The sequence below is a fragment of the Oxyura jamaicensis genome, chromosome 5, assembly GCF_011077185.1.
Source record: "Oxyura jamaicensis isolate SHBP4307 breed ruddy duck chromosome 5, BPBGC_Ojam_1.0, whole genome shotgun sequence".
Lineage (NCBI taxonomy): Eukaryota > Metazoa > Chordata > Aves > Anseriformes > Anatidae > Oxyura > Oxyura jamaicensis.
Genome location: NC_048897.1, coordinates 80,191 through 368,548, shown reverse-complemented (window position 1 = coordinate 368,548; position 288,358 = coordinate 80,191). Strand labels below are relative to the sequence as shown.

The 288,358-nt window shown below is 36.9% G+C and overlaps 1 protein-coding gene and 1 long non-coding RNA gene across 12 annotated transcripts; both read left to right on the top strand.

The window, feature by feature from the left end:
- The first annotated feature begins 68,527 nt into the window (after nucleotides 1–68,527).
- On the top strand, nucleotides 68,528–255,900 carry LUZP2 (leucine zipper protein 2). 6 transcript variants are annotated; one of them, XM_035329066.1, is made up of 13 exons: nucleotides 68,531–68,575; nucleotides 72,240–72,700; nucleotides 152,024–152,141; nucleotides 153,640–153,710; nucleotides 156,394–156,475; nucleotides 163,959–164,021; nucleotides 194,169–194,231; nucleotides 196,220–196,282; nucleotides 210,041–210,115; nucleotides 214,163–214,327; nucleotides 245,024–245,110; nucleotides 254,488–254,565; nucleotides 255,262–255,900. In XM_035329066.1, the coding sequence occupies exons 2-13, from the start codon at nucleotides 72,639–72,641 to the stop codon at nucleotides 255,367–255,369; spliced, it is 1,035 nt and encodes a 344-aa protein (XP_035184957.1). In that variant the 5' UTR covers nucleotides 68,531–68,575; nucleotides 72,240–72,638; the 3' UTR covers nucleotides 255,370–255,900. The 6 variants fall into 6 exon arrangements, with proteins under 6 accessions (XP_035184962.1, XP_035184963.1, XP_035184957.1 ...); XM_035329068.1 differs by having other exon boundaries at nucleotides 68,535–68,575; nucleotides 255,265–255,900; XM_035329071.1 differs by lacking the exon at nucleotides 245,024–245,110 and having other exon boundaries at nucleotides 68,528–68,575.
- A 1,676-nt stretch (nucleotides 255,901–257,576) lies between these two features.
- On the top strand, nucleotides 257,577–281,316 carry LOC118168581. Of its 6 annotated transcripts, none has more exons than XR_004751653.1 (5): nucleotides 257,577–259,192; nucleotides 259,933–260,046; nucleotides 264,073–264,139; nucleotides 266,111–267,331; nucleotides 274,838–281,291. It is a non-coding gene; the product is annotated as an uncharacterized LOC118168581 (long non-coding RNA). The 6 variants fall into 6 exon arrangements; XR_004751656.1 differs by lacking the exon at nucleotides 257,577–259,192 and having other exon boundaries at nucleotides 259,548–260,046; nucleotides 266,111–266,296; nucleotides 267,160–267,331; XR_004751657.1 differs by lacking the exon at nucleotides 257,577–259,192 and having other exon boundaries at nucleotides 259,549–260,046; nucleotides 274,838–278,025; nucleotides 280,445–281,316.
- Nucleotides 281,317–288,358: the final 7,042 nt, after the last annotated feature.

Below are 288,358 nucleotides of genomic sequence, written 5' to 3'. Positions count from 1 at the left end.
TATTAGTGAGCCCATAAATATTGTCTTAGATTTAAGTCATAGATGATGGTCAGAAAAGGGCTGTGGCAGGCTCTGTATAGTCATTAACACTTGAGATTATTGTGTTAACTTCAAGACAGATGTATTAATACTGAATTGGCATCCTTCCAATGTAATTATAGAAAAGTCTTAAAAAAAAAATTCTCTCTAGAAACCACCCGTATTGATCTTCCATCACTGTATTCAGTGATTTTGAAAAGAAGTGCAAGTGAATAAAATTTCTACTTTTCTTTTTCTTCATTTTTATTAACTCTTTTAACAGTTTTTTTGTTGTTGTTTTGTGTGTGGTTTTTTTGTTTGTTTGTTTTTTGGCTATAGCTGAGAAAAGCCTATGAAATTGAAGTGCAGTGAGCTTAAGTAAAGTAGCCTCAGGAAGATAATTTTTAACATTAATATATCCCAACAGAAGTCACATTTAATTATTTCTAAGTTCACTCTACATCACTTTACTGAAACTAAAATAGGGTCAAGATTTAAAGACATCACTTTTTCAGGTTCATCTGTAATTAAACCCAAAATACTACATTTCTGACCACAGCGCAGAATCATTATTCAAAGCTTCGTGTCTCTAACCCTAATGTCAAGCAAAAACTCCTTCTGACTTTACATGGAATACTATCAAATTTCAACACTCAGCAAAAATTTCTTTGAATTCAGTATGACAGTATTGGCCATTCAGGCCATATGTAAGTTAGCAAGTAGAGCAGCAAAAGAGGAGGAAATCTCTAGAGCAAAGCAGGTGGTGCTGATGACTCAGTCTCTAAATTCTGCAGAATAGCTCTAGCTCGATTCTGTGTGTTCTGGAGCCTTTGACAGGTGGCATGAATTAATCAGTTTTTGTGGTGCATTATCCACTGGAGTTTTTTCTTCAGTGAGGTTCAGGCCACCTTTAAAGCAAACACTTGTAAAGAAAGAACAAACAGGAGACTTGCTTCAGAAACGTACTCTAGAGCTGAACTAAAATGTGAATGAACTGCTTCAGAGGACATTTGTTTTGGGTAAGAAGGACTGATAGATTTTTCTCCTTATTTGCCTTATAGTGATTTTCAAAATTTCAAAAACAAGGTGTGTTCTGTCTCACTTCTGACTTGTTATTAATATTTTTATGACTCTAAATTTGATAACATAATATTCTCATGTGCTTTTTTCCCACAGATATTTGTCTGATATTTGTCACAGATATTACATAAGAAAGGTCAACAATTTCTAGCACCTTTCCTTTTGCCTTGTTCCATTTACCTCAGAAGGAGTTGAATATTACAGTTGAGGATCTTAGATGGAAGTCTCGATGCATTTTCCAGTTTTAAATCTGAAAGATGTACTCATCTTTAGTTCAATGCAGATGGCTTTTGACCATCATCTCAATGAAAAATTTGTGTTTGGTATGTTCAAACAGAACAGTTTATGTCTGCTGCCTCTTGTTCTCCCACTGTCTATATCTGAGAAGAGCGTGGCTCCATCTTCTGTCAACATTCCCATTGCATTGCTTCAGATAGCTTTGAGAACTCCCCCTAACTTTAACCCATCCCTTCCTCAGGCTGAGTGAGCCCAGCCCTTTCAACAAGTGCTCCAGCCCCTCACCTCCTTATTAACCCAATAATGCCAACAAGACTGATGTGCTCCATTATTCCTTTGTCTGTCTTGCACTGGGGAGCCCCAAACTGGATGCAAAGCTCCAGATGTGGTCTCGGTTCCAGTGGGTTCAGTCAGGGCTCTCATGGATTTTGCCTTTCTTTGATTGTTGTACTGCTGTTATGACTTTTCAAGGGAAATAAATTACCCTTTATTGTTCTTATTTGGAAAGGATCAGTACGACCAACAGCAGAGGTGAATAAGTCCCATGGTTTTTATGTGCGCACGCGTGCAAGTACAGTAGAGTGCCTGCCCTCAGTTTCTTAAAATCTACATTACCAAGGAAGTCGGCAGGTGGAAGAGGTGAGTGGGGTGCCTTGCAAGATCAACGCCAAACTTTGTACCTTACACTGACTACAACTACAGCACAGTCTACCTACATATTGGAGGGTCTTCCTCTTAATCTTGCTTTAGCTCTCACATGGATGGAATGACAGCAAGAAGTCAAAAGGTCTAATCAGTTCTGTTAAGTGCATAACAGCTCTTGCTGTGTTGTGAATTCTTTAGATAAAAAGTTAAATTCAGGCTGAGTTTTAGTCCTCAACACAAGAGAATGTGTAGCAAGACAAACTGATAATAGCAAAACAGGCCCACAGAAATAACTCAGATAATCCTATCATCTGATTACATAAATTAGAGTACACACCAAATAGGGGAGTATTTTTATTTTTATTTTTTAACTATAAAAGTGAATTGTAAGGAATTATTACCAGGTTTTTGCCCAGATAAATGCATGTATGCCTATCCTTTGCAAACACTGAGAGTGGTGCAGGTATATCTGATATATTACTCTTTATCAGCAACACCTGATGAAGGCATCAGCCCATACAGAAAGTTTAAAATGCACATTCAGAGCAAAAAATAATGTGCAGTAGTAAAAAATATACATCTCTCAGATCAAATCAGAGTTGTGTGCATGTGTGTGTTTCTCTATTTTGATGACCCTTTAAAAAAAACACAACACCAAACTACTTTTTTTTTTTTTTTTTTTTTTTTTTTTTTTTTTTCCCTCCCAATTCTGCTTAGGATAAAAATATAAAACCTTGGAAGTTTGCTGGAATGAGAAAATAACTATTTGGATGATTGTAGTTTCCTGATTCTGGCTATCTGTGCTGCAAATCTCAAGGTGAGAATAACTTTTTAAAGCAGAAAAGCAACTCGTTGCTTTAGCTAGTTTAAAGATATAATATATATAAAAATATTACAAGATATATAGTTTAAAGATATAATATAAAAATATTACAAGATATATGTAATAATATAATAATATATAATAACTGAAACATGGCTTTACACCAGTGGAGTTAATCATAGTTCAGCAGTGCTTAATGTAGTGGTTTTGTTTTTAACCAAGACAGGAACACCCAACTAATAGGGAAAGCTGCTGATTATAAAAGTGGGACTCTGGTATTGTCTACAGATGGAAAGAGCATGACATTCACAATTGCTGATCCTAAATTTAAAGTTGTTAAGATTATTATCAAACAACAACAAAAAAAGTCAGTTTCTACACTGTGCTTCTTCATTTTCGGTTCTTGTTTACGACTGTTCATATTTTCAAATCATAGTATTTTTTTTGATATTTTCTTTGGGCAACTTTCCCAAAAGTTCATCAGAAAATGAAATGTTTTTCACCTATGGAATGCCTCAGTAAATTAAAAATTGTCTAGTTATTATTAGCAAATTCTAAGTGGCAGTAATCATACAACTTGACATCAATTTTCTGTCATGAGTAATGCTGAAAGTTGACATGACAAATAAATCTTTGTTTTCAGTTTTAGCAAATGAGAGCAATGTAAGAACAATGAATTGTGGCACCAAGACTAATCTTTGGTTTAGCAGTCTGTCTCCCAGCAGTTTTAAAGCATTTAAAGCATGACTAATAGTCAGCTCCTGCAGAGAAAAATTATACTCTGGGACAAATCTACATTTATTTATTGCACTCCAAGTAAAATATAAAAAGAAATTGCCCCCCCCCCCCCCCCCCATTTCTACATATCACCATTACAGAAAATTTAGCTTTTCCGACTGAGATTGATTTTTTTTTTTTTTGAGGCAACACAGTGATTTGCACTGGGATCTGTCTCATAATTATTGTAAAAAACACTAAAAAAAACCTAAATTGCAGTTTAAATAACTAGATTTTTTTTTCCAATTTTGTTAAAGAAAGTCAATTCTGACACTGAACCAAGTCTGAGGAAGAAAACCTTTCTAATATTAAAATTGCCATTTACCAAAGATAATGAGCCAAATTCTGCTTTCCTTTTATCTGCTAATTTTTCTCTAAATTAGGAGAATTAAGAGAATATTTCCCATCTTAATTTAAAAACCTGATTTTAAAATGCAGTGATAAGGAAAAAATCCCTCATTTTAATTTTATTATTATTACTTTAAAATCTTATTCTAGTATTCACGTCAAAATCTGGAACTTTCTTTTGATTTAGAGAGATATTTTCAGATGTGCCTACTCTGAGTAGTTAACTGTGAACAGTTCTTGATTGTCTCTTTCCTAATGTGAACATGTTTCTTTAGTCTTTCACTTCAGGGGACAATGTCCTGATGTGTAGTTGTGTCTGTAGTTCTTTTTTTGAACTCTTTCCTATGTATCTAGTTCTTATACCTGAGAGCTTCTTTTTTTTTCCTTTTTTTTTTTTTTTTTTTTCCCCCCCCCCTACAGTAACTACAGGTTGCAGAAACTGATAGCAGACCTCACTTTGTCTGTGTGACTAAGCATATTAAGCCTATGGTTTATACTGAAAAATTGGTGATTTCCTGTTCAGCATTCTAAAAATACTGGATGCAATCAGCATGTTTTTGCAGTAGTTTAGTATAGCAAAAGCAATTCAAGCAGTCAAGAAAATAACTTATTTTTTCTTATGTGACATGGATTTTTACTCTGGTTATTCTACACTACAGTATAGATCATGCTGTTGTCCCACGCTGATCCACAAAAATTTTATGCAATTTTTTTGGAATGTTTTAGGGGAATGACATTTTGTCTCTGATGTTATCTGATTTCTTTTGTCATCAGGCAATGGCTGAGGAACAGGGCACTTGAAATGTAAATTTATAATTTCCTAATTCTCCACTTCTTTTTCTTTCAGTCATTTATGACCAGTAATTATCAACATATCCTTTTCCTCAGGATTTCCATCCAGTCCCTATAAAGAAATGAAACCTTCATCTTGAAGCATCTCTTAAATGTAAATTGCTTACTGTTTCTGTCAATAACACCTTAATTTTATCTTTATTTTAGTTTTAATGCTTTCAACAACATTGCATTTTCAGCTTTTTACAGCAGCTATTATCTGCTTGTCATATCTGACTTTCTCCTGTGTAATATTGTAATTGTATTTGTAAACTACTTATATTCTTACAAAGAGGCTGTTTGAATACTTAATTACAAATAACTTACAACTTTGCTAGAAATAGAGTTGACAGGACATAGGAAACTTAGAACATCCACATATAAGCACTTTCAGTATCTCTCCAAACCTGTTACTTAGTTGTAACTTTAAGAGGAAAGCAAGGGTATCCGTGCATCTGGAGATCTGAGCATATTTCAGACATTTTGGAGAACCTTGGCACCAATGGAAGGTGTATTTTCATTGTGTGCATTCACATCCATTGTCATTTGCATATAGACATTCTATAATGTGTTGTGTATTATAATAAAGCGGTTATTGTAAGAAATCTCACTTGATCAAGAACATATTTTAATTACGTGCCATAAACTGGCTAAAGTAATGTGTTTTGTTTGTTTGTTTGTTTGTTTGTTTTCCTGAAGTATATAGTAAAGTTCCTACTGGCTTGAAAAGACCATTTTTTTACTATTAATATTATTATTTTCTAAGACTACAAAGCTCAGTCCAAAGTCAGTAGCATTATGGCACAGCAGCAGAGGATTCAGGTTTTGAACTGTAGAGAGATCTTACCTGCATCCCTGCAGTCTTTTGATGGTTGATTTCTTTCACTTTGGTCAATGACATGACTCAGCTCATGTCAAAATTAGTAAGAATTATTGTTTGCATTTAAGAAAAACTGTTCTTATTTTCTATATCTAAATAAAGCACTCTGTGGCCACCTTGATAGCTGTTAGTAACTACAGTGAAAACAAAACAAAACAAAACACTTTTGTTCTTTATCTATGTTGTTTCAATTAATCCTGGGTAATCTAACGATTCAGTGATTTAATTTTAATGATAACGTACAGCTTCAGAAAGGACGGATAATTCCAATGATGAGTGCAAAGGATTTTTTGACAGATTTGGTCAACGGACTAAGAAATGAATTTTGATAGAACAGAAAACTGCAAGACATTAATCAGTCTTCTGATCACTCTGAGTACATTTCTTGTTTATTGTAAATGAATAGCTCAGGCAATTTGCCTCTGGCTTATAAAAATGATACATTAGGTTTAAAAGTAAAAATGCCTTCTTTTTGAAATAATATTTAATTTATGAGGTTAATTAATGAAATATAAATGTTATAATTCAAAATAAAATATTTTATGCATAACTGGATATTTTGTCTAACAAAAGAACAAGCACTTCCCTGTGATAAAGCTATTTGCCACAGGGGCTCAGGGGCTCATAAAAAGAATACCAAAAACTACTAATAGGTAAAAGCATACGTTCCATAAATTGATGCATACCTGGTCTCTTTTTCTGACAAATGTTCTCGTTAACACAATCTTTAGACAGGATTCTCCAGAATCAGTCCAATTTTTGGCACAGTCCAGAGAGAAAGAGAGATGCTCTGTGGTTGGGATTCATTCATTTTGTGTCATTTGAACAGTGAAAATTAGGCTGGTAGAACAATCAATCCTTTGTCTAAGAGAAAAAATGGACAGCAACTTTTACATAACTTAATCTCTTTTCTATAATTTGGGCACCTGAGATTCCTCTGTCAAAAGCCTATCACCCATAATAAAAACATTGTTTAACTCTGTTTAATTCATTCTTAATGGAGTAATAGAAATATAATTCCCATAGAAATCAATAGAGCTTGTATCATCAGACCTCAGTAAGAGCTGGATTGTGTGCTTGGTGTTTTATTAATAAGAATCACTACTTGCTTATGAAAACCACGACATGTTAATAAAATGAAAAAAAAAAATGCAGCAGTTCAAGGTAATTTAGTGTAAGTAAACCTTTTCTTGAATGAGAAATGCATAAACCTTTGCTGAATAAAAAGTCTTGCTCTGCTGTGTCATGCTGCAAAATATATGAATTTTGGTATCAGGTTCACTTGGAAATTGCTGCAGTGTATGAATGAGAAAGTAATTATAAACTCTCCATTTGTTCTGATATTTTAGCATGCTATTTATTTCAAGGAAAGAAAGACAGGAAAATAAAAGGATGCCGAATATAAGTAGTAACTGTGAGTAAAAAAATAAGAAGTACACTCACTATCACATGGGATACTATAGATATTACTCTAAATTTCAATGTATAGGTAAATAATTAAAAAAAAATCACATATTCTCAAATCCCTGTTTATAGTAATATATTTATTCTTTTGCTTGACTATCCATCCTGGAATTTTAACAAAAATTAGCAATATGGTTTTGGCAATTCTAGTTATTTTTGAATACACACAATTTCTCAGAGATGCTTGTTCTTGAACGACTATCAAAATCCCCACCCACAGAAATCTGTTATATTATTAAACTGTTGTTTGGGATGAAGTTTATGCTCCATCTCACCATCCTTCAAACAAACAAGCCCCCAAAATGCCCAGGTGAGTCCATCTAGTTCGGTAGTCTGTCTTTATCAGTAGAAATAGCAGGTGCTTTTTTTAGACTGAGCATATTTTGCACATAAGGTAGTTTATCTTATGTGATCCATTGCCCTCTTGCTTTCACAACATTCACAATTTTGGCATTTACCTGAATGTGGGAATACGCTTTGACAGTCTCCTTATCCTGATTTAATCTGCACCTATCCTTTGTGTGAACATCACTGTAGATTACATCGTTGCTTACATTTTAAACAAAGTATGAGATTTACCGCCCTTAAGGGAAGCAGTACTTTGCTGCATTCAGAAGAACCTTTATGCAAGCTTCACGTCTTCAGCCTCTCCCATTTGTGAGCTCTGAAATCCTTGCACAGAGCAGGAATGTGAAGCTTGATCCCACAAGGAGCAAAGAGTTCACTTCTGGATGAAACAAGGAGCTTATCATTAGTTTATTTCACTTCAGTATATTTGATCTGGTTAATGTAACTCTTCATGTATTTAAAGTTAAATATGTGCTAAGTACTTTGCCACACCAGTACTCGAGAGCCAATTAAGCCCCTGATTATCCTGCATGCCCAAGCACTGGTCTGAGAAATAAAGGTGTGTTTTTGCAGTGGATAATTCCATTAACCTTGCATATTCAGAAGTGATTGTGCAGGCATAACAGTGGCAAGTATGTTAAGCAGATAAGGGGAAGGTCCCACTGTCCCAAAATAAGGAGGATAGATAAGAAAAACAAGACAAGCAGTGAGAAATCGGTAAAAACTAACAACCATAGGCCCTCTAATCACAAGATAAGAAGGAAAAAAAAAAAAAGAAAAGGAGAAATTAATGGTAGATCAAATAAATTTGTACATGTATGGTATAGTAATAAGCGTTGAGTAGTTTGTGAACCCGTAGTACTCAGCTAATGAGGAAAGGGGACAAATTAAGTATTGGGCAACAGGGAATATAAGGTTATGATATACTTTTGCTCTGTGCTTCTACTTGCAGGGTGCCTGCCATTGCAATTGCAAGTAAAAACGCTACTTCACTGAGATCCTTGCCTGTGTTATTGGCTGCAGAGTCTTTCTCACACTGGGGGCACCCAGGCCTGGAGTTTGAGCTGAGATAGCAAAGCCAGTTGATCACAAGCAAGATCAACACATTTTCCTTCCTTGCAGTCACTTTAGTGTCATTCCTAGTTTCAGGATAACAATAACTTAAATTATCCCCAAGGAACTGTGGATGTCGTTTCTGGAGCCTGATGCGATGCAGCTAGCGCTCTCACAGGAAAGGGCTGGCAGGGAAAGGGGTGAGCGTCCACGACTGCTGTGTGATCTCCTTGTCAGGTTACCCTTTTTACTACTCATTTGATAACCTCTGCTCCCTAGAAGAAGCATCTCTAGAATAATAGCATTTGACAGGTAGTGGATAGCATTGATACCACCACAGCTGTGTCATTTCTGGTGTTCTTTCAAAACATATTCTTATTTCCTAACATAGGATTCCTGCTTTCCGCTGCTGCCAGGGCTGGTGTCCCACACACTGGGCTGCCAGCCATGGCAGGGAAAAATCTGTGGCAGTAGCTGGGCTGCAGTCAGTGATTTGCCTCATTACGGCTGAGTGATGATCAGAAGGGGCAATGAGGGAGGCAGGGGCAGCTGGAGGCTCAGTTCAGGGCCATGGACAGGCTGAGGTGGCAAGCCGCAGGTGGGGCCTTGCCAGCTGGGCTGGCACCACACCTGTGGTGCTTTTCCAGGTCAGCTTTTAATGGATCGTCACAGGGAGAGGTGTTTCTGCAATTTGTCAGCAGAAAGGGGGATTTTTGTGGGAGAGAGCATATAGGATACTGCTGCAGTCCTCTTTGATGTATTGTTTTCTTTGCTGGAGTAAACCTTCTATCTCTGGCAGGGCCCTGGAAGGGTTTTGCGTGGTCAGCAAATGAGTCAGAGGTAGGTTTCTAAAAAATGTTACAATGCATCTGCTGTAAGGTTGAGAAGAGTAACAAATGATGGAGGGATATTTTCAAACAAATGAAATGAGGGAGTTATGGTCTGTGGTAGTCATCTCAATTGTGGCAAGGGCAGCATGAGAAGGGCTCCCTGTCCAGGTGCCTGCAGTGTGACAGCACTGTCCTCCATGGTGTGTGTGGCCTTCCCTCAGGGCAGGCAGGCCTAGGTTCGGTGCTGCTTTTGTGTATGGCCTGGGAAAACAGCCTGTGTTGCTGGGCTTGCTGGAATCCCTGTAAAATGTGTGTGTTTGGCTCAGAAGGGCTTTTGCTGAGCTAGAGAGCAGTCAGCAAGTCCGAGCAATAAAAAAAAGATGTTAAAATGTTCTTGAAATCCTTAAAAGAAAGAGGTGAGGCCTACTCATGAAGTAGGAATTTCACTGTCTTCAAAAGATAATCAACCTTGCCTTAAAAGCTGAAGGTAATTTCATGAAAGTACTTGGTTGTTGCTGCTGTTTGCTTAGAGCTAATAGTACGTAGTGTTGGAAACAAGGCGGTGCTTCCATTGCAGTAGTTTTGTGTCTGTCTTAGATTTTTTCTTTAAGAAACCAACAGTAAGTCTCCCCAGCACCTACAAATGGAAAGAGAAACACCAGTTTCAGAAGTTAAGAAATTTTAACGTGGAAGTCGGTGTTCAACAAGCACGTAGAAGAAGTTATGTTCAGCATTAATATTGAAGCTCTAACATATTGCAGATCAAGAATTGTACTGAATGGATGATAAATGATCGAGACTAGGATTGTACATAATAATATGTATTTATCTTGACTCCCCTTCTCTGTGCATGGGTACTATCCCAGATTAAGTGGGTGAAATCACACTGCTGTTCAGGTGTGTGCAGAATTTCTTGTACTTAAAGAAAGGGCAGTGAATGCGTGAAGTATGTGATGTTTGCCACTTATACTGGGTGTAGATTTTCTCACCAGTAGCTGTCTTCAATATCAAAAACAGCAGCAAGATCTGGATGATAACAAGGAATTTTTAACTGTGAAGAAATAACTGGTATTTTGTTATTTCTATTGGAACGTCCTGAGTATGTGAACAAAAACAAAAGGGCTCGTAGAGTGTACTCATACTGAAATGAAACTGAATTAATTTCTCCACGCTCGGATACTCAGTTAGGGTGAAGTTAGACATGGAGGAGACTAGGAAATATAGTTAATGCAGAAGTAAATGTGGAGGAAAATCAGACAGCACAGTCATTCTGACCAGGTAACCACAAATGTGCTACAAAAGTATTTTCTGCTACAAAATATTTAAATAATATTTTCAAATATGGAATATCCTAGGAAGTACTACTCCTGTAGATAGCTGTCAGGTGAGAAGAGTTACCAAGCATTTGAGGGCCAGGGTGTAATTCTATCTCAGATTAAGGATGTTAATTTATTGATATCAGCTGTAGCAGTGAACCACCCCCCCAAAAAAACTTTGGTGAAGTGCTTGGTAAGGTTTCTCCTCATTTTGTTTTCTTCTTATTCTTTGAAGCATGACAATCCTCACTTTAGAGGGACTGAATATGTTAGTTTGCTAAGGATTGGAAACCTGTTGTGGGGAAAAAAAAAGGAACTCGAACACAGAAAACCTATGTGTACATAGAACACCATATCTAATTTAAACAACTCAGAGAAGTGCTATTGGTTTGAACAACCAAAAAGCCCGCTGACAAGATCTTGTTACAAGCTTTGCCTCTGTAGTAACAGTTGTGCTGAGTAAGTTGGACTGCTTAAAACTTTATGGAAGTTATGGTGCATTTAGCTAGCGCACTATCCCATACTTATTTCTGTGGTCCTGTTTCTAATATCTGCAGTGTGCATTTTGAGAAGCATTGCAGCTCTTATCCACAGTTCCTGTTGGCTGTCACTCCTGATAAAATCCTGTTGGTTCTGTCTATAACCTGACTGTGCAGCATGGAGCAGTGTGGTTTGCTGCAGTAAAAATAAATAAAAACATTGTTTATCTCAGGTATACAAACAACATATACCCTGAGACTTGCTTGCATTAAAATCATTAGCGTGTATTTTGTGGTATTTGCACTTAGATTTCCAAGTTCTGACTACCAGAAGGAAACAGACGTAGTGTAGTCTAACAATTCAAGAAGTAATGTATTTTTAAATTATCACCTACGCCTACAGACAATAAATAAAGGCTTTGAAAGCTAACAGAAAGCTAACAATTGTGTAAAGCATTCCTAGTTGAATGGGCTACTGCCTCTCTTGAAGATATACTATAGAGAAAGCTGCTTTTATATCTTCTAGTAAAGCTTAATTGCATCAGTTGCATCTCACTCCAGTTCCAGAAGGGGAAACACCTGACAAGCCTGTTCCTTGGGTGCATTACTTATTAGGTGGATGGATATTTAGGAATGGATGAACTAGAGAGTTTTGTCTCTCTTTTGCAGTTATACAGGGTTGCTTTTTCTGGTGCCTATTTTTTGCTTCTCTATTTCTGATGTACTATGGTATGAATAGAACCATCTGTCTATAAAAGAGTGGCTATAGGCTTCTCAATTCTTTCCACGTATTTCAAACTAAAATTTAATCTGAGTCTTTTCTGATTTGTCAGCAATGCTGAAAAACTTGAGCTGACAGTTTGGTGCAGACAAGGCTCAAAGAGTTACCAAGTTTTCTACAAAACGGCAGCAGAAAGTCTGTTGTTGTTCTTGCCTCCCATTGGGAAAGTAAATACTTCAAATCGGTCTTGTTTTAAGATAATGGTGTAAGATGGGGGGAGGAGCTGACTGCAGTGATGTGAATCACTCGGAGGAAAGCAGTATTCTGTGCTTTACATGGATGTTTCACTCCTCTGTATTTCAGTATGATTCTTTAAGAGAACAGGTTATGGAATGTGGCCATCGTGACGCAACCCCATGAGCTATTTTAATGGTAACTCCAGTTGGAATATGTGAATATTATTTAACGGTGACCCCAAGTAAGCATTATTGTAGTGACAGAAACTAGAGGTCACAAGCAAGGCAATTGTGAAGTGAAGCCATGTTGCAAAATGTGTTCAGAAAGATGTCCAAGAAGTCTTAAATTATCTGGTGCTTTTCCATAACTGTGACCTTTGAAATGAGCTGTGTGTGATAATACCATGGTGGATGGCTGTAGCTGTTCAGTGAAGCACTACTGTGTCTATGATAGAGAACATCAAAGAGTTTCTTGGAGCTATCGAGGTCTTTGTAGAGTAGATGAGCATTTTCAGGCAGTTTAATAACCTTAGCACATCTTTCACATAATCATTTTTTGGCTGGCTCTTAGCTCTCCTCAATTTAAGGCCACAGCCCTTCATTAAATAGCAAGGCTGCTAGCTGAGGATCTGGAGCTAGCAGGTACGCTGTCCTAATTAGTGAGTAAATGTATAAAAATCTAATCTCCACTGCACCCAATATTACAGGTGATCTGCTTTTTGAAAACAAGATTTCGGCAAATTACTGAGAAAAGAATAGACATCAGTGTGTGTGTGTATAGGTAGATGATGCTTCTCTGGGGAGTGGACTGCCTGCATATGCTGATTCACCTCTGTGGCCAACAGCTAATACTTACATTATGCTTTCTACAACTGTGTTGTAAAACAGCTGATTTTGAGACATGATTGTAGTCCAGATGTCATCAGTTTATAAGTAGGATACACAGTGCAGTCATGGCTCTAACTGCGTTGTATGCTGAGATCAAAGCGGACTGCTTCGCAGTGCTCTGCAGCAGGGTTGGTCATAGTGTTGTTTCTCTCGGAACATGTCATTTGTACTAAGCTTCTAATGTCATTTATTTTTCCTTGATAAAGAAGAGAACAGCTGAGTGTCAAGTCTTAAGATGTTCTTACATTGAGAATGTTTCAGATTTTGTAGGACTAGCTCTGTTCTTACCTGTTTGCATGCTTAACAAGAAGAGTTATATATTTCTATAAAAATAAATATATTGGGTATTTACTATTCCCTGCCAAAACTATTTTCTATTACCTAGGCAAAAGAAAATAGTCATACCCATCAGTACTGGCAAAAATCACTGTCAATTTAGGGTAGGAACCAATATCAAAAGAAGCAAGTGAAACTATTGGTTTAATGGAGTCAAAAAAGAGACCATGCAGTCTTGGCTATATATGTATAAATTAATCAAGCAAATGTTGCAAACTAAATCATTTAAATCCTCGGTTTCCATTTGTTATTTTAAAATGTATATATTTCCTATATTCTTACCTAGCTGTGTAGTAAATTAAGTATGTTCACGTAGTGTCACTTTAATTTTGTGAAGATATTCTAGGACAGTAATGATATGTCTAACATTATTTTATATAGAGCAATCTCATGGTGCCATGGAATAGCGTAGTATTCAAGTGTACATGCTGATATAAAGATCAAATGGGGGAGAAATTGCCCCACTGTTCATGGGTTTTGGTCAAGTATGCTGCTTTGTGTTTGGTTCAAATATATCTATGACCCATATCTTACTGATAAATATAAGTATGGGCATTATTTGGTGAAGTTTAGGCTAATTATTTTGCTTGGAGGGACTTGAGATTATCTATTTCCTGGTTGTTGAGGAAGCCTAAAGATGCCTTATAGACATTCGCAAAGAAAAAGGGTGGGTAATATTTCAAGAAGTTGAATCATACAATGTACCCTTGCAACAAAGGAGGCTGAACGGTATTGGTCTGCTTTAGGAGTGTTGCCAGCAGGTCGAGGGAGGTAGTCCTTCCCCTCTACTCAACCATGTTGAGGACACAGAGTCTTCTGTTCAGGGCTCCCCAGCACAAGAGAAAGATGGAGCTAATGAGGAGAGCCTAGTGAAAGGCCACTGGAATGGTTAAGGGGCTGGAGAAGCTCTTATGAGCGAGAGCTTGGACTGTTTAGCCTAGAGAGAAGAGTCAGGGGCATCTCACAAACATACACATATTTGAAGGGACTATATAAAGGAAATGGAGCTAGGCCGGTTCCCAGTGTGACAAGGAAACCCGACAGTCAGCTTTTTCAGGTGCTATCGTAGCTCCATTTGAATCTCAGTGCCCTGAGATTACCACTGGTCAGTGGAGGTCATACGATCGCTGATGAAAATGACCAAGAATTCTTTTTTTTTTTTTTTTTAACCTGTAAAAGATGACTACTGGCAGCATGGTAGTCACATATGTAATCTAGGTAATTGACTAATAAGTCTCATGGGGACTGAGAACAAGACTTGACTGAACAACAAAACGTAATCCCAACACAGGGGTTTCCCAGATTCTTAGGTTGTGAGATGTGGCAGGATCACAGTTCTGCCATGTTGTTGCTGCTGATTCTGATGTATTACTTCTCTACAAAGTGTCTAAGAAGTCTTACTAAAGCCTGAAGTATCATCTCCCCAGACATCAAGAATAGGTGTAAACTGAACTTAGTTTGCAGGTGAAAACAAGTCACTGGATATTTTTGAACGTAATTTCAGGAAGTTAAACATTGCTACTTTAGGACTGCTTTAAAAAACAAAAAGGTAACTTTTGTAAGGTTAACTTAGACTTCAGAGAACTATGAATGAGCGTGTTTCATGTCATGAAAGAATGAGCTACTGTGTTAGATAAAACATCAACCTGTATTGCAATGGTATGTTCTTTCTGTCTCTCAGCAAATTGCCACCCTTCACCCCCACCTCCCACCCGGGTCTGAAGTCAGAAAAATTTTGGTCATTGTGCCCTTTCAGTGATCCAATATGGACCATTGATGCTTCATCCTGAATAGATGCAAGATGTTTTTAGCAGGGAAAGGCACAACAGATGGAAAGTAAAACTTGCACCACAAAAAAAATAGTACAGTTGGTTGATCTAATGACTAGAAGTAACCAGTGCATCCTGATGGAAAGGGGAAGACATGCTTTATTTTCCCTTTAAGAGATTGTAAATGGTTTCATTCAAAATGGTGTAAATAGAATGAATGGCATTTCTGTTCAACAAGTCGGTCTTTCACATGTATATCCTGAGGCTTCCTGAAGCACTGATTGCTCAAAACCAAGAGAAGGTAGAAATATTTTAGGCTTGCAGCTCTTTGCATTGTGTAGTTAAATAAACAATGCAACTTATTAATATTACACTTCGAAAAAAAGCATGTCATGCTGAAGTGCAGTTTATAAGCATACAGCTCTTAAGTTCAAGGATAACTCAGTGTTCATCAGAAAATAATTTGTTAATACAAAACTTTTCTGGTAGGTACTTAGTCTAAAAGATGCTTTTTCAATGAAATTGTGATTGAACAACTTGTCAGTGATGTTTACCTTACTAGTGCAGAAATATTGCTCACTGTTTCTTTTTGTGAGTGGCTCTTGAGATACTTTGATCTGTGATAATGTAACTTTTCACTAGTTGAGTATGTAACCCTAACCTGCAATCTATATTTCATGTCAAGGTTTATTGTGCTCAGCTTATTCAGAAGAATTAACCTACTCTGATTTACACTTAAGAATATGGCTGAGATTCTGGCCTTTGCCTTCTGAAATATAAGCTATCAAGAAACCAGAATAAGGGAAGTGACAGATAAAGAAAATACATGGAATACTGATTTCTTCTAAACAAACACGGGAAAAACTAGATAAATATTACTGGTAATGTATAGAAATCATTGAGGGGCATTGCCTTTTACCAGCATAATATTCAAGTGCAACGCTTATTTCAGTACCTGGAATAGTTCTTTAAAGCCGGTGTCATGGGGCAATAGATCTGAGTGGATAATTCAGTGACTAAATGACATGCATCTATTTCAAATATCCAAGAGGGAAAAAATACTTATAAATGTATATATTGCTTTGTAGTTATCACTCAGAGAATTTATGTATTTGTGTCTTAGTTGCTGTTGATATCCTCTGCTGTGTGCTAAAAATCTAGGTTCAAAGGTGTTTAGTGAAGTGACCTGCTATGTCTGTTGAAATGAATGACTGCCCCTTGTTGTTATGCTTGATGTACATCTCCAATTAGGCTTAGGTTAACAGCAGCAGATCATGAAGTGAGCACACTTAAGAACTCGGTTGCTGAACCATTAAAAAATACTTTGAACTATGTTGTCAAACCCCATAGCTAAATACATTTGTGTCAGCTAAAGGGCTTGGTTGTAACTTAGGTAGTGGTGGGAAAGTAACTAAGATGTATTTTCTTTGCATTTTGCTTATGCCAAAATGGTCAGAAGATGAGGATTAATACCTGTGTGACCTGGTAAAGCAGGGTTCTTTTTGACTGCTGCTTTGATTGGGCCTTGGCCAAACAATTATCAGCTCCACTGTATGAAGCAATCCCCGTTGTATCATACAGGCAAGCCCTAGTATGGGTATTAAGGTGTATGAGCCCAACTTTTTCTTTTCTATCAGAATGACTTATGTTCACTTACATTCAAAATAGAAAGGGATAAAAGCTTAGCCAGCATTATCTAACTGGTAAAATGTGATCCAAGACTTGAAGTGTTGTCGTCTTCTTGGGTCTAAAAAGATGTGGGCCTACTGCTGAACTCTGATGCATCAAGCCTTGTGAAGTAAATGGTCTTGCTGAAGGAGTCAAGTCCCTTCATTACCAAAGCTGAGTCTGTTGAGGTAGTGAGCCCCTCTTTCTCTTCCTTTCAGGTTCCTGATCTCATGGTGCCTGGAGGGATGTGTGGCTGATGGCGTGCTCCAAAGTGACACTGGTGAGCTCTAACCCTGCTGCTGTTGGTGACTATAAGCACATTTTGGCCAAACTCATGTGGATGGGAAATTTAATCCCTTTTGACCTGTGTTGCTGCCTGAGTGCCAAGGATCATAAGATAGACACTGTTCAGGGCTTGGAGGAAAAAAAAAAAAAAGGGATATTTGGTGGGGGGGTCAGCTAAGTGGAGGGATGGGATATCGGTGCACAGAGGGGACTACGCTATTGCTTTGAGTAGAGGGCACGTGTAAATTTCCTGAAGGCTCTTGAGCAATACATGTTAGTATTACCATAGGTAATGTCACTTGGTAGCCAAGTACAATGTGATTTTTGAGAGCTAGTTCCTGGTTCCTCAAAATGCAGAAAAAACACTAATGTTTGCATTTATTGTTGGTCACGTGCTCAGAGTGCTGCCTTGGCCTTGCTTGAACCCTAAATTTCTAGCTATGTATCGGAATTCCTTCATATGTGCTGGTATGGTAAAACTAGTTGTGGTTTTGGCATGGTATGTGTGCTCTATACTACTCTTATGCAGATGCTGTTTGTTAAACCATATATTTCACTAAAATATATTAAAAATCTTTTTTTGTCCAAGTTAAGAAAGGACCCATTGTTCTAAAATGAATTAAAATATTGAGTTAAATACATCCTCAGTATTTAATGATGAGTTGAACCTACTGAAATGCAACATCTGTCCACCCAAGTTGTAGCTAGAGTTTTTCAGGTATCATGTTATTGGTGTGGATTCTTCTGTGAATCAATTGTTTTGTTTTAAATGCTTGCTTTAGAAGGCCTTTTGACTGTTAAACAGTCAAAATACCTGCATATGGATCCAAAATAAGGATGAAATTTTTTGTTCTTGTAATCAGGTTCATAAATGAGATGTACTATTTCTAGAACCCTGCATATAAATAAGTATCAAAATAGACATTTTTCTGAGATGCAGTGCTGCCTCAGAAAATATTTTTCAGATCATAGTGTTCAGAAAACTTCCCAGAGAAGTCTTATTAGGTGGAAATGCAAAACAACAATTCATTAAGTAGGTTTCTTCTTAGTTGTAAATCAGTGAGGAGGTTTCAAGATCAGGGAGTCCTGCTGTTTGATTCCAGCTACGAAAGCAGATCAAGACACCTTCAAAATACTGTTCCATTTCATTTTGGCACCTAAATGAAATTTGTTAGGTATAGCATGCTTATGAAGGTAAGAGTACTCAGTAGTTTACACCTTCTGCACGTGTGTTCAGGTTCTTATCTCTGAAAGCTGTGTTTGGCAAGCAGTGATGCATATATGCAACCTGAGGCTGCATATATGCCTCAGGTTGCAACTGGGTATAGAATTCTCCCTCTTTATTCCTCCTGGGGGCATTTAACTGTGCATAGCGGCACTACTGGTGCCTGCCTTAAAGGAAGGTCTGTGGGGACTCATGGCATTTTATGGTATTTACTTAGTGAATGTGCTTTGCTTGTTGTAAAAAGTCTTGATGGATTTTGTGTTAGGTTCTGCTTTGTTACCTATGCCTCAGAATGATGCCAAGTGAGACCTTGCATATGTTATGGTTTGACTTGTTGAACAAATTACTTCAGTTGTGGGAAGGGAAGGAGTTAACCAGTGGGTGTTTGTCGTGAAGGTTTCTCCCTCCTAGATAGCTCTTTTGTTGCAGACATTTGTGGGATTTCTGATCTGTTGGTTCTTCCTGCCCTGTAGTTGTTTGAGTAGGTATTTTTTTTTATGGCTGGTAAAATAGTGATATGAGGGTACTAACAGTCATATTCTGTGATTATATTCAGGCAGCAGAGTAACAATCATGGAGTCTCTTAAGCTGGAAGGGACCTTCAAGGACCATCTGGTTTCAACCGCCTGTCAGGGGCAGGGATACCTTGTACTAGACCAGGTTGGACCCATCTGGCCTTGAAAACCCTCAGGGATGGGACATCCACAGCTTTTCTGGGCAACCTACTCCAGGACCACAACAGGTCCTAAAAAAGAAAAATATATATATATATTTTAAAAAAGGCCAAGATGTCTTTTGGAAGTAGTGCAATAATACTTGGAAAAAAATAATCAGAGCGATCAGAAGTGAGCTATACAATGCGAAGTAACTTTAAATTGTTTTTGTGTTCCTCCTCTTAGCTTGTTGGCAGCCTAGGTTACCGCAGAAAGTAAGGTCTTGAGTCCAGAAGAAATTGCACAGAAAGGAAAGGCCTCGTGAGCAGGTCATTTTGTATCATCGAGCAAGTCTACGATCAAATTCATATTACTGCTGAAGTTATGTTAGATGAATGATCAGAATTCTTACTGTAAAGAACTGAGGAAAATTGGGGTATTTAGGAAAGTGGAGACGGTATGAGAAACAAGTAGGTGGGGAAAAAAACAACACTTTAGTATACAGTCTGCAACTGCAGTATGTTCTAGAGGCTAAGAAGGTAGAGTTTTTCCTGTATGCTATGGCAGCACTTGAGCTACAACCCTATTAGCGTATATAAACAAAATGCATCTACATGTTGTTATCCTTCATTAGGAATGAGGGTGCTGAAGGAATATGTGAAAATGGCTTTGTAGAGAAGGAAGAAGTATTCTTCTGGATGATACTCCTTCTCCTTGTTCTTCATTATATGAATGCCCAGTATAGGAGGAACAAAAACTCTTATAGCATGGAAAGTATATAATTAGACTTAGAGACCGGATTTTTTTCTCTTGTACCACATTGAAGCAAAGCTGGTAATTCACTTACAGAAAGGGGAGCTCCTCAGTGGCAAAAATGAGTGCTTAGGATTGAACAGCAGGGAACTGCATGAAAATGGTTAAATGCTGATCAGACAAACTGGAAATTACTGGGATTTGCAAGTGGATCACTTGAAAATGGACAGGATGGTAATAGAAAGCAAAATAACTATTTGTACACCAGGTGTTCTTCTTCTGATAAGACAGGAGAGCCACTTTGTTTCCCAACAGAAAATAGCTGGGAGTGCCAGATCATAACAATCTAACAAATGAGGTTGTGATGTGTCCTAAACAAAGAAGTTCTTCACTGTATAGAAAGCACTGGTGTTGTGTATTGTACAATTGCAAAATGAAACCTTGTACAACTAATCCTTTGCAATAGCGGTGTCCATGTAACACTGTTATTGGCCAAACTCCATATAAATAGCTTTTGATGTTAAACCAGCTGCTGAAGAAACGGAAACCAATGTGCTTTTTCCTTGTTATTCAGTTAAGTGGCTGTATACAAGAGTTGGTGCAAAACCACCTGCCAAATCCAAGATAGTATTTTTTTTCACAAGAATTCTTCTGTATTAAAAATGACTGCAGGAATGTCTTTTGCAGAATGCTGCAAGCAGGGTTCTGCTTGTGGAACAGTAGCCTGAAGACGTGTTTGGTTGCCTTCAGCTCTGGAAGGCCTGTTGCTTTATGCAAGTAGCTTTAATACAAGCCTGTTGGGGAAAAAATGCCTAACTATTGAGGATTTTTTTTCTTTTTTTTTTTTTTTTTGCAAAGAAATGAATGTTTTGTTGAAGAAGAAGAATACATCTTAGGCCCTTATTTCCTTGTATATGTTCCTTGATACTTGTTTTTCAGGTCTGAACGCTTTCTATGTCATCGAATTTGTTTGCAGTCATGTGAAGCAGATACAAGTCCCAAGGTCCTAAGCTTCTGCAGTCTGAATGAATTTCCATCTGTATCATTTTGCGCATGGCATGATGCACTTGCAGGGAAAAAGATAAAACCAAATGATTTTTTTTCTTAAGTCTTTATTTTTGCTTTTATTTCCTTTCTGTATAGCTCAAAACTCTTTGAGCAAAGTACTGTAGTTCAGAAGATTGTTTTGAATCGAAGCAGGTATCTGCTTCAACCAGTGATTTAGTTTCCCCTATACACAGGGAGGAGAAGCTGTCATCAAGTTAGTGGTTGTCATGAGTCTGAGACCTATCTGGGGACTTTGGCTTGAACATTGACAAAAGAACTAATTGATAAGCTCTTGCCTATAAACTTCTTCCAAACAAGTTAGATGATTGCTGTAGCGTTGTTTTATGACCAATTGTGAATTAGAACAAAGCATAAATCTACCAATGTGTGCTCCATCTGAAAAGATGTCTGTACTGTGTTATGTTAGGATCGTAAGATGGTTCTCGGCGAAGGCAGGTGAAGCAAAAGGATGATCAGATGTGCATCTTGTCTGACTTGGATCAAGCTAAAATCCTTTCTGTGACATAGCTGCTGTCGGTCCTCTGACTTCTTCAATGCTCAGACTTCCACACTTCGACTGTTGTAATATTTATTAATAGTATTCCATCATCAGGAACTTGCAGTGATTGGCTGGTTTCATAGTATGACTGTATAAATCTGTACACAGTTTATTTTTAAATATAACCTATTTCTCAAATTATCAACGTTAAATAGGTACATTGATCAAGGAATGTATATTGACTTAGAACTGGAATCGCCGCTGGCTGATCTTTGAGAAGATGAATAAGTGGTTTGGTATTTAATACTAATTTTCTTCAGTTTTTCTTTATCATCTCTAAACATGAAATTTCGAATAATTTAATTCTCCATTTTTAGTAATGCTTCAGCATACTATTAATGACACGAAGCTTGTATATCTGTGTATATGTGTCGTGTGTGTTGTAAGTAAATAAGAATGGGAGGGAAAAAAATGATACGTTAACAGCAGTATTTCAAAACTAAATGAAGGAAAAGTAGCCTGCAGATGAGAAACTTAAATAAATCTTACTGATCTTTTCTCCTGTTTAGTTTCAATTACCTTCTGACTCTTATTCTTCTCTGTCTAGCTTATTGGAATGAAGTTTTCTACATGCTTTTGCATTGTCGTTGCCCAAGATGATATGAAATAAGATAGTGCTGACATAAGTTTGTCACCACCCTGTCATAAGATAATACAGGAAGGTTGAGAGAAAAAGCGCTTGGAGGTAATTACATCTGAAGCTCAGCACGTATTGGGTAACAATTGATTTTTATGTTTATAGTATGCTGAATATTTGCTAGGCTGAAATGGGTAATCCTTCTAATTACTCTAATTCCTGCCTTGTTTCTAACAGCTATTTCCATCATAGAGATGGGAGGGAATGGGAACAATGAAAAGGGTAGGGGGAATTGGTGCAGTATGAATCATGTATTTTTTCCTACCTCTACTAAAAACTTAGCAGTGGGAGGAGGGTAAGAGTAAGATAAGGCACTGACAGAGCACAGCAGAAGAGCTTTGCTACTGTTATCACAGGTGAAAAAATGACTGACCTGTTCTTCAACCGTTAATTTAGACTGCTGTTACTGCAGTACCTAAGGATTTGGCCAGGTTTTCCTAGAGCATCTATCTGAAAGTGTAAATTTGATCATATTGCCTTGAGCAAGATTATTTATTGTAAACCCTTAGAGAGAACTTTCCTTGTATTCCTGTGAATTTCTAGAATGTGACTTCAATTTCAATACGCAGTACTCATACTGGTTATATAAAAACTGAAATAGCAATAGAATGATGAAGGTACCGACTGTCTAACTGTAGAGAAGCATTGAAGGGAAGAGAAGCCTCTGAATACAGACATTGAGAAATGTGCAGGTATGAACATCCATAGCAATATGCAGAATGGGTCTGCAACTGTTTCAACTCATGGAGTGTTGCTGTTGTAGCTTTTCTTCCTCCCCCCCCCCCCCCTTTTTTTTTTGGATGAGCTTCCAGAGCTGGAAGCATCTTTCCTAGCGAGCTCTTTATGTGGACATTAATGACTGAAAGTTAAGCATTATGACCTTTATAACGAGAGGCCTGCACAGATATAATTGTAGAAGGCAGAGAAGCATAGCATAATTTTACTAGTGAAAATATCTTCTACCTCCTCTTGGAATATGTTGTCTAAATAAAATTGTGAGTGTCTGAATAAAACTCTGAGAGCCCAATGCTACCTCTTGTATATTCTTTGAAGGCTGGTTATTTCTGAAAATTGCCAATGAAAATTTGGAACTGTAGTTCTGCATTATGGTCTGTTCCTCTAGAATCATGGTATCATACAGGTTAATATGCACATCTGGGGAGAGTTTGAAGTTGTTTTAGTTGTTCTTTGCACTCTTCACCTATCCCAAAGTTTAAGCGCAGTCTCTAACTGTCTTCAACTAGCTTTGCATTCAATCAGGGTCAAATACTGATTGCCCTACTGTCGGGAATTTTATGAAAAAGGCATGAAATAATCCTCAGATAGCAATAGGGATTTGTAATGGAAATCCTATGTCAAATAACAGAATTAATTACAGATGTTCTACTACGGAATGAGGAATAATGTGCTAATGTGTATACGGTATTTAAATATCCAACTTTGAGGATGAAATACATCCGTGTAAATCATAAGATCTCTTTAAACGTCATCCACCCTTATGTAAGAAAAGCTTCCAAAAATGAAAATGTCGAAGTAGTAAGTTTTGCGTAGTTTGCATATTATTTGTTAGCTGTAGTTAATATCCTTAAAGCATATGTTCACCTAGTAGCTTGGATAAAACTTAAAGTTGGTTGATCTCTGTTTCAAGGTCCTTTAAACAAAAACAAAGAGAGCACTTGAATCTTGTAATACAAATACTCATCTTCTAATGCATGGAGAACTTACTAGCCTATGAAGCAGATTCACCTCTGATTCAAAGGGTGTTCAGCCAGGCTTGCACAGGCTTGTATTTTAAAACTTCATGGTTAACTTTCAGTAGGTGTTTCTGACTGCAGAAGTCCAATATTTTGCTGCAGCATTTATTTTTTAATACATGATACACCATTGTGGATCATAAAACATTTTCTGTGGTGCTTTAAACTTGTGGAATTCTCAAGGAGTTGTGCTACTACTACTACTAATAAAACATGTAATCTGAGCTCCTTGTAATTAAAAATAGTTTTTAGGTATGTGTACTCTGCGTTTTCAGTTAAGACAGTTAGAGGGATCTCAGCATTTTTATAAGCTGTGATGTTGTACCAGAGAAATGGGCGTTGTCAGTTCAAGTGCCGTTGTAATAAATGATTGTTACTTTGATCCTTTCTGCTGTAATTAAAAAGCAGCCCATCAAAATACTAACAGTGTACATGCTCAAACTTAGTAATTGTTCAGTAGTAAATGTAGAAATGTAGAATATTGAGACAGTTTTCAAAGAAGAATACAGAACATAAATTACACAATGTTCTCCAATTTTTAAAGGCTTTCAAAGCTTATCCTGCAGCAATGAGGCTGGTTTGAGTTAGTAGTTCTCTGAGATACCATGCTGCAACTGTTGATGGGCTGTGCCGTCTGCACCCAAGTGAAATTGATTTTCCGTGGTTTCTGTGAAGTATTTTAGATGTGCTGACATAGCTAATTCCTTGGTATGCTCTGTAGCTGCAACTTGCAGAAAGAAAGAGCAAAATAAAAAAGCAAGAAAGAGGTTTTTCCAGCTTTCCTGTCCGAGAAATTTTGTCACAGATCTGTGCAAGTCTCCATCTCTTAATTTATAAACTATTCCCACAATACCATTGGATTTGGAAGTGAATCTGTATCTGTGCCCGGTTAAAAAAGACATGGGATAAAACCTGAAGCTCTCCCACTGTCAACAGATGAATTCCATAAATACGGACTCTATTTGGTTACTGTGCAGCTAGAAATGTTTTTGCTCACAAATGACAACTGAATTAAGAGATGGAATTTAAATGCTGTTTTCAGCTGCTAATGAGATGAGTTGAATACTGAGATGGCTTGAAATTGCTCTGGTTGGTTAATGTATTGGATGCTGTTGTAGCCAGACAGGATTCTTCAGAAAGATGGAAGTCTGAGGAGATAGGGAAGGGGAAAGCAGCGATGTAGGTTAGCCTTGACCTGAATTTCAGGGTTTGACTGAATAGTAAACCTGCAAGCATTATGGTTGAGAATGGGAAAATGGGACTACTTGAACCGCGGTACTCTGTCCTGTTCTCAATTTGTCAGCCTATAATTTAAGTTCCCAAGAACTTGCAAAACTTTCTTGTTGTTGCTGTTTCAGTCTCACCTCTGCTTCATTTCCTTTGTCTCCTGTCAAGCACATTTGATGTTCTGATCACCACCTCACAATTCTGAGGGTAATTCTTCTTGTGACCTTTCTCCTTTTTGTGTTAATAGAGAATTTTACAGCTTCCGTCATCTTGCTGCTAACCAAGAAAAAACAAGTGAATTGCAAGTGGTATGAGGATCGTTCAGTTTAAAGACATGGGTTGTTGTGTTGGTACAATGATCACAGAATCACAGAATTTCTAGGTTGGAAGAGACCTCAAGATCATCGAGTCCAACCTCTAACCTAACACTAAAAGTCCCCACTAAACCATATCCCTAAGCTCTACATCTAAACGTCTTTTGAAGACTTCCAGGGATGGTGACTCCACCACCTCCCTGGGCAGCCTGTTCCAATGCCTCACAACCCTTTCAGTAAAGAAGCTCTTCCTAACATCTAACCTAAAACTCCCCTGGCGCAACTTTAGCCCATTCCCCCTCGTCCTGTCACCAGGCACGTGGGAGAACAGGCCAACCCCCACCTCTCTACAGCCTCCTTTAAGGTATCTGTAGAGAGTGATAAGGTCGCCCCTGAGCCTCCTCTTCTCCAGGCTGAATAAGCCCAGCTCCTTCAGCCGCTCCTCGTAGGACTTGTTCTCCAGGCCCCTCACCAGCTTCGTCGCCCTTCTTTGGACCCGCTCAAGCACCTCGATGTCCTTCTTGTAGCGAGGGGCCCAAAACTGAACACAGTACTCGAGGTGCGGCCTCACCAGAGCCGAGTACAGGGGGACGATCACCTCCCTAGCCCTGCTGGTCACACTATTTCTGATACAAGCCAGGATGCCGTTGGCCTTCTTGGCCACCTGAGCACACTGCTGGCTCATATTCAGCCGACTGTCCACTATCACTCCCAGGTCCTTCTCTGCCTGGCAGCTCTCCAACCACTCATCTCCCAGCCTGTAGCTCTGCTTGGGGTTATTACGCCCCAGGTGCAGGACCCAGCACTTGGCCTTGTTAAACTCCATGCAGTTGACCTCGGCCCATCGGTGCAGCCTATCCAGATCCTCCTGCAGAGCCTTCCTACCCTCGAGCAGATCGACACACGCACCTAACTTGGTGTCATCTGCAAACTTACTGAGGGTGCACTCAATGCCCTCGTCCAGATCATTGATGAAGATGTTAAAGAGGACCGGCCCCAGCACTGAGCCCTGGGGGACGCCACTAGTGACTGGCCTCCAACTGGACTTGACTCCATTTACCACAACTCTTTGGGCCCGGCTATCCAGCCAGTTTCTAACCCAACGAAGCGTGCGCCAGTCCAAGCCAAGAGCAGCCAGTTTCTTGAGGAGAATGCTGTGGGAGACGGTGTCAAAAGCCTTGCTGAAGTCAAGGTAGACCACATCCACAACCTTTCCCTCGTCCACCCAGCGCGACACTTTGTCATAGAAGGAGATCAGGTTTGTCAAGCAGGACCTGCCTTCCATAAACCCATGCTGACTGGGCCTGATCGCCTGCTTGCCCTTCAAGTGCCGCATGATGACTCCCAAGAGGATCTGCTCCATGAGCTTCCCTGGTACTGAGGTCAAACTGACAGGCCTGTAGTTCCCCGGGTCAGCCCTCCAGCCCTTCTTGTAGATGGGCGTCACATTCGCTAGCCGCCAGTCAGCTGGGACCTCCCCCGATAGCCAGGACTGCTGATAAATGATGGATAGTGGCTTGGCCAGCTCCTCTGCCAGTTCTCTCAGTACCCTTGGGTGGATCCCATCCGGCCCCATCGACTTGTGCACATCCAAGTGCCGTACCAGGTCACCAACCAGTTCTTCGTGGATGGTGAGGGCCACATCCTGCTCCCCATCCCCTTCCACCAGCTCAGGGTACTGGGAATCCAGAGAACAACCGGTATTGCCGCTAAAGACTGAGGCAAAGAAGGCATTGAGCACCTCCGCCTTTTCCTCATCTCTTGTAACTAAGTTTCCCCCTGCATCCAGTAAAGGATGGAGATTCTCCTTTGTCCTCCTTTTTGTGTTGATGTATTTATAAAAGCGTTTTTTGTTATCTTTAACGGCAGTAGCCAGATTGAGCTCCAGATGAGCTTTGGCCTTCCTAATTTTGTCCCTGCACAGCCTCGCTACATCCTTATAGTCCTCCCTAGTGGCCTGCCCACTTTTCCAAAGATTATAAACCCTCTTTTTTCTCCTAAGCTCAAGCCACAGTTCTCTGTTCAGCCAGGCTGGTCTTCTTCCCCGCTGGCTCATCTTTGGGCACATGGGAACAGACCGCTCCTGCGCCATTAGGATTTGCCTCTTGAAGAGCGCCCAGCCTTCCTGGACCCCTCTGCCCTTCAGAACCGCCTCCCAAGGGACTCTACCAACCAGTGTCCTCAGCAGCACAAAGTCAGCTCTCCGAAAGTCCAGTACAGTGGTTTTACTGGTTCCCTTCCTGGCCTCGCCAAGAATAGTGAACTCCACCATTTCGTGGTCACTCTGCCCAAGACAGCTCCCGACAATCACATCCTCCACCAGTCCTTCTCTGTTTGTGAAGAGAAGGTCTAGCGGGGCACCACCCCTGGTAGGCTCACTAATCAGCTGCGTCAGGAAGTTATCTTCCACTTTCTCCAGAAACCTCCTAGACTGCTTTCTCTGGGCTGTGTTGTGCTTCCAGGATATGTCAGGGAAGTTGAAGTCCCCCACGAGTACAAGCGCTGAAGATTTCGCAACTTCTGTCAGCTGCCTGTAGAACTCCTCATCCGTCTCCTCGTCCTGGTTCGGCGGTCTATAGCAGACCCCGACCAGGACACTAGCCTTGTTGTCCCTGCCGATCCTAACCCAAAGGGACTCGATCTTGTCATTCCTAGCCTCGAGTTCTACAACATCGAAAGACTCTCTAATATAGAGAGCCACACCGCCACCCCTTCTGTGCTGTCTGTCCCTTCTGAAGAGCCTATAGCCAGGCATCACAGCACTCCAACCACGAGACTGGTCCCACCACGTTTCCATGATGGCAACCAAGTCGTAGCCTGCCCGCTGCACGATGGCTTCCAGCTCCTCCTGTTTGTTACCCATGCTGCGTGCATTGGTGTAGATGCACTTCAGCTGGGCCATTACCTTATTCCCCGGCCTTGTTCCCCCTGGCACAGCTCCAACGATCCTTGCTTCACCCCCATCCCCCTTCTTACCTAGTTTAAAGCCCTATCAATGAGCCCCGCCAGCTCCTGGCCAAGGATCCTTTTTCCCCTAAAGGATAGGGACCCGTCTACGGCCATCAGACCAGGTGCTGAATAAACTGCCCCATGGTCGAAAAACCCAAGATCTCTGCGTTGGCACCAGCCCCGGAGCCACGTGTTCAACAGGTGGGCTTTCCTGGTCCTCTCCGTACCCCTCCCTGTCACCGTAGGGATGGACGAAAGCACTACCTGCACTCCCGCTCTGTCCACTAACCGTCCCAGCCCCCTAAAGTCTCTTTTGATTGCCTTCAGGCTTCTGTCTTCAATGTCGTCACTGCCCGCCTGGACTATCAGAAGAGGATAATAATCAGAGGGGCGTACCAGGTTGGGAAGCTTCCTGGCAACGTCCCTGACCCTGGCCCCAGGGAGGCAGCAGACTTCCCTACGGGTAGGGTCAGGCCGACAAATAGGGCCCTCTGTTCCCCTAAGGATAGAGTCTCCCACAACAATCACCCTTCTTTCTTTCTTGATGGAGGCAGTCCTGAGGCGTGGAGTCGACCTCCTCGCCCTAGGCATCCTCCTGGGAACACTTTCTACCTCTTCCTCAGTTGCTGTTGATCTCTCAGTCTCCAGGGCCTCAAACCTGTTGTGTAAGGGCACCTGGGAAGGTGGGGCCGGAAGGGGAGGGCATCGCCTGCCATGTCGAGCAGGGACCTGTCTCCATTCCTCCTCAACTCCCAGATCCCCTCCCTCTGCCCGACGGCGACAAGGCAGGGGCTCCACCCCCATTTGGGGTGTCTCAGCCCGGTACCTCTCCTTGAGGCCCTGCAGGGAGTTACTCCACAAGTCCATCTCCCGCTCACACTCCCTGATGGCCCTCAACCTCTCCACCTCCTCCTTGAGCTCCGCCACCATGCGGATCAGGTCATCCACCTGCTCGCACCTCACGCACGCAGCGTCTCTGCCTCCCGCCGATGGCAGCAGCAGGCTCTGACACTCCCTGCATCCCGTGACCTGAACCGCTGCATTCTTTAACGGGCAGTCGGTCTGGGTGTGTACCGACCTCCTGGAGAGCCCACCGTGCCTGGTGGAGACCATTATCGCCTAGCTAACGACTGTCGTTAAGAGGCGTTCGTGTGGGCAGGCGATTGCTCTCCGCCCTTCCTCCTCGCCCTGCCTGCGCGAACTGCCGCGCTAACTGCCGCGCCACTCCCCTCTGACGCGCCACGCCCTGTTTGCCCGTCCTGGTCGCCGCGCTCCCTAGGGGCTGCTTTTGAACGGCCGGGGAGGGGGCGCTGCTGGCTCCGCCTTCGCCTCGTCAGCCTCCCTCACGAGGGCTGCCGGGTCCTGGCGGCTCCCTGAAGTCAGCTCGATGCCGGAAAATCAGCCCTGCCTGGCCCGATCCCCCGCTCCGCTGCAGAACGCGTCTGCTCCGGAGCCGATCGCCTCGGCAAATGGCAGTGAAATGGCGGTGGCGCCTCGGCAAATGGCTGAGCTTCTGAGGACCAAGAGTTTCCCAGACCCCCAGTTGCCAGCAACTCCAGAATCTGGAAGTCCCCCTAGGGACCAAAGCTAGAACTGGCTGTCATGGGTGCAGGTGTGACCAGCTGGATGAGCTTTTTGAGCAAGTTGCTGTCTTGCAAGAGGCGCTCAGCAGGCTGTGAAGAACCCAGGAATCCAAGCAAGAGATTGATAAGTGGTAGCAAACGCTGGCACAGCCTGAGCAACAGCCCTGTCATAAGTCCTCACAAGGGATGGGTGAGGGAGCCTCCAACCCTGAATGGGCACAAGACATAGACTCACAAGCCAAGGGAAGCTGGACCCTCATCTCTGCTCAGAGAACACTCATTCCTACTCTTTTATGTAGGGACAAATAAGGTCGTAACAAGGAAACTACAAAATATCAAAAGGACTTTATGTCCCTTGGAAAAAAGTTGAAGGGATTGGGAGCACGAGAGAAATAATAATATTGACAATAGTATTACTGATGTGTACTAATGGTAATTACTATTACTAATAGTAATGTGATGTTAACCTTCTGTTGTTCTTACCCTCCACTAATAACAGAAAGCGTGGAGGTGCAGAGTCTGTATCTGTTTCCTTTTAGCTTTAGAAAGTCGTGTCTTCTTGCTTAATTGAAGACTTTTATGTGGAGGAAAGGAGTAGCAGAAGAGATGTCACTGGCTTCTCTTTTTTGCTTCAGGCTGTTTTCAGCTGAAGCAAAATATACCCCTCGGTGATGCAAGAAGAATTACAATTGTAGACATCCTATTTCCCCTGAGAAATGCTCTGAGGCATGGTGCCTTAAATCTCAATTGCAGGCATAGAGAGAGAAAAATCTTGAGCTGCAACTTCTGATGCATAGCTGAGATAGTGTAATAGAGCTGCATGTCCCAAGTCCCTGATAGCAGAGCTGACTGGGAGACTTTTTTATTATTATTATTTTTTTTTTCCTGGCTCGTCCGCAGTGTGTACATCTACTGGGCCTTTGTGGAATGCTGAAGCAGCTAAAGATGGAGAAGCTACTGGGGAGCTTTTACTCAATCAACAGAGGTTCCTCTCAGGATTTTTCAGCAGCAGAGATTTAGGTTACCATTACAGGGATCACACAAATCTGAGGTTGAGGATCCGGTCAAGGGCGTTTCCCTTGGATTTGGCATACTGTCAGTTCAGCTGGGGTAAGAATTTGACATGCATCCTATACTTGACAGATGAGTCGATGACTCCTGCTTCTCAAAGGAACAACAAACTTCCTCCATCATTACAAGAAAGCAGAATGGTGTTATGGAGGTTTTATGAAGTGTGTAATAAACACAACTTTCCCTCTATGATTTGGTTACCATTTGCAACTGTAGCAGCAACATGTATATATAGGAGTTGGATAAATGTTAAGTACCATTAAAATATGTGGAAAGTGGAAAGTGTTCACTGCACAGTGGCAGAAGCAAGCTATATAGGAACTCTGATAGTCTCTTTTTATTACGGTTTGTCAAGGTAATGTTTAGGTATTTCCCTGATTCCTTGTCAGACAGCAATATTGTATCTAAATACATGGTATAAAATCTCAACACAGCAAGGAAAGCTATGTACTGTATGTACCTTCTCACCAAGAGTAATTGGCAAGCAAATAGAGAAACACACGACCGTACTGTATGTTTTTACATAAATATTTTTAACTTTGCTGTATTCTATAGTAGTATCATGCCAAAGCTGCTTTGGCTGAATATCAAACTTAGTCTTTCTATATCTGCGTGTATAAATATGGAGTTGAGTGCTTAGTCTTGCATGCCATCTTAAGTCACCTTATATTTACTCATAAATGTAGTGTTTGTTCATCAGTCCGTTTTTACAAACAAAGTTGGAGTTGTTTTAGGCCATCTACTTGAATGTTGGCTGTTGGATTTCATCATGCGTGACAAAACTGGTTCCCATCCTGCTCTTTCACAGGTGTAGACTGATTAAAAAAAAAACTGGTTAAATCCAAGCCCAAAAGAACTTGAGCTGCAGCATGAGGGTTTGTGGCTTTCTTCGGGTTTGGATTCCCCCATGATGAACAGCACTCTGAATCCTTCCCAAAGACGTGTGCACGTCACTTTCCAGCAGAATTGTGTGTCCAGATGAAAAAATGCTACGACTCAGCATTCATTTGCAAGAACTGTTGACTATCTGCAAGAAGTAGGACTCAAATCAAGTGCCGCAGTTAATTACCTGCCCAAGTTATTTGTGCAGGGAGAAGGTTTGCACAGTTAATTAGTTATTTTTTGAAGAGGTGTTCATTGTAGTAAGAGGAGTATAAAGACCTGCGTTGCTTAGTCCTGAGAACAGGTAGATTAGAATCCTGTTGAGTTGGATAAAACTTCATTTATTATATCTAAAGTCATATCAAATAAGCTTCTCTGATTAGCCCGAACACCTGCTCAGAAAAAAAAAATAATCTGCCACTGATTAGATGAAGCCCCAGAAAGTAGGGTTCTGCTGAATGTACTTTGAACCAGAGCTACAGGATGAATAACAGAGACTTGTGGATAGGAAAAGCTGTTCAGCAAAATTAATTGACAGAAGTTCTCAGTCAATTTCTGGCCTTGGTTTTAAAAAAAATAAAGTGAGTTGATCAAATAAATATAGTATGCTGTGCTAGTCAAGAGGAAGAAAGTGGGCTATGAATATGCAGCAGACTCTAAGGTACTCTACATACCGTTTTGGTGCTCACCAGCAATTATGCTGAATAGTTTTAGTGACCGTTAATGAAACAGTCGTTTCTTTATACTTCATACTACTTTATACTACTCCATAATACACAAATCTGGTCAGGTTTGAAAGGGTGCTCTTTGCACAGCAGTTAAGAGAACACTGTATTTCCTATATACACTGCAGACATGTCTAATTTACCACCCCCTTCTCTGCAACATCTCCCTTCAGTCTTGAACTCTTAGAATTTATGAGATTTGAGTGAGCGATGGCTTCACAAGTAGGGGAAAAAGACCTTGGTTCCAGGCATTGGAGTACCTGTAACTTTATGCTCCTGGGATATCTAAGTGCTTTTTGTAGTTGAAGTATTCAGAGGGAAGCATAATAACCAAGTACTGACTCAAATACACTGTCTATGCGTACTGTATGGTAATAGACAGTGTGTTAATATTTATATGCTTTTAGAGCAGAGTTCATTGTACAAAATATTGAGACATTTTCTCTCCTGAACAATTTATAAACTAAACCTATCTCTGTTCCCTTAACAGGGTAAAAGAGGAAAAGAACAGGTATCTGGGTCCAGTAGATTGAAATTGATTTTGTTTTGAGGGTCAAAGCCTGCAGTCAGAAATCAAACCTTAGTCTGCATTTCTTTTACTATAGTCGTCTTCTCCCACTTCATGGAGTATTTCTTAAGTTTTCTTAGAAGTGATCACTCTTAGTAACTTTGAAAAGATTTCAAGAATATTAATGTTGCAGGAAAACTTTAATTACTGTTCAGTTAAGTCTGGCAATGACCCCTGAAGACTTGAACAGGCTGTATTTAAATGTGCATGGCAAATACAGCTCCATCTTCTGCGATTTACACAGGGTCAATGAGTTGGAATAGATGACCTCTACGGGTCTGTTTGAAGCTAAATTATTCTTTGAGACTCTTTTTGGCAAATGCTTAAAACGTTGCTTGAATATCATGGCAGTTGATCTCTACCTTTTGATATTTAGATGATTTACAGTTGCCTGCATCTGTCTTTGGGAGAAACACCTGCAATGTAGCACTAAGTGCTTTCTAGAAGATCAAATTCGCAAAATTGCTTGACTGATTTACTAATTTTTCTAATGCAATTTAGACTAAATGGTTTTGTGGTCTATTAATCTCTTAATAAATCTTCTTTAAAAGACCTGAGGTCTTTCAGAGCCATTCCAGGAAGCACCTTTGCTTGTGAGCTGATGCATAGTTTGACGAATATTGAAAGCAAGTATGAGATGGGTGAGGGCTACCCTTTCCCATGGGAATTATTCTGGTGTATTTCACAAGCACGACTGAACTGAAAGGGACTGTTCAGTGGGAGAATGGGAGGAGCAGAATATCCTTCGATATGTGAGATATGGCAGATTAAGTTTTTAAATCATAAAGGTTTTTTGATATCTCTGATTTTTTTTTTTTTTTTTGTAGGTCTTGTTAAGCAGGGTTTGCAGGATACCTAATGAATGAAAATGAAGATCTCGCTAAAACTGAAGGGTGGGACTTGTTCTAGCTCTGGAAATGGCATTTGATGAACACAGCTCAACTGGATTTGGACCTGTGGTGCTTAGTGCTGTCTGTCCTAACACTTCTGCATTTTAATGATGTAAGCTTCTAAATAGTACTACCTGATACTGAGTACCTGCCACAGCCCTCACTCCAACAGTTGTTCCTAGGGATGAACAGTGATTTGTGTGTTTCTTCTGCTGCAAGGTGTTTAGCAGATGCAGAAGAACATGCGCATGTATGTTAACATACTCCAGCGGTGTCCTGCAATTAATTTGCAAAACACTTACAGATGAGTTTTTCTGGTAAAAAGGCTAGCTCTTGGCTGCTTGATTTCCTATATGTTGCCAGTTCAGTAGGAAAGGACTTGTGTGGCTGAATAGTAATGAAGGTTTCCTTGATATTCAATGAGCTAATTAAGTTTGCTACCTTCGTATTGACTCTCCTTTATACTTCAGTGCAAAGAAAGAATGATGGTGAGGGATCTATTCAGAAAGCAATAAAACGTGTGCAAGTTGTTATTGTAGTGGCTAAGCCTCTCCATCAAAAAAGGTTCTGTTCTGACCATGCTTATGCATCACCTCATTTGCACTGTTTCTGGTTTTTGGCTTTCCTCAGTATTCGTTCTTTTCCCAACCCTTGCATTGCTCACTCCTCTGTGTTTTTCCCCTGCTGATTAGCAATATCTGCCATGAGGAAAGTGAAGTTTGTGTTGCAGGAGCTTCTTTTTCTGTATTCCAAGATATAATTTATTTTTTTTTTGGGGTGAGGCGATATAAATTGGTAATAAGTAAATCATATGGTTAGCACCTGGTCCTTCTAAACAGTTTTACAGGCAGCTTCTATCTTCCACTCTGACAGTTTCAGGAAAAGTTCAGATTATGTGACAGTCAGGTAAATAAATCAAAATCTCTGAGACTTGGGAAAGCTTGATGGGTGACCTAGATTTAAAAAAAAATAGCTGTGAGTGTATATGTTGACTTCATCCTTGTGCTTTGTGGAAATTGAGAAGTCTTCTACTGAATTAAAAGTTGCAAGGGGGATGCAGTTGGAATCCCTTTAGGTGAGGGCATCTTTTATTCAGTGTAGGTGGCTAGCATGCTTTGTTTAACATGGGCCTAGAGATAGTGAGCTGCGCTTCAGCTTTGACCCTGAGCCTCACCTTCACTGTGTGAGGGTTTTCAGGCTGCAGTGCTATCCTGAGCTCAGTAGTGGGATGGAAGCGTGGGTGGGGAGCAAGTAGCAGACTTTTCTCAGAAGCTCTAAGTAAGGGGGAGGTATATGAACCAGGATGCCCCTAGCACAGTTGCGTTTCCTTTTGTAGAAACTCTTTGTGGAGAGGGATATCTACTCACACTTGTACTCAGAAGCTTTATTCTGAGCTCTTGTGAAGGGTTTATGTGCTCCCTTGTGTGAACATTGCCTGGTAGGATGGGATTTAATGAAATGCTGAGAGGGGTGTGCGGCCAGGGAGGAGGACACTGAGATTAGTATGCCCTGTGGAACAGGGAATAAGGAGAAGCAAAGGAATGTTTTTCATCTGGAAGACAACTTTGTTAGTTTCCCTGAGAAATGGGGGGTCAATTTCAGGAATTATTGGCTGTTCAATCTTGCTCTTATGTAGTGTGTTATGTAAAGAGAAGTTAAAAATAAGCCTGGTTTAAGTACTTTACCTAGCTAATTCCTGTTTTTTTTTTTTTTCTTACTACATTCAATTTTAAGACTTTTGTGCGTATATGTATATATACACACACACACATATAAAAGTTGGTTTTAGGTTTAGGGAAAATACTATATCCGCTTACCCTGCTTCTCAGTCTGAGCTGTGCCCTGTATTTAAATAAAGAGTTGAGCTCAGTGGTCTGATGATTGTATTTGGAGTAGATCTCCTGACTGCATCCTTAGTTTGAACCATTGTCAAGCCCCCAAGGCATGCGTTTTCAGCAGGTGAGCTACATCTCATTCTTAACTGCCCTTGTTGCAGCCTTTTGTGAACCAAACCATATATCCTACTGCTAGCTTTGTTTTTGAGATTGCAGGTCCTTCTTATTAAAAATTCTTTTCATCAGTTGAAGTTTTTTAAGCTAATGAGAGGAATCCAATAGACTGGATTCCTGGCTGGGGGGAGCAGGACACTGTGAACTTGATCAGCTTGTTTCCTTGCAAGCTGTCTTCATCATAGCTCTCAGTTTTCTCATAAAAACGGTGGGTTTTGTGCTCTTGGTAGGCAGAATAAATATTTAGTATTAAGGGCCATGGGGCATGTATTTTATTGCATTATACATCTCCTAGTATCATAGTTTTTTTAAAAAAGACTTAATATACATAAACAGTATGCACTAGCCCCAAGGTTTGTATTGCTTTTTACAAAGAAAGAAATGAAAATCCCAGTTAAGTATTTCTGCAGTTGTTCAAACAATCATTGTCTCTGTAGTAACTGAACATATGTTGCTGGGATAGTTCATTCTTATCAGGCAGCAGCAGGAAAGATAAGGGAAAAGGAGTGCATGGTTATCTTTTGGGGGATGGATTAGATATCTAGTTTTGATGGAAAACTAGTCTTGCTACTGTTATTGCTAACAAGCAGGGCATTAGTAAATTACAGCTTGTTGTTTCTCTCAAACAGGAATTAAAAATATCTGTAGACCGTGTTGTGGAACATCAGTCCACGTTCTTATAGTCCTGACGTAGTCGTTTTTTATGTCCAATTCTGTAAGTTGTAAAAATGGCTTATACTACTTGGACTAGCTACCTGAGATAGCGTTCAGGTCTGCTGGTGTCTCTCACGTAGCACTACACTCAAAGCTGCAGCAGATCAAAAGCTTTTAATTAGAATCTTGATGTTTTGTATCTGTCCCAGAAGCTTCTTCACATGGTGTGTAGCTCTTCAGTGGTTTGTATAAAGGTTTAGCTACATAAGTTGTGAAGCTTAATGTAGTTGTTACCGCCTGGTTGTACAATTGTACAATTATTTTTTTGTTGTTAGTGAAAACATGGAGCTTAAAAGATTCGAAACAAGCATAAAACTGATTCTTGTCCTTATACTTTGGCCAAATAATCTTTTCTGCATCATCTGTGTTAGGAGTGATAAACCCCCTTTAAAAAGGATGCGTGTGTGTAGGGAGCATTATCCTGGAGATCGTTAAGGACCCCTGATTCTAACAGATTGCAGTTGAAACTTGAGGTTAGGCAACTATTTTCAGAACCTTTCTGTCTTTTGACAGAAATAAGTCAATATTAATTATTAAAATTAATTCAATTAATATTAGAACGATGCTCAGGATATGTTAAGTATATAGAAAATGAACTTGTAGGTAATATAGAATTTCAGCTTTGATATCCTATTTCACTTTTTCTTGCTTCTGAGCACAGTTCAAGGTACTGAAAAAGAATTTGGAGGGTTCTGTATTGGGATACACCAGAACCCTGAACATAAAAGCACCCTTAATGAGAAACGGATTTCAGTTACAATGAAAACATTTTGTCCTTGAACCTTGGTTAGTGTGCTGCCATGCTCTGAGCTTTCCAGTTGAGCTGAGAATATAATAAATTAGATAGATATGCATGAGTGCATGCACGTGGATGTTTAAAAAACAAAACAAGAAACCCGAAAAATCAAGAGCCAAATTGCTGCTATAAATGAACAACTAGAGAGGACTAAAAATACTGCAGAATCAAAAGACTCCAAAGGAGAATAAAAATACAGAAAGCAAAGGTGAAAGACGAAAGGAAGGTTGCAGAGAAGGTTATGGTAAATAATAAGAAATTTATAAGCAACAAAAGGTCAGTGAAGAAGACAGCCAGGCCTCTGTTCGATAGCGGCAGTAATTTATTGACAAAAGAAAGTACAGTGCTAAGAAATTAAATGAATTCTGTTTCACTGCTTGCAATGGAGAATCAGGGTGAGATGCCAGATCCAGCAATAAATTTTCCCTGAGCGTAGAGAAGTAGTGAATAAAATACGGGCTGGGCAAAAATACGTGCTTTAGAAATAAGTGTCTGATCCAGAGACTTAACTACATGGCACAGCTAAAGGTTGCAAGTCTACGTGTGAGCTGTACCTAGCACTGCTAAGGAAACCTTTGCCTGTTTATTTATTTATTTTTTTTTAAATTATTATTATTTATTTATTTTTAATTATTTTTTTCTTCCTCGCCTGGAGGCATCACCGCTTTGTTAGAGAGAAGGTTCTGTAGGGTCTTGTGTTTCTCTGGAGTGGTAGGGAAGAACAGTGTAGTCTTCCATGAATATTCCCCTGTGTTCAGCCCCCCATGTCACTAGTGAACAGTGTCTGGAAGAAGGAAGAAACCAAGTATGGTCACAGAGGCTAAGGATGCTTGTTGCAAATATGAGTATTGGCAAGTGAGAAAATGAGGAAGATACAGCATTAGGAAAGGCTTTAGATCAAGAACCAATTGTACAAATTTTGAGATCTGTGTTTGAGCTTCCTGAGATGAAGTTGAAGGACAAAAGGACAAGATGAAGTTGCAGGACATCATCTTTGCACTAGGTGTTTCAGCTGGGCTTAGCTGCAGTGGGAGAACTGCAGATAACAAATGCAAGCCCATTTTGAAGAAAAAGAACTGTATCTGCAGAAAGAGGAAGCTGATGGTGAGTGAAGCCCTGGTGGTGACAGAATGTGCAAGTTGGCCTCCGTTCAGCAATTAGTTAACCGCTGCCTTGACTTAGAGCTGGAGAGCTTCCCAGCTGAAGGAATGTTACTTCTGGTCTGCATTGTGACTTCGCTTCAGACAGAATTTTTGTAGTTTCCACCTGGATGCCACTGAACAAAAAGGCTCCAGTGTTAGGATATTTTATATGAGAGATGAGCACGTGTTTTATTCCTCCTGTAGTGGTGACAACTGTAGTATTACTGTAGAGCTGCCATATGTGGTGGCCTTTGTGGACTTGATGGTAATCAGAATTTCTCTGGGGAAGTGAAGGGGAAATATATGTATATGTCTGTGAGAGAAATGGGAGCAGACGATGAAGATCAGAGTAGGGAATGTGAGTGTGTTGAACACAGTAGAAAGGAAGTAGAGCTTCAGAGAGGTATAAAATGTTTGGGGAGGGCAGAAGTTTTCTGGGATAAATGACTTCTGAAGAGGGAGGAGATGATAGGAGCAGATGAAATGCATAGTACCTGTTTTATGAATGTTATAGGCTGTCTGCTGCAAGTTCAGAGAGGTTCTTTGCTACTGTTAGTTTTTACCTCTTTTGTTCTTGAACTATAATGGAGCTGTGCAAGCTTATGAGAGTTTTATGCAAGTTTCTTGGCAATCTGAGGCTTTTCTTAAACAGCCTTCCAAGCCTTCTGCTTTCCATGACTGGCTCCACGTAGAAGTGCTACGAGGCTTTCATCGTTGGCTTCAAAATAGGTGTACTACCAACTGTGAAAGAAAAGATGAATCAAAGGACTAAATGATTGTTTATGAAGTCTTTGTAATTCATTTCCTTCTCTTATGTCAAGTAGTTTTCTGAAGTTATTACATGTGCAAACAACCTAAAATACTTTGATCTTTAGTTTCCCACATGACTTTGAATATATCTGAATTGACAAGTAACCTGTGATCAAATCTGATAAGCTAAGAGCTGTGTCTAACTTGATCTCTAGAGCGCAGACATCTTCATTACCTAAAGCTTATCATGCTTTGATAAGATAAGAGGGAAAACACCAGAATGACTATTTCGTGCACTCAGGAGCTTCCAAAATTCCTCTTATAAAACCTGAAGTTACAACCTGCTATGTACAGGGTTTGTATATAATATTTAAAAAAAAAAAATCCAAACAAAAACAAAACATAATGTCTTTAAGTGTAGTCTGAAATTATTAGATGGATCCTATGGTATCTGATAGCTCTATCAGCAAACTTAAAGAAATATATTTGACTGGGGGGGCACTCTTTTTTAGCAAGAGACCTCTGAATTCATTGCAACACTGGAAATGCAAGCTACAGTCAGATAAAACATTATCCCACATAATGTTAATTAAAACAAAGATTGGATCATCACGATGAGTTTCTTGAGTATGGAGATGGGCAATGTGTACTCACAGTACCATTAAACACCTCAAGCTGTGTCTCTAGCCTGTATTGTGTAATGTTCATCACCAGTGCGTGCATCAACAATAGCAGCTGAAAAAATTGTTACCCCTGTTAGGATTCAAGTGTGACTTCTATGTAATTGTTTATATATGTATATAAATAAGTGTAAAGAAGTGTGTACCTGTGTCTTAAAGGGCTCTTTTTTAACAGCAGTGATAGCACAAATCAACACCCGGGGCAATGTTAGTTCTTACAGCCTATTATCTTGTTAGGTGATACAAACACTGCTATTCAGTGAATGAATTGTGGCCTTATGTTGGGAAGATGAACTTGATGGGGATGTGGCAAACTCCATGCTGTCTTGCTGATGCTGAACCATTTATTTTTTTAAGTTGCAGCTTAAACTTCTGACCCTTGCGATGTACAAAACTGAGTTGATATCAGGTATCTAGACAGTAGAGTTGGTGCTCCAGGTTTAGGGATGCTATGGAAAATGAGGTGTTTTTGCCTGAGACAGGATTGTATGTGAGAAATAAAGTTATCCTCCATGAATGCTTATTTTCCCTGCCAGTATTAATGTTTACAGTGTCTTTACTGTCTCCTTTGAGCTAGGATAAATCTTACTGTAATGCATTTCCTCTTTGGAATAAAAGGAACATACTTTATTTCTCCGTTTCAAGTGAGACTTTTCTGACTGCCTTGCTTCACGCAGACTGTGTGTCTAATGGTTATTAACTAGATAGGGAAGATGAGACCAGGGGAGGATTAGCAAGCGGTGGTTTGAGGTTTTTTTATTCCTTGAGTAGCACCCACACATTGAGGGAATTGAATGAAACTTTTCTTTTCTTGTTATTTTTTTTTTTAATTATTTTTTCATCTGTCTTGGTTTTCTTCCCTCTGTTCTTTTCTGTCTATATTCCTTTTTACCACCCAGCCCTCTTATTACTTTGGCTAGCAGGAACATCTGAAGAGTTATTCTTAATCAGTGAGGAATTGATAAGTAAAATGTAGGCTGTTCTCTGCAAAATCAAAGATATGCATATGTGTGTGTGCCATAAAAGAGAATGCTGGGAAGACTGTGGATGCTATTTCAGTCACTGTTAAATAAATGCAGCTTTGTGTGCAGCTAAGGAATGGCTTGCATTTCATTCTGGGCACCAAGAGGAGGGGGAGTTAATTGTGCTGTGTTTCTTCCCCCAAGAAAAGCTGGAAGACCATAGTATCTAATATTGGAACTTTATCACACGTGCTTAAAAGCTCTTACTTGTTTTTATGTTATTATGGACATTGTTTTCTGTATGAAAGAATTTATTCAGTCTCTTTTTTTCCTGATACTTCTTTATTTTGGCAACTGAGCTTGTAGCTTCAATTTTCTTTTCACAGCATTGATTGGGAAGTTGCTGCCCCTACCACATACTAATGCCTGTCAAACACTTGGTTCGTTCTGCAGTTTGCAAAACTTTGAGCTCTGCTGTCTGCCAGCGTTACCGGAGCGCTGTGGGCTTGCGTTCCAAGGAGCTGTCAGGCTGTACATTGCTTACAGCTCTTGTGCATCCAGCCGCTTCCCATGTGATCGTCTCCTTTGAGAGTGAGCTTCCAGTTGGCGGCACCTGGTCCTTAGCACTAGAGGCTCCTCTGGGAGGAAGCTGGCAGGGAAATATTTGCCAAGAGTTTTAAATATGGAAGCTGTAACTGAATTGAAGAGTAAACCATGCTCAGATAATGAATAAACTGTTTCATTCCAATGCAAAATGTGTTGCCTTACTCTCATCCCTAAGGAAGGTGCAAGGTGCCAACGAACTCATTTGAATGGAGTATGGTGTATCTAACTCATTTGAAATAAAGAACTGGGAGGATGGCTGGAACCTCACGGTGTTATATGCTATCATGTCTAATGTGCAAGCAGGATATATAGACTTGAGGGAGTTTACCTGTAAGAAAGACCAAACCTGCGTTAGCACAAAGTAAATGTCTCCCTAGAAAAGCTATGTACCCACCTGCAGCTTTTTAATGTTCGTTTATTTTGCCCTGTTGCTGTTTGGTTGTGTCTGCTTAGTATGCTTTTTCTGTGTTGCCCAACATTTTCAGAGCTTGCTGCACTCACTGAGTAGAATAATCCCTTTAACTTTTTAATCCTTAAAGGTTTTATTTGTGAGCTTTAATTTTTTAAGGCCTGATCCACTGCAGCAATTAGGATTTCTGCTGATTCAGGTGTTAAGCTATATTAGTGGCTAACTTCCTTGGCCTTTGTAAAGTATTCTCAATATTACTTTTGCAGTAAAGATATCACAGAAGTGTTAGTATATTACTGCTTAATAGCAGAAACATTCTGTAAAGCTAATCCTATATTTGAATTCCTCAGTAATGATATTTCTCTACCTATGTAATAAGGGACTTGAAAGAAAGTCCATTTATCTCTAAAACTGTCATTTTAATGGCAGTAAGCAGAAGGGGGGAGAAGAAATACCAAGGAAAAAATCTTGGCTTGAGACAGCATAGCTAATAAGAGTCTTTTAAAGCTGGTGATAACTACTTGTTTTGTGTAATGATGCCAAACGAGAATGGAGTTACTGATTAATGATTTGGCAAGGTCCTGCTGAGTAATGCACGGTTCTGGAATTTCATGTGTGCCAGATCCTTTTGAATCCGATTAAAGAACAAGCTTTGATTAATGACCAGTTATTTTTTTATTAATAAATGGTCCTTTCTCTCTACCCCCTTTTTCTTCAGCAGTTGCTGGCCTTAGTTCTCCTTTGATCGGCACGTTGTGAGCTGATAGCATTGAGTGAGGACAGCAGAGAACTCCTGCAGAAGCTATATATCAAAGCTGTCAACAGCTTCTGGATAGTCCTCAGGGGGACTTCTTTCCCAAATTACTTTCAGTGACAAAGGGGGGAGTACTGCTTTTTTCTCACAATAGTTTTTGCTGTGTAATGATGTAAATAAGCTACAGAACTCAGATACGTGGGGTTAAACTGTCTGGCATGGAATGCTTGCTTATGCCTTTTGAAGCGCTTAAAACACTGGTTTGTTTGATATCTTGTATAAAATAGGTCTAAAAATACTTCTTATGCTGCCAGGTAATATCCAGAAGGACATGGCTTGGTTTAAAATAGAAAATAAGTTTTGAAAGCTGTTATGAGATTGTGGTAAATTCACTGTGAAAGTCAGGGAGGAACTTCATTAGGTAAAAGTTGGACATTTCCACGTCATTCTGGCATTGTTTTTTGGCTCTGTGTAAGGGACTTAAAAGATGGTCTGCTGGGAGTCAAACTGAGCGTAGGTTGTGCTCAGCTTCTCAACACAAATGTGGCAAAAAGTACATCTTCAGTGTTCATACAATGAGTCTCAGTGGTGCTGTAAGTTGTGATGACTGCTGGCCAATGTGTCAGATGAACTGAGATCCTCACGGTCCTAGATCTAACTGGCTTAATTTTAACCTGAATTTGACTATTGGTGTTACTTCCAAGCTAGTTATGATCTCCACCTATTAGAGAGCTGTATCTTAAACTGGAAGTAGGCCTCTGATTTTTTTTTTTTTTTTGAAGTTTTACAGCAACTCTGAGAATGAGTTGAAGTAGAGAGCTTTCTTCAACTATAAGGTGTGCAAATCATATTGCTTATAGTAAAACTATGTGAACACGCAGCTGGCTGGCTGGGCGGCTTGCTCGCTATGCATAGCTTGTTTCAGGCTCTTCCTCTGTCAGTTTAAAAGCAGTAATGAATTCTAAGAAGATCTGTCAAACAGAAGTACTTTGTTGTGCACCCCACATAATAAATAATGTCTAAGTTGTACGTTGCCTTCTGGCATCTTAGACTTGCAATCTTTCCTCGGCAGGCCTATCCCAAGTGGTCTAGGACTAAGAATACCAGTATGTTTAGGAGGCATGGTTTGAATAATGAACACCTACTTTGAGTTACTCGTTAGACTTCTTGCCTTTGAGACTGTATTAATTAGCTGAAATGCAGAGGCTCTCCTATCAGTACACAGACAGATTGTGATATTTTAAAAACAAAAATAAGAGAAAAAGGATGTTAATCATGTTCGAATAACTAGTGAAATGATGGCAGATTGTTCAGGATGTTATTCTGCTGGGACATTTTGTTCCACAAAGCTTCTTTGCTATTATGTGTGGCTTATGTATAAATGGTTACATGTGGTGTGGTGTTTGAAGTATGTGACTTGTGTCATAGAAAGCTGCTGGAAAAGCTGGGGTGCAGTTGAGATGTCTGGGACTTTCCCAAAGGTGACACCAAATCTAAATGACTGGAAGAAATCTTAAATCTTAACATAAGTACAGACATGCAAACCCGACAATAAGTACTGAGCAGTACCATGCTTTTCAGTGTTGTCAATAGGGTAAGGGTAATCAGAATCCATTCTAGCTGATAACCTTAACTTCATGAGAAAAATCAGGGCTGCTTTGGTATTAGATTTGATTGCCTTGGCTGACTTTGATTAAATCTAGTTCCTAGTCCTTCAAAGTAGGACAAAGCTATTATTCCATGTGAACTTCTCTGTGTCCTTTCTGTGTTGAGAGCGTTAATAAAAACTTTTTTCTAATGCAGAAGTGAACATATATGGAGGCATTTTGAGGGGTCCCAGCATTTCTCCAAGCATTTCTAGAGCCATCCTGTACAATTCCAGGGGCAAACCAGGGCTATTTGTGCAGTGATTCCTGCCAAGCTGATTCCCAGGCATTTACAAGAACGTGTGTTGCTTTGTGTAAGCCTTGATATTCTAGAACAACTCTTCACCGTAATTCCAAGGTTTTATTGGCTTTGCTATAACTACATGTGTAACAAAAAAATCTATGTACAGAATAATCTGTCGTTCACTACGGCTTGTACATTGTTTAATATTCCCTCAGTCAAGTTTGATTTTTTTATCATATCAGTTTTGAACTCCAATTAAACTGGCACAGCAATTTCAAACACATGCAGTATTTTAGTAGTTGCCAAAATCTTTTTTTTTTTTTTCTTTTTTAAATTTAGATGGCTCTTCAGTTATATTCGTGAAAGAAAACTAATTTAAGTATGCCAGAAACTTTGTTAAAGTTTCTGGTGAGCTTAGAGTTCAAGTGCAGTTGAGCACCTTCTCTGAAATGCAAGTCTTTGGAAACAGTTAACATCAGAATTGAAAGCAAAACGTTTGTTGCCTTGCACTTGATTAGGCTGAAGGAGTTTATCTTTCAGAGTTACCTTCTGGCATTACCTCTATTTGGAGCTGGAAGAAATCTCAACTGTCAGATTTTTCTGAAGGTGTCATCTACCACCTTTCCACCACTAATGCTGCAAAAATAGTACAATTCTGGCTCTAATAAGTATAGTTGGAAGAAGTATAGGGAACTTGTTTCATGTTTTCTTAAATTAGTTGGATTGAGGTGCAGGAAGTGTCTTCTGGAAATATTTTAACAGTCCCTAGGACACTCGAGAAACTGGGCAGTGAAGAAAGAGCTGTAAAGCATTCAAAATTAACCTGAATTTTTCATTATGAATCATAAGAAGCCCAGTGAAACTGGCTTTCAATGTGTCCTTTTTTAAGGTAAACCTCAGGTATAGCATGGTTATGTACATGTCAAGCATTGTGCAAGAGGAATAGTCCAGGCTTGATTATCAGAATGGGAAGTCTTGCCTATGCTGGATTTTTGGGTTATCTTAATGAAAAGGTTTTAATTGGTGCTTTTGTCCTTTGTTTTTCCATCAGTTCTTCAATGCTGAAAAAGTAGCCCCTAACCTTAGAGCCACTGTGAACCTACACTGGATTTTGAATCCTTATCACTGCTACCGCTAACAATGTGGTGCTGATAGGTGCCCTTTGTGAGCACAGTAATGGTCAGGAACTCTGTATGTGCTGGTTGCACGTTTCCACGTCTCTCCCAGTGTGTGGAGAGATGGTGTGGATAACGAGCTGAATTACTTGGTTCCTCTCATTTTGTAGCTTTGATTTTTATCTGCTACAGTTAGGAGGCAGTTGGTGTTAATGTGGAAATGGGGGAATATTTCAGGTGATTGGCAGGTTCCTCGAGCTATGTTTTGAAGTGTGCTTGAAAAAGAGACAAAATAAGCAAAAGCATTTTAAGTTTTAATATAATTGATATGAAATAATATGGGCATAAATGTTTGGGGTGTTGAATTAATTTTATTCTAAACCTCCAGGCACCCAGTGCTTAATACTGTCGTGGTAATTTGAGAAGAGGAGAATGTTCTGTTCTCAGATTCCTGGAGTCTTTGCCATCTTGTTCAATTTCTCAATGTTCCTAAGCTGGGTAACGGTGACAGATGATCACCAGCCTTTGCAGACTTCATTATTGTAACAGGTCAGTTATCCTCAAGTGCTGGTGCTACAAGCTATGTTTTACTTTCATTTGCCTTGGATGTGGCACATTACTAATGAGAGTCAAATCATGGGTTGGGTTTATGGACTAGCAGCATTCTTAAAGCCAGAAATAGGTATTTTTACTTTCTTTTGAAACTTGGTTCTCTTCGAACTGTTGGAATAGACTCTAGTAACACTAACAATGGAAATGATGGGTCATCATGCTTCTGGTTGAACTCTGGGGGTTGTTAGTGAAGCAGTAAAAACAGATGGATACCTAAGAAATCATTCCAATATTCCATTGCTAGTACGGTAGTTATAAGGAAAAAATCATGGTGGCAGCTTTGTTATGTTTAACACATGCTAATTAAACAAATGACTCGTATATTTTTTTGAATTGAGTTGAAATTATTGTCTGAAGCACAAATGCTGAAGAAGAAGACCCTTGTTTTCCCTATCTGTAGTCAAACCTCACCACTCAGAACAGACCAAAACTTGTTTCTTAAAAGCGTAATGACACAAGTATCTGGGAGGACTGGTGGTAGTCTATAAGGCTGCAGAGTTTCCAAGCTATATTTGTAGTAATCCATAAACAAAAACTAATTTTGAAGCCCTGGAGTTGGATTAGGTAGTGTGATCAATGTTAGCAAATTCTGAGACCTAAGAAGTGATAATTGCTGAGTTGATACTCCAACTGATATTTGAACAGCCTGTTTAAGAAATGTCTGTATCTAGTGCAGTTTTGAAGCATGGGTCATGTTGTCCAGCAATCTTAGCAGGCTTCGCAGTCAGTAACTTAAACTTGGTGTCCGCTGCACGTTGCAGTGGCTTTCATAGTACGTGTGATTGGCAAAAATTAGAATAACGGATAACTGTGTCATTGTGGGTGAATGCTCCAAAATGGAGCTTGAGACATGTCAAGCACAGTCTGCTACCTTCTTAGTAGCAACTAGTACGGAGTAGTTGTGAGCTTGGATAGCACTTAGTCTACACCTGAGGTTTCCCAGTAAGATGCCTGTGGCAGAGGCAAGGCGTGACACAGAGCTACCAGTCAGAGGCTGGCCATGTGCTGTGCTTCTTCATGTCAGCTGTTTTGACTGGGAAAACCTGGCTGAAGACGCAGATGAAGGGAAAGGCTGGAAGAAAAGCACCTGCAAGTCAGGGAGATGAGGGAAGACACGTGACTGGGGATGCTCAGGGACCTTTGTTGGTAAGGCCCCGGACTAGTTACTGTGTGGTGTGAACCAACATGACTTTATGCCTGACCTTTCTGGTCCTGCAGTGACCAAGTGGGAATATAATTCTTCCCCCCTAATGCTGGGGGAAGAAGTGGGAAGCAAGCAAGCTAGTGAGTATTAAATAGTCAAGTGGAATAGAACTCGCTTCCAGGACTTCTTAATAAACGCCAGTGGATCACCATTCTCGATGTGTCACCTCTGACAGCAATGCCTAGGCACGTGGAATCTTAAGATGGCATTGCACATGTTGCAGTAAGGTTCTTGGCATGAAAAGGAGAAAAAAAAATAAAACCTTGCCCAACTGTGTGCATGTGTCAGCGGAAGAGCTGAGAACAGTCCATAAGGAGTTTTCCTACATGACACGTGCTAGATGATTCCAGTGGTATGTTACTGCAAAGCTGCTTGTTTTAGAAATTGTCAACAACCTAAGCTAGCCCAAAGTCAATGCAATTCTGAATAAATAGCTGCATAAATTAGGCACTGATCTAGCTAATTGCAAGTGGCAGAGGCTAATGGAGCAATGTTCTGATTATGGATACTGGTCCACAGACTATCTGGATTCATACGCGGTCACCCATGGAGACAAAATTAGGGTTTTGTTAATTAAGTTCAACATTACGAAGAAATTTTGTATTTCTTGAAAGACAACAGGTGTACATGCCAAAATAAACTTTCAGTTGCTGTAGAGGAAAAGCATGATTGCAATGAGATGTTAGTCTGTATGTAGTAAGTAGTGACAGTGTTTTGTGGCTGAAATTGTCTGGGCGCAGAATTCTTAGCTGGTTTGTTAACCCCTGTGCAGCAGGGTGGAGTTAAAGCTTTTGAAAAGTTGCCTTGGCTAATAATATGTATTACTAACTGAAGTCAAGTTTTCTATGCACAGGAGTAGGCAGACTTGCATGATAACTTGGTTTAAATGAAACCAAGTTAGCCATAGGTAGTCTGACAAGCTGCTTTAACAAAAACATTACTGTAAATGAGATGAGGCTAGAATTATTACCACCACTAATTCCCAAGGCACGTTGAGGACTATCACAGCTGTCTTCAGACTGTTGTTTACTAAATCATTGAAGTTACAGAAGCTCAAAATCTTGATTTATTTCAAAACGTAGCTAAGCTGAATATATATGCTACTGTCATCATTACAAAAATTTCCAATTTCTAGAGATTGCAAACAGTCAAAATGAATTTGAGACACGATTTTATGGTGCATCTTTATTACATGAGTGTTATGAACCGTGTTACTGACACTGTCATTAACAACAAAGGCACGAAAGCTACTTAAAGCATAAGGTAAAGTGATGCTCCAAGCAATTTGGAGTATCCTTTGGCTTCCTCAAAAATGATTTCATTGTTTCTCTGACACTTAAGTAACCGTATGGCTGAAGAAGCAAAGCAGAATTAATCCATGTATCCATTTCACAAATGGGTAGTCAGAGTGCTAAAGAGTAGGTGATGTACTGGAAAGCACTGTACAAGCTGGTATCCAAATGAATTCCTGGTTATTACACTTTGGTTGCTAAACATGCTGCATCTGAGAACTAGTTGTTCCTAGAATGGAGCGTGGGTTGGTTCTTCGCTTGCTTTTCCTTCTGGAAATAAGGTCTTGGAGTCTTTCCTAAGTACTTGAAGCAGGATTATACCCTCTAATTTTTATTTCATTTTTTTCCCCAGTGATTTGTTGTCTGTATTAGTGTTTTTTTGATTGCTAGCTGTCAGTGTTTTTTTCCTTGTAGGTAGTATGTTGGAAGTCAGGTATTGTGAGGGGCTGTTATTCCTGTTACTTTGATGCTTTAGCACGTGGCTGACTAGGTGTCATGTGTGCAGTACTACATATTTTTTGTTGTCTCTGTACGAAAAACTGAAGTTATACTCTTCTATACAACAAAACATACAAGAACACACAAAATTTTGCATGTAGTAAAACCAAGCAATCTGAAAATGACTTTTTTTTTTTTTTCCTGACAAATTCTCGATTTACCTGTAGAAATAGATCTTACCTCGTTACTCCCCTGTGTAGTTAAGGAGGGGCAATTCTAAGAGGGATTATCTAAGAGTGCTTCTGCCAAGGCGAGGTCTTCAGTTGCTGTGATGGTAGTGCAAGGCAGTTGAAAGAAACACTAAGAAATGTCCCCTATATAAGTTTGCTCTCAAAAAGCAACACAATGTTTTAAGGGAGCTGTACCACAGAATTGGCTTCTACCAACGGAAATGAAGTTGAGGGGCAAACAAGGAGCATTGAGCAGAAGTCCCAGCCAGAGCTGAAAGCGGTGTAAGGTGGATCCTCTGCCTGAGTACTGTGCTGTTTGCTAGCAGCTCTAGCTAACATTATATAAGTCAGAAAAAAAAAACAGGGATTAATGTTACATCTGTATGCAACAATATCAGCTACAAAAATAAGTAAATTGGATATGATCAATTGATATTGTGTACAAAAGATGAGTCGAGAAACGCTGTGGGGGTTGACTTGTTTTGAGCATTTTTTCATAAAATGGAATATCAATATCTCTTCACTTGTGTTTTCAAATCTGGTCTATTGTATTTGACTTGAAATACAAGATAGAATTAAATTATTCACATGAAAAAATGTAAATGAGGATTTGTAACTTGTTTCTGGTATAGTGAAGATCTTTGTAGCAGACTAATTATGAAAAGGAGACTTCTAAATTCTGTATTGCTAATACATTTCTAAACTAGCTGTACTGAAGTGTATTATTCGAATATTTCTCGTAAGTACAAGTAAAATAGAGGATGACTAAAGTGACAAAATTATAGCGTTTTTAATACACATTTCTCAGTGGTCTACAGAGCAATCTGCTTCAAAAGAAATTGAGGTATAAGAGCAGGGTTGGCTCAAAGAAGCACAGCAAGGAATTTGTCAGATGTTTTTAGTCTCAAGAAATAAAATCTGAGTCTCTGATGAGTGACTTTACTCTGTAAAGGACTTGATTCTGTACACAGACAGTAACCACAGTAAGATACTGCAGTCATCTGAATGCAGCCTGATGCTTATTCTGAGCAAGTTTGCCATTTATGCCATTACACTTGGTGACTCACCTGCACTGCATCTGATGATGCATTGATGATGCATGCATCTGACTTCGTCAGATGGCCTGAGTCTTTCCTCTGAGTGTTTCCATATATAAAATAGTCTTTATATATGTGCTTCTCCCTGTTGAAATTGGGTTTTGCAAATTCCCCGAACATCCTAATGATGGCTGAAGCAAGTAATAATTGTATTTTATTTATTTAACTCCATTTCCAATATCTAGTTGGCTGCTATATGTCACTGGAGTTGTAAAACAAAACATAAAAAGCCACAAATGGAAGACCCGCAAAAATGTCATGTCGTCTTGCATCAGAAGTATTTAAAGAAACAAAAGAGCAGTACCTTTCCTGAAAACTGGACATGCATGTAATGAAAGATGATACCGCTTCCATCAGCTGTAGTTTGCTCAGGGTGAGATCAGCCTTGCTTTATTTGTCGAGTATTTAGTCAGCAGTGACTTGTATTTGGTATCTGCCACTTAATTAGAAGAGGTGAAAGATTCCAAGTGCCATAATTGAAGGAAAAAAAGGGGCTCTACTATTCTAGAGAAAGAGAGGGGTTTAAAACTGAGGTCAAGACAAGGCTTTGAAACTAGCACTTAACTGTTTAGTTCTTGGGGGGGTGGGGGGGGAAGGTAACTATTGTACCTTAGGTTGCAGTTTGCAGAGCTTAAAGTTGTAGAGAGCTAATGAGATTTGGACAGGAAGTTAGCAGTGTCACAACTGGTTCACACTGCTGTAAATCAAATGATTTCTGGCTGTGGTCATTGGTGACTTGATCTAGTACTACTGAAACCAAGCGCAAAGCTCCCATGGTAGGTGAAGCGCTTTGGTAGAGCTTAAAAGCATTCTTGTTGGCATTACTTCAGTTTGATCCTGACTGACTTGAACAAAAAACACTGAAACAAAAAACTCTTAAGGAAGTATGAGCTGGGACTGAGTACTCTCAGAGTGTGGAGGCTCTTCCGAATCCCACGTTGTGCGTGCCCCCCCCCCCCCCCCCCCCCCCCCACCAACAGTCCTTTTACCCTTTTTAATAAAGTCAGTGATAAATTTCAAGACATGGAAATTCACATGAGCTCACCTCCTAATTCTTGGAATATGAATATGCTGAGTCACAACTGCTTTTGCAAGTCTCAAACTACCTGAGTTTTCCTTATGCTCATTACAGTCCAATAACATTTATTTTGTGACTAGGATTGCTACCTCCAAAAAGGGATGCATGGCTGTAGAAAGACAAATTGAATGCTTGCAGCAAACAACTTCTCTGTGGTGTTTTAGGATATGTAATAGAGCCAGGAACATGCATTTATTTTCAGAAAGTGTAATTGATCTTCCAGACATCCATCCTGAATGTTGGGGACTAGATTGAAGTTGGCAGTTCATTCTGGTGAGTTATTCAGTTCTCAGATTAGCTGCTCACAGTAGAGGGACAACTGCTGGGACTGCGGAGCGCCTGCTTCTTAATTGCTCAAGGCTGCATTAGAAGAATTCATCACTACCTCCACCAAATTGCTTTTGGAAGAGAAGCTACTTAGGCCTGAGCAACAACATACTAGTAAGACTAATCAATAGTGAAATACACTGTTAAATAAAACCAATTAGAACTCATTAAAGTATCATTTCATGAGGAATATCCTATCAGTATTTAAGTGAGAATTGGAGGCTTCTTTGTAAACTGAAGCATTACTCTCCAGAAATAACAAACGTGTGAACATCCTTTACTTTAAAAACTTTGAGCCCATGTGGACACAGAGCACAGGTCTGTATTAGAATGGATGAGATGTACAGTTTTACTATCCTGAGGAACTTTCCTGTTATACAAATTCAATATGGTTTTATAAATGGACCTGTACACTAGCTGGCTTTTCGAGTCTTGCAGAGATCTCAATTTCTGCAGAGCCTTCAGGCTATCTGACTTGCCGGGAAGTACATGCTGTGTAGAGGTTCAGCTAGCTGGGGTAGTGGCTGTACTTCGGTGTGGCAAAGCAATGCTTCAGGCAGTTTGATGCAAAATGAGGGATTTAGCATAGAGGGATGTGCTGCTTAGAGTAGTACGCATTCCCATAGCGAGACAGATTTTGGAGCTAGAGCTCACTTTGATGGGCTGCTCTGCAGGTGGGTATGAACAGATTTAATATTGAACCTGGGTAAAGGTAGACTTCGGATGGTGAAACGTGACTTGTTATGCTTGTGTTTAATCTAGAAGTCAACCTTCCCACAGACGGTAGAAAATCTCAGTTTTAGGAGTGGAGTGCCTCTACTGTGATCTAAAGCTAAATGTTTTTGTCTCTCTTCTCAACAATATAAAATATTGAGAATGTTTTGTTCAGTTGCGGACAGTGTGCTGTTTGTCTTCTGTTCTTTTCATGACAAGGACAGTCATAACAAATTGGTCACAGTGAATGTTGTAGTAATTGTGCGGGCTAAATGGCTGATGACAATTGCTCCAAAATAAATTAACTCTGTGTGATTGTCTGCTGTGTGCTTTTTTATTTTTATTTTTCCCTGAGGAATTCCCTAGGTGTGTGATTCACTGCAAAACAGGGCAATTCTGACCTCAGAGGATAAAATTCAGTGAGTGGTGGTGTGATGCTGTGATGCTGTGCTGGCCTCCTCTTAAATAAATTAATACTTAGAGCTGGAAAATTGAGCACCCTTTTCAGTAAACATGAATGATTCCACTAAACAAAAATCAACACCCATCTGTGAATAATAATAATAAATAAAAGCTTAAGCCAAGTGAATAAGAAGTTACGTTGTCACTTATTTTTCCTTTGTTGCTGCATATGGCCTTTGGTTGAGTGGAGGTGTTTCTGTAATGCTCACCTATTCTGACAGATCCAAACTCGTTTCTTCCACTGGCTAAGAAAAAAAAATAATGAGAATACTCTTGCTTTTGTGAACTGTGGAAAAGTACAGACAACACAATACCAAGTACACCATACGGCATGGTGAAGCACTAATCACAGAAATAAAATATGTACATATAACCATCTTTTAGGTATAGATTGCAAACTATCAAAATTATAAGGCAGGTTACTTATGATAATGGGACTGTTGCTCTCATTTTATACAGTAGAGATTATAATTTTTTTTTTATTATTGCTCAAGATCAGCCAATTCTGTCTTCAGAAATTCTGTTTTCAGAAATTCCTGTCAGCTTTACAATGGGTAAGCGTTAAAATGCTTAGTCCACCTTGTGATGTCTCTTTCTTAAAGCAGAGCCATGTTATTGGGGGCAACAAATGAATGTATTCAGATGAATTTATTGGAACAAAACTTTGGTTTCCCATCTACTGAAGGAGAAGCAGTAAATTTTAGTCATGCTGACGATGTATGCAAGCACAAGATGAGATCTGGTGTTGTTTAGAAGTAACAGCTGGCATGCTGGAGAAGTATGCATATGTGAAGAAGTGAGAAAGGAATAGGAGATGGAAGGAGATGATGGGTAGAGATGATATGGCATGAAAAACTTGATATGCTTTTAAAAGTAGACAAAGAGATAAAGGACTTTAAGAATTGAATAGTTATTTGTAGGTTTAAACTTGAAATTTCAAGCAAAAATATTAAAGGGGGGGAGGGCTTAAAGGTGAGAGCTGAGTTTCTCTTTCAAAAACTGCTCCAAGATAACAAAACTGAAGTTGTATCTGTCCTAGTCAAAGTCCAGATGGATGCCATTACAAGTTGATTATAGTGGATTATAGCAATTTCTTTTTCTTTATAAACAACAAACCATGAGCAATAGCAGTTATGTTGCCTTTCCATGCAGTTATGCTTAACACTCTTCCATATGCATGTTTCACTTCACCTATAGAAATATAGGCATCCTCTGAAGGATTTTGGAGATATCAACTGTTCTTGAAAACAAACAAACAAAAAACACATTTCTTAGGGTTAATGGTCTTGTCTGTGACACCTCAAAGGGAAATGCAAGCTATAGAATGGTTTGATAAACCTATAATATAACAGATAAGTAAGTTTTTGTTTTTTTGATTTATATATATATTTTTTTAATTAAAGGAGAGTTGCAGAGAAAGTACTTTAATCGCCAGTGTTGTTGTTCATCCTTGTTAGAACTGTAACTTGCTAAGACGTGCCAAAGACTTTTTGAATTAGCTGCAGAAGACCACGCTGTTCATAGACTCCCTGACCCAAAGAATTAGGAAAGGATCAGCTGTATTTACCCATGACATATGAGGCTGAAGTATAAAAGAAAACATAAATCTGTGTCAGAGGACTTAAACTAATGAAGATGGGGAGGGGGTATACAGAACAGATAATGTGCTGAAACTGAAGCACGACATCAACCCCCCTGTGGTTCATACAGCCATGAAGGAAGTATACTGACTGTCAGAATCCATGCTCCTTCAGGAAAAAATGTAATGTAAAATAGATCAGTAATTAGCAAGGAAGTTGGAGAAGTTGCTTTCCATCTAACTTTGTCAACTCTATCTGACTTCTGTATGGGCATTTAGAGAGAAGATGGGTCTTTGTTAATCTCAGATAACTAAGTTTCAAAGGTTCTTTGACAACTTTGCTCGCTTCCTCTACAGTGTGTGCGCTTCATTAGTGTACTACTTCTGTCTGCTTAGGTGTGTAACAGAGACTTAGTCAATGGCAGTATTTAAATTTACAACAACCCTAGCTCCCAGGAGCTTTTCCCCATTGGCTCTCACAGAAGCCAATGCAAGATTAACATTCACAAGACCCTTTCAATCCTGTAAGAAAATGCAAATGAAGGACCAAGTAGCACAGGGTAGTACAGACAAAAGCACTTTTTTGATGTGTAACCTTATGAATAGCTACCAGAAGGTGTTGTGGGGAATAAGGCTAAACATTTGAAAAACAGAGGTTACAGATGAGTTTTCTATTAAGACTTATTTTTCCTGCAATTTCTCTTTGGGATTTGAGCATGAGATGTCCGTTAATTTCAGTAGGCCTAAGTTCCTAAGAGTGCCTCCTGTTATTTTTCACTATTTACTTGGTTGAGAAAGGTAGGACTCATTTGTTGCTATTCTACTGAAAAACAACTTTTGAGATCTGGGTGTGAATGACTTACTTAAAAACAAAAAACAAACAAAAACTCTCTCGAACATTATATGTAAAGAATCTTGATGAAACTCTTCAGAGATGAACAGCCCTGAAATACTGCTGTGAAGGATCGTCTCCTTTCCTGGGCACTTAATTGTTAAAAGAAATAAAGGTTGAAAATTGTTGCAAGAAATAAAGGTTGAGTTTTCAAATGAGATGTAATGTACTTTGCTTAAGATAAACTTCAGTATAATTGGAGCTATCGCCTCCTTTAAGGTGTCAAAACCACAGATGACAAGACGCTTAAACAAGCCCTCAAAGGTTTCTCTAGACTACAGTTACAGATTTTTAGGGCTAGCATGAAGCTTGCTAGTTCATGACATTAGTTTGATAGAGTGCAATAGGGTATTAAATTGATTTAAAAAAAAAATACCCAAGTCTGTTTTTCTGGAATTGTACTGTACATGTATCCTTGAAATAAAAGCATTTGCTGCTGCACACAGAAGACTGACTACTTCCATAGCTCCAGGTATCCCCAGAAAATAAATGGATGCACCTCAAATTGAACCCTGAAATTTAGGTCCAGTGTAAGGCAGCATGTTCGAGGCACAGAGCCCTTTCCTTCCTCTTAGGAGTTCAAAAGTAGGTTTTCTTGCAGGCACTAACTGCTAGTTTGTTTCTTTATATTTTTCATGTGCATGTATTGGGGCTATCTGCCTGGGTTTTTAACCAGCAGAACATGAGTGTTTTCATAGATGTTTATTTTTTTTCCCCACCCACCCTGCTTTCTGGTAAATCAAATCCATGGGAAATACTCTTCCTGGGAAAGACTCTTCCAGCCCTCCTGCTTGCCCCTCTTGCTTGCCTCAGGATAGTAACGCACATAAGAAAGCCCCATCAACTGTAACTGAAGCTTTAGTTCAAATACCTTAAATATGTAATGTGCCCTGTGTTATGTTCTTGAACAACATGTAACTAATGATCAAAACAAATACAATGTGTAATGTGTTTGTAATTTGTGGCAAGGATCAAGTTAGTGTGCGAGTGTATGAGCCTGCCAGAAAAAAATAACCAACTGCCAGAAATAACCAATTAGATTGTCTGTAACTTTTAGATGAAGCATGACAAATTAATAATAAAAATAAACTAATAAAAGAAGGGTGCCTAGTTCAAAAAAAAAAAAAGACAGTGGATGTCTTTCTCTGTAAACCGAAGTCATATTAACCCTGTAATTTGCATGCAGTAAGTTTCCTGATCTTTTCTCCCAGTATCTGGAAAAGGGAAAACTAATTTGTGCTTTTATAATCACTGGAATAACCCAGGAAAAATAGCTTTTCCCATTTCATCACTACTTAATCATCGCTACTTAATGTAGATAGAGAATCCAAGTTATGGAAATGACAAGAGATTAATTCATCCTACCATTCTTTTGTTGTATAGCTGGGGTTCATGAATATGGATGTGAATTTACACCACTGGATCTGTTATCTTGTGAAGCTAGAGATCCAGCGCTGCTGCGAGTTACTGCAATTTCATGAAACCCACAACTTCATGAAATCCTGCTGTATGCTTCTATGAACAAGTCCATTAAATTCAGAAGTTGTTTTAAATTAATTTTCAGAGGGTTTCAGGATTTGAAAATGGGGTATGCTTAATGAATATTTTGAGTTTGCAGGAAGGCATTTGCAAATCTTAATATGACAATTCATCCTGGGATTCAAGGGTGAAATTCTGTACGGTAGTCAGGTTGGGAGTTTTTAGGTAGGGTCTGATATTAAGCATGATCATTCTGAGAAGAAACACTGAAGACATAGAGGCAGACTTTCTTCAGCTTCCTACTCTCTTAGAGCCTTCCAGCTGATGCAGAGGATGTGGTTCACAGGGTCTGTCCTGTCCTTGAGTAGGATAACTGCAGCAGCCCTAGCTCCCGGTCCTTTAAACCAGGCTGGTGCTCTGCCTCAGCATCAGGAGGTGGCCATTTTTGTGTTCTTCACGTGCCCGGGACTGTTCTGTATATTGCTCGTGATGCATGTATCTCTCTACAAAAGTAGTTATCTCAGTGTCCTAAAAAGCTTTTGGTAAAATCACTGGAACTGGCTTTAAGGAGGAGAGAGACTAGACTTGATATGAGTGTTAGGTTACTTTCCTAGATCAAAACCAAGGAAATTAGAAAAAAAAACTAAAAAATGTTGCTTACAGCATAGGAAAATTATTTTCTATTAGAACTTGGAGCACAAAGAAAGACTTATTAATAATGTAGGAAGGAGTATTAATGGGCATCGAAAAAATTGGCTGCAGACAATAGATCGTTTGGAGAGAATGGGGAAGCTAATGTGGAAACACTCATCAGAAACAAATAACTGGCAGATTTAGGGTAGATAAATTTAAGAAAGTCTGCACAATAGAGTTAGATAGACTTGTAATTGCTACATCAAAGTTCCTGCAGAAGTATTTCATTGCTCTTTTAAGAGAACAGCAAATGCCTCAGCTGCTCAATACTCCTCCCTTCCCTCCCCCCCAAAAAGAAAAACACACACACAAAAAGCAAGCCTACTGAAATCATTAAAACTACTTCACAAGAATTATAATGGGAGTACACCTATGTCAAGAAGCACATAGCATAAGAATAGTACACCGAATAAACTGAAAAATAATTGATTTAACAGAGATGAGGCTTAATGCTAATTTAATGAGATGTTTTCTTATAGAAATTCTTTTAAGGGAAATGATTTGTGCAGAATATCAGATGGTAAGGAATTAATTAAAATGGTTTGTATATGAATGTGGCTGTTAGTTGAATGGGTTAAGAGAAATGAATAAAAGTTTTCAAGTTTTATTTAGACATAAACTGTAAGCCTCGGAAAGGAAATTAGCTATTAACTGAAATTAACCTGCCTGTCAGAATCCTGAATAGCAGTTATCTAATTACTCCTATGAGATACCAAAAAAAAAAAGGGGGGGGGGGGGGGGGAGGGCAGTGATATAAAAATTGTTTGTGTAAATCTGGTATAATGTTTTTTTCTAGTTTGTAGCTTTGAGAATATATGCAAAAACAAAGTTCTGAAGCATATCAATATTACCTTAGTTCATTTTTGAGACTAAGTACATTTCTAACTGTATGCTGTAATATCTATACTTTTTTAAAATCCTATTACAGTTTTCAGGCTTGCAAAGACCACATTTCTCTTAACCTGATAGTATAGTTACATCAAAAACATCTGCTGATTAGATGATTTACAATTATTCACTACTTGCAATGAGATTTTTATGCAGCTGACTAGAGACCTATGCCTCTTCCAAGGAAGTTATGCAGCAGTGTTTATTCATCACCACCTGCTGATTTGAGAGCAGCAATACTCACAAATATAGCTGCTACATGGCTGAAGAATATGAATGCCCAAAAAGGAGAATGACTGAAGAAAGGCAAATATATATGTCATATATATATATGTCATATATATATACATATATGTCATATATATATATATTATATATGTCATATACACAGTATATCATCAGTAACATGCCAATTGGATTTGAAAGGTATATTGCCAGGCTGTACGAAAACTATAAGCAGTATCACCTTGTATAAAATTCAAATAAAATTCTATTTTTTCAATCTACGTTTCTATACAGAGCTTACAGCCTGAAGACAAAAACTGCTAAGATTTTGACTATTTAGTCTGAGAATGTTTGTTTTCAGATGACTGGTCTTCTCCAAAGCTTTATGGACTGTTTTTTTTTTTTTTTTGTTTATTTTAAAGTTACTTTTTGTAAAAAAAAAAAAAAAAAACTTCTTTCTTTCTCAGTTTTTTCTTATCCATCTCCCAACAAGTAACTTTTAATTTCTCAAAAAGATGTTACTCTCATTATTACCAAGAGAGACTGGTGATTCTTCGTGAGTCTGCTATATGGCATAATCCTGCCAGTTGCTTAGTGTATTTGGCTCTTAGCCTTGTCTGCTTCTAGCAAGATCTGTACTGCAAGGCAGACTGAATACCTGAAATCTAACAAAGTATTACTCTGCCTAAGATGGAAAATAGCTTTTTACAAATTAGAAACTCAAACAAAATGGATGAGTGGTTTCAGAAAGTAGTGGATGAAAGTATTCAGGGATATCAAACCTAAACTCCAAAGGGTTGTCCTCTAAGCCTTATTTATTGATATTCTGCATGTGTTCTTTGCTAAGTTCTAGATCACTCATCATCATATGGGGATTTCCAAGTTTCAGAAAATCTTAACAGCTCAGGAGGTCAGAGCTCCCAATGGAGCTTAGTTTATTTTATGTATATTTGGTATATTTTTTGTTTCCTAAATAAATAAAAATAAATGTACAAATGTCCAATTTTATTGGAGTGGAGTTAAATGTTTCTGTAAGTTAGAAAAGCACTAAGATAAGGGTTCAGTTGTTTGGTTTTAAGGCATGGTAATTACTCCTAGTATGAGTAATTTAAATAATTGAAGTGGAATGAGTGTTTTGTCTCCGGTTAAATCAAACCCACCACAGTTACCTAAGCTGTTTAATCTTATCTTGCTTCAGAACATTTTTGCAATCGGGCTCAGTCAAGCTGCCTGAAATTATGGCTGTAAAGGTTTGAGCAAGGTTGGGGAGAAGCAATAACGCGTTATTGAATATATAATAATAATATAGTATAATCTCTAACTATAGAAATGTGCTTTTAAGACTCTTGTGTTCAGTACTGTTCAAGATTCTGCAGCAGGCTGAGTAGTTCACTTTGTGGAAGGATGCCAAGGGTAAGAAGTTGAAGTATTAAAGAGTTTAAAGATAAGTATAGGGATATTGGATTTTGGTAAAGGAAGGGATCTTCTCTAGATGATGACAAACACAAAATGGGAAGTTTACTTCCCTAAATCCTGTATGTTATGGTTCTTGATCATGTAGTCTGCTATCACATTAACCTTTTGATAGGCTTCATGTGGTTGCTTACAATCCTCTGACAGACTGCGTAATTAAAGAAAATTATATGCCTGGTTTGTAACCTGGAAAACCTATTCTTTCTGTTAAGATCTGACGGAATGAAGCCCAATTAAAAGAACTACAATAGCAAAATCTTGAACTATCTAACAATAAAGGTCATTTAGTATGAAAATATAAAGATCAAAGAAAATACGTGAAAGCTTAATATGGAATAAGTTATCAAATTTCTTATAGGAATGAGTAAACTAAAGGAAACCATGAAGTATTAACTTGAGTTTTGCAGATACACGGTGCTTTCTGAAGTTATTCCCACTGTTTATAAACCTTTTCATTGTCATGTTTTTTAAAAAAAGAAAAGTGTTTTGCACATGAATCTTCACTAGCTAAAGCAAAGTGATTAACTCAAGGATTGTATAAAAAAATCAAACTGATTCTTCATAAGCCAAGACTTGATTTAATACGCTGTAGAGGGTAGCCATCTAAAATGTTCTGGCTTGGCCTGGATAAATAACAAACGTCACTAGGAATGCTCTAGTAATGTATTGAGTTAATCTTTGTCACACCTGTTCTGTTACGGATGAAAGTCAACAGCCAAGAAGTTCTTTGTGCAGTATGAATTGATAATAATTCTTTGTTTACCATTTCTAACATATAACCTTCCTTTGTGGCTTCCTAATTCTATATTGGACAACACTCCATATTAATGTATTGCTTCATACTTCGGTTTGACTTATGTTGATACTGGGCTCACCTTCTGGAGAGTCAAAAAACCACCACCAACAACAAAAAACCCAGCAACCTACTGTGATGGCAACCTAGCTGCAAATCTGCGAGTTTGGAAAGGGACACGAGGATTGTGGTGTTTAATTTTAAGGCTATAGTAGCATGATACTTCATCCTTATCCTCCAAGAGTCTCAGCCCAAAAAATCTTCTGTTATACCTTTCATCATAGCTAAGTACAAAACTGAAGAGTAAGCAGAAATGTGTCTAAGTTGATATGTAGATCATGTGTTCTCCTATTTGTAGAACAACAACAAAGCCATTTACCTTGTTATTGTTTTTTCTCCTTAATTTAGTTTTCCTATTTAAATCATTTACTATAGGTCAGCCTTCTGCTGGGTACCTTGGCTACAAGCAATAGTCAAGATAGTCTCTCGGTCACTTATTTGAAAATATGAAAGGATATGATGCTTTAAGTGCAGAGGGGTTTGTCTTTGGAGAGACTCGAAATATAGCCTTGTAAAGATAGAGCGTTAGAACTGCCAGAGAAATATAACTAGAAATTGAGGTGAAAATACAGGAAAAGATAGTTCTAAATACATAATTTCATAGTTGTATCTCACATTTAATGTTTGCAGAATCTGAAATGTGTCTTGAAGCAGAACTTTAGGAAGCCCACTATCAGTGGGCTGAGCAGTAATGTATGATCACCTACGAGGTACTGTATGAATGTGCTCAGTCTTCATGTCAGACAGAGGGAGCTTAAACAATTCAAGTGCCATTAGAGGGTAGTGTTCTGTATCGTGGTAGGTACTGTAGATCAATGTATTGTTTTACTCAACTTACACCACAATGAAGACTCGCTTTTCCTAGGGAATTACACTGTAAAGTGCTTTTCCTGCGGGTCTTTATTGAAATGCAAGTGTGGGCCATATCAGCCTACCTCATGCAGAGTTCAAATAAGTGACTTTTCCACAGAACCTCCTGTGGTTAAAAACGGAATTGGAAAACTGCAGTTACACAGATAGAAACCATTTTGCACGCTGTTCTTCAATGTTGACCTTTGCATGAGCTCACTGTGACCCAGTTTTGCTACGACAAAAAAATCACATCCCTTCTCCAACCTTCTAACCAGTGGTAATAAAACTAGAATAGTTGTTAGACGTACAGGCTGTTGCAAGAATTGATGTTCCTTGAGAGAAAGCAATGATGCACCCAGCAATAAGGTGACTGTTTGGAGCTTTTCTTCTAGATGTGTGCCCTGATATGGTCCCTTGCGTCATTATTGGTTTCTCCAGCATAGCTTTCTATCTTAATGCTGTTTTTTTCAGTTATCTTAAAAACAGGCTTATTCACTCTTCTTTTAAAATTATTACTTTGCAGTTTTTAACAGCTTTTGTATTTATGTGACCATAATTTTCCATCCTGTTTCATCTAAAGAAAGTGCAGACTATGTTTTGGAAGCATTATTTTCTCTTTTCTCTTGGTGCCATCAAAACTTAGACTTATGTGAAGGTGTTTCTTTTTGTTTGTTTGTTTCGTTTTTTACATCTGGGGTGTTACATTAGTTTGTTCTATTTCTGGTTCCTGCAATGGACCTTTTGAGTATAAATGCTTTGCAGAATGGCAAATGATGACAGGAATTGTGCTAAACAGCACAAATGAATTACTGTTATTCCTTAGTTCTTGACTATGTTAAGGCACTTTTTTTTTACTTAATCTTAGGGGAAAACTGTTCAAGAAACATAAAAGTATCGGGACTTGTATTTTCCTAGCGTTAGAAAAACTATTTAATCACTCTAATAATTAACTACTTTGTTTTTGGTGACTACTTTAAGGTCTATTGCAATATCTGCATCATGCTCTTGCTGAAATGTAACAGGCAAAACAGGTTATCATCTATCAACTTTCTAGACAGATATTGAAGGCTCACTGAAAACATGGAAATATGTTAAACCTTTTTCATCAACGTGATGAATTCAATTAAACTTTTGCATTTAGTGAGCAAATTATTTTTTGGGAGGGGGTTGGTTCATACTGGATGTAAACTTGCTAGTCATTCTCTAGATTCTCAGGACTTCATTTTTGTTTTTAACTAAAGCGCATTTACTCAGGCACTGTCATTAATGGGATTGCAGCTTGATAGCTGATTCTTCTTTTGTATAGATTAAGGTTTGGAAACCAGAATTAGGCACAGAGCTTGGTAACAGTACTGTATTAAAAAGGCAAAATAAAACCCAAATAAACCCTTCTCAATATCTAATCAAATATGAACAGTAACGCTCATGAAAGAATTAAAGTCCCAAGTTACCTTGGGTTGGTTTAAGTAAAATGTTTTTTGAGGGTTGGTTTAAGTAAATGTTTTCCAGCAGTATTTTTTGTTTTTACTTTGGAAAATGTAAACTGAACAAAAAGCTTTGTAAAATAATTTTTAGACTACTTGTTCTCTTCCCCCCACACCTACATCTTATTTTGTTGGTATTGAAGAATTCAGTGGAAAATTACTAAACGGTCTTAACAATGCTAATTGAAATAAAAAGGTAGTGACACTGTAATTAATCAAGTGTTCAACTTTTTTTATACTAGTACTTTTAAAATATGCCTGGTATTTTTAAGTAGATGTCTAATTCAATATACCTACTAGTTTTAATTTGAAACTATAGATGAGGAAAGAAAAAGAATTCCTGTGCTATGAAACCTTTTAGGCCAGATTCTGAGAAAACAGTGATTTAGCTGAATTCAGTGGAACCATTAAGGTTTTCATGAACTCAGTATCTTTGTTCTGAGCTTATATTTTTGTTGTCTTTTTGAGTTTTCACTGTAGATAGGATCACAGATGGCTACAGAGAAGTACAGATGCTGTTTTCCTACTGTGGTTTCCCGTACTGCACAGGGAGGCAAATGCAGTGACTTCATATTTGATTTTTTTTTCAGGTAGATCGAACAAAAATGTCCCTGTCATACTCATTTGGTCTGCTTGACTGATTCCTTATGCTGTTCATGACCATACATTTGTATGGAATGTGTAAGTTTTAGATGATTAATGATATGTGCATTAAATGTACGTGCAATTAGTACAATAAATATATTTAATGATGTGGTAGTCTGATCCAACTGCTTCAGATGGCATTTACTGTGTTGGAAAAATGGTGCAATTGTTCTGTTATAATGCAGAGACCTGCAAGAGTTTTTAACTATGCAATTATAACATAATATTAGTGTGACAATCTCCTTGTTGATGTAATGCAGCAATTTTCTCTGAGTTCCCATTAATTCTGTATTTATGACATATTGATACAATCTTGATAATATAATTCTAATGCATGTCATATCTAATAAAATTTGATTTAGAGCTGCACTTTTGTTAGCTTTTCAAAAACTATTTATTTCATAGGGTATAACAGAAAACAGTTGGAAATACTAAGAAATTCTCTATTTTTTTTCAAGGAAATCCAGTTATGTGCTAGAGCCTTACACTACTTCTGCTTTATTGAGAAAAGTTTTGCAGACTTGTTAAGGAGAGGGTATGGAAAGGTGCATATGTATATCGCAGGTACAAATGAGATCATGCAGCATGTCCTAGTACAGCTCTGAAGATAACATGGAACGTCCTCCGCTCACAGTCTCCTATAGTATCCTCTATTTGCCCATAAAAGCACAGTAACTACTTGTATATTATGAAACAACAGAGTAAAGCAAGCAAAATATAGAACAAACTGGAAAGCATATTCATGAGCATCATAAATAGCTGTAACAGTTGCAGGTTGACACAATAAAGGTACTGTTTATGCATTTTTTCTACACTAACAGTAATTATACTGCACATTATCTAAATCTCCGGTTATACTTTTTGTTGAGACTAATCATGATGGTGTGTAGCACGAAGTCATAAATACTTAGTTTAACATGGGATTCCTATTGAGAAGCTTATTGGTCTTAGCTTCTCTGTGATTCCCTCCCCCCTGCCCCAAAAATGACTCAAGTTACTTCACACCACAGGTTCCTAAAAGGTCAATGGTGATCTAATTATATATTAATTTCCCAAAATGCTTAAGAACTGTGGGCATATGAGTCTCAGTGGCATGGATATCAACTCTGATATTTGGATTGTTGGGATATTTGTCAAGTCCAACACTAAAGTAGTCTATTGACTTAGTTGTAATAATTCTCTTGGCTCACATTCAATCTCATTAGAACTGTAGAAGGCCAAATGCTTTACAATAATTGGATTTAATTTCTTTCTAAACATTTTTTTATTTATAACTGGCGGTGAGTTAGGATTCAAATACAGTACTGGGAGAACAGATCTGTCCTACATGTAAGTATGGGTGCCTGCCAGCCTTTATTGTTTTAAATTGATGGGGGAAACAGCAAGCGCGCTTTAAAGGACTAAAAATATTGTGAAGAAAAATGCTGGTTTAGCTTTTATTGTGTTCTTTATTCAGTGCCTTAATTTCTGAGAAAAAACTTTCTGATGCTGTAATCAATTGATGATAAACTACTTGATGCTCTACTGAATTGGTGATAAATATGATACATTCAGCTTAAGAAGAGAATTTTTAAAAACAAACAAAAAAAACGCGTTTCTTTACATTGTGCAACTGTTCTGTTCTCAGACAAGGTCATCCATACCTAATGTAGAAAAGAAGCATTAGAGAAGTCCTATTGAACTCAGACTTGAAAAAAATAATAATAATAAAAAATAAATTATCAAGTTCTTACAGCAAGTTTTAGCATGCTTCTGACATGTGTTGAACCTTATATCCAGAGTAAGTCCATCCATTGTAGAAGAAGTAGGAATGCTTCCTGACCTCTTCAGGGCTACTCAAATGCGACTGAAACTTGTTATCCTTGGCTTATTTTGCTGAAAATACTATCAAGCTATTGTTGCCTAGCTTTTTCAGCTTTTAACCAAATTAGTCTCACAAATGGAAAAAAAAAAAAACTTTTTTTGAGAAATGATTTTAATTTTATCTGGGAGGATTATGAGTAGCTTTTGTTTTACAGAAGTCAGACTTAAGCAATTTAACATTATATATTAAGCAAGGGATTATTTCAGATTTAAACAATAAATAATTCTTTAACTACTTGTGTGTGGATTGTCGTGTTGCATTTGTATGCGCGTATTCTTTCTACCTTCAGCGTGTAATGCATGTTGACTTCAACTGCATTCAATTTTGGTATGAGATGGCAGATTTGCCCCAAGGTATCTAGTGGATATAAGCAAACTCCATCTCTGAAATGCTGAAAAAAAAGAAGTGCTAAAGTGAACAACTGCTGCCTTGAAACACTGTTTCTCAAGATGTCTTAACTCCTTTTTTTCTGACATTGGTGAAGCTGGGAGCTTTCATGTTTTAGATTTCAGCTAGTCTATTAATAAATTGAGAAGGCTTTGTGAAACCTTGGACTTGATGTACTTGATAATATGTTGTCTGAATAACACAATAAGTGACAGCATCTCCATGTTATAGGGATAACCTGTTTTAGATAGGTGAGGGGCTATTATATTTATAACAGCTTCTGCTTCACAGACTTACAAACTTTTAGGTTTTCTTAATGCTAAATAGTGCACTACAGGTTATTTGTAGATGTTGACGGTTCATCTACTTCTTGGACTTGTACAAACTTACGTATCAAGAAGTAAAGGAGACTGGATTTTCCTAGTGCTGTTTTCTTTCGACTCCTCCCTTGCATGTGCAAACTGTAAATTTATAGTGAAGTTATTCAGTACTGCTGACTCAGTGGTCAAGAAAGAGAAGTCCAGAAATTCTTTACTAAGTGGGCTTTGCTCTTGTTTCTTGCTTTCTGAAATCCTAGAACATCTGGCCACAAGTAGTGGTTGGATCAAGTCTTGTTGTCACTGCCAGAATTACTGCAGTTGTAACATTACAGAAAATGTAGGCTTTTGATGTGTAATAAAGCTAGGCAGCCAAGGTATGTTAAGTATACAATATATAATCATTGCTGCTTTGGACAGTGGAAAAAGGTTTAACAGAATGAAATCAAAAACTTTTTTCAATAAACACACGCCTGTGAAATTGCTCTTTTCTCTGCATTTCAACAGCAGACATCTGCATGGATTTGCTAAAGATTCATGGGATAACTTGAGTTGAAAATCTAAAGGGCTCAAAGCAAGGGTAATTATGAAGTTAAATATATTTTATTATTTTAATGAACTTCCGAATTGACTACTTCTTAGCTACCAGCGAGGAGCTACCTTAAAAATATTTTAGAAGTTTAAATGACTTTCAAAATGACTTTTGCAGCAGTCATTTCTGAACTCTGAAATATAAGTTATTATTCCAACACTGATAGTCAGGGCATTTTCCTTTTTTTGGTACTAAAGTGAGGCACGCTTCTTGGGCGGTTGCATCTTTCTTTTAGCTGAATACAAATGAAGTATCAATGAATTCTGAGTTTATATTTCTAACTTGTGTATTTTTTTTTATAGTAGGGTATTTAAGTTTCTTACTGGAAAATTAAATTTAATACTTAGACATAAAATAAATGAGATGAGATGACATATCAGACTTCCTCTAAAGATGCTTGCGCAAGTCCAATGAGTTAGCTGTGATTCTGAATACTTTGTATTCCATGTGTATGCTTGTAAGAGTAATAATAAATATCCTGTCTCACCTGAAACACATACTTTTACATGCAAGTGAAGGTGGTCTTAAAGAAGAAACTGGTAGAAACTCGCCTATGTTTTACCCACTTTTGTCACTCATGTTCCTTCCTTTCCCATGCAGACAAGTCATGAGGCACCATGCAGAACAAGGGGATTCCTACAGTATTTATAAAAGCATTGAAATGTTTGAGTATTGAGCATTGAGTATTCATAAAAGCAGTGTTGAAATTTTAGCTGTGAATCAGTCACTCCAAACCTATTATCTCACCAAGTCATTTTTGCTAATACTTCAGGTCTCAGTCACAAGAGCATTAATGCATGCAGTTGATGTATGTGTTTATGCTGCTTGTGTTTGTACAAGTGGATATGAAATACCGGGCTCAAATACTTTCCAATATTTCGCCGAAGACTTATGTTTTGCCTTTTTGTTTTGGTAAGAACATTTTGCTCTACTGCATTTCAACACACGTGCTGAGAGTTCAGTTAGATCAAGGAATATTTCCAAAGGCAGAAACTCAGTCTACGGGGTAAGGGAAAAATGAGAAGCTGGAGTCATAAAAACAGGAGAAAAAGTTGTAAAAATAAGGTTGTCTTATTACTATTTATTATTATTCAAGTGTTTTAGACTGGTTTGCATTTACTGGCTCCTCCTCTTCCGTCTTTACAGGAGGAACAGTTCTTACAAGCAAGATTCTGGATCGCTTATCGAGCACAGACACAAAGGTCAGTGCTCCGGAGATATTTCTCAAAAACATACAAAATGTACCTGATTTAGGAACTACTAACATAAGGGGCAGAGAGAGACAAACTCCCATTGGTGATGTTAACCAACCTTTTAATAAGGCTGTGAGTGTGGAAGTGTAACAGAAGGAGGAGTCAGCTGCTTTCTCAGTCATCAGCAAAGAAGGGAAACTGGCTCCTGTAGGTCTTGCCCCTTCTGCTCCTGCTTAACAAGCATTACCGTCTCAGAATTACACTGGTGGCTATTTTGCATCCCTGAGGTCTGTGATACATCCATTACCTAGCTCATAACAACTACCCTTAAGTATTGATGCCTGCTTTTCTATTTCCTGTTATTTAAATTTCCTGTTATTTAACTTGCCATTTATCAGACTTCAAAGATTGTTATTACTTGGGAGCTCAGTGTCTAGTATTTATCTAACATATTGCAGTTCTATGTCTTACTATAAAAGCTTATCAAGTTACTGTTCTAGTTATCTATAATGATGCTATAGTTCAACGAAAATAGATGTATGCGTGCATTCGTGTATCTATGTTTGTATACAAACATAAAATAAAATCTGGCATTCTCTGCACTGCAGTAGCGATATAGTATCTAAATTGTAATACAGTCTGCTTAATAAAGTACGGGCCATGAAATTGGGATGATTGAGCTCTGCCCAAAGCTTTGCTTCTGTCCTAGTCTTTCACTAATAATAAAGATCCTAAAAGCATACTGAAATTAAATGTATTATATTTTCCGAAGTGTTGTGCCTTATTCGTCTGAAAATATTCGGTGTGAAGTCTTGTGAAGACTTCCACATTGACAATTTTGTTGTTGTACAACAAGATATGTTAATGGGCTGCGTCATTAAGTGCATTTATAGAAATTTCTAACAGCACATACGCATTCAAGATGACTGAATATCACATATGCCATTACTTCATGATTCTTTTTTTTTTTTTTTTTCTTACTGCTATTTCCAAAGAATGAAAGTAAAATTGGAACCCCTGCTAAAATAGTTACTTTATTTTATTTATTTTAAAAAGGCATAAGTGAATGTTTTTCTGCTCTGGCAAATGTAAGCTTGTACTATATTATGCAAAGGAAGAGAGAAGGTTTCTCTCCCTAAAACAGGTTACAATCATCCCATATTATCAGTGTATTTAGCCAAACTTGCAAGAGTCTGTGTGATGACTACTTGGCACTTGTAAGGAAATGTATAATTTTTCAGTTTCACAAAAATTGCTCCATTGTTTTATTCGTATATATATTTAATGTGTAGGTATTTGTACAAGAGCATATATAATCACCTTAATTCTTCTTGCTACTCTAGGAGAGTGATTATATATTCAATAAAACTGTCAATAAATTTAACCAAAACGGGGAAAAAATAATTCTGACTGAAAATAAAATATTTTTAGGTTGTGTATGTAATGTTTTTATATGGAAGTTTTCTATCAAAACTCTTTGAAGTTTGTTATGTGTCAATGTGATCTCCCACCTTCAAGTATGCATAGCACCAAACAAATAGACTTTGTAAAGCTAAGGAATTCTACAGTTCTCTCCCACTTTTCATATAAATGATAATTTTCTTAAGGTAAACCTCATGCTGTTAAGACAGATCGCCTCTACAAAAAATAAAACAGCAACACCATCTCTGAAGCTCAAGATCTCGGTTAGTTAGTTTTACTGGAGGGCTAAAAGGATGCCTTTTTCTGTGTCTTCAGGTGAACAGCTTGAGCACAATCAAGTCTGACAATAGTAGCATTTAAGATTAAATGCCTTCTCCTTAATTACAGAAGAAGTTTGCCTCTAAAACTCAGCTTTTCTCATATCCTACCTTCATTCACCACTGACCATTTCCCTTAAGAGTAATACACCTTCACCTGTGCATAGTAGGGTTGCAGTTGCTGTAATCGTGGGTTAGCTGCTGCTGTGATCTAATGGTCTGGTTGTGTACAGGCCCTGCCTAAGCGGACTGAGATTCCCCATTCCTATATTTCCCTTATCACTGGAAATTCCTTCACACTGAGTCTGGGGTGTTCATAGGCTGAAACTGAGCTGCAGCATTATATCCTTAAGTATTTTTCTAGGATATTCACATGAGTAGGACTAAAGTAGCAGTACTAGAAAGCATGAAAAGTTCCTAATTGTTCAGTCAGTTCTGATGAAGGTGGAAAAATTATGCCAAGAACAGTAAAGTGACGTCTGCATGCTGCCAGACTACTTGTGCTAGTATCACTCAACTTCACATTGAGTTCCTCTCCCTCGCACAGATGCTGAGAACCTTGAGCAGAAACCAAGACTTTGCAGAAGGCCTCTCTATTGACCTGTCTCCCCCTCACCCCCCAAAAAGAGGCAAAATTTGAGATTAATTTAAGTTGAAAAAATCCATGACGTGTGTTAAACATGCTTAACTTCAGTCATAAATGATTCTCTTGTGATTCTCTTGATGTACCACGGCCTTCTCCTGCCTTTTCTTCCACCCTGTATGTGTGCGTATAAAGGAGGGATGGAAGAAGTTTTAGCTGCTCATTCATAGGTGTCTGAGAGAGGTGCCTAGTAGCCTGGGAAGGTTAGCTTTTCCTGGAAGAGAGAATGACGAGCTGACTGCACTTTTTATGACCTTTTTACTGTTCTGTCATAAGTATCCATGGTAACATGACTGTTTCTTTCGTGCTGGTATTGTAGCATCAAAATAACAATAAATGCTGATTTAAATTAATGTGGTTGAATAGAACTTGCTACTAGGCGTGCTGGAAAAAATACTGTACTTGGGACACAAACAGAAGTTGTCAGACATCATTTTAGTTTTTTTGGCTACATATGTTGCCTTTTCTTTTTCCTTCTTCTCCTTCTCATTTGATCAGGAAGCGTGTGCAATTTAATTTATTAATTCTATCTGTATGCCATGTAGGTGCCTTAGTAAGGGTCAAACTTTGATACAATCCCAAATCACTCCTCAAACAGTTGAAAGCAATGACACACCAGCTTACGCTATGGAAACTTTCATGCAAGTGATGTATAATGTAGTTTCTGGATGCCTTTCGTATGACCCAAAAAACACATAGACAGCCAGACCTCCCTCTTATGAAGATCAGATCTTGTTCACTTGCAGACCACTTTGTTTTTTTGTAGCGTGTAGGAAGCTGATTTTTGTTTAAATGATGTATTCTCGTATGATTTGCCATGCAGTGAACTTCAGTTTTGTCAGGGTAGGGAATACTTAAATTCTGAAAGCATCTTTATCGAAACGTGTCGTTCATTTATTTGTTTAGTCAAGATTAAGTAAAAACAGGCGAAGCAGGAAAAAGAGTCTTAAATGCTCTGGAAGTCTTATGAATTGTTTCTGGTGGTTGAAGGGTTTTAGAAATGACAACTATGTTTCCAAAATATAATTTTGGAAGCTGTTTGTGTTCTCTGAACTTGATGTGGTAGTGGGGTGAATGAATGTGTAATTGCAATAATAACTTGTGAACTGTAGCTGCACAGAAGTGATACCTTTCCAGATCTAGTCTGGCAGGCTTATTTGTAACTTGACACCTACTTCAAGCAATTCCTCCCTCTGTCTCATGAATCTTGTATAGATTCACTTCAAACAAATGAAGACTCTGATTATAAAATATTGGTGTTTCTCTAATTGCATTTTCTTTCTTCTTCCAGGAAGAATTCCTAAGATCTGTTCTGCTACTACAACCTTAAAGCAAAGTGCTAGCTGCTGCGTTCTCATCCCTCCCTGGCTGCCACTTGAACGGCGAGTACTAACAAATCCTTCAGGACGCGACTAGAGCCAGTGTGTTGAATAATCACAGGCGATCAGGCTGTGGGCTTGCAGCAGCAGCTTGCTGCCTCGTGACATCACTCCTGGAGCTCAAATCCCACTCTGAGCTCCCCCCGTTAGTCGGTCCGTTGGTCGGTCTGCTCACACAGAGCCACGGACCTCACACGCTGGGCAGGCAGCTCCCCCAGGCAAGGCTCAGGAGCTGCCAGGAGAAGAGAGGGGGTAAGAGACAGCGCGAAGAGCGATTAGTGGGGAGCGGAACAAAACAGCGGAGCTACGGCATGAAATTCATCTGTGCTTATTACTTGCTGCCTCTTTTTCCTGCGCTAGTCTTCAGCACTAGGTGAGTACAGAGAGCTATTTTGTGTATAGTTCTCCTGTTTTGTTTGCTGTTTATTCTTTTAGATTCAGTGTTCCCAAGAGAAATAATACATATTTCAGCTTCTACTGGGGTAGTAAGTTTAAAGTGCAGTTATCATTTTTGATTCTTATCTTTCCCCTTACTGATCCTCTGAGAGATACTGAATCTTTTACTTGGCCTTTCTAGGCTTTTTATGATGTAAAAGAGCTGCTCCGATATAAGTTGACCGAGAGCTCATGAGGTGAAGGAAGACAGTTAACAAATATAATCACTGTATGTGTGTGGGTATCTACATATATATAGATACACACACACATATAGACACAGCAGCAATAGCAAATACTCTGCTTCACAGGCAGCAAGGAAGTCTAAGACCTGAAAATGAGAACATCTTAACATTTTCCCCTATTGAGGGTGGAAAAACAAATTCTTGAACAATCTCCTCTCAGTTGAGGCTTTTGCATTTGAGCAGAGACCTAGGGCTTAGCTTCTTTACTGTCAAATACAGGTGAGATGTTGCAGTATTATATCAATGCTAGGAAAAATGTTAAAAAGTTACTGCAGTCTAGAAGCGTTCCTTTCTGTGCAAGTATAATATATCACTGAGAAAATCCCAACAAAATCTATTGAAGCCTAAAACTAAAAGCTGTTCTGACCATGCAGTGTTCTGATAAGATAATGCGTATTGCACAGTTGCTCAGAGATGGTATGTTCTCTATGCTGTTGATATAACCTGTTCGGCAAAGGAAAGATAACACCAAAACACTCCATCTCATTGTTTCATTCATAGATGAAGAGTTAACGTCAGGTGTGGAGTAGATATGTCCTAACAACACTGTTCTCAGTTCAGGCTACTTAGATTCCAGTCGCTTCTCAGAAAATAAGCCTTAATTTTAAGGGTGGTATTTCTCTGCTGTGCTAATAATAAGCACCCTATCAACTTATAAGTCTGTAAGGTATGTTATCAGAAGATAAAGGCATTTGTCAGGGAATTGTCTGTTCCTTTATCCTTGGTCTTTTCTTCTACAATGTAGAATGCTTATTTGAAGTGTCCCCTACCTCCCCCTCCTCCCCCAAGCACTTCATATTTCAGTTCTTAATTGTTTATAGGGTTAAAAAAAAAAAATAAAATGCTGCCTGCTAAGTACTTGAAGTAAGGTGTAGCTGGAGCACATCTCTGTATGTACTCACACCCAGGAAAGTGATAACTGTAAAATCTGAGTGGGAAAAGACCTAAATGCAGGGAGAAGTGAGGATATCAAAATGCTTCAGTTATTTTATTATTTCACTCCCTTGGGGGGGGAGGGGTATAATTTTTCTGTAACACTTGTGATTTAAAGACTGCAGTGCCAGTCAGTATGAACAACTCCAATGCTCTTTGAAATATAAAATTCAGAGGAGAATTGTAACATACAGTGATTAAATAACTTTCCTTTCTGATTTAATAAGCAGTCTAAGGAAACATTCACTAGCACCCAAGTGTGAAACTTCTTGTGAATTCATATTAATAGTTCTACTCACTTAAAAGAAGTATCTACTTCTCTGAATTATGCCACAGTTTAAAAGAAGGAGGTGGGTGGGGTACCACGCCACTTTTTGCAAATGCGAGTTTGCATCTTGCATGGTTTGTACAGATTAAAATCTAGTGAAGGGATGTGAAAAATGAATATATTTTTTAATAGTTCATAGGTTTTGTGAAATGCCAGATAAATGACTTCAGTGTTCAGGGGACTGAACTGGGACAAGACGTCTAGTGTAAAACCCCAAAACAAGCGCCTCTCATCTTTATGAGAAAATGTTTTTCTGTATAAAAACATGATTTGTAGCTCAATTTTTCAATGTTAGTCACGTTCCTCCCCCCCCCCCCCCCCCAAAAAAAAAAAGGGGGGGGGGGGGAAAGTTGGACAGAATATGAAGTTGAAGTTGTCATGTGAGTGCTAATTATGAACAGTGTGAGTTGCAGTGTATATATTCTTAAGAGTATAACTTAGTGACACATGATGATTTGTGTTCTTATCAAAGGGAGGGATGAAAATGATCAGTGTGAGAAACTCCGTTTAAAATCCCCCTTGAGAATAGTTTATGTTGTAAGTTTTGCTTTTGATACTAGATTGATCACCAAGTTCAAAAGTATGTCGGTGCTCTACCGTAGTACCGGTGATTTACAGAAGTCTGGAGGTAGTGGACTGTCCTGGTCAGCAGCTGCCATCAGTTGCCTGATTTTTAACTGCCTTAGTAGAACGTAGTGGAATTTTTTGACAGCGCATGTTAGAAGCATAAAAATGATACAGTGCTATCTATATGCCATCTACTGGAAAACAATTATGCTTTAACCTGCTCTCGCAGAAGACAGTTCTGTCTCTGGCAGTTAGCATGTCTTGGAAACGTACGGTTAATGCATTGGTTGGACCCAAGCATAGCAGGTTTTCAGGAGCAATTGTTTTAGAAAAAAAGCAGGGTCTAATATCCTGCTGTGTGAAATGCTTAGCTAAGGAAAAGCATCAGCCTCATGGGGCAGAAAATTTTCCATGTTGAGTTTTTGTTAAATAAGTTTCTAGAGAAGCAGAGTATTACTATTTAAAGCATTGGTGTTGAAATCACTGAGCGCAGTACTTGATACAGAAGTGGACAGCAACTTTTTCTTTGTCACGCAGTGAAGCTATCATCTTTGCATCATGTCATGATTTTATAGTTTCAGAAGACCGCAGCACATCTTCAAGACTAATTATAAACAAATATGAATTGATGAGTTGAACAATGTTGACATTCATGTTGATTTTTCTTAATTTACTTAATTTACAGTGTTGTTAAAAAGAGGAGTACACAGCTATTACTCTAAAGATTGTGTCATTTCTGATTTTTAGAGATGTACATAGCTAACAGCTTGGCATAGTCTAAAACCATACGCATGAACTAAATGTTAAATTACTGGAAGTTTGTATTCTTGAAATGGACACTTTATTAACGATTACTTATAATCATATTTCAAGTTTCTTCATAGTGCCAAAGGACTAATGAGATTAAGGTATATTGGTCTAGTTAACAGTGTGTTCAGATAGGAGTAAAAGTCACTGCTCTGAGGCCCACAAAATGTTAAAGGGACTGAATTTCTAAAGGTGAAATTAATTTGTCTTGTTTCCTTATACAGTTTTCTATTTCCATGGACCACACTTGGTTTGGGCAGATGTAATGCAATGGTGGTGCATGTGATACTTTTTTATGCTCTGCTGAGGACTACTTCTGCAGAAATAAGTCCAATTGTACCAAGTGTGCTGTAAATGCACATGGCATAAAAGAGGTTAGGGGACTGATTTTTGCATGTGTGCTTTTGTGGATGCAGATGCCTAAACCTTCCAGCTGGGTAAAAAAAACAAACTATAGAAGGAAGTATCTGCATGAAGTTAGTTGTTTAGGGTCAGTAACTGGGATCTGCGGTAAAGATTATCTTGTCTAAAGAGACTTGTCTTTTTTTAGCTAGAAGGGCCCTTTTCTGCATATTAATTAAACTGCAACTTTGGAAGGCCAGATATTTAAATTCTTGATTGCCAACATAATTTTTTTTTTGTCCAAATGACAAATATCTGACTCTTTAGAAGAGGCTTGGTGTGAAATAACATTGCTTTTTATCTAGGACAGTAATGAGGACGGACTCTTCTGTTCACACATGAAATTTGACAGATGCAAAGTACTGAAAAAAAATTGAGGTAGTTATAGTTGAGAACGGGCCCATAAACCCAACAAGATGCACTTTAATAGCAGTTCTAATACTAATACAGCAGCGCGTTAAATGGACGTACAAATAGCATGGCTAAAAAAGTCAGATCCTGTATTATTTTAATGGCAATGAAATGGCTGGTGCTATTTTTTTCCTAATAGCTCAGTCCATTGACAGTCTGAAGAAACTGATGTTATAAAGCAATCTAGAATTCAGTGGCTTCAGAAGAAATGCCACCTTTTGTACTACTTCGGGATAACAGCAGTGTACTCATTTCTGCTTGGTAGATGATGGTTAATGAAGGTATGGGTTTTGATCTGATGGACACCTATTGCTGGAAATCATGGAAATAAAACCTTATGAAATATGAGAACCTGATTCAAATGCTAGCTTTTTCCCTGTGATGAGTTTTTGAGGTCAGCTATTTCCTTTACAGTGTTTGTTGGTTTGGGGAACTTGTATTAAAGAACATGAGAACACAAATATCTTTAGCTTCTGTTGGATAAAGTTTTACGAAGAACTCAATCTGAGACTTGAAGATGAGTAAAGGGGAATTCCTTTGGCATTTCACTGGGGTGTGTCTGTATCTTAAATCCTTAAATTCTTGTTTTCTAGTTCTTCACCTTTTCCAACTTAAACACCCTTTGGACTATAGCCAGATGTTCAAAGTAACCTTTTCATTTAGACTTACCTGAGAGTAGAGAGAACCCTACCCCTTGCTAGATTACAAGGTGGAAGACTGAGACTTGCTACGTGCTGATATCCTTGACTACAGCAGCTCCACTGTTACATGCGTGAGCAAATGACTGAAAGCAACTCTCCTCAGCTATCTCAGGCTGAGGTCCAGCAGTGTCCATCCTTTTCCTTGTGACTCAAAGCGAATTGTGCATAATGGTAATGTGTTGTAGACTGCTTTAGCAGAAAAGAATGTGGGTTTTTGCTGTAGGCTTTATGGATAACGAAGACTGTTTTAACGTTGTGCTTTTTGTATTCTTCCTAAAATGCAGGGGTGTTAACTCTACAATGTGTCTCCTGCTCAGAATTCCTTCCACTCTTACTTCAGCCATCTGAATTTTCTAGATTTGCTTTTCATCAACCTTGGATGATTATGCATGTTGGGTTAAGTGTTTGTAAGTACTTCAGTTGCTCAACCTGGTGTTCAAAAAGGTGTTCAACCTTTCTATACATGGAGAACGCAAGCTTCTTGCTGTGGATTATGTTTAGAAGTAATGGGACTCATTCACCTGTGGTATTACAGCATTATTTCAAGGAATGCACTTAGCTCAATATATTTCTATCGATGTATAAATGAGGACCTAATACAGCAAACTGCTTGGTTTCACTACTTGGTGACCAAAACCTCTTCCTTCTTCTAGGTTTTGAGCTTCGGTGGTATTAAAACGAAAAACTTGAAATCAATAAATAAAAGCTAAAGCAGGCTGCAGTATAATGCAGGCATTTTCAAGGTAGTTTTTAAACAAGGTAGTTTATCTTTAATAAAAAAGCAAGCCAGAAACTGCTGTAGGTAGACTTTCTGGCATCAGACTGAAATTGCTTAAGGCTAGTTTGGGAATACCTGTACTTTCACTACAGTTTACTATGTAGATGCATGTAATCTTAATGCTTGCCTTATGTAGCATACACCAGAGCAACCACATATTCATTCTACCTGTTAGTCTCCTGCTTGGCGTGGAGGAGTAGTAGATTCTTGTCAAAAGGCTTACATTTTATGAGATTTTCTGCTATGATGGTGAGGCTCATTTTTGGTTAAGAATGATGACCTTGGAATTGGTATGCTTTAATTTTTTTGTTTTGTTTTGGTTTTGTTTTTTTCCACAGACAGTAAGATTACATAGCAAAATGCTCCACAAATTTACGCCTGCCAACCTAAATTAAAAATCCAGAAATCAAGTCTTCCTTGGTTTGGCCAGAAATACTACAAAATACATTTTGTGAAACTTTGTTTCTAATAGATGAATCTGAGAGGAAAAAGAGGGAAAAAAAGTAAGGGGAGTGGAAGAAAGGACACTGCTTTGGGGGGGGCCCCCCCCCCGCCCCAAGTAGCTTTTGGGAAAGACTTAGTGTAGATTTGATCTAATACACAGTTAAAAATTTTCTGAAGTTCCATATAATATCAGGTAAACCTCCAGGATCTCTAGAATTCAGTCTTAAAGACGTAATAGAATGTTTGGACCTCTGCTTGTTATGCTATGTATAAATATATTTCAGCTCAGCTGGCTTGCAGTGGAACTACTTTTGACTTTTGAAATGTATTCTTTGTATTCAGAAAATTATAATGCTGACACTTCCCTATTTCTTTCTCATTTATTAATTCAGACAGGGCTGAATATAAGGATACCAAACTAAATTTGAAATCTGCCTTTTGGTAAGAATGTGGGTTTGATATTGCTTCTGTATTGAAATAGAAACCTGTTCCCAGACAGTAATCCTTGTGATGTACCAATCTGTAGACAAATAAATCTCATTTATACAACTTGTCAGAAAACATTTTCTCCTCATTGTCAAGTTTTGCACAATGGGTGTACAAGCTGTCTTGCAAGGGTCAGATCTGTAAATATTCTCTGTATACAAGACAAATAATGTATCTTTCAGAAAGAATGAAGACACTTCATACTATCCTTCAATCTTAATAATGTTCAAAGGTTTAAGAGGCGTATTGTTATATTTGCAATTTCAAACATATCAGAGTGGCAAGTACTTCTTAGAAATTTGAAAATTTGGCATTGCATTAAATAGCAGTTTGTGATACTTTTTTTTTTTTTTTTTTTTTTTTACTTTTGCTTCTTGTGCTGTTACTTACCCACCTTCTCCCTTTACATCAATTCACTCCCACGTTTAATAATCTTTATTTTTAATGTGTACTGTCTTAGAGGGAACGCTAAAAAAGCATTGCTGATTGCTTTGCTATATTTGCTGAAAAAAATTATTTCAGTGAATCACAAGAGAAATCAATGGATACGGGTTTTGAGCTGAAGAAATAAGGCTGTGGATTTTCTCAATATTTTATTTGCTAATATTGATAGATTGATTGCTTCTATGGGAAGTAGTACAGTGCAATGTCAAAATTCTGATGTGTTTTTTTCTCCACGTGCTATCGTAAGAAGATAAGGCTAGTATGCTGCCAGCTGGCCTATTTAACAAAATTAGTAATTTTCCTAGCCATTTACATACTTTTATTGCTATTTATTATGAATGCTCATGTTTTGCCAATTTATGTTCTCAACTTCCTTGTGGGGTATAGATAGGCTTGTTCCTCATTTGCAGAGTAGGACAGTGGAAGGTGGTTAGAAGACAGATTGACGCAGTTTTAGAGAAGTTGCAGCATTTAGGAAACTGCAGAACAGACACCTTTCACATTTACTTGGACATAGAGCTGCAGCCGAACCTTACTCTATGCAAACTTGTCCCTGGCTACTACACTTCTACCAAACATTGTGCTGTCTGTGGCTTAGCTAATATCTTCTCACCTATAGAGCATCAAAATACCTTCTAATTAAGGAGAGGGATTTTGTCATACAGTATGGTCTTTGTAATCTTGTAGTATAATCCTTAAAAGTTTTTGCAGTAGCCATTAGGGATCTTTGAACAACTTGGTTCAATAGTGTAAGAGGCCAGGAGAGAGACAAGTTACCTAGTATTATATGGGGTAAACAATGTCCTCGTTTGCTGGTACCACGTGTGCATTCACAATACCTGATGGTTCTTTTCAAGGGCTTCTGTGACTTTGTTGATGTGAGTGACAACAGAAGGAATTAATAAGACTTGGTCTCAGAATTGGTGAACAGGAGGATCTAGAGTGATGGTAACCACAGTAATATATCGTGACCATGTTACTAAGCACCTTATGCTAAGACTTTTTTCCAATCCTCATCACATTTGAATGATTTTGCATTCATGCATGTTTCAGGCTAGCCTGTGGCAGCAAGCTAGGGAAAAAAAAAAAAAAAAAAAAAAAAAAAAAAAAAAGTGAGATTTTACTGAAATGTAGATGAGGGGGGAAAAGAAAAGTGTGAAAATCAAATTGGCATGACGCTGAAATGAAAAGCAGATGTGCTCTGGGTGACATTAGATTGGCTGTTGAGGAAGATTCTTCCTACTGATGCAGCATAATGTGTGCTCAGTGTGCAAAGAGAATGTCTCTCTTGAAAATGGAGAAATAAAATCAATTCTACTAGTACCTCAGTTAGGGCTTTTTTTCTATGAAGAAATATTTTTCATGATGGGGTGAACCTCAGCCAGGGTACAAATCAAACACTGAATAGCTAAAGCTTTGAGCTGTTTTGCTGAAACTGATAGGTTCATGATTAATTCTCATTTTCTGTGCCAAAATACCCAAGATATGCATTGTATTCTTACTACTTATTAGTGACTGGCCGAGTCCATCAGCCACGCCGTAGGTCTGCCCCTCTATTCTGCAGAGTACACAAGTTCCTGGCATGCTCTCCTCGAAAGATATGCACCGTGACTTTTTTTTTGTTGTTGGTTTTGTTTTCTTCTTTCCATGTATACAAACGCAGAAAGGTTTGCCAAGGGACCAGACATATCAGCAAGACTTAATACCTATAATCTGCAGTGGACTTTCTTTAAATTCTTTAAATGTGTGGAATGAGTCTAATCTTGATGCCTTTTGAACTTCAAAGGGGGACAGCATGTTGGCTGCACTAACCTTGTGAAAATCTGAACATAAACGAGAGAGCTATGTACTTCGAAAATTAGACTGTTATTTAGCTGTTGAGGTATATAAGGGATACCAAATAGTCATGATGGTTAGAAATCCATCCTAACCCCTTTCAGAAAGCCTGGCCTTGCAGCTTTCTTTGTTTCACTGGGAGTTGAGGGATAAGGTTATTTGGCTTAATGCAGAGGTTAAGGCTCTGGAAATGACGCTGTAACCATGGTGCCCAGATGACAATAGAGCAAGGGGGCTCTCAGAACCCATGGTATCTTCACTGCTTTCCTTGGGTTTTCTTTATTTAGTGTCTCTAACTTTGCAATCAGTGCAGCCTGTACTATTTAATTGAGTGAAAAAAACAGCCTGAGATACTGCTTTCTCTGAAATCTCTGCATTCATACTTGAATGATGCATGAAAAAAATACACTCAAGTGCACAGAGAGTGAAAAGAGACTTCTCTGCAGTTGCTTTTTTATTTACTTGCAAAACAACTGTCTGCTGTTCAGTACGCACAGATGTGTTCTGTTTGGCTAAGAAAAGCTTATGAAAGCAGACATTTAATTTAATATCTTTCTTTAACTCGTGCCTTCCTCTTTGTCCCTGTTTGAGTCATCCTAGTTCCTTCACTAATTTCTACCCAGCTGGAGTCCTTTTTGCTCAAGGGAAGAGTGCTATCAGTTCCTGGAAGGGGAAAGAAATATCTTTTTTTTTCTGAGCCCATTTGAAGAACTGATTAATATTTCTTGAAAACAGACTTTACTATTTAGTTTTTACAGCAATTAAATTCTGTCTGTATAAAGTGATGGTATATGTGGTATTGCACATGTCATATGTGCCGAAGACTGACAACACTTAAATAGCTTTTGAAATAGCTAGGAAGAAATACAAGATGATGTGTATGCTGGAAAGAAGTGCTTAAGGGATACAGGATTCTTTTGTCAGAGATGAATCCCACAGGACTGGTTTATAAAATATAATCTGAAAGACTTAAATTGTCTGCATCAGATAGATGATGTACAGAAGCTGATACTGCAGTTGGGATTAAATATAATTTCAATACATTCACCCTTTACTGTAAGGGCATCGTATGTTTCTTTTGCTGCTTAAACTTGACTATATCACATGCTAAAGTGGTGCCTCTGTGTAATAGAAAACCTTTCCCAGTAATATTCAGTTAATACAGGAACATGATTTTTTTTGGGGGGGGGGGAGGGGCTGGATTAAACCTGTGGAACAGTGTTGTGTTGATGAGAGTGGTTGCTACCCAAGGAAGGTGAAAAAATCTTGAAAGAAGCAGGATGAAATAATTTCTGTCTGCCTTAAATGCCTCCAAATTCTAGGGAATTAAAGGATCCTTAACATAGTTTGAGCTATTCCTGTAGAAGAATATTCAAACTGGTACGAAGATCTTTGTTATTCTGAATACTTGCAAAAGACCAATTTGGAGAAATAAGGAGATAAGTTTTCAGCAATTTAATTGGTAACTAAACTGGAAACAAGTATACTCAGCCAAGCAATTCCTCAACCACGTAACTTGCAGGGAAATTGTCAGGAAGTTTCACTATACCAGGTCAGAAGTGAGAAATCACCATAGCTGTTGTAGGACCTAACAGGATAAAGATACACTATCAAAGGGGTTGTGGGAGAATTGTTTTTAATGTCTATTAGAAGGAAGTAGATAAAAAGCAGCATTAAGTGATGAATGATTGAGCTGGAGTATTGATATGATTCTGGAAACCGTCTTTTTAAGGCCATTGTCTTACCAAAGGCCAGCTATGTCAAGCTTCTGTTGATTCTATAATACAGAAATGAAGAATGTTACATACATAAGATGTGCATAAAACTCTGAGAAACTTTGGAGTGTGGAGGAAAGGAGTCTTGCTCTGCTCTGCTTGTTACTGCTCATGACTTAAATTTTGGTATTGGTCTAGGTTTAATTGTTTAAAGCTTAACAAGTTTTAGAAAAATGCTCTGTATGCTTCAGACTTGATAAATGACATCCACCGAATGTTCACTTGAGGATATATCTTTCACCTGTCAACAGATAACACTGTAAGAATCTCCTTAGCCACCGTTACTTAACGTGTTAATGAGGATTGAGAAAATTCTTACCTGTTCCTTCTTAATTTAAAGAAAAAGAGCAGCAGTGGGAAAATTCCCTGATCTGAAGTAGATGCAAAGTCATCGTAGTGGTTACTGACAAAAATAAACTAGAGATTGTGCAATTGGATACAGTTCCACTAGTGTGTTTTTCAAAGGTAAAAAGATCTTTTGCTTCAGGAAAAATACATAAATATGTATAGTGTATGTTCCTGTGTGTAAAAGATTTCTAGTTGTAGACACATAATGAAGTATGAAAAATTGATCTTTGGCCATCTTTTCTCAGTGGCTTGAATTAGATACATGTGCTTCTACTTGTATACAGTTAAATGTTTCAAAATAGCTGAATCTTTTTTTCCTTTTTTTTTTTTTTTAAAAAAAAAGAAAAAACAGCTAAGACATCAAATTTGGATAGATCTTGTGCAATCAAAAGCATCAAATGATTTCTACAAATAATATTAGATTTTATTTTTTTTTTTAATATTCTGCCACTTCCTTCAAATGCAAGAAGTTATGCTGGAGACAAGCACGGTTTCTAGCAAGTACCATGATAATTCAAGATTAATCTAACTTCTCCTGTTGCAGTATTTCAGTTGAACAGTTTTACACTTAGTGTAAAAAAAAAAAAATAAATCTATTGAAATGCAGGGAATTCATAGATCTTTTTAATGTTGATAATGACATTAGTTGCTGCCATAATAGAATTGGCCTAGTACTCCTGAAAAAGTAATGTGAGAAATTTCAGTTGCTTTAAATGCTTCCTCTGCAATACGTTTTCTGTGTCGTCTTTTGCTGTATTGGGTTATCACTGTAATCTCCTGTTGCATCTTGACGCTTCCTGAAGGCTCTTCCAAACCATTCCAATGATGCATGTGGAACACTGGGTGCTTTTGCATGCTCTTGTCTCAACTGGTCTTACAGCTTTCAAAAAGTTTGCATGCTATGAAATTCCAGAGAAAGATCTGAGTCCTTTTGGCCTTTTTTTTTTTTTTTTTTTTTTTTTTTTTTTAACGAACTAGGTACATTTTATATAACCCCTAAACATATGCTAAAAATGTGCATTCCAATATCACAAGCCTAGTCATTTTCAAAAGTGTATTTCAAGCATCATTGAATTAATAGGTGAGCTGAGCAGAATCCTGCATCTCTTTTTTGAGTAATAATAAAAAGAACTGATGCAACAGATTAAATAAAATAAAAAGCACCATGATACTTGAGGTATGCTACAATTAAAAATAGATAAATAAAATGTTTATAATAGAGTAGTCTAATCGGAAGGGACCTTGAAAAATCATCTAGTCCAACTGCCTGATGACTTGAAGGCTAATAAGAATTTCAAGCAGATTACTGATGGCGTCATTCAAATGCCTCCTGAACACTGACAGGCCTGGGGTATCAGATGCCTCCCTAGGAAGCCTGTTCCACTATGTCCCAGTGTTCAACCATCCTCATGGTAATTTTTTTTCCCCAAATATCCAGTCAGAACCTCCCTGATGCAGCTTTGTGCCATTCCACACCCTGTCACCAGTTGCCAGACTGAAGAGGTGGGCACCTCCTTGTCTGCTTCCCTCCTCAGGGATTTTCAGGGAGCAGTGAGGTCACCTCTCAGCCTCCTCTTCTCCAGACTGGGCAACACAAGCCTCCTCGGTCTCTCATCACAGGACATGCTTACCAGCCCTTGCGTCAGCTTTGTTGCCCTCCTCTGGACATGGTCCAGGTCCTTAACATCCTTTTTGTGTTGTGGAGCCCAGAACTATACACCATATTCAAGGTGAGGCTGCATAATGACCTCCTGTGATTAATGTGTATATTTATGCTGGTATACAATAGTTGAGGATTAAACAGTCTTTGGCTGTTAGAATGATTGTTTTCTGCTTCCAATAGTTCAGCCTTTTGACCTATGTTGCCGAACACTGTTCTTAAGGGAAGGAAGCTGTCAGTCAGTCAGTGATTTAGGTTAGATACTGACAGAAACCACTGGGATTAGAAGCTGTTGATCTATAGACTGCTATCAAACAATAGTAATATCAACTTCTGCAAGACAAATGACTGGAGCCAAGAACACTTTATTCTTTCACCATTATTGCTGTGCCTTGCAGCATCACTTGGAATTGAGGTAACTCTGAATATTGTTCTGTGTTACGGTTCCAGTTTTTGTGAGGAGGAGTAAAGTGGGAAGACTTCCTTCTATTTCTTTCTTTTTTTTTTTTTTTTTTTCCCTTCAAAAACATTGTAGAAACTAGAGTATAAATCTTGGTTCAAGTAGAAAATTGATTAAATCTTGTGTTCATTTTTTTAAAAAGATTTTTTGATGTCATTAGGATCACTGCTAGTTGATGTGTTTTAGTTTTTCAACTTGCCACTAGTCCAAGGATCATGCTAATAAGTTCATGTAAATATCTGCTAGAAAGACTTGAAAGATGCAGATTTCCACTACAGCTCCATTTGGAGTATGGGAAAAGAAGAACAGAATAAAAACAAGTGAATTTGTGGGTTTGGTACAGTTCTAGCTAGTAGATTTGATGGAAATTCTTCCTTGTTAAACCGTAATGAAGTATATTGGTTGCTGTGACTGACATATAATGAGTAGAGGACTATTGCGGAATTGTAGTCAGACATCTTCCATATACTGAAACACAGGACAACAGGAGAGAAGGCTTTCATTATATAAGAATATATATATATATATAAGGCTTTATAATATATATAATAGGCTATATAATATATATAAGGCTTTCATATAAGAATATATGTGTGGTACATCAAAATGCAGTCTTTTAAAGTTTAATGTTAAATGAAAATATCTTCAAAGAAGGAAGTGATGACTTAGGTTCTGTTTGGTTAGAGACGCGTTCTGAAAGCTTGATCAGTTAATGTTTTTCAGTGAATGTTATCTCCCTCTACAATGCCTCCTTTAATATACAGAAATATATTGTATTTAGTTTCTGTATATGAGAAAGCTCTTACTTTTGCAAGTGAATATGTTGCTTTGAAAAAGAAGCAGAATTAAAAAAAAAAAAAAAAATCTGCCTCACCCTTGTTTGCTTCAAGATTGCTTAGACATTTGAAACTTCAGGCCATGTAAACAAAACCATTGTATTCACAACTATAGACCTGTTCCCATGTGATACTTCACTGAAAGGGATTTCAGATCAATTAAACTTTTAGCTGTAAATGAATCCATTTATAGACCCTCACACTGCATGAGTCCTTTGCCTACTTCTGATTTGAATTACCATCTTTGTGATTCTGAGTAACACCTTTCTTCTTATATACAAAAAAAATAATAATAATTTAAAAAAACAGTTAAAGCACTTACAGCACCACTATCACAGTGTATGTAAGGCTGCATTTTTTAATACCTGGCTTCGAGCTACGAGTGGAATGAACTGTCTGGAAGTTTCTCTGTAATAAGAAGTAGAAATATACTTGTGAGTGTCTCTGTGACAATGATGGAGGAACAAGGCCTACTAAAATATGTTAGCTTTAAAAAGATCCCGATGGTTTTCCAATCTCCATGGGTCAAGGTCATAGAAATTTGCCTTGTTCAGGTGACGTGTAACCCTGAGAATATTAATTGTCTTGGCAGGATTCCACTGGAGTAAAACTAGTAACAGGCTGTAGCTTTAAATCAATTATTTGATCATCTTCAGTAATAGCTAGAAAACAAATGCCCATTTAACAGCTTTGGAGTTGTTGTGCCATCCACTGGGTTGACCGAATTGCTGTGACTCTTGAAAGAATATAATGCTCCCAGTGAAATCCTTATAGCTGTAATGTGAGGAAAGAAGATAAATCGGTACCTAGTATAGCAAAGACAGAATGAAGGCGGCATTGGAAGACTTTGGATGGAGAATTCTTTTCTTATAGGGGAGGTGGTTCCAAAGTAGTTTTCAAATTGGCCTTTGATATCTAATTCTATTTTCTCCAACTAGAAAATCTCAATGGGATAATGCTCCTAGTGTGAAGGACAGTTGGTTTTTTAACTCTTGTTTTCAACTATTCCCTGCTAGAAGAACCTAAGTGTGATTTTTTTTTTTTATATATATATATACTTGCTTCATGATTTAGATCCTTGAAATTCTGACCTATATTGAATTTCTGACCTACATTTATTTCTCTTTTAAACCTTTTTCCCCTTACACATATCTGATTTACCACACCCTTTGGTAAGCAGCCAAGCACAGTAAAGATGGAATGCATAGTACATGGATCATTTTCCCTTTTTGTTAAGAAAGTTTCTTATTTCTACAGCCTACTGACATTTACTGTGCTGGTCTTGGTACAGAAAATTGGTAGACAATGTGAGAATTTTTTATCCTGTTTGCTTGATTTTGGGACTCTAAGGAGACAACGCAGATTCCTGATGCAGATTGGAGTGACTGTCACGTGTGTTATGGGAGTAATCTTTTTGACTTTGTCCACTTCCTTTTTTATTTTTGACGTGTGTGGTATCCACATGTATGGATACTGTGCTTCAATTATTGTATAACTTTAGATTTGAACAAAAAGTACAGAAATGAACCTCGTGTTCTCACTGTCCCAACCTCATGGTATCCTGTTGCCAAATGTTGCCATACAGCTCTCATGTATGGTAAGCAATCTATCTTAACTTTCCTTTATGTTTCTGAGTCATTTCATTCCATGAGATATGAGGCATTCTGCTTTTGAGTCCGTGGGGTTTATTTTTTATTTTTTGAGTGATATCTCTGATAATCTGAAATATTTGTCCATAATGAATAGTGAATGAATGCTGTATGTAATTGTTGTGAAAAGTTTACTAAATATACAGCATCCTAGATACATCCATAACAGTTTTGGTTTGTTGGTCATTTTAAGCCTTTCTTTGCCCTAAAACTTGTTTTGCTTTTCTTAATATCTGCTACTGAGAGTTGTTCATGAGACATTGTTAGATCCCTGCATAACGTGAAAAGGGAAACCGATAATTGAGAGAATGTTTACTTGATCAGTACTAATTTGATGAGCACTGGGACAATGTGCTTTCTAATCTGCAAAAATTAAGAATACAAGCATCACATAGGCTGTACTTCAATTTATCTGAGAATTCAATAGGCAATTCAAAAGAATCAAGGGAGTATCTGTAAGTAATTGGACGTTGTAGAGTGACAGGAAGAGCTGTCTATCATAGCTGAAGGATGGCTCTGTTGAAAACAGGATCCGGTTATTCTAACGCTTAAGTTGTGGCTGGATCTGTGCCACCAAGAAAAGAAGAAAACAACACTCTCCATTTAAGACCCTCTCTCTGAGGTCACTGGCCACACTGCAATGTGAGAATCTCTGTAGTCCATTCCAATACATAAAGAAGAAATGCAGTACTGTGTTTCAGAGTGGAACTGGCTCATATCAGCTGGCATCTGCAACTTTATTCCTGCTATGGATCTGGCCACGCACCAAATGGAGACATCTTTTAATTGTAAGCATTATATCTTTGCCAATTCAATGAGCACTTTCTACATTTTTATCCAAATCGGTATTTAAGGTGTCATTCTTATGCTGAGCTGTTAAAGAACAGCCTCTGCTTAACATAGAACACGAAAAACAGTAATGTTAGATCACGTCTTGTTTCCAAAAGGAAACTAGCCTCTTTGAGGAAACTGCAGCGTATAAAACAGGGCTCCCTCCAGACTCTTCATGTGGGACCACATTGCAGCCTTCGTGCAGTTCTCCACCATTTCAGGCTATTCACTTTGTGTGGTACTGTGCAGTCTAATGCTTACCTGCAGTCTTACTCACCTGTACAGTTCCTTTCAAAATGTTCCCTATTTGCTCTGTACCAAGCAGAAGACATGGGAATGGACAAGACAAAACCATGTGTTTATGTGGGGTATAATGGTGCATAATACCTCTCTATCCTATCACTCGCTATTCCACTAATAGAGGAAATCAGATCTTGTTAAGAGTAGGCTCTTAGTTGAAGCGAACTGTAGTAACTGAGTCTACTTTTGTGGGTGATGCTTTCCTTTTTCTTCTACCCGCTTTAACTGAGAAGCTAAAATATTCACTGAATCTGGAAATAAGATTAGGCAGTCAGAAATATTCCCGGCAAGTGCTAGGCAGTACCATTATATGTTTCAAGTGTATGGATCTTGGAAAGGTATGGGATAGAAGCGTGTTATAAAATTATCTCACATTCAGGGAACTGAGTTGAAAATGCCTGCTTCAGCTTTCGTTCTGGGATGAAAGGAACAGGGAGAGAAAATCAGTTCAAATTGAAGAAAGAGAAATAGAGGTCCGGTAATGGAGTGAGAGAGATGGAGCTTGAAATAAGATTTCTTTCCCTCGGTGCTCTGATACTCAGTGATGTCATGTATAAAATACTAGTGTCAGGAAAGATGCACATGGTTTCACCAGATGACTAGCATATGCTGGACACACCACAGTGAGAGAGAGTGCTAATAAGTGTTTTCTATGTGAATGCAAGACTATAACTATGGATTTTAATTCCTTCACGAGCTGATGCATGAATTGTTGAAGAACTTGCTAAATGAAGCACAACTGAAACAATGGGGCTGCAAAGGAATACGTCCTTTTGCTCTCCTGTGGTTTCACTGTGATGGTTTATGCAGCTCTGAAGGGAGGCAACGTGTCTGGGGCCTGTGTTTGGAGAGTCTGACAGGTGGAGGTGAAAGATTTGTTCAGCTGTTGCCTGGAGAAGGAATTGCTGCAGAAAACCTAACTTGCAGAAAAACAGCTGTCATCATGCAGTGGAATTATATCCAACAGGTAACAAAGTGCACTTCTGGAGGAACTGATAAGTAGGGAAGGATGAAGAGGAACGTTGCTTGACAGAAACAGATCTGGAAACGAGGGACTTGTAAAAGACTGAGCTATAGCACTGGAGTTTCCTTTGAGACTGACCGTAAAATTTATAGGAAAAGTTACAGAAATAAGACAGAATGAAATTAGACATGCAATCATATGCATGCGTTCCTCTAATTTAAACAATGACTCATTATGAAAGCCTTGTCATTTTCCAGTAAAATGGCTGAAGAGACAGTTCCCCCCCCCCCCCCCTTTTTTTTTTTTTTTGTATTTTACTAGGTCAGAAATATCTTCGCTTTGTCTTTGCTATAGAACTTTGTGATCAGGGTCAAGCAACTGTAACCAAGGGAATTGCATCATATGCACACACACTTGTTTTACTGTGTACAGCAGTTTGGCAGATGGTCTCACATTTTTCTGCACCGGAATTCCTGTTATTCTTGTTACATCTTTCTTCCAAAGAATCACCTTTCCTCCAAAGAATCTTATGGGAAGAGGATGACAGAGAGGCTTTAAATGAGCAGAATGTGCAATAGGAAGGATAGACTTTATCTTAAAAATGATGAGGGACATATGCTGATGAAAATTCATCTCTTTTTTTTTTTTTTTTTCTCCTCCCCTCTTGAACTATTCCACTGGCATGAGGAAACAAGCTTTCTAAATGCATTTTGGTAAATGTTGACAAAAGAATCTGAACAATTTCAATAGGGCTGTGCATTTACAATAATGAGTAGAAAGTATAGGACTTCTAGAGAGCCAGGCATCAAAAGTCATACTGTTCAGAAGCAGAGAACTTTCTTCAGGAGAGAAAGGAAAAAAAGCCACAACTATGCCCTTGTCTTCTGAGAGAAAAACATTGTGGAGATATGATTTGCAGAAATGAACTTAGGAGCAGAGAAATGCTGTGTTTGAAAAACGGTCTTTGAATCAAAGCTACACAAAATAACATTTTGATGGCAGTTGTTACCCTGTGATACTTTGAACAGTTGGCGGTAAGGTTCAAGTAATGCCTGCATGGATGAAACATTAAACGAACAGGTTATTTGCTTTCTGTGTGCGTTTGCCTGCCTATCAAGTTTCTCAGTATTATAACCATGGCCAAGACAAAACCCACTCCAACTGCAGTCACACTCCCACCCCAAATCCACCTCAATCAGAATGCAGCTGACAACACAAGAAGGAAGCTGTTGCACTTGAATTACTTTATCATTAAAACCTGTGTTATAATTGAAGGACTTAGTTTTACCATGGATGCAGTCTATTTTGCAGCTCTTGAGTCAGTATTTGTAGCAGAGAGCTGTAGGCAAAAGGGTACAGCTGAGATGGTGCCTTTCAGGTACTGATAAACTAATTGGAAATAGTTCTAAGCAAAACCGTTGCTCTGTTTTTATAATGCCTTGACTTGGCTCAACTGAAATAATGTAAAGCGTTGCTGTTGATGTTAACAGCAGTACAATCAGCTCCTTGGTGCTTTTCGAGAACCTTCCAGTTGAAGAGCAGAGTACACTGAAGTTATCGCTTGAATTATATAAAGGAAATAATTGCAGACACTGAAAGCAAGCTGTAGTGTTCAACCAATAAAAGTTTAAATGCTTATTCTGGGGGCAGGCGGAGGGGGAGTTTTCATGTTGTTAATGTAGAAATCTTACACTACTAAGGACTTGTTATTTTGTGCATATAAAATGTAACACGAATATAATTTTTAACTATTCCTTTAAAAACAACATCCTTCAAGGGAAGATTTCATTTGTGTGCCAAAGGGGAATTGTAGGAGAGAATTGAAATGTTTTGAATTACCCTTTTCTTCCCAAAGATCATTAGTAGGCTTATGATAGAAATGATGTTGTTCTTATTGGAACATGCTGCTTAGCTTATCTTTGTTTTTCTTTCATTTTATACAGCCATGGCAATGTAGTATCTGAAGCTTTGGTTTGGAACTTATGTTACAGGATTATGTTTAGCTCTGCATAACCAGAGTTTTGTATAATGAAAAACTGGTTAGGCATTGCAGGTTTTGAGAATCTGATTCTACCAAAGTAGATGGTAATGAAACAGCATCTATTTTATGTTTCAAAACAAAATACTTTTTTTCTTTCTGCCTTACGGATTTTAATTTCTTGAGATATTTATTTTTGGAACTTCAGTAGGAAGATGAGGCAGAACAGCATATAGTGTCTTACAGCCTGTTGTAAGAACTAGAAAGGGCCAGAACCTGCCTCTTCTAATCAATCACAAAGGTTTGAATTGTTCACAAATTGCTGGAGCTTCCAGTTCAAATTATTGAATGGAAATAACTTGTCTCCTTAAAATACTAATGCACCAAATATTTTTTAGAAACCCAGTTTCTGATAATTTTTTTTTGTTAGTTAATGCGTTATTTAATGGAAAAATAGCATTAAATTGCTTACAAAGGAAGCTATTTTGTGTCACTTAATATGAAGAGATAAAATGCAAGTTTTCAGCACTTTATCAGTTGGAACTTTGAGATTTCTAAATTAATGTAATTTTCAGGACCCAAACTATTGTGTTTAAAAAAAAAAATTATTGTGAACGGAAATCAAAATTATTTCTACTTGGTGTATTTGTAGAGATCGGTAATGTATTAACTGCTGCTTATGTTATTTCAAAATCATATTTCTTTAAACTTTTATGAACCCATGTCAAGTCACTGTATTTGACTATTAAAAATTCAGAGTTTCTTTAGAGATCTATATCTCCCATCTGTTTTTATGACGTTTTACGTGTTTTATAATAGAAAAAGTATGAAAATTTCTGTGGGGTGATTTCTTAAGCAATTATGTAATGATGGAGAAATAGAAAGAGCAGATTAGAAATAAGAGGAAGTATGACCTGATCCTATATCAAACATGGCTTTGTTGATCTTTGTTAAAAATGACTTGTTTGTACTTTCAAACTAAGGCATTGCAGTTTTGATGCATCTTCTCATTTTATCTTTATAGGTCCTCTGGTGAAACTTATGTTGTTACTACAGAAAGAGAAGATTATGATGTTTTTAACTCTGGTGTTGCTGCAACTTCTGAGGCTTTGCGAATTGGTTCTTTTCTGTTGTATAATTACTTGTCAAAAATGGATACAGTATTTTCTGAAAAAAAAAAGAAAACTGAGAAGTAAAAATTTGAAACAGCGCTAACTAGTAATGTTTAGAGCTAGGCAGATAAATAACTTTGTGAGAGATTCTTAAGCTTGTATAAGCCCACATAAACATATAAATAGAAATGGCAAAAATAACGTAACAACACTTTAACAATATTACTTAGTTTTTGTGTTTCATTTTCATGGGTCTGGCTTGAAATCAGAAGGAAACCATGCTTTTTTCTTTATTGAAATCGATAGTTGTACATACCATCAAGAACTGTAAATAGTTACTGGATGAATTCCTCCTGACAACAGTTGAGTATAATAGCAAAAGTTTGTTTCCAATTTTCCTGAGGATAAAACAAGATTGCAGCTTTCTTCTGTGATCAAGTTACTTTTCAGTCACATACTAAGACCTCCATGGACTTTGCTGTTGTGAATTAACATCTAGATGTTACAGAAAGTTGGTGTTGTATACATAAGCAATTTCTAAGGAAGTGTTCAAATAAATACACTTTTAAACGTCCTTTCAAAAACAACAAGGTAAGTTGGTTGTAAATTTTGTTAATTTAATATTAACAAAAGAGGCAAGAAGTTAAGAGGTCCTATATAAATGCATGCCTAGCTGCACTCGATTGCAAGTCATAAGGAAAGTTGAAATATAAACTCAACTTAAGGGTCCTAACAGAAGAAATCAGTTATGGTAGCAAAGTTGAAAACTGAAGAATACTTGCACCCACTCTTAGTGGGGAAAGAAGAATAACCCATAATTGCTATCCAGAGTTCAGGCAGCCTGGTGACCCTCAAGTGCAAATGATGTTAAAAGGTGCCATCGGTCTTGCTAATCCCTGAGGTGAGGTATGAGGTTACCAGCAAAGTGTGAATCTAATTAACGTGTACTATGAGTCTGCTGACTCAAAAGGAGGGGTATAGCAAGTCTTGCAATTCAAGTTGCTTGTATTACTTGTATCTTAAACTAGTACAAGGAAGAGTTAGACTTAGCTCAAAGGTCTGTAGTGGCCCTTAGGTTCTCCTTCTATATTTCAAGAAGTGGTTTCTGAAGGTGACGGCACCAAGAGAAATAGTCTCTTTCAAGTCTTAATGTGTTTTGTTTTGATTTTTGTCTACTAGTTGTTTGTAGTCTCCAAGCAGATAGAGATCAAATGGGCAAAAATGTAAATAGAGGCTTATTATTTCTCATTTTATTGAGAAATTGCTTTCTCCAGTTAAGGAGAATTTTCTGCTCTTTTCTGTTCTGGCTATAGTATGTAATAACTGTTACTGTTTCCAGACTTACCAGAGACATTTCCTGCTAAAAATGCCAACCAGATTCTTCTTAAGATATTCTGCCTATGACTGCAGTTAAATTTGGCTGCTTTCTTCCTCATTTTTTTGGCAGTATAATGATGGTGGGAAATAACTTTCTTTCTCTGCATCTTTTAATTCATAAATCCTCTATCTGAAACTCTTTGGAAATTGGTGTTTATTCTAGTTACAGTAGCGAGGTCAAGAACTCTGATATTATGTGTAATTCTGTACACTGTAGATTGAAGTGAAATACGTGTGTAAAGTGTTGTTCCTTTAGAAAGCTTATAGCTAAAAATAAAAATAAAAAAAATATTTTTTTTTCAGCTTTAATTGAATATTTGGAAGCTAAGACAAATTGTTGATGAACCTATAGTATGGCCTTTATGGCTTAATATGTGTCTACCTTTGGTAGAAACAGAAAATTCATTGTAGTCTTTTATACATGTAACCTCTACCATGTAGTAGTTTGGCTACAAATATTTTATAAATATATATATATTTTTAAAAAGTACATATGACTCAGAAATAAGGTGTTAGGTGTTACTGTTTTAAAGTAACAATAAAAAGAAAGAAAGACAACATACTAGCAAAGTCTGCAGATGTGATAATCACATTTAAGTGTATAGCCTGTAAAATTTTTCATTAATGGTATAGAAGTAGGCTGGTGAATTTGCTACAGATGTCAAGTTGAGGGGAAAAAACTGGTCACAAATCAGTCAAGCTATTATTCGTGCTGTGCGTTTAACCTGCACAGAATTCATGCAGTAACGAGGACGGTGTAGGACTTTTAAGTGAATTCACCATAGGAGACTCTGTCTTTTAATATCACAAATCCAACGGTTCTTAAATCACCTACTCTTCAGGTTGATTTTAATGCAGAAAAATCCCAGCAAAATAGCCAGTAGTCAGAAGGGAGACGCTTTCAAGTTCAATTACTCTTAATATTACATATCCAGCAGCACCCATTTAAACAGCTTCCCCTGCTACAAGAAAATGGAAAAACTGATTGACAAAAGCAAAATTGCACAGTGAATTTTCAGGCTGGTAGCATACAGAGGAGTATTTCAGATAAGCTTCCTTTGGTTGTGGACATGGTGTATGGTTAATGATCTTTGATGTTAGCTAATTAGCTTTGAATTTTCAGTACACAGTGCAAGTAATTGGAATATTTTGTTCAAATGAATGGAATGATTCCTTTTCCTATAAAAATAAAAACATGACATAGACGTCCATCCAATGGAAACAGAGGAATGACTAAATACAAATCATTTCTTCTTTATTAATTCCTAATGTCACATGAAAGCTATTTTTCATCTCTTTCTTTCTAAATGGAAGTTAAAGCTGTAGTTAAATTGCCTTGAGGGGAAAAAAAAGGTGAAATGTGTTTTCTTGACAAAAATGTCATTAGACTGATGAGTTATATTTGTTCAGTAGAAAAATATAGTCACTGTTGAAAGGACTGTGTGAATCAGACTTTGTTGTTTCCCATTTGAGAATGGATTTAAGTGATCCCATTCCTGTGATAGTTTGCTTGGTTTTATCTGCTGGAAAAGACTGACTTAAATGAAGACCAACTAGTGAATGATAAAAGACCTTAAAATAAACACTGAGTCCTAAGCCAAGTCCTCTATGTCTGTTCTTCATGAATTTTGTGACAACATGGCAGTGTTAACGTGCAGTTAAGGAAGAGGTGTTTGTGTTCTGCTTCCCATGCGTTATTCTCTGCAGCCTCTTCTGCTGGCAGCTGAAGCATTTGAATGGACTTTTTCTGAGCTATGGCAGAAAAAAACACCTAAGTTACGGTCAAAGGTGTCCACATCATTTCAGAGAAACTGATTTGGCCTCAAACGTTTGAGTACAAGATTCCCAGAGTGTGGGGAACCACACAGTGGAGGGATATCCAACATGATTTCAGCTTTCAGTAGCAGAACCGGGCTAGCAGCTGAAATACATCAAACAAGAATACTCCTCCTTAACATCAGTAAGAAGAGATAAATAACTCAGCAAGAGGATTTTTACTCCGTCTTCCTGTGTTTCTGTTTATGGAAGGACAGACTCTAAAAGCACATATATAATTGTGACTTGTAAATCAGTTTATCTTGGTCATAATTATTGATGACTGTTTTTTTTTCTTTTTTTGACTTATTCTGTAGAACTATTTTATTCAAACTAATGCTTTTGTAAAGTAAAATTCACATTTGAATATGCAGACATAAGAATTGATGGGAAAATTCTTTCTGCATGGATATTTGCAGGAAAAGTCTGAAGAATAAGAATTATTTTAATGTGGACAGAATGAAAAAAGCCTTAACGGCTTTCTCATGTCTGAACTGTAAATTTTTCTGTGCATTTAATTCCATGCAGAAAAATGATTGATGGTGGAGTGTTAAATAAATGGGTCTGACTATCTCTGAGAAATAAATGGATATCGTGAAATAGGCTTCTGGCTCTGCCTTGGGATCCTCTCATGTGCCTGCAACTATAAAGGAACATGGGAAAAGTGAGAGTAGCTGGAGTGTACAGGACCGTGGAACCTTTTTACACCATGGTAGGTTGTTAGGATGCCTTTCAAGGCAGTCCTTGAGACCTGAAATTGGCTGGACACTTCTCTAGTTCATGGAGAACACTAGTCTAGGAAGTCAGGAAAATAGCTTTGTTCCATTGTACCTTCTTTCCCACGGTCCGTGATTCTTAAAAATGCATCACAGATTCCTTCAAGTTGGTTATATGAGTTAACTGCATTTCAGCTACGTTTCAAATTCTACGTTGCAAAAATTAGAACATATGCAAGCATGCAACAAAGCAAACTTCTATTAACTAGAAATAATGATGGCATCACTCTTTTCAGGTAGGAACAGAATAGTAGCCGAAAAATCTCATGAATAGATATGATTTCCTGTATTTTAAACTGTGATAGATATAATAGTGGTGTGAGTGTTGATGATGAGCAATATTCAGACAACATATCCATTTTAGAGTAGGTTGCTAATGTGTGCGTGTAGGTGCTGGCTGTAGCTGGGTCTAGCTGGGACTGGAGTTAATTTTCTACATAGCAGCTCATATTGTGCTGTGTAAGGATGTAGCTAAACCAGTGCTAATTACTCACAAATATTTTCACTTATGCTGAATGGTACTTGCACAGCATCAAGGTTCTTTTTTTCTTCCCCCACTATGCCCCCCCATGCAGCAAGTAGGCTGGGATGGGCGAGAGGCTGGAAAAGGATGCAGCCAGGGCTGCTGAGCTGAACGGCCCAGGGAGGTATTCCTTACCATATAACCTGTGTTGATGTTGGTCCAATCCATCGCAACAAGGGTCCACGTCATGCTGAGCAACAATGGTGTAGAAGATGTGGAGGAAGGTTGTCTTCCAGGGTGGCTGTTTTTGGAGACAGGGCATGGGTCTACTTGTGGAAAGTAGTGCATCACTTGCCTTTGTATCACTTACCTATTTGTTTGCTTTAGTTTTTCCCCTTTCCTTCACCCGTTAAGCTGCCTTTATCTTGACCCATAGTTTTCTCACTTGAGCTTCTCCTGTTCTCCCTGCTGTTCTGCTGGGACTGAGGCAGGAAGGCTGTGTTGGGTGCATGTCTGAGAGCTGGGGGTAACCTGCACCACTTGTATAAGGGTAGCCTAGTCAAAATGTTTTCAGACAGAATACCCTAAGATGACGTTTAGAGACACACAGTTAAGGTTCCATATAACGTAAAGAAAATGTAGTAATCTGTGCACTAAAAGACAAATATGAGGAAAGAGAAATGGCATGAGCTGGTTTTCTAATCATTCAGGAGATTGCATATCTCTTGATAGTCATATGCTACAGCAGTCTAATCTCTCATACGATTTTTTGTGTTCTATGCAGTATTAAATGATGTAACGACAGTTTTTGATCTTACTAAGAGCCATTTTAGTGTCTTAACTAACTTAACAAATTAGACTTTTCTTAAAGTCTGTCCTCCATGGGCTTTTTTTTTTTTTAAAAAAAAGCAAGTATATTTCTTTAAGCTGATTCATCGGGGTGGTGGTGGTGGGAATTTGGGTCTGGGGAAGGCATTCTTTCTTTACCAAGGTTTTTTTAATGTTTAAAACAACGCAAAATCTTTATCATATGTTTTCTGAAGAATTAAAGCTTTGGTATCAGAGGCTCTCTTTTTAAGGTGTGCAAAATACTAAATTACTCTCACTGTAACTTGTTGTTTCTTTGTAGTTGCTCAGTGGCCTTCCTAGGAGCAGCGTGCTCTTGTGACCTCTTAGGGTAGACCCAGTGTTCCTTGTAACTTCCTGCTGACAGGAATCAGTAAGAAAAGGCCAACTATTCACATTGTAGGTTAAGTTTACCTAGGGGTTTGTGTATATATTTCAAACAGAAATTGGAAAGCAATGCTTAGGAAGGCAATTATTGTTTGGAAAAATGTTTCCAGGATATAGTAATTAGGTTCTATCTTAGTATTTGCAGACTCTTCGTACCATAGGATGTTAGAATCAAGTAGAATCAAGTAGATTTTGTTGAAGTAGATTGCTTTTTCAATTTCTTCTTGGCTGCTTCATTTCTCATTTGTCTTTGCAAGCTCACAAGCGCTGCAGTGTTGATGGGTTTGAGTACAGAAAATGCAATGTACAAAACAACCCGTGGATAAAGGAAACCCAGACAAATGTTTTTATCCTAGTCAGATCATGTTCAACTCACGTCAACTTTTTAATTTGTAGCATAAGGTTTTTGATGGAAGATCTCAAATGCACCTTAAATTTATTCTGCTGACTATATATGTATATATAACCATTTAATCTGAGTTAGATATGCTTCTCATCTGGAAAAGTCCTTTGTTGTTGTCATCGTTGTCACACTGAATTGGAGTACTGTGATATAGCATGTAACACGAGTAATTCAGCTGGATAAGAGTCTCTAACACAATGACTTCGTAAGTCACGACATGAAATTTGTAACAGCCTGTGGTTTCTGTATTTGTTAAATGGGAAAAGTGTTTAATTGCTTCCATCACAAATAATTCTAGAAGAGAATTTAAGTATTTTAAATATGAAAAATGGTAATCTGATATTCACAGCTAGTGTTTAGAAATGTACACACCTTTATTTTAAAATTTCAATTTATTTCAAGCTATTACTTATATGCATGGTAGTCTAGTTGCAACTTTCTTAGTAACACTATACACATGGGAAGTTTTCATATGTATGCACCCTACTTTGGCTTTTGTATTGCACAAAGATAACTTGAACACCTGTGATCCCTTTAAGCTTTGAATTATGATTCTATGATAAGCAGAGAAAAAAACAGTGGCCTGAACTCTGACTCCTGATTCACAAAATGGTTTGGGGACAGTTAGATCAGGTAGGAAAAAGAAAAGCAACAATGTTCTGTTGCAGCACTAGCATGTGAAGGAACCGGTATTTCAGAATGGAGTAATCATTTTTCTCTTCCATTTCCTTGGAAGGCAAGGTTTGCAATGAAATATTGAACTGTAATGAGCATACAGTCTCATTCTGGCACTCCACAGAATCATTGATCTATTCACAGCTCACCTTGCAACGTGAGTATAGCAACAACTAATCTGTACGGCACTGATCCTTAGAAAACATGCTAGTAACTGCTAAAAGTAGTCTAAAATTGCATGCAAGTCGGCTGGGCCATTGCATCATTGCAAATTGTGTCTTGGATTTGGCTAAAACAGCTAAATTTTGCACCCGTATGTGGTAATTGGTAAAAGACTTGGAGGCAAAATAGTAGTGTACTGGGACACAGAATTTCTGCTGATGTATTGCTAATGCATGAATAGAACTGTCTACTTTGCTGTAGTAAGGATTAAAACTTCAGAAAGGATGATTTGTAGTTGTCTGTCTGTCAGCTCTTCCAACCTCCTCTTTTTCAAGAGAAATAGAAGTTGAAGTGACAATACACTGCTTTTTTTTGTTTGTTTGTTTGTTTTGTTTTTGTTTGTTTGGGGGGGAGTTAGGTAGATAAAGGGGAACATCAAATGCTGTGGAAAAGTCTTACTGTTAAAGTTATTACAGGAAAATGTCTTTCTGTACTTACTTGTGTGGATCCTAGCGAGAGGAACATTCCCCTCCCCGCCCCATCTGATGATCTTCAATCAATAACAGGACTTGTATCTCAAATTTTCCATTACAATATGTTCTAGTTACTGTGAAAATTAATAAATAGTAGAATAAGATAAAGTGAGGAGTTAAGAAAAAAATTGCTAAAAAATGATCAGATTTTGGTTGAAAAGATAAAGCTCTTGCTACTCTACGGTGGGACTGTTATAAATATAAAAGCTACCTTTTTCTGTATTTAATGTCCAAGATGTGAACTGTAATTGTAGAAATATAAAATGTATTCAAATCTATTTGTACGGTCTTGGGTGACGTATAACTTGATATAACTGCTGTAACCGTAGCTGAGATCAAATCAGATTTTTTTTTAAATTTTTTTTTTTTTTTTTTTAATGTACACTTTGCATTTTATTTTACTCCTGTTCAGTTCATGCTTTTGTGTAGGAATCACGTGCTATCAGCCAAGTGCAAAAAGAGGTTGCTTATGCTCCATAAGCTTCCTGTAGCTCCATTCTCATATAAATATACCCTATTTATTCTGTAGCAATATTATAAAAATCTGCCTGTCTCAGTAGCTGTGGCATCTTCCTTCAGCCCTGCTTGCTGCCTCTCACCTACAGTTGTTATTTACTGTGAGTACTGGCAGTCACCTAAATGTTAGGCAAGGGTAGCAAATGAATATGACCGAAAACATCAAATAATTTAATTTTTCTACTAAAAATTTTAACCACCAAAGAGTACAGTAGAACAAATCTTCAGAATGTTAATATGTATTTATCATTGTGCCGTTTAATACAGAACATAATTATTTCAGCTTAGGTACACAATCACAAATGAATCCTCAAGGTTAGATGCATTGTTGCAATGATAGGTTTGGTATTGCTGAAGGGGTTACTTTGCCTGCTTTTTCAGTGTGAAGCAGAAGCAACTTGCTAGAATTATTTATGTATATTTCAGCCAAGTTGTGTTTAATAAATTAAATTATTAAATAATATTCAATATTGTTGCCTTTAAGCATACTAAGAGAGTCTGAGTTGCTTGGAAACTCGATTTAGACTGGTAGACCTGTATGTATGAAGTCCAACTACCTAGAAAGACTCTCCCATACTATTTTCATAGCATACTATCTTCAAGCTTGTGCCAGAGGCAACGGAAGACAACAGATAATTTTTGTGATTTAGCAAAGCATGCTTCTAGAAATGTGTTTATATACCAAGAAGAGAGGATTAAATGCATGTAAAATCCTGGAGAGAGTAAGGAGAGTACTTAAAAGTTGGAGAGAGAAAATAGAAATAATACATAAAGATCTGAGGTTCTATTGCTGTTGGATGCTTGGTTGTTTTGGTAAGTATTTCACTTGTCCAAGTGTTAGTCCTTCTGCACTGCAGTAGATTTGTACAATTCCTTTAATAATCCTTGGGAGAGGGGTGGGGGTGTTGTATTTTTCTTGTGCTTTGGAATAAAAAAAAATGTTCTATGAAAGTCTTCATACTGAAACATTTGTACTGAAAATAATATATATATATATATATATATGTAATGTTTGAACTGTTGATAAATGTACTGATTAGCTCCCTTAGTAAATTTTGTTAATGCTTCCATTTATATTGGAAGTAGAGCTTTTGACCTGAAAGCGAGGATAGATGTGCAGGGGTTTTATATGCATTAGAAAGCATTTTTATAAATCATATTAATAAGAGCATTAACTTTTAATGGGTGCTTGGTATTCTTTGCATCTTCTTCTAAGTAGGTAATGCAGATTATGGTTTCCACAGTGTAGCAATGTATCAGGGCTGGCTGCAATTTTCCTATCAAAGTTACAGAACAGATTGGGTCTTGCAAATAACATATCTTCTTCTGTTTCTACGTCTCTTAAGTAAACAGTTTTGCAAGGGGAGCAGGAAAAAAAAAGGGCTCACCTGTCAAAACAACTGTTTCTAGTTGTGTTGTACAAAGCTATTAAGAGTTTCAATGGAGAACCTGACAAGCAATGAGAGGCATGATGTAAACAAGTGCTTTTTCCACCATGTTTGCCTCCTTTCACGTAGGGTTTAATCATTTTGCTGACTGTCTTGTTTCATTTCAAAGAAGTGTTGTAGGGTTTGCCTTTTTTTAACCTTTGGAGGAGGTTGTATATTTTCACGCTTTTTGGGGGGTTGTTTGGAGGAAGTTTTTCAGCCGTATTGAGGAAGGGTTTGCTGTCTGATGAGGCGTGAGGGGATAGTGTTGTGTTTTCTGGAGGGCTTTTGTTGGTTGCTCAACGAATTTTTATGAAATAAAGGGTTAAAGATAATGAACCCTGAAGGCTGAATTATTTTTCTCATCTTCAAAGTTAAGAACACAAGCGGCTTCTGGAAGTCATATAATCCGTTGAAAGAATGTTTATGAATTAGCATAAGGTCAGTATACTTCAGGCCATTGCTGAAAGCTTAAGCACCTTGACTCTTTTGAAGCTGTGAAATAATGCAAGAGAATTGAACTGAACCATTCAGGTGCTTCAGTTGTTCTAATACCTTGGAAGTACTGGAAGTGTGCAGCAGTGTGCCTGTAGTGGTTCTTTGGAGGCACCTACTGTTCCTTACTTCGGCTTTTCATGTGAGATTTTACCTTGTTTTAGTCTTCTACCTGAGCTTTAATTTTACTGTAAGAATGCTCTATTAATATTAGTTGTTATTAATATTTACTTGGATTTTAATATTCACATATAAGAAATAATAGGCCAGCCAGCTAGTTTTGCTTATTATATACTTAGTACTTATTATATACTTAGTCTGTTTACTCTGTATACATACATTGTGTATGCACAGGATAAAGGAAAATATCAAATCTCCAGATACTTTCACTCTATCTATAACAGCTGATGCCAAGTCATTTTGCATTAGTAAACATTAATGACAACTCTAAATTTCAAACCTGAAGTAAGAAAGACATTGGATTTTTTTTTTTTTTTAAACTGACATATTGAGTACAAATCTGTGGAAACAAATGCAGTGTTGAAGCAAAACAAAAAGAAACAGACAAATCTGTCTTTTACCATTGTCTTAGAGGATTATGAAGTTATTAAAATGATGTACCCCACGATGAGGTTTCCTGTCACTGAAGGTGTCACTAAAGCTGTCATGGCTGGTGTCTGTTTGCAGGGATTTATCTTGGCACTATTGTTAAAGAGTGCATATGGCTGGGAGATTAAGACAGAATGAGGAGACATGAAGATCATCAATACAGTCAGCACAAGAGTAATAACCGTGTCCTCAGTTTTAAGATAAATCCTGTGTCCTTGGAGTAGCTACAAGCTATTTTTAAGCATTTCCAATTCTGGACAAACCATTTCAAGTTCTTGATCGTGATTTGTTGAAAGTACATTGTACCTTAGATATATTTTAAGTATGGGATGATACAGCTTTGGAAACCAATGGATATCACTAAGCCATCCAATGAACGGTGCACGTTGCAAGCTTGCTTCCACAGCTCTGCTAGTTGAAGGATACTTAAATAGTTTTTATGTTAAATGAATAATGTATCCCCTGTGCTAGGAAAAATGCAGAAGCATGGTTAAAATAATTGGAGATGACAGTCATAGGGGTAAAAGACAATCAAAGAAGACTTCTTGCACAGTTGTTGCTGTTGGTAGCAGGAAGTCTTAGTGAAATGGAACAGGCTACTTCCTAAACTCTTCTCAAATAGTGTAAATTCTGTATTATTGAGTCAATCAAGTTTGTCAGAAATTATAAGATTTATGTAGCAATATATGGCAATGACTTTCTATGAAGTACAAAAGAATATGAAGTGTAAAGCTATGACATTGACGGTTTGTGAGAAGAAAGTCAGCAGCTATCTAAAATCAATAATGCAGCAGACTTTTTTTCATTTATTAATGAGTGCGTCGAGCCAGATGGCATGAGTAATGACTACAAATGTAAAGCAACTTGTATTGGTAAGAGACATGCTAAATTAGAGAGATTCACCTTGAATGTTTTGTTTGATTATGATTTTTAGAAGTGGAACTACTGTGATGTCTAAAATTTGGTGTGCACTTGAGATTTTTGACAAAAGAAAACAGCAAACAAGGCTAAAAACAAACATTGACTTGAAATGTTGAGAATGTGTCCTGTGGAACGTGATGTTGTTTGAATGTTTATCTTTAGAGATCTGAATAATGAATAAAACAAATGAAAGATAACAACAAAAATCCATTGTTTCAATGGTTGAATTCCTGCTTTGTTTCCCAATGCAGCTTGACAATTTCACATTATGAAACCTAAGCTAATCAGAAAAATGGATTGATGTCAAATTTAAAAGAACCCAAAAAAACTTGTTTTTCAAAAGCAGTATTCAAAATATTACAGACTGGTGATTTTGAACATTTCATGTGTAGGAAAGACATCTTTTATATACCTAATGAAGTGTTAATTTTTCATTCTTTTTCTCCACCTAGAAGGTTTCAGATATCATGGCTGTACTTTAATAGCTCGTATTAGTGTATCAAGAAGTTGAAGGAGAACCATATATATATCTACATATATCTATATGTAAATATACCATATATATATGGTTCTCCTTCAATTTCTTGATACATTAATGTGCATTATATATAATATGTATATAATATTATATATATATATATGTATATATATATCCTACATATATATATATAGGTTGGGATTGTGATTAAAAGTACCTGTATTGGTTTCCAGCTCCTTATGGCTTTGGAGGTTCATTTCAGTAGTGAAATGAATACTGTGTGGCTTATAAGGAAGCCATTTAGTGTGTGTATTACCAGGTTTTTTGGCTAAGTATCATCTCAAATGAGAAGGGTGTACGTATGGCAGAATGCATTAAAAAAAAAAAAAGAAAAACCTGTCTAATCTTGGAATTTCCTGTGCTTGTGTTTTGTTTCTTATATAAGAGCAGAGGAGAGTAGTGAACAGTGAAGGCTTCAGAGTAAATCATATGTGCTTGCCCGGTGAGCCACTGTACCCTTAGTTTGGGATCAGTACTTGCAAATTGTGTGACCTTGTGCAGTTAGAAGCATGAAATATTCAAAGTATACTGGATCTTACAGCAAAATTTTCCTGCATGAGAAGTAGTTGGCGTTTTTATCCTTGTCAACTACTGTAGGTAGCCCTTTAAACTAAGTTAAGCAAAACTGGTCAGGAAAGAACTGAGTGTGGATGGCCACCTGAATACACAAGAAATGCTCAGTGGTAGCTGTTTCTACAGAGAGATGTGGAGTCACAGAAATATTGTGTAAATTTAGATCACACATTTACTATGACTTGGCAGCTGTAAGCAAATGGGCATTGTAAACTTGCAGAAATTCTAGCATACTTGTCCACTAACACATTTGAGATGTCTTCACGCTGATAATGTGTCTTCACACTGACAGAGTGATAACAGTGCTACATAACAATGCTACATAGGCACGTGTAAGTCCTTTGCATTCAAATAACTCCATAGCACACAAAAAAGCACATGTCCCGGAAACGGGCAAACAAACGGTAGAAGAATTGACAAGAGCAGTCAGCCTGGTTAGCACTGCTCTGTAGGAGTTACTAATGCAGGTATTTGACATAATCAACACGGTTCCTAAATAATCTGATTTTTAGGAACGGAGACAATACAAACATGCAAAAGAGAAATATAAGCTTAACCAGTAGTTGTGCAGCAGTTCATACCAAGAGGTTTTTTTTCTTCAAAGAAGTCTGCACTATTTTTTGTTTACCACTTAGTTTTTTGAAACTTGATTTTCCCTGACTGATGTTCTCAAAGGAAAAGATACTCTGTAGTGAGAAATTTGTGTACTCTGTAGTGAGAAATTTGTGTACTGTGATTAAGGAACGTGAGCCTGTAATTAAGCAGGATTGAAAATATTTTTCATAGTACCATAAAACAAAGTACGTGTGAACATAGTTGATGCAGTATAGCTTATGTAACATGTTTTGGGGCTATTTTAGAAGGATAACCACTGGCCTGGAAGTCATTAAATGGGGGTCATTTTTCTAGTGCAGACTTCCTTGTAAGATTTGGGGCATGCTGCTTAACCCTCCTGCCTGTGCTTGCTGAGGTTGCTTCTTTTTCTGTGCAGCTTGTGATCTAAAGGATTAGCAATATAGTTATGTACTACTACTGTGTATATCAAATCCCTGATCCAGGGCAAAATAGCATGCAAGATTTCAGTAAGCAGCAGTAGTAATATGTGGGAGTAAGAGACAGATTATCTGTACAAAGAACTTTTCTTTCCTAGATAAATATCTATTTTTCTTTATAATGGACTTGCACTCGAAAAGGAGGATGTACCTTCCCTTTATAACACTCAAGTCTAATTCATACAAACCCTCCAAATAAAAGATGTGGGACATAGCAGAAAACTTATTTTCTTCTTATAAAGTCAGTTTGTTTGAAGATTACTAATGGAGAAGAGACCACCCCATGGTTTCACCACCCAGCCAGTGCTGGTTAGGAATCCATTTGTACCTGTGTGTTATGTACACTACGTATGAAATAATAAAGGATTTCACAGGTTTAAATCTTCTTATGAAGAAATGGGACTTTTTTTGTTGTTCTTCTTCTTCAAATAAAAGGAAAGTACAGAACAGCATATTATGGGGTGGAAAGTGGTCTATGGTGGTATGACAAAACCGTAAGACAATGTGTTTGTATATAGCCATAATACAAATAAAAATTTCTGTGTGAAGCTGGAAACCTGAAAGTATATTTAGAATCTGTTCCAGTCTAATAATTTTATACGAGAAGATGGCAGTTGCTTGACAGCTTATTTCTGTTTGAGGGTTCTTAGGTAGACCACAATCATTAGACATTTTCTGTTTATCTCTCTGTCTATCTGTCTTTCATCTGGTACAAATGAAGGTCCTTCTTATGTTTTGAATTGCTATTTCAGTCAGGTAATGTCCTCTACTGAAAAGTACAAGGAATGCTAGTTTGTCAAAGTGATGTCCCCCATGGTGCTAGTACAGTGGAAGACAAAAATCCTGAGACTGTAGGAGCACCATTCAGTAGGAACAGTGCTTGGAAAACTGTCTTTAACTGGCTGGGATGAGACAGATTACAAACTGTGACGTTGAAATCTGTAGTATGGCCTTCCAGCTGTTTTATATCATTCACTTTCTTTGTTGGTATCTTCTGTCTGTTTTGGTATTTTTGATGTCCAAGGTTACAAATTCATGGTCTTCCTCAGTAACGTTACTGTAGAAGTCAATGAAATTTCATATACAAGGGTCTAGACTGACGTATCTAGTATCTCAGTATACTTGCATCAATTTTGTAAAAACAGAATATTTTAAGTTTATTAAATTGAAAGAAGTTGTGCATTTTCTGTACCTGTTATATGAAAAAAAAAAAGATTTTACATAGACTGCAGAAAGAATGGTCACTAATTTTAAGCAGACTGTTGGAACTTTTTACCTACAAACTCACAAATAATGTTGTCATAAAAAGGGCATATCCTTTTGTATTACACTTGAACAGCTCATTTTAGTAAATGAAGGTAGTCCAGTCGGTATCAAGAGACTTCATTATTATTGTTAGCTCTACCATGGACCTCCTAATCTGATCTTGAGCATGTTTTGCACTTGTGCATTTCTCTGTTGCCTCACTTGAAATTTGTGACTTGTCTGTTAGGTATAAGCAACATGTGGTGGAAATAGTTTGTTTTAATAGTAAGATTGTGCCTTTCTTGTAAGGGCCTTAATATCAAGGTCAGTATTTTGATCCTCTGTCATGACTGTTGCACAAAAAATAGCAAATCATAATTCAATTTTAGATAATAAAGCAGAAAATACCTCAGCTGTTATTTTTTTTTTTTTAGCAATGAATCATAATGGAGCCTTTATCTTGCTTTTGTCTGTATTAAAAACTGCTCTCTTCTACCTGTTTATCTGCAAACCTTGATTATAGGGCAAACGATCAGAAAATAAGGGCTTTAATCTCTAAAGCTGGAAAACAGCAATATATTTATCAATGGAACACATCGTTCTATTGATGTTTTCACTACATGTATCCAATTAGATTTTGTTTATCTTTTAAAACATTATACACTTTGTTTATCTTAAATCATAGGCTAGACAAGCTCAGCTGTAATTATAACTGCTTCCTTTTCTAAACAGTATGGAACATGAAAATTCATTAAGAGATTAGAACTCAGAATATGTTTTTGGTACAGGCAGAATATTCTCTTGTGTTGTGTGTGCTCAAAACATAATATTAAAAAATGTTTGGCTTACTTGTAACATGCAGTTGTTCTAGATACAAACTGGTAAGATGAATGCTGAGATAAAAATGTCAAGTAGTTAACCACGGTATTTCCTTAGTAAAACGTTTGGATAGACTTTACGTACCATACAAATTAATGTGACTTCTTTTTCACCATCTTTCCGATTAATGTGACATGCAAGATCCACCTCTGGATTCCTGGTGTCTAAATGTTTGAGTGCTACAGCAGTTATTGATTTCTTCCAAATACTGTATAATACAGATGCAATCAAATTTATATATTAAAAAATAAATTGAGTTTTATAGGTGTATAATAATGGAGAATTGTTGTAAATCTTTCTAAAACTCGAGTCTGTCCTATTTCCTGTTCTACTGCATACTCTATGACGCCTACTTCTAATTATTCATACAAAAATTCCTTAAAAATCCAAAAGCTATTGTTTTCTCCTGCTTTATAAAAACAGAAACAAAGGAGTGAGTGACAGAAAGTTCTTGCTTAGTCTGAGGCACTCTGTGATGTGTTTTGTCTCTCTTCAAGGTGTCATTTACCATGCAGCTCCTCCATGAGCACACCAAGTCTGAGAAGTCTAGAAGTCTTTGTCACATTGTTCCTCACGTTAGAGAGAGAGAGCAGAGTGAAATAATATACACAAAATAAAGGCCATGTGGTGATTAAGAGTGTAAGTCCGTGCTACCTATCAGCTAGGTGACAGAAAACTTAAAGTGAATCCAGTTTAAGTATGAAAGCCATGCACACAGAGAAAGCAGGTTGTCATTGATGAACGAGGTGATCTTAATAAGTGGCTGACACTGCTTTATTGTTTTTATACAGCATGGATTTTAAAAGCAATAAACCTGCCCACAAGTAAGTGTAACAAGGAAAATACCCTCACTACCACCTCCAAATAGCTCTTTGTACTGACTACCTGAAATGCTGGTGGTTTACTTGTGCGACTAAAAGTTAGACAACTGCTACCTGAGTCTCAAAATACCAATAAAGATGGGAAGTTAAGACCAGTGCTCTGAGTAGCAGAGGTGAAGAAAGGAAACAGATAAAGAGTACTCAGGATACAGTTTCATGAAAAATGAGTAATTAATGAACACAAGGAAAAATCCTACCTGAGGAAATCATGATGCTGACAGAATGCTGCATCCAGAGGCAGACATGGCAAGTGACAAAAATGCAGGATTTAAATTGCATTAGCCCTCTGAAGAAAGTGTCTGAAGATAGTAAAATTTCTATAATATATCATTTTTTTTCCTTTTAAATCCATGCTGGAAAAAAAAAAATACAGCAGTCTCATCCACCTTAAGTGCACCTTGCTCATGAATGATAACATTTTCTTCATGTACATAGGTTTTATGCTTTAACTATGTTTATCTCAAGTTTTCTGTCACCCGAGTGATGGCTGGCATGGTCTTAGACTCAGCAGCAATTTGCATTCATGTACATAAACATTTTGTAGGTATTGATGGAATTCATTTTGAAAGAATTGGAGGACTGATCTGGTTGGAAGATACTTTCACTAGTGAATATAATTTTGAGGTATTATCCAGATGATAACACCAAGAATAATTATCATAAGGTAAATCTATTAACTGAGACAATCGTTTTAAGTATTTATAAACCTGAAAACTTGGCAGGCAGTAGTTTCTCTCCAGGTATTGGTTTAATACAGCATGAGTTCTTGAGCCTTAACCACTAACATATTTGGATTTTAAACATGGGTCAGGCCTGACCTGTCTCTTAACGCCATGGTGCATTACCCAAAAAAAACTCTTTTGTAACTCGTAAGGATACGTGCAATTATTCTTCCTTCTCCTAACTCTTTTTGCAGTGTATTGGGAACACTTAATGTGTATCCTAGGAGATATTTTACAGTACATTTCTCTTTAATTTTAAGGTTTAATAATTCCAAAACATACAACTTCCTGGATTGACTGCATATGCAGCTGATTATATTAGTGTCAGACTATTCCTGGCATCAGAATCATAAAATATGGGAAAATTCCAAAGATCAAGTAGCATTCCTTTCAGATACAGTTCCTTAACTTTTTTTAGTCTTACTATATGATATTAATATCATTAGGGACTGTTATTGTCAATCTAAGAACACTGTTGGGCTTGTGGCATTGTTTTTGTTCCTGTCATTTGCAAGTGGAATGAGAGATTTTATCAGTGTTCATTTTTTGTTGCTTGCTTTTTAATATACTCAACTGCTGTTGTTTGATCTAATCTTTTTCTGATGAGAGGAAGAGTTGATTTCTTGAGTGAAAGGACAGATTTGGATTGAAATTACTTAGGCGGTAGCAGTGCTACTGTTATGAGTCAGCAAGTTTGTGAGCAGATGAAGTGCTGGCTGCTATCAAAATAGCATCAGGCCTCTCCTGGTTTTGGGGTGCATTTCTTTCTTTATATATGCACTGGCAGATATGTACTCGCCTATTGAGACATACCAAGGAATTCTTCCTGAAGCTGTATCCAAACCCTGATCTTTTATCTGTGACTGATGATGCATAATCACTGTCGTTGGCATGAACAAGGAGATAGGGTCAGGTGGTGACAGTCTGTCTTAAACTTACTGTGCAGGGAAAGGAAAAGATTCTCCTTGCTATTGTCTTTAATTCACTCAGCTGACCGACTTGACATCAATGTCCACGCATGGACCTGGCAACTCAATTCCTACAATACTACTGGTGCTACACATTGCAGTGTATTTTATTGGGATTAAGAGAGGCAAAAGATAGCAAGGTAGGCTTAGTGTTGTAGCTGCTAGCCACATCTGTGTATAGCATGACATTATTCCTTTCTGTACCTGCATCTGTGGTGGTACATGGAGTCCCTGCACAGCAGCGCTACACCTCCTGTGTGCGTGTGAGCCCTGCAGAGTTAGTGCTCTGCATCCACACGCGCGCAGCCGATCTGAAATCCAGTCTGTGCTGTTGGATACTGTTTGCATGTGGCCATAGCAAAGCTGTGCTGCTGAGCTGGCATCCCGGTCATGTAATCTTAATGAGCTCCTCATTAACTGTGGCTGTGTTGAAATACTAAAGGGTGTTGGCAATCTGCACTGACGCAGCAGCTTTACTTTCTTAGTTCTCCATCTGCTTGGGATTTGGAGCTCCAGTGACAAAATGTAAGTAGAATTTCTAGACCTGTATTTTGAATTGACTTAATTTTTCACATTTATAACTCTGAAAACAAAATGGTAAAGGCATTTGGGCAGTGGAAATAAGCTTGGCAAACTAAAGGAACTTGCAAAAAAATATATCATTTTGTACACTTTATCATCTTGATGGTGGTACTTAGTATAATGTCCAGTTAATAGACTGATTCATTAATAGGTAACGTTCCATGTAAATATTATATGGCCAGTTTCCTTAGTTTTATTAACACTCACTGGTCAACAGTTTCTAAACTTGATCAGATTTTTCTCTGGATTGATATTGTCACATTAGCTAAGTATTAGTGGAGGTTTTATTTTACTTTTATTTCAGACTGAAAGCAATGTTATTAAAACCCTTTCCAATTGTTCATAAACCTGTAAAGCTCCAATTAATAGTAAAAGAGTTGTGTAACTATTATATACAATACGGTAGAGATTCATTTTTCTCCTCCATTATCTGTCAGTTCAAATGAACAGCCTGTTAGTTAATCTATGATAAATGCACTATATTTAATGCAATGGGACAGTCCCTTAATTTGAGCACCTAGCATGGTGTCAGCCTAAATCTCCTTCAGCTGATTTAATTAACAAAGCTCCATGTTAATCAATTTGCAATTAAACTTTTTCAGACTTGTTCAAGGAAAAAAGAATCCCTTCACAAAACAAAAATTAGTATTAGCTTGGTGATAAGAGTAATTTACATGTTTTTTTTGGTAAATGTGTTAAATGGTTGATGAATTATTCAACACTAGGTGTCTGTAGCAGATTTACAGATTTTAATGAACTTTCTTAATTTGACTTCCCAAACTACATTGTACTATTTTTGCATATTTATTAGTGGGAAAAGCTTCATAAGCAAAATATATTCACTGATATATTATCTCTTAGTAATAACAACAATATTTTTTTTCCATCCATAATTATTTATTACCTCAGCAGTGCAGAAAGATCTTTTTTTCCTACAGGTTAAAATTATGTGACTTGTTAGCTAGTTTCCTGGTGAGGAGTAAAAGTGGACTTCTTCTTTTGACTGCTGGTTTCAAAGTTCTCATCCAGATGTGTTTGGTCTTCAGGTGCTTCTTATTTGCAGCTTTTCCAGCATGAAGATGCTGATTTCTGTATTGCTGTGTTGAATAATAACTTTGGAGGGGACAGAAATCCTTTCCTGGGATGTTACTTTCTTGAGCTATATGTCCACCTTCTCAAAACTTGCTTTTACTTTTTCAGTAAGATTCTGTGGGCCTTTTTTTCCTTTTCTTTTCCTACTCTTTATTCCAGTCTCTTCACAAATGTATCCATTTATCCATAGCTTTTTGTTGCTGCTGTGTTTTTTGTTGTTGTTGTTGTTTGGTGAAATGGATACTGATTGACTTGAATGTGTCCTGGCTGAAGTGTGCAAATCTCACTTGAAAGTCATTACATGGCATTTTCAGAGATTTTTTTTTCCTCTTTAAAGATGTGGTATATGTCATATGTTAATGTATTAGAAGATGCCCATTTTAGCGTAAATGATTTGTAATGTTTGAAACTGACTGAGGATTCAAGTAAGCTCTAGTTTACTTACATCACTGTAAAATAGGTAATTCTGTTCCTAAGCTTCTATAAATTTTAATACAGGTAATTCCAGAACCTTCATCCCACCAGTGCCTCTAAGACAAGACAAATGGCAAGCCCTAATGTAGCATGTAATTGTACTTGTTTGTGGAAAGATGAAATATTCAAATGGATTTCAGTAACTCAACATAGCTTTCTTAAGTTGCGCTTTGATGCTCCAGTTTGAGAAGTCAACATCTGAAATAATCCAGCCGATATATTACTGCATAAATTGGTCTCAGGAAGTTAGTTTCTTTAGTTAGTACTCCATGTGCTCATAAATTGTGAGAAAAAAAGATAAATGAAAGAAAGTAACTCATGGACAGTAGTAGAAAGATGGGAACAGAACCCAATTTCTCTGACTGTGATGATTACATGCCTTCCATCTGTAGCCTGCCTAGTTGAGCATGTGTTCCTCCAACATCAGGGCAGTCTTAATTACAAGGATGTGCTAAATATAAGATTTGAATTTATGTAAGCTTTGTGCATGCAAAGAGCCCTGGTATTTGAAAGAGCACAACTAACCGTGTGCTAAACTGGGATGTTGCAGCAGATTAACCATATGCTTATTATTTTGCTGATCTGAGATTCAGTGTGAATTGTTTAATTGAGGATTTGTATATAACATAGTTTACAGTCAAAATAAATCCACTCCAGTTTAAAAACTCCATGTACACAGGTACCAGAACTGGATTTTGATTTCTATAAAAGACTCACTTTCTGTTTATATTTATCTGAAATGTGAAGAAGCAGGCTAAGTGTATACAGGTGTCAAAATAGGATAATTTGTTTAGCTCATACAGCTGTATTTGCTCAGCTTCCTTTGATTTCTTGTGGTGTATAGAAATCACATTAGGAGCTTGCTTGAGAATCAGTGGTGAGAATAAAAAGCAAATGAAATGTTATTGCTAAGATTTCCTGTCATCTCACAGTTCACTACATCACTCGAATAAGCTGACGGCTTCCCCATTTAGGATTTATAGGGCTTATTTCTCTGTTTTGGGATTGTTCTAAATTCAACGTTACTTGCATATTTCCTTGTTGGTTTCTGTCATCTTCCTCCCTTTCCGTAGACATTTTTTTTTGGCTTTGGAGCAGACTGGGAGGTCTTGGACATGGAAATATGCCAGTAATGTTAAGCAATACCTTAAAAATAATTTATTCACCAGGGAAAATGAGCAAGAGGTCAACAGTTCTCTGAAGAGTAAAGAGTCTCTGCTGAGAAACTCTATTATAGCCTCTGGAGCCGCACAGGTATCTCAGGTTATCTCCACACAATACCCACCGCCACCCCTGCCAAAACCTTCAGTTGATTGTCTCGTACCTATTTATCTTAAAGGGGAATTCTAATACTTCACAAAATACTTCCATTGTGATGTTTTCCTTTTTGGATTTCTACGGTTTCACACACACACACACAGACACACACACACACACACACACACACACTTGATGGTGAAGGGGAAAAGTAGGCTAAGTAATTACTTCACTAACTAAGGTACTGTTGGGAACAAATCCTTGAATTTTATCCTGCATTTTTTCTTCATTGACTTGAATCATTTTTATCTGATTCATCAGAAATTATTGTTATTCTTGTAAATATCTTGAATCTACCAGGGCTGTTGAAATTCTTTATCCCATTTGTATGGCATGAGATTAGATGTCTTCACTAAACATCTGTCTTGAAGGTTGGTTGTAAAAACCAATGATTTCCTGTCTTTTTATTTTTTATTTTTTTAAAGATCCAAGCATATTGGAGAAAGTTCTCATCCATATTACCTTGTTTTATCCCCAGTATTTTACCTGAAGTTCAAGAGGCATGTTAGGTAGAGTTACCGGCACTTCTTAAATGTTCCCAAACTATTCCCAGTTCTCTTCAGCAAAGGGACATTATGTAGTCACAGAATTTTTCACATACATTTTGTTACATGTGCAATGAACTTCAACAGTCTCAGTGCTACATTTACGATACTCAAACAGTAATGCTTTATTAGGCTCTACTCTTTTTTAAGAAATGGATCTAGCTGCCCCTTGTAAGGGTTTCTTCTTGTATTCTGTCTTTTGCTATTTGTGTTATGGCTTATTTAAAACATATGGGTTTGTATCCCAGACAGCATGGCGTCTTGAGGACAAAAGATTAGAATAATTAACAGTGATTAACAACATAATTTTCTATATTAATTTTGAGAAGTGAAAAACTGTTTCAAAATCATGTTGGATTTCAGAAAAAAATTGTTCTTCAGAAATATTTGTACGTGTAGCCTCCAGGATGAAACACAAGCTGAATAAAAAGCAGTGCATACTTCAGCAAAACATGAAGATCTGTTGGGTCTTCTGCAAACAGTCAAAGATAGTATTGGGCAGTTTGAGTTAAAATCACAGGATGAAAACAGATGAGAAGTCAGAGCCATTTCTTCTAAATGCAGATCCATTGTATCATTCAGAGGGCACCATTATTTCCTTTTTACTCTTGAATTTATTCTCGCCTATTTATTTTGCTTGCAAACCATCAAAAAAATAGAAATAATAATAATAATAAAAAAGTAAAATTCAGAATCCAGGGCTCCCGGAAGAATAGCATTTTCCAAAGATTAAAACCACTCACTTCTGAGTAAACCCTCTGCAGCCCACAGATGGGGGAAACAATAATAAGAAAAACGAATGTCGGGAAATCAGAATATAAAATAGTTCTTAATGATGAAACTGCATCCAGTTCAGTTCTGAGACCACCTGGACGAAAGTTCTGCTGTACAGAATTTGCATCAAGTATGGAGAGGACACAGGGAACTTCCACTCTCCCCTTTGTTCTCTTCAGAATTTAGAACACATGCTGGAGCATCTCTTATTCCTAGTGCTCTTTAAATATGAACTATATAGGAGAAGCCTGTGGATTTGATTCAAGTCATCACAGTTCGGTGGTTAGAATAGTTTTTTGCACATATTATATGTAATTTGAACAACAACAACAAAATGTTATAATTAGTCACCCATGCCAGCTCTCTGTTTTCTTCCGCACCACTCAGTTTTCTCAGTCACTTTTTCAGAAGAGCTCAGAACTACCTGCCTGTTCAGAAACACTTGGTATCCAGCAGCTTCAATTATAGAGGAAGAAAGCTGCTGGATACCGAAAATTACGGAAAAGAAAAATCCCCAAATACAGATGCTGAGACATTGTGGGGGTTAGGAAGGTGTGCTTCTTCCTGTGCTTGGCTCACAGGCTAAACTGAAAGTATCGATTATATTCCTCTGTGTATTCTATTCATAAAAAAGATAAAGATGCACGTAAACCCTGAACTGAAACAGTTTTTTTCTTGTTTTCAAAAACAAACAAACAAGACTATTTTATAATGTATATCATACATTGGTAAAAACGTGTCATTTTATTACCAACACTGAAAATAGAAGATGATGGCTGGAAGCACTATTTGTGACCTTTTGGCCATATATCTAGCATGCTCAAAGCACGCACAAGAAAGGAAAGCAGCAAACTAGGAAGGTTTGGTACCATCTATTTTTCACTTCACAACAGCCTGTGCTGTGACTCAGAGCACTCTGCACTGAGATTTGTGAGTTATTATTGGAGTAGTTTGAGGTGGCATGCTTCTATTCTTAATGTTTTATCTTAATAATGCTGTTCTTATGTTTTTCAAATGTTGATGAGAGCAAGGTCAGAATAAAGTGCCATTTGTGCTAACTACTGTGCAAACATGAAGTCGTATCTGCTTCCTTTGTCTATTCCAAAGAGAAATGGCAAAAAAAAAAAAAGGTAAGAGAGGTGTAACAGCTAGCAAAATAGTAATATGTCAAAAAGTAGTTCCACTATTTTTCTGAGGGAGGAAGGATGGCTTAGATAAGTCAAAAAGATAGTGTGCTGCAGAAGGCAAGAGTGGTAGAGATTACGTTGGAAATCAGGAAATCTAGGGATGTTTTATTTGTGGTTTTGTACAAAGGATTATGGATAACAACAGAAGTTTCCATAGTTATTTGTGCAAAAATAAAAAATAAAATAAAATAAAATAAAAGGAAAACCAAGTCAGCACAGTTCTAACAATCAGGAAATTGAAGAGTTTTTAATAGGTCTAGGAGAGTTTGTGACACTGTTAGAATGTCATGCCTGTGTGTGTATAGATTTATATATATTATTTATATTAATTTCAAGTTAAAAAAAAAGTCTGAACCCTGCTACCTGTTTGTATGTATACTTAAATATATTTAAAGTGGCAAATGATAATCAGATATTTATCTCAATTGCCAACTTTACTTTGAGATATTGGAACATGGAGAAGAGAGTCTTGGACTGAGGATAAGTTCTACCTACAGAGCTGTATCAAGGCAATAAGAATGTCCTGGTAAGAGTAGTTAGCATGTTGTGCTTAGATGTTAATTTATGAGAGTGTTGAGAAACAGTCTTCCTAATTGTTTGCATCTACCAGGAATACCAAATTGCACATATCAGCTTCCTGACCGTTGCTGTGACTTGAAACAATCTGAATGAGATGGAAAACCATTTTACTCTCCTAAACCGTGCCCTGGTATTTCTGCCATTCTTTTTCTTACTTTTTAAAACCATAACTTCTGGGAACTGGAATCTTTTCATAAAACAAGATGCAAAACATCCAACCTAGTAAATTGGCTCAAGAGAACAGGAGAAGAAAATAATGCACATATCTGCTACATGATAAAATAGTCCTGAGATTTCTGGGGGAAACTTTGGAACCAGCTGTGCATGGGGCAGGGCCGCTCACTAGGGTGTAGTGCTTTAGGAACCACGCTCTTGCATTGTGTGGCATGCTGTTGTACTAGATGTGTTTTCAGAGTTTATTTGACTGTAGGATTCTAGACAAACTTTTTGAAGTCTTGTGTATCATATGTTACTCCCTTTGCTCTGCCCTCAGAGACGGCTGTCCTCTCGACAGGCAAGTGAGTTTGTGCTTCACTGCAGGCAGATGTGCTTTGGTTGATCTTCGAGTGCCAGAATCCAGTATTGTCTGACCAGGTTCTTTTAGCAGTGTAATGAAATCAGAATACAAGTGTAAGTTCCACCTAGCAAAATGTAGTAATTGGAATATACAGTTCAGTCACAATACCGATGTGGTCCCATTACCTGGCTGTGGAGTATGTTTGTTCTCATCATGCTGAGTGTCCGCAGCTGCTGGGGAGGAATATGTGGACTGATGCTAGTTCAAGGCCATTGCTGTCCCTAAGTCTGTTGTTAGTTGTTCAAGTTTTATACTCTCTGGTGGCCTGAGCCACATATTCACTAACCCCATGCTGGTCTGGTGAATTCAGGGTTGGGGTAAAGCACTGCTAAAGCCATTGCTGTAGAACAGCAAGTTGCCAAAATGGCATACCAATAGAGAAACTCTTTTTTTTTATTTTATTTTTTTCCATTTTTTTTTCTTTTCTTGTTCCTGTCCATTTTTTTTTTTTTAATGAAGATTTGATCTTTTTGAATCATTCTTCTGTTCCTTTGATATTTTTTTTTTCTATTGTATTTGAAGCTGGTTATGTTAGTAGCACCCTAATTGGTTTCAATAATCAAAAAATGGCATGTAAGTAGTAAGAGAAGAACAGTACTGCACATTTATCTCTGGAAGAAAGAATACTCTGCAGTATTTTTGGGATGTTTAAGATCCCCGTGAACTGTTTTTTTCCTGTTTTTCTTCTGTTCTCCTCATTTTTTTCATTAGTATCTATGGCATAATGTAACCAATTGAAGTCCACTGTGCCAATTTCTATATTTTGGCATGCACAGTGACTTTTCCTTCTCTGTAGTCTTCCTACTCTTTTGTTACATCCAAGTCTTCTCTCCAATGAAAGTTGCTTTACTTCTATAGGGCCATGTAGGTTGTGGTGCTCTCCAGTATGATGCTCTATATTCTCACCACCAGGGCTGTATCCTTTTGCACGTACCTGGGTACCATTTGGTCTGTGCCCAAGCATTCATCTTGACGAGCTTTCAGACACACACCCGGACCGGTATCCAGCTCACAGGTCAGAAGGCTTGAATAATCCCATTCCAGAGCAATGTAATCAAATTGCTGTTTCTTTCATAAAGTAGTTTTTAATAGGCATGCATATATTTATATATTGATTGCTGCAGAAAGCATTATGTAAATATGGAAGTGGGGATAAAAGGCCCGAGCTTGAGAAGAACATAGAGTTGTGCCCCTGATTTCAGTATTTTTATTCAAGTTAATTGAACACAAACCATTCAAATCTGACAACTTGCCAGAGACTGCACAAAACAGTAGTTATTTAGTATGAAGAAAGGGGAAAAAAAAATCAAACCTTCATTTTGTTTATTTAGCTCTAAAATGTGTGAACATTTATTATTCATGTAGCTCAAACAGTGGGTTTAAAGCCTAAAATCTGTATGTATTGCACAGCTCAATACTCCTATTGTAGCATTTTTTGCTCCAATCTGGAACTATTAAATCTGGAACAGTTCAGAGCAGTACAATGAATAAGATGTCTCATTTTATCTTTTGACGCTGCTATTACACTTCAGCTGTTGTTCTCTGGAGGAGACCGCGGTTATTGTTTCAATTTTAACTAAATCAGAGGAAAAATGTCCACCATTTATAGCAACTCCGCTGTACGTTGCTCCGCTGCCCTGCAAGAATGAATTCTGTATGCGAAGGAGAAAAAAGAAGGGTCAAGGTACAAGTCAGATGAAACACGTGATAGGCTATGTGTTGGAAGAAATTCAGTGCTGCTATGGTTGGTCAAACATGGTTCTGCCCTGTTCTGAGATGAAGTAGCAGTTATGAACTCTTCAGGTAAGAAATTACTGTAAAGATCTTATCTACATGACAGATGATTGTAATAAGCTTCTTTTATACCACATGGTGGTACGTTGCTAGAAGGAGTAATGATAAACAAATCTCTGTAGAAAGAGAACCGGTACTTCAAGAAAGAGGTTTTTCACTTCTGTGATGCAATGAGGTGAGAATACAATAGAGAGAGAACATCTACACCTTGAGTTACTTGGAAAACTTGGATTTTCAGTTTTATGCTAGATGTTTATTATTGATTTTTTATTGTGAATGTGATTTATAGTCATTGTATATTCTTCAATAAAATGAAAGCATTCAAAATCAAATGAACATACGGAAAAGACGATGTTGCATCTGTGGCTAATAGGATTTAATATGACAGTATTAGCCAAAGATCTTGAGCTTTGTCAGCTCAAAGTGTAACTCCAGTCTGCTTAAAGAAGTCTGTAAAATCTTGTCCAGCTGTGCAACTGTGTTCATGGGACATTAGCATAAGTATTCATGCAGTGTTTTAAGATGATTGGCTGAGGGCTGTTGTATATGGGCATTCTCATACCACAAAACCAATATCTAGCTTTTAAATTAAAAAGTCTTAACAGGAGCTCTTCCCATAGCAATGTTTTCATTATTCTGTCTCTTAGATGTCCGTCAGTGTGTAAATAATGGACAGGCAAATTATTGTGTGACCATTGGACTTATTTTTACGAGGAGTAACATCTGATTAATGTTCGTGATAGGCATGTCACTAGAAGGGAGACGTCTCTGATGTAAGATGTTATTTCTGCCCTGCTGTTATTGAAGTTGCATTGCTACCAAAACGAGAGGACTAAGATGTGCCACAGCAGTAATTGATTGCATTAGTACTTCTGAAATCGTATCATGCACAACCTGACATAAATCTGTGGTGACTAGATGCAGAGCTAGACCTTGCATTACAAAAATTCAGAGATGTAGACATTAATCTAGCCACGTTTATAAGATCACTGGGCAGCTTGCTATAGGTCTTCACTGAAGTGATAGGAGTAGATCGATTAAAAAGGTTTCTTTTCTGTCCAGAGGCAGCAAACATATTCTGTTCATAGGATTTTTGAGTAACCAGAGCTTTGCAGTTTAATGTTCACTTAGAAATGGACATTCAGTTTGAGAACATGGACAATTTGTACCAAACACCTTCCCGTAATTGTGGTGTTCATGATATATATTTTTTAAAAGCAGAGTAGTATTGTGAGAGCATTGTCCAGTTATGGGGTTAAAAGATTGGTGTTTGCATTTTCTTGTCTTTTTATTTTTTATATTAAACTATGTTTAGTTTGAAAATACACATTAAAAAATAGACATGTTGTTAAGGTATTGATAGCATTTTGCCACCCAAAAACCACAAACTTATTCAAGAATCATCTGCATCATGTCTTTGGAGACTCTTTCAGAGTGGGAGAAGGCTAGGAAACTAGAAACAAGTTTACAGGCTGTAGAATCTGTACGTGGAACCGTGCGTGCTTATGTGTTCCAGGGTAATCAACTTTGGAGTGAAATTCCCAATGTGCTTTGTCTCATAACGTTTTAGGTATTTTTTTGAAATAATAAATGTATCCTTTTTTCATTTATACTACGGTTGCCATTAGAATTAGTGTGAGTTTATGAAACTCCTTAAAAGATAGGGGAATGCTGTATTCTTACCTGTTCAACATGGATCGTGGACTTTTAGGACCACGGGGTGTTCCATTGACTTTGGCTGTTTCCTTGGTGAGAGGCACCAACCAGCTCCAAATAACCTTGGCACAGAACTCAAGAGCTTCCTTTAGGTCAGCAATGTTCTTGATGAAGATCCTAAGAAAGAATTACGGTTTATAAATAGCTGCCGATGTAATTAGCATACCTTTGCTCCTCCAAGAGGGGGATGTAGAAGCAGTGCAAAGCGATATCTCTGGTTACATGGTTTAAAGCTTGGTCTGTTGAGGCTGTCACTAGCCCAAATGTTGAAAAAGAAATTTTGAAATTGCGTACTATTTTTGTTCTATATATCCTGTCTTTTGAGACTTGTGAGGACAGCAAGTTTGGGTAGCTGCACCGAAGTGTGTGAGGATGTAGATGACTAACTCAAGGGGGGGTGGGGGGGGTGGGGTGGGGTGGGGGAATAAACATATCTCTGTATGAGCTTTCTTGAAAAAAAAAAAAAAAAAGTTTGTGGTGTCAACTTACTTGCACGTTTTGCTTTAGTCACTTTATTCTCTGTTCTTGCATTTCATTGTCTTTTTATACAAATGGTTTTGTTGCTGAAAGGACTTTTGGTTGTTCTTATCCTCGGTTTAGGTTGTCATGATTCAGAACTCGCTTGAAACATGATAATGTTGTCACCCATTTTTCACAGTCCTTTTTCTTTCACTCCATTTGAGCGCAAGTCCTGTAAAATTTGGAAGACTGTGAAATCCCCCTCTCTGATCAAGTCTGAAATGTCAAGTATGACTTCATAATCACACTTCTAAAGGACTAAAAAGGGGAGACAAATCTGAAGAAATCAGTAACTGTCGCTGTGTATTTGCAGTTTGTTTCTCCACATGCTGTTAAAAATCCCTGAGGATTTCTGAGACTATTATCACCGGTTATGAATGCTCCATGTATAGAAATCTTTCTTGCTCCTAGTCCCATTATTTTTTTAAAATGCTGTTAAAGAGACTAAGTAGCATGCATCTGCAGAAAGCACAGCACAAAAGCGCTGATTTGGCAGTACAAGTTTTGCTTATTTTGCTTGAAGGGTTTGAATAGTGAGAATGATATTTGCCATGAACAGTGTGCTTTTCTTAGGCCCTTTGACAAAGCCAAAACAGACCTCTTTCAATGTTGCCTTAAAGTATTTTGGTGCTGCTTTTTTCCTAGGAGGCAAGCAAAGTCAGTTGAAGCATTCACGAAATTTCTGACTTCTTAATAGTCAACCATCTGTTTTAAGTGAGTAAAAATGTAGTGTAATAGGAAAAAATCTCCAAAGAATTATGAAGATGTAGTTATTGTAACGGTATCATGAATAAAGCCTATTGTCATTATTGTCTGAATAATATACAACTAATTAACATATCAGTTTAAAACAGTTTGTGTATTACAGCTGATAACTGCAGGCAATTATATGAGTAGGTTGGCTTACATCCGCAGTAAAGTAAGCCATTGATGGAAAATCACTTTTAAAAATCACTTTTAAATGACCCAGACCTGGCATTTCTCTATTTTTTGGCTTCTGCCAAGTGTTTCAGGAAGATTAACGTATGCTTTATTAACTAAAAAGTCAGATTCAAGAAGCAGTGTTACTTTTCCTCTCCAAATGAGGGAGGATTTCTTTTCATGCCAAGGATTTTTTTACAACTTTCTCTGTAGTAACTATTTTTTTTCCAAGTATCTAATTGCTTTCTGTCTTAGTATTTTTATTTGTTACATCATGTTTATATCTTGGTTCTTCTGTTTTTTTGATACAAGTGAAAATCATGAGTATATCTCGTCATGTCAATAAAATCCATCCATGTTGTGTAAGAAACTGGTTTCCAAGTGTAGTAGAAATGCAACTTTAATAACGTTGTAAGCCTCTTTCATTTGTCTTTGCTGAAAGTGTATCTGCTTATTAGAACAATGCATAGAAACAAAATGAGTGTAGGAGCCTTCAAAAGTCAGGCTTTGTCCATGGAAATTTATGGAGCACTGTGAGTACTACTTGAAATTTGACATGGATGCTGGGGGGGGGGGGGGAACAAACAAACAAACAACAAAAAAAAAAGGAAAATCCCTTCCTGAATTGGTCTAATGACTTACTGTGATGAATTCCATAAAATCTTATGAAAGCTGATGAGTTGGAAGGGACCTCTGGTAGTGGCTTCAGTCCAACCCCTTGCTCAAAGCTGGGAGGGTTGGAGCAGCTTTCTCAGGGCTGTTTTGAATATCTCTGAGGATGGACACTCCATAAGCGCTCTGGCAACCTGATCACCCTCACAATTAATTTTTTTTCTCATGTTCATTTACATTCAGTTGGAACTTGTATTTGTTTGTCCGTGGCAGTTTATTCCCTCAATGGATACCAATGAGGAAAGTGTGGCTTAGTCTTCTTTGCTTCCCCCTCATCAGATATTTACACACGTGGGCAAGAGGATTCTTCTTCGGGATGCTTGCAGCTCTCTCAGCTTCTTGTATGTCAGAGAGTGACCCTTGGCTGAACTTACATCCATGTCACTCTTGTGTTGGGGAGCCCAGAAGTGGACCCAGCACTTCAGCTGTCTCATGAGTGCTGAATAGAGGGGAAGGATCTCTTCCCCCAGCCTACAACACCTTTTCTAATGCAGCCCAGGACCCTGTAACCTACCTTTACCTCAAAGGTATGTTGCTGGCTCATGGTCACCTTGGGATCTATCTTGACTCCTAAATCTTTCTCTTCAAAGCTTCTGTCCAGCAGGTTACTTTTCAACCTCCTTCATTAAAATAATAATAAAACAAATGACCCCCTAAAACCCTGATGTTCCTTTTTAATGTTTTGTTTTACTTCCTTTACTTTTGTTAAAGATAACTTGACTATGCTGTGAGGTTAAAATTTGATAGCAACACTTCAGATTAACTTGGAGTTAATGCCTATTTCTCCATTTAGGGCCACACAAGCCTCCGTTCTTCAACACAGATTCCTTTGCAGAACTGATGACATTTGCTCGAGTTAACCTTAAAAGCCACTTATGCAAATTAGCTTCTTGGCTAAAACAATGCAAATATTAAATTTATTGGCAAGTCTTAGAAGTCAGAAATTATGTACGGATGTTGAAGTTTTATTACATTATTTCTAATATTAAGCATGCTGGCTGAATTTCTGGATTACTTTTAATTATAATAAATCTGGTTGATTCTCATATTACAGGAAATGTACATTTGAAATATTTTCTGATACCTCTTTTCAAAACACTCATTATTCAATTTCTTGTTATAAGTGCCATGTAGTTGCTGACCTGTATTCTTCCTAGTGAGCCAAAAATGATTCTTGCAGTCAGCTTAGAGGGCTGAAATGATAGGAAATCTCATTTTAGTGTTAATAAATGTGGGTTGTGTGCTGCATTTTTCAGAGGTGTATTTTTTAATACAGCATCTGGGGACTGCCTAATTAGGATTACTTCCTTGAGAGGGTCCTGTACGCTTATCCCATAGCTGCGAGTCCTGAAGTAATTGTCTGCACACTTTTAAGCCTGCCTTCGGCTTGTGTGCTGTACTATGTTTTGTGTCAGTTTTCTATTTCCATGTGTTTTATTTTTCTAGAAAATTTAAGATGATCCAATCCAAATTTTCATCTGCCACTTCTATCCACTTCTTTTTCTGAATGTCACCAAGATACGATTATGCAGTTAAGAAAATGTTTTTTTTTTTTGTTTTTTTTTTTTTTTTTTACAAATAATAGTGATTTTTATCCAGGTATCACAATTGCATTAGATACTTTGATTTATAGAACTTTCTTTAGGGAATACAAATATTAAATAGTGTACTTCATTTCTTAGATGAATTAGAAATTGCATTAGGCACCAGCAAATCAGTTGTTCTTTGAAAAATAACAAAGCTTGTTTTGTAAGTTCTTGACCTTTTCTGAGCTTGCTGCAACTATGGCAAAGTTACCACCGCAGTGATACTGATGCTGAGTGTTATGTATTGACGTATCAGGAAATGTTAATTGTTTTAATTTTTAATCAGTGGAGTAATTACACCCTCAATCTTGAGCTGATCATCAAGTGATACATATAGGCAATACAAAGCAATTATGGATCTGAGCATCTGCTCCAGTGTCACCTTGCAGTCTCTTCTAAAACTCTGGCCAAAGGCCCAGCTGCTTCTGTGCCCTTATTAACATAAGAAAGTGGAAATGGCCACCTTGTAGCCATGAAGAGAGATGACTAGTCAGTCCTCTATTTTCAGTGATGGCTACTTCAGAGGGAATCTCAGTGTGAATCAAGACACCACAGGAGTATATTTTAGCTAGGCCTAGGCCGTGATGATGTGATGTTGTCAAGTATTATGGCATGTTTTAATTGTACAGATACAGAATAAGACAATTACAATCCACCAGGATTTTGAGTTCAGATTGTATTCGAATCCATATATTTATCTGTGTCTAAGCCACTCACTGAAATTTTAGGAAAGTCATAAAATGTGAGAAGAAAATGTTCAGTAAAATGTTGTGAAATTAAAGAAATTTATGGCAGCTGGCTACAGCATGGATGGATGAACACAAAATAATTTATTTTTCAATTTATATTGTTGACTTGTTATTTTTCTAATTACCGCCCTCTATAAAGAAATCAAACTTCTAAAAGCAAGTGCAGTAAATAAAGGCAGTGTTAAGATAGCTGCAGGTATCAAAACATGACTGTAAGCTATGATACAAAGGCTTGTTCTGAATAATTGGACAGTTAGCTTGTCTATTTTTATCTCAGTGGGATTATCTTTATAAGTTCTTGGTCAAAGAAGCAATTCATATGGAAATTTACTTCACAATTGCCCTTTTGTCCTTACAGTTCTGTCTTCCACTTTTTTCGAAAAGGAAAAAAAAAAATAAAAAAAAAAATAGGGACCTGTAGTGAAAGAAGGATACCTGTAAAGGTTTTTTCAGAAGGCTTTAAATCTGAAATTAATTACTTGTTGGTCAGAAATTCACTTGTCCATATCACATTGTGTAATGCTTGGGCCAAAGTGTATGATCGCCTAGGAATTCCTGTACAAGTAGTTTGCTTGTATTCCATACTTCATTCGATACTCTGAATGCATCCACCCACCCTAGGGCACGGACAGTCCCCAAGAGATGGCAGTCCCTGGGTCACCCACGCCAGAGCAGGGATGCTTTGGAGGAACTCCACAAGGGACTGGTGCTGGAGCCCAGCATAGCAGTAAGAAACAAAAAGCAGCAGACAACTGCTGAGCACCACCCCAGCCTGCCTGAAGCATAACTTGTCATGTGCATAAGGAAAGCTGAAATGAGTGGGTGTGTGGGGGTAGGGAGGGTAGGTGTCTGGTTTGGGATAAATGTTGGGAAGAGTGAGGGAAGGTGTTGACTGGCGTAGTTGCTTGATTGTTCATCTGATCCCTTCTTTCCCATACCCAAACCAGTGGTCAGATGTTGGTGTTAACTGGCGATAAAGTAAGCAGAAATTGCCTGGGTTGTGAGCATTGTCTGTGACAGCCACAGAAAAACAAGAAATAAGGAAAAAAAAAAAAAAAGGAAAAAAAAAAAAAAAAGTGACTCTGATTCAAGTAGTTCAGAATTGGAGTTTCCAGGGTCTCCGCTGAATATCTAGGTATTCCTGACTCAAACTTGTATTTAAGCAAAACAATTACTTATACTATGGTACCTTTGAGAGATGTAGAAATGAAAAGCCAACTTCAAGGTCAAGCTTTCAGTTCAATTTCTGATTCAATTTATTTATTTAACCTGAAGAAAACTCATGAGATGTAAAACATTTGACTTCTAACATGATTCTTGAAAGAGGCGATAAATTTATACTTGTACAAAAACATTCAATATAAAGGGCAGCTGTCAAAAAGCTTTTGTACTATATAATGAAATGAGGTTTAAAAAGAAAACGCTGAGTTCAAATCTAAGATCCCAGTCCAGTTAAATGATTAAATGGTGAATATTCTTGAAATCAATAGCCTTTTCAGTCAAGGTGCCTTTCTGGAAGTTCTCTTTAATTTGCATGATGAAACTCAAATGTGAGAAGTGATGCACAAAAATACAGAAAGAACTATATGCAAGTCTTTTTTTTTTCCATTATATCTTAATGCAGTACTTTTATATTTTGCATGCCTTTATTCCTTGCACTATAGTAACTTCCTTTCAATAATGGTAGATCAATAAAAAGCACTAGTTTTTATTTATTTTATTAATTTATTGGAAGACATGGAGCAGCTGGAAGAAATACTTGTAGCTGATAGTGAAATTAAGTTTTCTCAAAATATTTCTTTTGCAGGTTAAATGGTTCTGTCTATTTTCGGCCTAGGTACTTGCTCAGTGTTCCCCCCTGTTACAGCACTTCAGCATCTTTTATGGCAAATGTTAAGAAACAGTTTTCACTTAACTCAACTGATGGGTGACATCAGTTGAAAATTTACTCCATTGCTTGTTTCTGTCCTTGGTACAAGTTTCATAAACTAAGCAATGCTTTACAAATTGTGTTTTCAAGGAAGGAGTGAGTCATCCGTGCTTCTGAGAGCATATTTTTGTGCATGAAGAGGTTCATATATGTCTGAACTAACAAATATTCACACAGAAATTGCTTTAACGTGAGCAAATGCTGAATGGCTCCTGTCTTGAAGCTGCCAATATGGTGACTTCTCTCTATATATTCTTAAGCTGTAAATATATGTACAGGAATAATAAAGTTATAGAAAAAACATTAGCAGTGCTTAATCTTCTTTGGCAGAAGATGAAGAACTAATTTTTCTGTTATCTGCAGGCACACAACTCAAGTGTTTTTTGCTTTGACTTGGTTACATGTTAAGGAGGATGAAATGTTTCCTCAAATGCAGCAGTGCATTTTGTTCCCTATTAAATGCAGAATGAGTGCTTAAAAGCCAGGGCTTATATTTCTGTCAGCACAATCTGAACTGAGAATGCTCATGAGGTCAGCTGCCGAGCAGCAACTGAAACTGTCAGAACTTTATGAAAGCTAATTTGGTAAAAATACAAAAAGCTCCGAGGAATTCTGTGATGTACTAAAAACCAATTCAGAAACAAGAAAAATATTTGAAGTAGAGTTTGACAAGAAGTTTGTGGTAGCAACAGCTGCACTTCAAAAATATGTAAAAAATCCTTTGACATAAATGTACGTGTTCATGGTGTTATCTGCGTGGTTGTATCTCTGGGTATTCGAATTTGTATATATGCAGGTCCAAGATTACTTCCACGTATTTTTGAGGGCCATTCTTAGATTTGTGAGGGTGATGACCTTTGCTATTTTTTGTGCCCTGTTGAAGTTTTTCTGTTGGAATTATCAGTCAAGGTATTGAGTGGTTACTCGTTTATACCTAGTCTGGTCTTTAAACACTTGGCAAGTTTCTCCAATACAGGTTGTTGTGACTGCCTTTGAGTGAGGGATTGCGGTGTGTGGAGGAGGCACGTGGGGGTCAGTGCTGGAGGCAGGTTTGTCTTAGTGACTCCAACAGGGTCTTGGAATTTTATGGCATACCAGGATCTTCTGCTATTCCTTCTATGGCAGAAAAAAAGCTGGATGTGATTTTCTTTATTAGGTACTGGATGTTACATTTAATATCAGCAAGTGCTATTGTCATTTTATATTTTGGCTTTTATCAGGAACACATTTCCTACTTTAAGAAAATATAAATCACTTAAAGCTTAATTTCAGTTAAAATGTAATCCTAGCTGAAGTGTAACTGTTACAAGTATACACCAGTGCCTGAATATTTATCAGTCTTAGTAGCCACATGAAATTTAGTCAAGGCAAGTCACAGTTACGTGGAGTTGGGGATCTATTGCCGTGAAAAAAACTCACTGCATATAATGTGGCAAAAACACAGTTGATGCTTGATAGCAGCAAGCACTGGCATCCAAGGTGTGGAAGGGATTCCAACCAGAATTATTCAAAAATTATAGTATTGTAACTCAGATATTGTGCTGACCTGTGTTTGCGGTGATAACTCTGTTTCAGCTGTTTGAGAGACGTAGAAGATAGTCCCTGTTGTGAAGTCCTTGCATTTTATACAATGCTATCGGGCTGAGTGGAAGGGTAGTTTTTCTGAATTCTTGTTTAAGAATGATGAGAAGTTGGTTTTAACATCTCTAATGATGTTCTCTGATATTTTATCTTGTTTTGTTTTTGTCCTACATTGTGTAAGTGCTGTTAAGTAGTGAAAGATGCTATTCTGGAGAGCAGAACTCCACAAGAAAAGTGGAAAATCTAGGGGTAAAATATAAATAAATAAATAAAAAGTGCATCTGTAATTTCATTTTAGTGAATGTTAGGGGCTTTTCAGAATTGACTGCCATCATAGATTACTTCTTACCTACACTTCACAGTCAAATTTGAGTCCATCAACTTTTTACTAAAGTAAATTTCAAAGTCTAATAAAGCAATTATTTATTAGTATATGTATTTTTCCTGTGCTATGCTGCAGGACACCTTTCCTAGATATTGGCAAGGTGTGGTCATATTAAATTCAGATTGTCAGTATGCCCCCAAAACATGAAAATAAACAAGACAGACTAAATACTTGAAAGAAGATTTTCAGTGGAAAATTAGAATATCGGTAAGCAGAGTATTCTGTTTTTTTTAGCTAACAGAAAAACAGCAACTGTTTTATGCATATCCAAATGTTACGTTCAAAAGTGAAAATCAGTGTAAGTGGACTTTATTACTTCTGAAAATGTTTTTGCAATCAGATGAGCATTTTTCTTCTGCAACATGTTCTTGAATTGTCCAAAGAGGCATCAGTTTTCACATGGCTGTGAGAAGGTCAGTTTTCTTTGGGCATTTTTTTGTTCAAGCTAGATTTTTTAATAATCTGTCCAATAGATCCAGGTCAACTTTTTAGCTCATAAGTCTTACAGATATTTTCAGGAAAGGTATTGCTGTTGAACTTATGGTCAGGCCCATAACCTTCCCTTTCTGTTGCAGACATCTAGAAGAATGGCTGTATAGTAAAAGCTTCTGTTCACATACTTTTAATTTATTATGCCAGGCAGGGAAAGGGTGGAGCATGGTATAATATTTTAGCAATAATTCAATTACTCCTGGGATGTCTTTGGTACTCAAATTCATGTAAAAGTATAGTGAAAAGAGTTCCCGGTCTGGTTCTTAAATGTTGAGTTTAGCATGCTGAATAATTATTTATCTATTTGTTTATTTTAGCAGCTTGCAATTTTAGCTGTCAGACTAAATGTGTATTGGTTTACATAGCTTTGTAAGATAAACCTTTCAGTGGTGATTTGGTGTGCTTGATTATTATGAGTTCTGATTTTCTCGTACATCAGTTACATCCTGGTTTACGCTTGCTGACTATATAGTCACTGCTATTTCATTCTAGTATAAGACAGCAGTGTAAGGATATTTATTTCATACATAACTATTGATAGGAACGTGATATCAATGTTTTGTCATTTCCAGCAGATTGTCAGTTCTTCTGTACTTGAATGTGGTTCATGAATAACCACTGTTCTGACTATTTGAGGAAGTACAAGAAAAACATAATGCTCGTGATCAAAAACGGGTAAAGGAGCAAATCCTTGTTGACCTTGCCACTTTGTTCTTGGTTTTCTCAAAGGCGTCTTGTAGCCTTGCTAATTGAGACTAGCTGGAAAAATAAGTGACATCACGTGGATGTTATAAGCATGTAATTGATTTTAACATGCTAAATGTTAGGAAAACAGATGATTAGTGTTTGGTTTTTTAAGCAGAAGATATTTGAATAGGAGAAAAGGGAAAAATTAGGTGGTAGGAGAGGGGAACTACTAGCATTTCATTTTAAACAGACAAATGTGTTTGCCCAAAACTCATTACATGCAACTTTAGCCGTTTCTGTTCTGTAATATTTCTGGACCAACAGAGTTAAATCTAGCAAAAATCTGTTCATGTGTTCTAACTGTTCCAGTGCAGCCCCTGAGGGCTGGGAGGCAGACTTCTGGATGTCAAACTTGGTATGCTTCATCTGACTCTTTGTGATTTATCTTCACACGGATAATCAGATCTACTCATTAGGAATAGAAAAGGTAGGTAGTATTTGGAGGAAAAAATAAAAATAAAAAATCTGTTGTTTGTCAAGGCAGTTTTTTAGTGTGGTATCTCTCAATGCTTTGAGGATATTGTTGTGCTAGGCTGCATCATCTAATTCTAATGAGCTTCTTGAAGTAACTAATTAAACCTGAATGTGCTTTGTCTTGTAGTTTTTGGTGTTTTCTTCTTCAGTCTGGTGCATCTGTTTCAGATTTTCCTGCCTTTCTTCTACATGTGAATTCCTCCCTCGTGAATTTTAGGGTCTCATTCCAGATTGAAGGCTGTGCAAGGAAAGCCTGACAGCAGGCAATAGAGCGTCTGAGCAGAGTGGATTGTAACACTGCCCATAGTTTCCTTAGGTCTGTTTTGTCCTCAGTGTTAATAAATCACGGTTTCCTCTCATGTTGAAATACAAGGAGGAAGATACGATAAATGATGGGCATAGTTATACTGTTTAAAATATGCTCCAGCTAGGGAGCTTTGCAATGAAATGCAACAATTTGTGGGGAGATTAAACATTTTTTCCTTTCAACTAGACATTAAAGCTCTTATTCTGCCTTCTCTTTCAAGTTTGGATTCTTTTGACTTTCTTTGGATTCTACCTGACAGATGCTGTTCCTGTTTGCAGTTTGCATATTTGGTATGTAGTAGAAAGTAAAGATGAGATTAGAAGGTAGATAGTAATTGTAAATAAATGCTTCTAGGTCAGTGTGTCGTTCCCCCCTCAAAACGCACAGAGGTTACAGATATTAAGATTCAGAGTAGTTAAACAAATTTGGTCTAATTAGTACAGAGTTTTTGGGTTGCCTTAAGAATCTGCTATATTTCAGTAAAAAATATGTTTTCCTCAAGCGTAATAGCACTGTTGGACTGTTGTTTTCATCGTGCTTGTTATCTTTGGAAATCTTTTCATTTTGGAAGCAAGCAGGTTACTCCATTTTACTTAGAGTAATGTCTGTGTTTCTTCCTGCTGCCAATCTACAGTGTTCTTAACTTAAAAGACTACAATGATCTAATATTATAGATTCATAATTTGTATAGTGCCCTATTGTTCTCCTTGGTCATCCTTGATAGTCTTCCGAAAGAATGATTTGTTAGTGTGGAAAGGACAACATTGTTTCCAAGCTAATTGCTGTACAGAACAAAAATTAGTTCCTCGAGGTTTAAATTGCACATATAATTCATATCAGGCTGCAGTCTGTTTGCTAAATATACCTGGAATACTAATTATAACCCTAATAAAAATGGTCTCTTCAGACCTTATGATGAGCTGCTTTGACAATTGGGAACCTGCAGGGTGAGGCTGTCTGCAGTAGTTCTGTGTTCAAAGTGTTAGAGAGCTCAAGTCTGGTTCATTAACCAACAGATTACAACAAACATTAATCTCTGTGCCTTCCAGCATAAAGCTAATGATAGCAAATTCCTAGTCTGAGTAGAGTGTATTTGTGTCTTCAGTTTGGCTGCGGGAACCCCGAGGACGACTTAGTTCTGTATACATCGCTCATTAGTGCTCTGTACCTGCCTGAGTAGGCCACGGACAGCAAAGCATGCTTACAAACTGAATTCAGCATCACCAGAAAACGTAGAACACCTGCTTAGCATAATGCTGGATGATCTATCAGTCTTTAAAGGTGTCTTTGGGATAGACAGCAGCATTGCACCCTGGGGATTATAAGCAAAATGGACTGTGCTTGCTAAAAAGAGCCAGAAGTTGCACTGCTTTTTTTAAATGAGGGCTCATTTTGTTGTTTCTTCCATAGTGTTTACATCAGGGATTTGCCTGGGAATTCACAGTTCTGCTCCACTGGTGTGTGAAGAAAGGAGCTGCTAAAAGGCCCCCGGGCCTCAGAGTGCTGCTTTCTGTGTCATCCTTCCCTGTAGTTTAAATATGATGCCTTTCTTACCACTTGGCAGATCGTGACTTTGAGAGGAAGCATTTGAAAGGAGGAGGATGGGAAAGCACTGTGGGTGGACCTCCTTGACACAGCCTGCTTCACTGCTGAAGCTGGATGTGGATATGGACTGCTGTGAAGTTAAATATTGTAGGAAAAAAAAATTCAATTGTAAGCTTAAGAAGAGAATATAGGATCAGGGCTGGGTTGTTCCTTGCATCAGATATCTCAATATGACAGAGCAGAGGAAGCTTGCACTTTGAGGCTGATTCACTAAACAGAAGTAATTTCCTTGGGAGAGACTCTGCATTAAGATTTCATCATTAAAACCATCAGATGCATTTTTTTTTTCCCCACACAGTTTTGGAAATTTAATGTAAATATTTTTCATGGTTCTCTAATTGCAAAAAATGCCATCCGTAACACAAGCAGCTTTGTCAAAGGTAGCTTATGCATGCTTAAATTGTAAACAGGCATTACACAATGAAGCTTCTGTGTGTAGAGGATGCTGCAGTTATCAGGGAGAGTTTCAGTTAACTAGGCAGCTAACTTGAGTTTGGCTAAAAACAAAACTTAAAATACAGCCCTTGTTTCTCCCCCGCACCCACTCCCCCCTCAACCTATGTACATGCTGTAGCTTTTGCCTTGTCTTTCTTTTCTCTGAACCATGTTTGCTGAAGAATGTTAGTTTCACAGCCTCTTTCAGATTATGCAAAAGAAAATGAACTGTAAGTGATGAGTGAGACATGAATTTTTGAATGACTATGGTCCGGTGATCATAATTTCCTCACTTTAGCTACATTAAAAATAGAAACGTAAAAATACTTTACCTGGAATATATGAACTTAATCCTGGACTTGAAAAAGCAGACGATGTGAATGATAATGGATAAGAATTTAATATATCCTTAGAAACTGGCACTGGGGAACCATTCAAAGATCTCTCAGGGAAGCATATAAGCTTTCTTGAATACAACAATAGAGGAAAGGTTGTAAAACTTCAGGGAAAAAAGTACACAGGAAGCTAAAATAGAAGTCCTTCCCTTACAGTTGTTGTTCTCCTAAAACCGAAGCATCCCTCACCTCTTCTCTAATCCATGTATGTGTGAAACTAGCTAAAGGTGCCTTGAAAGTGTTAAACTGTTAAAATTTGTGGCAGGGAATCACTTCTGCACTGTCTGTATTGAAAAATATTCAAATGTCCGTGGGAGCAGAGTGCTTATGACAGAATCAGTGTCAGCCCTTCCTTCCCCGAAGAAGTCTTTGGGTGATGTCAGTTTATGTCCTGTATAAATTATCTTAGAGAAGCTTTCCAAGAAAACCCATATGAGAGGAGACATTCAGTATCTTCCACAGGAGGTGAAGGTTACCATTTTATGGCCATTTCTGATCCATACCAAAGTTCAGATTGCTGATTTTGTGATAGATGTCAGCGTCTAATATTGCTCTCCTGTAGCTGTTTTTTAATTAAATAGAGCAATTTTCTTTCTAATTTGCAGATCTGAGTATAAAATAGTGCCTTTTGAGCCTAAACACTTCATTTTTTGGAGGTAGGAGAGAGATGTATTTCCCTGTGAAGCTCACAGAAGCTGGAGGTGCTCCACAACTGAAATGCAGATGTTGAGAATCCTGGTTTGCTTTCAAGTCGTTCCCTGAATCCCCTTATCTGCCAGGGGCAAATGCATGCCTGCAATATCTACAGTATGGAGCTCTTCTGTACCTCCAAAACTGAAGAACAAATAAAATAATTACAGTAAAAAATGTTGAATAGAAGGGGGACAGAAAAATCATTATGACGTAAAATTTTCATTTGTTATTTGACAGTTTTGCAAAGGGTTGTCATAGTAATGATGCGTAATAAGAAACCTTCGCAAGTGACCTGATAGAAGCAATGTGTCCTAAGAAATCAGCTACATTTAGCTCAAGGAAGAATCCTTGCTTCAGGCTCAAACATAGACAGGCATTAGGCTGCAAACACAAAGTAATTGACTGCTCCCATTCCACCTGTTTTTCCTTCTGCCTAGCCTTCTGTAGCTAAGCAGCAAAGGTGAATCCGTTTGGAAAGAACTTAAAAAAGAAAAAAGAGACTTCAGCCAAAAACTTCTCGTCAAATTGGTTATTTAGCTGTTCACTGTGCTGGCATGCACGTTTTTTGCTGGAGATGAGCAGACAAAAAGGCTTAAGCTCCACACTGAGATAGGTGAGGAGCTTCAACAGACTCCTGTCTCATAGAAAATTGCTTGTGTTCTAACTTTGGTTTGCTTTGTCAACCAAAAAGTGCCATGCATTTTTCATCCTGTAAATGTACGTTGAACTGTTGGTTTTACCATATGGGTTAAATTGAACATGACAGAAACAAAGGAAACAGCCTCAAGGGTCAGAGATGAAATTATGTACTCTGGCTTCTTTCTGGGGCTATTTTTTTTTTTTTTTTTTGGTTGTTTGCTTTACAAGTGATGAACTGTACTAAGCATCCTGTACTTTTAAACATAAGCTTGTGAATACATTTTAGAGATGGCAGGGTAGAAATAATTAGTTTGGGTTCAGTAGCAAACAGACAAAGTTCAAACAATATTTCTGTTTTCATAACACCCCTACCCCCACCCTCAGTATTGGAAACTAATCTGTTCAGCTCCTTGAAGTGCTTTTTGTGTTATGCAGGCTGTGGGTTTGTACTGCCTTTGAAGTTCAATATGGGAAATATGAAGCTAATTATTTACTTTGAAAGGTGAGGTGATGAAGAACCCATGAATCCCATTCATTTGCAGCTATTTTACTTTGTACAGAATAGACTGATTGAGAATTGCTTTGATTTTTTTTTTTCTTTTTTGGAGGAATCATTCACATAAGCAATAGGATTGTTGTACTACCGTCATTAATACTTAATTCTCTATAAAGGGAGAAGAGCATCAGCAAGGTATGCCAACAATTATCAACTGTTATAAAAGCTGTGACATTGTCTGAGATGAGAGCCAAATTAGTGGAAAACGGGATCCCAAATCTCCTAGGTACTAATAACTGACCTGTTGGATACAGGGAATGCGTGTGCTTCCTTCTTTGATTCTGTAGGTTTATTGCTACATTTATTGCTACATTTTTCAGTATTTAGTTCTCTTTTGGCAAATTTTTCCAACACTACTCAATATTACATCAGTCCCTGGTACATACAACAATTGTATGCACACACAACTCTAAAAATAGTGAGACCAGCCTTAGTAATAAAAGGACTACTCAGATATAAATAGTTAGAAATTAATACTTTTCCTTTTATTAACGGATGTTGCATTTTAGGTAAAAGTGCATTGGTCTAACAGGCTAAGTAAGGAAACCAAATGAAATACCTTTAAATTTGGGGGTAAGGGAAGCTCATCAAGTGTAGTTGTTAAAGTAGAGCAGTTTTCTAGTGACTATTTCATGTCATGAAATGACAAGAGAAAAAAGTGCATGAATAATAAAATTGCTACTGTTTTCTCCACTTTATGAAATTCATCACAGAACAAGCAAAAGCATAAGAATTCCCAAGTTTTGTTGATAATATAAACAACAGACAGTAAGATTAACAGGTAACCCCTATGAAGCTCTTGATATGTTTGCTACTAAGTTTAAATTGCAAACAATAAAGGTTATATCATCAAACATTTGGAACTGTTTTCCTGAAGTAGATTTCAGAAGATACTGTCCTTTCAAGTGTACACGTTGCATGTTGTTTTTTAAGATTCATTGTTCCTAGGTGGTTGGTTTTTTTTTTTTTTTTTTTTTTGAGAATGTTACTGGAAAAACACAAGGTTTGTACACAGCATGATTTAGAACCGTACTGCTTTTATAATGTGCTGAATTATCTCTCGTTTTTTTCCTTAAGAGAAAGGAAGCTCGAGTCATTTTGAAGGGTCTCCACTACAATGACAGCTACACAATATTTATGACAAGGGTATAGTACCCAAACAACTTCAGTATTAAAGCCTTTCAATATTAGTTATTAATGACTCTTAGTATTTAAGAGAACAACAACAACAAAGAAATGTGATGTGTATGTAATGATTGATCCAAACAGACAAAAAAAGGTCATTATGTGGTTCCTTACCCAGGTTCCAGTGAGGTCCATATCAGTCGCTCCCATTAACGTAGTAGTGAAGTTGGCCTCCTTTCTATGATTCATGTGCTGCAACTGCATTTACTGTTTGCATGCTTGTGTTTTGAAAACCTACACCTGACATATGAAAAATAATGTATTCTCTGCAAGGAAAAAAAATCTTTATGTGTTCTGAGAATAGTCTTGCTGGTCTGAGATGGTCAGCCACCTCACTTTGCTCCTGTTGTAGTTCAATTACTTGATTTTTATAACAGCCTTCAGTAACTGAATTGTGTCATAAATAAGCTGTTCAACATGAGTGCAGTGATGGTTTCCTGAAAATTGCAGTTATTAGCCAAGACTTGCAACAAGAATAGGGAAAAAAAATGCAGGTGAAAGATGTTTGTCTCTGAGCAAACCTGTAATATTTTTTTTTGAGTTTTCATATAAGATGATGCCTTTGAGTTCAAGAGTTCAGTGCTGCCTAACTCTGGCATCTCTGCACATATATGAAGGCAGAATTGTGCTTGGTCTCGTCTGTAACATAAGTGGATGCGTGAAATGTGTGAGTTTGAAGGATGTTTAGTGAAACTCTTTTATCACAACATCATTTTTTATTTCTGAGCTACATAGGAGTGTGTAACTGCATGTGTGCAGGATTTTTTTCTAAATTCTCCCAACTGGGAGTATATAAATATATCATCAAGGCTCTACATCACCTCTGCTTCTCTGCAGTTAATGAAATAAATATAAGATTCTACCTATGATAATGAATAGCACATATAACTAGCAAAGGCTGTGGGTTTTTTTCAAGACTTGAAGTGCTTTCCATTTGGTCCTTAAGAGAAAGTAATGTAGAGGAAATACCTTGTGTTTTGGCTAGGTGTGTTTTTAGATATAAATATGCATGCATGAATGTACAAAGCATTTTGTTTCCCTTGGGTACAATTCCTTTCTTGGTTTCATGTGAAGAGGTGCACCAGGTGGAAGGAGCAATTGGTCTGAAAATACAGCTGCTATTTTTTAGTTTTGTTAGAAGAGTGAACTGTTCACTGGGGAGGGAGCAAACAGTGATGGAATTATCAGGAAGTCAATACACCAGATCTTGTTGCCTGCACAATTCATGACGTGGGATATGTTAAACACAGCTTTCACTCTGTAAGCAGCTAATCCTTTCTCACAGCTAAGAATGCCAGTATATAATTGAGTATAATTGAAATCCTTCATGCATATTTGTTTTAGTTAAACATCTGGGTGTAAATAAAACAAGGCAAAATACATCACTCTGAAGGAGTGGACTTGTCCTTGGTAAGTGATCTCATATTGTAATTCCCCCTGAGAAAACCATTCTCGAGTTCAGGTACAAGCTAAATCAATAAACCCTTTAAATAACCGCTGGGTTATATAGGTTGTACGCGTTTTCTAACCTTCTTGGAAAGTGTAGTGGTAAATAGAAGTGCCTCCTTTACAGCCTCCTGAAAGACTGACTACTGTTCACTTTGATGTGGGAATTTGTAACTAATCTGTGCTAAAGCTTGGATTGTTTCTCATAGTCAGACTGCTCCTCGGTGCCACATCCAAGTGCAGTAGGAAAGGTGTTTAAAACCAAGTGCTTACCCTAGGGGATATGATCTTCCCCAGGCCTCTGTCTGTTATTTGTGGTCCAGAAACAGCAAAAAGAAACTGTTGTCTGAGGTGCTCAGTGTTGCCAGAGAAGTGGAAGCTCCTCAAGACTGAGCTACCTCAAGATTAAGCCATATCAGGGAGAAGTTGAGTGTAGGGTAAAAATAACTGATGTAAGTTACTGAACTGGTGCAAGATATCGAAGTGCCTTTTGACCTTCACCTTCTTCCTTATGTAGAAGTGCTTGCATGACTGTGCAGGAGCACAGATTTAAGACAGGAGAATACAGACACACTAGCTGGACCTGATATTTCCATAATCTTTATTTTTCTTGAGAGGGGAATTACAGAGGAGGGATTTTAAGTTGTGTGTGGAGTTGATCAAATTTGTATTCCAGTTTTTAATGGAACTCTTTATTATATGTTGTTGTTATGGGAAAAAAATGAACCATCTGAATGAAATGATGAAATCTGACATGTCAGGCATTCAGGAAAATTTAAATACAGTAATATTTGTAGACTGTAAGTTGGAGAGCGTACTGATATTAGTATGCTCGTAACTAGGGAAATCTCTCCAGCAGATGTAAAAATTTACATCGTTGTAGCATTGCTAGAACCCATCCGTTCCAATTTTTCCATAGTTATTTTGAGCTCATTTGAGTGAGGGTCACAAAAGATGATACAAAAGTTAATAATAAAATTAAAAAGGTGTGGAAGTCACAATAAGAAAAATTACGAATGTAGACAATTGCGTTAAGTCATATCTGGCTTCTGACTGAGCTAAAATAGGCTGGAACTGAAGGAAGCTCTTCCTTTTGAGGAGAGAAGTGACGCCCAGTATATTGAACCATCCTCCTTAGTTTGCACATATGGTGAATTTCAGGCACGTTCATGTGCCATTCTCTGAAAGAAACCTTTGATCTCACAAAGTGCATTGACAAAGAAGTTTGCTATGTAACATTTGCTCCCATTGAGCCTGAAAATCTATGCAATGGAAATGTCATTCAAAGCAGATATGGAATGAGAAGGGAAACAAGGGTATGTTCACAGCTGTTCTGTGTCAATTAGATATTCTCCGAGCAAGTTTGGTTCACATAGCTCTTGATGTAGCTCAGGAAGAGTTTATATTGCTGGGAACCTGATAAAAATAAAAACTTTGAAGTGAAGTTAAGAGGTAGATTTTGTTCCATCTACAAGATGTACCGGGTGCTAGTTGCTGATGGAGGCATATGTTGAGGGAAGAGTTAGCGTATGAGAAAAGAGAAAGTCTGTAGGAAGTGACATGGGCATTTGCTTTTGGTGTTTGCTTTTTATGCATATATATTTTAAATGTAGCTGCATTTCACCAATCCAGAAGGATTTTCTCAACAGCAAACAGAAATTTGCGTGAAACTTGTTAACAATGTTTTTCTTTAGCACTTGTTCTACACTCTGTACCTGGTAAATTTAGCTGTTTCCCTTGTGACCCCATCCCTTGTATTTCTCATGATGATGTATGCAGAAAATAAATATATATTTTTTTTTATTAAAAAAAAAAATACAGTCAAAACTGTTAGGAATACTTATATTTGCACTTGGTAATGTTTTACATTATAATTTATGCTGTGACCTTTGAAAAACTGCTCAGATATCTGTAGTTCCCACAGCCTCTAAAAAGCAAAGGGAAAAGTTTTACAAGTAGAGTGATGTACTGCTGTTCCCAAAGTCACTTAAAGACGAAGCTGCTATGGGATCAGTGTCCAGCTGTCAGAATGGTATATTCCTGTAGTTGTTTTAGTTTCTTATTGCTCCTTGTCACAGGAGCATCATGGTCTTGCCCTGAACAAGAGCTGTGTGTGTAGCAAGCCCTGGCTAACAGGAGGATGTGAGCAAGAGCAGCGTGGCGAGACTTGGTATAGGCTATGTATCATCAAATGAGAGCAGAGTAGTAGCTGAAACTTCTGGAATGCATACTCCAGTGCCAGGGAGGGTTGATCTGATGGTAGGCTTGTATTAACACCTGGCTATAAAGTTCAGTGTTTGCCCCAGGCTCAAGCGTTCCCAATACATGAGTGGCTAGTGGGGTGCATTTCAGGAAACTGTAGGCAGTGGGTGTATGTATGGCTTGGATTGTAAAGCTTGTCCTGATGCAGCCTGTCCCTTGCTTAATCCGTTTGATGAACTGAGGCTACTCATGTCTGGTGTTCCTCTTCCCCTTGTGGTACTCTGTGTTCACTAAGGATGTTCACTCTCATGAAAAAAAAAAATGATTCAAATGTGATTCTGAGTCATTTGGATACTAAAGTGATAGATGCTATGGGAAATCCAAGGTCAAAACAAACAAACAAATTGTTAATAAAGTGCTTTAGTCACTGTACAAGTAAACACAGTGGAACACTAATGGCAAGAAGGGAGCAAGTCTCCTGAATACTTCATCATAGACTTCAAGGGAAAACCATAAAAGACTTGATTAAGGAGAGCTCCGAATCTCGCCTACAAACTAGTAAGGTGAGTTTCAGAATGGATGGATGGCACGATAATTAAGAGCTTCCACTAAGCTGGAATTTCCATCATGAAGATATATATATATATATTGTTTTAATCCAGGTTTTTGGAAATATAAAATTTGTCTTTGGAGAAAATACATGAAATAAACCTAAGGTAAAGAATGAAAGCATATCTGTTTTGCTGATCCATTCTATCATGTCATCCATTGGAGTCTGTCCACTCACATTATTCTGTTATTTCAGATACATTACTGATGAATTGTCAAGCTATAAATATTGCAGGCAGATTTTATTAAGTACATATTTTATTAAGCTTAACTATATGAATAATAACTGCATACGGTCTTGATAAAGGGAAAAATCAATATGACTTGATAAAGAGAAATATCAATATCATTCCAATGGCAATATCAGTTACTTTACTTCTGTATCACTTTTTTTTTTTCTTTGTGTGCAACTTAAGATGCAGTAAATTTTTGAGGGGAATCAGAAAGGAGCACTGTACAGGAAAAAAGGAGTAATGTATTGTCCCCCTGTACGCGGCTCTGGTGAGGCCGCACCTCGGGTTCTGTGTTCGGTTTTGGGCCCCTCGCTACAAGAAGGACACGGAGGTGCTCGAGCGAGTCCAGAGAAGGGCAACGAGGCTGGTGAGGGGTCTGGAGAACAAGGCTTATGAGGAGTGGCTGAGGGAGCTGGGATTGTTCAGTCTGGAGAAGAGGAAGCTCAGGAGCGACCTTAAAGGAGGCTGTAGCGAGGTGGGGGTTGGTCTATTCTCCCACGTGCCTGGTGACAGGATGAGGGGGAATGGGCTAAAGTTGTGCCAGGGGAGGTTGAGGTTGGATATTAGGAAGAACTTCTTTACCGAAAAGGTTGTTAGGCATTGGAATGGGCTGCTCAGGGAAGTGGTTGAGTCACCATCCCTGGAGGTCTTCAAAAGACGTTTAGATGTAGAGCTTAGGGATATGGTTTAGTGGAAGATTTGTTAGTGTTAGGTCAGAAGTTGGACTCGGTGATCTTGGAGGTCTCTTCCAACCTAGATGATTCAGTGGTTCTGTGAATTAATATACATTGCTCTATATTATCTTTTACAAGGAGAACCCCAGAGTGTGATAAAATGCAATGTTTTTTGCATGTACCTGTTTCTGGATAGAAATACAAATGACATACAAAATTTCAATATTTTGGCAAGTGCTAAATAAGGAAATTATTTGTTTTATACTTTTCATTTATTTTTCATTTATAATGCTTTAAAATCTACCTTATTTATTTATTTATTTTCAGCATTTCTCTTTTTCATGTTTCAGAAGTTGCCATGTTTTCAAAATAACCAGTTCTCAACTTTCTGGGTAGTTTTTTCTGTTCCAGATAATTGGTGTTCACTAGTTTTACACTTAGTTATTCCAAGTTTCCCTCACATTCCCTCACAACTTCTGCTGGAAACAGAACTCTCAGAATTTTTTTGTTATGGAGTCAGAGACAGCAGCGGTCCTTAAGTTTTTCATGTAGCTCTCCTAATTGCTATCAAGGACTTGTTTGTACTTTTGAACTGCTCAGGTATTTGTCTTTTGTTTAGATTTCAGCCTGCTGCTCAGAACTTTGTATTTATTTTGTGCTCCTTCTATGTCTCCTTTTGCACTCTGACTTTTTTAATCCTGTTACGTTTTATGCAGCCCGTGATCTTTCCTATGGTACTGTACCTTGATGCTTAGCAGGTACAGCAGTATTTTTCTCTGACTTGCCTTTCCTTTCTCTTTACTTTCGCTATTGGAAAAGAAAGAGAACCTGAGGATTGCATCATATTGAAAATTACCCAAGTAACATTACAGCTAAAGTCAAGATAACAGTTTTGATTGATTGGCCAATATATGATCCTAACAAGCAATGCTTTTTGGAATTCATATTGTATAAAAATAGAACTGTAGCACATTTGAACAATTAAATTCCAAAAGAATGTGTGCTATATCAGCAACAAGTTCAATGGTTCTCAATACAATAGAGGTCTCCTTAAGTACAGATTTATAAGAACACGGATGTTTATACAGAACAGCAATTAAATACATAATTAGGTTTTATACTTCTTTTAAGCAAGTGTTTGAAGTTTATTGAGGATGCTGTTCAAGATGTGGAGAATAATTTTAAATAAATAAATCACAAATGAAAAGGTATCATGGATGTGTGACAGCATCATTGCTGTGCCAATATGAAGTAAAAAGCAAATTAAAAAAAAAAAAAACTCTTTGAATATATTAAGGATTTTGAAGAAATGTTTCAAGTATTCCAAATCAACAGTGTTGCAGAACACATGGTCCTCTAGTGCAAGCTCAAAGGATATATTATTTTGAGAAAAACTGTTTTCAATGTGGACTGAACAAAGTTAAAAGCGGCTTGATACCATAAAGACAAATTTGATGTTAAATTGATCAAAGTTGTCCTTTCTGGTAGAAAATGAACTATACAATTGCTTCTGTCTCTTCTGTTTATTCTTCTGGTGCTGCTGTAACAGGGTGAAGAGCAGGTACAAGGACAGAACTGCTGGCAGAATTGCTGAGCAGGTAACTTATGCATTATAAGGAGATAGTTACATTTTTATTTTTTTTCATTTCATGACAGATTCTGTAAAACAGGTGTCTGAAAACAAATTCTTTATTTAAGTAGAATAGAATATTCTTACTGTTTCCTTTGAGAAAGAAGCCTCCTGGAGTGTATTGTGGAGATTTTCTTGGGTATAATTATCTAGCAGACAGATTAAAAACAAAACAAATGAAACAACAAAAACAAAATTATAGAATCATAGAATGGCTTGGGTTAGAAGGGACCTCAAAGATGATCTAGTTACAACCTCCCTGCCATAGGCAGGGACACCACCCACTAGATCAGGTTACTCATCTAACCTGGTCTCAAACATCTCCAGGGATGGGGCATCCACAGCCTCTCTGGGCAACCTGTTCCAGTGCCTCACCACCCTCTGAGTGAAGCATTTCCTCCTAGCATCTCATCTAAATCTCCCCTCTCTCTTAATTTAAAACCTTCTCCCCTCATCCTGTGAATATCTGTTTGAGCAAAGAGCTCCATCTCTTTTAGAAGTCCGCTTCAAATACTGAAAGCTTGCAGTGAGGTCACCCCAGAGCCTTCTCTTTTGTAGGCTGAACAGCCCTAGTTCTCTCAGCCTGTCTTTGTAGGAGAAGCGCTCCAGCCCCTTGATCATCGTTATGGCCCTCCTCTGGACCCGCTCTAACAGCTCCACATCCTTTTTGTGCTGGGGGCACCGGGCCTGGACACAGTACTCCAAGTGGGGTCTCACAAATGCAGAGTAGAGGGGGACATTGACTTCCCTCGACCTGGTGGCCACTCCTCTTATAATGCAGCCCAGGATGCAGTTGGCCTTCTGGGCTGCAAGCGCACACTGCTGACTCACATCAAGCTTCTCATCCACCAGAACCCCCAAGTTCTTCTCCGCAGGGCTGCTTTCAATGAGTTCTTCATTCAGTCTGTACTCATGTCTGGGATTGCCCCAGCCCACATGCAGCACCCTGCACTTAGACTTGTTGAACCTCATTAGGTTCACATCAGACTGCTTCTCAAGCTTGTCCAGGTCCCTTTGGATGGCATCCCTTCCTTCTGTTGTATCAGCCATTCAGCTTGGTGTAATTTGCAAACTTGCTGAGGGTGCACTTGATCCCACGGTCTATGTCGTTGATAAAGATATTAAACAGTACCGGTCTGAGGACAGACCCCTGAGGTACACCACTTGTCACTGGCCTCCATTTGGACATGGAGCCCTTGACCACCAAAATGAGGTGGCTTACCCCAGACAGACAAACAGTTGTGTAAAGCTTACCAAGAATCCAAGACAGATTGACTGCTCCCCTGGATAAGGCTTCAGTGCTGCATGACCAAAGATGTAACAACTAAAACTGACAAATGTTCTTTCATGTCTGGGAGCCACGCTGAGAAGTTTTATATACTTCTTGTATTGTGGCACTTTCATAACTTCTGCACAGAAGTTGCTTTTATCAGTTTACTGATGTATTGTCTTCTTCAGACAGACAGGTGCTTGCTCTGCTAGCACTCTAAACCAGTAAGAAGACAGTTTAACCTAGTGCTGAGTATCAAGTAATGCAAAAGAGTCCTCAGAAGAGCTTGGGCTCCATGGTGTCACATGATGTCTCTTATTGGATTTGTAACTTAATTTGCCAATATATTTGAATAAAATTATAAAAATAATTTTAAAAATCATGGTATGATTTCATAATGGATATGTTTCATAATACTAATTCTTAGTAGTGTTAGGTTTTTGAGAAGTGATGCATGATGACAAGCGGGTAGCTCAACATTAAGATGAGTCATGTTTAGATTTTAAAATGGAGTGGATGAATTTGATTTAAATTAGTTAACCTTGTACTGTCTTGCTGGCCTTTGTACAGCCAGCACAAATGTTGAGTGGACTTGGGTAAATCCAGATCTGAAGAAAATACTGCTCAGTGATCATAATGCATCTTTTTAGTATGATTATAGGATTCCAGCTTGCATTTAAAGCAAATGTTCCCTGAAGCATGTCTCTGCCTAGAAATAATTATCTATACTAGACATAGGTCTTGTGTATGTTTACAAATGTGTATGTCTTGGTGTGTGCATATACAGACTTGTGTATGTAGAATCAAATGATCTGGGACTAATTTCTCATCTTGTTGCTTCTGTGTTATTAAAAAAAAAAAAAAAGTTTTAGAACTTTGATTTCAGAACTGTCATCTGATTAGAGTTGACCAATAACCTTTTCTAAACTAAGTTGCTGAACAGTGAAACAGACTTTCATACTATCCACATTGACTTTTTCGCCAAATAACATAGAATTATCTAAATTTTATATTAACTGAGATAACAGCTTAGACAGAAAAAGAGTGGGAAGTTTCCTATAGATGTCATTATGCAGGTAGGTCTATTTTTATTAACAGCAGAACTAAATGTAAAATTCTAAACCAAGTAAGAGATGAAATTATATAGCTAGCTGAAACAGAAATGTTAGACTGACTATTGTCAGATGTTGGAAGAAAGCAGTGTTCATTATCTCTTCAGAACAGTACAAGAGTATTGGACTGAAGGTTAGTAACATTGAGGTCATAGTCAAAAGTTTTAAATTTGCAGTTGAAAATCTGAGCAGAGACAATATTACATATAAATGATGAAGAATATGAGAACTGAAAAATAATTGTTAACTATCCAAAAGATAATGTTTTTGCTTATTTTTACAATTTTAGAGATTCCTATCTTCAACTTCCATGTATGTTGATTCATAACTGGGATGAGTCTTTCTCACTTGAATACAAACTGCATCCATGTATATGCATCTGCCCCCAAGAGTCTCTCTTAAGTGATTGCTTTAGGAACACCTGAGCCATCCTGCGCTTGACAAGTGTACTTTGTAAGCATTATTGTTTATGATGCATGGAAAGGAATGCAGTCTACTCTTTTCATAACTATTGGTGATTTAAAACAAAGAAAAAGGCCGAACACGTTAGCGCTGTGTCCTTTTCATAATCTCACCTCATTTTCTTAGAATTTACCATAGCATGTCCTCAACTGTTAATTACAAGTAGAGCAGAAAAAATGAAAAATGGAGCAAGTGTCTTGTATAAGTGACAACAGATGACAAGCGATGTAAGAATATAAGTGACAACAGATTAGCTGAAAGATGCATCCATCTAAGTTTCTTGTCTTAAATGCAGGTTTTAAGTGTCCCCAACTGCAATGAAAGCTTGTGTACTATAAGTAATTGAAATCTTTAGAAAAGCTGTCATTTCAAAAAAAAAGCTTTGTAAACAGTCAGAAAACAAAATCAATTTTCCTTTGTCCTGCCATTCTATCTAACATTCAGTGAGAAGCATGATCTGTATTTCGAAGACTAAAAGCTGAACTTCTGATGTTTAAGGAAATAAGTCAGAGGTGGAGTGATGGAAAGGTGGAGTTGCTACACATTTGTCTCTGTTGCATGCTAAAACTTAGAATCCATTGAAATGTTTAGTATAATACATTCAGTTGTGTCAGTAAGAGTAATAGAAGAGTCAAAACAGCTGACTAAGCTTAGAAATATAAGGGAATGTTATTTCCTGAAAACAAATGATATTGGGACTTAGACCGACACTACATCAATAGTCTGGTGATATATATGCGAAACTGCTTGCTCTTACAGTATTACAGATGACCTTAACATGAGAAGTATTGCTAAATTATTCTGGTTTATAATGTACCTTTTTAAAAGCACATTCTTGATAAAATGTTTAATATTCTTTCTAGTCCCAGGTGAGTATGCTGATAATGACACTTCATTTTGCAGAATGGTGTAACTGGTGTAACCTACTACTCACAGAACAGATTTAATCTGTGTGTATAATTAACTAGTGAAGGTCCTAGAAATAGGTTTAAACTTATTGTCTCCATGTGTAATTTAGTGCAGAAGAAGTAAGACTCAGTCAGTTTTTGAGGATTGAAAGGTTTCAGAAAATTGCTGGGATTTTGCAGTGTTTATGGCATGATATGGTGCAACACCGAGTCAAATTCTTCCCAAACTGTCCTGTACTACCAAACTGGCATCCGAGTTGGGTGTAAGTCTATCTTTTAGTTGAGAGCTTGTTTTTCTGGTTGCAAGAATCCATTCTCTCTTCACGCCCCAATAATATGTCATCAAGTCTAAACATTTCCCTATAAGCTTCAAAATTTTATTTATTTTTTCTCCTCAGTAATGAGTGATGATGCCACCCACCTTAAAGAGCTGTATGTTTCATTCAGATAGCTAGATATAGCTTGGATGTCCCTTCTATTCAAATCTGATGTCAGAGGAAGTATGCTGTTTAAGGCTGGTCCAATTGCTTTACATCTTTTGTCATTTTTTTTTCTTAATTAAATAACTACAGTGTTAATCAGATTCAGAGGAATTTGATGCTTATCAGGATGAAATTCTGTATTTCTTATATTTCTTGACTTTTTAGTTTGTGATTTACATGACTTCACATAAAAAAATACTGCTAATGTGTCATTATGGGAACAATTCATTTTTAATATGAATTTCAGAAAATAACAGCACAACTACAGGGAATGGGTATGCTGTTGTGGAAAAGTGACTTCTAAAATGGTTTGTCTGTCCTTACTTAAAATGATACTGCGTATGTGTGAAAGACCTTCCAAAGAGCATTCATCAAATGTGTGGCAGACTGAAATTCAGTTACTCATAATTCAAGAAGGGAAGAATAAGAAAAACAATTGAGTGCTTAAGTCTTTGTTTTATCTTTGCTTAAACTCAGTCCTGGGAATCCTGTTTTTATTAAGGTTCAAAAGTGAAGATATATTCACTTCTCTGAAATAGTAAGAGTCCTCAAATAGTTGAATGATCTAAGTGATTCATGACTACAATATAGTATACTATATAAATACAAAATACTATTTTGTATTGACAAATTCACCTGTTTTATTTTATTTATTTTATTGTTCACTTAAATTGCTCTTGGTTGGTCTAAATGACCTAACTTTTCAATGTAGAAATTGCAGTCATATTATAAATAGCCATGTGCAAAGCTGAATTTTACTGTTGTCAGATACATGAACGCTGTCCTTGGATACAGTGCTAAGAGTCAAAGATTGATATCAGAAGTAATATTGTCAACAATTTAAGGAACAATTAAATTAACAATTCTTTAGCAATTGTTAAAGAACAAGCAATTTAAAGTCCTGGCTAGGGCTTTAATTTGGAGTGATTATTTAAAACAGTGTTACCACCTGGTTGGATTTTTTAATGCAGGGTTTCACTTTAAACAAAAGGATGACATTTCAATGCCAAAAGGCTAATACATGCTTTGTGCTGCTTAAAGAAGAATGGAAATGGTGACCTTACTGAAACTACCTGATTACTTTAGCAAGAGGAAATTCGTGCTTGACCTCGGTTCATTATCAAATTAAAATAGGAGTATTCTCTGAAGCTTGTCAGGCTGATTACACTTAATATTGTTCCTGGCACCGAGGTGAGCCGGCTCTTTTACTGTGATGTATACCTCATTAAAAATCACATATAGCTGGGGTGGTGACAAAAGCTGCAGGTGTTTCTTCATAAGCTTAATGCAGGAGATTTTATATTAGTTTCATGTAACAACTAAAATGTTAGTATTTATCAAGTGTTCTAGCACTGGCTAGATTTAGTTCACGTAATAGTAGGTTGTCATGCAACCTGAGAGAAACATATGAAGCCAAACCCGTGTTGTAAATAACACTGAATTGTGGAAGGTTCAAATTCTCAGGATATGGGTTTTCCTTGCAAACCTGTGATGTGACTGACTTGTGTTTGATTGTGTACTTCCGATAACATTAGTTATCCTATATCAAGGACAACCAGATTGAGTGCTGTTGAGATACTACATAGGTTAACTGTAATTGAGTCCTGACATAATTTCCTTGCATGGGCTTTGCCCTAGGTGTTCATAAAGCTATTCTCAGAGGCACTTCCTGTTCCCTGAGATTTCCAATTTTTCCTTTTATTTGGTAGATGAACATAATAGAAATGGTCTGAAGCCACCATTTCTTCTAATGCAGTTCATTCACCAGTTGAGAGGAAAAGCAAAACATATCAAGAGAATAAAATAACTTGCTGAAAGCTGAGTATTTTATTTACCAGGTAGTGGAAGCGTTAGATTTTAGTTTATGTTTTTCCATCCTGGGAAAACTTAAGTTTTTTGTTATTGGGGGGTGGAGGAAGCCCTCTCTCCTCTCTTCTTCTTCAGCTGTCCTCTAAAATAAAACTTCTGCTGAATAAAGGAAGTCAACCTACTGTGTGCTGATGATCTTCACTGAAAGTATTGGGTACTACACTGCAGGCCAAAACATCCCTGCTCTTATTTTTGCAGCAGTGAGAAACTGGAGATATTTGTGTGTCATTAGAAAGATTAAAAACTCAAACAGTTCCATGCTTTTTGATCTGCCACATTCTGGCAACATGAGCAGAATATAATTATATATAATATATATATATATTGCTTTGCTTAAGAGTGTACTCAAAATCCATTAAAGGAACGTTAAGATTACTTCAAGGTCTTAGGTCTGATCAGAAAATAGTTGAGGTTCTTCATTCCCCTTCTTAGAGACACTAGGAGTTACTTAAAAGTAGAGTTACTGCAAGGTCAGTGGTAAAAAGACGCCCTACTGCACTTGTACAAGGAATGGATGTGTACTGATTGTCTTCTTCTTCAAAACCATGATTTTAAATGAAAAAGTTTGTTGTTTTATAATTATCTGAGGTGTCTGCTTTTTACATGAAATGGCATGTGAGAGTTGGATCCATATTTCATCATACTTCATTGAACCTAAACCAGCGTGTCAGATGGATTTCATTGGGGGTTTTACAGAAAACTTTATAATTACTTTGTAAGAAAAAATGACTGTTTTTAAAAGAGATAGACAAAATATTATGACTTACTAATTAATTCATATATAAGTTTGATTCCTCTTAGCATATTTTTGGTTCTAGTTTATAATGCAGGAAGATTTCAGTCAGGGGAAATTTTTATAAGAAATAGGCTTTACAAAGTCCAGACAGCACTGAATCATCCTTTCCCCAAATTACTGGGTGTCACGAAACTTCATACTGTGAAAGTTTTGCTTGGCTTTGTGTGTGGAATATCTTTCAAAACAAGAAAAATCTCATACTATCCCATCATTCATGTTAAACACATCCTTTCTGTCTCGTGTTCAACACAAACAATACCCAATTGCCAATGCTTGTCTGATTTGTATACTCAGATGCAGCACATCACATTAACATTTAACACATCTGTTTATCTAAATTGGGAGAAAGCAAGTTGTTATACGGGTAGGTGGAGGGGGGGACCTTCCCACATTCCAATTTGGGATCTTGTTGGAGTTAATTAAATTTGGGTGAACTAAGACTGTTTTAAAGTACGTTGAGGAATGTTGTGAGAGGATCTCATGCTTTTGTTTTCTGTGTTAGACAGGGCTATGAAGAACTGGAGAGACAGCTGAAAGAAGTCTTTAAGGAAAGGAGCAATATCCTTCGTCAGTTGTCGAAGACTTCTAAAGAACTTGAAGGAATTAAAGTAAACCTCCAGGTGAGGTTACATCTGGGTTTTTGTGACACAGGATTGCAGCCTATTTACTTCAAAAAATGTGTGTGGTGGTGTTGTTGCTGATTTTAATATGCAAATAATAATTTTGTTGATCTTGCACTGAAAGTAAAATGGATGTTTTCAAGGAAAATATGATCTGAATGAACCTGAAATCCCTTTGACCATTTACTCAATAAATAAAATATAGTACAGTAGAACAAAAAAAAAAAGGAACAGCATAAGAATAAGCTCTCTTAGTGGACTTACCCTGCACATTTACCCTGGCAGCTACTAGGAAGAGATTTTCTTTACTGTTGTAGGCTGCATCTTTGCTGACAAACTGCATATACACAGCCTAGCGTAGACGCTGACTTTAGCTTGCTGATATGCCATCTACACAAGAGTCACTGGATTTACTGCAGGGGATTACTTTACAAGTTCAACTGGTAAATTGTATTAGATGAACTGGCAGTCAGCCAACTAGAGCCGAGACACTTCTGCATTTAACTTGGGAGATTTGGGGGGTATTGTACATAAACAGAAAGGACAATAGTCAGATTAACTTCACAGTCAAATCAGCACTTCAGAGTGAAAAGGAGAGTAAAGATCCTGCTCTGGATCCAAAGTACTCAAATCACCAGATGATCACTCAAGAGCATGTTTGGTTTTGACTGATACAGTGTGCTAGTCTAGTGAAAACATTCAGATTCCCTTTAAGCTGAGATTTTTCCTTGTATTCAATGCCTTTTTAATGGATGGTATTTTTCTGACATTGCATATTTACCTTTATGATGGTATAAGCTAGCTGGGAAAAAATATATGGAGTAGCATCCTGCTATCTTTTTTCAGGAAAAAATGGGTACTATGTGTCAGTAATATACTATTGTGTTTACCATGATTGTGTTATACTGTCTTACCAGACTTCTCTGGTTCTAATTAATATGAACTGTTACCTATAGAACATTTTCTCACCACCACCACCACCCCCCACTGCTGCCTTAAATACTTTACCACTCCTTTTTTATTATTATAGTTTTATTATTATTATTATTTCTTATAGAAATGTGATTCAGCATGTAGCTACTTTATTTTAGAATGGGATTTTTTTATGCAGCAAAGTTGAAAGTAGTATTCAGCAAAATTATACTATGAGGTATTTTATACTTAATGCTTCAGAGATCCAGAGATATTCAAAGAGGTCTCTGGTGTTATATTCTGTACTCACACATGTATTTGTCTTGCCTTCTTAATGGTTTTTTGTTGCTTCTAAACTTATATTATGTAATCAGATCTCAATACTTGAGACAGAACAGATGTATACAGTTAGCAGTGCTGAGTTATGCTGAAGAGAAAAGTCAGGCTATTCCTCCTTTTCTAACCTTTTCTCATTAATATTTGTAATTCACTGGGAATGTTTTATGAAAGAGGTTCCAATTAATCATTTCACAAATGAAAAACATTCAAGATCTCTTTGGTAATTGGTTTCTTGCTTTGTTACCAGTCTTTGAAAAATGATGAAGCATCAGCCAGAGGTGATGTGCAGAAACTGTTGGAATTGGGCCAAAAGCAAAGGTAAGACACATCATCTTCCTTTTCTTTCCTTTCTAGACAAAAAGATGTAAGATTATGAAAGACCATCCATTTTTCTGCCGTAAATTATAAACACTAATGTAGTCTGGGTGCTGCTGATCATAAGAGCAACAGTAAAATAAAGGCAAGGAATGTTATTCAGGGAAAATTTGAAAACAAATGACATACAAGCTGATATTGGACATATATGAGGAAAAGGCATTAAAATGCTACAGTGAGATAACTGCTAATGAAAAGGGTTTTGACCCTTCTACGTGACACTTTCTCTTCATTAGTACTGTTATTTCTCAGCATGGTGTGACCTAATTCTCTTAAATATTGGGTTTCAAACATAACTAATATAGGGAGCGGTCACGTCATCTGAAACAATAGGTTTCTCAATTTTTTGTCTAGAAAGAAAAACATATATTAAAAACTTAAAGTACAGTGCATACTGCCTTCATTATTAGAAATGCAATATTTAAATTCTTTATTCCTTTTATTGCTGATACTGCATTTAGTAGAAGTACATAGAAAATTACGCGGTTGTATAGAAGGCTTGTAATACAATGATCTTCAGTTCTTCAATACAAAACAAATTGAAGCCATAATGAAATACTACAGAACTTTTCATTTTTACATCCATGGAGAAGGATCACATACATCAGAATCTTTCAGATATTCCAGATAAATCCATCAAATGATTAAAGCATTTAGTTCAGCAATTATCCTATTTAAACACTTACATGTTTTATGGATTTGATATAACTGAAAGGTGTATTTCTCAGCATCATAGCTGCCCCTGCCATGGGCTCTATCCTTCATACATAATTGTGTTTTTGCAGTGGTTTGACTGTTGTGCAACTCTTATGTAAAGTAGTGACATTAAGTGATTTACAAGTATTAAGACTACGCAGTGAATAGATGTTCTGAGTTGCTGATAGGAAAACCCAGCAGCCTAAGGGAAAACTAAATACATTAGTCATATACTCCATGTTATTTTCCTAATATCTTTGTTAAACATCCTCTTGGTCCGAAAGTCTATCCAAAAGGAAATGTAAACCTATGCTTCTAAGGGTAACTACTACCAAGTATACTACTGCACAGCAGCAGTTCCCAGACACAGACTGGGAATCAATGCAACATGCAGTATGCTACTGAGCAACCCTCACTCTCCTGCAGCAAAGAAAAGGCTTTTAATATATACTTCAAGAAAATGCCTTGGAACTATAATGGGTACTTGAAAACTGTTTACAAGCTCACTGCATTTTACTTTGAGAGCTATGGAAGTCCAGTATAAGAAGCAACTGTTAACAGTGTGCCAAGGAATCCCCCTCATAGGATTTAGCAAATCTTCACAGTTTATTTGCCAAGAAACTCAGGCAATACTTCTGCAGTAAGTCAAGAACAGTGAACTTAGGATTCAACACTTAAATGTGCTGTATTTGATCCACAATCCAAAATATATTATAATATTAATCTTACAATAAACTTGGTTTGGACAAATGTGAGCTCTGTCTGGTCTGTGAGCACTGCTTCAATTATTTCCTGTGGTGATGGATGATACAGTAAAGTTTGGAGTGCTAGAATCTTGGCTTGTGCTAGCTCTGCTGACTTCACATTAGATTTTTTTATTATTATTATTCCTTTTGCATGAGTTCTTCAGTACTTCTCAAGCTGCAAGTAAAATTTGGTCACTTACTATGGTGTCTCCAGTTTTGTTATTCTTGTGCACCATCAATGTTTTGGAATGATCACATCTGTTTATACAATAAATGCAGCTGTACTGTGCTGATGATACATTGGTTTCATGCTGCTCAGTCACTATCTCAGTTAAATCTGTTTGTACCAACCTTCCCAAAATTGCGAAAGTAATAGAGGTGTCAGCTAAGAAACAGCAGCTCACCAATTCTGTTCTTGTCTGAACTAGAAGCCTTCCACTCCAATTTACTTTGCATTGGGTTTAATTATCAGCTGTATATAAACCCAGTTCTACGTTGGTCCTTATTCCATGCAAGCAGCAGCACTAATAATGCTCTGCAGCTGTTCTGAAATATGTCACTCTGGTACTAAGTAACAACTCCAAAATGTGTCATGTGGGTACAAAGAGATGGCCAGCAGAGGATCTCAGTTTGCTGCAATCATCTTTGGAGAAATTTTCTGATTGCATCAGTAATGCAAAGCTTTTTTGATTCAAATAAACAGTCCAAACAATTATTTTTTTTTTTTTCTCTTGTCCAGTTGTATGCCAGAATCTTCTACTGAATTTCCTCTTGGTTCCCTCTAGAAAGAGCCAAGTGAAAGCTGAATAATATCAGACTATTTTTATTACTTTTTTTTAACAAGTTGTTGGTATTAATGTGGTGCCACTTCAGTGTATTTTCAGTAGCCTGCTTTTCTAGCTCTTATTGTGCCAATCTCTTGCTAGAAATTATGCACTGGCAGATGTTTTGCACAGCATGCTGCTTGGTAGATGTGAAAGGTAGACAATTTTCATCACAGGTAATTTGTCTTGCATTGGTGCTACAGTTCATGGGGTCATTGTAGTGTTATTAGCAACACCTGTAGATACAGTACATCTGTCCATTACTCTGAATAATTAAAGGTGCCTTTTCTTGAAAGTGAAGAATAATTTCTTAATGGATAATTGTGATGAAGTTTGTGTTCTGTGTTTTCAACAAACTAGGGAAGAAATGAAATCTCTCCAGGAGGCCTTTCAAAAGCAGCTTAATGAGGCAGCTGAAAAAGCAGAAAAGCAGCAAGCTACCGTGAGTGATTCCCTGTCCCTCTTCCATTACTTTTTCCTTCTGTCTTTTTTTTAAAACCTCATGCCTCAGCAGTTTGTTGTAATCTCAAGTATGTTTACACATTTAAAAATAAAAATTAAAAAATCTTATGTTAAAATCTTATGTTTCAAGTATGTTGAAAGCTTCAGAAGAAAGGATGTGGTGAAAGTCAAATCCTACGATATTCATCTTCACTAATTTCTGTAGGATTTAGATGTGTGTACCTAGCCTCTCTGAGGTTTGGAACTAAGTCCTTACAATGATGAGGTTACCTTTATGGACCCTCATGTCTCATCTATACCAGTTTATGTTGTCATACTGTCGTTGACTTTTTTGAATTGCTACTGATTTTCAGCAAGAAAATAAACACCAGAAAGTTTGATTTTGATCATATAATAAGATATAATTGTCACTACACGAAGGTAGTAAGTCCCATTAAGATTTAATGCTTTAATTCTGGATAAGTAGTACAATTAGTTGGATTTGTGTATAGCACTGTAATGCTGTGGGACATAAGTAGCCAGATTTTGCTATCACAGGGGAAAAAAAAATTAAAATCTGTTTAATTCTTAGATATATGTAGGCTGGGAAGGCACATGTAGGTCCTTCAACTATAGACTTAAGCATTTGTAACATCAATGCTTAACCTGAATTTCCATATAGTTTTGAATTGTCATTTCTATGGATCATACTGGATTTTGGTTATAAATATATACTATGTATTTATAATATATAAATATAATAGTTTTACATGCTCCCTTCTAATTAGAAACAAGGTAGATTTTGAAGTAAGTATTTCTCTTTCAGCTTTCTTTCAATTGAGATCATCTTTGAAAGCACTCTTTTTTTTTTCCCTTTGTTGCTGAGACGTCAGAAGGGTAAAGATACTGTTTTACCTGATCCTTCATGCCCCACAACATATAAGTACTTGATTGTTGGCACTTGTAGGCTTCTACGGAGAATAAAAGCCGCCTTCTCTTCTTGAGTGGGAAAAAATAAGTAAACTGAAAGCTGAATTGAACCTTGAAAAGAATATCTTGCATCTTCCTTGGTAATCAGGGAAGAGTGTGTGTGTGTATATTTTATATACATATATAAATTTGTCAATTATTATGAACATATATAAATCTGTCCTTGTTTTAAGATCTTGTACTAAGGCAAGTTATATTGTCCTGAAATAAGAAATTAGAACTTAATCCTCTCTGATAAGTATGCAAAACATGCTTTTCCAAAGTTGTTTTTTCCAGATGCACTGATGCTTTGGTGGCAGAGCAAATTCTAGCCTTATGAATTAAGAGTGAAAAAGTGGAAAACTTTTTTTTAATCTGTATATTAGATTTTGATATTGAAAATTAATCCTGCTGCGTTAAATAAATCTCAGCTGTAATGAATGGATTATTGGCTGTTTTTTATGATGTAATGCTATCTTTTTAACTTGAGCAACAGTGCCTTGCATAAACTCAGCCTCCAGCACAGAACCTGGGAAGAGCACAAAACAGGAAAACAAAGGAACTAGCAACAATGAAAACACACACGCACCAAAAAAAAAAACAAACAAACAAACAACAACAAAAAAAAACGTTCTGAATTGATAATAGAAATGAACTTGGACTTGTCAGATGGTTAGAGAAACTGAACTCTTGAGCTGTATTCTAAAACTTGCCAATAACAGCGTACTAAATCTGCCACTGATTTTAAGGAAAGCAATACTGGCTCCTTGGCTTGTGACATTTATTTCTTTATGCCGCAGGGTATGAGGTATATAATGAAACTCACCAATACTGTGAGACTGAATGAATATTCAAAAAGCGCTTCAGGGTCCTCAGATGAAAGCTGCAATAGAAATAGAAATAAATATTATTACTGTCACACAGTGTTACTCTTCAGATGGTTTCTCTGTTTCCTGTATTTTTAAAAGCAATATAACTGCTTTGAAAGAAGGTCTAGGTACTTTGAGGCACGAGTAGCTTGAGAATGGAAGCTTGAATTTAATTATAATTCAATGAATTGTGAGTCTTGTTTCTAATCAAACTTAAGCACATTTTATTCTACAGGACTCAGTGAACTAAATATTGATTTTTATCTGAGTAAATAAGAATAAAATTACATTTCTCCAAGCCATGTGCATTAAATGCTGGAGAAAACAGTGGCTGGATATATATATATTCATTTTCTGCTCTTTTTGAGGAGACATAATACAATGCTTACAGCATGTTAATTGTTTGTATATGTTCAATGGGGAACATGTGATCTGTGTGATGGTAATGAGTGTCTCAGTTATGTAAATCCAAAAGAGTATGCAAGAATTTACAAGAATTACATCCGTCAAATCACATGAAAAATAACCTGGGAAGTATTGAAGGGCTTGGAGTAAACCAAACGAAAAAAAGATGCTAAAGCTACAGCAATGCATTACACTTCAGAACCAAATCCTTTGCAACATACAGCAACACTTTTCACTACTATTTGCGCAAATGATTTGTCAGCAACAGTTATGAAGAATAGCACAAATGTTATGAAATTTGTTGTGCATGTTTAGCCTTGAATTAATTAATTTATTAACTCTTTAGGATTAGAGAAGCCAAGCATGTTAGGGCAAGCTTTTTTTTTTTTTTTTTTTTTTTTTTTTCCTAGAAATTATATGGCAGAATTAGGTTCAATTCATGCCTCTATCCAGGATACTAAAATGTGCAGAGGAGAACTCTCGTGGTGAGGATGGTTTAAATTTTCAAATAGTTCTATGTTGCAAAGTTCAAGGACAAATGCAGACTTCCAGAATGCTTTGTGTTGTGAGGAGCTTCTCTGGTCTACCAGCCAGCTCACAATAGAACTATGGATTATTTATCTTTCAAAAAAAAAATCTAAAATGATGTTTGTTAAGAGCATTCTGCTGGACTTAGGTGTACCATACATATACAAAATGTTCTGTCTGTATAGGAAAAATCCATATAACCTGTTGGCCTCTTTAGCCAACAGGTAGAAGGCTGATAGAGCTTTCTGATATGCATTTAATAATTACCAACGTAGTTTATAATAGGTTGTAGTGCACTTAATGAAGTCAAACTATGTGTAAATGTGAGGTGGGATTACTTCTTCAAGAAACTGAATTAGGAAGTATGGGCCAATTTTCACATTTGTTAACAAAGACATATGACACATTTATGTAACTTTCAAGTGTTTTATTTTTTTCAGTGAACTTGAATACATAGATAAGTAGTGATTCTGTATCTCTGCACTAGGTTAACAAACCCTTGAGAGGTTTTTGTACAAGGGCTCTTCACTTGTCTGCACTTTACACTAACTATTAATATCCTTGATTATACAACTATTTTTTTTAGGAAGGAAAAAATTTGCGAAGCTGTTTTCCATTAACTTCAAAGTCTAGAAAATGAGATGAACTGCTCTTGACGAGTGAGAAAGTGAAAAATGAAACAGGAAAATGCACTTGAGGATAGGGAGAAAAAAACAGGGAAGGTAGAGTAAGTAGATGAAGCTAGGACTACCTTTTCATTTTGTTCCTGCTGCTGTTTTATATCATGGTAACAATTTTTAAAAAGACATGGTGATGGACTTGTTTGACAATACAATTGTCATACAGTCTGTCAAAATAAAGCAAAAAATGTCAGCATAAAATCTATTTTTTTTTCCCCAGCTTCTTGGTATTCACTATGAAAAATTAGAATTAAGTAATAGATTGTTCATGATCTGTAAAATAAATAAATAAATAAACAATGATATGGTTAATTTGATATCAGTAGGGTGTTCTTAGTAGTAAAATACAAATAGAACATGCAAAATTGATTTCAGAGATATTCACTGACAAACAAGGATCTTTAGAACTATGTTCAACTCATGCTTACAATGTTTTTCATAAAAAGATAGAATGTCCATTTCACTTAAGCAATGTGTTTTGTTTACTAACAATTCTTATGACAGGTTCAAGTCCTAGATGTCTGTGACAAAAACGTTTCTTGATTAAAATACAGCTTACAACTTAAAAGTTATGTTCATCTAAGAAATCATAATAGCCAAAAAAATATGTTTAGTTTTGCTTTCAGAAGAATCTAACGCTTTGCCAAACACTTTCTTCCAGAGGTGGGATTTAAAAAAAAAAAAATAAAAAAAATGTTTAAATGTAATAGTGTAACCCATTCTCTCTGGCTTTTGCAATCAACTCCTCCATTAACTTGAAAGTAAGACGATTAAAATGAATATTGAGTATACAAGGGCTATGAAATATTACCTAAGTAGATAAGTGTTGGTGAGCGTATTTCAGTCCTATCTTAACTGTTCAGGTCTGAGTCCTGAACAATGTACAAGATGTCTGGAGGTAAGCGAATAAGCGTACAGCTAGGCTTTGACTGTGCAGTAATGACTTTATATTGGTATTCCTTCATCCTTCGTCTGTAGTGAATAACTAACTATTGTCTGACTCTTAGAATTAGATCACTGCCATCTGCTAAAGCATTCTGTATTTCGATAGGGGAAAATTTAATTTGAACGTTTCAAGGTCACAGACTGCTGTGAGTAAAGGCTACTGGATGGAAGCTGTTGCCTTTAATAAACATAATGAGCTCTGAAGCACACAAAGCTCTGAGAGTACCTTGGATGTCTGTCTCCAGGAGACAGAAGCAGTGTCCTTGCTTAATATTGCAAAGTTCAGCCTTAGAACACCAATACATTTTCATTATGTATTTTCATAATTACAGCTAGATAGTAATTAAAGACAGCCAATGTTAAGAAAGAGCTGAATGTCAAACAAGAAAAAAGAGCGGGTAGGAAGTGGAAAAGATGTAGCTTTAAATAAGGGTACATTTAGGTTAGATATTAGGAAGAAATTATTTCCTATGAGGGTGTTGAGGCCCTGGAACAGGTTGCAGAGCCTGGGCCTGGAACAGGCCCAGAGCAGCTGTTGATGCCCCATCCCTGGAAGTACTCTAAGCCGGGTTTGATGGGGTTTTGAGCAACCTGGTCTGGTGGGAGGTGTCCCTGCCCATGGCAGGAGGTTTGGAACTCGGGGATCCCGAAGGGTGACTTGCAACCCAAGCCATTCTATGATTCTATGTAGAAAGTTTCATAGTTTCAATTTTTTTCATTTTGTGTACATTTATATTAAAGCTGAGCTTAAAAACCTATTCATGTGTATTACGCTATCAAGATTTGGAGACAGAAAGCCAAATCTTACACTTGTTCTTGAAAAGAAGTTTGTGCACTGCAATTTGCCCCTAAACTGTACATTATGACTTAGATTCTGAAGCAAAATTATTATTCCCTGTCCTTGGGACTGACTGAAAGCATCATGCAAATAATCTGGTACAGACTCATGTGCCTTAAAGCATGAAATGATAGACATAGATGTACTTAAATGGATAGATGGATTATTTCTATAGTAGTTCCAGTAGCCATGCCATATAAATCCCTCCTATGTAGCTGTCTACGGATATACATTATGACTAAGTGGCTCTTCAGCTGTTAGAAGTTTAGTAGAACAGCTCTAAAAATGCTGCTGTAATATGCAAGCAAAAATGAATGGCTCCTTATTAATGCTGGTATAGCTTTTAAGAAAAAGGAGTGTTCTTGCAGTTTTAGCTTGCTTGAATAATGAAAATGTGTAAGTTAGCACTATTTAAAATGTCTGTAAAAGCGATATCAGATGCATGTATATGTGAGGAGAAATTAACATGAATTACTGGTTTCACTTGCTGGTTAAAATAACAGTTTTGTGGTGCCTTAGATATCTCTTCTCTGGAAGATCCAAGCTTATATTTGCAGGCTATTTATAGAGAGCACTCAGTCAATAAATCTGTTACCATATCTTTTTCGGTATTTCATATATATTCATGTTTAGATAGACATGATATGCTCTGAAGGAATATTAACATTCCCTTGAGAATTAGGGTGAAGAAAAAGAATGCTCTTTAACACAGCAATGTATTTTTTGTAAGCATCAAACGGTAGTTTACAAATCTTTCAAACAGCAGAAAATGTATCATGTGAATAGATAATTTCTTATTTTTTCAGTTAATCCTGACCTCATACTTAGATTGTGACTTTTGTTGTTGTGCAAAAACTTGATATTTATTATACATTGTACACAGACCAAATTTCATTATTTGCAGACATAATCGCTAGAGAAGTACTGAATATGTTCATCTTTTGTTAAAACATGATCCTCACTGGTATCTGTACATATAGAGTTTCCATAACCTACCTAATTATTTAGACAAAATTTGGGAAGCATTTAAAAAAGAAGCTCTGTTATGTGTGTCAGTTGATACTTGTCTCATGTTCCCCCCTACTGATTTTGCTCTATTAAGTCATAGTGTTCTCTGACTTTTCTTTTGATATTGATAAGATTGATGTCAAGCCCAGTGATGGCTAAATTACTGACATCTACCTACTTGAGTGTGTATGTGATTCTAAGAACAGCTGTCACATTGCACAGATTCCCTGTCATTTTTGATCTGTGTGATATTCAAAACCTTATGTTCTAGGTTAGCTTATTTGTAGTCTAACTCAGAAAGTAAACGTTTATTCTGAGATTTTGTTTTTCTTAACAAGTTTCCTGCAGTGGCAGATGAGCTGTAGTTTTCCACGACTGTTAGTAAAGTGTTGGATCAATGGTGGAGAGAACAATGAATGGGGTACTGGGTATATAAGTATGAGAATTGTGCAAAATGGAGGAAGATGCTTGTGGATACCTTAAAGCAAAGAGACTGTGTTGATTTAATCTTAGTTGTTATAATCACTATCTCCTTTTCCCCATTATGTTCTTTAAGTCCAGAGGAAAGCCGATTCCTAAGAGAAACTTTGGCTGATTTGTAAAAACTACATTTTGAACTCTTTGATAAACTAAGATGGGAATTTTTACCTTCCAAGACAAGTGTTTGAAATAAAAAAGGACAAAGGACCAAATTCAAACACCTGTATATATAAATTACACTTTATTCCACAGATCAGTCTGATGGGAATTGAGAACTTCATCTTGTTAGTGCCAGTAACATAGCATTTGAATGAAGTAACTGAAACCTGCTGTTATAGATGTGGTGTCCTTAGATGGTTAAAATATTATAGACTATAATGTCAGATAATATTTTTGTAAAAATCTTGAATTTTCTTAAGATCACCTTGGACTTCACTGCAAAGAACAAATACTATATCTACTGGTACAAAGCCTTTTTATGCAGTGATTTTCTTCTTTTCATTATATGTGTCCTAGTACATATTATAGTATGCATAGTATGCATTTATAGATTATTCAGTAAATAACTGTGACCTATACCAATTTGGTTAACCGACAATAGTTTTCTAAGATACTCGGAACTAGATACCTTGTTAGGGCCAGATATAATTGTATTTTATTCAGCCAGTACAAAAACAAACAAACAAACAAACAAAAAAAGGTTGAGATGATGTTTACCTACGTTTCAAAAACTCACTCAGCATTTTTTTTAAAAACTTCTAGATTAACTTTTTGAAGACTGAAATGGAAAGAAAAAGCAAAATGATCCGTGACCTCCAAAACGAGGTAAGAGGAATGTGTAATTGTCAACAATAGATACAAGAAGATATTTTCAAACAAGTTTCAATTTTTGAACATTATTGAATATGTTTAAGATTTTACTCAAATATTCAACAGAGAAAGCAAAGAAATGTATCAGTATTTATCCCCGTCTTGTGTTAAAATTGTGGAATGATGGAAGTATCTGTACTTACTGTGATGTGTCTCTGCAGAATATCAAGTAATATGTATAATATTTCATCACAGAAATTAATTTTACTTAGAATATTGTGCTATTTCAAGACTGTAAAAAAATAAATTTAGACTGAATGGGCTAATAAAACAAATATATAATTATTTCAATCTTCTTTTCTAATATAGTTCTTTAATTCATACCAAACCTATATCTGCTTATTAACTAAGAATGAAAAATAATGGACAATGATTTACTTGATTAATCCACATATATAAACGAAAGATTGGTTTTGACTTGAGGTAGTTATTTTTCAAAACCATGATATGAGTGCTAAATTTACCCAAGGATAGTATCTGAGCTTTTATCATATTTGTAAAAATTCATGAGCACTGCATGATCCTAAAAATAAACTTATTGAAAGTTAAAGGTGGAAAGATAAAACAGGAAAGAAAAGTATCCTGACATTGCTATTGCTTTTCTATACGTAGTTAGTACATTGTATTTCAATTCATCTTATTCAAATGGCTGAGTACAAATGGACCAAACATAATACATCTTAACCTGTACCTTTTTGGTACATGCTTTTACCCCCTTTTTTTCATCTAGTTTCCATTATGTAGAATCAGGAAAATCTTCATTCAGACTTTATGCTGAAAAAAGTTATGATTTGACTCCATATTTAAAACATACATTATTGAAGTAGGAAGATAAGTGTTCAGTGAAATATTTCAAAAGCAAAAGCAACCAAAAATGACAATGTACATTTAGAAAAACTATTTCAATGTATGTTAGTGATTGATGCTATAACCTATGAAGTATCCTAGAGTACCCTATCAGTAGGTATTTTCCCTCCCGGTTGAAATGATAATGGGGTGGTTCTCGTTTGTTTGGTACTATTCAGTAGAGAAACTGCTGGGCTTAGTCTCTAAAATTGGAATATAACTCTTAATGGCTTTTATCTTTTTGTTTTACTAATTAGCCCAGGTAGAAAAGCTTTTATCGGACGAAATGAAATAGTGGAACACAAGAATATTTAGTATGTTTTTGTTTTGTTTGTTTTATTTCCCCTGTAGCAGAGACCTCAACACTTTCTATTCTAAACTTGAGTCACATTAGGCCTGCTTTGTGGAAAGCATTAGAAACTCTTAGCACATGTTCTACCTAAATCTGAAGCTGCTATATTAGCTTTACAAATAAAGAGTATACATACTTTCATTATGCATGTCATACACATTGTACTGTCCTTTAGATACCAAAAAGAGAAAAGAGCTAATATAGATGATGCTGATCATATGGGAGGGGGGAAAAAGATGGGGTGGGGGAGCAGAGAATAGTGATTAAGTACACAAGTATATATATGATTGAACAACAATGAGCCTAATTGCTGAATTATGATTTTTCTGTGCTTGTGCTCATTACTAAGCAAAGACTGCATCATACAGTGCAATTTTATGTTGGTTTATATTTGTTTGCTAATCTTTGTCAGCCACTGGCACTTCTATGAAGACTTTGTTTTCAAGCTGCATGTGAATAACTCTTTTTAGGAAATAGTACTAAAATGTTTCCCTGGGACTGGATCACATATACACATTTTACAACATTTTACGTGGAAAAATTAATACTCTGAACAAGTAAAAAGTATGGCTGTACCATTCTTGTAAGACAATATTTGTAATCTTAACTGAATGTGGAAAAATATCGTACGATTTCTGGGTGGTTGTCATCTAAAATGTTTCTTTAGGTTCACATCCTCAGTATTTACAAATGTAAATATAAACTTTCTCTACTTTGAAATGCCAAACTTTATTTAAAAAATGAAGAAACAAAAAACTATGCTGCTTGGAAAGTACTTCTTGCACCAAGGCAGTGTAATTGAATTTATTTTTCCAATTTAAGGGTCACAAGGGAAATTTTAGCATGACTTGCACAATATTCTTAAGAGAGAATCTGAACATGAGTAATGAACCCACATCTGGTATAGCTCCAGTTATGGGTAAAGAGTCTGCGTAATGGGTACTGACTAAAGGGAAACTTTTGACTCTCTAATAGGACATTCTTAAAAGGAAGTTAATGCAATACTCTAGTTAAAATTCATCTAGGGTAGATGGTACCGCCTTGGCGAGATTGTTTGATAATCATAATTCAGTCTTGATGTTTAGTAAGTATTTTCTGGTTATAAAATTGCGTGAGAACTTATCAAGTCCTATTTTTAGGCTTTTGCAAGGCTTTTACATGCCTATATGTTTTGGAAAAGCAATGAACTGCAGCTGGAAAAGAAGAGGGCTGGACAAAGAGGAGAGTGGGAGAGGTGAAGGTTAATGTAAATACTGATTGTATTTCCATTCCGGTATAGCATATGCATTCTATCCAAACACTTTCACATAGATAAAAACTGGAAAAAGTCTGCATAAATTGTATGCTTTTTGTTTGTTTTTAATTTATTCAAACTATCTGAAATATTTTCATTTTTTATGTTGTCATCTTTTAAGGTTTCCACAAACTGTTGGAAAAGATTGCAGGCACTGTTTATTTTGCATATATTTTAGGAGGAAATACAGAACAGTATTTGTGATTGAAGAAGCAATATGATCCTAGAGTGGCCTGGAAATCAGAAGCTCCAGCATGCTTTTCTTAGAGTCACGGAATCCAATGAGGTTGGAAAAAGGAGCTCTAAGATCATCTATTCCAATCTTTTAGCCTAGTACTAAAGTTCACCACTAAACCGTGCTACTGAGTTTTAAATCTATCCATTTCTTGAAGACGTTTAGAGATGGTGACTATGCCACTTCCAAGGGCAGCCTATTCCAGTGCCACACAGCCTTTTCAGTAAAGACATCTCTTCTAATAGCCGACATAAGTTGACTTAACTAAACTTGCCATGAGATAGATTTGATAGGATTGTTTAGTCCTGTGCTTTAACTAGTGTGTGGAGAAGGAACTAATAGCTATGGCTACCTAATGGCTTTTTAATAAAACTGTTATAGTATGTTGCCAGTTGCCTAAAAGTCCACTAACAACAGATTTTCTGGAATTTCTGTTATTGTTATTGAACACCTCCCTAAGGACTTCATAGTTTGATAAAGAGATGGACAAAATAAATGGTATGATTTTGAGGAAACGGTGTTCATCTAAGCCCTACCTCCAATCAGTGGATATACAGTACGCTTTTAAGAAACCTGTTAGTAAGATTGGGTATTCTGTATATTTAATTAATAGATGGTATTTTATATATAATTAAAAGACAGTTCTATCTGCATACAGATGGATAGAGACACAATAAAAATGGAATTCCTTTCATATCTACTGTTGCCCTTCTTTCAAATATTGCATTTACTGTCTATTTATATTGGCATATTTTTAATTCGGCAATCTCAGACTTTCCCATGGCTGTAAAAATTCCCCATTCAGTTCTGGTGTTTCAGGACATTCAACTACTGTCATTCAACTTTGCAATTCAGAGATAGGAACAGACAACAGCAGCACTGTAACTGAATGCAGAAGCTGTGCTGTAGCATATGAGGAGAGGACAGTGTACAGAAAGGTAATTTTCAGGTTGCTCAAGGTTTTGTAAAAACAGTTGGCAAGAAAAATTGCCCCTGGTGTGGAGGGGAAAAAGTGCTGTATACAGTACATAGTGATTGTGTCTAAACATTCCTCTTTGAGTTCTCTCAGTGCTTCCTACAACACTTGAAAAAATATATAAGACTTCCAGCTGATACACATTTATGTGTAATTTTCTTGAGATAAGCAAGTTAGGATTTCCTCCCAAAATTTGATAAATGCTATCATTACTGATATTCTGTATGGAGAGGTAGTGAAATGTTATTCAGCTTTGTCACATAGATGTGTTATAGTTGCCTCACATTGTACTTAAGTATAACTATGTATTTTTTTTTTTTTTTTAAAAAAAAAAAAAAGCTCTAATGAAAATAATTTTATTACATTTGATTAGAGATGATATGATGGTATAGTTTCTCATGATCTGTGGGGAAGCTGTTTTGCTCTATCTCTGTGTATACCTGCATTAAAGTATGTTCATCTCTTTACACATTCTACTTAAAACAATTCCATGTTTTTATTAAGTCGGTATAGCGCTTTATATAAGGCAATAGATTTCTTTCCTGTTTAGGCTGCAGCAGAACTTTGAAAAACATGAATTACATGAAAGACACATAGTAATACAGGCAATACAAAGTAAACCAAGAGTGGAAAATGGATCTGGCTGTAGCTCCCAGTAATGTGTTCTTTCTGCTTAGAAGCATTGTTTTAAATAACTACCTTGTAAGCAATACGTTTGTTCTATTCATGTATAAATTGTGCTTATAGCTTTAGTGTCAAGTAAATCATCCTAAAACAGAATTTTCTTCAATGTCTCTGTGCTTAGCTGCACTAATAAAAGGCAAAGTCATGGCAGTCTAAAGTCCCACCTGATCTATCGGGAATTTCATGCCCTGCAGGGTGAATTCAATCGAATTGCATTGAATTATGGTGGAAAAAAAAGGAACTCCCTTAGTGAAGCAGAAATGAAATTTTAAGGCTTTGAAACTGCATCCTGACACTATCCTATATAGGAAGACATTGTAATTCTACTCTATTTGTACTCAGTATATAAAATTAACTGTGAGTTTTCTAAGTATAAAACTCTGTCCCCATGCAGAAAATAAGTTGGGTAAAGTTCTGCTACCTCTTTGGATATTGCATTGGTTCTACAATTCAGAAGAAAACATCCATAAGTATCAGAGGCAGTGACACTGTCAAAGAAAAGTTAAATAAACAGGAATATTGTTCCAGTTTCCAATAGTATAGTCTGCTAAAGACCTTTAAATTCAATATTGCTTCTTGCCTTATCGCAACTTCATTTGAATTTAAGAAAAAAAATAAAAAAAATAAAAAAAAAATAATGAAATGACATTTAAAATTATTTCAGTATCATTTGTCCTGAAAATGATGATGAAAAGCTGGAAATGCAGTTTAATCAAGTGAGGATGGTTCTTAGGACAGTATTTGAGATCATAAAGTAAACAAATTCTGCTGCATCCAGACCCTTAGTGAGATAATATTTGTAGTGACATGATAGCAGCTGCAGCTACAGTGAATGTTAGAAGAAGCCTTTGTTTTTAAAAGTCTGTTTCCCCGCCCTTATATACCCAAGAGGATGTGCTTTTTCAGGTTCTGTTGAAGGATAATCAGAAAATCAATTAAGGTATTTTAATGGATAAGTCTGAACCTCTCTCTATCCTAGGAACTGCGAAATTTTTATCGTCTTGATTCATTCTTTAAATCTAGATTCATCATTCTAAGGCATCTAATTCAGAGCCAGAAGCTACAAGCAAGTGCACTAGACATTAAAATGTGAATGTTTAGGTAAAATGTATCCTTAATGGACGAGAAGATTAAAAATGAAACGTGTACCTATTAGGCATCTATTTTCATCCTGTGCTTAACCGCAACGTCTTGGTTGTCCGCTTTGATTTTGTGCAATATCATTTGTATGTTGACTTTTCAATTAGTGTTGAAAGTCATAGCAGTGTTCTTTTGTGATCTTTCTGAAGTCATTCTGATATCTTGACTCATCAAGTGTTTTCCAAGCACTCCCTATTAAATTCTTATTTCTGTCACCCTCCTTCATTAAGTCCAAAATTGCAAAATGTCTAAATTCTTTATTTTGTCATACTTGTCTAGTCTCAAGACTGTGTAACACCTTTTTATCCCAATTTAGGCACTTGTCATTTGTAGCAAAGCATCGTCTGTAGAGAAAAGTGTCATTTGCAATCTGTGTTTCCAATACCAATTTCCTATGAAAAAAAAAAAAAAAAAAAGAAAATAAAAAGAAAATTAGAGCTCCTGGGTACTGATGCTACTTAATGTGAGCTTCTATAGAGATGTTGAAAATCAGATTGCTTGGGCCTTTGGCAATGGGGAGATGCTAGTGTTGTCTGATACTCTATTTTGTGTTATTTCTATATCAGTATGGCCAGTATATTTGAAGCTAAGGGAAAAGAGTAGTAAGTCCTAGTATTTTCTTCACTTCATGTTATTTCAAAAAGGCAGCAAAACATGGAATATTAGAGAGCATCTTGACTAATGAAGTTTAAAAGAGCTGTATTCTGTCCTTTGCATGCACAGCTCTCACTGAAGGCAGCAGGGTCAGCATTGAAACCTAATTAAAATCTTTGGTCCTTGTACTTGAGAAGAGAATTTTGTGAATCCCAGTGTTATCCAAATCAGTGTTTTCCAGTGCTGCAGATCTCGAGGGCAAGGTGGCTCGAAGCCAAGCTCCAAAGAATGTTAAGCATGGTGGAAATTTTATAACCAATGTAAAACTTCCCCTGAAGCTAGAGTAAATTTTGCCAAACAGGAAAAGATAAGTTCTAATCTAATTTATTCCTGTTATGCAGACAAGTAGAAAAGCTGGTTGTTGATACCAAGGTGTTAAAATTACACAGTGGGAAGACCACTTAAAAGAGAGTAACAAAGGTGTATGTGGTTAAAATATATATATGGATACTTTAAAATCTTGAGTAGACAATATTGATTTTTATCCTTAGATGAAATAATAAAAGAGCACGTAATGATTAAATTTCCAGAGTTCATGAAGAGAAGGTGAGGTGTTGATTTTATCATCACAAATAATGATTTCAAATATCAATGGTTTTCACTTCAGATTAAGAAAAAGGGATGAGCCCTGAGAAGCTCTGTTGACCTAATTCAGTATCAGACTATTCTTTGCCTCTGAAAACACCACACAATAGCATAAGAATTTTAGAAGGTATATACATGCAAAAAAAAGCATGTTTTATTTATTTAAAATGTTGCTTGAGAAAGTTATGTTGCACCTGGAATGCAACAATGCTGTTGTGGGCTGACACTTCTCTCGATGTTATATTTCAATGAAAGTCAATAAGAAATTAGAGAAAAAGGACAGGAGAAGCCCCAGCTGATCATGTTATGGTACACTACACAAAAATTCCATTGTTTTCAAGAGAGAAGGTGTAGTGTTTGCATTTTCTTTATGGTCATACTGTCGAATATAAATGAGGTTATTCTCTGAGTTCAGTGGGAGCAGAAAGTGATTTGGAAAATAACTGTTGTTCTTTGTTCTTCAGAGCTTTAAATTAAACTGGACTGCTGTGGTTTTTGTAGTTTTTAATCTTAATCAAGATGAGGTATAGCTTGAAAAGTTCAACTTTATACTGTGAGGTATTTTTAGACTGAGATTTGTTAGCCTGTGACTTTAAAAAAGATTATAGTTCCCTCCTTAGGCTCATTAATTTTATCAAACTACATGCAATATTTGGGCTGATAATTCTAATTGATATATAGATATTTATGGAAGATGAAATGATAAAAATAACAAAATACTTAACTGTAATTTATGATAGAACTATTCTAGAATAAAACATAGAATTAAATTCCTGACTTGTCAGTCATGTTACCGTCTGAGTTAAAGCATCTATCAGGCTTTTCAGTGAATGAGAAAGCCCTACCAGCTGTTTGACTGCAATGTAACTCCACCCTGTCATTCTAAAAGTGGTAGAATCATAGGAAATTATTTTTTCTTGACAGCAAAATGAATTGGTTCTCAGCTCCTTTGCCTGAGTAGCAAAGTAGCTACTCAGCTGCATTTCAGTCTGAAACTCTGGGATATTTGCAAATGCAGGCATTTTTGTCTCTGTAAAAATAATTAACTAAAAAATGCAGTGTTTTGTGGAGGGCTGTTCCAAGTTTGTTTAGCTCACGCTTATGAATCCACTTTCCTAATGAATATGTCAGCCTTGCTGTGGAATTGCTAGCATTACAAATGTGGAAGTGTTGATGGTTCAGTGCAATGGGAACAGAATGCTTTACAGTCTGACTGGCCTCTTCCTATACAATCATTCCAGTAATTCAGTGTATATTATCTTAGTGATAAGAAACAGTTTACCTTCAGTGTCCAGTCAACCTTCGACTGAGTCTCAAAAGTAGAAACTGTGCTATTCTGGGCCAAAATTGGTAATTTTCTGTTATCCAGAGCATTTTAAACCACGTTGTTCTGGAATATTTTCTCACAGACTACTCCCTTTTGAACCCTGTTCCACAGTATTTGAGGCTGCAGATGCTATTGGAGAAGGAAATATTAAAGAGATCACTTGACTTGTCAGTAATTTAAACCATAATAACTTGAGTGACTTGCATGGATTTTATTGAGTTGTCATTTAAGTATTGATATTAAGAAAGTTTGTTTATAGCTATGTTGTAATTTTAATAATAGTTTTTATTAGACCTAGTTTTTATTAGGCTTTGCTATAGCTGTTGTAATAATTATGCTCACTTATCAAGTTTGCCTATAGAAATCTATGGACTGCCTTCAGTTCTGCAGAAGTTGATTCTGTGATTTTTATAATTGAGAATATTTAAAACAGCCAATAATACTTGAACTATTCACATTTTTAATTTTCTAGGGTCTTGTAAACAATTGAAAACATGGAAAAATTAATAGGTGTGGAAATGTTTCTTGGGCAATATAAGAGTTTAAATAAGCAGGTGCTGCTAAAAGTATTCTGTAAGGTGCTATCTTCTCTAATCTCAATTTGTGTTTGTGAATAAGAATGTCTGAGTAGCATTTTGTTTTTATCAGACAGATACCTGAACTCAGGTAGAGACTACACAGATCAAAACAAACAAACAAACCAAACCAAACCAAAACAAAACAAAACAAACGAAAAAAAAAAAAAAGCAACACCCCTGTCAGATTGCTATGGTTCATCAGCAACCTGTACTGTCCTTTTTTAATGTTTTGTGTTTACCTTTTCACATGTAGAATAGTTACTCTGTATAAGACTGTAAGTGTACTTCTGTAAATTTAAACCCAGGTATTCACTTCCTGGTTATGTGTATGTGTATTTGCGAGAACATTTAAATTAAATTCCTTCTTTGCATATAGGTTCAGATACATATTTGTGTATATATGAGAATATACTGTGACATGAAATTGCTTAAAGGCGTCAAAAGATTTGAAGTTGATACACTTGAAACTTTACTGGCTAAGATTGCCCAGGAAACTTTCCTTTTTCTGGTATCAATTTGCTAATCTTACTTCTTGTACCAAAACTTCAAATCTTTCCATGTCACTTTTAAATTATTCTGTTTGGCATATTTTTTGGTCCTTATGTAAGATTGATTTCAGTGGAGTTTTGCTCATTTACTTCAGGAGATAATTTAATCTCAAATTTCAAGTAGTTGAGGTTCATACTGAGTTAGAAAATTCACATTTTAAAAATTAGACTCAGCAATTGTCTCAAGTGTTAATATACGGAAATGCATCCATTTAGTATTTCTTAAATTGCTATCAGCCTGTCATCTTTATTTTTGACAGTGTCTGGTTGGTACTCTGCAAGTAGTAGTACCTTTTAAACATGAAAGGTTTTTATGCCAGGGCCAATCTTGAGAATCAAGTTACTAGGCTGGAGTTCTGCTAGCATTGTACACTTGCACTTGAAAGGAGGAGTGTGGGATGTGCTGTGTGATGGTATGCATAGTATACCTTTATGACTTCAGCTGTATGACTTCGGGTGCCAAGCTACTAGCAGGCGCAACAAGGAGTTTGGGGAATTTTACCTATGTAGAAAAATGCCCAGAAAACAATACCAAGCTGAAAACTTCAACAGTCTTCATAAGAAATAAGTATCAGTTGATTTTGTTCTGTCTTGGTAAAAGTTCTTTTTGTTTGGTTTGCTTGTTTTGTGAAGCCATATTTTGTAACAAGCAAGGTGGTAGAAGAAACTGTGATGAAAGCTGGCCTCTTTCGATGTTGCAGTGAATGCAGGTGGTAGGATGGTCTTAAGTTTATTTCCAATTTGTTCATTTCTCAAAAGAGACTGCTTTCCAGTCACAAATATGAAAGGACAGGAAAACATATTTGATATTAGACAAAGTAGAAGAGTTTTGGGAAGCAGAATTCCTAAGAAGCCTGTGACAATGTCTCACTTGATGGCTAGCTGTTGGCTTCAGCTTGGTTTAAATGAATGTGTGAGAGTAGATGGACTGTCAATCAGGCTGTCTATTTGCTCATCCTCTGAAATATCACTTGGGTAGTTAATCTCTCCTCCATCACTATCCCCAAACTCAGCCTAGTGAGATCAAGGAAATTGCAACACCTAGGAATGAAATTCATATCCTGTACCTGTTCACTGGATATTTTTTTGTGTATTTTTAGTGTTGACATATTTGTAGCCAATACTTCCTTGCTATAGTGATGTCTGTCTGTCATGTTGAAACAGGATGGACTTTCACTCAGGTGCCTAATGGGGTAGCATCTATTATTATAAAATGTATATTTTTTAAACTCACTTCTAATTTCATAAGAAGATAAAATCTGGCATGCATATTCAATGTGAAGAGCACATTATTTTCAGTAGAAATGTAAATAAAGTGATTTAGGAAAGAACCAGTCAGATCTGGAACTGCCAAGGTGGTTATAAGTAACTATTGAAAGCTTTTCGTGAGCTGCTTTTGCATAGTCCTGTTAAGTATGCGTTTTTACAGAATCTGATTTTCTAATTTTTTATTATTATTTTTTTAAGATTCGTGCTACTCCTTTAAGTATAATTTTTTGAATGCACGAGAATTGGCTCACTCAGTTGGTTCATTTGATTATAGTTAATTGCATCCTTTATGTGTTAGAGTGTGACTCTTTCTTTAGTTGCACAAGGAAAAATAAAATTTCTTGAGCTTCCTGCCATCGCAACAAGCAGAAGCACCTCTAGGTTGATACGCAAAATATGCAGAGTTGAACAAAAAGCTTTATTATTGCATTCCACCAAAATGTTTGCTTAGGTAGAAAATAAATTTTAAATCTTTTTGTCTTGATGCATATTCCCAGTGACTGTTGCCAACTCTTGTTTTTGTCATTTGTGAAAAAAAGCAAGTCATTTACATTTGAAAGAGGCAAGCCTGTATGTGCAGTTTGTAGTGTTTGCACTGCATTGCTTCCTGCTACTTAAATTCTCTGCACAGATCATACACTGTGTGAGAAACAATCAGTTCAGTAGCACTTGGTGTGTTAAAGATTTCACGGTTACTGTGTTATAAAATAATACTCAATTTTTATGGTGGTTTAAGCTCAATGAATGATGTAGAAATTACTTAGTAATTTGAAGTTAATTATTTATAATCATTAAATGTCCCCCTTTTTCTCCTTTGGAAAATGTTTGATTTCCCTTTAGTCATTCTGGCCTTTTTAATCATTAGAAATGGACCTGCAAGCATTAGGAGAAAGGAAATGAAAATTTAACTTTAACCTTTGGTTTTGTTTTCTCTTATTGTTACTGATGCTTCTTCTATTTTAACTTTTTAAGTTTGATTTTATATAATCTTGTATAGCTAAAGTGATATTTGGTTTCATTCAATTAAGGTTGACTTTGAAATAGCGTTCTGCATTTTTCGTATTTTAAGTCTTACTTCCAAAGGTGATCAGGGGAGTCAGACACAACACTCAATTCTGTAGTGTGAAGTAGTGTTGGTCTTTGCGAGTTTATATACAGGACTATATATTTGTGGAGAGAACTCAAGATCCATGAGTGTTAAATGTAAACGCTTAGCTTACATAGCTCTATTTATTTATTTAATTTTTAATCATAAATCTCAGGAAATGGGCTTTGTGTTGTTACAAATACTGGCTACGAACACTGGTTTCAAACAAGTGATTTTAATAATTCACTAATCCAATCTGCATCTATATAACCCTTGTGTGTTCAAGCCTTGGCAGAGATGGTTTGTCCATCTCACAGTCCAAACAGAAGTTTATGAAGTATTTGGACAGTTAGATTCAATTGAATCTGCTGAGCTTTTTTATCAGGCTCTCTCAGGTACATAAGTGTTTTCTGATTCTCTATCCTGATAAAGCCATGGTATCAGCGTTACTTCTGAGATGGATCCCTAAATGCCTTTGCTGCAGCTTGGATGGTGATGGCTCAGTCAGCTGTTCCTCTTCACTGGGCCCTAACCAGGCTGCTGATTGTTCTGTGCCTTATTTTCCCCTTTCTTCACTTCCAAATACATTATTTCTCTGGTTAATCAATTATGCCAAAGAACAGTCAATAGGGTCACTTCTTCGTAAGCGGAGTAAATGAGCTATTATCAGTTAAATAGAATAATTATATTAAATATGTCAAATACAACACACATGCATAACATAAATATGAATATAATTATAAAAGAGAACAGGACCACTTACCTGCCTGGCTTGGCAGATCTAAAGTCTACATCACAATTATACTGCCATTTTTAGAACTCCAAAATGTGACTTACTTACTTAACGTCAACTTACTTAACTTAACGCCAACTTACTTAAGTTAAACAATATTTGTGACCAAAGAAAAGTTAACCTAAATTGTATTGTCTATTTGTAGGATTTATAATTGTGGACAGTGTATAAAGGTGAATATCCCCTTTGTTTTCAGGAGTATAATAGCATTTTTGATAACGTGGAACACAAAATGGAAAGAGAATGGCATTTTATTTAAACCAGGAGACAGGGTACACAGATGGCATAATAAACAGTGCTTTCATTCAAGCGGCACCTTTTTCTGTTCAGTTGAGAAAGTTATGAGGATAATCAGGTATAAGTTTTACTCTGTTGCAGGGCTCCACGGGTAAGTAATTGCTGAACTAGTTTTGTAATAGCTGTCATGAATAAGCCTATAAAATAGTCTATATACAACAGAGGTTAATTTATAGCAACAAACCAGAGTGGTAGTGCAAAACATAGAGCTGTAACCTGAATGGCACAACTCAAGAGGGACAGAACAAATGTGACTTCTCACCTGGTCTGAAAAGGTGTATGTTTAGTCAGTTCCAAAAGACCAGTGCTTTCTATACCAATAACAACAGGACCTCAGAATATCTTGCACTATGACTGCAGATGATGTCTGTGCCAATATATGTCAGATGAAAAAGGGCGCTGTAGCAGGTGTGCTCTTAGAGCAACAAAGATACCTACTAAAAATAAACTGTGTTTATCATTGCTTCTATGTAATGTAGAGCAAGAAGCAAAGGTTGAAACAGTGAAGTTTTTCATATGCCTGTCTTTATATAACACTTCTATTCATCTGTACTGATTGACTGTATGCATTTAGCTGTCAGAAAGAAACAAAATATTTCTTCCAGGAAAATGATAGCATAATCAGTTTTCAAGATGACTAATGGTGGCTTTCCTTTTGTCTAACCAGCCAACTGTAAAAAGGATTGCCACCTGATCAGACTCAGGAGATTATAAGGTAATCAGGCAGACTCTAGCTAAGTCACTTCACATGCCTGTGTTATAAGCAGTCACAGAAAGAACAGGCCGGGTGTATTTTGGTGGTAGCCTATAGTTCATTGTGGTAGGACAAAACCATCTGAACTACACCTCACTGGAAAAACTTTGTAACAAGCTACCAATAAAGCCAGAATTCACAATGGCAATGGACATGACAGGATTTCATCCAGCCAAGATCTCAAACCAGGAGAGTAAACATATTTATTCCCTTGAAGTTATCACTAGTTCTTAGTTCAAGTGCAATTAGCAGTTTCCACAGTGACCCTTCTAAAAAGATGAAACTTGCCTGTCTGCTTTATCCACTGAAATAACCAAATGTAAATGTCTGAGAGTAGATTGATGTAAATGTGTTTTTGTTTTTTATTCTTATTTCTATTCTGTGTGGCTCCATCCATCTGTTCCTTCCCACACCAGCTACTGTTGGCTTGGACAGAATCTCCATTTACCATTAAGTACTGAGCTCAAATTTTTAGCAGAAAAAATGTGCTGCAGCTGTCATTAGTCTGTGAAGCATGCTATTAGGAAGGGACTGGTAAAAATGGTGAAATTACTTTGGCCCATACTAGAGCCAGCACGAGAACAAGACCGGGGATATTCTAGATTATGCTTGCTATGATTTTGAGGCAGCTGTCTCTTAAAATAAATAAATAAATAATTTTCCATTTTTACCTTCTGACCCTGAAACAATCATAGCATCTAGACAAGCACCAGCTAAGCAGAAAGTTTTTAAAAACTTTTAAAAGTTTTTTTTTCCTTCTTTGCTTGATCTACTGCAGTTTTAATGCAGTTGATTCATTATCACCAACACCACCACCCAATTTTCCCTTTTTGAGAAATATGTTATCTTAATTCTTTGCTTGTGAAGCCTTGAAAACTTTGCACATTTATTTTTATAGGCTCTAAACTCTGCATAAATGATGAGTCCTGATCCTGCTAGATTGCTTTGTAGGCTAATGCAATATTTTATTTATTCCCACAAATAATTATTCCTGGAGACTGTGGTTTTCGACTACTTGATCAAAGGCAATAACTCTCTTCTGTTCACATCTCAGAAATCTGTGCTTGCATTTTCTTTGTATAGAACAGGGCTAAAATGATGGTTCATATTCATGTGTCTACTCCCAACCATTTCCCTCAGCCATAGTCTCAGTTGAGGCTACTTGAAAGTCATCTTAATCCTAATCTGACCTCTAGACCATACATGGAGATAGTGTTCCTCTTAAAAAAAAAAAAAAAACAAAAAACAAACAAACAAACAAAAAACTATATGTGTACCTTAACAAAGTAAAGGATTTCTCTTGATGCCAGCTTTGATTATAGAATTCTTCTCATCGCTGTATTATTTTCATTGTTTCTCTGAAATGGGGATCAAAAACAGCTAAAAGGCCTTCACAGCCTCCTTTACTTGAAGCAAGGGTCCAGAATACTTCACAAAATATGCTGGTGTTTAGATTTCTGCATAAATTGTTAGCAGATCAACCAAGAACTACTTATACTGAAAAGGAGGATGTGATAAGAATGAAAACAGAGACAAAGACACCCTCTTGTTTTTCTGTGCTTGAGGAAATATTGGCTGTTATCATTTCAAAACATAGTCAGTCATGCTTGCCAGAAATTGGAGTCTATCAGTCTATGAAGTGAGATCCCGAACATGTGGGAATTTGAAACCACGCAGCTTTACTGTGGATATGTTACGTGGGTTTTGATAAATAATTATGGTCTCCAGGATGTGCAGGTGTTGAGCAGGAAGTTCATTAAAAGGCTGCTCTTATGAAAACCTGTCTGGGTTCAGAAATACTGAAATATATTTTGCAGATAAAATCATACCACTCTTAAACAAATACCATGCATCGCCAACTATAGTAAGAACTACACATTGTATGACCTAGAGCCAGATCTCTAAGATATTTCCGAGAAGTATGAAAGTTATTAAATTTATTGGGCAGATATGTTGCTTAGATTACCTTCCTGTGACTGACAGACCAATATTTTATTTGATATCATCGGAATGGGTAAATTACATTTTTACATCCTTTCTTTTTCAGGACAAATATTAATCTCAAATCTTCTGACTGTCAAGTTTGTTCTCGTCCAAAGTTATGAACATTCAGTTTCAACTAAAATAAAAATGGAAAAAAAAAATACAACTAACAAACTAACAGGTGTTGAGATAGAAAGCAGAACTGAAGTAATAAGTAATCAGAAATTAATCCTACACAGGTTTTTGTGGGTACCCTTAAGAATAGGTGTCCTAAATGTTGGCATTTTTTTTGTAAAAAAAATGAGAAGAATCTTATAGACGGATTAAAATTCGTACATTATTCCTTTCACAGCCCTAAAGTAGCAAAATAATAATAATAATAATAATAATAATAATAATAATAATAATAATCAGGAATTAGAGCATCCCTTTGAAAAGATGGTTATTTGCATGTTGGATCTGTAGTCAGCAAGAATGGAACCAAGCCTTAGATGTTCTGCCATCTAGATGAGAAGGCAACACAACAGCTCTTATTTTCTTACTTTCTCATTCTGAGGGAGATGTGAGCTGCTGAGCAGACCAAGACCTACCCCGAAGCATGGTGTTAGTCATGTGAGATTTCAACACTGGATTGAAGGGCTAGGGAGCAAAGAGAGAGACCAGATGAACAAGCGTTTATGTATTTCAAGTATTTGCCTGTGTGATTAGAGCTTCTTGTGTGTGACCTGCTTGCAACTTGGATTTTATACAATGATGATAAACATAAACGTGAATAAGGCTCAATGTCTGGCACTCACTTAGAACTGAATTGGTGTAACTCAGCTAATTTCAGTTAAGCTACCACAGTCCACAGCAGCTGACTGTTTTAATACATATTCAAGAAAATGTTGTAGTCTCCTGCACCGTTTTTGAGCTTACTGTTTTTCTTGACTCTTACTAGCTTATTTCCATGTTCATGTCACTCTAAAATCTGCACCTAATATGCACACAGCTGACATGCTTGGCCTTTGCTTTTCATGTCAGCTTTTTCTCTCCTTCTGGGAGCAGTAAACAACACTGGACAGTTCTATGTTTATTGTCTCTCTGTCTTGGTAGAGGAAGAATTACATCTGTTCCTTCTGTGTGTGAATGCATGGATGTTTTTAATGTATTATAGGCACAAATACTGTGCATTTGTTACTTATTTTGCTTTATATTTCATGGTATTTTGATGAGAGAGCAGGCCCCTTTAGGCTTTTGAAGCTTTGGATATTGGGGGAACACTACAGAAACATTCTGTTATTATAGCTGCATTTGCCAACTCCCAGCATTAAAATCTCAGGTTGAGTCATAAATTTTATACAGCTGCATGAAATTTTCAGTGTTTAGTAATTCAAGTAATTCATAGGAGTGATGAACTGGTGCGTGATCTTCTTAAATCACCATAGAAACTAATTACTCCCTCACCTTATTTTTATTTTGTATTATGCATAGCTTTGTTATCACGTACCTTGCTGGTACGTACATGATGTGGTTAGCCAACACTGCTAACTGGTGTCTGGGCATGGGGGTTGTGAGCTCATGGCTGACATGACGTATATTGTGATTCTATACCGATGCATCCCTGGAAGGACAATATCTGGCAGAGTTTGTTCTGCTTCTCCTGGTGTTAGTAGATGAAGGTAGATTTCTCTTCATCATTTTATTTTGGGATGTGCAGCATTTTAGTCCTGACAAGATGAGGTTTTTAAAGCACTCATGATAGTTCTCCAAACGTATAATCCCTCTTAATTTTTTCTACTCCATTAGCATGTAGTATTTTCCCATCTTAGCTCTGAACTGGGAAGGAGTCCAGAGGAAGTGCACCTAGACATGAATTCTGATGCAATTCTACACAGCAATTATCACACCCAGCAAAACATTTTGCATCACTGTAATCTCAAACAGGAGTAAAATGTAAACATTCCTTATGTACGTTCATAGTCCTCTGAATATCTCAGTCACTTTGAGGTGGGAGAAGAGAAGAGCTTTGCTGTTGTGCAGATTTTTGGGTCTATTTCTAGCATGCAAAGATTAATTGAATCAATGTAAAAATAATTGTTATTATGCCTATATTCTATACGTTAACATAGTTAATGTGCCTATATTCTATCCGGGAAAATAATAAACATCATAAATCTAGGAAATGTGAAATCTCTGTTTCTCATAAAGCATGTTTCCAGTCCTAAAAATACCTCCTAATATATATGGACAGCACTTCCTTAAGCTGCAGGAAACACAGCCAAACACAATCTGTGAATATCATTTACCAAACAATAGGGTTGAATACAATTTTGAGTGATAATTTATTGACAATTGATACTGATTTTTCTGCAAAGATTACAGTAAGGAAAAGCAGACTTAAAGATTCTATCTGTAAACCCACTCTCCCCTGCTTAAAGAAAGTCTCCAGTCTCTAAGCTGGAAGGTAAGAGCATAGCACCTTTTTAACTCCTGTGTTCTTAAAGTATTTTGTGCTAAACATTTTAAACTGTGATGCTCTTCATGGACAGATGTAAAAAACTGCATTTCCTTTCAAGTTTATCCAGGAGATATCTGAAATACTTTGCTAATAATGATTTCGAGGTCATGCTTCAAAAGCAATATCTTTTCATTGCTCGATGATTTAGAAGGAGTAATTCCTGTCCTGCATTGCGGGTGCCGGCAGTGGTCAGGAGGTGACATGCATGTTCTGAGCTCTTTGATGAGGTTTGGTGGAAATTCTGATATCAAGCTGTCTGAAATTTTTGTTGCAGAGATGAGATGGAGCTAAATGTCAAGTTCATCAAAAATAATAGATTTTTTTTTGACGTGGAAATACAGTAAGTGTCCCCAGTACTTTCTGAGGCAAATTAAGTTTTGCAATTGGCACATAAGTGCAGCTATTAAGAAAATGTTATCAATAATAGATGATATTTGAAATGTGTGCAAAAGCCGGATGCCAGGAGGTAACCGTAAAGAATATCAGTCTGGTTACAGTGGAAGACATATCTTTTGAATACTGCCTTACTTTACAGTGTATGTAAAAATATTGCAAAATCCTAATAACACATTTTTCTGCAAAAAGGAATCATGTTTTTCTTTTGTAAGGAACAGTTGACTCTCTCTCTCTTTTCAAGTGTTATAGCCAGAGATTGAGTTTGGGGAGTTATCTTTTTTAATGCAGTTCAGAAATGCGTTGGTCTGAGTGACTTCACGGTTGCATGATACAGCCTCTACTGTTTAATCACATATTGTCTGAGGTAACTGATCAACAAATTCCATGTGACCTTAGTTAAACATCAATACTGAATCAAGCCATCAATATGAAAAAGATGCAAGGGTTTGTCTATAAAGACAAATACGTTTTGTGGTAATAATTTCCAAGAGCATTGTGTTGTTGTTCCCCATGTGTCAGATCAGCTACTTCTAAATATGGCTGTTGTCCTAAGAAAATGTTTATTTTAAAATATAAAGTTGTTAGCATTTTAGGACGTGACCCCAAATCCCGGTGAAACCCTACCTTGACTTGGAGATATTCACTCAAATCCATATTTATGGCAGCACTAGTGAAAAGGTGATATTCCTGTCACAAGCAACAGATGACCAGCAGATGATTAGCAGAGGACCAGGCAGATGTTTGTTTCAAGTGTTCTTAGAAGGATGATGTCTAAGTCCTAATGTTGACTGAATAGCTTTTCTTATGAGTACTAAGAAATGTCTTTTAATTTTTTCTCTTTCTTTCAACTGTCATGACATTTTTTAAAGTGTTATGGTCAGAATTACTTTGAAATATGTATTGTTGTTTTCTGAAAATATTTAGTTTATACTTACATGGTATTTGCTCCCAGAAACCAACAAAATTTAAGATGTAGACAGATCCCTTTTATTATTATTTTCATAAAAACCTTTAGTAGCCCAGTATTAAGTATCTGTACCCTTTGTTGTTGTGCTGAGCTAAATAAACAGAAAATAGTTTTCAATAGTCAGAAAAAGTAGTTCAATTTCAGTTACAATATACTAATTTCCTCCTCCGTTGCCAAGAGGAGAGACCCTTGCATAAAAAAGTGTAATTTCACATGATGATTCATTAAGGAATAATATTAATGTCTCACAAATTGTCAGTCGCATCCTCTGAATTAGATCCTGCTCCTGACTTATTTGCATCTCAGTGAATGAATTTTAGGAAATAATAAGAGATATTTGACTAGAGTTCTGTGCAAGTGGAGCAATACACCTAAGAATACTTGTCTATGCAAACTCTTCTGTGCCTGTGTTGGCATTAAGTGAACTGTTCACTGATGTACACCACACTGCCTATAGCCAGCAGTCACCCTGCTAACACAACCTGGCCTGAAGAGATCTCGTGCCTTGCCAGCCTGAAGCGCAGGGAGTGCTTGTGTCGCTGCCTGCACCTGGTGAGGCTGGTGGTCTGGTTACACCTCTGATGCATTGAAGATACATGGGTGTGGTTTATGCTTTTGCTACAAATAACTAACTATGGCAAGTTGCCACCATGAGTTTCACAGACAGGGATAAGGGAACGTGAATTCTGCTCTGTCTCATCTGAAAAAGGTGGAGCCACCATTGCTTTGCCTCCTGAAATGAATGATGTCCCTACAGAAAAGTATCATCTTTCAACCCTGTAGTACTAGTGATAGTGTCCGCATAGAATGTCTGAATTCAAAATAGTGTTTTAGAAAATCCTGTAAAATCCCAACATGAGAATGTAGTAGAAATCACTGTAAGTGGGGAGAGACCATATCAGGACAGAGGCAAGAAGGTATTGTCTGTTATCTGTTATGTAGGTACTTACTCCAAGTATATTGAGTGAGCACAGCATGGTGGAAGTTGTGTTTATGGTGTGGATCAATCCAGTTGTGTTTATGGTGTGGATCAATCCAGTAGAACTGCCATAGGGATATCTGTTTCCTGATTGAAAGATGTTGTAGTAAGTTTTCCGAAACAACAGATGTATGCTTTAGATGTTTTTAGATTCCACTTGCAGAACTGCTACGTTTAAAAATTAAATACATTGGCTAAAAAGTTCTGTAACAACAAATACTCAGTGCACTGCTACTGAGAGAATTCCTGAGACAGAGCCTATTAATATTAAAATCAACCTGAGCGATATGACTCCGCAGAGAGGAGCATAAATGTATTCCTTAGTCATTTTCTGCCCCTCTCCTTTCAGAACTATGTCATTTATGTTTTAAGACATATGTTGACAATTCTGGGATGCAAATGTAAAAGGATTTAAAATGTGCTTAATGCAGCATTTCATCCCCTGCTGCTGCTATAGTAGGAAAAGGGAAGTTGTAGAGCTGAGTGTAAACAGTATGACCCTTCACATTTCTAATGGCAGAGGAGCTTGTTTCTTTCAAAGACAGAAATGTATTTAGTTTCTTTGTGCATTTGGTCACGTTCCAAATTTTCTTTTTCATTTCTGACCTTAGTACAGTTGTCAACTTTTATTTGTATTTTTATTTTTTTTAGCCTAACCTCTAGCTTGTAGCAGTAGTAGCTTCTTTCACCATTTTGTTCACAAATGCCAAACGTGTGAAAAGAAGAAGCTCTGGGGTACCATCTACCTAACTAGGTGCTCTGCTTTACTGAGTCTACACACTGTCCTTGGGGCACTCAGCTACCTCTACCAAAGGGAATGATCAAAGAATTGTCAGGTTTCTTCTCTAGAAAATCCTGCATGGCATGGGCAATTATGTCTCGTTTCAGTTAGAAATCCTGTTATAGGGGATTCTATATTTAATATGCTGCAATATTTTTAATTAGAACATCTGAAATAGAAAGAATTAGAAATGGCATTTGCTATCCTGTAACAAAGTTCACTTGAATGGCTGGAAAGGTATAATTGGAAAATTTCCTCAGTCCATGTTTTTCTGTATCATTTTCTCATCACGAGCCGTCTTTACTCAGAGATAACAAAAATAAATGGTCCCAATCCCTTGAAATACAAAACCAGAAATCACCTTGAAGAAAAATACTTGGCCCGGTACACTGATTCATTGCTATAACAGGAGAATTCATTCTCTGAGTGATTAGAGATTGAGACCTTTTTTTCATTTAACTATTTTGAAACATGATCATAAAAGACTGCATGTACCAATGTTTGATATCTCATCATAACCTTATAAATAATAACAGTCATTCAGGAACCTGATTTTCTCTAAAAACAGGTGTGAGTTTTGTAGTTTTTTTTTTTTTTTTTTTTTTTTTTTTTTCCTAGAAGTGCATATTTGCAATCTGTCTGAATATTAATATTTAGGTGTGTGTTCTAATGAATCTAAAAAGTTGTAAAATTTCACTTCTTTTAGGTGAAAAGAAAAGCTTTGGAATACAGAAGGGTGAAACAAGTTTCTAGGTATTGGATATAAATAGTAACATACCATAAACTTCCTTTTACAGTTGAGATCTCTTTCCAGACTTATTTGCTTATTTTCTGTATGTGAAGGTGAGAGCAGAGAGAGATTGAGATGCTTACAGTTCACATTGAAGACTAAACCCTACTTGACAAACAGCAGGAACAAGTATAACTCCCTAATGACGGTGCTCCGTTAATAAATCACGGCATTCTGGGCTAGCATCAGTCTCTGAGTGATTTTAATCTGAAGGATTGAACAGGAAATATGTCTCACCTTAGATGATAGCTGTAGGGAGCAAAACCTATTGTCACTTTTAGGCATGCAATTTAAAATACAGGCTAAAAAGATTAAAAAAACAAATCCCACGTCTTTAAATGTAGCACAAAAAGTAGTTTACTTATATTATTAAAATTAGTATCGTTGATCAGAACATCTAGAGATTTTCAGCTATTTGTTTACCTGAAGAAGAGCTACTCCCAGGGATTGCTGGATAACTGTTTTTTTTTTTTTTTTTAGCTGAGTAATTGCATCACGAATTTCACTTGAATTAGATGTTAGCTTTGTGAACTTCAGAGCATGAGAACTTGTAGTAACTTATGAATGATTGAGACCTAAAGCGACTTGATTCCTTAGATACCACTGTGCGTTTTTAGTATAAAAGACTGTTATGGAGAATTAGCATCTTAACTCATTCTTTAATAATGTCAGTTTTAAAACACAAGATCAGTTCTCTAATCATGGTTTGAATGTTAATGATTTGTCAGTGAATAGTAAGAGAGGACATCTTAAATAAAACTGCCTTAAACACTTCATCTTGGGCAAGGGAGAAGATTCTCATGCTAGTCCGATACTCCTGTGCTTAGCTATGTTCTGAATCAAGCCTGACGCTACATATCAGTGAATAACTGGGGTTTGGTCTGCAAGTAGTTATCTAGGCAATTCAGTGATGCAAATACTAGTAGTAATATTTATGACAACTGAATCTTCCTACGAGATCATCAAGTGATCATTTCCACTTCAAGTGATCAATGATATGCTCTTTAGAGACACAAATGCCACTTAAAGGATTAATCTTTGTATCCAATCTCCACAAGCTTTTATGGAGAAGCCAGAACTTGGATTTTGTGTGGAAATATTAAAATGTCAAATAAATTAAAAGATTCTGAGAAAACAGCACATGTATGGGAAGGCCATCAGGGATGAGTTACTTTGTAATTGTCTAACAGTATTGTTATAGAATAGATTAAATGCATTTTTTTAGCCTAAAGCAAAGCTGCTAACTTGACTCCAAGCTCCCATTTCCCATCGAGTGGTGATCAGGCTCACACACTGCACTGTTGCATAGTAGTGATGGAACCAAATCTCAACAAATGCTACAATGATTTTCTGACTGTTTAAAGTTTTTGTTTGTTTGTTTGCTTTTTTACATACTTACCAGGTGAAAATGTCACTAAAAAAATACTGTGTATAATGAATCCAAGATGTTGCCATCTGATAGTTTATGAATATAAATGAATACCCATATACTTACCTTCATTCATATATGTTTAGAGAAAGACGTATTAAAAAAAGGCAAAATTCCACATTATTCTAAATGTATAATTTTTGAAATAATTCTATATCTTTATCATTATCTATATAAATAATTGCTCCTTATTCTGCTCCTTATTTTGATTCATTTAACATTGTGCTATCATTGTTACAATAAGTGTTTTATGATGCTGCCAAACTGGGATTGTAGCCATGGCTGAGATGTCTTCAGAGTGTTATGCTACCTCATTGAGGCAAAAGAAACATAAATACATTGATGGAGATACTTGGAGGTGATTCACAGCAGCAGTAGAGACTACCCACAACAAAACTCGCATAAGGAAGGACTCGAGTAGCAGCAGTGTATATAGAAGCTGTTGCCTAAATTTATCGGTGCTCTCATCGGGAGAATATTAGCTGATCAAATACAGACAGGATGTAGTGAGATTGCATTTTGATTTTACGAGGTGGGATTATATAGGACACAACTGCAGGAAATGGAGTGTCTCAGGTGTGAGGACTTGCTTATTTGGTAGAGGGGATATTTTTGTGTAAAGTCAGGCTATCACTACGTGTAATTGTCATATGAGCACAAAGATGAAGGGGTGCAAACAAAATGGTATTTTTCTCAGGAAGAAATTTCATGTGTCCGGGTATGTTTGCTGACTCTGTGCTTCCTTTTCTCTGTGTACTTCTCCGGAGTGCAATTTATTCCAGATTAGTGTTTGAAAGAAGCTGTTGACACAGCACTTTTCAAATATCTGAGAAAAGTCTTTGCTCATTTCACCAGAAGACTTGGTGTTGGTTTCTGTGATTCTCATGCGTGCCTGGGGATTTGAGGAAATAGTGCACTTGTAAGTAGCTATACTTGCATCTTGTGCTGCCCAATGCAAAACTCTTGCTAAATGCTCATATAGGCAATTTTCATGCATTGTGTATCAAGTCCTTCAGTTGAGCTGGGCTACCTGAAATTCTGGAGGGAAAAAAAAAAAAAAAAAAAAAAAAAAAAAAAAAAAAGGCAGCCTCTAGCGTTGGAAAGGGCAGATACACACAGCAAAAAAAAATGTGTGCAGTATGTTCAGGGAAGCTTGCTCTTATGTGCCTTCATTTTGAGCATATTTTACACGGTAAAATAAATAAAATTAAATAAATAAGAAGATTAAAAGTCAAGATACACCTACGCTTACAAGGAGCAGCATGACTTGTACATGGGGATTACCTAGTCTGTCTGTCAGCTGTTAGGTGCACTTTTGCTTCTTACTGCATGGACAAATGTATCGGAGGACATCCGTGGGCACTGAGAGGCTGTTGTCAAAGTGGTCTTTTCCCAGGAATTCACAGCTAGATGGACAGTGGTGGTTTCTTCTGAGTTTAGATCAAGACAGATCTGGACAAAAATCTGTTTATATCTGCCTGGTCTTAAAATACACTGGTGGGAAAAAGCTCTTTGACTGTTTAGCACACTGACCACTGAGAAACTGAGGGAGAGAGAGACCAATCATCCTCAAGAATATTAAGACAAACATCTCCTGGGAAGGGGGAGAAAAAAAAAAAAAAAAAAAAAAAAGGTCACCACATCTTCACTGCCCCCAAAGAAAATGTAGAATTGCAGTTTGTAAGGTCTTACCTGAAAACCCTCGCACAGTCCAGTGCAGGAAACTCGTTCTATCTGTCTTAGAAAGATGAATGTCTGAGTCAATCCTGCTGGGATTAAAGCTCTTAACTGTTCCATGCTGTATAAAACATATTTTCATCATCCTGAAATGTAAAGGTAATGTCCAAATCAGAATGGGCACTGGTATATTGTGGTACCAAATAAATCTAACTATTTGATTTGGGGCCGTTGGTGTCTTCTGATTTTACCTCCTAAGGCTCAGTGAGTAGCTCGTGTTTAACAGGAAATTGAAAAGTGTTTTCATTTTGGCAATTGGCCCTGACCTTCTCGATGAGTAAAGCCCAAGGATTTTTGTTGTTTTGGTGTATTTTTGTTTGCCTTTTTTTTATTTTTTATTTTTTTTAATAACACGTCCATAAGAGAGAAATGTTGCAATGACGAGTGGGAGCACAGTATGGTTTGACTTGTGCTTTTCAATAAGGGGACTCAGAGCCAAATTTATCTTGTATACAGCATAAAACTGCTGTCAGACCTCAGATAAAATGTTTGAAGTGAAGTTGATTGCTGGGAATCGTTTTCTGAGAAAGAGTGATTTTCTTTGAACATAGTCTGTGTCCTCATGGTTTGAAAGGCTAGCAGGTGAAGTAAACTGGCCTTGTACTGATGATGTCTCTGTTGTATAGTTTTGTTCATCCGTGGTTGAGATGAACAGGCTTGTTCATCCTTGCTGTTCAAAGAGGTAATATAGATGTTAGGAATTATGAAACATCAGCATCGGAATCTCGAATCACTCATCGGTGTGGCTAGAGGTCAACATAACCTGATTTCAAGAACAGACTCTAAAAATTTGTGTATTTTCCATAGGTGGTGTAATTTTACCCTTCTGTAGATTGAATATAGTTTATATCAGATCAATGTTAATCTCCATAACTTCATACATGATGTGGTGATAAACCCCTTGAAACAGGACCCAGAGGTAGTTTGTCACAATTAGCAATACATCTCAGCTCTTGTTTCGTGGGGTATTTATTGTATATATTGAATGAGGAGAGGATATTTTGAAAAATACAATATATATCTATATAATGATTTTAATAATATAAGTTGGCAGAAAAGGAGAGAACTAAAACTCCAGATGTTTGCATGCTTCTGTTGAGCTTTTAAGCACTTTGTGCTTTTCTTTTTACGTCTCAAGTCTTCTAATAGAAAGATGGCAATTAAAAATAAGAAAAGAAAACGTACTGAAAAACCCTAACATGCCTTTGACCCATTATGCATTGGTATTGTAGGGTGAAGGTGATGAGGAGAGGGAAGGAGACTTGAATGTTATTGACATACAAGGTGGTAAAAATATCTAACAGCATGAAAAGAAATAGCCATTGATGTCATAGTTTCTTCATTTCCTGAGGCTTCTTGGACATGGAATATCTTGCTAATTTTCTTCCCTCCCTCTCTTCTTTGGAGAGGTGGCGTGTTAGGGGTCATTTTGGTCTGCTGCAGACCCTTTGTTCAGGTGAATAAATGCCAAAAATGAAGGAGTTATTTTCAGAAGTTTGGAATGAAGAGAAATCAGTTAGTGATGGGACTTGGTAAATCAGGTTGGCGGTTGGACTTGATGATGTTGAAGGTCTTGTTCAACATAGATCGTTTTGTGAGTCTTATTCTATAGGCCCCTCTAGCCAGAGCACAAGATTATTTTTTCCTGCAGCTTCCAAAGGCATGCTAGCCAAACAGCTGTCACTACAGCTTCTTCTATCTGCCTTCACATCAGTCTCCTTGTGGGGAGGTGTTTAGGCAACCTAAAATAGCGAGTTACTTTCAATATTCATATAAAGAAGTCAGTTCTCATTAAGCTTGGTCTCATGTTTTGAAAATAAAATCAGAACCCAAACGAAATATGTGAATGTTATGTCACTATTGGAGGAAATGAAAAAACATGCACTGAGACTGAAAAAAATACCCTAGAATAAGGCAGAAAGCTAGGGTTCAATATGGAGGTTCTGCAAAGAAACAAATCTGATAAACTGTCCTTGAGAGCTCTCATGTTTCTGAAGGGTGTCAACACACAGCTCTCACAAGTGATTCTGCTTGCTTTGGAGCGCACATAAATTCAGCTGTGTGGGAAGGGACAATGGGAGTCCTGTGCACGTGGCAACCACTGGCAGCGGGTTTCTACACCTGAATTTAAGGATGCACTGGAAGTATTGGTGCAAAATTAGTAAATGAAAGATGAAATACTACAGTAACTTGGCTTAATGACGACATTAGCTTCAGCTAACAGTTTGCGCTCTACCCTTTTCAAGATGTTCAAATACATTAAGCTACCTATTTAGTTTGAGTATAATGATATTTTCTGTAAATCTAAAAGCCTATCTCTAATTAAAATCATTCCTGTATATCAATTTAAGAGAAGTCATTATGAACATGTTTACAGACAATTAATTCTTGAAATATGTTGGTTTTTAAACTGGAAACGTCTAAGACCTTTTCCGTTAAAGTACTTCAAAACAAATAAGATATTTGAAACAAACGGTAAAATTATAAACTTCGTTGTTGTTCTTTGAAGGATATGCAGTTGAAAAATAAGAGCCATCATCTTGAATCATTATCTGAGACTTAAGAGTGAGAAGTTCTGCCCTGAATTGCTAAGTATTTATAGCCCAATGATCTGATTATTTCATCTGACTGTCAATAAACCCATTCTAGCAGACTTACAGAACACGTACCTGGGAAGGTGCTTCATTTAATATTATTTAAGTCAGAATCCTGATCAAATCAGGCTTGGTTATACTACATGTGTTTTTTAGTGGTATACTTCACATGTTGCTATAGAAAATAATATTATTCAGAATGCAATCCTGTATTTGATAGTGACATGTAATTTGCTAAGTACCTAAAAATCACTCCAACTTGAAGCAGGAGGTTGTCAGTTGCCTCTGACAAGCACCTACTTATTATGTTCTTGATAACCATAACCTTTAAATGCTTGTTCTCATTTCTAAAAATATTAACAAGTGCAGAATAAGTCACAAGTGTTTTGCCTCCATGTTGGTAACCCCGATTTCTATTTTCTTGCTTTAGGCTAGATATTGAGACAGGATTGGTAAATCCTCTTAGGCCTAGGTAAAACTCCAAAATGATGTCCATCCAACTTAAAGTATTTTCATAAAGTTTCATTTTTGACTACATTTTCCTAACCGTATTCTTCTGTTAGACTACTTTGGCATGACACGTGACATTTGTGACAGTCATCTACTACAACATATGTCCTTTTGGGGTGGTAGGTGTTCAGTTCTTCCAGTCTTGGGTTGCTGCAAGGCCTCCACAAAACGGTGCACATGGAAGTTAATTTTGAGCTGTTATTGTATTGGCAAAAGGAAGAAAAATGAGTAAAAATGTAAAGATGACAACTCACTCTTACTTTGGTTTTTAAGTAACAGAACCTGCTACCTTAAACTGACCATTGTCAGCCTGTAGGGAATCTGGAGGGTCATGAATCTAGTTAGTTAAGACAAAACGATGATTTAACTTCCTGGGTTAATTAAGTGCAATTTCCTACTGAGTGCCTTTGGCACATCTGGTTGGCCATCAACCTGAGAGGTGATGTTATCTTTTATGAAAAAAGTCGCATCCAACAAGTGATCACAGTACAACAAAGCTCTTTAGACATACCCCTGGTGAGTAATAGATTTGCTGGGAGTGCTTCATCTTTTTGTTGGGATTTTTTTTTTCTTTACTTTTGATCCCCTTGTAACTGCTACCTAACTCCCTTTGTGCATTCTCATTCTGTTGCTGCAGTGGTTAGTGCAATAAAGTGCTCATCTGTGGCTGGAGCCACCACATCATTTCAAAGAATAAAACGTAATCAACCATGAGACTTGAGAACAACACGTGTTCTCTTTCCTTTCACATCCAGCCCTTTGTAAATCACATTTTGTGTGAGACATTTTGTGTTGTCTGATTCGAAATAATATCCCAGTTGCTTTTTTTTTTTTTTTCTTTTTTTGCATTAGAGAACGGTGTCGGCTTGAAATGATTTATTGTTTCTTCAGCAGTATGTAAAAGTGTAGACAGCAACAGTGAAATGTGTGAAACAAGATGTCATATCTTCTCAATATTTTGGAATTGTGCAAAGGATGTTTCATTTGTTAGCTTCTTTACCCTGGATTTAAAAAGAAACTTATTTCAAGAAAAACTCCAAGCTACTATTTCTGGAAACAAAATGTCCAGGGTTTCAGTGGAATACTAAACTAAATGTCACTTGATATCCTGAATTAAATTATCATTTTTTTCTAATGCCAGAATATTCTTGTGCAAATATTATTGAAACATACTGCTGTACAATAATAAATATACATTCCTGAAATGTGGCGGGCTGGATTTCTGCATGTATGTTTACAGTTTGTTAGCATGGAAGAAGTTATGTTTTGGGTGTTTCTCTCTTTTTTTTTTCTTTTTTTTTTTTTTTTTGTATGTTAGCTTGTTAAGTCCGGTTTTTATAGGTGTTCACACTGCAGAAAAATCTTCCCTTTGACTGCCAATTATAGGATAATATGAGTGAAGAATGCAGAAAAAATTACCGAACTATTAAACATTTATTTTTATCAAATTAGATATATTTTTTCTCCTGAAAATGAGAAATATTTACAACTTATACATGAAAAAGAATACCAAGTGGTCAAAATGCTATCAGCTAGCTAGCTTTTTAAACATTTTAATTACTTACTGTTTTAAATTATGAAATTTAATGAAAAGTTACTATGCATTTGATCATCAGGGCTAAGTGTTAATATCCTTGGACCTCAGTTGTTATGATGATTTACTGAAAACGATATTGAGCGATGCACTTGACATCAGGTTATGATTAGAGGTTTTTTTCTTGTTTTTATCTCATATATACAGTCTGAATTGCTTGCTATTGCTTGAGGGTATTGGAAGGTTTCTTGTGCGTTCCTCTTTCTATGAAAGCATCTTTTAGTGCCAAGCTGTAGACTTGCAGAGTTTTGTCAGAGAGAATATTGTGCCGTGATGCAGCTATTTTATCTTATTTGTGTCTTTTTTTGGTGACTTGAAGGTGTTAGTGATATATAAAACAAAACTGGTATGATGAAATATTTAAAAGTTCCCTTAAAATTTAAGTAACTCTCAATAATAAAACTTTTTTTTTTCCTCCTTCAGAACAAAAGCCTCAAAAACAAGCTTCTGTCAGGAAACAAGCTTTGTGGTATTCATGCAGAAGAGGTAAGTAAGGTTCCTCTTTATTCTAAACTAAGTATACCCAAAAGAAGCTTGCATCTAGGTCTTTTGTGCTGATGTTCCAGCAGAGGTTATATATTAGGCATGCATGATGACTGTTTATCTCAACTCATTTCTGTGACTTCACTAGAGGCAACTCAAATATAATAGCAAGCTGCTATGTTAGTTTTAGACAAGTACAGTAAAGTTTCTTTGTGGTTCTTAAAAGTATACATAGCTCTTGAAGGACTGTATTATACATCTGTAATACATACAAAACTAATTTTCTTTCCATGATCTCCATGTCTAGAATAACACAGGAATGCTGGAGTTTTTGTTGCCTTTTTTTTTTTTTTTTTTTTTTTAATTCCAGAGAGACAAGATCTATTATTATCGAACCTTCTGATGTTTCATGATTTCAAAGATAAAGCGTCACAGTATAAAATACTCTGTCTATAGAAGTGTTAAGTCAGCTAATGATAAAAAATAAAAACCTATTTTTTCAAATATCTAAATGTATAAGTAATGTACTGTATTCATTGGAGCAGTCTCTTTAGCTATTGGCCTTTTCATGAGTGTTTATTACTATACATTAACATGGCTTACTCATTTGTATGAGTTATGTCATGGGGTTTCCTCTGCACATAAAACTTCTGTAAAAGTTATTTCACCTTCCTAGAATTGAACAGAAGCGTAACACTTACCTTCTTGACCAAAATTTTGTATATTAAGGTTGAAATACCACGGGTTTTTGTTTTGTTTTGTTTTGTTTTTTTTGTTTTGTTTTGTTTTTGTCAAAGACTCTACTTTTAAAATTAGGCATCAAAACTGAGGAGGTCAAAGTAGTGATTTTGAGTTATATTAGGTATTTAGTCTAACTGATGGTCTGCAACCGTAGTTTCTGAGAAATCCTCAATAGGAAATAATGTGGTTTTTGTTGTTGTTGTTTTTTCCAGATTCTCATAATCTGTTATCTTCCTGTGTCATCACTGTTGTTTTCAAATATGCCAGAGTATTTGAGTACAAATATATAGTCTTCACTTTTTTACCGCTAAAATAAATAAATAAATAAATAAATAAATGGCAGTGTGCAAAGCATTCTGCTTTCCACTCTTGTTCACATTTTTTGTATAACATGAATGGAACAAAATGTCTTGAATGTTGGGTAATTGACTTGAAGACTTCTTCTCTGATTATTTAATATTTACTACACAAATGTCTTTAAATCTAAAGGTGATTTCTAAAATGAAATTAAGCTTATTGTAGTACAACAAGCTTTGATGTCAAAGAATTTCAGGAAACCAAACCAAAGCTAACCACCACTCAAGGCAGCAGACTGTGGATGTATTTTAAACCTTTACAATCTCAGGCTTGATCAATCATCCTGGGAAATGTGTGGTTTTTAAGTGGTTAGTGCCATTAGAACAAACCAAGATGCTACAGGAGCATCCTTCTGAGCTGTTGTTGTTTTGCCAGTTAAGTGGTATATGCCACAGAAATGCCATGTATTTTCTGCTCTTTAATTAGGTACTATACTTAACAAGCATAATAACTATGTAAAATTAGAATCCTTTTAATAATTAGATCAAACACCTTTTATGGATAGAACTGTCTAACAGGAAGCTCCCACTTTATTCTGCTCTCCCAAGCTGAATACGAACAGTCTCAGTGTGCCCCGGAGATTGTTTTGAAGGTCATGCCTTCAGATATTCTTTCATGGAAAGTACTAAACATCTCATGTCTGAAATGTATAAACCAAACAGCTATTCATAATAATGCATATATGTGCTTTAGCTCAGTACTGTTTTTCTTTTCCCTTGACTCATTCGACTGGTTTAGGCATGTTATCCTGGAAAAGCAACTGGCTTTCATATTGGTTACTTTTCTGCATTTTAAAGCTGATCTTGTTTCTGTTGTCAGATCTTGCCAGAATTTTTTCAGGTCTTAAAAGTAAGTATTTAAAAGGAAAAACACTGATTTTTATTATCTTTCAGTCAAAAAAGATTCAAGCCCAGCTAAAAGAGCTTCGATATGGGAAAAAAGATTTGATTTTTAAGGTGAGTTTTCTTCAACATAGCTTTGCTAAGGTATTAGAGTTGCTGTAATTTTGAAGTAATCTGGGAGTATAATATCTGCCTTGATTACTGCAGTTCTAAGCAATCATTCATTTCCTTCTCACCATACTGAAAAGAGCTCAAAACACTAAAGGCAGACATAATAACATAATGTAATTTCAGAAATGCTACCTATTTCGGTTGATTCTTAAATAGGCAAAAGAAATAGAAAATATTAAGTTGGTATATATGTTCAGATAAAACAATGTTCTAGTTCCTTTCTGGTTACCAAAATCTATTGCCCTATTTTATAGATTTTGTAGGGAGAAGTTGAGTCCCTGTTAAAGAGGGACGTGTGGATACATTCTAATCTTCTGTAAGTTATTCTACTGTCACAGGGAAATACTGTCTGGGAAATAGCTTGTTTCCTAAAGATTGTGTCTATGTTTGGCCACATGAATTATGCTTTAAAATACTTAACCTGTATTAAGTAGACACAGTTCTTGATTATGAAGGAATACTAGAGCCTCCAGCTCAGAAGTAGGTTAGAAATCAGGTAGGGCAAATTCTGCTCTGAATGCACTTACTTGCAAAATAGGGAAAACGTTTATTTACCTTTGGGGGGAAACTATGAATTAATATATTTAAAAACAGTTTGATAACCTTAGATGTTAACAAATTGTGAAAAGGATGCTGAAGTCCCATGTACTGAGAACTACATATGCAAATACCTGAAACATCTCTTCACTCTTAAGTTGATCGCGGACAGAAATGCTGGTTTGTTAATTTGATATACCCTTTATGTAGTCTTTGTCAGTCTTTTTCCCAAGTAAGGTAAAATCAATTTAAAAAGAAAAGGGAATTACAAACTTCTGCTATCCTCCTAGATGGTCATGTGAGATGTAGGAAACAGTAGATTCAGTGTGCTGATCTGTGTGTATTTCGGGTCTGAAGACATATTGAATAGAGTAGGAGCTGTTTGTTACAGGGTGGAAAGCTTTTTAAGTACCTGTCTGATCCGATTTGACTACTAGATTTGGACAAGTCTAGATGTTTTCTCATTTCATTTCTACTTGCTTTGATACCAACAACTAGACAGATTCCAGGTTATCATTGCTGTTCAAACTGTTTTGTGAAGCTCTGATTCTTTTTGATAAAAGATCAAAATGGTGCATGAGTAGTCTTCTGCCAGCATAGAGCGTAACCAGTGTGTGTGATGATCTCCTGGATGCTAGTTACTGTCATGTTATAGGACTTGCACTGTTTCCCCTTCCCACTACGTTCCCACACCGTTAAACCTTATATTTTTTGTCTGCCTTACTGAGAGCTTTAGGGAATTGTATTTTCTGTATAGATGTGAATGTTGCAAGCTTCTCATAGCTGTTCACTGGAAGGATGTACACTTCAGTCTGTAAGATTTCTACAGGGCGTGAGCACTGCAGTCCATGCCCATTCAACTATTGCTTTCTCTAGTGGAATTAATAATGAAGAACCCTAAGAGGGTTTTTTGGTTGTGATTTTTTGGTTTTGTTTTTCATAATCAACATTGAGAAACAGTTAATTTACATAATTAACTGTTTTATAACTTTTTAAACTTTAATCTTGTAACTCTTACTGTCAATGAAGCTGCTGATTAGAGGTTTGGGGAATAAGTGACCAGAACTTAATGAGTGCTGGTAAATAAAACATGGATTCTTTATTTTTGGCATGTATTTACTCTTATGCTTTCAAAGTGTTTTATAATCTTTGTTATGTTGCCTGGATGTATGTATATCTGTATCTTCCTACGTATCTGTATGATAAAGTGTCATGTGACAGATAAGCAGTGGGAGTCAAAAAAATTAAGTGATGTTCTCAAGGCTATGTAGTTGTCATCTCTATTGACATTAGAATTTGAGTTCCCTTTTTTTGTCAGTGTTCAGTCCCTTAAAACATGCAGTGCAATAACCTTAAAGATCTGACAGAATTGGAAATTTGCCATGTGTCTGAGCAAGGAAAATAAGGAATGATTAATACTAAATTTTCAGCCAAGAGTTTTGATTTTATAGCTCCCTTTGTAAGTAGGTACCTGCTAGTCCTGAATGAGTCCACTCTTAATTACGATAGTTTAATTATTAATAGTTTAATATTTAATCTAATTATTAATAGTTTAATAGTTAATGTAAAACTCTGATTCATTACAGTATACTTAAGTTTCAATGCTTTGCTAAATTGAAATTGATGTTTGCTTCAGGCATTCATAACAATTTTTTTCCAAATGTAATCCTCCACCAATCCCTGTCTTCACATCATTTGTTTATATCATCCTAGAAACCTCATGTTTCACTAAAATAGAGAAGAATTGAAAATATGTTTTGGTATTCTTGAAACACAAGCACATGTGTGTCTGATATGAATACAAGCTGAAGAAAAATATAGCCAGCATTTCCTTTGGCTATCACCTTAACAAGTCTCTTTCGTATTTGAAACCTTTGTTCTCTTAAATGTACAAGGTGCAAATGGTTAATTTTTTTGGCTTGAATATTTGTTTATTTATTGTTTTGTGATGAATTCCTAAGGATTCTGTTTGAGTTGCAGAAATATGAATTCCATCGACCATTTAATATATTTTTGTCATTTAAATTTTGAGGCAAAATACTTTCTTCACCACATATTTAAGATGAAAATCTAAGCATTATGCCCTTACAAGCTCATCATCAATTACTTTAGTAGGCGTGTGACAACCATTGTTATCCAATGTGAACATATACAGTTCAATTCCTTTGATCACTAATAATTATTTTATTTAATACTAAAGTAAAAGTGCAGATACAGTTCTAGAAAATAAAATCCAAATGTACATTTGCGTGAACTGCAGCATCATGTGTTAAAAGCAAGATGATCACTTACCTTCAGTTTTCTCTTATGCTTCTAAATAGTGTTTCAGGTACTTGAACACTCAATACCTCTAAAAGACTAAACAGTACCATATTATCTTCTCAAACTTCATCTTGTTTCATAATTGCCAGCAGAGACCTGCATGAGAAATGGTAGTTTAAATATAATGTTTTTCTTTCAAGGACTGACTTCAAGAAAGTGTCATTGTCTAGAAAACACCTGAACAGACTTCCTATGGAAGGGGCAAAGGTTGTGTTTAAAAGACTTACCTAACCTATACTTTGCCCATGAATTGCATCTGCTTTTGTTAATATGACCAACTAGAGAATTCAGTTAGCTTTTCACGTTTGAAAAATGACACCATTCATACATTTTAAAGGTTTCTTTGCTATATTGGAAGTATCGTAAAAAATCAGTTTTTTTCCCTGAAAAATGCTTTTTTGGAGAAAAAAAAAAAAAAGTATAGTTTTCCTTCAACTTTATATATACATGGATTTATTTAGCACAAAACAGTGCTCTTGTCTTGCAGGTGCATTCACGTTGCCCTCTAATACAAAATGAAGGTGATAAAAGAAGGTGAGAGACTGAGGACAATTTCATATGGGCCTGTCATATCAACTTTTCTGAGAGAATGCTGCAGCTCTTTTCACTTTCAGACAGAATCTCTAGCCTGCAGTGTGCTTGTTCATCCAACTTGTTTCCTCAGCATCTGAATCTTCTGTGACTTCCCTGGGGAAATTTAGCGGTGCTGCTTAGGAAAAACAAAACAAAGCAAAAACTATTATAAAATAGCTGTTAAAAACATAGCATAATATAAAATAAAGAATTTGTTGTTGTTGTTTTGCTTTTCCTCAAATAAATATTTAAACTGGTGACGTTATTAGGGATATGTTTTATAAGCTACAGACTGACATCAGCACATAGCAAAACAACCAGGTAACAACCAAGTAGAATTTGGAAGAAGAAATTATAGCTTGTTACAGACATGACTTCAGATATGAAAATGCTTTTTGACAGGTTTCCTTGGACTTTGTCAGAAATGACACGCTAAATGAGAAGGTAGCATACTGTATCTCCTTTCAAAAGCACCAACAATACATGTAGAATCTGATAGGTGGTAGATCAAAAAGTCTGGAAATAGTCTTGCAGGTTTTTCCTCTTAAATGCATAAATAAGCAAGCCTACTTCATAGTTACTGAGATAAATAAAGAAAATCATATGTGGCAATTCCATCAGCACTTGTTCAATTATGTTAACAGTTGTATTTTTAGGAGGGTATGGAAAATGCAAAGGATGCTGCTTTTTTTCATACTGTAGAGAAAGTTTGATTATGAGCATCCTATTCTTTCACAGTTTTTACCTAATTTATTTTAGGAAGCCTGCAGCAATTCAAACGATGTATTTTTGCTGCTTTGCTGTCTTAGCCTTAAAAGTGGGAATTTTCTTATAGCTGTCTTGAATCTGCTTTAGTGAAATTGAAAACAAGTAGTTACCATGCCATCTCACAGAGACTTGGAAAGTAGATTTCTGCCCCGCCCCCGCCCCCCCCCCCCCCCCCCCCCAAAACATCAATATTTTGCATAATTTGCAATTATCTTGCATCTCTCACAGAAATGTTACTTTTTAAATTAATACACATAGATTTTTTCCCTTGGTTCTTCTTCCCAGTAACTGTTAGCACACCATTAATGCCTGATGTTATTCTGATCTGAACTTGTTTCCTTTGATCTGTGTCCATTTACAGTGACATTTGCAAGTAGACACAGAAGTCCAGCTGCACGTTTCATCCATACTGAGTAAAAGCATTTTTTCTAGTCTGTAGCCACAGTGTTCTTTGCTTCTTTTAAAATATATCACACATTCAGTGGTGATATCATCTTGAGTCATTAATCTCCGCTGTCTTATATTCTGTGTTTGCTTCAGTGATTATTCCTGTCTGTATTTTACACTTTTACACTTGTCTTTAGGGAATGTCATCTTATTTTCTCCAGTTTATCAAGATAACTTTAGAAAAAACCCATCTCCTATGACATGTAGAGTTCTGGTTTGATGTCACCGGAATATTCGATGAGTGTAAGTTTAGTTCATGGTTCAGTTCATGAATGATATATAATAGATAAAACTCTGCCCCCCTAGAAAGTTAGTTTGATTATTCTTTTCAGTATTCTACCAAAAATGATTGTTGTCGTAACGCCATCTGTAAGTTATGATCTCTTCTTCTTTTCTCTCCCGAACATGGGTATCATTTCTTCTTTTCCAGTCTTCAGGTACTTCATCTACTCTTGGCTGAGCCAGTGAGGAGCTAGGGTCCTAGAGCCTAATACCACATCATACAGCAATGTAAGTGATGATGCACACACGTGACTAATAGAAGACAGCCAAGTGAAAAGTCTTAAGTAATTAGACAGTGGTATTAAAAAAAAAAAAAAAAAAATGCTTTGTCTAAAACAATTTGTCTAAAATGTTAGGACTAGAAGTAAAAATAAAAGTAACTTATAAGGCACTGTGTGCCATAAGATTTAAATTTGGCTGAAAAGTGAGGAAAAAAAGTCAGCACACAGAACGGAATTGAAAAGAATTTGGAAGACAAAGGCTTAAACTACAGTGCGTAAAAGATATCCTGTGGAATCTGCCCCAGACCTTAAGAGTTGATCCAAGTAGTATTATTTTGAGTAATTATTTCCACCTATTGTTTGTTCTCTTGCAGTGAAGGTCTTTGTAGAAGAAAGCATTGTGACTACAAGTGTTGCAGAATGTTGCTCTTCATCTTGAGCTCTGGAACAATTGTCTTTAAGCTAATATTGCTAAAGATTTTTGAGTAATGGATCCAGCGATTTGGTGGTTATACAAGCAGATCACGATCTCTGCAAGCTCAGAACTTATGGAGTGGTTTGCATTTCAAGCTCTAGTTCCATTTGTATACATTGGTTTATGCAGAGCCGGATAGGAAGATTGATGACCCTTCTTTCGAAGCATTTGCAATACAAATTGGGCTAAGTGCTGTACCTAATCTCCATGGCTTAGGATCCCTATAGCTCTTGTTGAAGGCAGTAGATCAGTCTTTGAAGCTGCTAGATGGTTTTTTTTTTGTTTGTTTATTTCTTTCTTTTTTTTTTTTTCAAGTGACAAGGCTTATGATGATTTTATTATAATGCTTCTGTTAATTATTCACATACAGATTTTTTTCTTGAAGTCAGAACTTTTGTACGCTTCTAGATGTGTAGTTGGATTCTACCCAATACTGGAAATAAAATTGTGCTTTTCAGCTTATCCACTATTTGTGATTGGATCTGGCTACTTATTGGGTATAGGAAAACACTTCAAGACGGGATATTATTTGTTTTTCTCAGTAGTTTAGCACCTTGAGGTAGGAAATTTAGATTGGCTAAATTGATTTTTGTGAAACACGTTAGCTCTATTGCATACATATCCGTGGCTGAGATAAAACTGGCAAGTGGTGGTTTCATTACTTTTCAGATAACTCTCTTGTTGAGATAGTAGACCTAGCACAGGGATAGTTTAGTCATCTTCTGTTACCGTAAGGTGAGTGAATACCTGCTTTTATGAAGCACAAGACTTTTTTTGTCTTGTTTTAATTGTATTTCTTTTGAAGTAGGTCAAAAAACACTGAGTACTTGTGGGTTTTTGTTTTTTGATTTTTTTGATTGTTGGTTGGTTGGTTGGTTGTTTTTAGTTCCCTGAATGGAGGTATAATTTACTAACAAAACTTGTAGAAAGTATGTATGTAGAAAGTCTTATCTAGACAGTTTTTTTGTTTGTTTGTTTGTTTGTTTGTTTTTCCTTAGGAGCTATTTCACAGTTTAAATTAACATTTCTTTGCTGTTGCATTTTTTCTATTTCTCATACCATATCTTATTTTTTTGTATATTGGTTCTGTAATGTTACAATCATTAATAATGTGTTAATGTTAGCTGCACACTAGGAGACTAAAATGCAGGCTGAATTGGTTGTGGAAAAATACTTTCAATGCTGTTTGAAGAAAATGGAAAAAAAATAATATAATGAGATGTGGCATACAAGAAAGTACAGGGATGTCACCATGTATATTTCTGTGTTGGTTTATGTACTTGTAACATAATTTATTGTTGTCTTTATTGAACAAAATCTTCTACTGTCATTTTATTAATAGCTTCGTGCAATTTCGGAGAACAGGTTTATGAAATCTGAAATACTGTTGCAGTGGTTAGTAAGTCAAGTCTAGTAGCTTATTGTTAGCGATTTTTTTTATGGCACAGTTTTGAGCATAAAAATTTGTTGATTTTTTTTTAATGAACTGAAAAAATCAAATTTAAAAGTTTCTGTATGGCTGTGAAGATGTAGCCTTAACAATATGTATTTGCATTACAAGTAAAAGCAGTCTTAAATAGCTAGTCTGAGTTACTATGAGAGACAAGACTATTCAATAGCCAGCATGAGCTACAGTTACTTAAAACTAGCAGCAGCAGCTTTACATTTAACTGGCAGCATTCAGCCATTCAATCAATTTGCAGATTTGGTCCAGCTCCCACCAAAATGAGCAGAGTTCTACTATTGATATCAAATTGAAATGGATTGGGACTTTGACTGACATGTTGTAAATAGCTTAATTCTAATAATGATTTTGAGTGTGCCCAGTAAAGTTGAAAAATTTTAAAATATTGTCACATAAAGTATTGAAAAGGTGCAAACTGCCTAAAGGTCAGAGAGAAAATAGGGCTGAGGGAAAGAAATACACCAAGCTGAAAGAAGACTTAAAGCCTCAAACATGTACGGATACAAAATCGTATCAGGAAAAAGAGAGAACATTTCCCATGAAAGCCGTGAATGTGGATCCAGGTGTTCTATATGTCAAAAAGGGGCAGGCTTCTGCATGAATAATGCCAAGGTCAGACATACACGGTCATTTTTCTTCACCATTTAAACTTCTGCAGTGGTAGATGTTGTATAAATTCCTGAGGAAAAAGTGTGTTTTTGTGAAATATTAGAACTGAAGACTTGTTATGCTGAGAATACTGGGACAAGACAAGCTGTCAGCCTCCATGCAGCAAGGGAGGGAATGGTCTGGCAGAGGCACAACAAATTATGAACAGGAAAACCAGGCGCCCACAGCAGAGTCCACACAGCAGAGAAGCCCTTCATCCTCCAGCACTCACTGCAAGCTTCACGCCTGGCTCAGGGCGCATGCCATGCAGAACGCTGGCCTTTCCTGGTAACGGAGAGACTGGAGGAACAGCCAAGGTGGTGTCCAGTGCCACCATGAGGTGCCATGTCCCTGTTGACACCTGGCACGTATGGGTCTCCAGAACCAGCCGCTCTCCCAGCCTTGAGGCTCCTCACCAAACCAGGGGAAATGGCTGTGAGATGGCCTGGCTCTGGGCATGAGGTGTTCTTCCTAGCAGAGCCGATGTGGAACAAATGCAGAGGCATTCAAAATCAGACACTTAAAATTCTCAAAATAATTGGAGCATGTCCCTTAGTCTCCCTCTGCTTGATGCTGTTTCCTGGGTTGTTGCTGACAGCAAACTGAGAGCCACCTATGCAATGATCTGCAGTATAAAGTTCTCAAAATAAATGCAATAAATTTCATTTGGGTAGGGTTTTTGAAAATTGTATTACTATTTGTTAGCTGATTTGGAACTACTCTAATAGTTTATGAATATGCTGGTGTTAATGATGACTGTATGTGTTGGATGGTTTGAGCTTTCCTTTATTTGTCTGCTGAACATGAAGTGGTATTTTAGAAAATGCAAGCTTTGAGGTAGCTATCTCATGAAAAACTCTTATAAGTGATGTTGCCAGAAATATTAGTTCTGTTTTGTTTTATATTTTCCTGGCTGAACTATACACTTGACTAGAAAGGTCAGATCTTAGAAAGAAGCCTCAGACCCAAAGAGCTGAAGTTTCTGGCGAGACTTTAAACTCTCCCAAGAAAAAGGAAGGAAATATTAACAAAGCACTACTGACAAAGGTCTAGAACATACCGGTATGACTAAAATGCATTTAAAAATGTTTACTCCCTCAAAGCTGGTATCCTTACCACCTAAATTAATAATATACTTGTTTAAAGACAGCTGACAGGAAAAAGAAAAGAGCAGCAGGTTGTTTTAATCATGTTCTTTGGTTAGCAATGGGCAACAACATTTGATGCTAAACCATAAGGTGCTCTGGCCTGAGCTAAAGAACAGGCACAAATGTATTTTGTTGCTGTGGGTTCATGTGTATTGTCTGAGTGTGTTTCCACAGGGAAAGAGCTATTTATTTTAGAGCTTGAGTACTTTTGTAAAACCCCAGTAAAATGCCGTCTTGCTTTCAATGTAAATGGTTCTTATGCAAAGGAAAAGCATGCAGGCTTGAACTTGAAGTGAAACTTCCATTAATAAAACCCACAAAGGTCTTACTTCCTTTTTAGTGTATACCCAGAACAGTCACAAATAAGAGAGAACAGCATGGTGGCAGCAACAAGAATCAAGGAAGCTTACCATCTGAGATTTTACAGAAATGATGTTTCTAACTGACTTTTATTGCTGTTAGAAGTGCTTTAGGTGCAGCTCAGATGTTTCTGAACATCTGGCTTTAGGTGCACACCTGATTAATGGGAATAGCTGCCAAAAAGTTTTATTCTCAGTTACATTTAACATCCTCTGTGAACAATGCAATTGTACAATAAACAGTAGAATTCAGAAGCACAAGTCGGTGTTTTTCTAAAATACAAATAATGCTTATGGAATAAGCACAGAAAATTTCTATTTACTGGGTAATTTATTCAAGTTAAACAGTTGTCCCAGTTTTCAGTTAAATGTTTTCCAATTAAAAACTTGTCCCAGTTAGACAATATAATAAATTATGAAATAAAAAGTTGTACACTAAATATTTTATCATTTTTTGAAAGTATCTGTTTAAGGACTTTTTTTAAATAGTTCAGAATTTAATATGATTAAACATGACCTAGTCAATTGTGTTTTTTAATTAAGCAGTATCTGTGATAACTTTATATTTAGTAACGAACAATTCTTGGTATGTGCAAAAATAAGGTTAAAAAGTTTTGTAATAAACAGCCAAATTAAAACACATTTTAATTGTCCCCTGAAGAAAACTCATAGACTAGAAATAGTTATGGTTACTTTAAGCACTTAAAAGTTAAAAACAAAAATAACTAAAAAAAAAAAAAAAAAAGCCATCGCCATTTACATTTTATTCAATATTTAATGAGTATGTACATGTTACAAAAAAAATCTGGGGAAAAAATGCTAAAAGCCTTTAAAAACATTTTTAGGCTGTTCTAATGGGTGTTCAGTATTTGTAATAGCCATGCCTCCCCTTTTTATTTCTTTAATTTTTGTACTTATGCTTGGAAAAAATTAAATATGGACATTGTGTGTCATGTAATTACGCAGTGAGTAAGGGTAGATATATTTGTACATGGATTTGATCTGGAAAAGTGTACTTTATGGACAAAAATTGCTCAGTGCATTCTTTCAAAGGATGAAAAATTGATTTTGTCTGTAAGACCTGATTCTGCAAAAATGCCGAAGGGAAACAACATTTTTGTTTTCCCAGACCATGCTTTGCAAGGGTCTTTTCCTCCCTATCAAAACTTGCCTTGTGTAGTTCTACTGGTATTTTGTATTTGTACTACATTCAGTCTCTAAGACAGGTTAATTGAATCAGGGTCCTTATAAATATTTTTAATTTAAATAGCAGTGAAGCTATTGTGATAAGAATTCAAGCTTAATAGACAAAATTTTCAGGAAAAAAAAAATCATTCTGCCATTCGTGGATTATCATGTAAATAAGCATCAATATTTCTAAGTGAGTTGCTTTTAAAAAATAAAATAAAATAAAGAAACATTTTAATGCCAGGATTTTATTGTTACTTGATGTCAGTTGAATGGTTATCAATATCTAGCTCAATATTGAGACAGAATATCAATATTGGCTCAGTAATCTGTGAAATAAAATCAATGCAAACGAAAGATACAGATAAAGTTTGCCCATCAAAATACTACAATATTACCAAAAATAAGAATGAGGATAAACAAGGATACATGCATCATAAATGATGCACATAGACAAACTTTACTAATAAATATTAGCCTGTCCTTTGGAAGAATATCTTTTCACTGTAAACTGAAAATATTTTACAAGATAAACGAGGATATATGCATCATAAATGATACACATAGAAAAAAAATATTAATAAATATTATCCTGTCCTTTGGAAGAATCCGTCTTCTCTGTAAACAGAAAATGTTTTACTTGATATGAGTTGTGTTATCACTATGTGCTAGATTAATTAATTCTTTTTAATGACAGGTACCAATTAAAGAAATTAAATGCTTTTCTTCCAATTTGATTTTAGTATGACTGCAGTTTCATTGAGAACAATGAATTACATAGTATTAGACATTCTTCTGAAAAGAAAGAAACAGCTGTCACCTGTAACTACAGTTACGTGCTTCCTGTTAACTACCCAGATTTTCAGTCACCTAAGTAATTTACATATCTAAGAAAATCAGACACCTTGAAATTTGTAAATCTGGCATTCCACTGATTTAAACTTAAACACAGATGGTGCTGAATGGAAAAGTAGTCTAATTGTCTGGCCCACAACAAGTGGCAATCCATCATCCTCTTTGTAATCTCAATCCTTAGCAACGCACACCATCAGAGGTGACATTGTGGCCTCTCACCATATAAATGCTATTTTGTATCATTTCATTTTTAATGATAATTGAAATTATATATACTCCTTTTCAAATGTTTATTATATTTGAATATAGAGTGTTTTAATAAGTAACAATAAGTAAAATGTTAATGATGTGAGAAATTAGTTGGTCTAGGTCTAGTATCTAATAAGAACTGTCTCTGTCAGAACCAAATTTAACTTCAGTCCTTAAAACATAAAAATGAGCTTATTGTCTGTGTTATGTACTAACTTCAGTAACAACTGCTGCTGTTGCTGAACTTTAGGAAAATTCTTGTGTTAATACACATTTACCTCTCAGAAAGTCTAGTTAAATTATGCACAATCTAATGAAATCAAGATGAATTCTGAATTGCCTGCTCTGTCATGCTGATGAGCTGAACCAGTTGTCTGATCTCTGGTGTGTGTGTGACAGTGACTAGTATCAGCTCGAGGAAATGCGATGCAGTGGAAATGATGGAATGTAGTCACGAGAGACTTTCCTGTGTCTGAGCAAGAGGTTGCCTTCTGCTTTGAAGCAAGATTGCCTAATCGTACATGTTTTTGACTAATGAAACTGTGGCTGCTCTGATAAATCCACAGATAAATGTCTAATCCTGTTTTAAAATGTGACTAAGTAGTTGTTTACATGATCAGGGAAATAAAAACGTCAGGCTTTTGTCTTTTTATCAGCCAGTACAGCCTATTCCTAATGCTAACAGACATCTCTTGAGGAATCTGCTAACAACCTGAGGCCTGTTGAAGCTATACATTTCACCTACAATATGTGCTGCAAGTAGTCATTGCACCAACACATAAGCCAAGTTAACTGGGCTGTGTGGAGCTTATGCTAAAACAGCATTTATGTTGTGTGGCTACACATAAAGCTATGCCACAGTCAATAGAGTACGTCTGATCTTGAAAAGTCTGTCAAGAAAACAGCGTCTGTCTGGGGTAAATTTCCAAAACCTAGTGGGTGAGGGATGGCAGTAAAGAAAAGCCTGCTTGCAAAGACTTGGTCAAAATTGAAATGTGTTGCTCTTCCTAAAAGAGAAATGAGCAACGTATCTGATTATTCTCCATGCACAAAATGTGCATTACCTAGTCAGAATTTCAGAGAGAGGAAAACCAGTTAGTCTAATACCTGTCCACTCTTCCCTTCATAAAGAAGGAAAACAAAAAGTAGGCTGTTATTGCAAAAACAGTAGTAAAAGAAAACTGAAAACAACAGGAAAAGAAAACTGTACCATCTTCCTTCTGGTTACATAGTAACGTGCTGTTAATGACGGAGCTGAGAACTGCGGGAATCTGGGAGCTCCTACTGCCCCAAAGTGGGAAGCTCCTGCAGAGAATGAATTTCCCTGAAATGAGAAGCCTGTTCAACTGTGTCTCATTCCCAGGGAAGGAAAGAGGAGAGAAAATCATTGTATTAATTTACGGAGTTTTTAAAGCACCTCCTGAATGCCTGCATTCAATATATTGCATATACTTTGCAAAAAACTACATCTCCTCCCAAAGGACTCTGCAGGCAAATAATGCTGTGCAAGGTAAAAAGCAAACAGGCCTTCTGCACCGGGTGCAGACTGGGTGCGTGAATCTGACTGCAAGATCTCCCCAGATGCTTTCTTCCTATGTATTGCATAACTAGCTATTCCTGTGAATTTTCCTTTCATATCTCAAGGGAACAGAGATGGAGAAACAAATCTGGAGTTAACCCCTTGTCTACCAGCAGATAGTAGCATCTTGTAAGGGGTCTATATGCGTGAATGTTTGGGTGCTTCCTAATTTCTGTGTTTATTACTAGTTACATTACTGTTAGTAAGTCCATGTTTTAAAGTACAAAATTCTGTGTCAAATTGCAAACAGAAGTAAGATAAATGAACAAAATAATGAAACCTGTTAGAATGCTTTGCATTTTCCAAAAGGATACTATGGAACAAATATAAATATAGTGTGGAATATCTTTGGCTGCTGACATTGAAATTAAAGAGTAAACTTGTGTTCACATAAATTCTGCAGATTTGAGCCCTATTCCCACATAAAAATACACATTCTCATGGAAAAAAATATATGTCCCTCGAGGCCTCATCTTTTGGCAAGCAATTCTGACCCAATTCATTTAAAAAAAAAAAAAAAAAAAAAAAAAAGGAAAGAAAGAAAAATTGTAGATTACGTCAGCTTTTTCTTCTTTATTCCCACAGGCACAGCAGCTAACAGATCTGGAGCAGAAACTAGCAGTTGCAAAGGATCAATTGGAAAAGGCAGCACTCGACAAAGTAAGAAGTGTAACGTGATGCAAGCATGTTTATCAGCTGTGAATGTTTCAGTGTAATTTGACAAAAACAAGTGGAATTATCGCAAAAATTCAGATGCATGCTTAATTGCACATAGCTGGCAGTTACCTTACTGAAGTCAGTGGAACTAATTACGATGCATGAAGTTAAATACAGCTGTAAGTTATTTAAGAAGTGGGAAATGAAGTTAGAAATAAAGATCTCACAGATCCACTGAAAGCAGAATGTTCTTTATGCATTTAAATGCACTAATGAGAATATGCCTGTTAGCTGACACAATTTTACCTGAGGTTTAGTCTGGATAGAAATGTCTGTTGCTTGTTGGGATCAACTGATGTAACAGAGTGAGCTCTTTGGAGGGCAGAGGTGCGCTCTGAGGACAGAGAGGCCATGAGGAATCCCTAGGGAAGCAGTTTATCAGATGGGAAAACATTTCAACATACTGCTAAAGACTATTCTTTTAAAATGTTTGCGTGTACATAAACTATTGTTTTTAATAGTTTCTACTATTTTAAAGTTTCATTAAGCATGAAGAAAGTATGCCCCTTGCACAAGAGCATTTTTCGTTGGTTATCAGTATTGCAATAATTGAAATCTTCCTCTTGATGATGGATTTACCTCCAGCACTGCAAAATGTCATCTACACAAGCAATGATCACAGTAGCACTATCCAAACCTGTGTGTGTTTCTGATGTATCAGGTATTTATTACTTGTACACTGAACTGACCTACTCCACATATTAATTGAAAAATGTATACATATTCACAGCCATGCTCTCTCACTAGTGCTGTCTGTGGCATTGCCAAGAGTGCTTGTAGTAAATATATTCAAAATGCAGTTATTATAATTCAGTCACTTCTGAAGGAGGAAGTAAAGAACATTTGACATCAGGAAGTTCTAATGAGAATGCTATTAAGAAATTCAGTCTGCAAATTAAAACGGGATTTGCAGCACACTCAACTGACTTCGCTGACCCTATGTTTCATTCTTAGGAAATACAGAATTTTAATTTAGGGCTAGGCTTACTAGAAGCCTGCAGTTGTCTTCTGGTAAATAATCATTGAGAAAGTCTTTGGGATTACATTGTTGCTCACATGCTGTGAAAGCGCAGTGGAAATGAAGCAGGTAAACAGGAGTTAAACAGCAGTGCAAATGAAGGAAAAGGACAAAGTTCACACCAGTGAAATTGCGAACAGCTCTATAAGACTAGAAATAGCCATGCTTGACTAGTTCTAACAGCAGAGTAATAAGACCATTTAAGCTTCAGGTACCTTTTTGCCCTGGTCGCGAGCTTTTCTTGCTGAACTAAAAATAGTTATAGATGTCCAATCGTTCATCCATGTTTTCAGCGAAGACTTGGCCTTAACCGCTTTGAGAATGTTAGCACATGTAGTTTCTGCTAAAGGAATGAAATTGGTGTAGAAAGCAGAACACATTTTTGGAGTGTGAGCTGTATTGGAAATGAATAATTGAACGATTGAGTCTCAAACTGTGGCTATAAATAGGCATAAAATCATATTTTTCCTTTGGGAGGATATCAGAACTCTCTTCTAAATATTTGTTTTAAATATTGTTAGCACAGATGGTAGACTTAGTGTCGCTCAACAGTGTATTTACGCTGCAGTATTTTTCTAGTTCCTGTGATGGATCCTTGGAAAACTGACATTTTTTGCATTACCACAGCCCAAAGTATTCAGTACTACATTCAACCACGTATCAAGAGTATAAACAGGCCTGGTAAATATAAAAAAAAAACACCATGCATCATGTTTTTACAGTGTCTTTGGCAGGCAGACAGTCTATTTGACCCACAATTGGGTATATGCAATGTCATTGAGAACTTTGTCAAATGACATCTTTGGTTCCGATGTTGTTTCCATAAGATGTACTCTCGTGCTGCCCATTTATAAAGCTATTATCTGCAAAGTCAAAGTTGAATTTTGCTACCCTCAGGATGAAAACAAAACACCTTATTATGCTTTTACGTCTGTAATGACAAAATGGCTGGCTGTAGCCAAGACAAAGCAAGCACTGGCGAGCAGCAGAGCGAGGTGAGAGGATGAGAAATTATCAAGAGGATTTTGGGGATCAAGAAGCTACTTTCCCCCTAGAATCAAGAAGAGCCCTATTCACAGAAGCCCATGCTTATTATCGTGAATGTGTTTGCTGATGTTTAGTGGTGGTGCATCAGGTGCCCAGGCATACACACACACGGTGTAGGAAGCATTCAGGGTCATGTAGTGCTACAATGATTGAGACCATATCTTCAAGCCAAATTAGACAGCCTACTGCCTCTGCCAATTTAGCTGATTTGGGCTATGTCAAATGGCAATTTCAGTTCTCTGTATCTGTTCTTGAAAAGGCAGATAAAAAGATATATGACATAAAAGAAGAGTGGACAGTATTTTCTCTTGTCACTTAAAAATTAAAAGATCCCCAAGTCAGATGGATGAAGTAATCCTTACTCTTTTACACTGCTATTAGGTCAAAGACTTATCATCCTGAATCAAGGTTCATACATTTTAATTAGTTACTTGTACAAAATGTTGTCCTCTTTGATGATAATCTAGCTTTCCTCCTCACTGCACACATCTTAAGCGAAAGACACTCCATTTTGTCTGTTTGCAAACAAATGAACTCCTTTCCATCTCCTGTTTCTTTGATTTTCCTTACTGAGCTCTGTATGAATAGTTTTTTGTGGTTGTCTTTGGTCCTGCCGCTGAAGCGTTCCCTGCTGACTCTTGTTTATTTACTTTAAAAAAATAATAATAATAAAAAGGTGATTATTTCTTTCAGAGTGTCTCAGTTATGTGATAGAGTCCCTAGCTGAATTTCAATGGAAGTTGATCTGACATAAAACACAAAATATTAGCCAGGATCTAAAAACTAGTTGTTCAGCAAATAAATAAAATAAAATAAAAATGATGAATGCTAAATCCCATGGCTTTAGATACTTATACAACTGTGAAATATTTTTATATCGTACATGTAACATCTGACACATGTAGAATGTTGTATTTTACACATCTATATCCCATCAATTTTTGCCACGGTTTATTTGATGATCCTTTATGCATCCCTTTATTATGTATCTTCTAAAAAATCTTTGAAGGCCAAAATGTGTGGATGCATTCTGTATTTCTAGGTGCAATTTTAATACAAAGACTAAAAGTGAGATATTTTTTAACACCAAATGCTGACTAACTCCCCCAAAATTAGTATAATAAAGTTACTTCAATAACCAAGGTTTGACTGAAGTGATTTGCAGTGATAGAATAAAGATTTAAAAAGAGATTTCTCCGGTACAATAGTTACCTCACTGTTCATACTGCCTCCATGTATTTCAGTGATGGACTGTTTTGATTAACATATCTATCTGTATTTCTATGAGCAAAATAGCAGTATTCTATCTCAAGTTACAAGCGCTGTCCTATAATTATGAGAATAGCAGTGTATTCTCCAATTGAAAGGTTAAAGCACAATAATGGATATGGACAATCATATTCTTAACAGATTGAAAGGCCTGTGGTTTATTTATTATATGGCACAATAGCATAATATGCACATGCATGTACATGAGGGACGTCATACTTTTGTTGGATTAAAATCAATCTTTATAACACATGAAAATTACTAATTATTCTGAATATTACAAACAAAATTCCATGAAAAGCCTGTCCTTGCAATATGCATGTAATCTGCTTCTTTCTATTATTATATGTGGAAATCTGGTATTTGTTGTATTTTTGTTCCTTTAAATATAAAATATTTAATAAGTATTTGCAATAATCAATATGGATAAAACGCATGGATGAAAGGGAAGAGTGCCATGACTTTTTAAAGTTTCATGTGCAATATGCAGTAAGTTAATCTATTTAAAAACTTCATTAAACAGCCTTAATTTCTTCTGTTAATAAGAAAAAACAACAGCTGGTTGTAAATGTGTGGTTTAATGTAGAGAGAGAAAGCAAGCAATTGTGTTCATTATAACACATCTTAGAAAACTGGTGATTTCTTATTTTCCCCAGGAGTCGCAGCTGAAAGCTCTGAAGGAAACTGTGCAGCTTTGCTTGTCTTCAGTTCTGCACAATCAGCCTCCTGCTATGAATCGAATGCCTACAAAACCAGCTGCGAAGCTGACACCCCTAGCTACAAAGGGCTCAAAAGTTCCATTTCAAGTGACAAGCACCAAGGTATTATTTCTCCCTCTTTTTTTTTTTTTTTTTTTTTTTTTTTTTTTTTTTTAAAGCATCTTTGAGAGTTTGTCCTGTAGGATCATCAAACTGGAACTAAGGAGGATTTAAAATTCATTGGAAGATTAGGATGGATTTTGAAGATAATTCTAAGCCTGTTTCCGATGTCAATAAACTTTTTACAAAGTTGGGAAAGGGGTACTTGTATTTGCTGAAGAACAAAATTCTGCCACTTGCTAAATGGACCCTGTCTGCATAACAAATCTACAAGGCAGATGGATTTACATCTAAATCAAATGAGAATGCTAATTCGTAGGATTATTTACCTGACAGATATTGACAATGTGTTTGTATCATTACAGCACTGAACAGTGACACAGTTTGTGTTTTTCATAAGAAAAGTCTAATATAAAACCAGAAAACAAGCTGGGAAACCCAAACAGAATTTGCCAAAAGGGATTTTTAACTCACACTACATATCCAGGAAATGGGAACAGAGTTTAGGAGAAAGCATGATTTTAAAATAAAATAAATATTTAATGCAAAGTGTTTTGCGTAAATAGATTAAGTCATTTTAATGCAGTCAAGAGTCACAGTGATTGACAGCTATCCTGATAATTTTCATCTCCAGGGTTGCATTTTGCTTACGTATTCAACTGATTCAATAAATCTAGCACAAGTCTGTGATTTCAATTACAAAGAAAATTTTACAGAAGGATGATGGATCGACAATTTAATATCCCCCTTAAATTTCCACACTCTTTCCTGATATTAAAATGGGAATTGCCAATTCATAGTCAATTTGTAATTTTTATATAGCAGCTGTTAATAAACACTATTAGTACAGTGGTTGGAACCAAAAATTAGTAATTTGTGTGTAATGAATATTGAAATATAATTTCAGACAGAGGAATATAATTATAAAACTGGATCTCATGTTGCTAGTCTTAAAATAATTATTGGAGGTTCCTTAACTGTTTCACAGGAAGAAAACTTCACTTCCAAAAAATAAATAAATGATTAACTCTTAAAACAAAGCAGTGTATTAATAGCAACCCATGAGGATATCAGTGCCTATTTAGATTAAGATTACTGGTTCTCCATTCTGCAGCAATGTGGGCTCTTCTTTCAGGACTCGCAGGCTGAGCTTCACCCTGGGATCTCTGGATCACATTTTTCCTAAGGTGTTTGTCTGTAGAATGGTCTTTCTTCTTATTGTCTTTTTCATCAGGTTGCAAATGTTTGCGCCTGTCATGAAAGCATAGGTGCACTGAAAGATAAGGCTGAGAAAGTCACTGTGCCTGTGTTTAATCTTGATATAGGGTTAGAGGCTTTGAAGTATTTGAAGTATTGGTTTTTCAGGTATTATTGTAGCACAAAAAAAGGAAACGTGAATACAATGTAGAGATTAAAATTGCATTTTTTGACATTTGATTAAAACACAAAATATCTTCATTATTTTTCTACAGTCAAATAGATTTTGTGTTTAATGTTCTTGTTTATAAAATGTAGCAGTATTTCCATGCTGCAGTCTAAGTCCGCTCTATCCCACGAGTGCTTAAATAAGTTATACTGTCTCTTTAATAGACATTGCTCACATTTCTCTGCACATGGCATATGCCATGAAAATGTCTGCAAAAATAATGGTTTGCAGTCCTGCTCTTCCACACATTGACACCTCATTATTATAAATCTGTGCATTATCTGTGATTATAAAACCACTGAAATCTGCTACTGTGAAATAGGTTGTCAAGTAATCCTAGTCAGTCCAGAATTATACTCTCTACATCTGAGCTGTATTATGGAAGGCTTCTTTTTTATGACACCCATTCTTATGCATCTTTTCCTTGGCTTTGTTTTACTCTTAAACCAAGTAAATCTAACTACAGATGTATTGTGTTCTCTATTACATTTGCGTAAACGTTTCAATATAGCAGGATAGTATTTATGTGAATGTAAATGTGTTTCATTGCTTTAAATAAGTTTTCCTATATCAAAATGGGAACTTCAGACGAGCAGTACTTAAGCATCTTGTCATGTATGATAAGCAGCAGTTTAACCTTCAGGAAAGAAATGATCGTTTGTGTGGCAAATATCTTATTTCAAAGATATTCTCGTCCAGCCTGAAAAGTGTTTTCTAAAAGTGTCAAACTTATTTTAAATCTGTGAAAGGGTACATCATACGATGTATGACATCAGTATCACTTTGGAACAGTTATCTATGAGACTGGGCTGCTTCTTGTTAAAAACAATTTGAATATGAAGGTTGTATTTCTGTAGAGAAGTTATTTAAAACAACAACATGGTGTAGATAGGATAATTAGAAATTAAATTGACAGTTTTCTTATGAAAGGTTCATTTAAAAATAAAAATAAAAATTATTTGCTAAGGAGCTATTTGGGTCTTTCAGGAGAAGGTCTTTCAGAAACTTAAAGTGAGTTTAAAAAATCAATGTAAATCTGTGGGGGAAAAAAAAAGTGCATAAATTGGGGAAAGATGTTGATCTGGATAGCTCAGGAATTTGGAATAATGAGTAGTGATTGGAAATTGTTACATTTAAATCATAGAAAGAGTTTGCTTAAGTTGATCAGAAGCAGTATCAGTCTGATGCACATTTTGCTACTTTTTAAATGAGTTAATATGTAAAATTTACTAGTGTGTAAAATACAGGATTGGCAGTAATTATTTCAGACCAAACCCACTTTAGCCATCATATACCCATCATAACACGGATGTCAGTGGTGAAAGTATTTACCATTAAAAATGGATTGAAGACTGTGTGTGAGTTCAATGGCAGTAACACCTCCAAGGATACCACACACAATCAGAAAGCTGGCCATTAATCTTGATCTATGAGTTCTTTAACTTTCTAGATCATGACAATTCTTTTTATTATATAGTTTCTTTTTGCACCATGGTGTCCCAGCAAGTAACCTTTCTGTATTCTGGAAGTGGAAAATATTCCCAAGCAAGTTTAGAGTTGCTAGAGCTGGCTTCAGCAGCAGCAATTTCCTTGTCTCCTCCCATGAACAGAGGTCATGAGGAAAGAGAAAAATGACGATGAGGAGGAGGGGAGGAGGGCTAAAACTCTGCTTTGCTCTCCCTTTACATCTCTAGATGAGTGCATAAGGACCTGGAATTTTATAGGCATTTAGGTACAGGAAGAGTATTGTTCATGGATAGATATTATAACATTGACTAGATTACCCACCACGGGAAATGTGGTTTGGGATAATTTGTGAATTGGAGTACTGGTTCTGCCTTCCTATTGAGGCCTTTTCTGCACTTACTGAAGCTTTGCATAAAAAAACAGCTCAGAAGTTATAGAGCTTTTCTCAAATATATGGAGTTATTAGGTGGAATGCATTCTTACTCAGTTTGTTTTAATTCCCCTTTCTGAAAAAATCTAACATTACATTTAAATTAATAAATATTTTATATAATAGATATCATTCAAATATTTTTGGCTGTGGAGTGTAAAGATACCTGTACCAGAATGCAACCAAATAAGATGCAGCGATTTGGAATATTAATGCTATACCAAAATCAGAAGTGAAACAGAAAAAGTTTCTATTTGCAGCGGTGAGGTTGAATACAGAAATAATGGGGCATACGTTGACAAGGATACCAGAATAATCACGTTGCTCCAGGGTGTTTTTGCCTAACGTTGTTTCACATATTCCCCAAATGAATTCTTTCATTATAAATGCCCAGTGGGTTTTTTGTATTTTGTGAACTGCACTATTTTAAGAGTAGAAATATCCAAGAATTTTGAACTGTGAAGAAGAAAATAACACCCCCTTCCCATACAGTGCATAACTTGAAGGAAAGAACACATTCAGTGCCACCTCAGTGTCCTGGTCTTGGTAGAGAATAAATAGACTGAGTACAAATGAGAACTATCCCTCTGTAGAAAAGTAGGCAAACTGCTATTCTAGTGTTGCAATATGGAATGCATTTTTAAAAGATTGAAAAATCTCACAGGAAATTACACTTTCCTCCTGGCAACTGCTGCAAGGAGCTCTTGCCTCTGTATCAGATATTCTGACTATTGTGGATTCCAGCTTATGTGGATAAATGTAAAAATCCAGAAAATTTGAAGTACTGTGGGCTATCATCCTTTCTTCCAGAAATAAATATACTTCATATGATATCTAAATGAGTTTCAGGAAATTTATACTAGCCTTAAGCCTAGGAAAGTGTTCTTTTGGGGCTCAGAGGGATGAGAGCTTGGGAAACTGTTCAAGGAACTGTTCAAGGTGTGAGTATTTGGTCAGAACAGGCCAGGTTCAAAAGCATTTTGGAATGGCTGTGTAGGACCTCAAGAGCCTGAGTTTTCTTTGTTGGAACTTTTATGTATCGAGGTTAAATTTAGGCTTGCAATCATTTTGAAGGCATAGTTAACCAAGGCTGCTAAAAATACTAAATGCCTTTACTGTGAGGAGTCTGAGCTTCTTAACTAATTTGTTCAGGGTTTGGTGGTGGTTGTTGCTGTTTGTATGTGTGTTGTTTAACCTAGAAATAAGTTATGATATATCTAGGAAACCAGAATATTTCTTAGGCTCTAGACTCTTAACACATCATTCTATGAAACTAGAGATGGTTGATATAAGTAATTTATATAGACTAATGATAGAGTAGTTAATTACTTGTACTGAATATTAGTTACTGAAAGTTGTCTATCATATTATAGTGGTAATTGACTAGAAATTTGAAAGGATCTGTAATTACATGTGTAGATCTCTTCAAAATATGCATAAACATTTTGAAAGACTAAAGAAACATTTGTAATGTTTAGGCTGGGTCCAGTCTGTGTTTATGAAGGCTGAACATTTTTTTAATTTTTATTTGTAGATCCTTGAAAACTAATAAAATAGCTTTAGATTAAAGAAAAATTAACCAGCTGAGTGTAGCAATATATTATCTCTTCTCCGTTTGTAGGTCAGGACAGAAACCTAAATCAGAACAAATTACGTAAGGAAATAATTTCTGTTTTCTAAAAGTGGAACTATTACCGATCAGATAATGTATTGTAATATTCCAGTATAAATGAATGTTCTGACTCCTGAACAAAGCAGCTGCAAATTTGTTGCTCAAGAAACTATGAAAAAATACAAATGAAATAGTGGATTTAATTGTGTCATAAGAAAGATTAAGACTCCAAAAGCTTTTTGAATGCATCTGATTATTTTTACTTAGGGCAACCTCTGTTGCTACAACATGCTGAGAAAATAACTAGGAAATTATTTCTCTTTAGGCAGGAAATTTCAATCTGACTGTTGCGTTGTGTCAGGAAGCACTCCAAATTTTGTCAGTAATAACCCCACTTCAGAGATCAAATGACAAGTCAAAGGTGTTCTTTTGAAAAATAAAAGATGTTAGGCTGAATTAAAAAAAAAAAAGGGGGGGGGGGGGGGGGGGGGATTGGATACCTGACATTCACAATATGCCTATAGTTTTCGGTAACATAGTCTCTCTTTCATGGTAGAAAACCAAAGCTCTATAAAGCAAAATATTTGTGACTGTCCTTTTCCAATTTTCAATTGATTTTGCCAAGTACTTCCTTACTGTTGCCCAAATCACTCTCATTGCTTTCTGCATCTACCTGGTATTTTGGACCATGAGGACAGAGTAGCTCAACGTTTTCCTCTTTTCCCTCTTCCTTTCATTTTCCTCTTCCTTGTTTCTAAGTAGTCATTATCATTTCTCCTAACTTACTACTTTTGAGCATTATTTTCTCAATTCTCTCAGCATTCTGTCTAGCTAAATATTCCTCTCTGAATCTCCTATTGCTTCCCCAAACATAATAAATTACATGACACGGTTTTCCTGTAAAATGAACGTTCAGGTCTCAGGGTCCGATGTTGTCCGAGGCAGGTTTGCTAAAGGGCCTGTTTCAAAAAGATCTTAAAATATAAACTTAGACCTGAAACAGTGATGGATTTTAAACAAAAATTTAGCCTGTTTAGTTAGCTGTGGTGGTAAATGAAAACTCCATGTAATTGTGAAAAACACATAGAGCAAAACTTCTTAGTAGAATGGAACTCCAGGGTAATACAAACCAATACAGATGTAGCAATGTGTGTTCAAATCTCCTCAGAAATTCTCTGTGTTCACAATTGAGGAGAAAAATAAATAAATGTGTACCTGCCTTTACCAGAGGAAACAGGTGTTGAAGCTAAGAGCACAAAATACAACATGTGTGGCCAACTATGAGTCAACAGAAAAAAAACGTCAAGGACAGTGAGTAGAACCGTGTTCCATTAAAGCCTTAGGAAGGCTGCCTCTGTAGAGCTCACTGCTTTTCTGTGTTTGTTTCCTATTTCTGACAGAGTTAATGAGGTATCACTGGCACCTGCAATTTCAGTGACCTGTAGTTCATTGCATTCAGCACAGGGATTGGGAAATGGTGATTAAAAAAAGGCTATTACTAAATGCAGAGTCAGCCATATGTGTAATATGCAGTAATGGCGTCGAATCATATAACCCTTTCCTAACAAACAAACATTGTGAAAGTAAAATAGCATTGAAAAATGACATCTTCCTTTGGTTTAGAATTTAATTTCAAAGTGAGTAAGGAATACACAAGCCCTTCTAAGGGCCTTCTAAAGGCCTTACATTACAGAGCTCAAGTACTGAAAGTATCTTTAAGCCTAATGTAGTAAGAGATTTGTTTTTAGAAAAATGAAAAGTAATCTAATTGCAGAAGCATGACTAGCATAAAGTACTCACTCATGAAGGTCTCTCCTGTTCTGTTTTATAGCTCTCTTTAGGCTTATAGGCTTTTATTATCATTTTGATCAACTAGATACCAACCATAGTCTTGTATTATTTTTGCTTTAAGAACAAATCATAAGAGAACAGCAACTGTTTCTTACACCTTTTATTTCCTGAATTTGTTTCATATTGAATATTTTTCTTATTTACTCAGAAAGCTTCCACAGAACTTTTTCTGGAGTCCTTTTTCTTCGGTAACTAATTTTTAATAAAAATTTATTACATGCAGGAAAACATTTAACACCAGAGATCGTTAAATTGAAAGCTGAAGTTGTTTGATTTTATTGCTTACTTTTAAGAAGTCTTCATTATTAGAACATTATCTTGACAGTAAGTTAGTTTTACAGATTGTTTTTTTTATTTTTTAACTAAATACAATCAAGGGAAACTGGAGGGGGGAAAAAAGTACCTGGCATCTCTTATGTAGTCTGTATCCCAGAACTATATCATTCTCATTGAAGTTTCTGACATGATCTTTATAATTACCCTCATTTCATAGATTAAGTGTTTGACCTCTCTCGTTCTTATAATCAGGTATATGTAGCTGAACTGGCCCATTACCCCAGGGATCCTGTGACTCTCAAATTAGCAGAGGGATAATGGGCTGAGCACTAATTTGTGACTACTGCTCTTTCTCTGGCTGTTAAATGCAGTTCAGTTTGCCTCTGTATGAAGAACTCTCTCTGAAGAATGTCTTTTTTTTTTTTTTTTTTAATTCATGTTTTATTTCTATCTCCCACAATCTAGTACAAAAAGGTGTTTCAAAAATACTGTGGACTACCATTTGACAGTGGCTGAGAAATTGATGGGAGCATGTAACGTTTAAATTTCCTAAGGGATGTGTAAAATACTATCGAAGTAAAAAAGGTCATTTGGCATAGCTAATGGTCTTGCATGGACCTGGAGTAATCTGGGATAAGCAAACAATTTACATCAATCTTCTCAAATTCTGCTCCAGTCTAAAACCAGGCCTCAGTGCTACAGCAGCCTCAGGCTGGCTGTGAGGTTAAATAGCTTTCTGGAAAAGCTTATTATTCTTTTTCTCTATCAAAGGGAGAGGAGATCCCCTTAATTTCATATCAGGCGTTATATTTTTAGAGATATCTATCCTCTCCTACTCAAGTGATGGACTTTTTCAACATGTATTTTTGTTTGTAGTCTCCCCTCTTGACAGTGGAGATGATTGGGTGAAAATAGAATATTTTTAATTTTAGTTCAAATTCCACTTAGCAGAGAGCTAGTAACACATTGCTTTATCTTATGACTTTACGAGCTGATGCGCTTGTTACATGTTGCATTCGAAACCATGGATATGTAAAAAGGCTGTCCATTGTAATTCTTCATTTTTTGATGACAGCAATGAAAAAGAAATTGAGTCTTTGTGCCTTTTCAAGTCCATATTAGTAAACTGGTTTTAAAATTTGTTCGTATTAATGCTTTTTTCTAGCAATGTTCTATGTAAAAAGATATGAAATGTGCAGATCTAATTAAGCATTTTAGAAGGCTTACAAGCTTGAATGTAATTGTGAAAGTACTCCCAAAGGATTTTGTTACCCAAGGATGCACTAAAGCTTTATAGGATAATTATTGATGTGGTTATCCTGTATACAAAATCTATTAATCTACTGTTGCAAAGTTTCACTTGGTATGTGTATGTGAAGCCAAGAGAGGTGCATTAGAGATACCTTTTATTTGAGCAAAGACATGATTTGGAGAACATTCAAAGATATATCATTGATTCTCGAGAAGTGGGTATTTTGGCCATTAACACTGAATTTTCATGTGATGTGTTTAAAACCATTTTGTTGAACCATCAAGCATAAAAAATGCAGAATAGACTGGTGACAAACATAAGACAATCAAGTTCAGTTTAGTTTTGAGTAATTTAAGAAATCACCTACTGAGCTGAAACTGAAATCTTATTCCGTAATTTTTAAGCTGTCCTCCATTCCAAATTGATTGTGGTGTAAATCTCAAATGTTATTTCACTTTTGTAAGAAAGTAACATTTTAAAGGAATGTGCCCTCCATTCATGAAAAAGATAACATTCAATGCAAAGGCTTTTAGTATCAAGCCTAAACTTGTTCAGCTCTTAAAATTAAATTGATAGTGTTTAAATTGAGTGTTTGAAATGATAAAAAATGGGGCTATAAAGTTAATATTTAATTCTTTTATTGTTAAATTTTGTGATGGTTTTTGGATTATATATAGACTCCTATTTTCTAATATCTCTAAAAAAATAGTTCTCATTTCTGTTAATATAACTGAGGTCATGATGACAGTAGTGTTGTCAGGGACTTTTTTATGACGACAGCTGTCTTTGTAAGATGAGCTTAAAGAAACAAATGATTGGAAGGAAACAGTTTATCTTTGAAAAGCTCCCTTTAGCAGGATTCCTGCTCTTTTTTAAATCAATAAAAAGCCTCTTTTGAGGCATGCTTGGGGAAAAAGTCTTGAAATGAAAAGCATTTCTCTGTTAACTCGGTCCTGTAAATTAGCTCCTGCATCAGAAGGGTTCCAACTTCGCTGAGGCAGTCCTTCTGTGCTTTGTGAGTCCTCTGGCACCCTGAAAGTGCAAATGCTCATGCTTGTGACTGTAACTTCAGTAGCTGCTTATGTTCATCTGGGAAGGCTGTAATTGCCTATAAAGCATATTCTGACGCAATGTATTATTTTTGCTCTGAAATGTAAGAAGTGTTATATAGTGCTCATTATCACCCAGCTAATTGCTTTTTCCTTGGTGTTGGGTGTAGAAAATCAAGATACTTTTCAAGCAATGTGTTGATTTGGTTGCTTCAGTTTCTTAAGTATTAAGAAGTAAAATAGCAATAAATGAATAAATAAAACCAACAACAACCACAAAAAACATCTTAAGACGTTTAGGTATGATAAAAGTTGTGTAAAAGAAAGTTCTGAAGTTTTTTCTCTGCCTTTTTGAAAACTTGAGAAATTGTAGACAAGTGAAAAGAATGAGAAAAAGGAGTTTGTACTCTTGTCAAAATTAAAGAGGGAAAATGGTGCAGAGCTCCCTTTGCCCTTGTCTGAGGGACACTTCCAGCTGCCTGAAAGAGAGGGTGAATGGTGTGCCCCCCCCGTGCTGTGGAGAGTCCCCAGCTCCCTGTAGCATGGATTGTGGTGGGGTAGAGAGATGGTGGGCTGTGGGGAAATCCCTTTACCCGTGTTTTTTGGGAGCCTCCACCTTCCTCTAGAACCATGATGCAGTTAAGTTTGTGGCTGTGTGTGTTTTCTTATTCTTAGGTCAATGTAGATCCAGACTCTCAGCCCTGCCTGGCCCTTCCCTGCTCTCCCCTTTCTGCCCTTGCTTAACTGGTTGTTCATCTGCTAGCCTGGTCTGGTGCAGCATTGTAATATCCATCTGGCTGTGACAAGGCTTCCCTGACACCAGTGTGGTGCCAGGAGTCTGGTGGCTGCATGCTGTGGCATAGCCCTGCCCTCACCAGGGCCAGTGTATCACTGGGACATGGCTAATCCATCATTCAGGCAAGAAAAAAATAAAAATAAAAATTAATAATAAAGAACAACTGATAATATGAGGGAGGGAATTTAGATAGCGGTAGAAGCAATTGAAAGAGCAGCAGCTCAGCAAAGGCTAAGAGAGAATTAAAAGCAGAAGGTTGTATCCAGTGCCCAATTTTAAGAACTTGAGTTGCTACTTGCTGCTGGAATTTGTGGGTTTGAAGGTTAAATTCTGGAAGAAAAAGGATTGTTGAATTGACTGAAGTTTCCACACCTTTTGAATTAAGTCATGTCCACTATCAAACCCTACATCCATGACTTGCTGATGACACGGAGGATGGCTCCTAGAGAACTGTAAGACTTGTATCTTGCACTCCCTGAATGAATTAGAGATTTTGCTAAGGACTGTCATGTGCCTCTGTGTGCTTGTCGCTTCGATCGAACACTGGAACAAAACACATTTATTAGCTTCTATTTCCTTAGTTCACTGCAAACTATTACATTTTCTGCAAGTGCCAGGACAAGAGGCAGTGGGCACAAACTAGGACATGGGAGTTTTCCTCTGATCATCAAGAAACACTTGAGCACTGTGCGGGTGGCAGAGCACTGGCACAGGTTGCCCAGAGGGACTGTGGGATTTCCCTCCTTGGAGATCCTTAAAAGCTGCCTGGACGTAGCCCTAGGCTTTGGGTGACCCTGCTTGAGCAGGGGGGTTGAATCAGGTGGCTTCCAAAGGTCCCTTCCAACTTCAGCGTTACAGTGATTCCGTGAAAATATTTCATAAAGAGTTAAGGACATTCAAATAAAGATCCATGTAAGAAAGTCATTCAGTGCAATAGGATAGAACAAAAAGTACTCTCAGATGGGAGTTACTTTTTTATATGTATGTATATACTAATGCACTAATTGAATTGATTTGTTCTTTTGAGGCAAGATAGGTTGACTGAACATAGTGATTGGTGGCCACCACTTAAGTGGAACAATGAGCACCAGCAGATGATGGTGAATGGTGCCCGACAAGTGGAAGAGTAAGACCAAGCTGACTTTTCTCGTAACAAGTTAGTGATGGTAAGAGACTACTGATCCAAATGTCTTTCATCTAGTAAGGGAGATTGATCTAGGAATTGATTAAGCATTTTCAAAATTTTAAGAAAGGAAAACTCATTGAAATTGCCATTTTCTCTGAAAATAAAAGTTATAGAATTATCTTTGAATTTCATGTACAGCAACAATTAAGGTCAGGCAGTCCAAATCAGGAGTCTGATAAGAGTATTGAAATGATGCAGGAAGTACAACAAATGATTTAAATGACATCTGTAGCAATAGCATTAAAGATTTTTCTCAAAACAATGATAACTGAAATGCAGCAAACTGTTTGAATAGGATGACTCAAACTTTTCAGTAATCAAGAGCATATTATTTTAAAAGTATCACAGAATCATCTAGGTTGGAAGAGACCTCCTAAACCATATCACTAAATTCAAGAGTTGTAAAAGTTAATTTGAAGAGGGAAGGGAGAAGGTTTATTTATATATATGTATAAAATGCATTTATTTGTACCCATGAATATATAATATATACCTCCATCCTCAAATTTTGCATACTACAAAATATTAGGTACTCCAACTTGCCCAATCTACAAGACAGCAGAGGATAAAATTTAATAATGATAAAGGGAAGGCAAGATTACAGGTTTAAACCATAAATATATATGTGATTGGCATTTATAACTATATTAACAAGTTTTTCTTTAATAACACTTTCTCCATAATTGCATATATGATGGTCCATACTTGTTCTGTTTTTCAAATCTAGTCAAATCTATTTCCTTTTCCCTTTGTTTTGGCTGCACGCAAATTTGCAGTAAACAGAACTATTGCTAAACAAATGATTATTAGAAGAAATATGAAGTGAAATATGCCATATCAAGTGTGTTAATTGCATTCTGACACTAGACATAAGTGCTCACAAGTGATTGGACTAGTCAAAAATAAAATTGTACCTGTGTACTCATGGCTTCTGATATCCGTTGGAATAATATTTTGGTATCGGTGAAAGTTGGTATCTGTTATTTATACTATTATTTATACTGAGAACAGGAAAAAAAAAAAACAGTTGTGAACATCTAATCTCAGCTGCCATATTTGCCACAGAAGATTTCTCTAAATAATTTGTTTTGTACCTTAAGATTTTTTATGTACCAGTATATCATTTGTATAAAAACTCTTTAAATTAATGCTTTCATCCATGTTCTCAGCACCAGAAATTTGGCAAAAAAGGGAGTTATAAACACGCTGTGATCCAGTTAAATTATTTAAATCCAGATTCTGTCTGTTCACTGGAAGAAAAGACTAGGCAACTCTCTCTCTTGTCATCCATAGTTCATCTAGGCAGAATTAAAACCACCCTCAGTTTTCCATTACCCTTAAGCGCTTTTTGATTTTCAGATATTAGAAGAGCTGAATAGACAAAATCTAGACCAAGACAGTAAATTTCTTTACTTGGTAGTTTAGCATCTGATGTTTTATGATCATTACTGAGTCTCCTGGAAGCATTCTAATGCTTAGAAAAAAATGCCACCTGAAGCTTTGTGACTTTGCTGTACAGCCCATTGTTATTTATTAATTTAAATTGCCTAATGTGAGTTAAGCTCTTTCCAAACACTTGGAAAGGTGCATTTTGTAGTTTTAAGAGCCTACAGGAAAAACTCTTTCCTTGTCAAGCTAATATATCACAACTGACTCCAGTGCAGTGCTGGCAAATTACATAGTGGCATGTCATCCCGGCAAGAGCCCAAAATAATGAAGAAAAAGGACACAGATAAGCACATGACGTATTACTAAGTCAAAAGTTACTAAGAGGAAATGTGATGAAAGAAATGATGTGGAAACAAATTCATGCATTAGTGAGCAGTATGTCTAATGCTGTCTTTTTCCCTTGTAAGCCCTGCCTGTTCTCTATTATGAAGATTGACACTATCTTGATGGAACTTGGTTTTAGACTACTTTTCATTATTCTAAATTATTTACAATAGGAATCGTTTGGCATGGGATCGCGGATAATGGTAAACTTTGAAAGGAAGAGATGTTAAATATCAAGCTCTTCCTATTATACTCATCCTATGGTTCTTGAGTTTTCTTTGTTAATTTCAGATTTAACAATGACAACTATCTGCTCAATGTTTCAACAATCACTTAATGAAAAGGGTCCTAGGAGTACTAGGTTGATTGTATTTTGCAGAATGACTTTAAAAATACTTTGTGTTTATGGTAGTACAAATATCTATTTCAGATACTTGTAATCAGTCAGAAACATGCTTACCTTCCTGAACAGAAGTGCTATAAGGTACAGATGATGGTATTCATCATGACCAAATTTATGTACAAATACTGCTGTGCTGTTTATTTGGTCATCATAGTAACATGACCAACAGTCACCTTGGAAACAGGTGATGGCATTCTAGCAGGAATTCATTTTCTAGTTTTAGTACCCTTCAAATACGGAGTAGAAGGGGACTGAAATGTATGATTCTTAGTGCAATGGTATAACTGAAGAGAGTAGCAGAGTGTTTGTAACTGGTATTTTTCTTTTCCTAAGCTTACATTCCCATTACAGTAGTGAAGTGAAAACAATAACCCCAGCTGTTTTCAATTGAACTGCCCTGAGGATCCAGAGCAGTCTAGCTTCAGCTGGCAGCATATACAAAAGACAACAGGGAAAGCTGAAGAAGAAAGAACTATCAGCCTTGTTGGTTAAAGCTAGCTGTGTCAAGCCCAAGTGACATGCGACAGTATTTTCCTATTCTTCCTGCTTTTTAGGCAGATTCTTGAGTTTTTGCTACTGTGCAAACACTGCTGAGTTTGTAGTGTTGACATAGCATCTCAGTTGTTTGTTGGTGTTGTTTACTCCCCGGGACTATTTTAGAGCTTTCCAGTCGTTAGTTACTTGATTAGAAAAATTCTCAGCAGGAATGTAGATGAATGTTGGTGATAGCAGACCTGTGAGGGATACACAACCACATTTGGCAGGGGCACATAATAAACTATGCCTGTAAGTACAGCTAATAGCTCAAACAGTAAAGGGATGAATTCATTTTAGAAAGGAAAGCTTTCTAATATTTTAATCAAACAAGGTAATAAAAAGAAAAAATTAGATACATTTCTAAAATGCACATCCTTCAACAGAAGCACACGTATCAAGCAGACCCAGCAGTTATATTGCAAACAATAGCATCATAGTATCTTGATCCTGTGCTTTCCCCACTATTTGCCATTTCTTTCTTTTTTTTTTTCTTTTTTTTCTTTTTTCTCCTTTGTATTGCTGAGAGTGTTGTTACTGATTCTTTAAAGAACTTAAATCAAAATACAACCACAAAGTGCCTCTGCAACCTCTGTACCACCCTCGTACATAATTTCTCTAAATCTCTGGGGAGAACTGTAGATTTTTGCCAATGCCTTTACTTCCTTTGGTCTGTTTTGCTATGAGAGCACTGTGAGTGCATGTTGCATGGGCTTATTTAATTATTTGAACTTTTTAGTTATCTTCTCTGCTGTATTGTAGCACCTGATATGAGTTTAAGAATGCATCACATTTCTTTCTTGTTTAATCTTGAAAATGTATAAGAATAATTTGTGCTTTAATTTCTCTTCAAAAGTTTTTCTTCCATGAAGGAACTTCTTCCATTGAAATATCAACAACAAGGTTAAACCTAAATTATACTTTGAACAGGATGCTTATTCACAATTTTTGTATTGGTCCAAAATAAAGATCGTCTAGCCAGTGAGTTACTGGATCTTTCACTGAACAAGTACAATTAGAATGAAAATATCAATGGTTAGACATATATTTATACTTGCATAGACTTATATATATAAGTTTATATATTCATTTATCTATATGCATTTATCTATAGCATTTTCTATATTACTTTCTCTATCCTAATGAAATGGTTGCCTTTCAATAACCGGTGAAAGTTAACAGACCATTTTTCTGTGCTCATATACAGTGTGTTCTTCTAGGTTTATAAAGTAAATATCAGTGACCCATGTACATCAAGAAAAAATCTGTCCCACGGTCAGCAACAAACTTGTCATGAGCTGTTGATCATAGCTTAACTGGGAGAAAAGGTGAATAAGAAGAAAATGTATTTGGTCAATAATTCTTTTATTGTGAAATGGTGTTAATGGATTAATGTCAGAGGTGCCTCATCTCTGCATCAAAATTCCATTAACTGCCCACGGAATCCAATGCAGAAGAGCAAAAAATAAATTTGCAAATATGATGGCTTTTATACAGGTAATTGCTCAAATGTATTAAATGACCTGAAGGAAATTGACTTTTGTAGTTAGCAGATAGTCAGTCACAACAAACAAGTGATAAATACAAACAGATATACAGATTGACTCATCATTGACATCTGACTCATCTACAAACGTAAACTTTGCTCTAATATTGTTTTCTGTGGAAAAAAACTGTGGTGAATAATGAATGGATGGGTAATTCAGGAAAGAAGAAAGGAAAAAGAAAGTGTGAAGTAGTGAAATAATCTTGATAATTTAATACCAGAAAGAAACTTTTTAGCTTTAAGATGCCTTTGAATTCAGACGGCTAAGAGCTGTGCATAAACCAGAAGAAAGCTTATCTGAAAATTTGTGTTTATTATTTCTAAACTATTTTGCATATGAAACCATAGATCAATGACTATGAAATACCTCACCATTAAAGAATTATGAATAAGAAAAACACAGTTGTACTAGTTAAAAACCTTCCTTGAATTGTCACTGATCCAGAGTGGATGTAGTAGTATTTGTAGAGAAGAAAAGAGCTATTCTTACCTTGTGTGTTGTGTTGCAAGGTGCGCATCCTTGCTTCTGCTATTCAGTGCTACTAAGGGAGGGCTGATAATGAAAGAAACATGCTCCCCCTCTCTTCTCACAGGTGAAGGAAAATAAAAAGGTTAATTCTTTCTTAAATCCAGTACTTTTATTCAGTCAAATATTCACAGAATATTGATGGAGAAACGTTGGTGCAGACATTTATGTGTGTATTATGTAGCTTTCTAATGCTGTTTCTCCAACCAGCGCCCCTCTGTACTTTGTGCCTTAGGGTGTGTTATACTAGTATGAACAGCTCTGGAAACCTTTTGGATTAAACCAAATTTAACAATGTAGGAATTCACTACCTACATCTTTATGCATCTATTAATGCTTTTCCTTTGAAAAGTGTTACCAAAATCCACTCTTAAATTTCAGGGTTGTTGTTCTTCACTCAAAAGTTTTCCTCTGGGGGAAGAATATGGCCATTATATGTTTTTTGAAGTCCAAGTCATGACTTTGTTGCTCATTAGTTACTGAGACAATCTAAAAAAATTGATTACAGCCCTCCAGATTTCTTTTCCTGTAGAGAACACTATTTGCAACACACCTTTTTTCATGTTCTTCAAGACCCTTTGAAAAGTCAGTGGTTCCTGGAGGGGTTTACACTGAGAAGAGAAACAGCCTGCCATTTAGAAGCATCTTATACACAATTAAGACTACAGATGTGTTCTATTCAGATGGAAATTTTACCTTTCTGATATGTTAGTGTTTTCTTTTAAAGGACAGTGAGATTCCTTGTTGTTTTAGAATAGGTACAGTTGATTGGGTCTTATATTGCGTTTTTTTGATAATTTAGTGATTTTAGAATCTTTCTGAAGATGCCTTGGAACTGCACAGTCCTTGAATCTTGTCCTTTCTTGATAGCACATCTTACAGGAACACAGTCCAGCCTCTCAGCTGGTATGTCTCAATATCTATGCTGCGTTGTATCAGTATTCTTCTATATAGGTGAATGGTTATGTCTTTATTAACATCCAGCATCCCAGTGAAAATATCTCGTGCTTCTTCTAACTCTCAAGGAACTGTGCAGGCTCAGTTCTTATTAGGAAATGAGTGTAAAATCTATGTTTCCAGAACTCATGAACTGAAAGTGTGGGTATAGAAGAAGGAACTCTTGATTTGTCCGTACCTAAGAGGACTGTATACTTGCTGCTCTTTTACCTTTGAAGGTTTAAAAGGAGATATTCAGTATCTTTAGCAGTTTATCAGAGTCATGAATTTTTGCAGTTGATAAAATTCTCTTCAATTGCTTATGCATTTTAACTTGCGGTATGACTGAAGGAATACCAAAGGTACATAGGATGATAGTGTGATTATGGAGTATGGTACAAATTAATCATTAAGAATAGAAGATGGCATAGTTGAATTTGGAAGGACCTTCGGACATCATCTAGTCCAACTGTTTGATCACTTAACTGACTATTGAGACGTTGGCATCCTCTGATAACCACAAAATTACAGACGCTAGAGTACAGGGGAGTACTCTGACACAGGGTACTTCTCTGTCAGTACTTGGGCTAGAACTTGAGCTCAGTTGTGCAAATGTTAACCTGGAGAGAACCTAGTGCCACCTTCTCAATTTCCATGTGTGAAACTAAAATCATAGTTTGGGCTATCATGAAGCATAGCATTGCTGCCCTGCTGTTGAGACACGTGAAAAAAATAAATGTATTTTCATAACCCCATGGTTCAGCTTGATGTTTTTGTCATGGCATGACAGTGTAGTGGACTAGAGAAGTGCAAAGATAGAAAAGTTTCATGTAATTCCTACTGCAGATTGAGTGGAAGAAAGATGTGAAAGCGCAGTATCTTAAATGCACGATTTTAAAATTAGAGTAGCCTCAGTAAAGTGGCATAAAATTGTTTCAATATTAATTTAGAGACAAAAATAACAGAAGCAGATCAGCCAGCTTTTGTGTGAAGTAATCCATACAACAAAGTTACTGACTTGTGTCAAAAATTCTGTTGAAAGGCAATAAGGTGGTGATAGAAGTGTCAAAAGCTATTCAACTTAGTCAAGGTGACCCTTTCTACTCAAAAAATAACATTGTGCCTAGGTATTTACAGTACACATGATGTGTTGTTATGCATGCTTAGCTGAGATCCCCGGTCATGGCAAGCAAGTCTAAATCTCTATTAGAAAGAAATTTGAAAACTCAGCTAATCTACCAGTGTAGCATTTATTTGTTAAAATGCATATATTATTTATTGATGAAGTTGATTTTTTGTTTTTCCAAAGTGCACATTAATAGATCACTAGAGAATACTGATGTGGTAGATATCTTAGCACATAATACAAATGGAGGTCTGGGACCTCTCTGTTATGCAGTATGGCACCAATACAAATGCTATACATTTTATGCTCTGCAGTTGAATATTACTAGTTTTTTAGTATAGTGCACTTTAATTTTGGTATTTCTATACAGAATGCGTACTATTGTTTATTTGCCATCCTGGTTTATATTTATTTCCACCTGTATTTTTAAATGCACATCGAGTCTTGGGAATTCTAAAATATATTCATTGACTTGCCATGCCTAGGGCCTAAAAGAACTTGAATTTGTTTGGAGATGCAATTATTTCTGCATTCTACTACAATATTCTTAATTTTGATTGTTTTTTCACTTATCCCTGTATGGGGGTAAACTGTGTAAGATGCACCATGACCAAGTGAATGAAACAAAGTTCTGTTCTTATTATTTCCACTAATTAAGTGATCCTGTGGTTTCCCATGCTGTACTTCTGCTTTCTCATCTATGAAGTAAGTGGCATTGTCTATTGAAAAACACCGTAGGAGAGCTCTTTTGAGCATGCTGATTGTTAGGTCCGCACTGACACATTTTTTTTCAAATAAGTTGGAATTTATGGTGCAACAAACAAGAACTAAAATTAGGGAAATGAGATAGAGAGAACTTTATATGAAAAACTGACTGCTGTTTTTGGTGTCATGTAGGAATGTTATCAGAATATACTATATTTGTTCTTTTTCAGATATCATTAACCTCTAATGTCTGTTTGATTTTCTTATATTACAGTGGTCGCCTCTTTCCTTTTCCATTTTCTGGTGTCTTGTATGTAATAATTCCTACTTTCTTCCCCCCACCCCACCCCATGGGTAGCTCTATCTAAGTGATGACTTTTCCACAACCCTAAGGCTCTGATTTGAATAGGTCAGTTAGCCAATGTTCTGTATCTCTCGGTTCTAACGGGATCCTCTAGGTACTGTGACTTCTAAATGGTTTATGGATCTATGTTGGTCTTGTCAGGTGATAACACAAGTAGGTATAATATATAATATTCAGAAAGAGACTGAGTGATCTGACAGTACTGAAAGGAGATATAATGGCATTCTGCAGCCTCAAGTTATATTCTCAGGAAAATTGTCTGGAAGGTATGCTAAGGAAAAATATTATTAAAAACTTTTTAATGCTAAGAGATAAATGATGTTCACACAATATGTTGCCAGACAGGTGTAGAAGGCCCTTAAAGGCATCCTGAAGTCTTTCTTGGAGTTCAAAAGTGTACTTAAAAACAAGATTTGAAGGACATTTTTGTTAGATGGTATAAGGCAGCAAGAGCTAATCCTGCCTTTCAAAAAAATTATTAGTAAAATATGATAGTGCTTGGTATCAGGTCTGTAGCATAGACAGTATTACAGAGAATTTATCCTTCAGGTGACTATTGGGTACAAAAGTAGATATACCTTTTACCATGTACGAAGCCTTCATTTCTCCAGTTGCCCCCAATTCTTTAGGTTGACTTACGGAAAGAGAAAAGTTAAAGTTTATAGATGAAAACAAACAATCAATGATATAGATGCTGGAAGCCTGTTAGTAAGTCCTTCAAAAGTACAGTAATTCAAGAAATTATTGATGTGCTACATGACACAAAGTCATATTTTTAGGCCAACTACTTAGAAGCTTCAGATAAATGTAATTCTTTTCTTGGCCATTTTAGAGCAGGTTCTACTTTTCCTTTTATGTCAGTAATGTTGGTTTTGGTGTGCTGGGTGCAATAAAATGCCTTGGAAGCAGTTTAACAATGATATTTTTATACTCTTAAATGTAAGTCACTCAGTGACTTACACACACCTGTGTGATATAAATAAGGATTTAAGGACCCACTTCAGAGAAATTTATAGAACAGCTGTTTGTTGAGTTAAGAATACACTGTAGGATGGATTGTGAAAATGTCTTTAGCGCAACTTTGTTGTAAGCCAGTGACCAGACTGTAGTGCCATGAGATCCTGATAGATCTTTTCCTACAAATTGAAATCCCGTTGTGCTACACAAGCATTTTCCTGAAAATCTGTGACAGAACAAGAAATTAACCAAAGGGAAATAGGGAAATCTCTGTACAGAAAGCTCAGTTTGCATCTGGGGATTAAACAAAAAACAAAACAAAACAAAACAAAAAAAAAACGAAAAAAAAAAAAAAAAAAAAAACAAAACAGAGGCACAGAGGCAAAGGACCTCATAGCAACTACACCCTTTTTTTGAAAGGCATTGAGACTGCTCAGCTTGCACTGAAATTGCTCCAGTGGTGCCTAGGATTTTGCAGAAGCAAACCCATAATGTGTTATCAACAGCTTTCCACTGCAGTCAGCTGTCCTCAGAATATTCACGCTTTACTACATCATTAGAGGCAGCGCTAGCCTTCTTGGCATGTTTGTATCATTAGCCCAGCTGACTTGAAAGAAGGGCAATTGTATAGCAACAGAGCATTTCTCTCACCTATAAAAGTCAGGATTAACAAAAGCTAGGTCTGCAAATGGAGTAGAGCAGATCTAACAAGGCTTTTTCTGACTGTATTGTACAAAGTATAACTTTGTGCTTTAAAGCACAAAATTTAATCTGTTGGTACACATAAGAAAGGAGATGTCTTTCAAAAGATGTTTTTCTCCTCTTTACATATCAGCCAAATGATTAAAGGGAGGCAGAAAATGTAGACAGCTGTGGGAACACCTACCTGCTTACACACAAAACCCCAACAGATAAGCACACAAAGCAATTATTTTAGCATTTCCACTGGCTTCTCATACAGAATTCGGTGTTACTTGCTGACGTGATAATACTGAAATCTCACATTGCTTTTTACTGATAAAATATGCTTTCTAATGGGCTCATTGTATAGGTTTTGAAATACACACAAAAATTATCTTGATGTTTATATTAGTATAATTTAAGTTTATGAATAATAACTTAGAATATGAGTGTGAAAAGCAAGCTGGGATTTTTTTTTTTTAGCAAAGAAAGACCTGTTTAGGCTTGCCAGACTATGAGAAAAGTGTCCTTTAAATTCACTTCACAATTAAATCCTCTGCTAAAGAGGGAAACAAACAATAGGCTAACCTACCACTAGTAGTAAATCAGAAATTATTATCTCAGTGCTAAATTTCAATGCTAAAAGTTACATTTTTCATTGGATTAGCATTCAATAACTGGGCACAGGTGTTTTTGTAATGAGGACTCATTTGGTAAATTTTACAGTGGTCAGTGACCCTCAAAGTTGAATAGTTTTTGTTGCTGTTGTTTGTGTGGTGTTACTGTGATGCAGTGCCATTTCGAGTAATATCAGAATACCATCTGTCCTCAAATATTTCGTCTAGATTTTTACACTGCAGATTTCCTCATGTATGTAGTTCTCAGCTCTGTTATCTGCAGAAGACTAAAAATATCTTTTTTAATTAAGAATCTTTCCTCTAACTGCACAAGTTTTTATCACCCAAAAGTGTATGGCAGCAGAATTGTTCAGTACACCAAATATGCCTGATTATCCTCCCCAGTCATAAATTAAATTTCATACTAATACAGGTTAGTTGTCTTATCACTAAGGTCAAGCTGCACTTTAAATGACTGTTTTTGTTTAGTTTGGTCTTTATTCATAAGGAGGTATACTGCAGAAAAGTACAGGCAAGGAAAAAATGTGGCAGCCTGAATGATTTTGCAGAGCAAATTTAGCTTGTCAGAATGTACCCAGACTGAAATTTTGCTGGGTTATTATTAGGTATTATATAGATCTAATGGGAATGAATGAAAATTTCTGCAGTATTAAGAGCCTTAAGAAAATGCTGTCTGACTATTTCTGGACTTGAGGCTATTCTTGGGTTTTGGTTTTATTTATTTATTTATTTTAATGTGAAAAAGAGGTAAAATTGGTCTAAGTGAGCATATGTTGTTTAGGGCTAGCAATTGGGGGGGGAGGGGTTATTGTATAGATGTATTCATGGTTTTACAGATAGTAGCAGGTATACACTGTAACTCACCATGTTATTCAAGGTTAAAATATTGTTTCAACTTTAATTTCACACAAAAGGTGACAGTGGGAAGACCGAAGCCTAAAACAAGAGAAGATAGAATTGCTACAGTGAGCCAGTAGACACCAAGGCAGCTGTGGGTAATCAGTTTTCAGTGCTTTGCGCTCAGTTTATTACACATTTATACAGCCTCAAAAAGTATCGGTGGCAAACCTATTATTCCACCTTCTGCAAAAAAAAAGGGGGGTAGAAATGTCATGCTTCTGTCTGCTGTATTTTTGCTTCAAGTACTTGATAGCCTGGACATTATACACATTTACTTTGGAAACTACTGCAATGGCATGTATAACTTCAGAAGAACAGAAAAAGTGGCTCGCAATGAAGCGTTTCGTTAATTTAGCTCTTTTTTTCCTGTAAGCTGAATCATTCATGAGTGTTTGCAAGCATTTTTTTCTTGCTGCTGTTATTAGTATTAGGAAATATTCTAAGTCAAAAGGGCTATTAAATGCCTGTTAAAAATATAAACAACAACAGGAAATTGTTTCCTTACTGTCCTTTGTGCAAATGAACATCTACTCTGCTAACCACAGAGTACATGAAAATATAAATTGGGTGCTGTCAAAAAGAAAAAGAAAAAGAAAAATTCATGCTTCAGAGAACTTGCAGTGACCTTCAAATCTAGATATACCTGCAAGTATAATAACAGTTTGTTCAACAATAACTGTGTCTGCTAGAGGAAAACTTGGAAAGCACATTAAAAATAAAAAAATAAAAATGAACAACCCATCACTGCCTCTAACTCTGCTGAAACTGTCACCTTGTCAGACTTGTAAAATGATCAGATTGTTTTTGCCATCAGAAATAATGGAAATGCTTTTTCAGTATCTCCTTAAGTGCATATGGCTATTAACATGTGCACAACTTTCAACACAAGACACAAGCGTGTGCTTTTATAGCCTATATGTAAACCGTATGCAAAGTGCCAAGTGCTCCAGATTAGAGGATGAATAGAAGTATTAGAGTTGTGCTAAACTGTAAGTTTTCTTTGAAATGGTTATAACAGTCCCATTCCCTGTTACCTGAGTGTGCAACACATTATTTCATTGCATCAGTGTTTATTGAATTTTCTTTTTATCTTACAAGTTAGGAAGAATAAGAACCATGGCATTATCATATCCTGTTTAGAGGAAAAAAAGTAAATTAGTAACTAGACCGATGGCGTTTGCTCTCCATGTTGTGCTTTTTTTCACACTTGAGTACATGCACATACAAATGCACTGAATTACATCTAAATGAATGCATTATGTAGAATGAAATATAATCTTTATATATAATGTATAGATGTGTATGCACAAGCGGTGGGGGTGTGTATGCTAATTAGATTATTTTGATGGTCATTATCAATTAAATGTAATTTGGGCTGTAAATATTTAGGTTCACCACAGTTCAAAACTTTGTTTTATGGGGTTCTCTTAGTGCTATGTTTTCCTGAACAGCCTACCTAACAGCTGTCTCCAATAATTTCAGTATTTTTCATTCTCAGATATTGCATACAAACTTGTTTGTTGTATGAGAAGGAGATTATATTTTGTCTTCAGACTAATGCTCATTATTATTTGTGGATTTCACAGGGTCAATATAAGGAGCAGTATTTCTATTTCTATTTTTATTTTTATTTTCAGACAACTTAGGTAATTTTAACTCTTTTTCTTTTAGTCTCTCTGGATTTTTGTTTATTTTTGCTTAATCTCATTAAAGCACATGAATTAGGTATTCTCTATCATGAGTCTTTGTTTGCAGGGAAATGTTGGTAAACGTATCTTTTTGACTGTGTTGAAAACTGAAGTAGAGTGGATCATTACAGAGGCCTTCGTATTGATCCTGAGAAAACTGATTGCATGTTTGCATGATTTCTTTTTTCCAACTGCGTGGAAATACAAAAATAAAATTGACTAGATGATCCTTATGGGTCCCTTCCAACTCGGGATATTCTATTCTATGATTCTAAAATGCAGTTGTTACAAGGAAGTCAGGCAACTGAAAATGTTGGTTTAAGGTTGTACTAGAAAATATTTTTAAGTTATGTGAAATACATAATGCTTTCAAAATAAGCTGCATTAAGAGGAAAAAAAAAAAAAAAAAAAAGGTAGAATTCCGAACATAATAATAAATAGATGTGGTTTCTTTTATTTGTGGAAGGAATTTGGGAAATTGCTTTGAATAGGCATCTGTTGCTTATTTAGAAGCTATAGAATAGCTGTCCAGTTGTTTCTGTACAAGGATATTGCTTTGCCACAAGTCTTATCTTCTTCATCAGTTCCTTGTGGTTGTCCATGAGGCAGTTGGACATAAACACTAAATGCTTGTGCATAGGCAATGGAGTTTCACTCCATACTAAAAATGCAGCTGTATCTTGTATTACTAGAGGAAGATAAACTGTCACTATTTTCATCTTCTGCACCACTTTCCCATCTTTAATATAACCACTTCTGTGAGTTTGCTACACATAGTGCTCGATCTCCCTAGAAAGGGTGCTTTGCACCTTTGTCTGAGAGTAGACTATCATCTTGCAGGTGTTCTAGGCCAAGGAGTTTTTCAAGGAGCACAATACTGGCTCTCCTCTAGAAAGGTTGTTAGAGTCATTTTCCCTTGGTTTGAGGTGTTCAGGTAAATACCTTTTTTTTGTTTGTGCGGTTGGTTGGTTTTGTTTTGATTTGTTTTTCCCTAGGGAGACTCACTTTAACTGGGAGATTTCTGATGTAGAAGCAAATGCTACAAACAGTGCTAGAAATCATCCGCATACTTTACCTGGCTCTTTTCAATGTGACTGTATGAGTTCTTATGTATTTATTTATTTCCCTTCTTCTTGAGTATATTTTTATTAATATTATTTTCAAGAGAGGAAGAATCCTGGAACAATTAACAAAGAAACATGTTAAAACTTTAATGTCCATATTAATGTCCAGCATAATATACCACTGAGAGGCAGGTCCACGTGTGAGGGAAAATTATGCACTCAGTAATGTTATGAAAAGGTTGTTTCAGGAACTAATCTTCTAAATATGGTATCTCTCATCTCAAAGATCTTTTTGAAAGAACAAATATTTTCCTTCTGATGGATGTTCAGCCATTTGAGCTTATCATGAATGTTCATCAGAGAAATTTCATTACAACCAACACAAACGCATATGAAATGAGAAATGTGTTCTTTCGGTATCCATGCTAAAGATGTCCTACCTGTTTTCAATTTTAATGGAGAATGAGGTTGCCCTAGATTATTTGTCAAACTTCTGATGCTGTGCTCAATGCTCAGCGTCAGCATAATGTACCAGAAAGCAGCTATTTTCTGCCTTGAAGATGTTTGAATATAGTGCAAATGAAAAACTGAGGGGAGTTCTGTTTGCTAAGAAGCAATATATAGAAATGTAAAGATCTGGAATGCTGTAGGATTAGCAGTCCTTTGAGATGAATTACCCTATGTTAATGTAACTCTGTAGATATGGATTAAATAGAAAAGAAAAAAAAAAAAAAAAAAAAAAAAAAAAAAAAAAAGAGCTTGTCTCTTCCCACTTATTGTTAAATACTGACTGAAGTAGAGAAAAGTTTGTTACTTCTGTTGTATACACCTACACATGTATCTATATGTATACAGTGTCCATCACTGTCATAGAAATACAGAGGGAGATGTACTGTTGTTTGAATTGGACTTCTCATTTATTTTTGTGTGTTGGTTATGCTGTGAAAGATTTTTCAAGTCAGGATATAAAGAAACATGGTACAATGGTTTGCCTTATATTCTCTGCAGGAAGTCATACATATTTATCTGTGATTTTTGTTGAGGAGAGCTACAGCAGAAACATCTGAAATGTAAAGGGCTAGAAGAGCAGGTTTAAAAGGCTGTTGTACAATCCAAAAATAACAATATTTCTGCAATTACAAATGGTGCAACTGAAAAGAGAGGGGGAAGGAAAGGATGGTAGGATTGATGCCTTTTTCTAGAAAAAAAAAACGAAGGCATTATGTTGCAGTTGGCCTGTGTGTGGTGTGCAGATCAAGTCCCTGGTTTCCAGGAGCAGTCAAATAAAACTTATTCTGGAAAGGAGATATTTTTGGCTCTTGTACTACGTACCTTGCCCAGAAAAGTCTGACAACTTCATCCACCTGCTACATATAAAGCTGCTCTAGTTTTTCACATTAAGTGCTACAAATCCTTGAACAATTTTTGTTTTCCTAGGTATGACAATAAATCATATCTATCCCAAAGGAATAAGAAATCTCCCAAAAGAGTACAAATTCTTGAGTGCACTGGAAATCAGGGACAGCTTCAGCTTTAGGTACGGTTTAGTTTAATTGTAGCTCTTTGTAGTCCCTTTTGAAGACAATGGTTAGCAATCCTTCTGAAGGCAGGTGAATAGAAGCCCCGCCAGCCCAGGGGGACTCTCATGGTGACCTCGCTCAACATGACAGACAGATGTCACGAGTAGAGCCAAGCCAGACTAGCTAGCAAGTCTTTACTGCAGGTAGTTTTGAATGTTTGGAGAGTGGGCCAGTAAACAAGTGTTTCTGGGCAAACTGCAATGATTTCAGCACTTAAAATTTATCAAAACAATCTATGAATATGCTTATCATAATGACAGTGTCTGTCACTGGGGAAAAATTATCTTAGTTCTCATTCAAAGTGCCATGCAATCCTCCTATTAGATCTGTATGAGTATTCTTAATTGAAATAAAATTCCTCTTTTAACGTGGAAATTGAATACCACCAGAAACCCTTAGTATAGAAAACATTCACCTATGATGGCCTAAGAGATAGGAAATAAATGTCCTGGCTTGTGTTGGCAAATCAGCTGGCAAGCAGGCCTGTCAGTGGCAGTCTGACATCTTACACCAACAGACATTGACTGGAGAAAGTAAGAGTTATTCGGTGTTGCCAAAAAGCTATGTGGGAAGAACAAAGATCTGATAAGATTATGTCTAAGATAGTAAAGAATTGAACTGTGTATCAAAGTCAAAAGAGATAATGCAAGGTGGAATTCAGTTGATCTAACTTTGTAGATTTTTTAGTAGTGATTTGAAGATATTATGATAAAAATGAATGCTTTGAGAGGAAAATTCGTAGAATGTCAGAAGTGAAAAACACATGAAGTATAAGTGAAAGAAATTTCAAAGGCATGCAGCATAGGTGGGCTCTGCCATTTCATCCAATACAGACTTTGGAAGAGAACTGAAAGAAATAATGAGTTTGGCTTGTTTTCCTGTCATAAGTATTCTGGAATATGGGCTGCAAGCAAAGCACACGCCAGTTGATTTAATGAGCAAGTGTATGCGCTTAATGCATTGTAAAAGATGTGCTTACTTGAAATATCTGAAATTTAAAGCTCAGTTTCTAGTCATATTTGTAATGTCACACCAGGAGGAGCTGCGATTTCTAAAATACTTGAACAAAAAAACGGTTAAAATAAGATATTCACATGTGAAATCCTGGATTGAAAAGCTTTGAGGAGGGTTCAGAAGTCTTTAGGCAAATTGGGTAGGAATTCAGGAACTATTTCCAAAACAGATTCCAAAACAATTTGCTGCAGAATATTTGGTGGCTTTTTTATTAGGTAACCTGTTAATCTAGTAAATAGGCTTAATTCAGGCAAAGTAGCGTATTCATTTTTTATTAGGAGAAATAACTTTTAATAACAAAGATTATTGTTAGCAAAGTCTACTTCAAAGACTTCCACATCATTGGCGAGCAGATAAGCCTTCAAAAATATTGATTTATCCATATCGACTTTTTTTCTCTCTAGTTTCATGTAAGATGTCAGTCTTAGAGTCAAAACATTAAATGTACCTTCATAAAATACAGGAATGCCCTAGGTGATTCTGGAAGGACAGAACTTTAATCTCCAGGAACCAGCCTGGGCCTGGCAAGACATCTTCCTGTCTTCTGTCCTTCTGCCACCTGGTCTTTCTGGTTCTGGTAAACATCTTGGACCACTGCAAGACGACGGCATTTCAATCTAGAAGACGTACATATTCAATGTCAGCTTAGAGTAACCACATGAAACGTAATTGAAGATGATGGTTATGCGATAGCAGAGGTGTGGCAGAGGATAGCAGAGACTTGATGGCTGTCAAGTAGACACCAAGCACCAAATGAAGCAGACGTGTTGCCATTCCCTACTTTTGGCTGGTGTTTGAGCAGTGCCCGCTGTTCAAGCAGTTAAGCAGTTGTGTGAAAACTGAAAAACATTATAATTTGTGGAGAGAAAAAAAAAAAAAAAAAAAAGGTGATAATTTTAGGATGGAGTGTTGCACTCAGATATTTTGAATGTTAAAGAGGATGAGAACGGGAAATTTTCTTGTTTTCTTTTTTCTGGAAGTAGTATTTGAAAACAAGACACTGGGAAAACGTTTCCTTGATGATAGCCTCGCCTAAATACCTCAGATTTCCCCTTGTTCCGTGGAAATTAGTACAACATGCTGAGAAAGCTGGTGTCTACACGAAGACGTTTATTTTCCTGTGTTAATAAGGGTTCACGCTGGCTGGTTTTCCTGGCCTCCCATGTGGATGTAAAGACACAGGTAGTCAGCAAGTCAGGTGAATCTGTGTACTACACGTACTGTCAATCATTCACTGTGCATACTCCTTTCTTATTCATTAGGAGGAAATTCAAATTTGCAGAACTGTAATTATTGCAGTCCAAACAGGCAAATAACTCAATACGGATAAAAGATCAGGTATTAAATTATATTAATGATATCACAAAGCAACTTTTGTACTCATCTGTTTAGTCTGTTCATCTCGTGATCATTTTTCTGATAGTCATCTGCTCTATAAAACTAACAATTCCTCACTGAAGAGCTGATAAACAAATATTACAAACAGTAACCTGCACGTTTTTCTTCTCCTGTTCTGCAACACTTTTGAAAGCTCTATAGTCATTAGTAATTCAATACAGTATAAGGGACATGAGAAAGGGTGGCTCGACCTTCCAAAACTCATGTCTGAAATTCAAACTTTTCACAGAGAAATTGTTTTGATATGTTCCTTGCCCCCATGCCATATCTGAAACTTAATAAAAACAACATCAACAAAAACAGAGGATTATCGATGCTGCTTTTGGAATTTAAGTATTTTCTTGGAATGCATTCTAGCAGAATTTTCTGAAAGGATGAGTCATTGAGTTGTGTTTTTTTTGTTTGTTTGTTTCCTTTTGGCAAAAATATATTTGGGAAATTCTTCTAAATCTCTGCTAAGTCATGTACATTCCTATTGTGAATTCCAGTGGACTTTGAATTAGACATCTAAATACAGATAGAAGAAGATAAAGGGCTTATGAAAGAAACTGTCATTATCACTATAAGATGAATACTTTCTAAACAAGTAATGCTGCCAAACCAAGAATAGCAGGGTGCTGATACTGATGATCTCATGAAATTATGGTGTATCCAGCTATTTTAGTTTCAGCAGAAAATACAAACATTGATACATACATTAGAATTTCCAGTTAATGCAAGTGATATATTTTTCAGATCTTTAGGGATCATTTCTAATTGAAAGAATTCCTTGTCATGCTATACCATACTCTGCTAGTGCATATTTTTCTCATTTGTGTGTCTTTGAACCTTAGAAGTTGCAGCAAATGTAGAAAATCATGCCTAAAACTGCCAGTATTTCAGTGGAAGGAAATTCACCGCTTATATGAAGCGATAGCCTAGATTGTAGAGTAACTGCTCCATATAGAAGTCCATTTTGAGTTTAAGGAGGTAAATGAAAGGCATGAAATGGAGCACATTTTGCCAACTCACACTGACGTGAGGTCCCAGCAGACAGAGACTGTAGGCAGCTGAAATAAGCTAAAGCGGTTCATAAATTGCTTAAACTCAAGGCCTAAATGTGTCCCAGAATCCGCAAGAGGCAGAGAAATATGAGTTTTCAAAATTCTTTTCTTCTTTACCCCCCTTCCAAATGTTTGCACAGAAGAAAATGTAATTTCACTTGTACTGCATTATTAAGCATTGATCTTCCTTAATCACATACAAAACAATATACCACCAAGTCATTTCTTGTGTGGTCAGCTTTCAGGCAGAAACTCCTGACATTTATTTATGCAGAAGTAATCCTTTATAAGGCAATGATTTAATAAGTATGCATGTTAAAACATTTTCTTATAAACTTGCTGAAAATGCAGGATATAAAGTAGTTAACCATTTGCAATATCTGATTTTTGTGGTTCTCCTGATTTTCTAATGTGACTTCTATGAAGTTTTATTTATATTCACTGTTTATTTAATTTTCTTTTTATTTCTTATGTCCAGCAAAATGCCTCAGCCGAGAAAGAGAATCTTCACATGGCCTCAAGAAAGGAAGAAAACCAGAGCATCCAGGAGTGCGATTCTCGAGATGTAAGCCTAGTTGACCTAGAAATCAGGTTTTAATCTAGATTGTATGAAAATATAAAAACCTTAGGTGATTAGCAGTGTGCTTTATTTTTCCTAACCAAGCTGACACATATTTTATAAGCCATCAAATTTCAACTTTAAAGTGCAGAGGAGCGAATTGTCCTTCTGGTCAATCCACGCAGGTATACTCTCTGGGTTTCCTTTAAAGATTACTTAAAAGGACTTGTAGAGCTTTTCAGGGAAGAAAAGCAGTGGGAAAAGATGTGATTTGTTCACGTAGCTCCTTAGTTGCTGAGCTGCTGCAGCACAGCAAGATGCAGAACATTGTTTAAGCAACATTTCCACTAATAGTCAGGTACAGTTGTCACAGATGCTTCATTTAATTAGGGAAGGAAAGAAAAGGGAAAGAAAGGAAAAGGAAGGAAAATGAAAACTTTCAGGGAGACATTTAGCTTGAACACTAAGAGGTGACAGTATAATAGTGAAAGTAGGTAAGCACGTCTACTACCAGTCTAGGCAAGCCACAAGCTTTGTTCTTCTCATGACACATCTGACAGAAAGTCTGCTGCTTCTAGTGAGTCAAAAATCTCATCCATGCAGCATGGTGAGAGCTGGAAGCATAAATCCCAATTGCATTTATTATGGCTGCAATTGGAAGAATACAAATAACACAAAACAGGGAGGAAATAAATAAATAAATAAAAATAATGAGAGAGAGAATTTATGCTCAGAGTATATTTTCAGCTAAGTAGTTGAAAAAATATTGTACTACCATGACTAATTTGAAGGTGCAATATAAAAAATGGGAAAAAAAATAAGACAGTCTCAATGGTTCTTGAATGAACTACTGGTCACATTGCCTTCCTCCAAACACAGCAAACTTCTGTGGCGGTAACTGGGTAGCTTGCTGATAGCAATCATACAAGCATATAGCAGCATGAAGAAAGGTTTGGAAAACAGATCTAGGTGATTGACCTACCCACTTTGTTGATAGTACCCCAAAAATTGTAAAAAGCTATTCTTATTACAAATTTATTGCAAGTGTTAATAATTTATTCAATCATAAATGAGCTCCCCTCTGCCACAACCTCTAGAGGGGGCAGAGGCAAAGAAATTGCATATCCAAAAGAGTGCATAATTTGATCCTGCAGTTTTCTTTATATTTGAAGATGAACAAAATGTCACTACCTACTCAAATCTGAAGAAGGATATGAAAGAATAAGATTTAAAATTCTGAAGCTGGAGCTAACTCCAATTGGAGGTTCGTTACTGCTTGGGAAAGTTAGGAAACATTTGATGGAATACAGTTTAGTTTAGGTAGAGCTTTGCAGAATATTTGTGGGAAGAGGTTCAAGCATCTTTTTACTAAAGTGAATACTTGAAAATTAGAATGTGTCGAATTTCTGTGTCAAACCATGAAATGAAAGACATGGAAAAGATGCACTTCTCCATGTAAGTGGGGATTTGATTATTTTGACTTGAGGGAGAGGGTGTACTTTTGTGCTTCTACCAGCAAGTATATTTAGCCATTTAGTCAGTATGTCTCAAATTAGTATGAAAAATTTGCCTGAGAAAGCAGAGGAAGACTCCAACTGGAGTTAGAGGTCTTGAGGAGTTGAACTGTTTGTCATGACTGAAGACAAATTAAACCTTAACCCTAGTCTCTTCCTTCTCCTAAGTGTGTTTTAATTCACAGATAAAAAAGTTAGGCTGTATATCTGAACTTGATTAATAAGATTAAGGTTTATATCATTTAATCTCTCAATAATTATTTTATTTTAAGATCAATTCTATTTTCTGTGGGACTCTCATTTCCATTACATTTTAAATCTTTGAGGTGTGTTAAATCTGTGTTTGACAAAACCTCCTCTATGAAGAAATAGCTGTAAAATTAGAGAAAGAATACCACAGGGGCATATAAATTCACTGTGCCTTGCTGGATAATACTCCTTATTGGAAAATTAAGCTGGAAATAGTTTTGTCAGTCTTGCCTTGCCTTTAATCATGTTGCTATCAATTCATTTTCCAAGTGAAAAATAGGTATACTATGTAATATTCATAGTTTTATTATGTTAACATAAAAAAGTAAGATTCGCACTAATATTCAAAAAGGTGTCTATGAAGTTTCACCATGCTGTGCTTCTAGTGTCTGTCGAAGGAATAGGCCTGAGAGATGAGTTACAAAATCAATTGTTAGGATAGCCACACCTGCAAGCAAGGAAGCTGTAACCAGTGTGATATTTATCCCTAGTAGAAACAGATCTTGCAGTACAATTTTAAAAGTCACAGGAAGAAATGTTCTATTTACATTAAATGGGACTTTTACATTAAACTAAATGTTCTATTTAAATTATTTTTTTATTTTTTTATTTTTTTTTTTCCAGTGATCAATTAATCAATTGCAAATAACAGTTGTTCAGTTCAAAGCTTTCAGTTTTGGGGGCTTTTGTTTTTTGTTTTTACAAAGCCAATTGACTGGAATGATTCAAGAGAATTCCAGGAGTTCTTTCTGCAGATAGCTGCAAAACCATACACAGTCACAGCCTATTTTAAGTGTAAGAAATTGGACAGTGAAGAAGCATGGCCTGTTTGTCATGCATCCTATAATATTTTGGTCCTTAAAGTGAAAAAGTAAATATGTAAGTATAGCAATATACCTAACATTTCACACAAGTATTTATTTCCAAATTGTGGCCGTGTTCAAAGTACAGGATTTTCTTGTTGGGTTTCTTAGCCTTGCCTGGATATGTTTTCTCTATGACTGGCTCCTGAAAGTTTCTGTGCAGAATCAGAGCTCTGCAGAGCTCTTTTCCATGTATCATTTCCCAAAAGCTCTTGGGGGGCTTTTTTTTTTGGCTCCCAAAGGCCAACTACTTGTACTTAACAATGTACTTTGTCTCTCTTTCACATCAAATGCATGTCGTTTTAAACCTTTTTTTGTAGTGCTGAATCCAAACGTATAAAGTATTTCTTGGTTCTCTGTGCTCATCTTAGATTTCTTGCTCTGTGTCCTTGTAGACTTCCCTGATAAATAAAAGCGATAGTGCTTTTATTTACAGCCTTAATTTCCTGCAGTAAACAAACATTGCATGTTCATTAATCATTTAGTGACAAAGGACACTGCGTATTGGACCAAAACTTATACAAGTTTCTAAGCAACCACAGAGTTTACCTTCATTTTTCTCTGTCCATTTCAATTGCAGAGCTTTGATCGCATTGTGCTTTCCCATCACAATCCCAAGGAAGTAATGACAGAGAAAAAAGAAATCACTACTGTAGCAAAATTTCAATTATAAAATTTTTGAAATGAATTCAGTGTCTACCCTAAATGAAGACTATGCAGGTCATAAGAAGTTAAGCCAATTTATTTTAATCATCCACTAAGTACATTGTGCACTAAAATAGGAGAGTGGTATGAAAAGCTGCACAAGTATGAACACACATGAACACACATGTATGAACACACATGAACACTCTTCACAAACACGATATACTGTATCTTCTAAACAGCGTGGGTCAAAAAGACTGAAATGTATATTTGTTATAAATTCATGAGCAGATCTTATAAAAGGTGTCCTTGAATAAAATGGAAACCTAACTTTCCTAATAAAATTATTTCCACAGCAGAATGGCATTTTAATAGAACATCATCTATTCTGAATATATGCAAATTATTAATGTTCAATTTCAGAAATTGGACAAGTTGTATTATTATGAGAAAAAAAAAAAAAAAAAAGAGGAGTTAAAATATCTGTTCAGTGTAGGAAGAAATAAAATGTCAAAGAAGTACTTCATATTGTAGAGAGCTAAAATCTTGTGATCCAAAAAAATTCAGTCTGAGGTACACAGAGTAAAAAATTGTTATATGAACAAGCAGACCTTTAAGAGGCCTGCAGCACATTTGTGGTAGACCAATGAGCATATGTGATTATTGACAGGGTAATAAGAATTCAAGCATCCAATTAACTACAACATTTGATAGAATTTGTAGCTCTTGTTTAACGAGGAAATATAGCCTTTTCTTATTTTTAACGCATATTATTTGTTTTGTTTTGACTATTAATTAGCATTAATGGGAAAACTTAGCTACTTTTAGCCAAGTTTGCCTTTTAAAGGTTTCAGGTGATTTGAACCAATAATACAAAATATACAGAAAGATCTTGACTTATGAATTTATCTGAAGCTAGTTCCAGTGAGATATCTCATCTAAGCATAGTCAAAATTCAATGATGTTAAGCTTCTTTTCTTCCTGTGTAAATTATGCTGGTTTAAGCTAATCATTACCATCCTAACTGAACAGTTCTTCATGCTCCTTTTGCCTATATCCCAGCTAGCACTTGCAGAACTGAGGGCACTGGCTAGTGATGGTAGGAATGATACAGCTGAGCAGCACCTTCATCGCGTTTCTCAGCTGACCTGACCGCGGTATCTGGATTTCTTTGTATGGAACTAGCTGATGACTTTCTCCTCTCTTGTGCCCTGCAAGCACATCTTGCTTTAACACCTGCTGAAGCTCGCAGGGGGTGTAGTGATGTGAAGGAATGCTGGAGCTGAAGTGTTTGGTCTGCTCAGTCTGTACGTCAGTGATACCCTAGTAGTGGCAGAAATATTTTCTTGATTTCCTGTCCACTTGTGGTAAGTGGGATGATTATATGAGCAACAAAAAGAATTCGTATTCGCTGTGTTGATACAGTAGGATACCCTTCTAGTTACATTGTTCAGCAGTTTGCAGATGAAATTGCATAGTTTAATAGCCTAGGGACATGCTGAATTTTAACAGCCTTTCAGAAAATTCTTTTTAAATGAAGATGCACACTTGGCTGATCCACCTTTATAATTTATACATCCAGCTGCGAACCTCTCCTGCTCAGCTGTACAATTCACTCAGTGAGCTGAATACCATCACTTCTGAAATTTTGCATAGTTTAGTGATCAAGCTGCATATTTTAAAACCAGAATTTCATATAAATTCACTTAGCTAATAAAGTTGCGTACTGAGCTGATCAAGATGGAACAATATTCCCAGGCATATGCCCCACCCGAATTACCATATCTTGTTAAATCTCTCATATTGCTGTTGCAGTTACTTTTTCCTGTTGCATACACAAAATGTATTGCATAAGGCAGAATGCAGTTGTCGTTAGCACTGTTCAGAATTCTCACTGATGTGTGTTAGAGCTTTTAAAATTAAGTGTTCAAACATTAGGTTTTTCCTGATGTCTCTTGATAAAAATACAGCAAGTGTAATATAATGAATATTTGTCTTAAGAATAATTATAAATCATTTGGCAGACATACCTGAAAAATCAGTGACAGCAGCTTAATGTCAAGGCAAAGAACATTTCCACACGTAAAATATAAAGATCACTGTGTAATTGATTCATGGGTGAAATTCTGAGATCTGTCACTAATGGTTATGTACAACATATTAAACTGTGATCGTTTTTTATTAAAATAAAGCAATATAAGGGAATTGGTAGGAAAAAAAAAGAAAAAATGTCTCAGTAAGCTTCAAAGGAATGTATATTTCTTTTTCGTTTCATTGCTCTTTGATTTGTAAAATTATTTCAAGATTCAGTCATAGTTTACTTAATAACAATACACTTGAATAAGTATTGTCTATGATTACAAACAATGAAAGTTTTCTTCCTGAATCTACAAAGAGGCAATTTTTTTTTCTGTGGGCACATGCTAGGGAAACTAGGATGAAATGTCCTTGACTGAGAAGTTTTCAGGTACTGAAGAAAATATATATAGCAGAATCCCTCTTCATCTGATGAACCTCTGATGACAATCATGCTTAAAACTTTAATAAACATTGAATATAGCTGGGTGAGGAAAACAACAAAATGGCTTCTTTCAGCTAGGTGATGTATGCACAACTGATATGCTGAAATCTTGATGCAAAGCATGGCAAAATCACAGTATCTCTTTAAAAAAAAAAATCTAAAATCTCATCTTCATAAAATAGAAAATCACACTGACAACATTTCAACACTTCTTTTCTGAAATCAATTATTGTTTGGTTTGTGTTTATTTCTACCACATCAAACTATTATTCTATAATACTGTAATTAGAGTTACCTCTCAAATGTGATGGAAAGAGAGTCGTGCAGGTAGGACAGCAAACAAAATCTTCCTAATATTCAGCATAGAGAAAACTAGTCCAAAGAAAATAATAGTATTTGTTGTTATTAGTATTATTATTTTTTTAATCTATATATCACTCAGGGCTGTGAAAGATATTCTAATACCTTGGTTTTGTAGTTTCTAATTTGTTTGAGGTTGACTTTATATGCAGTAGAGATGGTGTATGTATTTATATTTATGTATTTGTATATGCATACAGGTATATATGTGCCTGCGTGTATATATACACATAAATGTTCACAAAGGATTGTGTGTGTGAATGTGTGGTGGTGTATGGGATATCTGTTAGGCTGTTTTTAACTCAGTTTATGGTTATGGTGGGAGATGCTGTTATACCATATATCTCAACTTTTGGAACTCAAGACTCAGAACTGAGAGACAGTGGGCTTACACAGCTCATCCATAGTGACCGGTAACAGCCCTGGCTATTGCGCTGCTGTTGATGGACGGTGTATTGAAGGTTATCATGATGCTCAGTCTGTAATGTATTTGCTAATAATATGCAAGTTTTCACACTGATGAGGAATCAACAACTAATGTTCTCTGTTTTAACAACAGAAAGATACAGGAATTGCTTTACTTAGAAAACCATTTCAGTCTACCATCTTTCTCCAACAGTGAATCCATACTGTGGGTTACTGAAAAGGAAAATGCTTGTGAGTGGAAAAAAGTGAAATACTAGAAACATAAATCTCTTCTTGTTTCGTACCAAGAAGGCCCTTGTTACCTGGCCTATGAAAAGAATAAGAATGATTAGTCAATTAGAAAGCATTCTTTTTATCATTAGTTTTTTTGTTTTTTTGTTTTTGTTTTTTTTTTGGGGGGGGGGGGAAGGAGGAGGGGTTAAAGCAAACTTAATTTCTGCATGTCTTAAATGTTTTTCCTCCCCTATTTTTAGCATTTTTAAAAAAATATTTCAGCTGTTTTTCTATATCCTGTGTATAGGATATATATTTTCTATATCCTATGTATTCTCTTGGTGAAATAAGTTACCTGATAATGTTTTGTATATACAGTTAGAGTGAACTATGTCAAGTATTGTATATTTCATTAGTGTTATTTCTGTGTTCTTCATTACACGGACTGAACTGCTGTTCCTTTTTTGACCTGCAACATCTTTTGCCCTCAGACTGGTCACCTGCAAGTCTCTGAAACCTTCAAATTTTTCTAAATGTGACTAAGCTGAAAACTTTTTTATCTAGCTCACTAGTAAATATACCAAATACAGGTTTTGCCAAGACCACACGTTTAAGCTTTTGAAATGTTAAAAGTTTACTAAAACGTTCTACTCTGTCATCTTCTACTCTGTCATCTCACTCTTTAACCTTTATCTAGAATATAAGCTATCTTTTAGTATTTCATTTTATTTTATGAAAGGAATAGATGCTTTATCAAGGTATTATTTTATCAATACTACCCTGATTAGTTCCTATTCTGTGATGTTCATCCTGCTGTTATTAGCTGTTGCGTATAGTGGGGAAAAATATGAAAAAGCACCGCCACCGTAAATCACTTCAATTGCATCATCTCCAAGGCTCATTTTAGTAGCTTAAACTTGACCAAAAACACCCTGAAGTACTGTGAAGTCCTTAGCAAAAACAGTCTCTTCAGAAGGTTTTGGGAGTGAGACATCCATTTCCCTTCCAAGTAGTTTCCTTAATAACACGTTTCATTTTCATAATCACACCTGTTTGTAGATCAACTTTGTTAGAGGCAAGGGACTATCAGAATTTCTCAAGTGAAAAAACATAATGAATTTTCCTCCCCCTTGTCAATCTCTTACTTTTTAATTAACTCCAATCTAATGTAATTTGTACTGAAAGGATATTTATACAATTTCTTGATATTTAATTTGCATGATAGGGTATTTATTTTCAATGTTTTCTGCTGAATGAGATAATTTTTATCCTGCTGTGATTTACACTGTTATAGGATGAATTCAGGCTTATTTCCCTTTTTCTGAAGAAAAACTGTCCAAGTAAAAAGCCTTGAAAAACATATCAGGTAGAGACATTTTTTTTTCTTTTTGTTTGTTTCTTTTGCTCTTATGAACGCACAGGGATTATTCTATCCTAGATTAATATTATCAACCATAATTAAAAAAAAATTCATATGTAAAAGAAGTTGCTGAAATGTCGTTAAGCTATAGTGGATATTACTGGTAAATTTGATGCCTTTTTTCACCTATACATCTGAATATGTCTGATGTGTAAAAATATTCTAACTTGACCTAGCTTCAAAAATTTTCCAGGGATTTATGCTAAAAAGGAACCATTGCAGGGGAAAACCTGCTAAAGTTTGAAACAAGCAAAATCACTGTTATGTTGTAAAGAGTCTGGATTTTTTTTTAAAAAAAAAAAATTCACTCGATTTGAATGGATCAATTTTTATTACCAAGTATAAGATTTCCAGTCTGAGCGTTTCACATCAGAACTGTGTTCTAAGAGTTGCAATTTTAAAGGAATGGCCAAAAAATATCCATATTTTGCTATATTTCACATTTTAATTTCTTCACCTATGGTCTCATTAATCCAAGTCCTGAAGGACTTGAATTTAATTTCTGTAGAAATTTCAGCACTAGTAAGACTTAAGACTTATGCAGATCTACATAAGACTTATAACTCTCTTTGGTTTGCAGTCTACTGTGTAATAGTTCCAGTTTTTCATTTATATTGTTCAAATCTTTTTTCCCTCATATTAAAAAGCATATTGGCAAAAAAAAAATGAAATTCTGGCTGGAATAACACAACAGTGATGAATCTGACAAGCCTTTCTATGCCTTAAGAGTTCTCTGACTTCCCCATTCAATAAGCTCCATGAGTGATGTACACAAGAGATGCAGCAGTTTAGACAAGAGAATAGTAATAGAGGAGTCCTCAAGTCTAATGATCTTGTTCAGTTCTTGGTTACTTTTTCCTCACTTACAATAGGAAGTTGTAATTACTAACCTGTTTTATGGGACCACTGTGGAATAAACTTCACTACTGATGAAATGTGAGGAAAAAGAGCTATCTAAGCGTTAAATTACAAAACTTTTACAGCCACATAAGACTATGTAGAGATGATGGGAAAAAGGAATTCACTTGGCTATGATAACTTTGTTTTGTTCTATTTCATGTACTAGGCTACAAACAAACAACAACAACAACAAAGCCCACCGTGAATGTTCTAAGAAAGTAGTATTTTAGGAAAAAATCCAAAGTAATTATCTGTAACATCTGTATTGACAGGTTGGCAAGACATGTTTGGGGAATCGCAATAATTCAACATCTCGTTTGAAGACAGCTGAAACAGAGATAAGCTTTCAGGTATTCTGTTTCCAAGAAGTTCTTGTGTTTTTGTTAAAAGGTCTTGTAAAGCATACAGTTACCTGAAGTATATATACACACATATATGCTCCAATGCTTTTGAGATAATCTGCTTACTCAGTTCATAGACTTTCACTCTGACAGATTTCCATTCATTTGTTCAAAATGGCTCCTGGCTGTTAACAATTTGCAAAACTAATTAATAGTCAAATAGCTGGACTAGCTTAGTAATCAACTGACATTTCAATAATGTGATGTCTACAGCACTGGGAAGGGGAGGAGGTAGAGGTTATCAAAACAGTACTACATCTGCAATTATGTCAAGATGTACTCAGAAATCTTACCGATGCAAAAGTCTTACGTGAGTTGTACACCCATGCTCTTCATTTGATAGACCGAGGGGGAGGAAAAATAAATAAATAAATAAAAATCCCATGGTTATAGTGCAGCATCAGATTGGTGGTGTCAAAAATTGTATTCTGCATTATCAAAAATTAAGTATACTTTCTTAGTAGAGATCAGAATCCTTCTCTAGACGCTAACAAAGAATATCATTCTGTTGTGTTTGATATATCCATTTAACAGAAATATAGCTTTGTGCAAAATTATTATTGATTTTAAATGTACTGTTTTACTCGCTTATTTGTGTTCATTTTGTATGTGCGATGCTTACACGGATGCTATTTTCACCTTCAGCAGAAGTTGCACAGCCCTCCGTGGACTAAACCTGAAGATAAAAAATCATCTGAGAGAAATGAGAAAAAAAATGAAGAATCTGTTAGTACAAAAGAAAAAAAGATTTAAATGCTACTAATATACATGTAATAATGTTCATTACTTGCTTTCACGTTCATATTATTTTTAGTCCAGAGGCATGAATAGTACCAGGTTTATAAAGCATGCATTTTTCACTATTTTATGAATGTTTGTAAATTAGTCTAGAATAGACCAATTAGTACCTTTCAGCAATAATCCAAAATGGATATTTGAAGAAATGCTTTGTAATACAGTCCAGTTTTTGAACTATTATTCTACTTGATTAGTAATTGCATATTATAAATTAGTTTCTTTGTAAAAAGAAATTACCATTCTCAAGTATTTTCTCAGTCTGTTCTATTTCATGTACATTTATGGCAAATTAGGTTTTAGATCAAGAATTAAAGGGTAGCTAACATGGAAAAAAAATCTGTGTAAACATAGATGAAGTACAATGCAGCTCGTAAGAGCAACTGTAAAAATGGGACAGTAGGGCTCCATGTATATTTAACTTTTCAGTAATATCATTGCAAATATGCTAACTTAAACAATAAAAAGTGTTTGGTTGTTTGTTTTTTATTTATTTATTTATTTTCTTTTTTTTTTTTTTTCCTCTAACTGCTATCACAATTAGTCCTGTTTTGAGAACTGAACTGTTGGCAGAGATGAAGAGTTAAGGGGATGTAGATAAGAAGAGTCATGGCTTTTAGGATCCAAGCAAAAATTTTGCAGGTGGAACTGAGTAAAAATTTCTTAGCTTGGGTACCCATCCTGGAACTTGAATGCCATCCCTTACAGTTGGGCTGACCTCTGCAATATAAATATAGTTTAAATGGTGAAAACACATTTTGACCACTGCAGGTGGCATTTTGATCGCTGCAGCAGAGATGAGCATGTTGGTTAGGGTGTGCTCTGTGACTTTTGTGATTCTTCCAGTTTCTCATGGGTCACATACTCTATTGCAATGAGTTTGAAAGCAGAAAGGAAGGGAAGGGGAAGAAAAGCAAGACTGAATGCCTTCTTTGTGTACACATCGCTGTCAATCTAATTTAGGAATTCATGTGTCTCATATGATTGAGATGAAAATCTTTCAAGAAGCTAGTGCCTTAGGAACAATTCACTGCATGACACAGTGCTTTTTTGCTTTCATCTTGCACGAGGTGTTTTAAAGAGCTGTAACTTGTAAACTCACAGCTCCCTCTCACAGCACACAACAGTGAATTACAACTGTGACTAGATTGAAAGTAATTTACTTATATTAGTTTGCTTTTCCTTGCCTTTGAATCAGTTTAAAAAGTAAATAGACAATGTTTCATTCAATTTAGTGGTATTCTTCGTCCTGGTTTTAGCTGTTAAGATTTTATCTGTCTTTCAACAGTCTCATCCAATAGCTGTCCATTCCTCCCTGATGTGAAACACATTTCATTCTGACATTCTGCATGTGCTTCTCTGCACAGGAGGTGGATGTTGCAGAGTGGTAGGTTTTTCTGCCTGGAGAAATCTCAACAATTCTGAAAAAAAACTCGTGAGCTGATTAAATAATATGGCAAAGTCACACTATTATCAAAGAAAAGATTATCCATGTAAAGTGTCGAAGAAGTGAAATCCTGGCCACACAGATAATCAGAACAGAGATGCTTGTTTTCACAATTGATCTTGACCAGCATCGTCAAATCCCACCTATCAAATATAATATGATTTTGTTGCAGGTGATCTGGGCCTCATAGCAGTCATTTGCTGCATTTCAGTTATAGCTACAACATATCTAGCTGAAGATGGTCTTCTGTTTTTCAAAATTTCCAGTAAGCAAGAGAAATGTGATCCCATCATATCTACAGCCAGCATCTAATTCCTAGTTCATTGTCAAAACCGGAATCTGTTTGTGTATGGCACATGTTAATTGAAATATGTGAGGTATGGACTGAAAAGGCCACTAAAACTGTTCCAGGCATCCGTCTAGAAAGTGCATAAATCCTGAAGTGTATGTCCCAGAAGAATGAGGTAAGCTGTGCCACTTGGCATTCATTTCATTTTTCTGAAGAATTCAGCATTGCTGGTGACACAGCTACTATTATTATAGCTGCATATTGCTGCTGTGCCAAGAGACAGCTGGGGGTTGGTGTCTACAACGTGAAAAAACACACCTTAAAAATCAGCAGCAATCTAGCTTTTTTATTTTTGTATGCATATATGCTTTCAGTTTTGTACTTTTTCTTTTTTTCTAAGCAATGATGAAGATAGGTGAGAAACAAATATCTATCAAATATCCTTGCTTATCTTCATACCAGTTGTTTTTAGAATAATCCATGCAGTGATTCAGAATTAAGAAAAATAATGAAGGCTAAATAGTTTTTTTATCTGTGTATGGTATATCTGGTACATTTCCTTGGTATTGTTTAAGTAGTGCTACTCTGAAGATTCTAGTCTTGCACTCAGAGGGTGGAACACATCTAAAGTGAAGCCTGTCCTTCATGGTTATATACATATAGAGCGATAAAACTACAATGCAAAAACATAAACATCTTAGTTGGAGAGGAAACTTCAGTTTACAGATGGGGAAAAAAAGGTTTTGAAAATACATCAGAATGTATGAGAATGTCTGTGGAAAAAGATTTTGAAAAATCTTTGAAAAGGGGAAAAAAACAAAACAAAACAAAACAAAAACTCACAATAACGTGTCCTTGCATTAACATTGCTTATAACGAGAAGAAAGTGTATATGTTTTCCCTCAGTGGATCAATAACCATTCTTCCATTCCAGCCAAGAGTATGACTAGTTTCACATCCCAGCACTGGGATGAAAATAAACAGACCTTGCTGTCTCCTCTGATTGTGGCTACTCAGTGTTACCAAAAACATGGTCATAAAGGAACTTGAATTTATACAATTTAAGTCACAGTGCTGCTTACTTGGTCTCTCTAGAATACTCTAAAACTCTTTTTATGATCAGATTCACAGAGAACCATGTGGCTGAGTCTACTTCCCTACGAGGACCCACCAAACCACAGAGTGGCACATCTTAAAATGTTTCGTAATGCCATGCAGTTGCTTGGCAACCAGGTCATGGATCATATCTTTCTTTTTGCAAATAAGGATTACATATAAGACTTTTCTATTAGATATTCCCGAGTCTAACAGTTAAAAGCAATTTCCAGTATCAGAGCAGGCCATTTTAAACTTCTATTTCAATTTTGCTTTTGCATAATAGACTTCACCTTTGAATTAATTTCTCTATCAGTCTGTATGTATTTGTAAATATACGTGCATATACTTATTTACATAAAATTAGGTATAAATATGCATATACATACACAACTATGGGTGAGCATGTATGTAAACTTAAAAATCTAGGGTGAACTTTCATTCCTGACAAGGTATTACTTAGCATGATAAAATTGATAACTAAGAGGTGCTCAATTTACCAAAAAGACAAAGATCACAATAAGGCCTGTATAAAAGAATAGAGCACTAAACACGTTCTGCTAATTTTCTTGTTAAAAAAATAAATATAAAAATAAATCTTAGTGCTTCTCTGCTTAAGGAACAAGGAATTTCCAGTTCATTGTTGACTTTGATAGTGAATGTTATATAGAGAGGGCATTTTTATTCATTTATCCAATAACCTATGAAGTCTGTATTTTTTTTTTTCAGTAATAATGGGCTATGGAAAGCCAGAAATTACAATGGCAGTCCACTTCAGATGCATGTGTTACAATGTGGTCAGAAAGATCGACTGTTCTATTTAAACAAGAATTTCTTTGAATATGAACAGGAAGAGGCTCTCAGTGAGTCTTAGAAAATTAAACTTAAAATACATCAAGTTTTGTGATTCTGCCTGATCTTGTGACCTGGGGGAAAGCTGCCTCACTTCTGTAAGTATTTCAGTACGAATGATACAATACACTACTTGCTATAATGTGGACATAGCACTCTAGGATTAAATTGCTTACTTGCTTGTTTTAAGTTAAATTGTGATCCTCAGATTAAAAGATGTTATATAAACACAGGAAATATTAGCACCCTTTCATTGCTTGCTTATTTAAAAAATAATTCAATCAGTTAATTTCTTAAAGCTTCAGAATGGGTAGATTTCTAAAAAAATCTTGAAACCCTTATAGTAGAAAGAAATGCATATTTTAGTTGTCTTTCTTCCGCTGTATTTTGAGCATTCTTTTTTCTATATCTGTTGAAAAGATATCTATAAAAAAAAAAAAAAAAAAAAAAAAAAAGTAAATGCCACTTTGGCTCCACTTAGTTATTAGTTAGCTTATTCAAATGAAGTTTTTGTTTGTTTGTTTGTTAAAAAAAGGCAACAAACAGCAATACCAAGAGATCATAAAATTGTTCTTTGAAAATAATGTTTAATGGTGCTGTGAATCAAGATCATACAAATGAATTATCTATAAAATGCTTCAACTTGATTCTCCGGTAATATTCTTATCCATTTTATTTAATATTTTCATTACATAATTTTCATCTTAATTCGAGCCATTAAAGAATTCATGGGCCTAAAGTAAATCACATAGTTAGTGACTGTGAGGATGGTTTTGCTGGTCTAGTAATTTAAAAATATGTTGTCTAACAGAAAATGTTTTTCCTTAAATTTTTGTAGGTTATTTTCAAATGCAATAATGTCCTGGAGATTTACTTCAATGCTTTCAACCTTGTTTCCACAGTAGGGTCTCACAACAGGGTCTCACAATTCTTTATACACTGCTTCAGGAAGGTAAGAAAGATAATGAGAATTTTGTTTTTCTACAGTAAGCTTAACCTTGTACTACAGTGATGCTCTGTATTTTATCATGATTAATAGTTCAATTTTCGAAACTCACTATAATTAACACAAGAGATGAGAATTATTTTTTGGTACCTAGTGATCTAAATGAAAGTTATCAAAAGTAGCAATTTATTTATACTAATTGTCATTAATTTAGGTAGCTGCGGGGCGACACATCCAACTATGTAGACACAGAACACACAATAGACTTTTAGAAGAAACCATAGATCAAGCAAAGCCAGCACTTTATCCTATATATATATAGGTACCTATATAAATAGGGGTGTTAGCGTCTCGTAAATACAAGTCTTAGAGCAGCCCAGCTCAGACAGGAACTTGAGGTGCATCTGCCTGCACATTTTCCTCAATAGGAGGTCAGACAAAAATCTAGGTTTTGTTACAGATGGTCAAAAGCAACAGCTTCTTAAACAGAGAAAAACAAATTATCTGAATAAGACACAATGACAGGGAGTTGGAAAGTCTGTTTCAAAGATGCCCGTGTCTTCTCTTTGCACCTCTCCTCAACCTATCAGTTTTCTGTCAGTATGGAGGTAACAGGGACATCTGGACACCCTTCCTCTGCAGCTCACCTAGAACAGTCCTCCGCCAGCAGGGAGCCAGCCGGCAGCCTCCTCCCAGCGCTTCTCAGAGGGCTCTTCTCTTGGCTGTCCTCCTGACCAACTGCCAGCTCACCAACTTGCTCTTTCTTCCCTTGCTTTCCCCCAGCTGGCACAGCTGAAGCTTTGCCAGGTTCCCTTCTTCTCTAGGAAACAGAAGGAAGCCTTTATTTCTGTTGAGTGTTATAATTCTGCGTAATCTATGGTAGCATCACAAATGGTGAACCCTGTGGTGAACTTCAGTCCCACCAGTGTTATTTTTCCAGTCTTTCAGATATGGTACCCTCCAAAAAAAATAAAAACAAAATCATAGCAGCATACATCCTTGACATGTCCCCAGTCATTACTAAGTTAAAGAACTGAAATAAAGTTCATGAGTATATTTTTGTTACTAATTTTAAGTCAGAAAAAGAAAAAGGTCAATTTTCCCTGAACATATATTGGACAAAAGTTAAATTGTTTTGACTGAAATTAAAGGAAAAGTTATAGATGGGCTAGGAGCCCCAGATGGCGATAACAATTCAAATGATTAAAGCTGTGCGCTTCTGAAAATGGAGCAATATAATTGGAAGTGTTGAATAATCCCAAAGACATGAGCACAGGTAGCATCACATCTGCTGTTTGCATTTGCACGGTCCTGTCAGTTCACAGCTACACCTGCAAACGGATGAGCAAGGTTCATGTAATGATGTGTGTAGGTGTATATGCATGCGTGTGGCAAACATGCTGCATTCCCGCGTACAACGCTGAATCAGGGAGTATTTAACTGAAACTACAAAATAATAATAGTAATAGCAATTAGAATTAACAAATGCATGGAAACATGGATATTTGTCATGAATGTCACCCTTTTTAGCTCTAAATTCATAGGAATAATTTTGATTAACACGATGACAAGCAACTAATATTTTGGTATATCAAGAAACATTTGGTTAAACATCTGTCTTTGTCAAACATTGACCTGCAGTATAAAGCGATGTAACATTCAGACAGATTTCATTTTATGCATCAGATAATATCCTAGTGCTGTCTTCCCCGTCTTTCCGTCTTTTCTCCTGTCAACCTGTCGGCTGGAATGTCAGTTTCAAGGATGATGTTCCTATTAAATCCTGCTAATACAATGCCACAGTCACATTCCATTGACGAAATGCACATTCTGCACATACATTTAGTCATATCCCTCAAGTCACTGACCTTGGACAGCTGATCGGCACAGACCTTGCTGGATGAGCATCTGGTATCCTGGTTGAGGTATCGCGTCAGAAATTGTTAGTGTTGAACCACAGTGTTAACAGAGGCGCCGTGGCAGGCATACTTTACAGCAAATACAGCGATGGCACTTGTTCTGTAAGTAAAGATGATGTTAAACAGAATCAGATAGGGCAAGTGGTGGTTTCCATGTTGTCCTCTTCTATCGAAGGTTGTTTAAGACCTCTTGGCCAAATGATTTCTAAACTGTGTGATATCAGAGAAGCTATTGGGAACAAACATTCTGACCTCAAAGGAAGCACAAGTATCAAAACTAGTGTATAAATGTTTTTATTAGAACTCTAGTGGATAGAAGATCAGAATTTTTGTTCATTTTGTAAATTTACTACCTTGAAAAGTACTGTCATTCTTGATTAAAAAAATAATAAATAATGAAAATTCTACAAACTTGAAATGTAGAGATAGTAGAGGACTATGTGTTAGTAATGTCAAAGTGTTAGCAAATTACGTAACACTCATGAATGTATGATGAATACAAATTGTTATATTAATTTAATATGAAAATTACTTCTGAAAAATAATTCTGCAAATTCATCAGATTATATGGAAGATTTAGCAAAAGATCACTATTGTAATATAGTGAAAAAAACATGTAAACATGAACATGTAAAATTGGTGGGCTCCCACAAAAAATAGTAATAACAATTCTAGCAAAATGTTTCCTGTTAGCACAACTGAACCATGTGAATGCAATTTCAAGCTGTTTTTCAAGTGTATGTACTGTATCCATAATATATATATAGTTATATAAAAGTTTACATCTTAGGTGTTTATATCTAAGCAAGAGAGGCCTTTCATTGTGGAGATCTGTATGTGCTTGGAGAATCTGCTCATTTCTCTATTTTCCTTCAACATCCAAGACCTAGAACTAGAATTCTTAGCTGGGCATTTTGCTATTTCTTACTAATACAAGCATCAAAATTTAAAAGCTGAACACCAACTGCCTTGAAAATTCAATGTGAATTTGGCAGATGGAATTAAATGATTAATTACGATTAACCTCCTGAGTATAATCTCTGAGGTTAGAAGGAGAGTGATTTTTTTATTATTATTTTCTGCAGTAAACTCTGCTTTAGATGCTGACTCTTGAAGCCACTGTTAAATATACTGCTGTTTATATTAAGTGTTTCTTTGTACCTATCTGCTTGACTTGAGAAGCCACGTGCACAATGTGCAGGCTTGTAGCTAAACGTCTCCACCTTTTTATGCCCTGCTAGGGCTGCGAGGTTTCCATCCTCTCTTGGAAATGAGGCAGTTTGTAATTTAGGCTTTTTAACTTGAAACAAATACGAGGTTCCCACTTTGGCTTTAGTTCTCTGTTAATTTAGCTATCATTTTCAAAATAGAATTTGTTAACTATTGTTGATTAATAGAATTAAATAGTACTCACAGTGCAAACCCTGAACTGACCCTTTTTCATCTTAATTCTATTATGTAACTAATGAACGAGACTCGAATTTTGGTAGCTTTAATTAAAAATGCATCTTAATCAATAAACAGAGTTAAGCTAGATAATAGCTTTACAGCTCTGATTGCAGATGTGATTGCTAATAATAAAACGTCTATTACTTATTTCTACAGTGTTAGCATACTCAAATATATGCTCTTCAGCTGCTGATAAGCCGACCAATTTCTTAGGTTATTAGCATGCAGAGTGAAGCCGTTATATGTTTCTGTTAGTCGAGAGAAATCTAATACTTTAAAAAATGTTCTGGTGTCATTGCTCCACAAATGTGACAGGCAAAAGCTCACTGCGAGTAATGAAATTATATTGCTTTTACCTTTTCCAGCACAGATGAGATGGCTGCCATCTGTAAGAAATTCCCACATGTCCTTATATTCAGCTAAATTTAGAGGTGGCAGCTGGGTCCTGTTCTCAGGGTATAATAACCTTAATATTGTAGAACTATCTTTGATGGGGTAAAAGGTACTGCATGAGTAATGAATTTTTCATTGCCAGTCTGTGGTGCACAGATGACAATCCTATATTATTATAGCGTCTGTTAAAATGTGCCTGTTTTTCAGTTTGTATGTTGCTCTGCATTACTATCCTACAGTACCCTATAGGTGCTTTCTCTCACCTTTCCAGACTTCTCATCTCCTGATAAACCTGAACTATCACAAAGGAAGATGATGCTGGATTTATTTCATGCACAGTATGTGAACTCTAATTTCTTATTATTCCTAAATCAGGATGTAAATATTTCTTGGAAATGAGGTAGTCAGTGCTCTTTAAAACTGTTCAGTGATTAATACAGCTGCATGGAGAAAAATAATTCATAGACTCAAAAAAGCTTGCAAAAGCAAAACCAAAAATGTTTTTGCAAACATGGGTTGGGAAAACTTTCATAGATCCAAATTATAATTGCTCAATGAAGCACTGTCAAGGAGAAAAGATGCAGACAGTGACTCAGCAGTCCTGTTTTCGTTTTACCAACTGAAATGCAATGCTACCTTGAAGTGATAGCTTTGTGTTTGTGGTTTTACTTTTTATTTTCAGAACTTAAAACAATGAAAATACTTGGGAGAGTGACTTTTGGTAAAGCTCAAGTATTTTGAGCTTTAGTTGTTCCAGTAAGGGTTCCCCTTACATCATGGCATTGAAGGGGGGTGGGGGAGAGAAGTAAAAAAGTGCATATTTATGTTCTGGTAGCAGTTAGTAACAGTGTCTTTGACAGTCCAACACCAAATTTGGAATATGTAGTTCTTAACATAACATTTTCTTTTAGGTTTATAAATCTGTTCACTCACTTGGCATTCAGCTAGAACATAGCTTCTATAGCAAGCAGAAAAAGCATGAAAGAATCAGCTACTCCTGTAATGATACACCTGTAAGGACAGATTAATTTGTGGTGCTAAAGAAAGAGGTTTTGTGCATTACATCTTTCCTGTGTTAAACTATTTTCCATACTCCATAGAATTAGTAGGGATATAGAAAATAATTTTCAAATGTCCAGATACATATGAGTAAGTACATAAAAAGTTCTTGTATACTTTGCCATCTATTTTTAATTCATAAATATATTTGTTAAAAGTAGTGTGCATACACCCCCCCCCCCAAACTTCTACACTTCATACAGTAGAGGGAGTATAAGTAATGTAATTACATTGACGTGAACAGTCAACCATAGGCCAAGTGATAAGATCATTAACGCTCAAAAATCAGCTTCTAAAACTGGATTAGAAATATTTATATGGTAAAGATATCTCAGTAATCTCAGAGGAAACCAGTCAGACACTTGGATAGAAAGTGGTCTTGCTAGGCTGCAAATTTGATGAGCAGCTATTACAGAGGCACTAGAAGGCTTTTCTACAGTTATAAATTTGTTACTGGCACTATTATGCCTTCATCAGGTTCTTGTACTTTGAAATATTTGTACCCAACCTTTAATCTGTGAGAACATCACTATAGTATGTTTTGATAATCATTGGAATTTTTCTGGCTTCCCTGGTTTGCAGGCCTGCACCTATTACGTTGGTTGCACATGGTATCAATAGGTGGTCTTGGATGCACTTCAAAATTAAAATGAATTCTTCCTTCAAAAGATAAGACTAAAGTCAACCAAAACTTAGATGACGTCTGCACTCTTACTCTGTCTCATTTTTCTGAGAGCTTAGCTGCAATCCAGAGAACCAAACTTAAAAGCACATAAAATGCTACTCATCCAAGGTAAGAGCTATGTGTATATGGATATGCTCATGGACAGACAAATTGATTCCATGGCAATATTCCATGGCAAATTTACATTTCCCAGTGTAGGGCCCAGGAGCCTCAGTCATATACCGAAGGTTGATTTTGCCACAGGTAGTATACTCTCTCTCTCTCTCTCTCTCTCTCTCTATATATATATATACATATAAGAAAACAAAAAAGCTGTCCCCAGCACAGTCTGTGAAATACCTTTTGTAAGACATCATTTGTTGCATTTATCATTAAGAATGTCTACAAGCAGAATTAGCTTTGAGCGGTCCAATTAAAAAGAAAGGAGGAGAACACGTTGGGGTTTTTAAACTGATCCTTTTTTTTTTTTCTTTAGATAAACACTTAAAGAAGGAAAAACACACAAACAGTATGGTAGGTTTGAGAGAGAAGTTAACTTTGTTTTGTTTTGTTTTGTTTTTTCCAGGGAATTTCACTGCCTTCAGCTGGGACTGTTGGAAGTATTACAAAATGTCTTCACCAGGTTAAATCAGGGATGCCTTAGTCAGGAAGCAATTGATTTGACCTGTCATCGTAGTAGGCCTCTTGGCAGTTACCCAGTAAAAAGGCAAGTCTTGGGGAGCACAAGGTAGAAGGGAGGAACATAGATAAGGTAAGAAAAATGCCAAAACAAAAAATCCATCTCTGCCCTGTTTTCCTAATCTGTTATTCACTATTATTGTTCAATAAGACATTAAAACCAGTTGTCAGAGTATGGGCAATGTCTCTCTTCATATTCATTCTGCATATCTGAAGAACCCATTTTGCTCTTCCCTCCCTCCCCCCCACCCCATTTCTTAATCCCCAGCTCTTCAAGGTGGGTGATGCACACTGTCCTTCCACAGTATGTATGTGCATCAGTTGCAGCTCTGGTGTCATTTTTTAAGGTGGGTATAGGCACACCCTGCCTCTCTCTTCATCATCAATTGTAGTCAGGAAGAGCCATTTCAAGTTGCTTTCTGTCCTAGCAATTCTGTCTCCAAATCAGAGGATGGCTCAGCTGGCAGCATGTTCGCGGGGCGCAGCCTTTGTTCTGCTGCTACGCAGCCACCCGGCACTGGGGACGAGAGGAGAGCACAGGTGAGATCAGCCCCGCGTCAGGGGTTGAGACAGCAGTGTGGGAGGCTGCTCAGCACTGATGTTACAGTGAAGCGTAATGAAATGTCAAACACAGTAATTTTGCATGCTTTCTCCCATCACCTCCCATTGCACTGCTAGGCAGACATTCGTAGTGTCGTCTTGAGCAGGGAAAGTTAAAAACAGAAATCACAGGTTACTGGTGAATAAAACAGAACCCTTTCTCTCCACTCAGTCAGTGTCTTCTAATTAAAAATGTTTTTAATGAAAGCAGAAGAAAGCAGACATTGTCTGACTGCCATTGTTCTGGTTGGCAAGGTTGAACAGCTCTAATCCATAATATCTGTAATATCTCATTAATTTAGGATTCATATTTCTTGTTTTTCTCCTTTCTTTCAGTCTCGTTAATTACAGCCTCATCTATAGAAGCAAGGAGTATTCTCAAATAATGGAAAGGAACATCTTTTTCATGATAATTAAGCAGAGGAATGGGGACAGAAAGCAAATTGCCATGCATCACGCATACCAGTAAAGAGGAAATGGTGCTGTTAAGGAGTGTACGGGCTGAGCGGTAATTCATGTAGTCTTTCCTTTCTGATATAACTTTCTATGTTTTGTGGTTGGTACAGGACCTGGAACTTGTTATTTCTGCTTGTCAAAATGGCATGTTAGGAGGATAGAGCTAGTCTTGTTTTATATAGGATTTATGCAACAGTAATAATGATGTTTTAACCCATCAGCACTGCACAAAATCTATTATGCTTGGGACTGAACGTGAAATATTTTGGAAGAGAATTTGTGACAATTATAATAACAACCCATCTTGATTATATATTGGGAAACAATTGTTGCATCTATTAAATTTATCACTGTCTTCCTCTGAGCTCCATGCATAAAATCAGCTGTATTTCCATTTCCTTTTGTTAACAAAAGGACTACGGCACATCATCAGAGAGGACATGCACAGCTGCAGAGACAGTGTATACAATTTCCAAATGCACGCAGCAGACATTTTGCAGCGCTTAATTTCTGTGCCAGACTGGCCAGGCCAGCAGCAGTGACAGCGTGAACAATTCCATAAAGGCACCTTGGAGTTTCTCAAGGAAGAAAGAGAGAGCTACTATGGATTGTCTTTCCAGCATCCTTTATAAGCACAAACTACTGCTGCTGACAACAGATCATAATCACGTGTTTCAAAGAAGTCAGCAAAAGATTTTTATATAGCATTTCTCAGTGGAAATTCCTGCATTTTTAGATAATCCTCCGGTACCGATTGTCAAGGATTTGCTTGAAACTTGAAATAAGAGTTCATACTCTATCCAATTCTACCTGTTCCTTAGTACCAATAGAAATCCTAGTTTGAACTAACTCAAGATTTCATCTTTGTGAGCAAAATATTTTTCTAAAGAAAATACTCTTAATTATACTTGGCAGTTTAATTGAATCCAAAAGAGTATCGGCTTGCCAGGATACACTTTGGTTCAATTCCACTAAGCTTCCCACCTCACAGATCTTCTATAAACTTTAAATGTATTTTATGTATTTACTTATTTAAATTTTAGATTTGTCTACACTTTGTTAGGCATTTTTACTCCTGTTTTTTTAGATAGGTAGCACAAAGATGGTTTTTAAGCTGTTTGGTAATTTCTTAAGGGTTTTTGTTTGTTTGCTTGTAAAGTAAAGAAATTAGTGTTTTTCCCAATATTCTCAAATTTCGGATAAAATGTTTGAAGACTTTTATTTTTTGTTCTAAATTTTTGAAAAAGGTCTTCTATGTAAGATAAGCGAGAAGTACTTAGTTGTCAGGTATTGAGCTGTTTCTTGTGAAGTATACTTTTTTGTCTCTCTGTATCTGCTTAAGAATGTCTGGTCCCATTGGCCCATTTCGGACAGTTTTGTGAGAGGACTCAAGGACTCTGATATTCAATGCTTCTATGTGTTAAAAAATAATTATTCATTACAGGAAAGAAAGTCTAAATGAGTCCAGGAGGGTTTAATGTGCCTCTTTCATCTGGAATTTCTGCAGAATCTTTTGAAGTGCCCCAAATGAGGAAGAGGTTAATTTTGGACCTTCTTGTACAGAAGGGTGAGCTGGCTTTCAAGTACAGACCCTGAGACAACCAGACTTTCTTAGTTTTGATGCTATAATGTATAATTTTGTTGTTGTAGCTGTTCTTTTGAGCTGAGATGTAGGGCTGGGAAGGGAAGGGAATACACAGAAAAGAAAAGAAGGCATGTGGAAGTTGAATATATAAACACAAAAAGCAGAGATGTTTTTCTTCTGATAATCTAAACCCAAATAGCCCAACTTGAAAGTTTCCTCTTAAAAGTGATTTCTTCCAATCAGAGGAAAACTGTTCTGTATTTCAAAACTATGACTGTTATTTGGATGCACTCACTTAGGTCAAACCCCGTTAAATATTCTGATAACATTGCCATATTTTATTTGAATAATTCTTCAAGTCAGTTTGGTTTGGACCTGAATTACAATTTGGGGTTTCTCTTGCCAAGGTGAAATTAATCGAGAAATACTTTGGCAATACTTTGCCAAATACTTTGTTTCTATTTGAACCTTCTAGCAAGAGCAAAAAAGTTGAGAACTGGATATCAGTTAAGTCATGTACTCTCTTTTAGTTCGGTGGCCAGGAAAGTCTGAAGTTTTAGTTCAAACCCCTCATCTTTCATGCAGCCATTATTAGCACTTTGACCCTAGTCATTCTCTCACTTTTTGCACAGTCTTTTCTTTGTAAAGTAAACACAGACATTAAGCAGCGTGGTAGAGTATGGTCTGCATATCAAAACGCATACCCCTCAGAGAGTTCTGAGGAAAAGATGTCAGAGAGTGGACTATCACTATCCTGTCAAGTCAATTACATGTTAAATGTTAATAGTATAGTTCAAGTGACAATTAAGTGTCTCCAAGCAATCTTTATTATTATTATTATGAATTTGCCTTTTAAAACCATAGGATGTACGTTTACTTGTGAACTACCATATTATTACAGATTTTTCTTCACTACATCACTTTTCTTTTTTGTCTAAACAAATTTGTAGTCATCCATAAGGAAAGGAAAAAGTTCTTTATCCAACATTTAAGGTCTTATTATGAAATTATTATGGTCTATTGATGTGTCAATACTTGTGGAAAAAAAAAAAAAAAAAAAAAAACAAACATATTTTTCACGTTTATGCAGATGCCTGAGTAGTCAGTCAGCTATACAAGGCGATAGTCAAAGGAAAATAATGAATGTTTACATTACCTAGTAAATTCTTCTGACTTTCCAAGCTCTGCTGTACTTTGTGATCATCTTGGTCTAAATTATAAAACCAATTTTTTTGTTTTGAACTTGTCTGAATGTACCTGCCAAAACCAAATTTGATATAAAGCATTGAGAGTAAGGGACTGCATCTATGTTAGCTAAGAAACACACAGCTCATCCATTCCCTCTGTAACCACAAACTCCTATGGGCGGTTCTCTTGGATTTGAGGATTATTTGGTTAAATAAATAAAAAAATACCTTCAAAAAATCTTCCTTCTCTTTCCATGCAAAACTGTTGCCTATTTCACCTGAAACTGGGGGATATTCTAACACCAGAAACACCGCATGTGCTGGCACCCTGGCACTCTCTCCTCTCCCTGCCTCCTCCCATGTCCATTAACAGGTGCAGTGCAAAGATGTCAGAAATGTTGCAGTCGTGGGTAGGTCTCTATCTCCAGTAAGAGGCTTTGGGTGATTCATTCCTGGGGTCCACTGTGAAATTCCTTATGCATCCCCTGAAGCTTTGGTACAGGTACTCATTAATTGAGTACAGATGACGGTACCAACATTGGCATGACATCACAGTCAAAGCATTTCAGGGACTGTACTTTGGTTATCTTTACTCCGGTCCTATGGAGTAAATTCCCGTTAGCAGCTGGGTGCCTCCTTTGGGGAAATGTGATTTAATTTTGTGCAAAATGAATCCAGCTATTGTGTTCAGGGGCTACTCTTCATTTTAAACTAAGCTGGGTAAGGGCAGGTGATTTGGAGATTTACCTCAACAACATCACCTCATCTGAACAGAAATGTTGATGTAGTAAACACATCAGTTGGCTCCAGCATTACAAAACTTACGGTGTCCTTCAGAAAGGGATAGAGGATGAAAGCGTAAGCAGTGGAAGTTAAATCAGAGCTTTGCAAATTCAGTGGGTGTTAACAATCCAAGGTTCCTTCCTCCATCCAGTGAAGTACATCTTATTCTTTAATGAGAAAGTTAAGCTGACAATATTCTGTCAGCTTGATGTAGGCTCTATTTTAAGATTTGCGTCTACAATTAAGCAATATTTGCAGTGATTAAAAATGAAACATATTTATGTCTTCAGCTCATCTTTGCCAGCCAATAAAATCAGTTTATGTTCAATCCCATCAAATATGGCAGATCATCAGCATTATAATAGTCTGCTTTGTATCTTTACATATACTTGGAATAACATTTCTTATTTTCAAGTGAAATGAGCTGGTGTTGAGCAAGAGCTGTCTTTGGTTCAAATGCTGAGTTTAGCAATAATGTAAATAGGCAGTTTGAACTGCGTGAAAACCATTGTATGAAATGTAAGGGCTGCATGCATAGCTAGTTTGTGTTTCACAGCTGCTTTCTTTTTAATGCTCTGTACATTTTTATATTCTTCAAGTTCTTCATTCAGTTACTTACTTGAAGGTTTATGCTGTATTAATTTTTTTTAGCAGAGCTCTGTCTTCTGGCACCTTTTAGAAGAACTTTAATTTACCAAATGTGCTTAGTGAAAACGATTCTGTAACCTAAAAAAAAGAAAAAAAAAAAAAAAAAAGAAGAAGAAGAGAAAGGATGTAGACAGGTAGCATTAGGTTATTTTGGATGAATCTGTATTTTAAGACATCTGAACATCTAAACTACTTTTGCTTTCATGGTATTATGAAGGCTTTGGTAAAGTTGATCAAATATTTTTTATTATGAAACTATTTCCTTTTAACTTGTTAAAAAAGTAGCATACAGTTTCACTGTAAAATTCAGTACGGGTCACTCTGCCTTCAAAACAGCACAGATACGACTTTTGATATAATGAATAATGGTGCAGAACAAGTAGTCTGACCCGAGTAATAAAGAAATGAACCAGCTTCAAGTTTTATTCAATAGAGATTTCCACTGAAACAGCTCCAGCTGTTTCCATGAGAATCTGAAATAAATAAACTACCTTCTGGTGCTGCTGAGCAGCATACAAAGTAAAGATGTCAGTAAGTCAAGACTGGTATTTTAACTTAAGATTCAAATAGCCAAACCAATGGACAAGTTCCTTTATAATAGGTTGTATCCCCATGTGTGGCACTGGGTGGGAATGACATCTGAAAATGATTCAAAGAAGCAGAAAATATCACAGATGAGAAAAACTGACCCAAAACACAATGGACCACTTTTGGTATGATTGGTCACCATCAGAAGTAAGTATATGGATTTAAATTATTCCTCAGAACAGTCTCAAGTTTATTCTGCACGCTTTCACAGATACCTCTGAGGTAAGCTCGTAGCCAGCCTTTGTACAGTCTTTGGAAAATGTGTGCATTTTCATTCTGAAGCTGGGCAGTCCTAGGAGCTCCTCTCACAGCAAAATAACAAGAGAAAGGAGAGCACTGAAGTGAACCAGGAACTCGAGTAGCCTGTGCTGCCTCTGTGAAAGGGCAGGCTGCACACCAGCAGCTCAGGGCTTGATGACCTATGTATGACAAGTGATTATCACATCTTCTGTGTGATTTGCAGAACACTGTAACAGAGCCAAAAATGCTGCCAAAGTGATGTAAACTGAAAGGCATATGCTAAGTAAAGAATAGAAGAAAGGGATTTCAGAGCTTTTATTTTTTTATTTTTTTTCCCTGATGCATACTTGGTGGCAACATGTTACAGACTAGCAAATTAGGTTCAAGTATATATAGAGATCTGTTTATTATATAGGGCTTACTGTGGAGTAGTGATCAAAACCCAAGCCATTGCAAAGCAAACTGTTGTCCCTTTCTTAGCAGCGCTGCATACGCACAGCCCAAGATAAAAAGCTGGAAAGTGCCTTCAGACAAGGTGGTGGAAGAGACCATGCAGAGCCCAGGTGATGAGTGCTAAAAATACTTTTTGTCACAGGTAAAGATGAGCAGTAGGCAGAGGGGAGCAGTGGTGAAAGTCTTGAGGCCTCGCATGAAACTCAGTTTTTATAATGTCCTCCTTTAAAAAGGAGGACTCCACCCAAACAAACTGGAAGTTCAGCTGGAGTTACGCTTTCAGTAATAATCAAGCCAATGCATGCTTTCAAGTTGGCAGGACATCATTTTTAGTACGAGACACAGTGTGGTGGCAATGAACCGGTCAGGCTGGCATTGGCAGCTCTTGCTTTTCCATGGCCCGGGTGCCCCATGCTTCTCTGTACCCCTGGCAGGTCTCTCATTTTGGGGTTGCATCTCTCTGTGTCCAGCTCAGGTTTTGAATGTTCTGCAGCCCTACAGGTCATTGTTTGTCTGATTTTTGTTTGTGTGGTGTGTTTTTTTGTTTGTTTGTTTTTCCCAGTCTACATTCTGAAAATAATCTGAGACAACAAATATAAACAACTTTCAACAGAATTTGTCCTAGAAATCAAACCTGGAAGCTCTAGTAACCTACATTAAGTGTCCTAATTCCCCACTAAGACATAAATCTCTGAATTGGTTTTAGTACAAACAGACCACCTGTGTCAAGCAATCTGCTTTTCTTTTTAAAAATATCACAGATATTTCTCACATTCTCCACATGTAGCAAAAATCCTTCATTTTTATATTAACCACATTTGTATCCCTCACCAGTGATTTCAGTGTAATTTATATCTCACGCTGATGCAGGGCAGAAATTGCTTTTGATGGGACTATCTTTATGCAGTTAGAAATTACTAGAACTTCATATAAATTGTAATGAATATCATACAAAATTTTTAAGTCACACACTGAATATAATTACATAGTCCTAAACTAATTTAGGACTCAAAATTAATATCAAAAGTGCCCTATGCTTGACACAGTATAAATGAAAATGATACAGACTCGGTTGTAACTATTTTAGTGGACTTTTCATCTAGAGGTAAATCTCACTGGAAAGTGTTAAAACCAAATTAAAAACATAACGAGTGCATTGAAATGTATATGTAGATGGTACAATGATATCCAAAAGCCTAATGATAGCAAAGTTTGCTCATGCAACATATGCAACCATGAGGCTTCTCTGAACTTAAGTCCGCATAGATGCTGTACTGTATTTCTTTTTATAATAATTGCATATAGTTCATCTTAAATTTCAACTTAAAGTAAATAAATTGGCTTAAAGTTGTTAATAAAAATGTCAGTTCATTTTTAGAAACTTGGGTTTTATTTCCTTGTTTCTGATAAACCAGGAACTCTACGTACTTGAAGTATGCTCTGTAATGAACATGCAACAAGTGTAAGCATGGTGCCTACACCTGCAACTGTGGCAAGAAACAAGTTTCCCCAGGAAAAAAATAGGAAGCTTCTTGCTCTGATTTTTTTATGCATCTGCTTTGAGGGAAGCAAGTTACTCTGATGGTTGGACCAGATGGTCTCAGACTTTTCCAACCTTAACGATTCTATGATTCTAAGCCACGTTTTAGAGCAGCAGTTTTATTTGTGTGAGACAATCTTCTTACTCTGCCATAGCACAGACATGCAAAACATCCATTTGCTCGTTAACAGTAATGCCCCTAAATTTTTCACAGAGAATGCTGAGCTGTTTAAGTTACATTAATCTAAACCTAATGCCATGTTTAAAGCAGATAGATACAGAGCTTTATTCTCAAGGGTGGTCAAGCTACGGGAATGCTGGTTGCTTTGCCAGAGGCAGGAGTACCTGTTAGGGGCAGGCTTACTAATTCTCTCTGTAAACGTCGGCATTCAGTGGTTTGCCTGAGATAGTTTGAGGGAGAGGATTTCAGAGGAAAACAAACCATCTCATATCACTGCTCCAATGTGCAGTTAAGTCAAGGCTTTGGTACTGTTCTGAGCACAGGATGCATGCGGTGTTTCTCTCGATCAGCAGGGTATGGCAGCCTGATGTCCTGGAGGAGTAAAAATCCCAGTTACTCACTGGTCTTCACCCAGTAACAGGCTTTCTGCTGTCCCCACTGGATAGCTTGTGGTACCTTTGTTGCTTAACCCCATAGGAGGAGCCTCTGCTAGGTAACACAGACAGATCTGAATTGAAAAACACACAGTGCTGGCAGTAAGGGTGGGTGAAATGCATTTTTTTTTCTTATGCTTCATGTTTCTGAAAATGTCAGTGTATTATGTATATTTAATTTTCCAAAACTGAACAGAAAGGCTTGGGCTTTTTTGTTTGGTTGGGTTTTTTTTTGTTTGTTTTTGTTTTCCTAGTGGAAAATCATAAGTAATGAATGTGACAGAATTATTCTGGTCCTGTGGACCCGAGAAGAGTGTGGGTTCCCTGTGGCTAAGTAAAGTTCCTCGTCAGGGACACATGGGCACTGCTGATGGTGCTCTGAGATCTTGACTCTTGTTTCTAAGTTTTGTGTGGGAAGTTGTTCCTTCACTGACAAAAGGGAAGGAAGAAGATTTCTACAGAAACTTCTAAAGACCTAGAAGTAACCTGACATTTGCCTTGTATGTTCATATCTGCAAGACTTCAAAGATGCTTTACGTTACTAGGATCAGATAAAGGTTTGAAACAGTCTTTTATTGACCTTTTACAATTCATAGACTGTTTTATTTCTGAGCCCTTTTTCGAAGTATGTTAGGCTGAGCTAGTATAAAGAGGTGAGAGCTGTGAGTTGCTGACTTCAAAGGCAGAGCAATAGGGTGAGACAAAATTTTGGGCCAGGGAAGAGATGGAAAAGAAAGAGAAAGGTGTAGAAAGAAGCTTGAGAAGAGGTGGGAAAAAAATGGACGTAAGAGGACATTGGGGAAAAAAAACAATCTATTTAGAAGAGGCATAAAAGAACTGAGGCATACTCAGTACGTTTATGAAGGTAGCGAGGAGACTTCTTATTCCCTAGTAAGTGTCTAATGATTTCCACTGGCTGTGGTGTGCTCTTCCCTCAGTACCTAACAGGCTGACAGGATAAAAACCTCCACACTAATTCAGAGATAAGAGTGTACATCTAAACTCTTTATTTAATGGGCACCCCCTGTCTTTTCTCATGAATGTTCAAGAAAACAAAATAGTTTCATCTGTAGGGCCTCAAGCACTGCCCAGAGATGCATGGAATAGCAAGGTAGCACCTCAAAGGGCACTTCTGTCTCCTCGCTCTGCCTCGTAAAATGTGAACCAGCAGAAAATAGGGAAAAAGTGAGAGGAGGAGAAAAGCGTCTCTGTGAAAGAATATACCATGAACAAAATACTCAGATGTGACAAGAACCAAGTAGTAGAGGTATGCCTTGAAAGCAGATTTTTGCAGATCCAGGTAGGCCCTGTCCTTGAAACACAAAGAAAGAGAAGAAAAGGGCTCTCCCACTGCTATTTATTTCAGTGCCTAAACCAGAGCACATAGGCTTTTATAAGGTCTTGTTAGAGCAGAGAATACTTTAAAACAGGGAATATGTGGAGCTGTCCTTTGCAGCGGATGGTTGGTGGTAAATCGTCCTGTCAGCGGCTGGAGGCTCTCCAGGCCGAGTCCCGCAGGAGGACACTAACTGCAGCAGAGGGCTGCTGCACTTTGCTTGGCAGCACTGTCCAGTAGTACCCATCGTGCTCAGGTATCCTTCTTCTTGAAGCTCATGGAATTATTCATGAGTTTATTCGGTCGAATAGTCAGGCTTCCTGTATTAGAGTCTGGCCTACAATTTATACATAGCATTGACAGAGAGCTGAAGGACGTTTTAACTCAAATGTTTAAGCAAATTCAAAAACTAGGCTAAAAATAAACAAGATTATAAAAAATAAAGAAACAAAGATATTATAAAACCAGCCTGGTAAACCTGCAGGGGTGCTTGGCCAAATCTCCTGGGTCACAGCTGCTGCTAAGAGGGGACTGTGAGCTGGGACAGCCCAAACTGTCTGGGAAAGCACTTGCCTAGAAGTCACCCTTTAACAAGAGGAAGGCAAATGTCGAGCAGATTAAACAGTCACAAGAAAACTGGTGTGGTGGGTTTGAAACAAAGCAGAGGTGTGGGTGTGAGCTGGGGCAGTGGGCAGCAGGACGGGTCCCCTATCTGCAGTTGGAGGGAGCTGGTGCCAGGGGAGAGCTGGGGCATGTGGGCCGCACGGCTCCTCCAGTGAGGTGCTGAGGGGCACTGAGAAACTGCAAGGGGCACGTTAACATTTTATAAAAGCCCAGCAGTACGGCTTTGCTGATACGGATTAAGAATATTTAGTTCCCTGATTGCTGGCTAATTATGTCATTAATCAATAAATCGCTTCAGTATTGACCTGGTTTAAGCTACATGAACAGGGCATTTTTCTTCCTGTAATGTAAGTCCCCATGTAAGTGTTTCACTTAGACCCCATTTCCTAAATCCAGATTTGCACACCTGTTTAACGCAAATTGTATGACCAAAAGTACGGAGGTGGACAACAAGAATGTTTACGAATTCCTGTTCCTTTTTGAAGCTGGTATGAAAGTAATTCAGAAATGAAGAAAGAAAAAATAAATAAAAAGGAACAAGGTGTTCAACAGGGAAAAAAAAGTATCTCTTCCCTGTTGTGATTCTGAACATCAGCCTGCCTTTCTTGGGGATCAGAGAAAGACCACAATACCCAAATTCAGCAGAATGCTGTCCAAACTTCTTAAGTAGAATAATTGTCCATCAGAAATTTGTTTCTAGATATATAAGACACAATTCCCTGGTGAATTTTTCTTGGAGTATTGGAAGCAGCGTACATTGCTGATGAATGTGTGCTAAACAGGAAAATGAAATTATCCCTTCTCCTAAGCTGCTGAACTCTAACTTCTCTGAAATCAAACAACTCAATTTCTGAATGAAGAAAACTTCTTTTTAACACTTGCACACACTGCAGGTCTGGGGAGGTAAAATCTGCACCACACTGAGCATCTGATGCTGTCCTGAAGAAAATTTCATGTGTTTCAGGTATTTGTTCTGCCTTTGTCAAGAACTCTATTGTTTTTGTATTTTAAGTTGGTAGCATACAAGAAAAGGGACATGAGGATGATCATACATCACTTGAACAAGACCTTGCCATCCTTCTTCATGTTGAATCTGCCTGTTCTAGGAGAGGGAAGTCAGCTTCAGGTTCTGGCCTTCATCTCCCAGGTAATGTACAGATAGCAAATTACTTAAACCACATTGGGGAACACACTGTAACGCTAGATTAGAATCAGAGGGAAAAAAGGGAAGGTCATTAGATTAGAAAGAGTAAGTATGGAAATTATATTTATATAAAATCTGTTATAGAATCAATTGCAAACTGCTTCACACAAGGAACAAAATTATGCTCCTGTTGTTTTTGTGAATTCCCCCATTTCAAAATACAATGTCTGTGCACTGCTGTGGAGCTGGGGGACTCCCCGGGGTAGTTTGCTGCCTTCTTCTTGACCACCTAACACTTGCCCACTGAAGGGCAGCTCCTCATATGCCACTGGGGAGAGTCCTGACACCTGAGTAATAACACAGTTGATGAGAAAAAGATACCTCTGTACCTTATCTTTGTTATTTTTGACCATTTCCCCAGCAGGAAAAATGTTTATTCATTTTAGTATGTCTCCCTCTGAATAACCACAGAAAAGCACTTTCATTACTGCTAATGGCTATTGTACATTTTTTCCGCTGTGATGTGTCCTGACTTGAACATCAGTTATCTTGAATATGAAATTATGGAAAAATGAGTCTGCAGAAATGCAGTTTGCAGCGTGTGTTGTCACTGCTTTCAAGTAGAAAAGTAAAAGCCACAGTGTTTGCTCACCCCAGAAAACTGGAGCAACTGCCTATTTTTATACTCTAATCTCAGCATGTAGAGATCCAGCCATTAAGCTCCTATCAAGGTTAATTAAAGTTTTGAAGGCAAAGGTTTGAAATGCAGACTTGCTAGAGAGAACCACATTTCCTCTAAGGATTAAATTCAAGTCAGTCACTGCAGCTCTTTTTGGTTTCCTGTTAATTCACCTCTTTGTCCAGGTGGTTTTTACCCATCAGAATAAGACCTGAAGGGCTCAGGAAGCGCAGTTTGTGAGCTGGGGCCCTAACTCTTAAGCTGAAGACCTATAAATTAACCAGGAGCTGTCAGACAGCTCTACATGATCAAACAAAAGCCTAACGCTAAGCTGTTTAACAATTCTAAGATATACAGCAATGAAAAGGGAACGGAAACTAGGACAAAAATATGCACTATGATCTGAGAACATTTGCATAATCTTTTGAAAACAAAGTGCTTTCTTTTATTTTTTTCCCCTTTATTTGTCCAAATACGGTGAATAGTCTTAAAAATGCAGTTTTAATAGATATATTGCACCAGTTTGGTCTTTCTAAAAATGAAATAGAAGATTCAGCATTTGAAATATCACAGAAAGATATTAGCTAACTGAATGCTAACAATTTCATACAGATGTCTACTTATCATGCAAATAGTTTATTTAGATGCAGAGACACATTAGACTCCAGTGATCGGGAAGTGAAAAACGGTAGTTGCTTCATGTTGTTTCAGCAGACGTGACTAGAATTTCAGCGTGTTTCCCCTCATAGTTCAGACAGCAACACTGAAATAAGCAACAAAAATGAGGGACACAAACTGTGTATACAAAGGAGGCTTGATTTCTAATACACTGGATATTAGCAGTAGATGATGGGCTGCAGAAGAACAGATGCCTTTAAATCAGCAGAGCATTATGCAAACAGCTGTTAACAAGACAAAGCATGTAATTTCACCTACTGTACTCTTAATTTTTCTCCTACCATGCTATCACATCCTGATATCGGTATGACATTTAAAAGGAGGTCTCAGCTGGTTTATATAGCACTTCATAACCCCTGATTTGCAAAAGGGTAACTGACTGATACTACTTTTGAGCTCCAGAAAATAATACAGTTTATAGCCTTTTGTGGAACACGAATGGGTTTTCATTAGATTTTAAACCTAAACTGCTTCCTGACCTTTTCCCAATACCATACTTAATATTTTTCTCTTTAAATGAAATGATACTCAAACCCTAAACATTTGTACATCACTTTTACCTATTACTGCTCCTGAAGATGACTTAATCATCCTAATATCTAGCGTAAAGGTCTTGCTGTTGCACCTAATCGCTGATAGCATGCAGAATGAAGGGCCTCCATTTACGGATGGGTCAGACAGCCAAGTGTCCTAGCAGCACGTAGTCCACAGCAGAGCACTCTTCTCTGCGTGCTAAACAGACCACAGAATGTTTCATCTCCTGGAAAACACATCATTTATTCATACTAGAGCAATATCTCTGAAAGCAGTGGATGAAAGCAGAAGTCTTTTCCTTGACAAAGATTCTCTTTTGACTGGTGCAAGTACCTGCAAATTCAGGGGAAAAAAAAAAAAAAAAAAAAAAAAAAAAAAAAAAAAAAAACTATTTAGAAAGGGCTTTCTGATACTTCTCAGTGATTTTGTGTTGAAGGGAACCATTCTAGATAGCAGACTAAATTTGGTTGTTGACCGTGTTCAATATAAGTATCCAATTTTGTTTTCTTTTCATCCTCCATCGTCACTTAGCAAAGTTTGACCGATGATGCTGCCGTTGAGGGGGTGGATGGGTGCCCTCCTCCTCCTCTGCAGCAGCCTGGGACAGGAAGTGACACCTTTTGGCTGCCATCACCACCAATTGCTCGACTGGCCAAGAAAGAGCAAGACGTTGGCAGCAACCCCCGACGGATCAGGATGAGGTGATGCCCCCTCGCTGTGGGGGCGGCTGGGCCGCAAGGTAGCGGATCCGCAGGACAGCAGTACCACAGGGCGCTCATCCCTGGGCCTTGTTATGAAAGATTTTGTGATCAGTGCTGGTTTTTCTGCTTTTCTGAATTGTTTTGCAATGTGTTGCGGAGTTGCTTAGGCCTTAGGGTAATAAGGCTTATATATCACTACTGTGAGGTTTTTTCCTGGAGAGTGGAAACTGCCAAGCATGAAAAAGGGAAAAAAAATAACAGTTGCTTTTTTTTTTTTTTATGAATCCCTGATGTTTATTCTGCAGTGTACACCCAATATCAATTACTTTAATCACAGTGGAGACTGTGTGAATGCATCAGAGAGAAAGTCTATAAACATGATAAAAAAACATCATATTGTACTCACTATCAGTTTATCTTCTTTTTTTTTAACTCTCTTGTAGGTGACAGTAGTGATAAAAAATAAAATTACAAAAACCTGAGGCATCGTGTTGTCCCAATCCCAGTTGTTTTTATGGCGTATTTATGCATTTAAGAAGTCGATGTTTTCGTCGAAGGAATGTTTGATTCAAAAACAAGGCAATTTATTAAGGTAGGATAAAATAATGTAAATTATTTTATCTAAATTCTGTGTTCTTACGTTTTACTAACAAATGAAAAGATGTTCAAAGTGCTTATAATAAAAATAGGATGTTTATTCAAGGAGTTGCTGCATGTCACTTGGTTTATTTATAGTACGTTTAAATACATAACCCTATCAGTGTAAGAGTTTTGCATGGTTTAGTTTAACCACCCAAAACAGCTATAGTGTGTGTGTGTGTGTATATAGATATATAAAAATATTTCTCATATTATTTTTCTGGATTTATTTCCACTGAAAGCCTCTTGGGGATTTTACTGGACTTGGGATTAGAGTCTCAAAGTGTGGCTGCAATGCCTGTTACTGAGAACCCTGTGCATCATGTCCCTGACCCACGTTTCTGACAGTACCAACACCGACAGAAGTGTTTTTCAGTGGAAACAGATATTGTTCTCTTGACACAATCTCGCCGTGTGCATGAGTATAAATAATCTGCTGAGGAAGAGCTGTGCCTGTGACGTGATGGAGCAGTTTTTGCCCCGGTGAGAACATATACATGCATAAGTGAAATAACAGCAGGAGGAGCTGCCTGCAGAGACACGATAGCCTCAGAGTCATCCCAAAAATGTTAAAGTAACTGTTTTTGTCTTTATGTTAGCATCATTGATGTTTTCTGTTTCTATCTGGCTGTGCATAGCTTGGCACTATGCACACTGTGATTGATGCTCTCTCACCTAAGTGCCAGCTTTTGCTAGGCTGGGTGTGAGAATTGTGACCACAGGATGCTTGGCTGATTTAATCAAAATTGTCTGGAAAGCCAGACATGAGCCAGCTTCAAACACGAGAGACACTCTGTGTACGTGTCAGAACCTCGCAAATACTACCCTGCAAGGTATGCAAAAACAGTTATGTAATAACCCCAGCCAGATTTTCAGTATGTGTTAAGTATATAAAGAGTAGCAAATGAAGGGTGTCTGGGGACACAGGATTAAAGAATGAATACCCTAGGAGAGGAAAATGTTTTTCCCTGTAATTTCTTCTACCGCTGTTGGTGCTTTTCATATTATACCACACCTGCTGCCACAGTGACATTTATAAGTCTGGAATCAGGCACCATCCTCCTGACCCAGAAAGCTTAGGTTTAATTGAGATAATGCAAACAGTCAATAGGAGAAAAGGCCAGAGATGGGTTTTACAACAAGGTAAGCAGACCACTGGAGACACGGCGGTGTGTGACCTCATTCTGCTGTCGACACTGCATTTCTTTGGCAAACACTTTTCTGTAGCAGAGACTTTCATTGTATCTGGAAGTTGTCATCTGTACTTGTGCTGGGTTCAGTGCCTTTGAAACCCGAATGCTGTAGATCACTACAGTTTTTAATTGGTTTTAGAGTTTATGTCAGATGTCCTTATTTATTACCAGAGCCAACCAGCTCATGAAGAATCACGTTTGTCTCAAGTGACTGGATTAGGAGGAGGGAAGGTGCCGGTAGAGGCTAACAAAGGAGCTCAGATTTTCAGGGGTCTCCCCATCAGGTTTTGATATGAATCAGAGGCAAATCTTTGGAAGTCCTATTATGAAGCAAAGCAAAAATGACTTGGGAGATGACTTCTTGGGACTGGAGTGTGGTGGTTTTACTCAGCTGGGCAGATGAGCTCCGCCACAACTGCTCTCTCACTCTCCTTTGTCAACGGGAAAGGGGGAGAAAAAAAAACGATGGAAAGGGCTCCAGGGTTGAGATTAAGAACAGGACATCACTCTACAGTTATTGTCACAGGCAAAAACAGCCTTAGTACAGGGAAATTTATGCAATTCATTACCTATTACTAACAAGGTAGAGCAGTAAGAAGCTAAAAAAAGCAAACCTAAAAACAACTTCCCCCCATCCACCCTCTTCTATGCCTTCCCCCAAGCGGCACAGGGGAATGGGGAAAGGGGGTTAAGGCCACTCCCTAACCCTTTGTCTATGCTCCTTCATGGTCACCCTTTGCCCCTGCTCCACAGGCTGCAGCTCCGGCCCGGGGCCTGCTCCTGCAGGGGCTCTCCATGGGCCGCAGCCTCCTCCAGGCCACATCCACCTGCTCCACCGGGGGCTCCTCCACAGGCTGCAGCGTGGAGATCTGCTCCATGTGGGACCCATGGGCTGCAGGAGGACAGCCTGCTCCACCAGGGGCCTCTCCACAGGCCGCAGGGGAACTGCTGCTGTGTGCCTGGGGCACCTCCTGCCCTCCTGCTGCACTGACCTTGGGGGCTGCAGGGCTGTTCCCCACTCCTTGCTGTCCAAGCTGCTGTTGCACAGTTAAGTTTTTTTCCTTTCTTAAATCTGCTCTCACGGAGACAAACAACATGGCTTACTGGCAGCTCTGGGCAGCAGCAGGTCCCTTTGGAGCCAGCTGAAACAGGCCCTTATCTAACATGGGGCAGCTTCTGGCCTGTTCTCACAGAGGTCACCCCCACAGCCCCCTGCTACCAAACCCTTGCCACATAAACCCAATACATGGAGAAAGTACAACAAATAATGTGATAGCAGTGGGTTTTAGATATTTACTTAGAAAAGCTGGAAATGATTAGGCAGGAGAACAGAAGAAATGTTTGCTTAGAGATCTCCCTTGCAGTGAAGGACTGGAGCAGGGGTAGGGGAGGGAGGCTGAAGAGAAACTCCCAGAAGGGGGACACAGATAGCTGCTGTGCTCAGGGTATGGGATAGCGAGAGTTCTTCAAGCAGCTGACAGAGGCACCTAGTTTTGCTGGGAGGGCACCAGCTGATTAAGGGAGATTTGGCATGCTGCTCTTCAGCAGCTGCATGTGCCCAGCAGGTATCTGAGTTACAAGGGACAGGTAGTGTTCTGCCATCTTGAGGCTGTGAGATGTCTCTGCATTATTATTTTTTTAAATATATTTCTATTTATTCCCTTCACTGCACACCCCTGAAGGTAATACTGGCAGTAAGAAGCAGCTCCTAAGGTGGCTAAAGAGGGTAACTTTTCATAGAATCATGGAATCCTTAAGGTTGGAAAAGACCTCCAAGATCATCAGGTCTAACAACCATCCTACTGCCAATGTCACCCACTAAACCATGTCCCTAAGCACCACGTCAAACCCTTCCTTGAACACCTCCAGGGTCAGTGACGCCACCGCCTCCTTGGGCAACCTGTTCCAATGCCTGACTGCTTGTACTGAGAAGAAATGTCACCAGATTTATAATCTAAACCTCCCCTGGTGCGACTTGAGGCCATCAGAGGAGGTGCTGTTGGTGCGTGTGGCCACACGGAGTGTAGGCCTCACCTCCCTTCAGAGGCCTTTTCCCCCCAACCTTGGTTTGGACAGGATGCCTTCAATCTATTCAAGATAGAGTCTTGACATGCAAGTAAAAGACAAAACAGATAGTGCACTGAACGAGCCACCAGGAGAATGTGACAAATTCTGGAGGGTGAAACCACAGCCAAGCTGGAGGAGAAGTGGGAACAACAAGAATGGATACTGCAAGAGGCGACGCATACGCAAGCTTCTTTCTAAAGATCATCTTCTCAGGTTTCAGAATATAAAGCCAGAAAATTCCTTAAATCACGCTGGATGAAAACATCACATATCTCACTGGTTATCTGGGATCATTTGTATTACTGGTCAAATCTCCAATTCTTTTTCTGTAGAAAGAATTTGTGTTTCAATTTGGGAATTAAAAACAAGTTTTCATAATAGATACAGAAAATATGCTCCTATAAGTGAATCTTTTCATCCTGGGGGAACGCGGGAGAAAAAAAAAGTAAAATAAAGTAAAATAAAATAAAATAAAATAAAGCATTTATTAATAAACAAAACTATTCTAGGAAAAGGGCTTTCCCTGCTCAGCTCCAGCCCTGAGAATTTTTCTGCATTGCTCTTGCTTTTCCCTTCATTTTTATCACCAGCCACAGAACTGGCTGAGCATGCTACATACATGCACACAAAGGATAACCTTGGGGCTTTACACAGGCAAAACTGCTTGATGTCTCATAAGCAAAATATCTGGCCTGACAAATGCCGTTTTCCACAGAAAGTGAGCCTCAAATGCTGAGAGAGCATAAGAAGAGCAGTTGTGCGAGGAAAACCAGGACGCAGCATCACATTTCCTCTGTGAGATACCCTCCTGAGCCACACAAAGCTCCTGCTTCAGGTGTCTGACAGATCCTGGTGTAAAAAGCTACCTGCTCTCAGAAAACGGTCTGATAGCAACCTCCAGAAGCCACGTTTCAAAGCAGAACCATCTGTAAGTCTGTTGTGCAAAATATCCAAGATGAATGTTTGTCTTAAATATAAAAAACAGCTAAGACTTAAAGCCAAGTTGCAACTGTCTGACATCTCTGCACTGTGGTACAAGTTGGCAAAGCATGCAGAAATTAGGCAGAAGCAATGTGTCTTACTGAGACTCCCTTTATTTTTAACACACAGAGAGTGAGAATCCCAATACCATGTGGTAGGACATCTCCTATGAGAAATGCGAGCCTGACCCTCTCGCAGCTCAGGGAGCTCGTGACTCCCCTGTTCCCTGAAGGTGTACAGAACAAAAGCACTTAGAGTATTTCTTCCCTCTGACAGCTTTCTATTTCTCTTGGACGAAATAAAAATAAAGATAAAAAGGAGATGGATTGGGTTCTAACTTCTCTGTGTATAAACACAAGATTTCAGTGTGCAGGGGTTTTCCTTGGGTATCCATCACCCTGAGCATGCAGGGAAGGGGTGAAACACACAGAAAAGTAACCAAGCCACCAAGAAAAGGTAGCAGCTCGCTTATTAAATTAAGAAATAAAATGTGAATATCTTTTCCCTGGGAGGTATGGAGCGGTGTTGGCTTCTAAAACTTGATATTGGCACTGGCTCAGCAAGTGCTAACACAACACAGAAAAAAACAAGCTGAGAACAAAATGTTTACATCAGTGGTTCTTTAAATGAAGAAGTAATACCAGCTGCAGCATTCAATGTGTTTATAATTCACTAATGCTTAAACAAGGCACATCAACCGGGGCTTTACACATAAAATATAATGCTAAACTGTAATTTTCTATATGATGGGATCTTTAATAAAATACTTCTACTCCATCTCCAGTCCCAATTAAGACTGCAGTCAACAGGGGATGGAAAGCAATTTTGTTTCTGACACAAATAACTTTTAAAGTGATTTGGTAGTCTGATTAAGTTATTCATAACAAAAGAAATGCATACATTTCTCTTTAATTTTGCCTTGAAACCCCAAAGTACATTTACCTGAGAATATATATTTTTTCCTTTTATTTATTGATATTGCAAGGTAGTTCTAAGAATGCCACAGCTATGGTATGAGTCATAAAACTCATCTGTAATAATCAAATTTTGTGCAGCTGTGGATGTAGTTAAAAGGTATGTTTCTGAGCTTAAATTATTTGCATTATCACCTTTGGTAATTCACGCTGGATCCAACATATGTAGCTAGAGGTTTTTGTTTGTTTGTTTTGTTTTGTTAGGAACTCTAGGAATTGCACGTAGGTAAGAGTGACCTTAGTTTTAAAAACAAAGGATCGGTAGCCCAGCATATTTTCAAGGAGCCTTGGAAAATTTGGGCTTGGAGGGCTATTTGGCCCTGCCCAGCACGCATTGTGGGGCTAGCTTGAAAGCTGGTCAGGTTGTTGAATACATTGTCCAGTTAACTTCTGAGTTTCCAAAGTGAAGATTGTACAGGAGAAAAATGCCTCCTGGTGAAAATTACCATCACCTCTGAAGAATTATTGTCCCTGTGAAGAGTTTTTTCTCTTTTCTAAATAGAATATCCCTTCCTGCAGTTTCTAACTATTGCCTCACTTCCTTTTCCTGTGTTCTCAATGTGCAGTACATAGCAGTTTGCACTTTTCTCACAGCATCACATCATAAGAAAACATCATTTAACTAGTTCCCACTTTACAGGTGACTGCACTTTACACTGATTTCTGATCGATTGCAGACTAGCACAGAAATTACGATTATGGAGCTCTTAGGTCTGTTTAGTTGGTAGGGCTAGAACAATGTGGGTTTTTGTTCTTTCCCTACTGGGTTAACAATGCCATTGGCTGAATTAATTTTAATTCACCTAAGGTGTAGTTATTTTATTTTGGGGTGTGTTACGTCTTGTAGTTTGCTTTCTACATCTTGACTTTCCTCAAGTTCGTGATGTTCTTAGGTTTCTAGATCCCTTGGTCTGGCTTCTGAGGGGCTTTCTGCAACGACTCTTCCACTTCAGCTTCTGCTGTGCCCTGTATCCGTATTTAAAATGAAATTTGGATATAGCGTGTAGGCCGAAATATGATCAGTGGCTAAAAACTGTTTGCAGATGTTTTAATTTTCTTAAGAAGCTCTTTTCATGGTTTTCCAGGCATGAGTGGAGCAGCTTTGCTGCTGTAGAAAGGAATTATGGTGATGGCAGTGGACCCAAAGGTGTGGATCCTCTTGGGACTGATCCAGACTTAGGGAGCAGCCCTGCTCCTTCGGCCAGCCACTGTGGGCCCTGCTGGGGGAAGCCGACACTCCTCATCGGTGCCCCGGCTCCTTCCAGCACCACCAGCCTGCACACGCAGCGAGTGCAAAGGACGAAGAAAAGGGAGTGGGTGAAGGACCCCTTCCTTTTTATGGGAGAATAAAGATCATTCAGTGAGAGGGAACAGCTGGCAGGAGGTTATCACTGGTGGTGGGGGGCTGTAGTGGGTTTATGTGGCAAGGTTTTGGTAGCAGGGGGCCGTAGGGGTGGCTTCTGTGAGAAGGATCTAGAAGCTGCCCAATGTTTGGTAAGGGCCCCAGTGCTGACCAGAGCTGAGCCAATAAGTGATGGTGTTTGTGCCTCTGTGAGAGCAGATTTGAGACGGGGAAAAAATATGCTGACACACAGCAGCTGGGATAGAGAGAGGAGTGAGGAACGGCCTTGTAGGCACCAAGGTCAGTGAAGAAGGAGGGGGAGAGGTGCTCCAGGCACCGGAGCAGAAGTCCCCTGCGGCCTGTGGTGAGGCCCATGGTAGAGCAGGCCGTGGAGTACCACGGTGGAGCAGGGTTCCACGCTGCAGCCCATGGAGGAGACCACGGTGGAGCAGGTGGACCTTCACTGAAGGAGGCTGCGCCTGTGGAAGACCCCTGCCGGAGCAGGCCCCGGGCCGGAGCTGCAGCCCAGCCCATGTAGTGGAGCCCAC

What these genes read in the sequence shown, in the direction of transcription:
- LUZP2 (XM_035329066.1), top strand. Translation starts at nt 72,639, where the DNA reads ATGAAATTCATCTGTGCTTATTACTTGCTGCCTCTTTTTCCTGCGCTA. An exon ending in GAATTGGGCCAAAAGCAAAG is followed by an intron (nt 153,711 to 156,393) that starts GTAAGACACATC and finishes TCAACAAACTAG; the next exon opens with GGAAGAAATGAAATCTCTCC. An exon ending in CAGAAAAGCAGCAAGCTACC is followed by an intron (nt 156,476 to 163,958) that starts GTGAGTGATTCC and finishes AAAAACTTCTAG; the next exon opens with ATTAACTTTTTGAAGACTGA.